At 37.4% G+C, this 206,098-nt stretch overlaps 2 protein-coding genes across 4 annotated transcripts; both read left to right on the top strand.

Moving 5' to 3' along the window:
• The first annotated feature begins 67,983 nt into the window (after positions 1 to 67,983).
• On the top strand, positions 67,984 to 169,470 carry PSMD14 (proteasome 26S subunit, non-ATPase 14). 2 transcript variants are annotated; one of them, XM_044242198.1, is made up of 12 exons: positions 67,984 to 68,267; positions 73,425 to 73,553; positions 75,824 to 75,875; positions 125,031 to 125,102; positions 125,320 to 125,439; positions 129,025 to 129,095; positions 130,105 to 130,255; positions 144,668 to 144,775; positions 151,897 to 151,971; positions 155,272 to 155,397; positions 166,525 to 166,587; positions 169,055 to 169,470. In XM_044242198.1, exons 3-12 carry the CDS (start codon positions 75,828 to 75,830, stop codon positions 169,151 to 169,153), a joined length of 933 nt encoding a protein of 310 aa, XP_044098133.1. In that variant the 5' UTR covers positions 67,984 to 68,267; positions 73,425 to 73,553; positions 75,824 to 75,827; the 3' UTR covers positions 169,154 to 169,470. The 2 variants fall into 2 exon arrangements, with proteins under 2 accessions (XP_044098133.1, XP_044098134.1); XM_044242199.1 differs by lacking the exons at positions 67,984 to 68,267; positions 73,425 to 73,553 and adding an exon at positions 124,158 to 124,308 and having other exon boundaries at positions 75,822 to 75,875.
• A 4,627-nt stretch (positions 169,471 to 174,097) lies between these two features.
• Positions 174,098 to 182,225, top strand: TBR1 (T-box brain transcription factor 1). Of its 2 annotated transcripts, none has more exons than XM_044240922.1 (6): positions 174,098 to 175,002; positions 175,593 to 175,747; positions 176,109 to 176,230; positions 176,775 to 176,933; positions 178,079 to 178,140; positions 181,367 to 182,225. In XM_044240922.1, exons 1-6 carry the CDS (start codon positions 174,311 to 174,313, stop codon positions 182,223 to 182,225), a joined length of 2,049 nt encoding a protein of 682 aa, XP_044096857.1. In that variant the 5' UTR covers positions 174,098 to 174,310. The 2 variants fall into 2 exon arrangements, with proteins under 2 accessions (XP_044096857.1, XP_044096858.1); XM_044240923.1 differs by lacking the exon at positions 174,098 to 175,002 and adding an exon at positions 175,311 to 175,326.
• The last annotated feature ends 23,873 nt before the right edge of the window (positions 182,226 to 206,098 follow it).

Consider the following 206,098-nt stretch of genomic DNA (forward strand, 5'->3'; position numbering starts at 1 on the left):
GCGGCGAGGGCCCGCGCTCTCGCTTCCACCTCTTGGAGGAGAGGCCAAGGAGCCTGCATTCTGGTGCTCGCTTGCTTTCTGCTGGTGGACTGAACGAGTTGGGGAGCGAGTGAGAACCCAAGAGAATTCGCGAAGGGCGAGGGACAGGAGGGACAGACAGGAGTGGGAAGAGAGGGGAGACCAGAAAGGCAAGGAAGGCCCTTGGAGCGGCTGCCATCCCCCAGGCCTCTCGCGGGCAGAGGAGCAGGCGAGGTCAGCCCCTAGCAAAGGCTCCCTCGTTGCGCCCCACAGACAACCCCAGAACCTTCCTCGTCCCGCCAAGCCAGAATAGCGCCCACGACTTAGAAATCAGAGAGAGGTAGACAAAGGGCTTTCGCAGTGGTTGTCCTTCCAAGGTTTGACCTCTGACCCAGGACTAGACTGGACCTCCAGAGACACCCCTCCTCCCCCCATTAAACTGTTACTGGTGAGAGAAAGCCTTTAGAAAACGGCCACCCCACCCTCTGCCGCATAGACTTGGAGGCAAGAGGACGCTGGGGCATTTCTGGAGGCACAGCTTGCTGCCCTGTTGCTCCTCTCAGGGGTCAGACCTGAGTAAAGGTGGTCGCTCAATGGAGGAGAATCCACCAGACCCTGAGTCTCTGCTCTACCTGTTGCGGCAGGCAGGACCAGGACCTGAGGTTGTGATACAACTTCCTCCTGCTTTTTGAATTTAAAAGCTGATTGTTGAGCTTTTAAGCTTTGCTTAAAATGCACTTTTCCCCATATCCTACATTTTTTACTATTCTGCATCCACATAAACTACCCTTAGAGACTGAAACATTGCAACACTGCTGTTCTTGTTTCTTCAGTGGGTTAAAGCAAACAGCTTCAGAGGACTGGCAGGAATTTGGACTGAATGAGAATGCGGTTCCTTCCAACGGTATTCTGTGCTATTTAGCTAAGCAGGTGTCTAAATTAACATCATAAAACTTCCTTCCCCAAAAATGTAGATGGAAAAGAAAAGCCCCTGAAAGATAATCCCACCAGTATAATTTTTTCTCTTCCGCTGACCTTTACCATTGCATCAATTTACACACACAACTGTTCGTTTAAAAAAGATCAATTTCAAAACGTGAAGATTCGATAAAGCTGTCATTTATACACGAGAGTTTCATTTATATTATTCTCTCTACCCTTCTCCGTTTGTAATGTGTCGTAATTAAAGTACAACAAAGGAGAATAAAATAAAAACGACTTGAGTAAATTTTGGTATTTTATATCATAATCATTGATCTAGTGAAAACCTGCACAGACACACAGAATGAATCAGTTTTCCTTTTAGAATGTGTCCAGGCGTACCTATACAATAGCTAAATGCAAAATTGTTGGGATCTACAACAGAATAACACAGAATGTTATACATTTGAAAATTAAGAATTCTTCAAAGAGTTACCTCAAGAGTTTTGTACAAATGATGGCTTTTTTCATTTCTACTCCTTGGAAAACCACTAAGAAGGCCTGTCTGCCCTCACTGCATCCCAGACTTTTCAGTGCAAGAGTATCATCTGGCATTTGGAAAACTCTCTGGCATCTGAATCTGTTAAAACAGCAATCTACCTAACAGGGGAAAAAAACACCTTTACATTTACTAATGTAAATTTGGAGACTCAGGTGCTCCATCAGCATCAAAATTAACCAACTCATTAACTATCATTAGTTTTTTCTTCATTAACCAATTCTATAGAACCAAAATCTCTATCTCTCTGAAGTGTTAAACCTATAGCGTTCAAGTACATTTAGTTCAGTTCTGCACTGTGTATGTATTTCTAATACCTAATCAAACTCTTTACCTTCCAATGTCTTGGTTGTTACGGGTTTAATGCAATTTCTTCTCAGTCTACAGACTTCACAAATTTGCATGGTTGTTTTAATGGTGTATTTACAGATAAGTTTTTATTTGCACATAAGGACAAAAAGGTGAAGTGAAATTTGGTCCCAATGGAAACCTGTTAGTTTCCCTGAACATATGGCTCATTGGGCTGTTACTTCCTTTTTGAGATCATTTTCCAAGATTTTTTAATATATACATCAATTTGACACCAGTTATAAAGCAAATATATTGGCTTTGAAGATGCCTCCACCTGGGGTATATTTCTCAGTAACAACCCATCTAGTCAGGTGAACCTCTGAAAGTACCTGTTTCCAGTCTCCAAGAACAAGGTATGATTTGAAATCAGTCAGAACGGATAGTTGCTCACACTATCTGAAATCAGGTAGTTCTCTGGATTCTTAGAATGCCACAGTGATTTGATTAATACAGTTTCGGGGAGACTGCTTAAAACTCTTTACGGACAGAGGCCGCGCATTTGGAATCCACAGTATTACAATGATTCCTCTCAGTAGACATAAGTGATGTAAGTCTCATTTATTGAAAGTATGTGATGCCAGCTTAAGACTTAAGGGGAAAATCACAGCACTTTGAAAAAGATGTAAATGTTCAATTGGTAAAAAAGGGGGGAAAACCGTGCTAAAACATGTGCCTATTTCCATTATGCTTAATTTACTATTCAAAACAAGTTTTTCCTAATAAGCTCTATTGTTTCTTTCTGTTTTGTAAAATTTAATATGTGTGAGACAAAAACCAGATTCAGAATGTGAATGAAGTCTGTTTAGCGAAAGCTTGTTGGAGCTTCCAGCACAAGGAGGACCTCAAATTAAAAGACATACCACTTTATAACCCTGATAGGATGTCAGGAAGTGAGTTCCTTGGGTCTTTTCTAGAACCAGTTACAGCTAGATCACCAACTTTCTCCAGCCTCAGAGCACCTCATGGATGAATTCATACACTAAAAATGCAGCAAACACTAGAATATTGAGAATGATGATGCCACGTACATTTACTAAACAACTTTAGCTTTCTCTTTACTGCAGCCTTCTTCTTTCTCAGGTTCAGACCCCCAAATAGGAATCCGCTGTAGGTTCTCAAACGTGTTATCCCCTTGTCCTGTTCAGTCACTCACCTTTCCCCAGGGTACTTGTACCTTCTTATGTATCTCTTGATGTTGAACTGGTCTCCCTCATTTGAATATCCCTGTGGAATCTGGATGGCCTGCCTGTAACCTGAAGTGTGCCCATGGTTCCTTTGTTGTTTAGAACCATAGCGTGAATACATTCTTTAAATACCTTACTTATATCTTTTGGAAGCAGTGTACAAAAGATAAGTCATCGCTTACTAATTAATTCAAGGAATAGTTGTTTTTGAAATAACGAAATCTTCAAGATTGCCTAATCCAACTTTCTTTCTGCGTGGATGAAAAAAAAAAAGGAACAAACAATAAACCCCAAATAAACTGCATTTAAAGAGAATGAATGAGTCCCTCAAACCCACTCCAGTCATTAGAACCCAACTCAAGTTCTCCTGTCTTTCAACCCACCGCTTTTTCTGTAATCATCCTTCACCTTAAAATAAGTATACTTTTTCATTGGCTTTCTACTTGGCTTCATAGGATGCTTAAATCATTCTCTCAGAAGACTTTTGTACACCAAGAGACTAACCATTATACTAAACCACAGGGACAGTGGGAGGCTGACATTACCTGACCACGGGTGGGGTGTATTATTTAGGGATTATCCATTTATCACCACCCTGAGGCAGGCCTCAGAACATTTCTGCTGGGAGGAAAAAGCACCTTAGTGCACTGAAGCATTTCTCTTTCCTTGCTCCAAGCAGCAAGTGTTAGAACGTATTTTTGAAGCTTAAGACACAAACTAAGGAGAGAAAGTAAAAAAGATTTGCTTCTCAAAAGCTTGGAGTTAAACCTCACCATAACACCCAAACCACAATGCTAACTTTAATTGTCAAAACTCCAACCCGAAGGTTAGCATTTGTACGGTAAAGAAAACAAAGTAAACCAGTATGAACTGGAAGTGAGCCTATATATTGCCTGAGACTATCCAGCCGGAACTAAAACATTCTCTAAACCAAGCAAATGTTTCACTGGTTCAGGAGTTGGCCTTCATTTGTCCCAAGATGGCCCTGAGGCCGATGGAGGGGCCCTGGCTTTGTATCCTCTTCCCTTACAATGTTGGCGAATCAACTCTGGGAAACAGCTCTCATTAGACAAATAGTCTCTCCCTTTGCAGTTGTGAAAGGGGCAGCCTGTGTGGATGGTACTCATGCAACTTCAAGCAATTGGCTTAAAAGGAAGGCAAGCTCCCTGGGAATCCAAAGGATCAGTAAGGGTGATAAAGCTTCCTTGAAAAAGCTCTCACTAACCAGGACTGAGGGAGAAATGTAAGCAGCAGGCTTCCACCGTTCAGCTTCTCAATTCCCTCACACTCACACACACACACACACACACACACACACATTCCAATATGCAAAGACCCACTGTTCAGTTTTTCCTGAGGTTTCTACCACTGCCGCTTTGAAAGTCTTTTCTTTCAGCCTCTGTAGGGCCTGGATGAGATCTGTTTATAGGTGAGAGCACTTGTGAAATTTCAAAGCAGATTTTGCTGTTCTGTTTCACCTTTAAAAGTTTTCAGGGCCCTGGTGCGCCTGAGTGGCTCAGTGAGTTGGGCCTCTGCCTTGGGTTCAGGATCAAGTAGCAACCAGCTCTCTGAAGGGCAGGGAGCCTGCTTCCCTCCCCACCCTCACCCCCCTCCACCTTCTTACCCCTCACACCCCCACAACCCCTTCTGCTGCTCTGCCTACTTGTGATCTCTCTCTGTCAAATGAATAAAAATAAAATCTTAAAAAAAAAAAAGTTTTCAGGTCCCAACTTTGTCTCTTTCCAGATAAATACCAATGAGTACTGTGGTTCCACAGTAAGTGGTAGAAAACATGTAATCCTGACATGGGAGTGTACCACTGTCAGGTTAATTGCAGGCAGGATGTGGGTACCCTGTACTGGCCAGGAAAGGAGCCAGCCTCAAGGAAGGAACCCTGGCCCATTTTCTAGTCAAGTCAACAATGACACTGCCACTTCCTCCAACCTAGGACATTTCCAAATGTTTTCACCATTTCTTCCTCCTCCACCCTACAGTGCGCTTGGAAAAGTATCCTGTGAAGGTAACTCATTTCCTTTCAAAGGCAAAGTCCAATTGAAAAGTCCTGATTGTCTTGATTATTATATATATATATATATATATATATATATATATATTTTTTTTTTTTTTTTTTTATTTGACAGACAGAGGTCACAAGTAGGCAGAGAGGCAGGCAGAGAGAGAGGAGGAAGCAGGCTCCCTGCTGAGCAGAGAGCCCGATGCGGGGCTCAATCCCAGGACCCTGGGATCATGACCTGAGCAGAAGGCAGAGGCTTTAACGCACTGAGCCACCCAGGCGCCCCGTTGATTATTATATTAATGTACATCAGAGCATAAGCCTTCTTGTATGGTTTCTTCAAAAAATTTTTATTTATTTATTTATTTATTTTTAGTTAGAATTGCCAGATTTGGCAAACAGAAATACAGGATGTCCAGTTAAATCTGAATTTCAGATAAACAACAAATCATTTTTTAGTCTAAGTATGCCCTATGCAGTATTTGGGAACCGTATTTTTAATATTTTGACTGTAATGATGTGAAATCAAGTCTTACTTATTTTCCTCTAGTTTTTTGAATTTGTTTTTTTGTTTGTTGTTTTGGGGGGTTTTTGTTTTGGGTTGGTTTGGGGGGGTTGTTGGGTTTTTTGTTTGTTTGTTTGTTTGTTTGGCTCTTTGTGCATTTGGGGGGCTGTGATTACGGGTGAGGCAATTACTTCTTTTTGCTCCTGGAACTCTTTCTTCCTTTTTCATTCCTCAAGGGAAGTCTCAGCGCCTCTTCAATCTCTGTCAGCATTTGCTGTCCATACTTTCGCTGGGGCAGTGTTTTGTTGTGTTCGGATGTGTGTATATAGGCTCCTCCGTGATGCCGAGAGCTCAGTGAGGCCGGGTCACGTTGCCTCTTCCTCCCTTCCAGGGTTGCCAGGCCCCTTCCCGGCCTCTCCCTCCAGGTGGGGCAGGCGGGCGGGGAGGCGCCCCCCCCCCCCCCCGAGGGCTTCCCTCGCGCCTGGGACCCGGAGCCGAGGGGAGACTGAGGCTCCGCTGCGGGGCTCCTGGAGCCGACCGAAGGGGGAAGGAGAAAGCGAGGAGGGCTCTTCGGTCCCCGCAGCCCAGCGCCGCGGAGGTGGAGGGGCCTAGGCAGGCCCTTCCCCGAGGCCTGCACTGGAGGCCTGCGCGCTGCGAGGGCCCGCGAGGCCTGGAGGCCGGGCGCCTGGCCGGGGGTCGGGGAGGCCGGGGAGCGGCGCGGGGGACCCACCGCTCCGCGCCCGGGGTCGGGGAGGCCGGGGAGCCCGGCTCGGGCTCCGGCTCCGGCTCCGGCCCCGGCTCCGGCTCCCGGGCGGGAGGCATCCAGGCCCGTCCCCGCCCGGCCGCGCGCCTCGCTCAGCGCCTCGCTCCAGCCGCGCTCCAGCCGGGCGGTTCTTCTCCTCATTTGTTGCATTGTTTGCATTAATATGAATATCTTGTTCTGTTTGTTTTGTCTCCTGGGAGCCAATAAAGCTGTGAGTTTTTTCTTTACACCAAATGCAGCTCTACGGGCGATCAATCAATGGGTAGTCTTCGGATAATCTGTGAGAGTGAGAAACCTAATAAAGCTAGCGACTAAAAAAGGAAAACAATCTATTTTTCTCTTAGGTTAACTACGTCAGGAGGAGTGTGTTCCACTTCTGCTGCTCGAGGTGGGCTTAACTCTTGTTCTTGGGGGGTTCGCTTTGGGTTTTGTTTTTTAAACAAATGGATTAAAATGTCAAGGTGGGAGGGGAGGCGATCTGAGCGGAGGGCGAGCCGGAGAGGGGTGTCAGGGCCTCTTAACAGCTTCTGATGATTGGTCGGTTCTCGCAAGAAGAGGAAAGAAGGTACTTTCTAATGTCCCAGAAAAAAAAAAAATCTGAGAGATGTAGGATTCTGAGAAGACGCACTTTGGCGAAGAGGGCGTGCCTCAGTGTTCCAGGCAGACAGGAAATGTAAATTAAGAACGAAGGGAACTAACTACTGAGAATAAGTCAAGTCATGACGAGTGGCCCTCGCCCCCATCGCTTGTTCCCTCCTGCTAGACGGTAAGCTCCCCAAATGCGTTTTTGGAAGTCCCTTCAGCTCCCCTGAGCCATGCAGGAAAGAGAGGATCTCCGGCGTCGGCGGCTGCGCTTCTCCTCACGGCACAATGCAACCGAAATCATTTATAAACAGATCAAAATAACAATCTGAATTATCTAACATTAACAGCTGAACTGAAGAGCCCAAGATTATGTGATGAATTGTTAAATTGCAGTAGCATTGTTTTGGATTGCTAATTAAAAAAAAATAAGCAAACCCCATGACTCTAGATATGACAACTGAAAATACCCACAAATTATTTAATAAATGAAGCGTCTAACAACTTTAACACTTCCTGGTCGCCTTGTTAATAAATGTAATTTGAGGTAGATTTTAAAAATCTTCAATCTAAACAGTGAATTCATTACGCGCCATTCAGATCTCTGGATGCCTATGGACTTCTTGGAATTAGGTGTTAAATAGACAAAAGTGAACCAAACTGCCTTTAAAAGCACAGCATGACCATGTAATTCTTTTTCCAGTTTGTGGTAAAAAATGATGAAACTTCTTTCCAAGTAGCTATCACCCAGATTTAGTGTGAAAAGTAGTGTAATTGTAATTCACGCCATCAGGGTCTATCGCTGATAGACGATCAGCTGTTCTGTAGTGGGGAGAGGCTTTCTTTTCAAATAGGAAAGCTGCCAAGTGCTCTGCGATACCTCCAGCAAGCTTATCGGATTGAGTTCAGAGCCAAAACAGCAGCTGCACACATATGCAAATTGGCAATTAATAGTATAACATTCTGCAAAAAAAAAAAAAATGTTTAAAAAAATTTTAAAGAAAATAGAAAGAAGCTACCTGAACATTAACCTCCACTGTAACTGGGACTTCTAGGATGAGGGACTAAGGATTAATTACCCTCTGGGAAGGACTTGCTCTTGATTACCTTCTCTCCTACAGATCAAGTCTTTGTTGTCTTGCTCAGTTTTGTCTGTTCCATGGAACACAGCAATGGACTCTACAGGAAGAAGTTTAAAAATAATTAAAAAGCCCTCATATTTTGATTCCAGAAGAGGGGGAAAATAAAGTCCCTTCCATTGATCATGCTTTCTCATATACAGAGATCACAAAGCAAGAGCCTTAGCATCCTCGTGGCAAAGACTTTTTGTTCTGGATGTCATCCTCTCCTTCCCCTCCAGATTGCAGGAGGAGGAACAAGCTTTGGGTCCTGGGGGTGCTGCCTGTCTCTGTCTTGATTTCTGTCTCTTTCTCCCATTGACAGCAATGCCGTTCCTAGCCTTCACGCAGCAGTAGCAGAAATCCAGCAAGATTTAGGATTTACGTTGCCCAGCATGTAGAAACACAACGTTTCTCAAATGTTTAAAGAAAAGAAAATCATATGGATTTGTTAAATTATCTTGACATCCTGGTCCCCTGTGCCCACCCCACCCCAATTCACAAACACACACATCCACACACACTGTTTTCCCTGATACAGTCATATAATAGTTATGGCTAGAATTAGGTGGACAACCTAAGGCCTAGGAAGGGCCTGGCATTTTCACAGCAGGCTTTCCCCAATGCTTGGGGTCTTCCTCTCCCTGTAGCTTGGGGGTGGGGTGATCAATAAATGTTTCAGATAATCTGTGAATTCTTAGTAGTCAGGATTCTGTGGTTGAAGATCGGCCTTTTTCTAGGAGGTGGCAGGTTTCAGAAACTATGGTGTTGGGAGTTTTACAGGTATTTCCAAGTTCCAGGAGTTTGGAATTTGGGTGAGGATCTCAATGCCCTTCAATGCGCAAAAGTGAAGGAGGTTTTATTTTTGCTTTATTTTTCCGGATGTTCTGGGGTGACATTGTATTGGTCCTGGTTGTAATGTGGACCATAAATGCGGAGTTGTGACCATCACCTTTGCCTTTTTCTCCTTTTATCACCTCCACTTCTGATGTTCTCACTTTTAGTTCTATTACAAATCAAGCGTGACTTTTTAAAAAACACACTTTGTCTTAGACCCTAGGGACACTTCTTTTATAATATGAGACAAATTTGGGATTAACATACCCCTTGAAGGCAGAACTTTCAATGCCACAATGTGCTTTGAAGCGTGAATACCAAAATGTTAATAGGAAATTCACTCATGTAGAATTTAAATATATTTGCTCATATTTCTTGGAAAGGAAGATTTTGGATAACAATTAAGCATCCAACCCCACGTTGGGTGCAAAAAAATTTGAGATCCTAATAAGAAGGATCAATTTTTTTCTTCCCACTGACAAACTCTGGGTCCGTAAATTGCACTTTCTAAATACTTACAATTAATAGAACTTTTTTTGTCTGATACCAATAGAAGTAGCCTATGTTCTGAAAATTTAAGGTACAGGAGAAAAATTGTCAAGCCTGTTCCTAAGTAAGGTATTATTTTTCTTGACTTGTGATCCAATTTGAAAGCATTGTTAGGCCTTTCTATTTTCTTTTGACTAAATGAAAAGTGGTTTAAAATGATATAGCAAGTCAACTGGAAAGTTGCTTTTGAATAAAACAGAAAAATGGGAATGCCAACTTTCTTTCTTTCTCTATAACTTCATTAACATGGTTGTATAGACATTTGCATGTAAAATGTAGTTAACAAAAATTACACAGAAGTAAATTTAGTCCTTTAGTGCCTACCTCTATGGTAAAATCAGACCATTTGGCATACTTTGAAGTCTTCCAAGAAGCCTGGTTTCCACCTGGAAAATAAATTACTAAATTTGAATGTGTTACTTATACTATGGTGAGTTGTCTATCTGTTAACATTTTATTTTAGTGCATATACTAGAAGTTGTATTTAGAGTTTTCTAAAAATGTCATCTGTCAAGGTAGAGAATTATAATAATATAATTATATCCAGGAAAGGTGTTCTGACTTTAGATTATTTTGATGCTGTCACAAATGATGCGTTTTTCAAAATTCAGAATGCCACAAATTCATATGTTTCATCGTCAGATTTTGAGATTTATTTAGATTAGCTATAACTGTCATAACCATAGTTTGTTTTCTTTGCATTTATTAATACACAGATAATGTTTATACAGGGGTTCAGTGTAACCCCTGTATGCTCTACTGGAATATTGGAATAGTATGCGCTACTGGAATATTGGAATATTGGAATAGTATGCGCTATTGGAATATTGAAATATTGGAATAGTATGCGCTACTGGAATATTGGAATATTGGAATAGTATGCGCTATTGGAATATTGGAATACTGGAATAGTATGCGCTATTGGAATATCTACCCGCACTTACTTGGCTCCATCTCTAAATGGAACTTCATCCAAAAATTTCTAATATAGCATATTGATCCCATCCTTGTTATAGTCTTAGTTTATTATATCCTACTGTTTTAAATCATAAAGTTTGTGGTATTATAAAAACTATTTTGATTGACCAAAATGACACAAAGTATCATAACGAGGTGGTTGATGAGATGTCGTAGACAGTGAAGACAGCACTGGATTAATTTATCCAAATCGAAACTATCTCTTACGATGCTGCAGGTGTACACAGTGGGAACAGATGAAGATGTGGGACCATGGCTCAGTAAAAACTCATTACCACAGTTAGTGACAGAGGGAAACGATGTGTTTTATTAAAAAGTGTTTCTAAGTTTTTCTTCATCTGAAAAGAGAACACATTAACCTCCTAAAGGAAGCAGTATTTCTTTCTGAAGGGTATATTTTCTAAACTGAATAAGCAACCAGAACAGGTGTGGTTGTGGAACTGTATACTTTTAAGACCAAAGAATTTACAGTTAGTTCCACTATACCCAAATATGTCTAATTCCTGGGCCATTTTCAGGATAAATATAATTTCATGTTTGTCATTTTTTAATTTGAACTGCTTTGTGAATCCAGGTGAATATATGATAGATACCACCTTCTGTGGAGCTGAAAAGAAGAAAAATCTTGATTCATACTTAAAGATGCTGTATTTGAAAAATATGATGGTTTTTTAAAGATTTTATTTATTTATTTAACAGACAGAGATCACAAGTAGGCAGAGAGGCAGGCAGAGAGAGAGAGAGGAGAATGCAGGCTCCCCACTGAGCAGAGAGCCCTCTGCGGAGCTCCATCCTAGGACCCCGGGATCATGACCTGAGCCGAAGGCAGAGGCTTTAACCCCCTGAGCCACCCAGGCACCCCTAAACAATATGATGTTAAAATATTTTACTTAATATTTAATAATACAGGGCATTTGTTTTGGAAAATTTACCTGGAGGACTCAGGACATCTATGTAGTAAACCGAATGAGGAGCCTTGACTTAAGATGATAAAAGAGTAATATATTTAGAAAACCATGCCTCTAGGACATTTACTTGGCCATTCGTTTAATAGTCTTAGCAGTGATAGTGATTGTGATGGTCGTTGTTACCTTTATTCAGTGATGAGAAAAATGAGGCTAATTTCAAGTCACTTAGCTGGTAACAGACTGGTCCTTGATCTTACATGTGGCACTTCTGTTCTGGTGTCTGAAGGATAGAGGGATGGGAAGTTAGGAAACCATCTCTGTCCCCTTAAAATTCCATTTTTCCTTTAGTAAATCCAAAAGACTCAATGAGGTAGTCCAAGAATTTAGCAGTGTAATCGAGGTCCATTTGATTAGGAAGTCTTTATATGCCTAGAAACAGGATTGCTTTGGCACAGGCATAAAGACTCAGGCGATCTACACATCCACCCTCAAATTTAGCAATTCGAAGCAGTTAGCTACACGGACAGTTTTGTATGCATTGCTAAATGCAGACACAAAAACTGCATTTGCAAAAAGAGGAAACCCAGTTAAACTAGGTTGCAAATTTGGCCCTAATTTAGCGTAGCATTTGTGATACATATAGGTTAGAGTGACATTTATATAATGGTGTGAAATATGAGAAACTTCCAATGCTAGACACAAAGACTTTTTAAAATTGCTTTTGCCTACTTTGGTTAGTTTAAGAAACAGGAGGAAGAATTTGGTTTTTCAAGTGATGGGAAGCCTTTAAGGATGTTGGAACACTGTTCAGTCCCCTGGGGTTCTGCCTGCTGTACAATTTTAAATGTCTTTTAGCTAAAAAATTGGCCAACAAGGGAAACATAGAGATGAAATCTCTTTTTCCTTATCTGGGAAGTGATAAGCTCTAGGTGGATAACATAATCCAATTCTGACTGTCAAATAAATGGTCAGCTTTGGGGGTCAGAAAGCCATAATCGTTTCTCCTACCTAATAGAACTATTTAATTGGCGTAACTACTTTTGTACTAGAATTTACTTTGGAGGTTTTGTTCTTATGCTCAGTTGTAGATGTAGTTTTCAGCTTAAGAAATACAGCCAGAAACGAGACTAGCTATACACACAATGTTTTCTTTAAGTGCAGTAATAATCATGGTACCTGAAACTCTTTCTTCACTTCTCCAGTGAAGACCACTGGAGGGCAGTGTTTTCTCCTTCGGGAATAGCACCTGGTTTCAGATGGAAGATGCACTGACAAATTAAAAAGGCGTCTGGCTCATGGAAAATGAGTTGCTCTTCTCATTCAGGCTCTGTTTGGAACTGACCCCTCCTGTTCACATGCTGCTTATCACACTGCCAGCCAAATCAGGCAGATCTTAAATCAGATCCTAAAACAATACCATGTACAATCTTTGCTACTTGGGAGTCTTTTAAAGTTTAATTAACCAGCTGAGGATTGTGCAAAGTTTGTTCTACTAATTTAAATAGCAAATGGAAGAATACATGAGCAAGAATGGATAGCTTTAACTAGCTGCTTTGTGCTTCACAATTTTAACATTTCGTTAGGTTTACATTAATTTTATTTTTTGTTTTTATTTATTTATTTTTAAAGATTTTATTTATTTATTTGACAGAGAGCACAAGCAGAAGGAGCAGCAGACAGAGGGAGAGGGAGAAGCAGGCTCCCCACTGAGCAAGGAGCCCGATGCGGGACTTGATCCCAAGACCCTGGGACCATGACCGGAGCCAAAGGCAGACACTTAAATGACTGAGCCACCCAGGCGCCCCACATTAATTTTATTTTTAATACAATATGTATCCATATGTTTGCCACCAAATCAACAAGTTAGCATTTTCTAGAAAGAACAAATGAAGAATGTTCCCTACAGTTTATTTGCCCTGCTCTGTGTTATGATTTGTTCCTTAGGGAAAGTAGATGGGAAAATATTGGAAATTTTTTATTAAAAAAAAGATTTGTGTATTTGAGTATTGAATTTTATCATTATACTTATTTGTGTTCCCATTAATTAAAAAATGAAGCGGGATTACATAATAAAATTTAGGGAGGAGCCATTTAATCTTTACTTAAAGGCGCATAATGCTAATTGAATTCTTTTTTTTTTTTTAAGATTTTATTTATTTGACAGAGAGAGAGCAAGCACAAGTAGGGGGAATTGCAGGCAGAGGCAGAGGGAGAAGCAGGCTTCCAACACTGAGCAGTCAAGCTGATGGGGGTCTCAATCCCAGGATTCTGGGACCATGACCTGAGCCGAAGGCAGATGCTTAACAACTGAGCCACCCAGGTGCGCCATGAATTCTTTTAATTATTATAGTAATTTGTTTCATTTTAAGAAATGAAAACATTATGTGTTTTAGATATGTGATTTTGTCTAACAAAAGAGCATGTTTTTTTTGTTGTTGTTTTTGTTTTTGTTTTTTTTTTACAAAATCAACATATAATTTTATTCTCATGATTTACTTGGTATATTTTTTCAATGAAATGCTGACAAGGTAACCTGGGCTTACACCTAAACAAAGGGACCCAAAGCAGCCAGTCACTTAAGAAAAAATATAAATTTAAATGTCTGCATCATAAATATTTGTTTAAAGTTTTTTTTTTCTTTTATGATTTTATTTTCTTGATAACCTCTACACCCAACTTGGGACTGGAACCTACATCCACGAGATCAAGAGTTGCCCACTCTACAGACTGAGCCAGCCAGGCACCCCGGGATTTTATTTTTGTAACATTGTTGCTGATGATAAAACTAACAAGTGTTTATTGTGAACACTATGGAAATAATATAATAAAAATCACCCATAGCCCAACCAGTAGGAGATAGTCACTGTCAATATTTTAAAGCACATCATTACAGAGTATTTTTCTGTACAGTAATATGTATTAAAAATAGTTAGAATACAGGGAATATTTGTGATCTACATTTTTCACTTAAAATATATCACAGATATTTTCCCATGTCATTAAATGTTTGTCACCAGAATTATTTTGAATGACTGTATGGTACACCATAGTTTCCCTAACAAGTTCTCTAGCACTATATTTAGTGGTTGCTAACTTTCCTACATTATAAGCAATGCTATAATGAACATCTCTGTAGACAATACTTGCATATATCTACAATTAGATCCTCCATACAAATTCCCAAAATGGGAATTTGAGGGTCAAAATGTTTTTTTATAAGTTTTTGTACATAAATCCAACGTGTCTTCTGGACTGGAAAGGTATGAAGGTGTCCATTTTTTCATCTCTTCACCAACACTAAGTGTCACCAGTTTGTTTGTTTGTTTGTTTTAAAGGTTGTGTTTATTTGACAGAGAGAGAGATTACAAGTAGGCAGAGTGGCAGGCAGAGAGAGAAGGGGAAGCAGGCTCCCCGCTGAGCTGATGCGGGGCTCGATCCAAAACCCTGAGATCACAACCGGAGCTGAAGGCAGAGGCTCAACCCACTGAGCCACCCAGGCGCCCCTGTCACTAGTTTTTTAATCTACTGTGATGTTTAAGAAACAGTTTTGTTCATCTAGTTTTTGTTATATTGGCATATATATATATATGCCAATTTAAAATTTTGATTAAAAATAAAAATTTTTAATATATTTCATGTATTTATTTACCATTCATATTGTTTCATAGTGGCTTACTCTTTTCTCTACATAATCCATTTTTTTATCGAGATGTTTTTATATTAATTAATTTCTGAGGGTTTTTTATATAAGGATAGTAACACTGTGCCATATATTATAGAATATTTTTCCAAGATAATATCGTATTTGTCATTGACTTTGTCATTTTTTTTTAATTCTTTTTTAAGTAGACTCTACTCCCAACGTGGGACTTGAACTCACAACTCTGAGATCAAGAGTCATGCCCCACACACAGAGCCAGGAGAGCACCCTGACTTTTTCATTTTTAAATTATCAGTTTTGCAAATGTTTTCATTAAAATTTCTACCTGTGCTTGTACATTTCGAAAATACTCCGTATGGAGATTAGATATTCAGTTACATTTCCTGCTACGTATTTGATGACCCTGGTTTGTTTTTGTTTCTTATTTTCATTTCATTCATTTAATGCTTTAAGCAATCTGCAATTTATTTTGGCTTGTCACATGAGATGAGAATTTGATCATTTCCTTTCAGTTGTTCAGCAATTGTCCTTGAATATTTATTGAATCATATACTTCTTTCCTATTGATTTAAAAAGACTTTTGAGGGGTACCTCGGTGGCTCAGTGGGTTAAAACCTCTACCTGAGGCTCAGGTCATGGTCCCAGGGTCCTGGGATTGAGCCCCACATGGAGCCCCACATCAAGCTCTCTGCTCAGCGGGGAGCCTGCTTCCTCCCCTCTCTCTCTGCCTGCCTCTCTGCTTACTTGTGATCTCTGTCTGTCAAATAAATAAATAAAATCTTTTAAAATAAATAAATAAATAGACTTTTGAATCATGCTGACTTTATGCTCCAGAGTCCATTTCTGAGATTAATTTCTGCTCCTCTGATTTCTTTCTTCCTCTACCATTATCACAGTATTGTATTTTATTTTAAGATTTTATTTATTATTTGACAGAGAGAGACACAGGAGAGAGGGAACACAAGCAGGGAGAGTGGGAGATGGAGAAGCAGGCTTCCCGCAGAGCAGAGAGCCTGATGTGGGGCTTGATCCCAAGACCCTGGGATCGCCACCTGAGCCGAAGGCAGACGCTTAATGACTGAGCAATCCAGGTGCCCCATCACAGTAATTTATTTTATTTATTTTTTTTTTTAAAGATTTTATTTATTTGCCAGAGATAGAGAGAGAGAGTAAACACAAGCAGGCAGAGAGGCAGGCAGAGGCAGCGAGAGAAGCAGGCTCCCCGCCGAGCAAGGAGCCTGACGTGGGACTCGATTCCAGGACCTTGGAATCATGACCTGAGCGGAAGGCAGCGGCTTAACCAACTGAGCCACCCAGGTGTCCCACAGTATTTTAATTATATATTCTTACATCTGATACTGCAAGTGTCTCTTCAGTAGTTTTTTCCCCCCAAAACTCATTTTTGTATTCTTGCTTATTTATTCTTTATATGTTTCAGAATTACTTTATTAAGTTAAAAAATTCACTTGAGAGCATATGTTTTGCTATGGAAAAATGCCCAAGATATATTAAGTGGAAAAAGCAAGTCGTTGAACAGTATGGATGATATTATCCCTCCTATAATTAAAAAACGTCAGCAAAAGCATAGAGGCGTGTGTGTGTGCCCATGTATGGGACTACGTGCCTTATAGACACATAAAAATTTTCTAAAAGATTAAACAAGAAGAATTGTTACCAATGGTTACTTTTGGGGTGTGGGAATGGACATTGTGGGGAAGAGGAACTTCTCCTTTTTACTATAAAGTAGTCCTTTTAGGCAGTCTGGATTTAAAAACTCACCTGAGGGGCGCCTGGGTGGCTCAGTGGGTTAAAGCCTCTACCTTCGGCTCAGGTCATGATCCCAGGGTCGTGGGATCGAGCCCCACATCTGGCTCTCTGCTTGTCAGGGGGCCTGCTTCCACCTCTCTCTCTGCCTGCCTCTCTGCCTACTTGTGATCTCTGCCTCTCAAATCAATAAATAAAATCTTAAAAAAAATAAAAAATAAATAAAAACTCACCTGAAATTCTAAACAGAATTGCATTCAACTCATAAATGAATTGGGACATCTTTATATAATATCGTCATTTTCCCATATAGGAACAGTTTATAAAAATTTTTGTGTTCCTCAGTAAAGTTTTTTAATTGTTCTCAGATGGGACCTACACAAGCTCTGTAGTTTATTATACTTCAACTTTATACACCAACAAATACCTAAATTATATATCTATATCTATAGATTGATATACAGAATTAAAAAGATATACAGTATCATAAATATATATTACATAACTGTGATTTTTTATGAAGTTAATTTGTCTAATTGAAAACTATTTGCTAATTGCTTTTTTCTTTAAATAATTGATTTTTCAGTTTTCTTAACTCGAATTTTAAAAATAATCCTAAAATAATTGGTCATCTTAAGTTGGTCAGTTTAGGTTCAGGCTAAAATGATTGGTTTATGTAGAAATACATGTAGAAATACTCTGAATTTACTCAATGTCATTATTTTTATTTATATGCTTTTCATATAAACATGGCTTAAGAAAATAGCAATTATGAGGAATATCCTAAAATATAAATGACTGCAGAATACAATACCTGTCATTTTTTGAAATGAAATGCAAAGGAGTAATGAACAAAAATAATTATTAGTATAGATAGGATTTCCATGAATAATTTATGAGGACCTAGACAAGGAAGAAATAATAGATATGACCTATTTTGAATCCTGTAGACTTTTTTCCATATTTGTAGTAGAAGATACTGCCATTTTAAATATTTTTTCTTTTCAAAAAGGAAGGTGTTTTACTACTCTTATTTCTGACTATAAATATATAATATTCTCAGCTTAAAAAGCATTCAAATATTATGGAAAAATAGGACTTCCTTATGTGAAGTTCAGCCACAACTCTCTCATCCAGAACAAAATACTACTAATAGTATTTTGCCTAATCTTCAAGAATTAATTCTATTCATATATATATTATGTATTTATAAAATGCGACCATACTGTGCATTCTGTTTAATAGCTTCCTTTTTCTTTTAATGTTTAATTTCTGCTGCTGCATTTTAAAGCCTGTACATGCAGATCTTCATAATTCTTAATGGCTGTCATTAAAATGTATATTTTATTTCATGGTGTTCCATAATTTGATCAGTCTTCCACTGATGAACATTTAGCCACCTTCCAGTATTTTACAATGACTATTCTAAAACATCTTTTTGCATTCGACACGTAATTTTCCTAAGAAATGGAAATGCAGGGTCAACAAGTCTGCTTAATTTTTTTTTTTAATTTTATTTATTTATTTGACAGAAAGATCACAAGTAGGCAGAGAGGCAGGCGGAGGGGTGGGGGTGGTGGGGAAGCAGGCTCCCTGCTGAGCAGGGAGCCCAATGCTAGGCTTGATCCCAGGATCCTGAGATCATGACCTGAATTGAAGGCAGAGACTTTTACCACAGAGCCATCCAGGTGCCCCACAAGTCTGCTTAATTTTAAGACTTTTGATACGCACTGCCAAACTGGCCCTCAAAAACCCCACAGTGATTTTTCCCTCAAACCGTCGCAGTACTGAGTATTGACATTATTTTTAAGTCTTCTAGAATCTGATAGATGACAAATGGTATTTCATTGTTCTTTTAATTTCCAGAACTTGATTACAAAGGAGATTTATTTGTTTTTGCATGCTTATGACCTATTGTTATTTCCACATGTATTTGTGAGTTACTCTATCCTCTTTAGGTTTTCTTCTGAAGTACATGTCTTATTGTTATAGATTTGTAAATGGCTCCTTAAAGATTTAGAATATTAATCCTTTGTTATAGCCATATATTTCAGTACATCTCTAGTCTTTTTACCTCATTTATGTCATTTTTTCCCATACAAAGTCTTTATGTGATCAAATTTGTGAGTTATCACCTAATTTAATACCTTTGGTATCTTTCTTAGACATTCTCAATGACAAGATTAGTGAAAAAAGATTCTCATATGGTTTATTCTAACTATGTGTTTTCATATTTTGCAGTTATATCTGTAACTTATCTATATTTTCTTTTTTGAGACACAGAGATCTAATCGTATTTTTTTTCCAAGTGGTTAATGTTACCGTACCAGTTTTGAGCAACCGATAGTTTTCCCACTAAGTTCTTAGATATACTGTAATCTAGTTCCAGATTTTATTTTTTCCTTCTGTCTCATTTATCTGTATTAGCCTGTTCTATATTAGTGAGATTCCGAGAATATTGCTCAGGTTTTGCAGCAATAGTGCTGTGTAACCAACAGTCACCCAAAGCTCAATGGCTTACAACAACAGCCGTTTCTTCCTCTCTCGTGGGTCTCTGGGTCAGCTGCGAAGTTGCACAGTTCTGCCAGATGCAAATGGACTCTGCTCCAGGCTCCAGGTCAGACCTAGGACTGTTTCACATGCTTCTTTGGTTAGAGCATATTCTTCTCGTGATAAATGGCAGGAGTTCCAGAGGGATGGCAAAACTTTGGCCGTACTCCTTAAATCTCAACTCAGCCCATTCTCTATCCACTCGATCGATTTGACTAACCCCTAGGTGAATGACAAAGGAAAACATATTGCCTTCCCATGAGAGGCATGTTAAGGACTTGGAGAAAATGAAAACTTATAGACAAATAATACTATCTACCTCACTGAGCCAGCTGCATTTTTAAAGACCCAGTTTTTCACCCTTAAATATGATAATTGTGGAGATTCAATAATATAAATAATAAATTACGGCATCTAGTAATTCAATAAATGTATATCTGCTTCCTCACCATACACTATAGCTTTACAATGTACTTTAACATGTGAAAGGGCAGATTAGCTCTTACCCCATCACTCTGTTTTTATATAGCATTTTTTCTAACTATACCATTTTTCCCAGGTGAAAATTTGATGCCATCTCATGTGTTCATCTCATTAACAACTGCGAAAGGAATCTCAGTCATACTACTTTTAGAATGATCAGGTTGTTTCAAGGCCTTACCAAGAAGGGTTTGAGGGATTACTCTTAAGACCCATAACAATAAAAATATTTTCTGTTTATTCAAACAAGTCAAAACAATACTACACAAATTTTCAAATGATATTAAATTAATTAAGGTGCTTGTTATCCTGAAAAAAATAAACTATAATTCAATTTAGGATAATTATCATATTTTTTCTGTTAGTTTAAAGATTTTATTTATTTATTTGATACAGAGAGCGAGAGCTAGAGAGCACTAGCAGAGGGAGAAGGAGGCAGAGGGAGAGGGAGAAGCAGACTCCCCACTGAGCCAGGATCCCAACTCGGGACTCCATCCCAGGATCCTGGGATCATGACCTGAGCCAAAGGCAGATGCTTAACAGACTGAGCCACTCAGGTGCCCCATTGATCATGTTTTCTTAAATGGTTCTCAAAAGAAGTAAGTGCAAATGGTTCTCAAAAGAAGTAAGTGCAAGGTACAATCATAATCATTCAGTGCAATACAGGATTGTGAAGTGTCAGGGCAAAAGGACAGAAGAAAAAGACTTTAAGATTTATCTACAAAGTACAAATAGTCAATGTGGGAGAAAACAAACATAATTTTTATGATTTCCTGAATATTCTTAAACAGGCAAGGGGAAATATCTCCTCTGTATCATATACTAATTAATTTTTGTTTGAAAATCACTTCCTGTTTGGGATCACATCTTTTTTTTAAGATTTACATATTTATTTGAAAGAGAGCATGGACATATGTGGAGAGGGAGAGGCAGGTCATTTGAAGGTACATGACAGAACAGATGAGCCCTTCCAAACAGTGTGAGCCTATGAATTTGTCTCAAGTTGCCTAACACATTAATCTGTATTATTCATAATAAATTAACTCAAATATTTTTTTGAACATGGAATGAAAGAGCATAGTTGCCTAATTGACAATAGATATATTAGAAATACATTTGGTTAGATATGTTCTGGGATCATTTCAGGCTCTTATTTACAAGCGTCCAACAAAACGTTGCCAGCACTATACCCATTTATTCTTGATTATAATAGAGAAATTCAGAGTTTTCTTTTTTAAAAAGATTTTATTTATTTATCAGAGAGAGAGAGAGGGAGAGAGAGCAAGCACAGGCAGACACAATGGCAGGCAGAGGCAGAGGGAGAAGCAGGCTCCCCGCCGAGCAAGGAGCCCAATGTGGGACTCAGTCCCAGGACGCTGGGATCATGACCTGAGCCGAAGGCAGCGGCTTAACCAACTGAGCCACCCAGGCGTCCCGAGAAATTCAGAGTTTTAACTGAATTTTTAAGCATTATTTTAGGGCTTAATTTTAGAGTCATCTATTTTCATTTGTCCTCCAAAGACCCAAGTTTTAGAACTAAAATGCCCCTTTAAATGTTATTTGTTAGTGCTGTAGAACTGATTTTTCCAAGGGGGCATTATCAACGCATTTAAAAAAGGGGTCTATAACACAAAACCAAGAAATTTCTTGGTAAAAGGGCAACTGGGAGGAGCTGAGATATCCTTTGCTTTCAGTCTGATGAGCCACTGGCTGTTCCTTGTGTGTATGTGTGTGTGTATATGTGAGATGAGAAATTTTAAGAAAGAATAAATGTCAGTTTTCAAAAATATAACACAAACCTGTCAATTAATTTAGATCCAGTCACAAGAAATGTGTTTTGGTAGAAGGCAAGAATGAGGTAGGATGGTTTTGTTTTTATCTAATCCCCTGCCAATGGTTCTATGAAATGCGCGTGTGTCTGTGTGTGTAGAAAACAACATCAGTTTATTCCCAAACCTCAGCTCAGTGGAGTAACCTTTGTGTAAGAAGCAATGCCTTTGCACATTATAAATGGGTCAGTTAATCTTGCCCAATTTTTTATAAATACTCTTTTTAAACTACTGATAATATTAGCTCTGATTGCACTTTGGCCCAAGTGAAGGCCTATTTTCACTTTTTGATGGCTTACTCATCTTCACATGATTAAATAGCCTTTACTGCTTGCAAGCTTTCCAGTTGGTTCCACTTTTTAAAATTCCATTTTTCCAACTATTGATAACTTCCTATTTGCATTATTAATAGGCTGTCAAAGTGTGTTGATGTCTGTGTTAGTTTTGAAAATCCCTTAAGGTTTTCTTTGCATTGGATCTAGACAGATCAACCCATTTGGAGAAGAGTGTGATCAAAAGTGACAGCCTTGCTCTCTTGGTCATAGAATCACCAGTGCAGCCACAGATACGCACAAGCTGGAAGTAAGGTAGGTAGGATGTCTACTTCAATTTCAAAACTCAATTTTTTTTTATCTTTTCCTTTCTCAAGACTCAATTTAGTTTTGTATCATTTTGTGTTTTATTTGAACATTTGTTCCTTTTTTTGTAAAACAAAAGGAAAATTGCATCCTAGGCCTCTGCTGTGAGGACTGACTCAGATCTTAAGGATGAAGATAGTGTTTATTCTGCCTTGGAACTCACTGTCCCACCGCTAAGCAACACCTGAGGCATGGCCGAACTCGATACTATTTATCAGTTGGATGAACTTGACAGTGTAACGTAATACTAACAAAACTAGCCCTTTGTAGGTTCTTGGAATTTGGGCACAACTTTGCTGTTTTTAAAGCTACAATTTAAAATGTTTAGCTAGCATTTTCATTCATTGTAGTTGGCACTTCCACAGTGTTCCTCAAAATTTAATATACATACATTTAACCCAGCAATTCCAGTTCTTTGAACCTATCCTGTAAACTATACTATCCTATAAAACATACTATATTTATTTATTTATCCTATAGAACCTATTCACGAAGATTGGTCTACAAGGCTACTCATGGCATCATTGTTTTCAACAGAAATACTTGAAAGGAACTAAATGCTCATCATTAGCAAATAGTTAAATAAATTGAGGTACATCTACACTATACAGCCATTTTAAAAGGAGGTAGGTCTGTGCATCAACACATGGGAAGATCTCTGAGATGTATTGTTGAGTGTTGAGAAAAACCACAAAATTCTCCAAATAATTTATGTCACATCAATGAATAAACATATGTTCTAAAATGATAGGCAAAACACTTTTAATATTATTTACCTCTGGAATACAGAGGTATATTGATTAAATCATATGATTTAAGGTTCTGAAATGGCTTTCGTTTTTTATACTCTACTGTACTGGCGCCGTGTTTTCATTTTTTTTTTTTTTTAAGATTTTACGTATTTATTTGACAGAGAGACACAACAAGAGAGGGAATACAAGCAGGAGGAATGGGAGAGGGAGAAGCAGGCTTCCCACTGAGCAGAGGGCCTGCCATGGGACTCTATTCCAGGACCCTGGGATCATGACCCGAGCAGAAGGCAGAAGCTTAACGACTGAGCCACTGTGCCCCTAATTTTTAAGAAGAAGCATGCATTTATGAATTAGATGACTAATAAACCTGTGAGATTTTAAAACAGTACTTTCTTAGGGAGAGAAGTTTTCCCTGGTAAAACAATTGTTAAAGTATAAGGTATAACATTTATAATTATTCTCCACATTTCCATCTTTTCTGCCATTCCTCTCTTCACACATCCCACCCATTACAAAGCTACAAAAAGCCAAAACCTCTTTAAAAACAGGAAAAGGGAAATAAAGATATGCCTAGAAAATGCCTCATTTAGATTATGTCCCTCTCTTTGTTTAGTGGCAAAAAACCAAGTTTCTATTTAACCCAGTGGATACCATTCATACAGTATTGAGAGCACAGGAGAACCCAGCATGTCGGTCCCTCTTGGTAAATCTTCCAGGGAGATGCAGCTGATAATTTCTACCAAAACTCAAAGACAAAACAAATGAGTACATACATCTTATGTTAGCATTTTATCTGATAGTCTTATATTGAATTTTATCACCTGGGGTTAATGTTTTTTTTTAAGTACACGTTGCTTTACTGTAAGTATTAACCTTTAGTACGTATGTTCTGTTGTGATATATTATTTCCCATCCATTTGTCTACCTCACACATGACATCATTTATTGCTAAGACTAAGTCTTGTCCATGCCTTTGTAAACCAAATGTAAGAAGTGATTTTTATAAAAGGGGTACTTGGCTGGTTCAGTCAGTAGAGTATATGGCTTTCAATCTTGGGGTCCTGACTTTGAGCCCCAGGTTGGGGGTAAAGTTTACCTTTAAAAAAAATTTTTTAAAAAGAAGTATAAAAGCACTACTTAGCTCTTGTCACTTCTTACTCTCTACTTTTACATATACTTGTATACAATCTAACACATAGTTATAAAATTATTTCTTGTTTCCATGTTATCATATGAGAAATAGTTTTAATAATGAATAGTGAGGGAAAATGCTTACATAGAATGAGAAGTTGCTTTCAAAAAAAGTAAATTTTTAAAATGTTACAAATGCTTCAACTTACTTCCTCTTTGTAACTCTCCTTTATATGTCACCTACAGATTTTGATCTCCACTTTTCAAAACTCTGGATCTCTAAACCATGCCTTTCATTACTTTCTCTGAAACCTAACTTAATCTGAACAGATTTTATTCTTGAAAAGAGGAAAATTTTTTAGGATTGAGACCCAATGTTTTCTCATTTAATGCCATTTGAGCTAACTTGTAAGATATGAAGAAGAAAATTGAGCATCACCTGTCCCACTATCCTCCACAGAATCTGAACTGGCCAGTAGAACTATCAAGCAAATAATCATCTCATGAAACATATTGCTACTCTCTAAATGAAAAAATATTCAACTAATAGGATGAAAAATATCTAATGATAGCTATCCCCTTCTGCTCTTTTCAAATTCAGAAGGCAGCCACCATTTTCCCAAGAGAGCAAAATTTTTAACTAAACAAGTAGAAAAAAAGCTACTTTCATAAATGTTTCTATGATAGCATTCCAAGGGGGTGGGGGGGCAGGGAAGAGGCTGGCAAGATCTTAAAGGAAGATACAGCAAGAAATAATGTGTTTTTAAACACATTCTTTTAAATTTGTTTTTAATCATTCATATCATTTTCTTTATTCTTTAAATATACTTCCCACTTCCTTCTAAAAGAGTTGTATTTCTAAAGTCAATGGAAAAATGACATTGTTGCAGACCAGGTAATGGAAGATATGCTAATGCTCGATCAAAATGTGGAAAATCCCACTGAGGTCTTAACAGTCGTTCAGACTTTTGGGCTCTCCTTGGATTCTATTTTCTCACCTCGATTTTTAATCAGTCCTGCCATCATTAATTTCTAAGATGGGCAGAATAAATGACGTAGTGGGAGCTCAAACTTTTCATTCAAATATAGTACACATTTTTAAGCAGCTGATGTCTCATAGGACAGACAAGATTAGCCTGAAATGAATTCAATGAAAATAAGCTAATATGTGTTCTTTACTCTTGTTATGTATTTGTAGGTTTGCCATTTATATAGATAACTATACGTATTCACTGGATATATTCTTGCATGTGAACATATGCATATATAGGGGATGAACTGGTCAATTGCTCTATATTAATGAGAAGACTTCTAAAAGAAGGGGACTCCACATATCTTGATATACGGATGGCTGGTAATTCCACGCTTGGAGTCAGCTTGAAGATGATAATGGACCAAAGGACTTACCTGAACTTCTTACTCTAAAAATTGCAGTATTGTCACAGGAATAATTGTCGTCTACGAGACAACTAAATATATATACATATTTATGTTATCATGTACGATTATTATTGGGCTGTCTGCCTCAAAACGAAACCTTACTTTCTTTGAGCTTTGTTTCAAACTGAATTCTGATGAACTGGAAATAACTGAATGTATGAAGAAGCCTTTCTTTTAGTCTTCCATCTCTGTACACAGAACAACAAATGCAACAAACAAACACAGTGTGAGAACCAGTTTTTATTTATGTGTTATTTATATAACAAAAATTGAAAGAATATACATTGGAAGAAATGTCTGTGTTGTCAACAAAGTAGAAAATTTAATTTACTTGACTAGAAACATAACCAGTCCTCATATAACTCTCACACAAAAGAGCCAATAGCAAGGGAATTATATCCCGTATACTGAAATCACCGTTTATTTTTCTAACCTTGATAATTTCAGTACAATTATACTTTTTAAAAAATTAACAGACTAACAGGATTATATTTACCTATATCTGCATAAAGGTATAAATGAGACTATAAAACTAATTTTATCTATTTATTTGCTAGCCTATGTTTCAGTAGGAAATTGAACTCTAATAAATCTGCTTCTATTGATCTTTTTCTTGCCCTTGTTGAGGAGAGTTGGGGTACTATTTCCGACATTTCTTATACTGAGGATACTTCATAGTATCTCAAAATCCAGATAATCTTGATGATCTGATCTAGCACAATTTCCATTAAAGATGTATTACCTACCTGGAATGAAAGGGCAAAAATCAACTGTTCAACAACAAAATGGGGAAAGCATTCCGAGTTACTTCTCAAACTCGGTCCATTTCTCTTTAGAGTGCAGTGAACAATGAAACAGTTTTTCCCCAGTGCTCTTGGTTAAGTGGACTTTTAATAGTAAAATAAGCCACCTAGGTGGTTTTCCTTTGAAACGAGAGGTCCTGTAGAGGCACTGGGTTATTTTACCCAACACTTTTGACATGACCCAATACATGGTTATGTTCTGAACTAGACTGTTACCATGCCTTTCATGGTCTAACTTTGTAGGTTCCGAAGAACGGAACCTCCCCTACTTTCCCGGGAAGACAATTCTCCAGTGTAGTTCCTCTAATTATTTAAGGTAGGTCTTCATTTCTTTAAAATAGCTGAGTTATTCAAGTTTGAAAAGCAGCTACTGCGTAAGCAGCCTGACTTAAACTGACAAAAGCAAGGAAATTCTGGATCCATAATTCACCTTCCACCCCTCGACCTCACAAACCGCCATATTAGCGTGATCACACCAAAATACCAGCTTGTGTTTACAGTTTCAGTCCTCCTGATGGCGGACGGGCGCGTGTACACGAGCACTCGCTCTGTGTGCACTGAATAGGATCACGATCCGGAGAGCTGAAAATGTAAACACAAGCTGGTATTATGGTGTGACTGGCGGTCTGTGGTTCTTTGTTTGAATACTTTAAAAATGGGCACCCTGGCAAGAACAAAAGAGGCAGAAAGCAGAACTGCTCTTAAATGGCTTCTCTCATCTTTGTCCCTCCTCAGGTAGACCCAGAATAACTTATCCTCTTGACGGGCGTCCCCCACAACCGTTTGTTTTTGCTTAGTTGGCTACACTTCAACCCAACAGTTTTGTTTTCAAATGCAGGCCGTTAATACTGTGCCTTTGGTAAAATTAAATTATTTTTCAGTATTTGCAAGCGTTATACTTCTCTACTTATTAGTTGAATCAAAATCGTCCACGTGGCAAGTTCATTGCAACGTTTGATGTGCTTATGCAGGAGCCTAAAGGCCTTATGTGGCCTTGGTTTAGTATTTGCAAATTAGCAATAGTACCTTTATCTCAAATGAGGGTTGGCATTAATAGAACCCTATTAGACAACATATCTACCTACTGTTCTTGCTTGTGCTGTTTTAGTCATTGATTGTGAAGTGCAGAAGTTGACCTCAAGAGAAATGTAAAGGGTACAAAACCTAAAATTATAAGTGCTATCTTAGCATAAGATCTACTTGCATGGTTGGTCCTTTAGTTTTCTCTGCAGTCTTTGTCATTTTTTCCAGCTTAGCGCTAAATATGCTCGTTCGTTGGTTCTCCACTGTGAACTTTGATTCCAAAATAGATTTAGTTGTAAGATGAAAAGATGATCCTATCATTTCAGGAAGAAACTTAAGACATATAAAGCAGGAAGGTTGAAAAAAAAATCCTTGCCTAAAGAATATCAGCATAGTTCGTGATATGCTTGACTTCATGATAAAGTACATGGTCTTGTTTTTTAAAAAACAAAATTTTCTCTTTGGAATTAGGTATACCATCACTACCAAAAATCAGTAACTAAAGGAACAGTAGGTAGTTGGCATATCCCTTTTCTTACACAAAAATTACAAATTGATTTTACACCTACTGAGGCAGCCATTCGTCACTGTAAACTTATTTCTGACAACTGTTTCTCTTAGAATCCAATAAGCAATTGAAAAACAAAAGTAAATTTTCTCAATACGATTGGAAAGCAGTTATTGTAAAGATATAAACACCAACAACTCATCATTGTAGACAGTTTTGATGTAGAGTACAATATTTAATAATGGAAAGGAGGGGTCTTAGCTTGGGATTTTTTAATGAAATGCCACTCAAATGGGAACACGCGATTTCAGAAGTGTTGTCAGTCACTTTAGACTGAAAAGAAATAATAAGAAATAGTTTTTAAGATATCAAATAATTTGCACTAAAATGCCATACTTTCACACCTTGCCTTTGAATAAGCCAACAAGTTGCCTTGTTTATTTAAAATATATCATACTTGGTCACTTCACGAAACTGCCCAACTTGACTTACTTTTGCCGTCTTGTCCCTCGATTATCTCTCTCCGTGTGAGATCCCTCACCAAGGCAGCTTGCTAGCATTTCACAAATTGTAATAGAAGAACCACCTACATGTACGTCAATGCCAGCAGATCTGGATCATCTTATTTTCACCTGATAGATGTTCGGGCTCCATTGAAAACTAAATTACGGGATGAATATTTATTGGAAGAGTGAGTTTGGCCTGATCTCACACACACATTCTGAGAAAAAGTGAATGAAGCTATTTTGGAGATTCAATATCTGTGGTAATATGTTCAGTTCTACAAATAATTAATATACCAAGAATTGACATTTTTCACAAATTTTATCCCCCATATCATATAAAATCATATCTTATGTGCCATATTTCATATTCTGGAGGAAAGAATTCCATGCTGCAGGATTTCATAGCTCTGAGCTTTTACTTTTAGTTTTAGAGGTTTTTTTTTTTTAAACTCTTCATTTCAAATATGTGACTGTAATTTTACAGAAAGTTCAGAACATCTTTGGGCCTGCAAACATCCTTATTACTTCTCATAATTTGCTTTGGCCCATCCACTTTCTAATGCTACCACTTCTTATCTCCCCCATGCTGTTAGTATGTGGTGGTGGCAAATACAGATAAACAAATGTGGCATTTTAGGTTACAGGGATTTTGGCAAATTTATCTTATGGAAACCAGCTAAGAAAGGGCAAATAGGGCCCAGGAAAGCTACAACAATGGCTCAATCCTACATTTTTAACAATGACCATCTATCCCGTCCCCCCTTTCAAAAAGGTGGATAGAGTCGGATGGTGGGCGGTGATTGTACATTTGAATGTGCTTAATACCACTGAGCTGTACACTTACCACTGGTGAAAATGGTAAATTTCATGTTAATTTTACCACAGTAAAAAAAAATAGAGGTTAAGATGAACCTGAGTGAGAAATTAGGGACTGACTCCAAGGACCTACTTGCCCCACAAAACAGCAATCGTACTACAGAAAGGATGTAAAGGCATGTGAGAGATCAAGCAGGCAAATCAAACTTTCTTCCCAGTTCCCTGGAGCACACACTTAAGAATTCTTTGCTGTTGAATGTATTCAAACACAGATTATCACGTTAACGTAGCTGAAAGAGAATATTAAAGGAAAACAAAGTTTATTACATATCTTTTAGTCTCTCCTCTATATTTTTTCCAAATGGCCATCTTTTTTTCTGGGTTATTATTTTTTTTTAAAGCCCGTGCACAAGAGCATATAACTTGTCTGTGTGACTATTTATAAAAATGAAAAGGAATAAAGTAAAAAGAAGTGGAAAATAACACTGCCTTAAATACTAATGAATTTTAAGTAGTTGAATTTTTGAAAAGTAAACTCTAAGTCATACTGTAGGGCCTACTTTCCTACTTTTTAATAGCTTTCTAAAAAAACTCAAACCTTGAAGTGCATGCAATTAGTAACATGCAACAGTGAGGCTAGGCTTAGTCACAGCACTATTTCAATGCTGCTTCTATTTTTGGTGTCCTACAGAGAAATAGAATTAGAATGTTCTAACCTCTGCTCATTCTGTAGGTGAGAGTATAAAGCTGACTGCTCAAAAAAATCGGGGAAGGAGAGTCCTTTCGTGCCGATTTTTTCTCGTGTTTTATGTATTAGATGATTATTTTACTCTGATGTGGACAATTCAGAACAAACAATTAATCTTGTGTACACAATCAACTCCCAACTCTCTTGGACAGATTGCCATGAAAGTGGCCTATCTAGGAGCACCAGAACATGGTTTCTGCCTCATCTCCATATTATCCTGCTGGGTTTGTGCCCTAGCCGTATGGTTTTTAAGGCTTCTCCACAATCCAAAACAGAGCAGTGTTACATAAATTTAGAGAATCTTAGGGTTGGATGAATTTTAACTTCATCCAGTTCAAGCTCCCATATGATGCTTGGATCTCTTCAAGTACTCACACAGCCTTAAAGTGAAAAATTCTAGTGATGGTAATGCCTACTTCTGCTAGAGCATATGTAGTTAAGAACGAGAAAGCTAATAAACCAGGAATAAAATTACTATCCATTCCTCTACAGAGTATAAGATTGAGGACACAATGAAATAACCCATGTAGCCATGGCTAGCACAGTGTTAGAAATATAATACATACTAAACAATAGTTATATTTAAGTCCATTTGTATCACCCTCATTACTCCTTAGGTTTCAAGTGTCTACAGCTGGTTAATGTCACATAGTTGTTTGGTACCTGGTTGTTTGTTATTATGCGAAGGTGAGAGTTGCCGGAGTGTCATTAGTTTAATATTATGAACTAGAACCAGTTCACAATTTTTTTAAAATACTTCTATTACAAACTAGATTCTTATAGTCGTAGGGTTATGACTGTGTGTGTCATGATATAGTGAACACAAATATTTACTTGTCATTTAATTCATCTTTCCACTCACTCACTATTGCTAAAATCTTGGCCACAAACTGTAAAAATCACCAGAAATCCTGGAATCTTACAATAGCCCCAGTAAGTGCTTGTCCCCACGTGTGCAAAGTCGCTCTTCCGCTTCATCCATACCTCTTGATGGACTAGATATTGAGGAGTACAAAAACCTACTAATTTCCACGTCTAAAATATCCCACATGTCTATCTCTTAATCTTATCTTCAGATATTAAGAAAACAACCCACGAACTATCCCTCTGGGAAAATCACATTCACCTAGGTATGCTAGTCTTAAAGCAAATTTTTTTTTTAAATGTTCTTAAGGATGTCTAGTTCTGTGACTGGGATTATTATTAAAGCGATCTGACTATAAGCAGTTTTGTTCAAGATCAGTTAATTCACATTATGAGTATGTGACCTAAAATGTCTTAAGGTAATTAGCAGCTCTGGTTTACCTGAAAACGGCAGTTACCGGGAGCCTGCAGTCTTAATACCAACACATCTCTAATATCAATGTTATTTAAAGCCATACATTAAGAGTCATAAGCATCTGTAGTGACAGAAGAAGCATGTAGCAAAGTACTGAAAAACTGGAATAGAATTAATTGGTTTTGGTCTACCCACTTCAAATTAGAAAATAGCAACAGAAAAAAAAATTAAACACTAAATGTATTCGTTAGGCAGGATCAGCAATCAGGCTGCCCACACATGATCTGCAATTAATTTGTAAATAAGATTCATCACCTGGAGGATAATAAACTCTAGTTTTATGGCCCAAAAGACTAGACAAGTAAAAACCACTAATGAACGTACTGTATAAACACAGGGGCAAGAATATACATTGGTTGAGCAAGTAAGGATAACAAGGAGACTGTGTTTTGTTATTAAAGTAGACCAAAAGATACATGACACATATCTGGAGATTTTTCTGAAGTGTTAACACTGTTCAAAACAGGGTCACGCAAAAGGCGTGGAAAAGTGTTACTACAAGGTAAGGAGGGTGAAAGTTGATTTTTAGAAAGAGCATTTTTTGTTTTTTTGTTTTTTTTTTTTTTTTTAAAGTCAGGATCAGCATTTTAAACACTGAGATAGTTATCTTAATTTTAATTAATTTCTTATAATTGCGTATTAGAAAATCTTACTAACAGATAATAACCTGAAGTGATTTCAGTTTACCATTTTTAAGTGGGACTTGGATTATGAAGAGATGTCTGCAAACATTATCCAGAAAAGAAGTATGAAATGGAATGTTCAATATTGCCCTACTTTGGAAGAGAGTTTGACATGAAAATGAATTTCCTTCATGTAAGTTATAATTGTATAACACAACTTAATTTGGTTTTTCTTTTCTTTTCTTTTTTTTTTTTTGTTTCTGTTTTGTTTTGTTTTAAAATTCCTATTTTTTAGCAATCTCTACACCCAGTGTGGGGTTTGAAACTTACAACCCCAAGACTAAGAGTCACATGTTTTACCGACTAAGCCAGATAGGCACCCCCTTTTCTCTTTTCTTTCTTCCTTCCTTCTTCTATCCTCCCCTCCCTTCCTTCCTTCCTTCCTTTCTTTCTCTCTCTCTCTTTTTTTATTTTACACACCTTAATTTGAATCCAAAATAAAATACTCAACTTTACATCCACTCAAGTGAGAATTTCTTCTTTAGTGTCAGCTAAGAACTCTGAGAAGTACGAAGAGGTAGAAGAATCAATAGGGATGTTTATTTGAAATACAGAGTCTTGATCTCTACCTCATACCAACTGAAATACAATCTCTAGAAGTGAGGCCCTGGAATGTGTATGCAATTGTAACAAAATCTTTACTTGATTCTCATGCATGTTAAAATTTCAGAATGACTTTATTGATTAATAGCCATGCTTGTCACAAATTTCTTCAGATATTTCCTCTTACAAACAAAAATATTTCTCAAAAAATGAAAATATTTCTGCAAAGTGTAAAAAACTTCCTGAAATTTCCTATAATAAATAAGTTCTTAAACCTGGAGTCATCTTAATGGGATCAATAATATTATTAATACTAAAATTAAAAGGAGAAGGAAGTCAAAAGAGTATAGCAAATAGGAATCAAATTTTGAATGCTCTAGAATTCAATTATTAATTATAATTATAATTATAATCAATATAATAAAATAGATCACCTATTAAACAAATAAAACTATCAAAGTGTCTCAGCACTCAAAACAGATACTGTAAAACATACTAAGGCCTATGTAATTCAACAATGGGATTTGTATTTGACCCAATTCTAATAACTTTACTTATGTAGTGTATTTGATTATAATACATTAGAGGTAGTAATATTTTGAAACAAAGTTTGGGAAAAGAAGACATTTGCTGTTAACTGTTACTTTTAAGAAGTAATACCTGGAAAAAAAGAGAAAAAAAATGTTTATTAAAAAACAAGACCCCAAATACTAGACTGTACTAAATAACTGTAAAGAATAAGCCCCCAAAGCATAGCTATCTGGGGCCTTTAATGTACAAACACTAGAATAGTCTGTATATATTTTGTAGCACTGTAATTAATATTTATTATGATGATTATCAATCATCAGGAAAAAAGCTTATATGTTCTAGCTTAAGAAGGAAAAGTATAGCCCATTTAGAAAGTCTTTAATCCAAATTGTTTAGAATGAACAATTCTTTAAATCTTAGAAGTGAATTATACCTATCATGGAACCTCTCTAGTGGGATTTACCTCAAAGGAAGACAAGGATTTTTCCAAATAGTTTAACTTAAAAAAAAAAAAAGGAGGTTGTGTTACTTAGGCGTAGGCGCCATCTACTGGCAGAAAGCGAAAGTTTCAGGGTAATTGTTTTGTCACTGTAATAGGACAATATGGAACTGGCTACATCCAGAGGTTTTGTTAAAGGTTTTAGAAATGTCTATTTTAAATTGTACAGATTAAAATGAAAACTATTCATTAAATTTCAAAAGAACGAAGGTTAATGAAGATCACAAAGTGAGACAGAAGTTGAAGATGAAGAAAGTAGTGTCTACATAAATAGTAGAGATATGGTAAGTATAAAAGGGAAAATCAATACAAATAGGGTTTAAGAAAAACTCTATTGAACATTGATCATAGGTATACTGTTTATTATATACATACATTTTTATGGGGAATGTTTTGTTTTATTTTTACATTCAGCTCCCCGTTTAAAAATATGAATGAATGGTGGAATTCTCTCTTCTCTGATGATGGTGGTTATAGGCAACATTATTATACATTTAAAAATTAACCAGTAGTAAGGAAACCTGAGTTTCCTGATTAATTATAGTTTACCAACAAATAATTATTAACTCAGTGCTCTTCATAACTACACAAGTTCAAGGGAATGAATAGTATTGAAAAAATATATAGTTTCTGTTTATAATCAAACAAAATGCAGCTGATATGATAACAGATAGTTATAACAGAAAATATTTAGTAGGGAAAATCATTTAAAAGTCATACCAAACCTAAAACCACTGCCTAATCAAAAGCTCAAGAAGGGGTGTTCCTGCTAATCCTGGTGTTTTGCGCATCTCTATTAAAATTTTACTGTGTATGCCCATAATTTGGTTTGGCATGTTTCTTTCTACAATTTCTGACACTGCTATATTCAAATGTAAATACAAAATCAACTTTTTCCAAAGTTAAATAGGTATCCTTTTTGAATCAGCCACCATTTTGGATTAGGAGGCAGTAGGACACACTCTTTGGCTGGAGAGAAGATAGGGTTTGGAGATACGTGGTGCTGGGGTTGAATCCCAGTTCTGCTAGTAGTTTTGAGACTGTTTGCAAAGTATTAAAACTCTCAGAGCCACAACATTCTCATCTATAAAGAATTAGTAACATCCGTTATGTGAAACCATATGACATGGCATGGCTATGGTAGATATTTATTTCCTAATCCTCTGACTTTCATTAATTTAGATAATTAAGTCTAATTAGAGCAAAAACTGAGCAAGGACTGAAAGGTAATATTTTAAATGGAGTATGATTAGACAAGGATTTAAGATGTTTTGAATAAGATCTAGAACAGAGTGATAGGTATAAAGTGGCAAAGAAGAGGAGCCCCTGGGTGTGTGGAGCGTTACTTAAAAAAACTGGGGGAGGGGCGCCTGGGTGGCTCAGTGGGTTAAAGCCTCTGCCTTCTGCTCAGGTCATGATCCCAGAGTCCTGGGATCGAGCCCCGCATCAGTCTCTCTGCTCAGCCTTTCTGCCACTTGTGATCTTTGTCTGTCAAATAAATAAATAAAATCTTTAAAAAAAAAACAAAACTGGGGGACACCTGGGTGGCTCAGTCATTTAAGTATCTGACTCTTGATCTCTGCTCAGGTCTTGACTTCAGGTTTGTGAATTCCAGCCCCACACTGGGCTCTGTGCTGGGCATGAAGCCTACTTAAAAAAACAATGACAAAGAGGGAACAAAAAGGCATAGAAGCTAAGAGCAAAAAAATGGAAATTAACATGCTGTATTGATATAGAGGTCAATATGGGAAGTAAAAAGACATAACTCAAGAATGAGGAAGGTCATGCAAGGAATTATCTTTTAAAGATTTATTTTATGTTAGGCAGTAGGGAGACATGATATTCTCTTGCAAAACAGTGAAATACAGGGGGCACCTGGGTGGCTCAGTCAAATGACTGAGTGGCTGGGTGGCTCAGTCGGTTGAGTGACTGCCTTTGGCTCAGGTCATGATCCTGAGGTCCTGGGATCGAGTCCCGACATCGGGCTCCCTGCTCAGTGGAGAGTCTGCTTCTCCCTCTGCCTCTGTGATCTCTCTCACTTTCATTCTCTCTCAGATAAACAATTAAATTAAAAAAAAAACAAACAGTGAAATACATCATTCAAGTAGCTGACTTACCATGTCATAATTATATTTTCATTTTGATGAACAGCTATGTTGAAATATCTTGGGAAAAAATTAAAAAGAACTTCTTCAGCTTTATTTCCAATATCTGGGAAAAAAATATCTAATATGCTAATCTTCCTAAGCTGTCAAAACCATGAATCCATCTATACCTTTCTAAACTCTGCTATTAAAATTTCTATATATAAATGATACCTATCATCTTAAAATTCTTCAAAGTCATTCTACTTAGAAAAATAACTTAAATACAAGAAAAATGCTATTTCAATTTATTAAAAAAGGTTTTATAAGTTGATATTTAATTATTATAAACCACTATAGGTCTTGGCAAGAAGTGTTATAGTTTATCTTTTGCAGAACATAGATGTAATTGATAATCCATAATCTTTCCTACCTCTTATAAACTAGGTGCATGGGTTCTTATGTTCACAAATTTTACAATTCAGTTTTTCAACAAAATAAATAATTAATTAAAATATGCCCAGAACATTTGTTTATTTGTTTGTTTTGTTTTTTGAGTGACCTCTAGTCCCAATATATGGCTTGAGCTCTCAACCCTGAGATCAAGAGTCACATCTCTACCAACTGGGCCAGGCAGGTGCCCCAATCTAGAGTGTGCTTCTTAACCTCCATGTTGAAGTCCATTGGCTTGTGTCACAGTGAACTGTGAGATTTGCCAGAGGTAATATGTGTGACTAATAGAAAATAAAGCAACAAAATTGACAAGTTACTTTTTTCAAAAAGATTTTTATTTATTTATTTGATAGAGAGAGACACGGCTAGAGAAGGAACACAGCAGAGGGAGTGGGAGAGGGAGAAGCAGGCCCCCTGAGGAGCAGGGAGCCCGATGTGGGGCTTGATCCCAGGACCCTGGGATCATGACCTGAGCCGAGGGCAGAGGCTTAACGACAGAGCCACCCAGGTGCCCCCAAATAATTTACTTTTAAAGTTATAACAAACTCATATTTATCTCTATAATGACATAATTCACTCATTTAAATCCACAGATAATTCTTTTAATTTTTTTTTCACCCCACGTGCGCCCAGAGCTTCCCACTTCTCCGTGCCCCCACCTCAAGGAGAGACACAGGGAGAGAGGGAACACAAGCAAGGGGAGTGCAAGAGGGAGAAGCAGGTTTCCCGCTGAGCAGGGAGCCCGATGACGGATGATGGATGATGATGATGATGCAAGGCTCCATCCCAGGACCCTAGGATCATGACCGGAGCGGAAGGCAGACGCTTAACAACTGAGCCACCCAGGCACCCCATCACAGATTATTCTTAAAAGCGAAAGAAAGAGCTAGAAAAAACTTCTGTTCCCATTCCCATGAATTATTTACATCCTTTAGGATAGAGCTGGCATTGTTACAGCACAGATATAAAGTATCCAAGCAATATATGAAATAAATCCCTGTCACTATCTGTCCTTTGTAGTGGTTTTGTACTTAGCAGTTACTCATTCATTCATTCTACTTCCTGAAAAATGTGCTAGATGTTCAGGTTCTAAAGACTGGTAAGATTAGATCCCTGTACTGAAGGAGTTCGAAATAACTATGGTGAATAGTTGGCTTGGTATCCAAAATTACAGCTTGTGGTGTTAGTAGGAAGATGATTTCTGAAAGGAAATCCATCGATTGTTTTATCTGGGAATTTTATTCAGTTATATGTAAATACGTCCATTTCATATTTGTATTTCTCAAGTTTTAATTTTCAGATTCACATGCACTAATCATGGGCAAATGAAGTGTACATGGCCTTTCTGGTTGCATATCCCAGGTTGGTCCCTTGATGATAGTCACTTATCCTGATTCTTATAGCTTTCGAGATGATTGTTGAGATGTGGTTTGGCCAAGAAATTTCTCAGAAATCATTTGTTGCGCCATTATTCCAGAGCAGGAGATGCAAGGACTTGAGGCTTTCTGGGTATGTTTTGCTCTTCACCCTGCTCTTCGCCCTGAGAGACTAGCCCCTAAGGACTGACTCATCTGGAAGCCAATCTCAGTTTTACATGTCTGACTCCATTAAGGCTGTAGCTCCTGTCAGATCGCCCATCCCCCACAGCTACAGAAGTCATCTCAGGTTCTGTTAACCACTGCTTTCGCCTCCCCCTTCAAGTCTGGGGATGGGACTGGCTTCCTGTGGCAGGTGCTTCCCTTGAATTCCTTTAAACTTGTCCACATGCCTTAATGAAGGTCCTCATTAAACTGTCTTTTGATGACATCTTTTTTGAATGTGTTTCTCTTTTCCTGCTGGGATTCTGACTGATAGAAGGCTTCTAGTCAGAATTCCAGCAGGAAAATGATAGAAAATAAATATATATACTAAGCAGGAGAGACACAGGCAGAAGAGGCTAGCTAGTTTTATGTTGTAGTAACAAACACTAAAATCTTAGTGTTTTAAAGCATGGAAGACTATTTCTCTGTCACTCAAAGATCACTATAATTGATGCAGTTCTCCAGGGCAGCTGTCATTCATGTGTCACTTAACAATCAGATTTACTTTGATCTTCTGCCTGCAACTTCTTACCACAGACATCCCCATTTGCTGCTGTAGGGGAAAAGGAAACTGGGAGATAGCTTGGCGGCTTTTTACTGCATGAGCCACATATCATTTCCTCTCACAGTCTCCTGACTGGAAATATCATATGGCCCTGGCCAACTCCTAAGGGCTGGGAAGTGTAGTTTTCTGTGAGCCTGCAGAGTCTGACACTCACTCTGGGTAGTTAGTAGGATAAGATTGAATTGCAGGACACCCTGGTGGTGTGAGAGAATCATAGTGTTGAAGAGTGGTGTTGGGAAAGACACCATGTGTTTCGTGCCAAGGAAAGAACCCTAGAACCACAAAGAACTGTTTATTCTGAATAATGTGATGAAACTTCACCATTAGGAGTTCTAGGTAATCTCATGGGAGTCCCACTGTTTCTCACCATGCCAAGAACAGATGATACGGCTCAATCCCTAAACTCTCTGCCTTTCTTGGATTCTCTTTTTTATCAAGATAGCTGCACACGAAGAAAGTCAAAGGTCAGGGCCCTCTGGAAATATTTTTCACAGTGATTGGAGATGGAGTGAGTAAACCAAAATAATTAGAAAAGTCACAAACAAATAAAATTTGACATTACTGACTTAAAGCTGCACAACTGTTACCACCAATAAGCAAGCACTGAAACCTAAAGGTGGGGGAAAGGGAAGCAGTCACTGACAGATAAGAATTAGGGTCTCCCTCGATTTATAAGTGGACTATTTTGGCATTTAAAAGCCTGTTTTCATATATATATTTCATTTACTTTTCACAACCCTGGGGGGTTTTAAATCCCTGTGTTTAAAAAATGATAATTTTACTTATGGCTATTTATTCACGATTGTTTATAATACCCCTATTCTGACAACATGTCATCTTAGTTAACAAAGACTGTCCCTCACCCCTCATACCATCTACAATATAAATACATAGAAAGTTCTAATTTAATACAAGAAAAAAAATGGTTTTTTTAGAAGATTTTATTTATTTATTTGTCAGAGAGAGAGCACAAGCAGGGGGAGTGGCAGAGGCACAAGCAGGCTTCCTGCTGAGCAAGGAGCCCAATGTTGGACTCCATCCCAGGACTCTGGGATCATGACTTGAGTTGAAGGCAGAGGCCTAACCAACTGAGACACATAAGCGTCCCCCAAAAAATGTTTCTTGAATACACAGCTGTGCTTGAAAGAAAAAAGGGAGAATCCAGAGGTCTTAGAAATAAAGAGGGAACTCCCAGCCATTGGAGGAAGCCTGTGAGTAAACGCTGTGGTGGGCTGAATAATGGACCACCAAAGATGTCTGAGCCCTACTCTCCAGAATCTGTGAATATGTTACATGGTAGATGGAATTTGACAGATGCGATTAAATTCAGGATCTGGAGATGAGGAGATGATGCTGGATTATCTGGGTGGGGCCCAGTATAATCACATGGTTCTTACAAGAGAGAGGGAGGTGGGAGAGAGAGCAGAAAGTAATGAGATGAAGAAGGAGATTGGAGAGGAGGTTATCAGACATGGATATGGATCAAATTGGACAGGAAATAGGAATCTCACTCCTAGCTGGAAACGAGAGACTTGGTCCAGAGCGCCTGTAAAGAGAGGAACAAGAACTGAAACCATGACTTACAGGAGGAAACCAGAATTGCTGTCTGTCCCTGAAGTATGCACAGTCATAGAGTTCCAGTGTATGTAGCTAGAACAGTGCCAGGACCATGAAGAAAGAAAACTAACAGATCTGAAAGATTATACTTGGAGGACACCTGGGTGGCTTGGTCAGTTGAGCAAACCACTCTTGATTTTGGCTCAGGTTGTGACCTCAGGGTCATGAGACAGAGCCCCGAGTTGGGCTCCAAAGTAAGGGGGCAGTCTGCGTGAGATTCTCTCTCTACCCCTCTAATCCTCCCACACGCGTACTCTCTCTCAAATAAAATCTTAAAGAACAAAAGATGATTAGACTCTGAAGAGGGAATTAGTGAACTGAAAGGTGTGAGAAAATGAGCTTGAATCCAACACAGAGGCATAAAAACATGGAAAATACAAAAAATAGATTTAAGAGATTTGAGAATAAATGAGAACTACAGCATACAACCAATAGACATTCCAAGATGAAAGGATTGAAGAGAAGTGGGGAAAGGCAAGGGGAAGAAAAGGGCTGAGAATTTTTTGGGGAATTGATGAAATAATGACTTGAGCCTTCACAATGAAAAAGGGCACTGAGACCTGAAGAGCTAGACAAAAATGAATCCATTAGTAGAGATATCAAAAATGTAATTCCAAAGACTAAGCTCATGGAGAGAATCTTAAAAGTAAAAGCAAAGCCAAGCCAACTCAAACCAAAATGGTAACAATCAAAATACACAGAACCCACAAAAGATAGCAAAAATAAACAACTAGATTGTAGAATAATTTTTAATATTCTGAGGAAGAATAAGTGATAACATACAATATAAAGCTAGCTAAGTTATTACTCAAGAGTTAGAGAAAAATATATTTTCAAAGTCAGAGCGTTTACCACTCAGACTTTTACTGAAAGAAATAATAATAAAAAAGTAACAAAAGATGTATTCCCATAAGAAGGCAATAAACTCACAAGCAAGAGTAATGATAAGTAAAGAAATTAATAACTACATGGGTAAACCTAACACTGAATTGAAAAAAAAATTAATAAAATGATTAATTGTGGGAAATCTGAAAGTAGGATGGAACCGAGTAATAATAACATGGTACACAGAAGAGGAATTTATTGGCATTCAAAAATCTTAAGATCTATGGTTTGGGAGAAATGAGATATTGACTAAATTTAGACACCAATAAATTAAATATTCATGTAAATGAAAGGGTAGCAATTTTTTAAAAGATGAAATGTGTCAACTAAATCAATTGATTTCTAGCTTATATGCAATAATTATAATAATAAATAACATGTAACATCTACTAAGTTCTTCACAATATTAAGTCATTTAATCCTCACAACAATCTTATTGATGAAGTAGCATAATTGTCCCCATGAATTCTGACTCCAGAATTCATGCTCTTACACACTATGTTAATGTTTTTAGATATCTCTTAGTTTGATTACAGTTGCAATAGATGTCAATATTTTTTACACAGTTAGCAATAATAAATGTGGCATGAAAAGATATACAAAATGCTATAAAACTGAATCTCTATAGCTTTAAAAAAAGGCAGGACTCTAATATAATATTTCTTCTTGGCAATCAATGAAAAATGGGGAGAGATAGAAGCAACCCTAAAACTAAAGTACCAGTAACTAGAAATGGATTCGATGTGAGGATAAATAGGAGAATTATATATTATAGGAGAAGGTGACATTGCAAATCGGTAAGATAAAGACAAATTACTTAATAAATGGAAGAACAGTTACATAGTAATCTTGAAAAATGTGATTTTGGAGACCTACCTTACTCTTTTTTTTTTTTTAAAAGATTTTATTTATTTATTTGACAGAGAGAGACACAGTGAGAGAGAGAAGACAAGCAGCAGGAGAGGGAGAAGCAGACTCCCCAAGGAGCAGGGAGGCTGATACAAGGCTCAATCCCAGGACTCTGGGATCACAACCTGAATCAAAGGCAAACACTTAATGACTGAGCCACCCAGGTGCCCCAGAGCTACCTTACTCTTTACAGAAAAATAAAATCCGGATAAATCAAGGATTTATTTATTTATTCATTCATTCATTCATTCATTTGTTTATTTATGATTTTATTTATTTATCTGAGAAAGATAGAGAGAGTGCGCACAAGAGGAATAGGGGGAGAAAATCTTCAAGCAGACTCCCCACTGAACATGGAGCCCAACGTGGGGCTCGATCTCACGATCCATGAGATCATGACCTGCACCAAAACCAAGAGTCAGATGCTCAACTGACTGAACCACCCAGGTGCCCACAGATAGATCAAGGATTTAAATGCAAAATCTTCCTTAAAGAAGGAAGATATGATTGTTTACAGATATTTATACATGAAATCTTCTGATTGTGTACAACCCAGAAGCAAAAACAAAATCATTATACAGCAAAAAATAGACAAATCTGCAGAGGGCTCCAGGTTTTCCCACCCACTACTGAATGTTGGGGCTACTGTAGAGCAAGAAATCAGCCATAATACCTGACTTGCTAAAATGTAACACAGAGGCTGCTGAGGGCAGGAAGTTTTCGGAGATGGCGTAGGCCTTTGGAAAGCCAAGGACCATGTGACCACTCTGTGGTTGGAATGCCGCCAGGAGTTGCCTTCCCCAAGGCTTTCTTAGCCCAAACAGCCGCCCTGTGATCTGAAAGATGTGTGCATTTTCCCTTGGGCTACAGGTAGTAGAACATGCAGATTAGCATAGCATACCTTTCTGGTAAACAGATCCATCTAGTTTCAGTAAGACCCCTTGTCATACATTCTGTGCTTGAGAACAGGGATAAGGATTTGTGATTATCCTGAAGGACCAATAAAATTGGGAACAAAGACGAGCAAAGGGTCTTCGCCTCTGAGCGTTGACCCCATTCCATTCTTCTCTCTTTCACAGCAGAGTCTGGAGTAATCTTTCATCCGTCCGTACAAGGATTGCTGCTCATCCCCGGCAAATGGTGGCCGCAATGAGATCACCTTGCAACGGACACCATATGGACACCGCCCCCCCCAAAATCCATAAAGTCTGCGCACAGTAAGTTGGCATCTGCTCACGACCAAGTTCAGGGAAGTGTCAGGCATGAGCATTTTTATGGAATTAAAAGATCTTTGAAAACCCCAGATATGGGGCATAGGCAAAGCCTCTCTCTTGAGAAGAGACAATATATTAAGGTTTTGAAGCAAATCTTCAAGGCTAATGGGGCTACCATAAATGAGGAACAGCTCCAACATATGTTAAAAACAGTTTTGGGTGCAAATCCTTGGTTCCTCAAGCACAGTACTTTACATGTAGGACTTCGGGAAAGAGCAGGCGCTGTGAAAAGAAAACACAACAAGGCTGTAAAATCCCTCTTTCTGCCTTAACTACCTGGAGTTTATTTAGTTCGAGTTGCTTTGGCTCCTTTACATACAGAAGCTCCCCCTAACACCCCTCTCACCTAGAATACAGATGACACAAAGTTAATTGAAAACCCCCCTGTTCCCACTAAGAAGGAGGAATCACAGATCATTCATAATGTGGAGCATCTTCCTCCAGCTGCATGGGATTCTTTACAAGACTCTGTTCCCCCGACTCCGTCACCTGAACACCCTCCTCAGGGACTGAATTTGCCTTTAGGGCCAACTCCTTCTACCTTAGATACTGATGGGCCCTTGTCTCGGAGAGGCTATCTTTAAAGGAGAATTAGACATATTCCCAGCGTTACTGGACCAGCAACAATAGCAAATTCATGAAATTCGGAAAAGTGCCAGGGGAGAAAAGAACCTCATCCCTTTTTTGAGAGGACTTACTGGCTAATAATTATGACAGGACCCCTTGGGATTGGTGGTATCTATGTAAAACAGTCCTTGGGGTCCCTCAGTATTTGGTCTGACGTACTGAATACGACAAGTTCTGTGAACAACAAGCTGCTCAGAACCACTTAGGCAGGAGTTCCTATAGTGACTGATATGCTTCAGGGGAGAGGTCCAAATGTTAATGGGGGGGTAGCAACTTCTTATGGACCCTTGAGTCTTTGAACAATGCTCTCTTTGTGCAAATCGGGCTCTGGAATGGATCCCTGATCAGGGCACCCTGGAAGGCCCTTCGCTTTTATTAAGCAGGGCCCTCAAGAACCCTTTATCGAATTCGTCAATAAATTACAGCAAGCTATTCAGAAAGAAATCAGCCATAATCAGCTGCAGACATTTTGCCGTTACAATTGGCATATGAAAACACCAACAAAGATTGTCGAGATGCTGTGAAAGCCATCCATAGTAAAGCCTCCGCTGTCGGAGAATTAATCAAAGCATGCCAATGGACTGGCACAAAGACTCAGAAAACAAGAGCCTTTGCAGCGGCATCGCACCCTGCATTCTCAAAAGAAATGGATTATAAATCTCTCTGGTTCCAATGTGGAAAGACTGGTCACTTCAAAAAATAATGCCAAATGCCCACTTCCAACACGCACTCAGCCCCTCTAGGGAATCACCCCCAAAGAAACCTTGTCCAAGATGCCCAACGGGCTTTCATTGGGCTAGCTAGTGCAAATCACAATTTGTTCGCACAGGCCACCCCCTAATGCAGAGAGCCTCCCAAAGGGCCTTGTCTCCAGTCCTGCCAATAATGGGGACCTCTGTCTGCTTCGATTACATGAGCGAACCATAGCTGCCCCTCTCAAAGCCCATAACCCCTGCAGTGCAGGATTAGACCACCCCACTCAATCAGAAGTTGTCTTAAAGGAAGGAGAAAACTCCGCAAAAGCTCCTACAGGAGTCTGGGGTCCATTACCGAAAGAAATGGTAGGACTTATTCTAGGAAAATCTAGCCTCAGTATCAAAGGAATCCCAGTTATTCCAGGAGAGTCGTTGACAGTGACTACACAAATGAAATTGTCTTCATGAGAGGAAAAGGCCTACATACGTTCCCTCCAAAAACAAAAATTGCTCCTCTACTCCTTCTACCTTACTGGGTCCCTGGGACCCTATCAGCAGAGAAAGGTGATCAAGGCTTTGGCATCACTGGGACCAGGGGCATTTATTGGAGTCAAAATATCTCTTTTTGAGGGGCCAATGATGCAGGTTAATATAAAAGGAAAATGGTTTATACGACTCATTGATACGGGGGAAGATGTTAACATTATTAGAGCCACTGATTGACCAGATAAATGGCCAAAATCCCCTTCCAATAATTCTATAGTTGATATTGGGACTTGCAACCAACCCTACCAGAGTTCATCAATTCTTACCTGCAAAAACGCAAATAGAAAACTCGTTTACTGCCAGCCATTAGTACTAGCAATACCCATTTATCTGTGGGGAAAAGAGCTACTCTCCCAATAGGGAATGAAAATTAGGGAACTCCCTTTTTTAATTGGGGTCACTGTCCTTATTTCTCCCCTGCCCTTAACATGGTTAACTTCTAAACCAATTTGGGTTAAACAGTGACCCCTTAAAGGGGAGAAATTAATATAAGCAGAGGCTCTTATCTGAGAACAATTAAAGTTAGGACGCATAGAACTCTATACTAGCCCTTGGAATTCTTTTATTTTTGTAGTTCCTTAAAGGTCAGGACAATGACCTCAGAACTATCAGTGTAGTTCTTCAACCTGTGGGGCCACTTCAACAAGGACTGCCATCCCCTGCAATGATCCCTAAAGATCGGGTTCTTGGTAGTCATTGATTTAAAAGATTGCTTTTTCACCATCCTTCTAGCCCTTTGGGATAAAGAAAAATTCACTTTCACAGTTCTCACTGTTAATAATCAATCTCCTTCTGAACGATACCAATGGAAAGTCCTTGATAGTCCTAATAGCTAAATAGTCCTAAATAGCTCCACCATGTGTCAGCATCATGTACATAGAGTATCTCAACTTGTGAGAGATAAATGGCCTTATGCCACAATTATTCATCATATGGATGATGAACTCATCATCTTCGATGATGAACTCATGAACTTTGAACTAATCCTGATTCAGAGACTACCTAAAGTACTTGCCTTCTTGCAAAACACTGTAGCCATGCAAGGTATGTTAATATCCTCAAATAAAATTCAACTCTTTTCACCCTGGAAATATTTAGGTTATTCGCTCTGAAAGAACGATTAAACCACAGAGATTAACTATAGATAAAAAGCAATTAAGGACTCTTAATGACTTCCAAAAACTCCTAGGAGTTTTTGAGGGTTCAAAAGAGTTTCAGGATTCCAGCGCATTCCTTGTCCAACTTATGTGCAAGTGGACCCTTCTCTAACCTCCTCCCCCGCCCCTTGGAGAATTAATCCCTTGGCTACACAGGAGGTTTCCTTGGTTGAAGGGGCCCTATCTTCCCCATATCTCTCTAGAATTGAGGCTAATTCTGATACTCATTGGTTTATTTTCCCCACGCAAAAAATGCCTTCTGGACTCCTTGGTCAACTCACCCTAAACCTCCAATATTTAGAATGGATATTCTGGGCTAATACCCACCCAAATCTATTTCCCCATATCCAGATATGATGTTCACTATTATAAGTAAAACCCGAGATGCCTACACCCATCAAGGATAGACCCACATGTATTTTATATCCCTGTTGCTCGGGAACAGTTTTCCTTCATGCAAAATAATCGTTTCCCTGCATGAATTGCTCTTGCTGACTTTGTTGGCATTGTTAGCTATTCATTACCTTCTGATAAGATACTTCATTCACTTTGCTGCTCGCCACCCTTTCACAATGCCCCATCTCCCACTCCTAATGCACTGTTTTTACAGATGGGTCTGGAAAAACTGGAAAAGCTAGAGTATATGGGGCAATGAGTCAGCGCTTGTTTACTCAGTATTCCAAACTACCAGAGAGGAGAACTCAAGAGCCTCGATATTAGCTTTGGAATCTTTTCTGAATGAACCCTTAAACATTCTTAGTGATTCGGCTCAGGCTGTCTTTGTCTGCCGAAATACTGAAACTGCCTACATCAAACCCTGTTTGCTGCCAGCTGTTTTTATGTTTTTTGATTCTCTACAACATTTGCTAAGGCAACGTTCTCGTGCAGTTTACACAGGTCCTATATGCTCTCACTTGGTCCTCCCAGGCCCCCTCGTGGTCAGGAACCATCAAGCAGATGCCATGGTAATAATTTTGTTATTAGAAAAAGCCCGTCTTTCACATTCCTTTTTTCATCAAAATTGGAGATCTCTTAGCAAGGAGTTCTCCATATCCCAGACACTAGCTAGGCAAGTCATTGCTCAATGTTCTGATTGTCAAGGTACAGGTACCTCTCCCCCTCCTTCCAGAGTTAACCCTGGTGGGCTCACTCCTAATGAAATCTGGCAAATGGATGGGACCCATATCCCCTCCTTTGGCCAGTTATGTTATGTTCATGTCATTATTGATACCTTTTCCAATTACATTTTAATCTCAGCCCTAGCTAGAGAAACCACAAAGCACATTATTAAACTTATTTACCACACACATTTCCCATTCTAGGCATTCCTACAACTATAAAAACATAATGGACCAACCTATACTACTCAATCCTTTGCTAAATTTTGTATGCTCTGGGGCCTTAAACAAATTACTGGAATCCCATATAACCCCCAAGATCAGGCTATTATTGAGAGAGCACATTCTACCTTTAAACTAGTGATACAAAAACAAAAAGGGGGAGATATGGGTCCTATAGCCCAATTACAGAAAGCACTGCTTACTCTAAATCTTTTTAAATTTAAATCCTGATTTTGAAACTCTGGCCGAAAAACATTTTAAATCTCACTTCCCATCAACACGATGTGGCCAAGGACTCTGGAAGGACCCAAACAGGGGCATCTGGCAAGGACCAGTAGAACTCACAACGTGGGGGCAGGTTGTGCTTGTGTTTCCACTCAGGACAGATGAGTGTGGATCCCTGCTAGAAACATTAAACATTACCTGGCCTGGCACAGCCAGAATCCAGTCCCTCAGATGAGGCACCTGAATCTAGAGGAGAAGTAGCTGCCTGTCATGTGCCAGTATCCACAAGGCCAAATTTGTGACCTGGGGAGACCTCAAAAAGACGACCCCGAAAGCCGAGGAGATTCTACAACAGACCAGAAACCCTCAACTCCTTAAAACACGTGCTTGGCTGTGGTATCTGTGCTTAACACCAGTTCTACCATGGTGTGTAGTCTTGTCTTTCTTCTGCGGCTGCCTAGGTGCTTCATGTCATTTTATTGGGCCTATGATATAAATCCCCTCCCCCAAACCTGTTACCTGAGCAGATGCCTGTTTTCCTTATTTTCAACAATGTCACTAACGTGGTGGGAGGAATTCCCATGCCCTTTGACACCCCTCATGTCAATGGCACTCTCTGGATCTCAGTCTCACCTAACTTCAGTGTTTATTCCTCCATCCTACCCTTATGCGTCTCCACTACTAATATCTTCTGTGCTAGACCTGTGATTCAGAATTTTTAACGTTGCATTCCTCCTCATGACAACCAAAGGGCTAATTTAACCTACCTCTCTATGGGAAGTGTATTTCACGGTGGTATCACCACTGATTTGAGTCATTCTCCCCTGCCCCCTGTAAACAAAATAGCAAATGGACCCCCTCTGGTGGTCAGATCACATGAGAGTCTTATAGAGGGCGGGTTCCCCATATTTCACAGCTGGGACCATACAGTACCACCAAGTGGAGACCTGTCCCGTCTTTATTTGTAATGTGTCTTGTAATACCTCTCTGCAGCTGGTCCTCTGGCCATTCTTGGACCTTCTACAGTTCTTAACCCATAAAATTGCGAGGGATAGAGTGCCCTTCCTGGCTTCTTGAAGCATTTCTAATCCAGTCTTCTTTATAGAGACTAGGACATTGATTTTTCCCCTTCAAAGTTCGGCATGCAGTTTACAAAAAAAAGCAAGAAACAAAAAACAACCTCCAATTACTTTGTGACCTTATCGTGGACTCTCCTAGAGCAAATTATCTCAGGCACTCCTCACCCTCCTGTCTTGGTTTTCAGTTACCTGTCCTTGTATAAAGACAAAGATTTCATTATCTCTGCTAATTGCTCCACCTGTCCTTTCATATTCTAACTTGTCTGAACTTCATGGATCCTCAGTCTTTGTACGAAGTAGGCAGACCTGCTCCTTTATCCCTGCTGATCTTACCAGAGATTGGGAAGGATCCAAATCCATCAGCCTTCTGAGTCAGGCATTCTCTGACATCAGACACTCTAAGCGCTTCTTGGGCCTGCTCATTGTGGGCATTATGGCGGCTGACTCAGTTATTACCACGTGGCAGCTGCCTCTCTTTCTCACTCTGTTCAGACCGCTGTCTCTGTGGATCAGCTGGCTATTAATACCACAAGGGAATTTCAACTTCAACAAACTATTGATCAAAAAAAAAAAAAATACCTTGACGTCTTCCACGTATCTTGGAGAAAAACAAGAAGTCTTAGCCTGCTGGCAAGGCCTCCTAGGTGACTGGGCTCCCACATCCATCTGTATTACCCCCCCCACTTCCCCCCCCACCCCCGTGCCCTGGAAGCAGACCATACATGATTGGTAAAAGATAAAGAAATAAATGCATGGATCACTCCATGATAGTTTAACTTTTTTTTTTTTCAAGATTTTATTTATTTACTTGACAGATTACAAGTAGGCATAGAGGCAAGCAAAGAGAGAGGGGGAAGCAGGCTCCCTGCTGAGCAGAGAGCCCAACGCGGGGCTCAATCCCAGGACCGCCAGATCATGACCTGAAATGAAGGCAGAGGCCCAACCCACTGAGCCACCCAGGCGCCCCCATAGTTTAACTTTTTTTTTTTTTTTAAAGATTTTATTTATTTATTTGACAGAGAGAGATCACAAGTAGGCAGAGAGGCAGGCAGAGAGAGAGAGAGAGGAGGAAGCAGGCTCCCTGCTGAGCAGAGAGCCTGATGCGGGACTCGATCCCAGGATCCTGAGATCATGACCTGAGCCGAAGGCAGCGGCTTAACCCACTGAGCCACCCAGGCGCCCCCATAGTTTAACTTTTGACGTTCAGCAGCTACAGGGTCCAATCTTCACCTCACTGAGGGCGGTGGAGAATCACAAGCTTCACACACAGGCTTGGCAATCTCTTTCCAACAGTCTGCGGTGGCTTAACCCGGCCACGTGGTTCTTCTCCGCAGAATGGGGATTCTTCGGAGTTGCTAATGTAATAATAATTATGGTTTTTCTTCTCATCATAGTCTGCAAAAGTGGAGTAAATGCCCTATTCACTGCCAGAGATGAGAAGTGTATCTGCACAGCACAACTGTCTCAAGAACTACTTCTTCCTGCTTTAAAGAAACAAAAGGGGGAACAAAGAGCAGTTCTGCATGTGTGTGTCTTATGTCTTGGAGCTCCATGGTAAGACTCCATTTAACAAAATGCTCAATTGCTAGAATAAGAAAAAGAAGAGAAAGAAGAAATGGAAAACCACTCTCTCCTCGTGCACACTGAGGCCTAGAGCAGTTAACTGATCCATAGTCCCAGAGTTAGCAACATAATCTGGTCCAAATTTGGGCTATTTTGTTTTGGGTTTTTCTTTTCACTATCCCTTTGTTAAGAGGAAGTAGCCCTTGAAATAAATCCTCTTTTGTAATAATTGAATAAATAGCCTGTTGACTTTTTCTGTTTCTTTAGTTCTCAGTAGTTTTGATGGCTTTAAGTCTTTTTCACATGTCCCATTATTGATTATTTAATTTCTTAATTTTTCTTACTATGGTACTACAGAGTCTAAAAATGTGCAGGTTAGAGAAAAATGGAATGGACTTTTCAAAGAAATATACAATGTGTGTGTGTGTTTAGGTTTAAAAATTACCCCAAACAATTAACCATTAGAAACATTTTATAACCAAATCCAAAATATCTTATTGTAAGGAGGAGTCACCTTTGAGGCAGTTCTGTAGCAGATACCGTGGTAATTATTACAATTCCAGGAAGCCTTTTTGCATGCTAGTCTCAGAAAGTTACTGCACGAAAAAAAATCTACTTATATATGTAAAAAATATATAAAAGGATATATACATACATACATGTGTATATATATATATATATATATATATGATTTGATGTTATGTATGTATTATTTTTTAAAGATTTTTATTTCTTCACTTGAGAGGAAGAGAGAGTGAGTGAGAACACAAGTTGCGGGGAGAGGCAGAGGGAGAAGTAGACTCCCTGTTTAGCAGGGAGTCTGATTTGGGACTCAATCCCAGGACCCTGGGGTCATGACCTGAGCCAAAGGCAGACACTTAACCGGTTATCTGAGCCCCAAAGGTGCCCTATGAATATTATTTTAAAATGTTTTTATAGCCTGTTTATGTTTTGAAAAATAAAATAAAAAATTACTTCCTGGTAAGGAAAAATGATCTGGTCTTTATTTAATCCTTAAATTATTTGTAGTCTCAGATTACCACTTTCAAACTTTTCACTAAGTGGCTGAGATTTATTTAAAATGTTACCATCCATCTGTAAAGAATTCTTGTCATTTTATGAATGAATATAAATCCTCTCTATGAATGAGCTCATTTTCACCCGAATTGTTAGGAAATTCCTCTATTACACTAATATTTTAAAGCATTAAGCTTATTGCTTCATTTAGTTAAACTCAATAATTATAGAAAGAAATCATGAAATGCCAGGAAAACTAATACAAAGATTAAAGGGGTTTTATAGTGAACTAATCTACAAATCAAATAACTTTATTATAAAAATAGTTATACTCTAATAATAGAACTCTTTATAGACCCAATTAATAACATCCAACAAAGATGATCTTGTTTAAGCTACCTCATTAGAGGCTAAGAAAGCTTTTGAAGTTTAACTAGAGCAACATTTTCTGATACTTCACACATTTTGATTTAATTCTCATATTTGTAAGAGGATCAGGTTTATTTTATAAGAGGTTCAGACCTTTATGTAAGTCTTAACCAATGAGTCACTAATGTTTTTACTTTTAAAATAGAAGCTAAGTAGGGGTGCTTGGGTGGCTCAGTCCATTAGGCATCTGCCTTGGGCTCTGGTCATGATCCCATTCTGGAGTCCTGGGATCTAGCTCCGCATCAGGCGCCCTGCTCAGCAAGGGGCCTGTTTTTCCCTTTCCCTCCACCCCTCCATCTGTGTGGGCTCTCTCCCTTTCTTGCAAATAAATAAACAAAATCTTTTAAAAAATAGAAGCTAGTTGTCAGTTTGAGGACTTAATGAAATTAAGAAAAATATTTTACTCTAATTCTTAAGAAGAGAGTAAAATTTTATGCAAGCAACATTCTACATATTGAAATAGTAAATGACAGTAGTAGTCTTTTGAATCCTGGAATTAAAAAAAAAAAGGAATTTTCAATAGTGATCTGATATAGGCAATTTCCTTAAGCGAGAATACACATAGCATCTCTGATCACTTAAGCTAGTTCAAAAAAAAAAAAATCATGGTTTTGAGTCACTATATTGTACACCTGAAACTAATATAAGACTGTGTATTAACTATATAATGCAATTAAAATTTTTGAAAAAAGGAAAAATTATACTGTAGAATTAGTAAGCCACTAGGTCTTCACTCTTCTACATTTTCTGGCTAGTCTGCACACTAACAATTTTAGGAGAAGTACTTAAGCTTCTTTCCTCTACAGACTTTCCAAGTAGTAAATGAAAGATAGGACATTATCACTCAAAAAATTGGGTACTTCCCTGTATATCTTATTTTTAATCTATTAAGGACAGAAATGCTTTATATTACCCTTACAGTTGATAAAGCCTTCTTTATTTATTTAATAAATTATTAATTATTTAATAAGTTAATTATTTTAACTTAATAAAGTTCTGCAAAATTGTCCTTCTGTATCTTACATGGAATAGAGGACATTTAGCGTTTTTCCTGAAATAACTTAGCATTCATTTGAATTCATCCCTTAGGTTTTTTTTTTTTCTAGGTTTTAAAAAAACCAAATTATTCTCATCTTTATTCATGTTTTCTATTATTAAAACAATTATTACTATTGCTTTTTCTTTTTCTTAAAATGTGGTAATAAATGTTAGATGTTGGATTCCAAAAGGGGCCTTGTCAGGCCAAAAATAGGGAGAGATTACTTTCTTGCATGTGCTTATTAGAACAAGAATGGAAGGGTTTTAGGAAGTATCCACATGGAAAAGATGGAGATTTTGGTGAGCCTCACAATGATAGGCAGGTGGACGTGGAGGAAAATATGTCTTAAACACCAAATCTAACAACGAAAATGGCCAGAAGTAAGACATTATACGGAAAGGGGCAGCTCTTTAGAATAAGCAGAGACCATGTGATGGAGATTAAATGGAAACTGGACTTTCTTTAGAGATTAGAATTAAATTTGTCGTTTATTAACCATTTTTCATAACTGTCGCTCTCACCATCAAGAACGACCCGGGGGCACACAGGGTGGCAAGCTTCTTTATTGCGCTCTGCTGCGCCGCGATCTGGGGACAGCCCTGTCCCTGGGACGCCCCGCTGGAAGCAGCCCCGTCCGGGGCCCGGGGGTCTCCGCCCCGGCGCACCACGCCGCAGCGCCAGGAACCCGTGCTGGTCCACCGCTCCCGGGGCCCCGCGCTCCTCCCCTACACGGAAGTTCATGCACATATATACGGTTTGTAATAGCCAATGAGCAGCCCTATCATGCAGCGCGCGCATGATCATTCCCTTCCACCACCTAAGGGTCCCGCAGTGTTCATTCACCTCTTACATAAGCTGTCAGCCAATCACATCTTGTTCCTCAAAAGCGCATGCGCCATTTTGCTCTTAATCTGCCAGCGTGGCTCCCGACACAAGTCAGTCTTTAGCTGTGGATGACGTCAGTCATTTTTCTCCTGAATATACCAGGAGAAAGATACTACACGCTCAATGTTATTGGGAAAAAAGTCATAAATTGTGAATATTTCTGCAAACTTAATAACATGAAACAGAATATGCATTGAAGTAATAAAATAGTGGGAAGATGTTAAAAAATGGCCTAGGTCTATGTTACACCAGTAAAAAGGGGTCAAATGGCTTTGGTAGTGGTTTTTAGGGTTCATGCTGGAATTTAAAGTATGATAAGCAGAATTCAATTTTTTTTTTTAAGTAAATTTTATGCCTAACATGGGGTTTGAACTCGCTGCCCTGAAATCAATAGTCTCATGTTCTACCTACTTATCTAGCCTGGTGACCTACAGATTTCTTTCTTTCTTTCTTTTTTTAACTACTAAATGAAAGGGGTAGATTCTGGAGATGTGAAATACTAGTCATCAGACATTCTAATATGAAATTCTTATAAACAAAATTTTATGCAAAATGACTCAATACCATGCTAAGTTTTAAAATGACAGCATTTGCTTATACTCTCTTTGTTGTTTTGTTTGTTTGTTTGTTTGTTTTATAAGGGGGGCAGGGAGGAATAGAGGGAGAGGGAGAGAGGGAGATTGAGAATCTTAAGCACGGCTCTACACAGGGCTCCATCTCACAACCCTGAGATCATTCATGACCTTGAGCCAAAATCAAGAGTGTGATACTTAACCAACTGAGCCACCCAGGCGCCCCTGCTTACACTCTTATATTGAGCTTACAGACCACCAGGGCATTTCTAAATACACTATTCTGAAATTAAAGATTTGTCTTATAATTAATACTATTTATACCTTGAACTTGGGTTTGCTAGAAGTAAAATTTATTTATTTTTTAAGATTTTTAAAATTTATTGGATAGAGCACAAGCAGGGAGAGCAGCAGAGGGAGAGGGAGAAATAGGTTCTTTGCTGAGCAGGGAGCCTGATGTGGGACTCCATCCCAGGACCCTGGAATCATGTTCTGAGCCAGAGGCAGCAACTCGACCCACTGAACCACCCAAGGAACCCTAGAAGTAAAGTTTAAATCTTTGGATAAGTTCTACCCATCACACTATACTATCCTAGGCAAAGTTTTTTCCATAAGTGAACATTACAGTTGGGTGCCTGGGTAGCCCAATCAGTTGAGGGTCTATTTAGGATCGAGCCCTGCATGAGGCTCCCTGCTCATCCCGGGAGTCTGCTTCTGTTTCTCTCTGCCCCTCCCCTTTACTTGCTCACTTGCTCACTCACTACCTCTTTCTTAAGTTAACTAATTAATTAATTAAATCTTTAAAAAATTTTAAGTATTCCAAAGCCAAACTATTTAGAATAAAAGAGAAGTTTGTGAACCACTAGAAAGCAATGAATTGGGCTTGAGATCTGAGTTCTTTAAGGCCCTAACAATCAAGAATAATTAAGAGAGAGTTCCTTCCTGCTCAGTGGAACCTGGGGTTGAATGGATGAGAAAAGGTGACATTCTTTGTATAGGTCCAGTACTGTGCTAAGTGCATTATATACACTAATTTCATCCAGTCACATATCCTATGAGTTTAATCTTATTATTTTGATTTTACAGATAAGACAACTGCTGCTTACATCAGTAAAGGTGACTTGCCCAATGTAAGTAAGAGATGGAACTGGGATTTGATTCTAGATCTGTCAGATACCATTGTCTGGATTCTTCCAGTTGTGTAATAAGACAGGTAGCGTAAGTTCTTCAGCTTTGTTTTTCCTTTTCAGAGTTCTTTTGGTTTTTCTAAGTCCTTTTCATTTCCATATGAGTTTTAGAATTAGCTTGGGGAGGATTGAAATCTTAATATTGAATCTGGTTCAGTTATGTAGAAACACTTTGATCCTTGGGGGTTTGCTTTTAAGCTTTTTAAGCAGGACCAGACCTGCAATTAGTCTAAGGCTAATTATTCCCCCACTAATGAAGCATATCCTTCTTGGTGCTCTAACTGATGCTGTTTGAATTATGAAGTTGTTTTTGGTTTTGCTTTTTTTTTTTTTTTTAAGTCTAGCTGTTGGGAATTGGTATTATTCCTTGTCCCGACAACCACTCACTGTTCCCTTAGTCCTTTCACATCGTTCTTTACCCAGCCACATACATATACTGATCAACACTCAACTAATTACTAAATTCAGTCTCTCTGCAGATATCTGGTGTTCTCCCTGTGATCTCTCTCCTCTCTGGAACACAGCCCTGTGAACTCTAGCAAACGGGTTTTCTCAGACTCCCACTTCTATCTTCTCAACTCAAGTAGACACTTGGGCTCCAACTAAGTTCTTCCTTCCTGTACTAAGGTTTGAAAACTTTCTCCAGAGCGGAAGCTGGGACAACTGGGGGTACTAAAGAGTTCCACTCCTTTGTTTTCTAACTCTCAGGGTTCCTTGACCTTTGTTGCTTGATGTTCAGCGTCTTAAGTTCCATTGTTTCCTTCCATCCTACTAGAGACGATAGTCTCTTGCAATTATTAGAATGTAAACAAAATTGATATGTGTAAATTCTAGTTCATGTGCCTAATAAAAAGCTGCTTGCCCCACACTTCCTCTTTCCCCTTCCCACATAGTGTAGTAGGGGATGATGCAACAGCTGAGTGGAAGGACACCAGGCTTCTAGACAGCTTCATGGAGCAGTGCCACTCTGACTCCCTCACCACCTAGAGCTTTCATGTGAGATAGAAAAAAAAACGTTTTAATTGTGAAAATGTCTATGCTACCTAAAGCAATCTACACATTTAATGCAATTCTTATCAAAGTACCATCCATCTTTTTCAAAGAAATGGAACAAATAATCCTAAAACTTATATGGAACCAGAAAAGACCTCGAATAGCCAAAGGAATATTGAAAAAGAAAGCCAAAGTTGGTGGCATCACAATTCCGGACTTCAAGCTCTATTACAAAGCTGTCATCATCAAGACAGCATGGTACTGGCACAAAAACAGACACATAGATCAATGGAACAGAATAGAGAGCCCAGAAATAGACCCTCAACTCTATGGTCAACTCATCTTCGACAAAGCAGGAAAGAATGTCCAATGGAAAAAAGAGAGCCTCTTCAATAAATGGTGTTGGGAAAATTTGACAGCCACATGCAGAAAAATCAAATTGGACCGTTTCCTTACACCACACACGAAAATAGACTCAAAATGGATGAAGGACCTCAATGTGAGAAAGGAATCCATCAAAATCCTTGAGGAGAACACAGGCAGCAACCTCTTCAACCTCAGCTGCAGCAACATCTTCCTAGGAACATCGCCAAAGGCAAGGGAAGCAAGCACAAAAATGAACTATTGGGATTTTATCAAGATCAAAAACTTTTGCACAGCAAAGGAAACAGTTAACAAAACCGAAAGAAAGCTGACAGAATGGGAGAAGATATTTGCAAACGACATATCAGATAAAGGACTAGTGTCCAAAATCTATAAGGAACTTAGCAAACTCAACAACCAAAGAACAAATAATCCAATCAAGAAATGGGCAGAGGAAATGAAGAGACATTTCTGCAAAGAAGACATCCAGATGGCCAACAGACACATGAAAAAGTGCTCCACATCACTCGGCATCAGGGAAATACAAATCAAAACCACAATGAGATACCCCCTCAAACCAGTCAGAATGACTAAAATTAACAAGTCAGGAAATGACAGATGCTGGCGAAGATGGGGAGAAAGGGGAACCCTCCTACACTGTTGGTGGGAATGCAAGCTGGTGCAACCACTCTGGAAAACAGCATGGAGGTTCCTCAAAAAGTTGAAAATAGAGCTACCCTATGACCCAGCAATTCCACTACTGGGTATTTACCCTAAAGATACAAACGTAGTGATCCAAAGGGGCACGTGCACCCGAATATTTATAGCAGCAATGTCCACAATAGCCAAACTATGGAAAGAACTAGATGTCCATCAACAGATGAATGGATAAAGAAGATGTGGTATATATATACAATGGAATACTATGCAGCCATCAAAAGAAATGAAATCTTGCCATTTGCGACAGCGTGGATGGAACTAGAGCATATCATCTTAGTGAAATAAGTCAAGCGGAGAAAAACAACTATCATATGATCTCCCTGATATGAGGAAGTTGTGATGCAACATGGGGGGTTAAGAGGGTAGGAGAAGAATAAATGAAACAAGATGGGATTGGGAGAGAGACAAACCATAAATGACTCTTAATCTCACAAAACTGAGGGTTGCTGGGGGGAGGGGCGTTGGGAGAAGGGCGGTGGGGTTATGGACTTTGGGGAGGGTATGTGCTATGGTGAGTGCTGTGAAGTGTGTGACCTGGTGATTCACAGACCTGCACCCCAGGGGATAAAAATATATTATATGTTTATAAAGCAAAACAAACAAAAAAACAAAAAAAAAAACGTTTTAAGTTATTCAAGCCAATAATATTTTGGTCTTTGCTAAAGTAACTAGATATACTAACCAATATAACCGAGGAAAGTAAATAATTTCCCAAGCTTATGTGAATAGAAAGTGATGAAGTAGATTTATTTTTAAAGATTTATTTATTTATTTGAGAGAGAGCAGGGGGAGGGGCAAAGGGAGGGAGAGAGAAGCAGACTCCCCACTGAGTGTGGAGCCCAATGTGGGGTGAGGCACTCGATCTCACAACCCTGAAATCATGACCTGAGCCAAAATCAAGAGTCAGACGCTTTACCAGCTGAGCCACCCAGGCACCACTGGAATCAATTTTTAAACTCAGATTTACCTATGACCAAGATTACTGCCTAGTGTTTTTGAAATTTTTGTCATTTTTTCATCATTCCATAATTTTTCTCACCCACAGCTTATTTGTGTTATTGTTTACTTAATATTTTTAATAGGTGACTAAAAGAAATTGTGTGTCATCTTAAGCAATAATAACCATTAAATCACAGATCCAATATGCCTTTTATATATTCTTCTAATATGCATTGAGGTAAGTACATATCTATGAATGTGAAAAATGTCCATCTAAAATTATCTTGTGTACTACCTGTGGAACTCATGATAAACAAGAAGAAATACACTGCATTTTGATTTTGCCTCTCTGTCACTTTAGATAATGATTAGATAGATTACAATGAATGGGAAGATCAGACTCCTCAGTGGGTCTTTATTATGCAACATACTTCTCTCACTCGATCCACCAAATTTGAGTTTCCAGGACAGGTGTTAATGAACTTCCTGTGTTATTTACAAATATAATGGACAAACCTATGACTTCTTAATTTTCATTATTGGGTGTAGTGTCCCTGGAGCAGCATTCCAATCGCAGTGGACTGCCAAGTCCTTGTATCTGCCTGGATCACTAAGGAGGTGATCAAATGCAACCTATAGTATAGAATGCAATCTAAAGTGTGATGGAAATTTTATATATATATATATATATATGAATTATATATATAAATCATTTATATATATAAATATAATATACATATATATGTTTTATTCATTTATTTGACACAGAGAGAGATCACAAGTAGACAGAGAGGCAGGCAGAGAGAGGGGGGAAGCAGGCTCCCTGCCTAGCAGAGAGCCCAATGCAGAACTCGATCCCAGGACCCTGAGATCATGACCTGAGCTGACCGCAGAGGCTTAACCCACTGAGCCACCCAGGCACCCCTTTAATATATTTCTTTCCACTTGAGAAAAATAAAATTATAACATAGAAGGAAATGACATTAGTTGCACATGAGTTGCTTTTCCACAAAAAAAAAAAATCAGTGGTTACTATGAATTTTGACTCTGCTACAAACAACATCACCTTTCCCATGTAATATATACTCTTTGGGTTTCATTTAACTGAAGTGCAAAATCAGGAGTTTGAAAATATGCAAAAAAGGATATATAGCACCATAGTAAAGAATGTGCCAGGGACGCCTGGGTGGCTCAGTGGGTTAAAGCCTCTGTCTTCGGCTCAGGTCATGGTCTCAGGGTCCTGGGATTGAGCCCCACGTCGGGCTCTCTGCTCGGCAGGGAGCCTGCTTCCTCCTCTCTCTCTGCCTGCCTTTCTGCCTACTTGTGGTCTGTCTGTCCAAAAAAAAAAAAAAAGGGGGGGGGGAAGGAATGTGCCAAAGTCATGAATTGACATTTCAGAAAAGAGAAAATGTAAATGGCCAGCAAACATATGAAAGATGTTCAATCTATTAGCGATCAGAAACATGCAAATTAAAGCAAGACAATATATTATTTTTTCTCATTAGATTGGTGAAAATTAAGAAGTCTAACAAAATTAGTGGGGGGAAGGGCGGGAAAAATGAAACAAGATGGGACCAGAGAGGGAGACAAACTATAAGAGATCCTTAATCTCGGGGAAACAGAGGGTTGCTGGAGGGGAGGAAGTTAGAGGGATGGGGGGCTGGGTTATGTGCATTGGGGAGGGTATGTGCTATGGTGAGAGCTATGAAATGTGTAAGCCTGATGATTCACAGACCTGTACCCCTGAAACAAATAATACATTATATGTTAATTTTTAAAAAGTCTAACAAAATTATATGTTGGTGATAATGAAAAGCGATAAGAAAGTTTGAAGATTATATTGGAATACAGTTTGGTATTATCTTTTTTTTTTTTAAAGATTTTATTTATTTGACAGACAGAGATCACAAGTAGGCAGAGAGGCAGGCAGAGAGGGGGGGTGGGGGGAAGCAGGCTCCCTGCTGAGCAGAGAGCCTGATGTGGGGCTCGAGGGACCCTGAAATCATGACCTGAGCTGAAGGCAGAGTCTTTTTTTGTTTGTTTGTTTTTAGTTTTTTAGGTTTTTTTCAATTTATTTATTTTCAGAAAAACAGTATTCATTATTTTTTCACCACACCCAGTGCTCCATGCAAGCCGTGCCCTCTATAATACCCACCACCTGGTACCCCAACTTCCCACCTGCCCCGCCACTTCAAACCCCTCATATTGTTTTTCAGAGTCCATAGTCTCTCATGATTCACCTCCCCTTCCAATTTCCCCCAACTCCCTTCTCCTCTCTAACTCCCTATGTCCTCCATGCTATTTGTTATGCTCCACAAATAAGTAAAACCATATGATAATTGACTCTCTCTGCTTGACTTATTTCACTCAGCATAATCTCTTTCAGTCCCGTCCATGTTGCTACAAAAGTTGGGTATTCATCCTTTCTGATGGAGGCATAATACTCCATAGTGTATATGGACTACATCTTCCTTATCCATTCATCCGTTGAAGGGCATCTTGGTTCTTTCCATAGTTTGGCGACCGTGGCCATTGCTGCTATAAACATTGGGGTACAGATGGCCCTTCTTTTCTCGACATCTGTGTCTTTGGGGTAAATACGCAGGAGTGCAATTGCAGGGTCATAGGGAAGCTCTATTTTTAATTTCTTGAGGAATCTCCACACTGTTCTCCAAAGAGGCTTTACATACTTGCATTCTCACCAACAGTGTAAGAGGGTTCCCCTTTCTCCACATCCTCTCCAACACATGTTTCCTGTTTTGTTAATTTTGGCCATTCTAACTGGTGTAAGGTGAGTCTTTAACCCACTGAGCCACCCAGGCACCCCCAGTTTGGTATTATCTATTGAAACTGACAACATGCTTGCCTTAGAACCCAGTCATTTTACTTCTAGGTATATATAGTTGAGAGTCTCTTGGTCAAATAGGCATGGAAAACATAGAATATTTATAGCAATATTGTTCATAATAAAAAAACTGGAAACCCAAATGTCCATCAACTGGGGAATGGATAAATAGTAATATAAGCCATACAACAATGAAAAATCCAGAGAAGAGATAGGCACAGATATTAGAAATCTGCAAGTCTTCAGAATGGACATAGTAATTAAAACTTTATTTTTACAAAAGTTTTATTTATTTTAGAGGGGGAGGGGCAGAGGAGAGAAAGAGAAAAAAAAAAGAGAAAGAGAGAAGCAGACTCCTTGCTGAGTATGGAACCCAATGTGGGGCTCAATCCTCTGACCTCAAGACCAGGATCTGAGCCAAAATCAGGAGTTGGATACCTAACTGACTGAGCCATCCAGGCACCCCAGTAATTCAAACTTTAAGCCCGAGTAAAATCATACATAAAGCCCTATAGAGTGAAAAGAGAAATAGGTGGAAAATAGCAAGAGGGACCAACAAATTCCCTTTTCAAAAAGGCAGAGGAAACAAAGTTATACAAACCTTTAATAATCATCTAATATCAGTTTCCTTTTTCCATTAGAGATTGAATCTATTTTCTCTGTCTTCTGTAAAGTACCTTTCATTAGAAACCCTTCCGTAATGTGCAAAGTTACTTTGTAATATAAATAATCACTATCTTTCTTTTTCTGTACAAATATATTGAGTTTTAAAATTGAGGACACATCAATTTGGAATCATCTGAGTTATTCTTTTTATTTATTTTGCTAGAATATAGTAAATTGAATTTTAGAGGTTTCTTGAAAACAAAGATCATACTTCATACCCAGTGATAACTTGAGTATAGACTCCAAATTCTGATTTTATCCCCTTTATGGTGTCCTTTCTTTATAGATGTTAAGAAAGTTCTTTGTTGAATTATTCTAGACAAAGAGAAATATGGAAATTACTTGAGAAGATTAAATTTTATTGACACCAATGATACTTAGGCCACATCACCAAAAAAATTTATGGCAACATCAGTAGTGCCTTTTAAATTAAATGACAAATTGGAAGTGTTTAACAACATATGGTCGCTTTTCCTTGACATATATGATTAAGAATATATCTTTTTATCGAAATGTAAAATACCATCTGGCAGAAGTAACAATTATTTTATTGGCCTTATACATTAAATTAATTCACTGTACTTTAAAGAGTAAATATTTTCCTATTTTTCCTTTTTCTTGTGCTAGATCTATATTTATTTATAATACTCAAAAGCTGCGTAACTCAAAAACTATAATTAGGTATAACAATTAAAATGGATCTTAAATTTTGAGCAGAAAACAATGTGTTTCTAAATTTTTCCCAAACATTTCTTTGAAATTCAAATGGCAACAGCCCTTTTCTGATATTCATAATTATAAAGCTGGGTTATCTGAAAATTTACTGTTACAATTTCTTATTAGATACATGATCAGACTCTGTATATGAAAGGAGTTATATGTATATGTATATGTATATGTATATAGTGCTCTTTACAAATAGGAAGAAATTTTTGTAATAAGCATGATGCATTTTGAACAGCTATGTAGTACCACTACTAGCCAGAGTGAATCATTCATTTATCAAACCTTTCAGGTTCAGAAGATACCAAATGAGTAGGAAAGTTTCTTTGACACAATGTATATTACATTTTTAATAATGTGGACTTTTGGCAATTTATCATTTTAGGAAACAGCAAACATTTAACAATTCTGTGTACTGTAGTGTTCTCCAAAGCCACATTGGGACTAATACAAACAATGAATTCTTTAAACATTAGCATGAAGTATTTGTATCAGATATCTGGCCTTTTAAATTCTATAAATGTGGTTGTTAATTTTTAAAGAATTCATTATTTCAAAAGGAGCTGTATCTGGATTTAAAATGTTTCTGCTATTTTTAGTATAATCAGGAAGCAAAGGACTTGGACAAGTAATACTTCAATAGTCAACAATAATTTTTAGTACCAATCTATGGCCAGACCATGTTCTCTGCTCTGAAGAAGTTTAAGGTTTAGATGGGAAGGCAGACAAGTAAAAAAAGAGATTATAGAGTAGGATTGTAGGGTAAGATACATGACTAGTATTAACCAACCACTCTCCAAAAAGATGGGGTGGACTGTGAGGATAGCAGATGGGAGGAAGTACATTTCAGAATGGAGAAACAATAGGTTGGACTATTCTGAGACATAAAACAACATGATTTAGCTACATAATATTTTGGTATAACTAAGGAAAGGAATACAATAACAAATTTGAGGATGTTTTCCTCTTTTAAGTCAACTTTATGGTAGTATAAATAATATACAATAAAATGTACCCATTTTAAGTGTACTAGTTGATGAGTTTTGACAAACCACAGCCACACAAAAAATATAGAACATTTCTAAAAACCTAAAAAGTTCTTTTACTCCATGAAATCAGTTCTTCCACCCAACTCCACTTCAAGCCCCCAAGATAACCACAGATCTGTTTTCTGTCACTATATATTTGATTTCATTTGTTCAGTTTTATTAAAATAATATTACATAGCATGCACGCTTTTGTGTCTCACTTCTTTTGCTCAGCATGGTGCTTTTGAAGGTAATCAATGTTGTTCCACATGTCATTAGTTTCATTTTTACTGCTGAGTATTATAGTACTGTAAGGACATATCACACTTTATCCATGTACCAGTTGGGAAACATTTGGATTATTTCCAGTTTAGAGCTATGATTAATTAAAATGCTGTAAACTATCACATTCAAATCTTGGTGTGGACATATGTTTTGATTTATTTTTGGTAAATATATACAGTATAGTTGTTAGGTCAAATGGTAGTTGTATTTTTAACTTTATTTAAAAAATAGAACCAAAAAATAAAAATAAAAAATAGCAGAAAAATGTCCAAAGTAGTTATACTGTCTTAGCTACTGTTCACATATATGTTTTTCATCTTTTTAGTTCCAAATTTTTTTGGTGTCTTTGAATCTAAAGTGTGTCTCTTGTGGGGGTACCTGGGTGGTTCAGTCAGTTAAGCAGCTGCCTTTGGCTCAGGTCATGATCCTGGAGTTCTGGGATTGAGCCCCACCTCAGACTCCTTGCACAATGGGGAGCCTGCTTCTCCACTGCCTGCCACTTTCCCTTCTTGTGCTTGCGCTCTCTGTCAAATAAATAAATCTCTCTGTCAAATAAATAAATCTTTAAAGTGTGTCTCTTGTGGACTGTAGATAGTTGTATTTTTTAACCCTTTCTGCAGATCTTTGTCTTTTAATCAGAATGTTTAATCCATTTATATTTAATATAATTACCGATAAGGTAGTATTTACACCTGACATTTTGCTCTTTCTTTATGTCATATGTTGTGGCTTCTGTTGTTGTTCTATTCCATTATTACTGTTGCCTTTTCAGTTATATATATATACATATACATATATATTCTAGTGTACCATTTTAATTCCCTTGTCATTTCTTTTATTATACATCTTCTGATTATTTTCTTAATAGTTACTCCAGGGATTACAATTACCAAGTTATAATGCTGTAGTTCAGATTAATACCAATTTTACTTTAAAAGTATGCAAAATCTTTACTACTCTATAGGTTTATTCCCTCCGCTCTCTCTTGAGCTATTATTGTGATACAAATTACATCTTTATACATAATATGCCAACACAAAATTATTATCGCTTTATGCAATTGTTTTTTAAGTCAAATAGAAAAAGAAGAGTTACAAATAATACATTTATACTGTCTTTTCTGTTTACTTATTCAGTTATCTTTACAAGTATCCTCTATTTCTTCATGTGAATTTGTGTTATTGTCTAGTGTCCTTTTATTTTAACCTGAAAGACAAGTATCTCTTGCAGGGTACATTTCCTGCAATGAATTCTATTTTTGTTTATACATGTATTTTGGAAATATATTAATTTATCCTTCATTTTTGAAGGATAGCTTCCCTGGATATAGAATTCTTGGTTGATATTTTTTTCCTTCAGTATTTTGAACATGTCATGCCCCTGCTCTCTGCTTCCATAGCTTTGGTTGTTAATTTTATTGAGAATTATGTAATGAGTGACTTCTTTCTTGACACTTTCAAGAATCTCTCCTTGCTTTTGGCTTTCAGTAGGTTGATTATAAAGTGTTCAGGTGTGGATTCTTTGAGTTTATTCAATTTGGAATTAATCTTGCTGTGCAGATTAACGTTTTTCATCAAATTTGGAAAGTTTTTGACTTTTATTTCCTCAAGAGTTCTGCCTTTTCTCTTTTTCCTCTCTTTCTAAGACTTATACTATATATATGTTGGTATGCCTCATTGTGTTCCACAGACTTCTGTGACTCTATTCATGTTTCTTTATTTTCTTTTCTATTTGTTCCCCAAACTTGATCACCTCAACTAATCTGCATTCAAATTTATTCTTTCTTCCATCTGCTCAGATCTACTATTGAGCCCCTCTAATGAATGTATCACAGTTATACTTTTTATCTCTAGAATTTTTGTTGTTTTTTAAATAACTTCCCTTTATTGATTTTAATCTATTTAGTAAGAAACTCTCCTCATAGTTTCCTCTAGTTCTTTTTTTTTTTTTTTAAAGATTTTATTTATTTATTTGACAGAGAGAGATCACAAGCAGGCAGAGAGGCAGGCAGAGAGAGAGGAGGAAGCAGGCTCCCTGCTGAGCAGAGAGCCCGATGCGGGCCTCGATCCCAGGACCCTGAGATCATGACCCGAGCTGAAGGCAGCGGCTTAACCCACTGAGCCACCCAGGTGCCCTCCTCTAGTTCTTTAGACAGGGTTTCCTTTAGCTTTGTGAATATATCTAAAATATCTTATATAAAGTCTTTATGTATAATTTAGACATATGGACTTCCTCAGGGAGAGTTTCTATTAATTGCCTTTTCCACTATGTATAGGCCATAAGTTATTTCTTTGCGTGTATTGTGCTTTAAAAAACATATTTTATTTTGAAAACTGGACATTTCAAATAATATAATGTGGCAACTCTGGAAATCAGACTTTCCTCTGTTCCCAGGGCTTTTATTGTTTCTGTTTGTTATAGTGGATATTGGTTTAGTGACTTTTTGAATGCATTCCTTAAAGTCTATATTTTTTGTTGTGTGACCAGTGAAGTCTTTGCTCAGCTTAGCAGTCATTTGATGACTGGACAGAGATTTCCTTAGATATCATCAAATAGTGAATCTCCCAGTCTTCGCTGAGGGGCTTAATATGTGTATTGGGACACACCTTCAACACTCAAGCAGCAAGTTTACATGTCTATATTGGTTTTCACTTCTTGTTTGTGTAGAGCCTCAGGGTCAGAGAGAGGTGAGAACTTGGGACCTTCTCAGGTCTTTCCTGAGCATCTACACAGCCCTAGATATGCATATGCCCCTAAGCATGCATATTACCCTCTAGATTCCCAGGAATGTCTTAGTTTTTCAAAGTTCCTATGGACATCTCATTCCCTAGCTAAATACTTTAGGGTGGCTGGAAGCAAGGGTGTTCTGAGCAAAATTAAGAGATTTTTGACCTTTCTGTTAATAGTTAGGGGGAGTTACTGGTGAAATTTTTAGCAAAGAAGGAGCATGACTTTACTTGTGTAGCTGAAAAAAATCTTTGCTACTAAAGGAGCATGGATTTAAGGGGGACAACTGGAGGTAAGGAGTTTAAGATTATTGGGGTGTTCTAGGAAAAAAGTGAGGAAGGCTTGAGTTAAGATTGGAGTAGAGGGAATGGAGAAAGGGGACTGGTTGGAAAAGCTCTCTTACAGATTAGACACTTCATGACTTTTAGGGTGATTTATTGGGAGGTCGATAGGTGACTAGGAGAGAATATGTCTATTCTCGGATCTGAGTAGGGAAACTAGCTGAAGGATGGGGTCATTCACCAAAAAAGCAAACAAGAGGCATAGGTTTGGGTGGACACATAAAGATGCTGATCCAAATATAGCATAACCATACCTATGGTTATAATAACTGATTTTTTTTTTAATAGAAATGAGGTATCTTTAAGAGGGAAATTCTGTGTAACTATGCCCCAGATAGCTTTGGATTCAGATGCTGTAATCCGTCCTTCCCCTCCATCCAGAAGATTCATCACTACTCTTATTTAGGAATGCTTTAAAGGTGCTTATTATTTGGAACATATTTGACAAAGTAAGAGGAACTTTGTCACCCTAAAGAGAGCCTGTGCCTAAATACAATAAAAATTTGTCGATCATCAATCATTTCTTGGGTGGTTTTGGCCTCTGAAAATCTAGCAGAGAGCGGACAATGGGTAAAACGTTGTTGACGCTAATTATTTGGAGACGTGTGAGTGATGATTTTTCTTTAAGCCCTGTAAATTAAATTGGGCCTAAAATGATTGGTTTTAACATTTGGGAAACGTTGGTTTCTTTGAAAGCAATTCCTGGAAAGCGGAGAAATCAAGGAGGTGGGCGGACTGCACTGTGGAAGAGAAGCTGTGACCCGTTTCCCCTCTTTTTACACCTCTTCCTTTTCTGCCTCTCAGACGACCAAGTTGAGTTCAAACGAACCTTTCAGTTTTTGAGTGGGACGGCGGGGAACACCCAAACGAACAGGGTTCTCGTTTCAGCGTTCCCGCTGTTCCATTTCCTACCCGGTCACCTCCAGGCTCCAGCTTGCTGGCCGGCGTCGCAGAGCTCGAGTGAGGCCTGGATTCGCAGAGGGGAGAATGGGGGGCGGGGGGAAAAGGGAGGATGTCTGAGGGGCGGGAGCGGCCCTGGCGCTAACTTCCGTCCCGCCCTCCCAGCCCAGACTGGAGAAGCCCCGCGGCCCGCGCCGACCGTCTGTCGCACTCCTCCCGGGACGCCCGCCGGACTCCCGAGCAGTCTCCAATTGGCCGTCGGGGGAACGGAAGCCGAGGAAGAGCAGTGAACCCGGAAGTGCTTCGCCGCGGAGGCCCGGGCGACTCTTTTGAATGGAATCGGGCTGATTCATCGCCGGTTCGCGGAGCCAGAGCCCCGTGGAGTGTGAGCCGCCGCTGCCGCCTCCGCTGCCTTCGCGTCACCGCAGGTGGAAGACGATAGCCCAGACCGCGGCTGGCCGACCCCGCCGGCCTTCAGGTAAGACAGGGAAGGCAGGCCCGGCAGGTCGGCGGAGACAGCCGTGCTAGGCCGCCGCCAGCCCCGCGCTTTCCTGAGTCACGTTGCCCGGCGGAGTTGCCACTGGAGGCCTGGGCCCTGAGGGAGGAGCTCAGGCTTCTGCGTCCTCCTCGCGGGTTACTCTGGTGTCTTGTAAGCTAGGTCTGGATGTGGTCTCCTCTTCCAGGCGTTTCTGCTTCGCTGAATTTAAGCGCACCTCGGGAGCCCTCTTCTCCCTGTACCAGGAGAACCCTTGTCTGTGGCCTGTGTGTGTACGTGTGTGTGTCTATTGATAGTTATTCCCGTGTTGAAAAACTTCAAAGCAGCAAAGGAAACAAGGGAGAGAGAATAAATACAACTTTCCAGTTGAAGGCATGGTTGTTTTATCACTTGTCCTTCCCATAGGCCTGACCCTTTTTCTTAGTGTTAGGATTTCAATTCCCTTTAAAAACCAAACAAAAACCCCAGAGATGCCCTGGTTTTTTAACCTTGAAACTCTTCAAAGTGTGGTTTTTCTGCGGTGCCTTTTAACTTACTTTCAGTTTGTCTTAATTGTGTAGTTGTTGTGAGTAGGTAATATTTCCTGTGCTCAATAAAGTAGTAATCTGCTGCTCTGTGTTACCTCTTGAAACTTAATTTTCCTGGGGACTTACTTTGTGTCTGTCAAAAGAACACAAAACGCAAACTTTTCGGAAGAGTTTGAATATTAATCTAGTGACTGAATGAAAAATATTTGAAATTAAAAATGGTAACTAAAAGTTGGTAAAGATTCATGGGAAATTTTAAGGCAGGGAAGAAGCCTTAAAAATTAACACAGAAATGCAGTTCTAGGGTGAAAATTATTATTATTATTTTTTTTACTGCTCACAAAAATATGTTTTTAGTGCTACTACGTTGTTGATTATGTGTAAAGCCAGAAGACAGTCACTGGTAATGTTGAAAGAACAAAACAGAACAGAATACAGTTTTAGTGGAAATGATTAAGACAGTGGTGCTTTTCATGTTTTGTCTTGGAAGGGTAGCAGCTGGCTCATTTAAAGCTTATATGTTTTAAAAAATTTAAATTTAATGAGTAACTGCGCATTTGGAAAGATTAAGATACAGTAGTTCAGAATTAACTACAGTTGTGTTTAGGGAAGTGGTATTTAGTGAAAGGCCTGAATATTGTCTTGAATTTGCTCCAGAACATAATTACTTCTAGCACACAGAAGAAAGTTTTGAAGTCATCTTTCAATGAAGCCTCACCTGTTGATTTTGGAATATTATCCCCCCAACCCTCCCCCCCCCCGAAGGTGCTTGGTAAATAATATTTTGCTGTTCTAATTGTAAAGCTGCATTTTAACCTGGGTTTATTTTCTTTTTATGCTTGTCATGTAAATCTTATGTTTAGTATGTAGGTTTAGAACTCCTGTTTGAGTATCAGGAACAAAAGGCAATTGTGTTTTTGTTTTTCATTTTATAGCAGTATTGATTTCATAATTTACTGTCCACTTCTGAAAGTCATGTGGACGTTCATGGGATTTATTACTCATGAGCTTGTCATATAGCCAGTTTGTTGCACTCATTTGATAATCATATCCTGCTTTGTGATATATTGGCATCTCCATCTGTAAAGTGAGAATTGGATTAAATAATAGCTTCTGGTTCTGTGATGATAGCAATAATAGTAACAACAGTTATTGAACAGTTACTTGTATTGAACATACAAATGTTCCAGGCACTGTATTAGGTGCTTTGTATTTTATCTTACCACTGACTTGCAAGGTAGGTATTATCCCCATTTTATAGATGAAATCTAGATTCTAGAAGAAGGTATTTTTTTCCAGATCATACAGAGAGTAGGTTTGCTTGCCTTTTTTTTTTTTTTTAAAGTTTGATTTATTTATTTGTCAGAGAGAGAGAGAGAACGAGATAACACAAGCAGGGAGAGGAGCAGAGGGAGAAGCAGGCGACTCATGGATCAGGGAGCTCGATGAGGGACTCCATCCCAGGACTCTGAGATCATGACCTGAGCTGGAGGCAGACATTTAACCAACTGAGCCACCCAGGCATCCAATTTGCTCATTTTTTAAAGACTGTATTTATTTGAGAGAGAGAGGTGTGAGAGAGAGAGAGAGACAGAGCACGAACGGGCTGGTGGGGCACACAGGGAGAGAGAGAAGCAAACTCCCCACTGAGTGAGGTGCCCAATGGAGGCTCGATCCCAGGACCCCAAGATCATGACCTGAGCTGAAGTCAGATGCTTAACTGACTGAGCCACTCATGTGCTCCTGGAGATAGGTTTTGAAGCTGATATTCCAGTCAAGGTCTGATTGCCTTCACAGCCTTTCTGGCTCTACACTGCTTCCTTTCACTTTATGTATTTTTCATGGATTTATATCATGCCTCCCCAAATAGACTATAAATTCTTTCAGCGAAAATCACTGTTTCTTAATGGCTCTATTTCTGTATCACCTTATTATGTGTGAAAAGGGTACAGGTTTCTCCTACTGTCTGAAAGTTAGTTTACCCCACTTCACTTTTATAGAAGGCCTACATTATGCCTGTTTTTTGCTAACAGAAAGAAGTCTGAAGAGGATTTTCACTTTTACAAAATGTTAATTGTTTCTTTGATTTATGCCATTTCCACTTAGGAAAGTTTTAATAGGAACACTCTGCTTTTGGATAGAGGGGGAACCTTGTATTTAATGAATGTTAAATTGAATGTTGTAATTAGGAAACAGCACTAAAAAAGATGTTGTGGTAGTTCCATCTTCACTGTTCTAAACTGGAAAAAATCTTGCTTTCAAAATCCTATTTATATGATTAAATTTAATGTTGACTTTTTCTATTTCTTCCATTGAAGAAAGCCCTTAAGAAAGTCAAAGAAGTCTGTAATACTTTCCACAATTCAGAAAGCAGTGGAATTAGAAATACAGTGAGATCTGGAATACAGAAAGGATTTAGCATCAGTCTGAGAAGTAATATGGAACTGCAGCATGGGTTGGGGAGTACAAGTTGAACTAAGAAAAACAGTGATAAACTCGAACAGCTGAGAGTTTCATGATTTTGTTTGAGTTTTATGAATTACTGGAACAACAGTGTCCCTTGTGAACAGGTTGAAAAGTTAAAAAAAAAAGTTGCCACATTCCAAATCTAGATTAAATTAATTTTGAAGATTCTGTTTTTTTAAGTTATTCATGGTTCCATACATTTTCTATAAGTATTTGAGAATTGATTTATTTTATTTCCAACATGAACACAATCTAACTGTGTCAGGTTCTAACTAGATATTAACTCAGTAGGAGATGAAAAAGTGGAAGATCATCAACTTTTTGATGTACAATCTTTTGAAAGTACCAATGCTTATTTCGTACTGTTTTTATCAGTTAGGATTCTAAAGATTACTCTGTGCATGGCATATTAGTTACAGTTAAATATTTTATTCATATTATCTGATAAATTTTTAAAAAGATTTTATTTACTTGAGAGAGAGAGCGAGCAAGCACAAGTGGGGGTGGGGGGCAAAGGGAAAAACATAATCCCTGCTGGGCAGGGAGCCAGATGTGAGATTCTGGGATCATGACCTGAGCCAAAGGCAGACAGATGCTTAACCTGACTGAGCCATTCCAGTGCCCCTATCTGATAACATTATCAGTAAAGTTAATCATATCATGATAAGCTCTGTAGTCCTCTCTTTTTCAATAGGTGTAAAAGCTTGCTTTAGGTCTTTAAGTCATTGCTCTAGTCATTAAGCATCTGCCTTCATCTCAGGTCACGATCTCAGAATCCTGGGATCCAGCCCTGAGTCAGGCTTCCTGCTCAGAGGGAGGCCTGCTTCTCCCTCTCCCACTCCCCTGTTCATGTTCCCTCTCTCGCTCTCTGTCAAATAAATAAATAAAGTCTTAAAAAAAAAAAATCTAGAGGTGTTATGTGTGGCTTTTATTTCTAAGAATTGGAAGTATTGTCTTTCTTATTATAGTGTAACACTTTTAATTTTATGAACTCTTTTGCTAAATTCTGCAAAACACAAGTCCCTCCTCCAATATAATTCATTTAGTACTGCAAAATGTGCCTACTGTTTTGAAATTTCACTAAGTGGCAAACTATGTAGGAAGAAGAATCTGTGTTGTATGAACCGTAGCTTTGCTAAGGAGGGTGGTGCTAACAGCCAACACCCATTGTTCACTTACTGTACACCAAGCATTATGTTAAATGTAGGTTATGTCCACTGTCATCTTTAATTTTCTGAACAACTGTATAAGGTGGATGTCATTATCCCTATTTTGCAGATGAAGAAACAGGCTCAGGAAAGTAACTGACCCAAGGACACACAGCTAATATGTATTAGAGACGGAATTTGAATCCTGTCACTTGTACTGCAGAGTCACAGCTCTTAACCCGGATATAAGAGATGCATAACATAAAACTTACCATTTTAACCATTTTTAGAGGTACAGTTCATTGGCATTAAGTAAACTCATGTTGTGCAACCATCACCACCATCCATCTCCAGAACTTTTTCACTTCCCATTGTAATACTTTTGGAATCCTAGATAGCTCATAATTTTATTGAAGAGACCTTGGCTGTCATCTCTGCTTGCAAAACATTTTTTTCTTTTAGATTTATAAACACTAGTTAGATCTAGTCCAGTGATTATTTTTCACTTCTACATTATCTGTTTCTTTTTGCTTTGCTTTGTGGACACTTAAGCATTTGTCCACATAAGAACTTCATTAACAGCATAAAAGATAAAAGAATAGGGACGCCTGGGTAGCTCAGTGGGTTAAGCCTCTGCTTTCGGCTCAGGTCATGATCTCAGGGTCCTGGGATCGAGCCCCGCATCTGGCTCTCTGCTCAGCAGGGAGCCTGCTTCCTCCTCTCTCTCTGCCTGCCTCTCTGCCTACTTGTGATCTCTCTCTGTCAAATAAATAAATAAAATCTTTAAAACAAAAAACAAAAAACAAAATTTGTATGTGGGGTAATCCTCTGCTCTTTAGCCTCCTGGGATGCTATTTCTTTCCATATTCTTCTGGAAATGGTGATTAAAATCAGTTTTGATTTCTATTTCGCTTTTAGGAATTTTGCTTTGTTTAAAGCTCGTGGCGTATTTTCCTCCATAGGTCTCAAAGTAATTATATCTTACTTATTTTTTTTAGGAGTGAGAGAAAAAAAATACTTGGGAAAAGTTATACCTGCCAGTATAAGCAAGAGCTTGAATTAAGAAGAAATTTGTCAAACTCAACGAATTGAAGCTTAACACCTCAAGAGTTGTAGTCACTGACCAGGTGAGAATTAAGAATGTATATACTTTTACCTATTCATTCAGGATATGATATAAAGATGTTATGAAAATATCATTTTTTAAACACACATCAAATTATAAATATGTAATACCCAGATTTAAGAGCTCATGAAAGTCATTTAGATAACTAGCACTTTTGTTCTTATTTGCTTTCTATAAACTTTTTTTAAAAAGTAGTGTGATATAGAACATTTATTGATATAATTCATTTCCAAATGTTAGTATTTTTATTAAACCTCATTATGTTATCTAAAATGTTTTAGTTTGTTAAATATTTTTTCCTGTTTGCTGAGACATCTAATTTTACTAAAAACACAAATTTGACCTGCCAGATTTTCTTTCCCTCTGCTCCCCACATTGCTCATGTATATTCACAGCATCTGGAGTCTGTGTAAAGTCATAAGAAACAACACTGGGGGAATAGATAAACTAAACACAGCTGGGAATTGACTTTGGCCTAGAATATATATAATATCTAAAGTATACTGTATGTTAGTTTTTTTCTGTTTGTTCTTTAAGCTTGAAATGGTCCAAAAGAATTTTTTTTCCTTTGGTAATACATTCTAGAGAAATATCTTTAATATTTTAAACTATTTGGGTTTTGCCCCTCTATTTATAGCCTTTAAAAAGTGCCATGTATTGAATGCTATATTCGAGTTGAGGAATTTTAATGAGAATTTGATGGAGATTCTGTTGGTAAATGCTGCTCTTAGAATGTGTTAAGGTTATAAAGCAGAAACTTTGTCTGCACTAGCAAGTTTTCTTATGTGCCTTTCATTTTTTAAAATGAATTTATCCATTGTGAATCTCACAGACTTGTTGATATAAAGTTCTTTATAAATTGTTGTTTATATAAAATTCAAAAATAGCAGAACTAATCCATGTTATCATAAGTTGAAATTCTGTCTTTGCACGGTAGTAGGGACTGGAAGGGGAGCCTGAGAGGTGTTCTTAGGTGGCCATAATGTTGTTTCTTTATCTAGGTGGTGGTTATGGGAGTATGTTCACATATTGTGAAGATTCCATGGCTATGTCAGTTGTGCATTTTTCTGTATGTGGACTTGGATAAAGTTTGCAATATTAACATTGTTAAATATAGGAATAAATTGTTAGCAGAATCAACAAACATGATTAAGCTGTAATGTAATGATCATGAGTACATTATTAATTTTGAGTTTATATAGCAGTTCTAGCTAGTAAAACAGTATGAACAAATGACTAATTCATTAGCATTTTATTTAGAATACTAATTGTAGTAATAACCATTATCTAAAGCATAAACTTTGAAAAGGAATTTTAAGGCACAGTAGCAGTTTTCAAGTAGAAGAAATGCTTCATTGTCACTCTTAAAGCATTTAGTTGCACTGATACTAGTTTTCTAGCATTTGGTTATACTTTTTTGTGTAGTTGAGGTCATAGTGATACTCTTGCTATTTCTTTCCTTTGATTTCTTATGAGTTTTTCAAGCTTTTAAGAATGTCTTCTGTAGTTATTCTAGATATAAAAAACAAATCAGATTGATACTCTAAAGTTAATCTTTGTATTGATTAACTCTGAAATTATCATTGAGAATAGCTGAATTTCCTTAGTGAAGAAGGTATATATCTCCACAACATCTGAAATAAGGCAAAATATCTGTGTAGGTTCTAGAACACTATCTTAATGCATTTAATGTTTACTTTATAATATTTCTTTTAGTATAATGAGTTCATTTTAAAAAAGCCTTTGATGCTAATTCAGAGATCCATAATCTGCTCACAATGTCTTTCACATGTAGTTTTGATGATAACTGACAAGCTGTAAGTTAATTAGCACAGAACTTACTAATGAGGATGTTAAAATTTAATTTAAAAGTGAGGATTTTTATTTGTACACTCAACAAATTGAAGGAAATTCAATCATACATATGATAAGCATTTCAGGCACTTTTTCCTCATTCAGGTACTTTATTAGATAACAATGAGAAAATATAATTAACTTAATGATAGCAAAGTTTTGAAAGTATGCTAAGATTGCTTGTCTTTAAAACCAGGGATAACCCAAAACCAAAGCAGTAAAGTAAGGTCTGTTAATTAGCATGGAAGACAGCTTCTTGAATTAATATGTGGTGTTAATTAACAGGAAGTCTGATGTTGTGTTGTAATTACCACCAATATTTTTGACATACTGAGTGACTGAAGGTGAATTATATAGATAGCAATTGAGTAAACACTTTTGTGCTTAGGAACGTTTTCCTTTGTTTCTGTTTTCTAGAAATATGGACAGACTTCTTAGACTTGGAGGAGGTATGCCTGGACTGGGCCAGGTTAGTATATAGACTTTCAGTTATTTCTTTGTTTGTAAACTACACGTCTTTCTCTAGTTATCCAAAGAGAAAGAAATCACTCCCAAGAAAATCATCTCACAGGTAACCTTACAGTAAGAAGCTGGTTGGTTGGTTTATGACTGGTTGTTGTATTGCAACACAAATACATGAGGGTAACATTTTCTATTATCTTAATTTAATTTTCTCCTAGGAATAAGAATTTTCTCTGTTTCTTTTATTTAAAATTTGGGGATATGTAAGGTTCTCCAACTTAACTTTTAATAAAAAATAAAAAGGACTCAAAGCTTATTATCAAAGGACTCAAGCTTATTTCTGGGTTTACAATGTAGACTTTAGAAGTAACACATGGAAAAGTAAACATGGCATATTTTTGGCAAGTCCAGAAAACGGACCCATAGAATGTATGTATAGTTTTAATACTGTTAAATTCCTTCTGGTAGTTACAATAGAAGGCTCAAATAATATGTAATATCTTTTTTTTCTTTAAATTTGGAATGTGTGGTTTCTTTTACATTCTTATTAAAATTAAATTTTTTTCAGTTTTAATATTATCATCTATCTTGTTTCTTGCTGTTGGGCAAATGGCCTCTACATAGATTTTCTAATCTCAGAATATTTATTCTGCTTTAGGTGAGGCAGAAATTTTTGCTTTTTTTGAGTTCTACACTGATTATCTTTCCAGTTTTCCATTCATAAAAGTGATAACTATGTGTTGTTCCTTTCCCGAGAATCTTATGTAACATAACGTTTTATGACCAAAATTTGGGAGTATTTTAAAACCTACTTTTATAACCCTTATAGCTTCCAGCTTTCCCTCATTTTCTTATCACGATTGATCAGTTTGTCTTTCTTCATTTAAAGTAGTCTATATTTGGGCACCTGGGTGGCTTGGTTGTTAAGCATCTGCCTTCAGCTCAGGTCATGATTCCAGGGTCCTGGGATCCAGCCCCTCATTGAGTTCCCTGCTCAGCAGGAAGCCTGCTTCTCTCTCTCCTGCTCCCCCTGCTTGTCTTCCTGCTCTTGCTGTCTCTCTCTCTGTCAAAAAAGAAAATCTTAAAAAAAAAAAAAAAGTCTATATTTTGTGAAAGAAACAGTTTTGTTGGGGATTTCATGGTCTTTCAGCGTGGAGGCACTTTCATAAGAATTCCTTAAGTAGGTCTGTCTCATGGCTTCTACTAATAAACCTTTTCCTTTTGGAAAGTTGGAATCATTTTGTGATTCTGTGTTGTATCCTTATATAGACTTCAGTTATTTTTCCTTTTTTTTTTTTCCCAGTTTTTACTTTTTTGGGTGTTGACTATTTCTCATGTTCCTTTACTATCAGCCTATTTTGTTACAATTCTTCATTTTTGTAAGATATGTGTAATATATTCTCTTAAGAAGCCTAAGCCTTGGGTCGTCTGGGTGGCTCAGTCAATTAAGTGTCCAGCTTTTAATTTTGGGTGAGGTCATGATCTCTGGGTCTTGGGATTGAGCTGTGCATTGGGCTCCGAGTGGTATGCAGGGTCTGATTGAGGTTTTCTCTCTGCTTCTGCCCCTACCCCACACGTGCGCATGCTCTCTCACTCTTGTTCTCTCTAAATAAAATCTTCAATAAAAAGAGGCCTAAGTCTCTGGGAACTTGACCCTTCCAAAGCTGTTTCCATACTTTCATAAGCATTCTAGATAGCTTTTAGAATTCCCTCATTTATTCCAAAATTAGCAATAACGATGTTAAGGCATATCAAAGTGTCAGAAGTGAGCTGAGGTGGTACATAAATACTGCAAATTTACCTGCAAAATATAGGCAATGGTACTCCCTTTGTAGAATTCTTTTTTTTTTAAAGATTTTATTTATTTATTTGTCAGAGAGAGTGAGCATAGGCAGACAGAGTGGCAGAGGGAGAAGCAGGCTCCCCGCTGAGCAAGGAGCCTGATGTGGGACTCGATCCCAGGACGCCGAGATCATGACCTGAACTGAAGGCAGCTGCTCAACCAACCGAGCCACCGAGGCGTCCTCCTTTGTAGAATTCTTAAAGGAAGTTGTGTCAAATTTAAATACCGAAGTACTTTTTCTTAAGCATTAGATGAAATAAATTATATATCAGTGTTAGAAATCCATGCTGGTCAATTGCTGCATGTGAAATACAGTTTTATTGACCACAAATTGAGCTATATCATATCTCAGTGACCACTGCAAACCTTAAGCAAAAAATTTAAGTTTGATTCAATAACCTCTCCTTGGTATCTGATAATTTAGTCACATTATGTGTCCTGCACTCTTTAAAGATTTTTATTTATGTATTTATTTGATAGACAGAGAGAGATCACAAGTAGGTGGAGAGGCAGGCAGAGAGAGGAGGAAGCAGGCTCACTGATGAGCAGAGAGCCCGATGCGGGGCTCGATCCCAGGACCCTGAGATCATGACCTGAGCCGAAGGCAGAGGCTTAAACCACTGAGCCACCCAGGCGCCCCTGTGTCCTGCATTCTTTTTTTTTTTTTTTTTTTTTATTAAAGATTTTATTTATTTACTCGACAGAGAGAGATTACAAGTAGGCAGAGAGGCAGGCAGAGAGAGAGAGGAGGAAGCAGGCTCCCTCCTGAGCAGAGAGCCCAATGTGGGACTCAATCCCAGGACCCTGAGATATGACCTGAGCCGAAGGCAGTGGCTTAACCCACTGAGCCACCCAGGCGCCCCTGTGTCCTGCATTCTTAATTGAACTTAAAAATATGTTGTTTGAGAATCTGTTATTACAAGTAAGTATTTCATCTTCCCAGTTAGATGACAAACTCTCAATGGGATAATTTGTGGGGTGCTTGTTTCTGTGATATCTCCTCTATTAAATACTAGCGTTTGAGTGTTTGCACAGCGCTCAGTGCAGAGTCTGCTTGTCCCACTCCTTCTGCTCCTCCCACAACTCACACTCATGCTCTCTCTCTCTAAAAATAAATAAAAATATAAAAATTTTTTTAAAAATTTTACTTTTGTTCTTAAGATATATCTTTGCAGTAGATGTCAAGTGTATTTTTTAATGTACAGAAGTAAAATGTGTGTTGTTTATTTTTAATAAAGTGAAAAACATTTGAGTTAATAGCTTTTCTTTCCATTCAGTAGTACGTAGCAGCCAATAGAAGTGGAAAAGGAGACATAAGCTCCAAAAGTAAATGGGTAATTTTACTGTCTTACCATTTAATGGAAAAGTTAGAATTTCCTTAAAGATGGGGCAGGGATACTTGCTGGTAAGTTTGCAGATGGTCCTGTGAAAACATGAGAATACAAACAACAGGGTTCTTCATTCTGAGAACTCTGAACTTTCTCTGAAACAAAATGATTTCTCTTCTCCATGGCTAATCCTTCCACTTCTTCTCTGATCTTATCCTATATTGAAACCTTGCTCATCTGCACTAACCCTTTTCTCTGTGTACAAAAATGTCTGTCCGTATCCAGAAAACAACAAAACTTCACTGTACCCTACCACTAAGCCTTTCTTATATTTCTAGAATTCCTGAAATAATAGCTTATACTCACAGATTATACTTCCTTACCTTTGACTCTTGTGAGGTTGTGTACTGGCCTTCTCTTCCATTACTTTTCTGGAATTGTTCAAGTTGCCAAATCTGTTGGCCTAACTTTGAATTCCTTTTCACTGGACTTCAATATTTTTTTTAAAGATTTTAATTTATTTATATGTCAGAGATAGAGAACGAGCAAAAGCAGTGGAAGCAGCCAGCAGAGGAAGAAGCAGGCTTTCCGCTGACCAGGGAGCCTGATGCAGACTCAGTCCCAGGACACTGAGAACATGACCTGAGCTGAAGGCAGATGTTTAACCAACTGAGCAACCCAGGCATCCCTGGACCTTAATATTTTAATACTGTTCACAATGTCAGTATTAAAACTTTTTCTTCCATGCGCTTATCATGGTACTTTTTCTTAGTTCTTCATTATTGTGTCTGTACCTACAAAAACAAGTTGAAGATTTTTTTTTTTACATATTACACTTCTAAATGTTGAATAAGGGTGCCTGGGTGGCTCAGTGGGTTAAGCCTCTGCCTTTGGCTCAGGTCATGATCTCAGGGTCCTGGGATCGAGCCCCACATTGAGCTCTCTGCTCAGCGGGGAGCCTGCTTCCCCTTCTCTCTCTGCCTGTATCTCTGACTACTTGTGATCTCTCTGTCAAATAAATAAAATCTTTTAAAAAAAATGTTGAATAGCGATAGGCTAACATCATTAAATCTATCCACAATCCCATACTTAATTATAAACTTTTTAAAAATTTCTTTGTCAGAGAGAGAGAAAGAGGGAGCACAAGCAGGGGGAGTAGCTGGCAGAGGGAGAAGCAGGCTTCTCTCTGATCAAGGAGTCCAATGTGGGACTTGATCCCAGGACTTTGGGATTGTGACCTGAGCCAAAGGTAAATGCTTCACCTACTGAGCCACCCAAGCATCCCCAGTATAAACTTATTAGTAGTTTGAAGTAGAAACAAACATTTTTTCCAAGAGATTTATTTATTTATTTAAGAGAGAAAGCATACAAACTGAGGGAGAGGGAGAAACACTCTCTGCTGAGCAGGAAGTCGGATGTAAGGCTCAGTCCCAGGACCCTGGGATCATGACGTGAGCCCAAGGCAGCCCCTTAATGGACTGAGCCACCCATGTGCTCTACAAATAGATGTTTTATTAGAAATACTAAAATTTGTTAACTAGTAGCTTTAAATTTCAAATATATTTTTTATTTGCTGAGGTGTTTATGAACTTGAAATTACTGTAAGATATGAGATGATTTATTAAAAGCATTTACTGCTGTAATTTGGGTACTTGGTTATCTTTATTACTATCCCAACTTAGGTCTTGGCAACTAAACTTTCCAAAATCTGTGAAGATAAAATGCAAGAGATAGGCCTAGTCAAAGCATAGTCTCCAGTCTCTAAAAGGTTTTTAGTGTCAGTCTTTGGGTCCATTTTAGCTTTAGAAACAGCCAAGGTAAGCTTTTAAGGTAGGTTGAAAAGTAAATGAATTCTCACAGCCCCTGTGTGGGTCAGTCTGTTAGGGTCCGACTCTTGGTTTCTGCTCAGGTCATGATCTCATGAATGGAGATCTCATGGGTCAAGAGGTGAAACCCCGCCTCTGGCTCCAAACTCAGTGACAATTCTCTCCCTCTGCCCCTTCCTGTGCATGTGTTATTTCTCACCAGGATAAATAAATCTTTTTTTTTTTTTTTTTTAAAAAAAGAAGGAAGAAAAGAAAAGTAAATGAATTCTTAAACAAAATGTCAGTAACATCTGTTAGCTTATATTGTATTTGAATTTGTTCTGCCAGTATCTTGATTTTCTAAGAATATTGTTACTTAACCTAAGTATGTTACATTCTACTCTGTATCCTTCTGATTTTAGTATATGTGCTGTTTGGAAGCCAGCACAGTATGTTACGTTTTAGTAGAGACACACCAATTATGAGTGGATACTAGTGTTCATTATAAATAATGTGATTTGAAAGTATAGTGGACATAAGGTTTCTTTTTTTTTTAAAGATTTTATTTATTTATATATATGACAGACAGACATTACAAGTAGGCAGAGAGGCAGGCAGAGAAGAGAAGAGGAAGAAGAAGCAGGCTCCCTGCTGAGCAGAGAGCCCGATGTGGGACTCGATCCCAGGACCCTGGGATCATGACCTGAGCCGAAGGCAGAGGCTTTGACCCACTGAGCCACCCAGGTGCCCCTAGGGTTTCTTTTTCTACAATAAGGGTACATAAGACTGAATTGGGGAGATGATGTTTGAGTTAAGTTTTGGAACATACAGTAAAATATATTCAAAAGATTGGAGAATAGGTAATGTAAGGGAAAATAACAAGGAAAGAAGCTGATGAATGAATTTGGAGTAGATTGTGAAAGGGCTGAATGACATTCCTAGTGATCTTTACTTTTCCCCCCCATAGGCATTATTATAGTTTCATGAAGATTTTTGATGAAGATTATTCATGAGATAATCCAGTGTGTGCTTTAAAAAAATATATTTTATTTATTTGAGAGACAGAGAGAGAGCAGGAGTGCATGCATGTGTAGAGGGGGAGGGAGAGAGAATCTTGAGCAGATTCTGTACTGAACACAGGCCCAAGATGGGCTTGATCTCACAATCATGAGATCATGACCTGAGCCAAAACCAAGATACCCATAACTGACTAAGCCACCCAGGTGCCCTAATTCAGTCTTGTTTTTGTAAAGTAATTCTAGTGATAGTGTGCAGAATAGATAGAAGGGAAGAGATTAAAGGCAGAGTCATCAATTATATGAAATAACTTCTGATTTATAACTTTTCTGGCACATAGTAGGATTTTATCTCTCTATCATTTTTTAAGTTAGCTTGACCATGATTTAACTTTGACCAGTGTAACGTGAGTTGGAAATTAATAGGTCACTTTTATGTGGAAGCTTTAAAAATCAGTATGATTTGCCTGCCCTAGTAATCAAGAAAGCATGGAAATGGAATCTTTGTTAGCTGGGTCCCTCAGAGAGAATGACATATCTGCAAGTCATAGATTCTGTGATTTTTGTGTGAAATGTCCTAATTGTTTTGATCTCTGGTTTTTGTTTTAAGGAACACGACACAGGCTGAACTAAATACATATGCAGACCTGTGTTGCCTGTAAGTTCTCAGTTTGTATCTTTCTGATACAGAGACAGTAATTTCCAGATGCAAAAAAAGGGGAGAAATTGCATGGAGCACTGGGTGTGGTGAAAAAATAATGAATACTGTTTTTCTGAAAATAAATAAATTGGAAAAAAAAAGGGGAGAAATACTATAGGTGAATGATCAGAGGAGGCTTTCTGAAAGCGGTGAGATGTAAGCTACATTTTGAGGGAGTATTTCAGGTGGCTTGATTTTAAAAAAAACACACACACAAAAACCCTCCCTGAATTGGATGTACTCTGTTTTATTTGTTATAACTCCTGAATCCTTATAGTATGTGGATTTTGTGTACATAACTAATAATCATTTTTCTGTTTCCATGGGTCTTTGAGTAGAAATGTTCTTTCAGTTATTTGTCTTCTGGGTTTTGGTCTGATGTTTTATAGAAAAGATTAACTTAACATAAGAATGGGAAAAAAAATTCCTGGAATAAATGAGGAAATAATACCGTTTTCACAGATGAGGAGTCTTAATATCACATGCCAGTTCTCCAATTTAATCACAAATTCAGTGGAGTTCCAGTAAAAATATAAACCGGAATTTTCATGGAATTAGAAAATTGATCCTAAAATTCATATAACAAAAAGTAATTCAAGAAAATAATTTAGAAAGGAAAAAGAGACTTGCTCTACCACATATCAAAATATATTTTAATATTATATGACTTAAATAAGCTAATATTGGCATATAGATAGATCAGCATAATCAAGCAGGAAGCCTAGAAATAGACTCATGCATATATGGGAACTTGATTTCTAATAGAGATTGTATTAAAAATTAGTGAGGAAGGAGCGGGCTGAGTGGTTCATTAAATGATGCTGGAACAGGTGGTTTTCTCTATGGGGGAAAAACTAATGCTAGATTCCTACCTGTTTTATATACAAAAATGTATAGTATGTGGATTGAGGCATGATTGTGAAAATCAAACTTTATAATTTTGGAAGACACACCAATTAGGATGGCTATTCAGAAAAAAATCCCCAAAACTAGAAAATCACAGTTGTTGATTAGGATGTAGAGAAATTTTTTTTTTTTAAAGATTTTATTTATTTGACACAGAGAGAGAAATCACAAGCAGGTGGGGGGGGGGAAGCAGGCTCCCTGCCGAGCAGAGAGCCAGATGTGGGACTCGATCCCAGGACCCTGAGATCATGACCTGAGCCGAAGGCAGAGGCTTAACCCACTGAGCCACCCAGGCGCTGAGGATGTAGAGAAATTTGAACCCTGTGCATTGCTGGTAGGAATGTGATTATGTCACCTCTATGGAAAACAGTCTGGTGGTTCCTCAAAAAATTAAGCATAAAAAAATAAAAATAAAAATAAAAGTACATACAACGCAGTAATTCTATTTCTGTCATTGTATATATCCCCCAAAATTGAAAGCTGGAACACAAATAGATATTTGTAAGCCATTGTTCATAGCAGCATTATTCCCAATAGCCAAAAGGTAGAAGCAACTTGTGTTGTACTGAGAGGTGAGTGGATAAACAAAATGTGATATGTACATCCTGCGGAATATTATTCAACCTTAAAAAGGAAGGAAAAACCTGACATCTAACACAGCACGGATGCACCTTGAAGATATGATGCTAAATGAAGTGAGCCAGTCACAGAAGAACAAATATTGAATGCTTCCACTTACATGAAGTACTAGAAAAGTCAGATTCATAGAGACAGAAAGTAGAGTGATTGTTGCCAGAGGTTGCAGAAAGTAGTGGAGTGGGTTAGTGTTTATAAGGTTATAGGGTTTCAATTTAGGAAGACAAAAAATTCTGGAAATAGTGGTATTTGTTGCACAGCACTGTGAATGTGTGAATGTGTGAATGTACTTAATGCCACAGAAATATATACTTAAAAATGGTTAAATGGTAAATTCTACGTTGTTTATATTTTACCACAATAAAAATTTCAATTACTGTATCTTTAAAATGAGATTAATACCTGCCTTGGCTGTTTCTTAAAAGGATTAAATATGTCAGACACACAGAAGATAGCCCTAAAAATTTCTTTTACAAGAAAATTTTGTCTGTATGACCTCCAAATAGGAAAGCAAAACTCAAAAGATTGCTAATTTGACTGCTTCAATACATTACTAACTCTTGTCCCAACAAAGACCGTAGAAACAAACTTAACAGACAAGCAATAGAAGGAGGGAAGATTTTTGTAACACATTCATCTGCAACACATTTAGCAGAACTACAAATTGGTAAGACAAAAAAGGACAACTTCATAGAAGAAAGAATGTGAAATGGCAGTTTGTACAAATGCCAGCAAGCATAAGAAAAGATACTCAACTTCAATGTATGTCAGAGAAGTGAAAATTAAAACAAATATTAGATTTAAAAAAAAATTAAAACAAATATTAGATTTAAAAAAACGTCTGTTGTATTAAGTGTTAATGAACATTTTAGACAGCAAAATTTTCATGTAAGCTCTTTTTCTGTAGGCCAGGTGTCGGTGTGGAGTATGGGTGTGGGAATTGGTTAAGGATTGTATCTCAGTGCTTAGAACATTACCTGGCAAATAGAAGACCATAAATATATGTTGAATGAACACACTGCATATGGAATATAAATGGTTGTAGTCACTTTGGAAATCAATTTGATCGTATCTAGTAAAATTGAAAAATGCCCTAACTGCTGTGTCTCAGCAATTCCATTTATTCACTTTAAAGAATTATTAACACATGTTTATCAGGACATATGTTTATGGATTTACAACATATTATGACACTGTTTACACTATTGAAAAATTGCAGAATATTTAAATGTCTTTTTGTGGAAAAAATGTGTTATGATGGAATATTATACTGCAGCTAAAATGATTCTTGGACTTATAAACACAATGAGAGAAAAACTCAGGTTGTGGAGAGATACACAGTATGAAAGCATTAATGTTAATTCTAAAAACAACAATTTTTAAGGGGTACATAACTCTCGAGTAAAAGCATTACAAGTTCTACAGCAGCGCTGTCTGGTGGAACTTTCTGCGGTGATGGAAATACTCTATACGGGCTCTAACACAGTAGCCGCTAGCCATCAGTGGCTGGATGTTAAGCACTTGAAATATGAGTAGAACAACCAAAGAATTGAATTTTAAATTTTATTTAATTTTAACTTCTGTTAGTTTAAGTTTAATAACCACATGTAGCTACTGAGTCCATGGATTGTGCCTACCTCATGTGACTGAAGAACTAAACTTTCAATTTTATTTAAATTTATTGTTATATGTGGCGAGTGACTACCATAGGCCATAGATAAACCCACACAAATTCATGAGAATGGAGGGAGGCAAAAGGAACTTTTACTTCATATATAATGTTCTCTCTTTTTAATAAACAAATGAACAAACAAAAAAAGCTAAGCAAAAGAACAAGTCAGTGAGAACCATTAAATGATACTACATAACATTTTCTTTACTACTTTTTAAAAAAGGCACCTAGTGGGGGGGCGCCTGGGTGGTTTAGTGGGTTAAAGCCTCTGCCTTCGGCTCAGGTCATGATCCCAGGGTCCTGGGATCAAGCCCCGCATCAGGCTCTCTGCTTAGCAGGGAGCCTGCTTCCTCTTCCCTCTCTCTCTGCCTGCTTCTCTGCCTACTTGTGATCTCTATCTGTCAAATAAAATAAATAAAATCTTAAAAAAAAAAAAAGGCACCTAGTGAAACAAAATCAGAAATGCATTTTAATTTGCTTTTCAGTACTTATTTTCATGCTTTAGGTAGGTATTTCATATGACACTAGAGAGGTTGCCAGAGGCTAAATTATGTAGGGCCTTAGAGATGATTCTCTTCCAAGTGAGTTGGGAAATCATTAAAGATTTTTGAGCAAAGGAGTTATGCCTATGAAACATTTTTAAAGAGTACTCTGGAGATGGAATGCAAGATGAAAAGAATGGAAGCAGAGACAAGAAACTACTACAATACTGTTTTAAGATAAGTTACAGATTAAATTATTGTATATTCATCTGCCAAAGAGATTCTGGTGTAGCTTGAGCCAACACAGGTTATGTGTACTTAGTTAATGTGTAATGTGTACAATTAATCTTTACATCTGTCACATTTGAAATACGACCTTTATTTACTAAAAGGTGCAGTAGCATGAAAATGAGCAGGCATTTACAAAAGACTTTTTAGGATTATGTTCCTTGAGTGCCTTAGTCTGTTTGTATTGACAGTTACATACCCATGGATGCTTCTGGCTATCTTTTTTTCTGGCTACCTTTTTTTCTCTTTGATTCTTTGAGTATCTATCCTTACGTGATTCTCTGAACATTTACAAAGAGGCTTTCTGAATATTGGTAGATTAATTTGGCCATTTTTCTGCCTATTAAGAATAGGGAAGGGTCAAGAAATTGTAATTGTTTTCTTTCTTTGCTTAACTACAAATAAATAGTGATTTTGCTTTAGAAACAAAGCAAAAATACAACATGCCTTTAATTTTTTTCTTTTGCTGTGTCTGTCATGTAATAATTTTATTATTTTTAAAAGTATAGTTCCTAATTATTCTATTCGTGTACTTGAGCTGATGTTTCTACTCTAGAAAATTAAGGAAGGTCAGGTCAATAGCAAGCTAATTAGAGCACACTCTTTCTAGTTGTCATTGTAATGTAATTCTTCTGAATAGATATTAAACCCCATAAAAAATGTGGTGCTCTGGAGAGGTCTCAGATCTACTCTTGAGAGTTCTCAAGTGAAAGGAAAACAAATTCCTGGTGGGTGCATGATAGTTACTCTCTTGTCATTTTGTTTGAACATTCTGGTGAGTGGTCTTTCAAAGGGAAGGATCTTTGACACTTGTGAATGTTAAATTTCTATTATGATATGAAATTACCATAAATGGTTTTGTTTGAATTCTTTAGAATATAAGGGGAGCAGTTATTTTCAATTACAGTGAGATTATCTTCCAGAATTAATCACATTCTGATGAAATAGAAAATCAAAATTATGAGGAAAAATGAAACATTAAGATTCTAAATGTGACATCAAAGATACGATGAATCTATGACATTTGATACTGTTTTTGGTAGAAAAGATAAATGGGATGAGAAATAAGATACCTCTGTCTAATACAGGAAACTGAGGTATTGCAATATAATCTCAATCTGCCAAATATAGGGGGTGTTATAGTCTTGAAAATCCAGTGTGTGTCTTTTTCTTCCCTACCTTCTACATTGTTTTACATATTTGACTTACTGGCTACATTGCTTATTTGGTACATTGATCTTTGGGTTTTCTATCTTAAACTTTCGTAATGTAACTTGTAATTTTTCAGATCATATTATCATTTGGACAGTACTGTAGATATCCTACTCATCTAAAATCTGGGCATACGTGTTGTTTCCCACAACACACAGTCAAGGTGGTTCTTTGGTGGAGTGTTAACCTGCATTGAGTGCCCAAAATCATGCCACTAGAGCGGGGCAGTGGTCTCCACTGAGCAGCCTTCCAGTGCTGCTTTTCAAACTGTTGCTGGTGATTTCACAGGCTCTTCCTGACAGGACACTGAGTGCCTGTGTGGAGCACCACGGGAGGGCTTAGGGACGATAAAGAGTAAATTAATGATTCAGAAAATTATACTTTTCTCTTACTCCTATGTATATTTTCCCTCTTTTTACCTGTATACATTCTTATTGCCTGTGTAGTTGTCTATTGATGAGTACTTTATTCCCTTAGTGTTCTAAACACCAGAGCCTACGTAATTGAAAGCAAAATGCTTATCAGAAGTAGATGAAACAACAAAACCTAGTTGGAAAAGCACCCCTTTCGGTTTTATAGAGAAGGAGGTGTTCTTTTACTAAATGGAAATGGCTTATTTTATCACCTAATAGAATACATTTTTGTTACTATTAAATAGTCATATCACTATAGGGAGATGATTTTGATTTAACTTTGGTTTTCACCTCCTTCCACAGTTTCTGGCTTCTATTTCCTTCGCATCCCCCCCCCCCAATTTCTGTTTGGTAGGCTTAATGGGCTTTTGGAATATTTTATAGTTTAGTCCCTCAACAAGACTCTTTCTTAGGGGTTTCCTTGAGGGTTGTGAACATTGTAGCTGTATTGTAGCCCTACTGTAGCAATAAAGGGATATAGTTTGAATCAAGAATGTAATTGTCAGTGGGATCTAGGGCAAATGTCTGAATCCATGAAGAGAACCCACATATTTTGACAGTTTTATCAGGATTGTCCTAGAATTTATAGAAGTGGGGATGGGGAGAGGATGAGAGCCAAATGGGCTAATGCTGAGTGCTTCCTGTGTTTTGAGATGTTCTATGAATTTAATCTCATTTAATCCTCACAGCAATCCTATGTGAGTAGGGATAATTACTCCTGTATTATAGGCTTGAGTCATAGAACTAAGAAGTGAAGCTAGAGTTAGAACACAAGTTTTTCTGTTGCCGAGGGCTATTCTACATCAACATTTCTTCACGTAGATAATCTTAGAGTGTTGTCACTGGCTACTTGCTTCATAAATTAAGAAACATTAAATAGTCTGGAACTTTTTATTGTAAAATGTAGGTGAAGAGTAAGAAGCTTTGCTTTTTGTTTATTAATTTTTTTTATAGTTACTTCTTTTTGAGAGAGAGAGAGAGAGAATGCCTCTGTGCCCTCTTATGCAGTGGTGGGGAGGACCAGAGGGAGAGAGAATCTTAAGCAGACTCCCTGCTGAGTGCAGAGCCCACCTGAGCTCTGTTCCACAACCCCAAGATCATGACCTAAGCCGAAACCAAATGTCGGACACTTAACTGACTGAACCACCGAGACCCCCGGATGCTTGCTTTTTAAATTTTTAAGAAACACAAAAAATATTTGAGAGGAGTTTTCTTTGTGGCAATATGTCATTCTCGTTTCATGTTTTAAGAATATTTAAGGAGTGAGTGAATATTTCATTTTATTCTCTATGATAACATGTAATATATACCTTGATATATTGATTAAAAATAGAGGATACAAATTGTACAACTTTTTAAAGAAGGTTTAATACCTTATTCTTTTAGTTTATGACACATTTCCTTACTATTCAGAAATCAATTAGTATTCTAAACTAATTGCCAAAATAAGCTGTTTTATTTAAAAAAATATTTTTGGAAAGACACTTCTTTTAATAAGTAATTTGAATGACCAGTCTTGTTGTACCTTGACTTGTAATAATAAAAGAAGAGGTACAGAGAGCTGTTTTATTTGAATAATAGACTTGCCAATTAGCCATCAAGTGCTTCCATCTGTGAAATTGTTGATCAGATGGGTTAGCTGGGATGTTTCCAGACTAGGGCATCATAAATGGCACTTGAAAACTGTCACTTTGATGATGAGGTTTCAAGTATTACACGGCTTGATGCTGTGGAACCTTTTTTTCCTTTTGCAGTACCATGTTTTTTTAGAACATACTGATCCCACTTACGAATTCTGTGGCATCAAGAGAACTTGGAAGACCTGCCACTGATGTAAAGTTCTGCTTAATCTGCTGCTCTGGCCTGTGCTGAGATTGGTTTTAAACCAGAGTTTTAACAGCTTCTTTAATGGCCTGCACAGTAATGTTGGTTGGTGATCTGACTGGCACTGACAGGCGATGCTCACTGCCCATAGGCTATGGAGCTGACACACACTAGCAAGTTTCTTTGCACTTTCCCATTAATATAAACTCATTTTCAGATGTCTCCCTCCCTTAAATAAATGTGTGGTAGTCTAAGGCCCCATAGATTTCTACATGTAGCAATTGTATGAAATGAATTTAACATCTGCCCTATAATTTTTTTAGGGTTTAAATTACTTATTGGTAATTCTTGCATTTTAAAATTTGTTTAGTAATTTAGAGATACACGTTTCTGGAAAGAGTCGTCATATGTTTTTTCCTCACTATGCCACATCTTCCTTGCTTGGTCTTTTATTTTACAGGATATTTTCCTTAGTAAGTTGACTTCTTTGAATGCTTGTGGATATGATTAGATTGTGGAGTCCCTCTCTGGTCCCCAGTTTGTGTGGGGACAAATTTGTGTCTTTGCCCCTTTGTGAACACCAGAGTGGCTTTTTTTCTGCCCTGGCACAGATACTTAATCCAAACTCACTGAGAAAGGTAGTATATATTGGGCAGCGATGAAAGGCCACATTCTGGAACTAGACTTGATCTGAATAGTGGCTGAGATCCATGGAAGAGGAAAAGAGAGTGACAATACACTGTCATTGTGCAAGGAAGTGGATGTCTGGGATCTTGTTCCCATTTTTCTTCCAGGGTATATTTTCATACATTAGCATCATCCATAGGCCCTTCAGCCTCCCTGAGCTATCTCCCAGTGAGAAAGTATCAATTCAAATGTTTTTTTTTTGTTTGTCATTATGGATTACCTGATGACTGCCTTTTATATTCTCAGGATTGGCTGTTACTCCCTTTCCCATCTCCTAGGCAAAAATGTCCAGTAGTTAGTAAATAACACTGATTAAGCAACAGGTTTCCATCTTGCAGGTGAAGAGATTGAGGCATATAATACTAAAGTAACTTACGACCTTTGAAGGAAAAAATACGATTTCGGAGTAGAACTGAAAGACTTGCTTTCAAATGCTCCTCTGTAAGCATTAAACAGCAGTATGAGAAAGGGAGAAGAGAAATAGATGTGGCAGTGTGACCCATGCCTTCCTTCCCAAAAGAATAGAATTTCCCCCGGGCTTTTTGACCACAGCCTCTCTTTAATGTTCTGTAATACTTTTTCTTCCAATTTTTTTTTTTTTTGTCTGTCCCTGTTTCTTTAATTCCTCTAAATGGCAACTCTGTAGTTGGTTGGTATCCCAAATAGTGTTATGAATAAACAAATGCTTAATGAAGTTAAGGTAGTGGTTAGGAGTATTTCTAGGAAATCTTGAAGAGATGTTTTCTGTCCCTTCATCTCTATTGGTTATGCCTCAGAACTTCTTGAGCCTTTTATGCTTCTTATTAGCATAAATCAAGGAGTTTGGGAATGAAACGAGCTATTTTTAAATAGGTAGTTACTTTTATTTTTATTTATTTATTTTAAAGATTTTATTTATTTATTTGACAGAGATCACAGGTAGGCAGAGAAGCAGGCAGAGAGAGAGAGGGGGAAGCAGGCTCCCCGCTGAGGAGAGAGCCCAACTCGGGGCTCGATCCCAGGACCCTGAGATCATGACCTGAGCCAAAGGCAGAGGCTTAACCCACTGAGCCACCCAGGCACCCCTAAGTTTTTTTTTTTTTTTTTAAAGACTGTATTTATTTATTTGACAGACATAGGTCACAAATAGGCAGAGAGACAGGCAGAGAGAGAGGAGGAAGCAGGCCCTCTGCCGAGCAGAGAGCCCGATGCGGGGCTTGATCCCAGGACTCTGAGATCATGACCTGAGCCGAGGGCAGAGGCTTAACCCACTGAGCCACCCAGGCACCCCTAAGTTTTTAATTTAATTTAAAATATTTAAATTTAAATAGTTCCATGTAGTCAATGACTACTGTATTAGACAGTGGCATGTACCTACTTAATAGTATGTCCTGGATATTGTCCCTTCCCATATTCAGTACATAAAAAGCTACTTCATTTTTCTTTAAGTGATTGTTTGCTGTTTCCTTTTATGGAGGAGCCGGGACTTACATAACCAATCCTCTATTGATATATACTTAGGTCATTTCCTGTATTAATGTTTTCAAAAAGATATATACTACAACATTGGCAGCTTTAAAATTAGGCTTCACCACTTAATCTTGATCACCCTGGGCACATTGGTTAACATCTTTGAGCCTCAGCTTCCTCATTTTACTATAGGCATAATAGTACTCACTTCGCAGGATTACGTGATTATTAGAAGTAATGTTAGATAACAGACCTGTGGTGCCAGGAGCTCATATTAGGAGTAGTAGATAATGATAGCCTTATTCTTAACTTATTTTAACAGTGAGACCATAACAAGCCCAGAGGCCTATTAAATGTTGAATTATGACCGCACATTCAAAAGGCTTTGCTTAGCTCAGTTTAGGTTTGTAAGTACAGAGATAGTTTCCACCTTTTATTCACTTGACTTCTCTGAATTTTACATAGCCATATGTAGATTACTTTTCGTATGCTAATTTAGAACTTTTGTATATCAACTGTCAAAATTGTACATTTCAAGCTTTTCTATAGTGCCTTCCTTGTCAGACAATGGTTAAATTTAAGCAGGGTCACTGGCTTTTTTTTTGGTAGTCGACGTACAACATTATAATTAATTTCAGATGTACCACATAGTGATTTAACATTTCTTTGCATTGTGACATGATCTAGTTACCATCTGTCACCAACGTTGTCATAATGTTATTAACTATATTCACTGTGCTATACACTGCATCCCCACATCTTACCTCTTTTATAACTGGAAGTTTGTACCTTGTAATCTCCTTCCAACTATTTTGCCCATTCTCTGTCTACCCCTCTTCTCTAGCAACCATGAAATTGTTCTCTAAGAGTCGGTTTCTGTTTTGTTTTATTTGTTTGTTTTGTTTTTAGATACCACACATAGTGAGATTATGTGGTATTTGTCTTTTTCTGACTTATTTCACTTAGCGTGATACCCTGTAGTTCCATCCATGTTGTTGCAAATGGCAAGATTTGATTCTTTTTTATGGTTGAGTAATATTTCATGTATCAATACCGCATCCTTATCCATTCATCTGTCAATGGATGCTTAGGTTGATTTCCATATTTTGGCTATTGTAAATAATGCTGCAGTGAACATAAAGATGCATGTGTCTTTTTTAATTAGTGTTTTTGTTTTCTTCTGATACATACCCAGAAGTGGAATTGCTGGATCATATGGTAATTGTATTTTTAATTATTTGAGGAACTCCATACTGTTTTTCATACTGGCTGTACCAGTTTACATTCCCACCAATGATGCATAAGGGTTTCGTTTCCTCCACATCCTTGCCAATATTTGTTATTTCTTGTCTTTTTCATAATAGTCATTCTGACAGGTGTGAGGTGGTTTTGATTTACAGTTCCCTGATGATTAGTGATGTTAAGCATCTTTTCATTTGTCTATTGGTCATCTGTATGTTTTCTTTGGAAAAATGTCTATTCAGAACCACTGCCCATTTTTTAATACATGTGCTGCTGAAGTGAGCACTCTTCCCGTTTTTCAAAACATATTTATTTATTTGAGAGAGAGCATGTGAGCAGTGAGGAGGGGCAGAGGGAGAAGGAGAATCAGACTCCACAGTGAGCAGGGAGCCCAATGTGGGGCTCAATCCTGGAACCCCATGATCATGACTTGGGCCAAAAGCAGAGGCTTAACTGACTGAGCCACCTAGGTGCCCCTGCCCATTTTTAAATTATATTGTCTTTTGATATTGAATTGTGTGGATTCTTTGTAGATCTCAGATATTAACCCCTTATCTTTTATATCATTTGCAAATATCTTCTCCCAATCAGTAGGTTGCTTTTTTGTTTTTTAGGGGTTACTTTGTTGTGTAGATTCTTATTTTGATGTAGTCCCATTTGTTTATTTTTGCCTTTGTTGCCCTTGCCTGAGGAGACATCTGAAAAAAAAAAATATTGCTCATATTGATGTCCAAAAGCTTACTGCCTGTGTTTTCTTCTAGGAGTTTTATGGTTTGTGATCTTTAACCCGTTTTAAGTTTATTTTTGCATATGGTATAAGAAAGTGGTCTCGTTTCATTCTTTTGTATGTAGTTGTCCAGTTTCCCCAATACCATTTATTGAAGAGACTGTCCTTTCTCCATTGTATATTCTTGCCTTTGTTGTAGATTAACTAATTGTATAATTGTGGGTTTGTTCTGGGCTCTGTGTTTGTTTTTGTGCCAGTACCATACTCTTTTGACTACTATAGCTTTGTTGTATTGTTTGCACTCAGATTGTGTGATACCTCCATCTTTTTGTACTTTCTCTAGATTGCTTTGACTATTCAGGGTTTTTGTGGTTCCCTACAAATTTCAGGATTATTTGTTCTAGTCCTATGAAAAATACCATTGATATTTTGATAGGGATTGCATTGATTCTGTAGGTTGCTTTGGATAATATAGACATTTTAACAGTATTAATTCTTCAGTCTTTAAGCATGGAGTATCTTTCGACTTGCATGTGTCATCTTCAGTTTCTTTCATCGGTGTCATATAGTTTTCCGAGTACTGGTCTTCCAATTTCTTGGTTAAGTTTATTTCAGGTGTTCTTTTGGTGTAATTGGAAATGGGATTCTTAATTTCTTTCTGACAGATCATTAATGGTATATAGAAATGGAACAGGTTAATTGCAGGTTTGTTGAATTTATTTAATAAATTTAAATAGAATTTTAAATTTTACTTTTTATTTAATTTTTATTTATTTATATATTATTTATATATTTTATTTATTATTTATTTATTTTAAATTAAAATTAAGTAGATTTAAATAGATCTAAATAAATTTAAATTGAACTTATTTATTTAATGGTTTTTATGGAGTCTCTTAGTTTTTATATATATAGTATCATGGCATCAGCAAATAGTGACAGCTTTACTTCTTTTCCAGTTTGGATGCCTTTTATTTTTCTTGTCTGATTGCTGTGTCTAGGCTTTAGAATACTATGTTGAATTAAAGCAGGTCACTGTTGTTAATATAACATTGTATTTAAATATTTTATGGATTGGAATATTGATGAAAAACGGGGATATAAAAAGTCTGTGGTACTATTTAGAAGGGGCCATAGGTCCTAAAATTATGGATAATGGAAGCATATTATGAGTGTAGGTATAAATTCTTTTCTTCAGTATTTTCAATGACACGTCTTATTTGAAATAAAAACCTTAGAATTATATGGAAAAAGTAAACCTCTTTGAAACTGTTTATCACAGATGATTTTTATATTTTTAGTACATTGGAAGTAAGTTCATTTTAAGTTTATCTTCACTTTATTTTTTATAAACATTTGGATCTATTGTAAACCTTGTGTTCTATCATAAGAATGATTTACTTATTCAGAGTTATTTAAAGAAAAATTAGATTAGTTTTTTAAAACCAGTAACCAGAATTTTTACAAGTATACAGATTCGGAATCAGTCTCGGGCATGCTGTATGTCTGTATATACTGTGAAGAAATTTGCAGACTTTGTTGTTTTGTTATTTTTTAATCTGTGTGCCTAACAGGCATGCTTATGAGTGAAACTCAGTTAAAGGAAAGACAAAGTATTATCCTTTTTATATCTAAATTCAGTGTTTATTTCTAAGGCATATCTATATTATTGATGTTAGAATTACTGTTTTTGACAGACATCAATAACTTAAATATAAAAAATATATTGTTAAAAATAGGGAGAGTAGTAGCAGCTGTGTGCCAGGTACCTTACTAATGCAGTATCTGATGTTCTATCATTTAATACTCACAGTAATCAGTACCATAGGTATGAGAAGCCCCAATTCACAAGAGTTTTAGTTTTAAGCAATGAGGCAGTGATATAACCTCATATTTATTCTTTCTGACTCCAGAATATCTATTTCTCTTACCAATATTTTGATTTGGGAGGGGGTTTTATCAGATTGTTGATAGGCATTGTCATTTTTTTAATACACTGAATTTATAAGAATGATCCAGTGCAGATGGTCATTTTTATTCATGGTGATGGGCTCAGGGATGCCTGTGCAGATGACATTGAGCAGTAAGTCATAATATTTTTCATTGTGTAAACAGCTAACATTTGCAGTAATTGAAAAGATGCGGTATAGCAGAAAGTGGATTAGACCTGATGTACCTCCTGACCTGTAGCTTGCATAGTTATTTAAATTATCTATGTTTATTTGCCAGTGTGTATGTTCAGTAGAAGTATGATTATACCTGTCTAACTACAGGTTTGAAAGATCAGTTTGAAAGATCAGTTTGAAAGATCAGTTAAAAATGAGAGGATTTAAAAATGTTTTGTAATCTGAAAGACTAAAACTTGGTCTCTAAATGCATAATGTTGTGGGGAGTTTTTGAGCCTTGAAGCATCCCTAAACTAGACTTCTCTTCTTTGACCAGAATATTTCCCTGACAACTTTTGGAATTAATTATCTTTGGAACTACAAATTAAGAGACGTGGAGTTTGGAAACTGCTGTGTGTGTGTGTGTGTGTGTGTGTATACACAGGAGCTATAATTCAATCACATTGTAGGTGGAGTCAGGAATTTTTTTTTTTTTTAAGATAGAAAAGCTGCTCTTAAAATGTTTTAATTTGGCATTTCTGAATGAACGCTATTTTTGACTGATACATGAATTTGCTGAGCTACTACACCAAATCGTATTATCTATCCTAGTCATAAGCATTTTTCTATTTTATGCTTAAAAAAGTTTTATTTTGTAGTCGCGTAGTTGAGAATTATCACAAGAGGCAGTATATGATCACAGAAATCATTAAGTAACTTTACAATATTCTTTGAGTTATAAGAATTTAAGATAGGAATATATATATGCTTTTTTTCTTTTGCTTTTATTAGCTTTATTGAGATGTAATTGGCATGCACTAAACTATACATACATAAAATTTGATGAGTTTTGACATTAAAGTTAAAGTTTTGACTTAAAGAACCATCGCTACAATCATGATGGGAACATCCATCACTCCCCAAATTTATTTAGGCCCCTTGATAGTCCCTCTTTTATTTTCTTCTCCATTCTCCAAGTAATCACTGATCTGTGTTTTCATTTTCTAGAATGTTAACTGAATGGAATCATACAGTAGTAGTATGTCCGGCTTTTATACCATAAGTATTTTGAGATTCTTCTAAGTGTGTATCAAGAGCTCATTTCCTTTTATTGCTCAGTGGTATTTCATTGGATCAGTATACCACACTTTATCTGTTTACCTGTTTACAGCTGTTTTGGTGTTTTCTAGTTTGGGGCTGTTTTAAATAAAGCAATAATGGAACATTATGTACATGTTTCATTTCTTTTGGGGAAACACCTAAGAGTGGAATGGCTGGATCATACAGTGGATATATATATTTAACTTACTGAAAAAACTGTCAAACGTGTTTTCCAAAGTGGTTGTACCATTTTACACTCCTATCAGCAGGGTATGAGTTCAAGTTCCTCCACATCCTTGCCAACACTTGGTATGGTTAATCTTTTTAATTTTAGCCATTTTAATAGGTAATAGTTTCTGATTGTGGTTCTAGTTCACACACTTCCTTAGTGACTAATTATATAGAATACCATTTCATGTGCTTATTTGCTATCCATATATCTTTTCTGGTGAGGTCTTTATTCAAGTCTGTTGTCCAGTTTTTACTGGACTGTTTTATTTGTGAGTTTTGGGAGTTCTTTATATCATTTAGATACAACTCCTTTATCAAGTATGTAATTCACAGATATTACATAGTTTTTTACTCTGTTAGTGTTTTTTGAAAAGCAGAGTTTTTACATTTGAAGTCTAATTTATTAAATTTTTGTTATAAGGTATACTTTGGTATCATATCTAAGAAATCTGTGCCAACTCAAGATCACAAAGATAGTCTCGTATGTTTCTTCTAGAAGTTTTCTAGTTTTAAGTTTTATATTTATGTCTGTGATCCATTTTGAATTTTTTATATATGATGTAAGTTGTGAATCATGTTCATATTTTAAAACATTTTTTGCATGTGGTTATCCAGCTCTTGAAGCAACATGTATTAAAAAGATTATTTTTTCTTTACGTTTTATTTGCACCTTTATTGAAAATGAGTTGTCCCTGTATGTATGACTGTTTCCAGACTCTGTTCTGTTTCATTATCTATGTGTCTTGGGTTTTAAAGCAAATATATTTTCTTGGATAGTGTAGCTCCATAATGTGTTGAAATAAAGTTCTGTTAGTCCTCCATTTGTTCTTTTTAACAGCATTGTTTTGGCTATTCTAAGGTCTTCTGCATCTTCATACAGACTTTAAAATCAAGTATGTTAATTTATATAAGTAAAAACTTGTTGGTATTTTAACTAATGGCGTATCAGATCTATACATCAATTTGGGGAGAACTGGTATCTTAACAGTATTGAGATTTATGAGCCATGAATGCAGTATATATCTCTTTATTAAGGTTTTAACTTTTTCTCAACTATTTTTGTAGTTATTAGTGTATAGAATTTTCACATTCTGTCGTATTTATGTCTGTTTCATATTTTTGATGCTACTATAGCAGTATTTTATTTCAATGATTATGTTGTCTGTGAAAGAGACAGTTTTTACTTCTTTTTTTCCAGTCTGGATTCCTTTAATTTCTTCTCTTGCTGAATTGATTGGAACCTTCAGTAAAATGTTTAAAAACGTTCAGTAAAACGTTAAAGTGGACTTTTTTAAAAAAAGGATTTTATTTATTTATTTGACAGACAGAGAGGCAGGCAGAGAGAGAAGGGGAAGCGGGCTCCCTGCTGAGCAGAGAGCCCAATGCGGGGCTCGATACCAGGACCCTGGGATCATGACCTGAGCTAAAGGCAGAGGCTTTAACCCACTGAGCCACCCAGGTGCCCCTGAAGTGGACTATTTTTTGCTTAGGGGAAAGCATTTGCTATTTTAGGGGATCTTAGAGGAAAGCATTTGCTATTTTTCCATCAAGCATATTAGCTATGTGGTTTTTAATAGATGGTCAGGTTACAGAAGATTACTATTTTTTACTTTATTTACTTTCCATGTGGAGTGGATATTAGGCTTTGTCATTCTTTTTTTGCTTTTGTTGAGATGATCATACTGAATATAATGAGCTTCTTTAATACTTGTAATACTCTTTGCTCTGAAGTTGTTAGATATTGACATAGACACTCCAGCTTTCTTTCTTTCTTTTTTTTTTTTTAAGATTTTATTTATTTACTTGACAGAGAGAGAGATTGCAAGTAGGCAAAGAGTCAGGCAGAGAGAGAAGGGGAAGCAGGCTCCCCGCTGAGCAGAGAGCTCAATGTGGGGCTCGATCCCAGGACACTGAGATCATGACCTGAGCCGAAGGCAGCAGCTTAATCCACTGAGCCACGCAGGCGCCCCTCCAGCTTTCTTTTTGACTGGTGTTATTGTGATACATATTTTCCAGTGAACTTATTTGGGTCTTTATTTAACCTGCTTGTAGTACCTTTCTTGTAGGTAGCATATAGGTTTGTCTTCAATTCAGTCTGATAATCTTGGATTTTCAATTACGATATTTAAGGCATTTACATTTAATGCAGTTATTGATATGATTACATTTATTTATTTATTTATTTAAAATTATTTATTTATTTATTTATTTTTAAAGATCTTGTTTATTTATTTGACAGACAGAGATCACAAGTAGGCCGAGAGGCTGGCAGAGAGAGAAGGAAGGAGGCTCCCTGCGGAGCGAGAGCCTGATGTAGGGCTCGATCCCAGGACCCTGGGATCATGACCTGACCTGAAGGCAGAGGCTTTAATCCACTGAGCCACCCAGGCGCCCCAATATGATTACATTTAAATCTATCGTATTACTGTTTACCTATTTTTCTCACTTGTTCTTTTGTGTTTTTTTTCCTTTTCTGCCTTCTTTTAGATTGAATTTTTAAATAATTCTATTATGTCACCTTTGTTGGATTTCTCGCTATAACTTTCTTGTTAGTTTATATTTGTTTTAGGATTTATAGTTTAGATTTTTTTTAAAGATTTATTTATTTATTTGGGAGAGAGAATGCATGCATGCATGCACAAGTGGGGGGGAGTACCCTGTAACACAAAAAAGTTTCTTAATTTGGATTTAAGTCCTGTATGTCAGTTTTCTCTTATAACATGCCTTTGATCCTATACCAAAAAATTGCTGTCTAACCACAGTTCATGAAAAATTACTCATTAGTTTTCTTCTAAGGGTTTAATGATTTTAGCTCTTTTTAAATTTATTTGAGAGAGCAAGCATGATTGGGGTGAAGAGGGGCAGAGAAAGAGGGGGAGGCAGACTACCTGCTGAGCAGGGAGCCCAATGTGGGCTTTGATCCCAGGGCTCTGAGATTATCACCTGAACTGAAGGCAGATGCTTAACCAACTGAGCCACCCAGGCTCCCCTGTGATTTCAACTATTACTTGTGTGTGTGTGTGTGTGTGTGTGTGTGTGATCCACGATGTGTATGATGTGAGGTGGGGATCTTGTTTTTGCATGTAGATCTTCTTAGCACCATTGAAAAGACTCTCTTCCCATTAAATTGTGTTGGTCACTTTATGAGAGACCTGTTGACTTTAAATGTTGGGATTTATTTCTGAACTTTAAATTCTGTTTTACTGATCTCTGTATTTATCCTTGTTCTATAATGCTTCTAAGATTTTTCTTATCACTAGTCTTTAGTTATGTGCATTGATGAGGTTTTCTTTGTGTTTCTTGTTCTTGTGGTTCTAGTTTCAACAAATTTTGGTACTACTTCTTTAAATATTTTTCTGTTCTTTTCTCATCCCCTCACCCTTTCAAGGATCCGAAAGACATATATATTTTTCTCCTTGTAGTTGTTCATAGCTCATTTATGGCTCTGTTAATTTTTTTTTCCAATTTATTTATTTTCAGAAAAACGTTATTCATTATTTTTTCACCACACCCAGTGCTCCATGCAAGCCGTGCCCTCTATAATACCCACCACCTGGTACCCCAACCTCCCACCCCCCCCCGCCACTTCAAACCCCTCAGATTGTTTTTCAGAGTCCATAGTCTCTCATGGTTCATCTCCCCTTCCAATTTACCCAAATTCCCTACTCCTCTTTAACGCCCCTTGTCCTCCATGCTATTTGTTATGCTCCACAAATAAGTGAAACCATATGATAATTGACTCTCTCTGCTTGACTTATTTCACTCAGCATAATCTCTTCCAGTCCCGTCCATGTTGCTACAAAAGCTGTGTATTCATCCTTTCTGATGGAGGCATAATACTCCATAGTGTATATGGACCACATCTTCCTTATCCATTCATCCGTTGAAGGGCATCTTGGTTCTTTCCATAGTTTGGCGACCGTGGCCATTGCTGCTATAAACATTGGGGTACAGATGGCCCTTCTTTTCTCGACATCTGTGTCTTTGGGGTAAATACCCAGGAGTGCAATTGCAGGGTCATAGGGAAGCTCTATTTTTAATTTCTTGAGGAATCTCCACACTGTTCTCCAAAGAGGCTGCACCAACTTGCATTCCCACCAACAGTGTAAGAGGGTTCCCCTTTCTCCACATCCTCTCCAACACATGTTGTTTCCTGTTTTGTTAATTTTGGCCATTCTAACTGGTGTAAGGTGATATCTCAATGTGGTTTTAATTTGAATCTCCCTGAGGGCTAATGATGATGAGCATTTTTTCATGTGTCTGATAGCCATTTGTATTTCTTGATTGGAGAAGTGTCTGTTCATATCTTCTGCCCATTTTTTGATGTGTTTGTCTGTTTCGTGTGGGTTGAGTTTGAGGAGTTCATTATAGATCCTGGATATCAACCTTTTGTCTGTACTGTCATTTGCAAATATCTTCTCCCATTCCGTGGGTTGCCTCTTTGTTTTTTTGACTGTTTCCTTTGCTGTGCAGAAGCTTTTGATTTTGATGAAGTCCATTTTGGACTCTGTTTCATTTTCTGTTCCTGTGTCTTCAGGTTAATTCATTTTTTCTTGTGTAAGATTAAATCTTCCATTAATCCCATTCAGTGTATTTTTCATCTTAAAATACATATATGTTTTTTATCTTTTGGCCACTCACAGACACCATAGAGTTAAAGCTCTATCAAGCCTCTCTAAATTCACCCCTACTTCAGCCCATTGCCACTGACTTATTGCAGTTTTTACCTCAGAAACTTTGATTTGGGCCATTTTTGTCTTCCATGTCTCTACTTTTAACCAATTATAATAACATTTTAGTGTCCTTATCTGCTAATTTTAACATCTTTGTCAGTTTTAGATTGGTTTCAGTTGATTGATTGATCTCCTCATTGTGGGTCATATTTTCTTCTTTGCATGCCTAGTAATTTTTCACTAGTGCCTGCCTGAATTTTGTCTTGTATGTGGCTGCTTTTTACTTTTATAAATATTCTTGATATTTGTTAAGAGATGCAGTAAGTTACGTGGAATCTGTTTGATTCTTCTAGTTTTGCTTTTAAATATTATTAGGTAAATCTAGAGTAGTGCTTAGACCCTTCTGTCTAGTTGATGCCTTTACATTTGGAGGTTTTTCAGTTTGGTTAGTGGGAATAGACACTATCTTCAGTGCTATGTGAGAGGTAGGTATTCTTCTCTCTAATTCTTCCCCCAGCTTTTGGTAGTTTCTTTCTTTCTTTCTTTCTTTCTTTATTTTTTTTTTAAAGATTTTATTTATTTATTTGACAGAGAAAGATCACAAGTAGGCAGAGAGGCAGGCAGAGAGAGAGAGAGGAGGAGGAAGCAGGCTCCCTGCTGAGCAGAGAGCCCGATGCGGGACTCGATCCCAGGACCCTGAGATCATGACCTGAGCCGAAGGCAGCGGCTTCACCCACTGAGCCACCCAGGCGCCCTTTTGGTAGTTTCTTTACGCACATGCACTTAGCAGTACTCAGCTAAATTACTCAAGGAGGACCCTCAAGATCTCCAGGGTTTTCTCTCTTAGCAACTATTTTCTTAGCTATTATCAGTACTCCATCCTGATACCTCTAGCTTCTTTGGTTACATAGTCATCTTAGCTCCATCACCTCAACTCAGGGAGTCCACTAAACTCTTCCTGGTTTCCCTTCTCCTACACTGTAGCCCAGAAACTGTCCTACGGCAATATGCTTGGGTTGTCGTAGGGCTTACCTCTGTGTATTACAGGCCTCAGATACCACTCTCCTTTGTTGCCCAATCAGCCATGTCCTACATGTCCTAGCCATATCCTGCTGTTTTTTATAGTTTCATCTATGTTTATTTGTTTTAGGTGGGAAAATAAATTTAGTCTCTCTTACTTTATCTTGGACATCAGCAGATCTCTCTTATTTACTTTTTGATGGCCAGAACTTGTATTGGACTAGGTATTCTAGAGGAGTTTCTATTTCTACTTGAACTAAATAGAGATCAGTATTGTACTGAAGAAAATATACTGAAACCGAATAGTTAATTGAAACCATGTTAACTGAAAGTGTTGTTCTTTCTAAGCATTCAGAGGTAGTAAATAAACAGATAGGTTGAGACATATATTGCTTAATGGACTCATAAATTTGAAAGTGTAGGGTTGGATTTCTTAAACAGATAGCACAAATACCAGTGGGTAGATTGATAAATTAATTTACATTGAAATTTAAAATTCATTTTCCTGTAAAAAACAGCACTGTAGAATAGTTAGCATTTATTGAGCACTTACAGGTACCAGACACTGTTCTGAGTACTTTAAATATATTAACTCAGGTACTCTTCACAACAACTGTATGAAGTTGAGTTATGTTATAATCCCCATTTTTCAGATGCAGCTGAGACATGAAGTTAAAAAGCCAAATGGTAAGCCACAGATTGGAAAAGAGGTATCTAACTTAGTGGGCAGAGCAGTAGTTATCTGTCTATATATATTTGGCTTCTACAGATCAGAAAGAAAGATGTCCAATTTTAAATGGGCAAAAGATTCAAACATTGGAAGAAGCATTAATGGTCTATAAAAGTATATAAGTAACCACCTTGGAGAAGCAGTTTGGTAAAAATCTAGTAATGATAAAGACTGGCCTGCTCTACAACCTAGCAGATCTTTTCCTAATTATGTTCCTTAGTGAACATCTCCCACATGGACAGGGGAGCATTGTTAATAACAGGGGTTGTTATCCTTTTCTTAAAGGGCCAGATAGTAAATATTTTAGGCTTGTGGACCAAATGGTCCATACTTAATTCAGCTCTGCCACTGTAGTGTTAAAGCAACCATACATAATAATTAAAAAAAAAAATATGAATGGGCCTGGCTGCATTCCAGTAAAACTTCATTTTCAGAAACAGTCAGCTGGCTCACCCACAGGCTGTAGTTTGCTGATCTCTATTTTATAATATCAAGAAACTGAAAACAGCCTAATTGTCCATCAATAGGAGAATCTGTACATATTTTTTGCTTAATAGTGGAATTTTATAAAGTACGTTATCTTCAATGCCAACATGATTAATCCATACTAATATAATGAATAAGGCAATGGAGGAATAGTACATTGTATATGAAATTTTTATATAGAATTTAAAACTTGCAAATGCTATAATACTTTATTTTATCTGTATATACATTTATAGTGAAAGTATAAAGAAATATACGATAATGACCAAAATTAGAGTAGAGTAGGGGTATGGAGAGGATGCAGTCAGTCGGAGAGGATGGAGTCAGAGAGGATGACAAAGGAACTTCAGCCCAACTGTTTTAATGATGTTTTATTTCATAAACTGGGTAATGAGTATATTGCATTAATATTATATCTTTTTGTACCTCTTAAATATTTTATGTGTTAAAAAGAAGCAGCATTTAAAAGTAACAAACTAACAATGACTTGAAAAAAATTAGTTCTTCATGCTGTGGATGGTTGTCAAACTTGGCCCTCTCTTTCTTCCTCTCAACTGCTGATGTGCAGGCCTCGTTGGCCTCTCTCATGCCCCAGAAAGCAATTTTCTACTCTTAGGCCTGAGACAGATCAGTTCTCTAAATGAAATACCCTTGTGCCCAGGCTGCTGCCTGCTTGGTTTACTGTTTCTTGTTCTCTTTCTAGTATACTTCAAGTATATTAGTTTTCTTTTCTCTAGCCTCTCATTTATTCTGCCTTTTGGATATATTTATCCTTCTGGGAGAAGGGATCTAAAGTTCTTAATGGAGACCACAGAAGCAAAGGATTGCCTTTGGCATTTTCATGTATGCTTGGCGCACAGAGGCATCAGAATGCCTGCTGCTGGCATGTTTGTGGGTGAGATAGTGATCAAAAATAAAAGCTAAAACTGCATTTATTTATAAAGAGATTGAAGAGTTATTTATTGAGCATCTTTTGTGTGGGTTTTGGGTAATCTTTATCTAGTGTGGGATTCTTTCAGTTATGTCCATAGATAGCTTTCTCTTAACTTTTTGACTTTTCTATTAAGACGTTCTAACAAGGGAGCAGTAGTAATATGCAGAGCACTCCCCCAGATGCTGTGGTGGAGCTACAAGCAAGTGAAGGCAAAGCCCTTACAGAGTATTTTACTAAATGGAGACTTAATGACTTAATAGTAAGAAGAGTTTGTAGCAAAGAAAATCTAGGAGAGCTAAGGACCACTGCTCAGGGCCTGCATGGAGAGTTTACTGTCAGCTAGACTTGGGACAGAGGTTGGAGAGACCAGCAGGACACAGTGTACTCTGAACTATGAATGTTTTGTTGCCTAAAGTAAAAGACATATTTGTTGGTTATTGAATGATTATTTTAGCATTTGGTAAGAGAAGACATTTCAAAGTAGATGCTGATTTCTAATAAGATAGGAATGTGTATATATAATTAAGATGATAACTTCATTTATATTCTTATTAGAGGGAACTGAGTGACCTTTTGGTCAGGATGCTTTACTCTTAAAAGTGTTACTTATTTAAAGACAAAGAAGTAGCACTAGGTTGTGTTTTTTTAAAGATTTATTTATTTATGGGGAGGGACAAGAGAGAGGGAGAGAATTCTCAAGGGGAGAGAGAGAATCCTCAAGCAGTCTCCTGGCTGAGCTCAGAGCCCAAAGCTGGGCTCATATTATGACCCCAAGATCCTGACCTGACCCAAAACGACGTCAGCTGATTAACTGACTGAGCCACCCGTGCAGAAAGAATCAGCATTAGGTTTTGAAAAAGTAAAGGATATGTGTAGTGATATAAAGTAGCTAGGCAGAACAAATAAAATGGGAAAGAGACTTAGAAAGTACTTAATAGGGCCCCCCTGGGTGGCATAGTTGTTTGAGCAGTGACTCTTGGTTTTGGCTTAAATAGAGTCCTGTGTTGGGTTCAGGGCTGAGCAGGGAGAGTGCTTGAGATTCTTTCTCTCCTCCCACCTCTGCCTCTATGCCTCTGGTCTCCACGCCCAGCACTCCCACTCGCTCGCTGTCTCTCTCAAATAAATAAATCTTTTTAAAAGAGTACTTAATAGTCATTTGGAAATTGGGTTGCCGAATTTAGCAGAATAGAATAAGGGATGCCCAGGTAAATTTGAATTCCATATGAACAATGAGTATTTTAAAAATAGAAGTATGTCCCAAATATTGTGTGGAATGTACATATTAAAAATACTCATTTATTTCAAATTCAAATTTAACTGAGAACTATGTATTTTTTTATTGGTCAACTCTGCTTAGGAATAAAGAACTTCAGTGGTTTATATAGAGAAGGAAGAATACTAGTCCTACTAAGATTAGAAGTTACTGTGTTTAATTTTTAGTGAATAACTGATTGTCATCATGGTTTTTGGCAGTCTTAAATTTTTCCTCTTTAGACAGGCCTAAACCACTATTTGCAGATATATTAGATATAATGTTAATGTTATTAAAGTTGCACGAGATTTAATTTGAACTTTGTAATGTCAGGTCTTGCTTAATCAAGGTAATAGGAAAGAAGGATCACAGATCATTTCTAATAAGAGGAAAAACAAAATTAGGTAAAATGAGATGTAGATGGATTTCCTGTCCCTGTAACATTTATAGTTATCATCAGAGAGCTATGGTGGTGAGCACTAAAATTCTGGTTTTATGAAATGGATTCTGGAGATTTGGGATATGGCTTGAAGGTATTTTCTATCTTGATTAATGGTGTTAATATTTACCCAGCTTCCCCAGGAAAAACATGCGATCACATGTACTACTCCATTTCCTCTATATAGTTAGTCCTCAAGAATTGTAGTATGGGGTCCGTTTTCTAAAAGTCTTTTGAATATATTTCTTTTGTCATTGCCTTTTCTTAATTCAGGCCTTTACATAATCTTTGTCTGTACCCTTCTTGTCATAGTATCCCTTAGTAGATCTTTCTGCTACCAGAAATGCAAGTCCTTTTTAAAATACAGAACTAATTATTTTATTCATTTGTTTAAACATCTTTTTTTTTTTTTTAAGATTTTATTTATTTATTTGACAGACAGAGATCACAAGTAGGCAGAGAGAGAGTGGGGAGAAGCAGGCTCCCTGCTGAGCAGAGAGCTGGATGCGGGGCTTGATCCCAGGACTCTGAGACCATGACCTGAGCTGAAGGCAGAGGCTTAACCCACTGAGCCACCCAGGTGCCCCTGTTTAAACATCTTTCATCAGGCCTCAGTCATCTTCACTGTAGGATAAACACAGTCCTCAAGCAAAAGTGTAGTGTTTCTTGGGATAGGGAAGAGGAAGGGCTGTCTCTCCTAAAAGTGGATCAGAATCAACTAGAGCTTTCTAAAATACATATATATATATATATATATATATATGGTAGTATCCTATTGTTACTGGTGAAAATGGGTCTTCTCACTTAGGTATAACAAGGCAGAAAGAAGATTGAGGACTACTATGTGAACTGTTTTGTGGAATGGCTGCTTTGACCTTTTTGTGAGTTGATCTCTTGTCTAGATCTGTAGTCCTTCATGAGTTGTCTTTTTCCAGCTTTATCTCTTGCTCGAACCTTCCCTTATTCTAAACTAGCCATATTATACTATTCTATAATTCCTCAAGTATCCCATGTTATTCTGCTTATTCATTCATTACTTTATATAAGGTATCTCTGAAAACAAATGCTCTTTGCCCCATTGTCTAATGAATAGCACTTATTTTTTCTTTATTTTTTTAAGTTATCTCTACACCCAGTGTGGGGTTCAAACTCACTACTCTGAGATCAAGAGTCCCATGCTCGAGCCAGCCAGGTGCCCCTGAATTGTACTATTAAACTTTCCTTTTGGACTGCTTAAATAATCTTCTTCCTCTGGAAGTCTCTTATGGTCTTTGAGTCAGGAAGGCTGGGTTATGCTTCAAGAACAATCCCTAAATCTCAGTGACTTAAAACTACAAAGTTTTCTTTTTCGCTCCTGCTATATATCTGTCATGGATCAGCTGGGTGCCATTCTGTGTGTTAGCCTTACTCTGGGACTCAAGCTGACAGCATGTTATCATTGAACTCTGATTCTTAAAAAGCTGTGACTGAAAACAACAGGTCATCTCTGTATTTCATTGGCTAAAGCCAGTCATATGTTCACATCTAACTTGAAGAGGTCAATGAGGTGCACTCCTGTTACATGCTAGAGAGAAGGACCAGAAATATTTGGTGGGTAGCAGTAATTACTACACATGATGCCATCAAACCTGATTAATCTCATCTTCATACTTCTGCAATACTTTGTAAAACCTCTGCATTTCATTGAATTGAGATTATAATAAAACCTTATTGTAATGTTGAATGTGATTTGTTTGGTGACTGGTTCTGATCTTCCTAGCCAGTTAGCCAGGCAAACTTACCCCAATAATTTCATTGAGATCTTTGGTTTATAAATTTATATCCATGGTTCTCTACCTTGGCTGTATGTTAGAATCACTTGGAGTGTTAAAAAATAAAAGAGATTCCTGAGCCTTACCCTGGAGCAATTTAAATCAGAATCTCTGAGGGTGAGCCCAGGCATCAGAATATTTTAAGCCCTCTAGGGGATTCTGAGGAATAAACAAGGTTAGGAATCACTGGCTTACGTGTTCATTGCCTTTTTGCTTTTGTGGAAGGCTCTTTGAAAATAGGCCTTGTTTTTATTGTATTTCCAAAGCTTGTTCTCTTTTCTCTTATTTTGATACCAAACTCAAGTTACAGTTATACACTCGTTTTTATATTTACCTGCGTATGATCTGTCTCCAATATTTATCTTAAGGACTAGCACCACATCTTATTCATTCATCATATACCTAGTGCATGTCACAGTGTGTTACACACAGAGCTTTTCCGTCTTTTTTTTCAATTTTCTCATAACCATGCCTACATTCACCCATTATTTTTGGATTCCCTCTCCTGTGTAGGGTTCTTTCATATATTGTTCCTCGTTCTTCTCTTCTTTCATTACGTGATATAAATAACATATTTGAAAAGTACAAAGCGAGATACACCCAAACAGGCAAGGTTTTTAGTATTCTGTGTTAACATCCCTAGGGCCTGGTTTTTATGGCTCTTCAGTGGCTATAACAGCTGAACACAGTAGCATCCACTTATTCTTCAGCTCCTTTGGTTAGTGATCCAACTAATCCTAGCCTTGAACTATCTTCTTTTCCAGTGGTATCCATTGCTTGGATGTCAGGTAATCAGCTATTTATAATAATATTTGTTAAAGCCGTATTTTAGGGGCGCCTGGGTGGCTCAGTGGGTTAAGCCGCTGTCTTCGGCTCAGGTCATGATCTCAGGGTCCTGGGATCGAGTCCCGCATCGGGCTCTCTGCTCAGCAGGGAGCCCGCTTCCCTCTCTCTCTGCCTGCCTCTCCGTCTACTTGTGATTTCTCTCTGTCAAATAAATAAATAAAATCTTTAAAACAAACAAACAAACCGTATTTTATTCTGAGAACTGTATGTTAAAGAGAAATAGGTTTTGGCCTCAGATATAATATTTATACAAAATCTATAAGCCAAAAAGACACTGCTTATTACTAGATAACATTTGGTTTGGGGATTTTATTTTTATTTTTGTTTTTTTTAATTTTAGAGATAGAGTGTGTTCAGGTGTTGTGGGGTGGAGGGCTAGGGGGAGAGGGATAGGTACGGAGAGTCTTAAGCAGGCTCCAATCCCAGGGTGGAGACTGATGCAGGGCTTGATTTCTTGATCCTAACTAAGATCATGACCTGAACCAAAATCAAGAGTCACTAAGCCACCTAGGTGCCTCTAAGATAACATTTTGTATGGAAAAACACATGTTCTCCTTTACTGTCTCATACTGTATGTATATTTTAAAGCGACTCAGAATTCTGAACTGACTTATATTCTAAAGGGCTAAAATTTTTCATAAAGGGAAAATTGTGGATAAGAAAAAGTATTTCTTTTAAAAATGGCCTTTTTAAAGAAGTTGTATTCTCAGAAAAGCACTCATTGAAATTGAAGCAATATTAACATATATTTAATTTTAAAGATCCATGCTTTAGTCAGCTTGTTTTATTGTTTAAAAAGCTTAGAACTAAATAAATAGATAGGTAGATAGGAATAGTAATGTGCAAGATTATTACTGTTTATGTCTCTATACCTTTAAATGTGTCATTTGAATAAATAAGTCATTTTTTTTTTCCATTGGAATGTCTTTTCCCAACACTCCCCTCTCTCTTTTTTTTGTTTGGAAAGTCCTGCATATTCTTTAATTCTTAGCCTATGGAAAGATTATTTATTTATTTATTTATTTGACACAGAAAGATCACAAGTAGGCAGAGAGAGAGAGGAGGAAGCAGACTCCCTGCCTAGCAGAGAGCCCGATACGGGACTTGATCTTAGGACCCTGAGATCATGACCTGAGCCGAAGGCAGAGGCTTAACCCACTGAGCCAAGCAGGCACGCCCCGCCTATGGAAAGATTTTATAAAATAGATTGCTCTGACTTCTGTACTTCTTCTTTTTTTTTTTTTTAAATAAGATTTTATTTATTTATTTGACAGAGAGATATCACAAGTAGACGGAGAGGCAGGCAGAGAGAGAGAGGGAAGCAGGCTCCCTGCTGAGCAGAGAGCCCGATGCGGGACTCGATCCCAGGACCCTGAGATCATGACCTGATCGAAGGCAGCAGCTTAACCCACTGAGCCACCCAGGTGCCCCAGACTTCTGTACTTCTTAATGCATTGTGCCCCTTATATGTGTGTCTATTTTTTTTTTTAATATTTTGTTTATTTATTTGATAGATGACAAGTAGGCAGAGAGGCAGACAGAGAGAGAGGAGGAAGCAGGTTCCCTGCTGAGCAGAGAGCCTGATGTGGGGCTCGATCCCAGGACCCTGGGATCATGACCTGAGCCGAAAGCAGAGGCTTTAACCCGCTGAGCCACCCAGGCGCCCCTGTGTGTCTATTTTTGCATTTAATCTACTATATTGTGTTTAGGGTTTTTTTCCTCTTTCTTGCTTACTTCTCGTTTTTATATTGCATTTATGATTTTTTTCACTCTGTTTGCCTTTTTGTTTTTAATTAAAAGATTTTATTTATTTATTTGACAGAGAAAGAGCATGCACAAGCAGGGGGAGTGGCAGGCAGAAGAAGAGGGAAAGGCAGCCTTCCCCAACTGAGCAGGGAGCCCAGTGCAGGGCTCGATCCCAGGACCCAGGACTCTGGGATTGTGACCTGAGCCAAAGGCAGATGCTTAATGTGTGGGCCACCCAGGCGCCCCTCTTGCTTACTTTCTACTTTATAATCTTTAAGGGCAAGGGCCTCTCTGCCTTTGATTAGCTAGCAGGTGGGCTCTGTGGTTGTTGAGTGATTAGAAAAACATACATTCTGTGTATGTGTGTGTGTAACATTCCATACATGGCTTTTTGTAGTATGTAATTCAGAAGGTGGGCTAATGGATTATGATTGTTTTCCCAATATAACCAGTTTGTGGCTGACTTGTATTTTACATGTTTTATAATTTAAATTCATAAATAAATAATACTGTAATTGAACATTGTAAAAGAAGAAAGGGGCATCCATGACTATAAGCACTTTAAAGTCAGAGCTAGTTGTAGTGTTTGTTGTACAGTTTTAATAAAACTTAATGGTCTGTTGAAGGACATTCAAGATTCTGCTTGATTCTGGGAATTAATCTCCAGTTATAAAAGACAGCATGTTTTTAGCCACTCTTAAACATTTGGAGTTTTTGTTTATGTGTGTGTGTGTGTGTGTGTTTTAAGATTTTATTTATTTGACAGAGAGAGAGAGAACAAGCACAAGCAAGGGGATCAGCAGCCAGAGGAGAGGGAGAAGTAGTCTTCCCACTGAGAAGGGAGCCTGATGTAGGACTCCATCCCAGAACCCTAGATCATGACCTGAGCCGGAAAGCAGATGTTTAAGTGACTGAGCCACCCAGGTGTCCCATAAACATTTGTAGTTATCTTCTGGTTTCTGAAATTTGACTAGCTGATCTATGAATGAGTCTTCTGTATAACAAAGGAAGTCAAGCATTGTGCTTGCTCCTTCCTCATTACTGTGGAGCAGAGTGAAAGTCACCCAGAATGGGAAACAGGTCAGTAGATCCCTGTTCTGGTGAGACAGATTTCATAGATGTCTAAAGTGATTGGTGCTTACAGCATGTGTCACACACACACCTTTAAGTAGGTAATAATTATTTTATTTTTTATTTTTATTTTTTTAAGATCTTATTTATTTGACAGAGAGAGACGGCAAGAGGGGGAACACAAGTAGGGGGAGTGGGAGAGGAAGAAGCAGGCCTCCCACCGAGCAGGGAGCCCTGGTCGGTGGGGCTTGGTCCCAGGACCCTGGGATCCTAATTTAAGCCAAAGGCAGACGCTCAATGACTGAGCCACCCAGGTGCCCTGGTAAAAATTATTTTCAAATGAGTATCTTAAAGAGAAAGAAATGTCACATTGGGCAGTGTGCATTAGGCTTCCAGATCCTATATTACTTTGATCAGTTGTCTTTATAACCAGGTGATGTCATAAATGTCATCCTTACCCTCTCCCTTACTATTATGTAGCCTCACCCCACTACCTTTTCTCCCACTGAAATTTTTATATTTTCAAAATATTAGTTCCAGGGCAGCTAATTAGGTTTGCTGTATTGGAGGAGGTCAGTAGCCCTAGGGAAAGAAAATCAGTTTTCTTAGAAGAAAGGACTGAGTTTGTCAAAGACTTGGAGGAAGAGTGGGTGAGGTACAGAAAGGAATATAGAATTGGGTGTAGTATAATTTCTGTTTTTTTGATATCCGTGAACCATTATATTGCCCATTATTATCTAAGACCTTGCTGACCAGGTTCCTCATAAGCATATTTTTAGTTATAATTACTCAGGAGCCCAGCTGTATTACAACAGTGGGTGAGATTATTTCTACATTGTCATGTTCGTAATTTTTTATTGATTTATCACAAGGTACATAGTGTTAGGAATTAACACATTTTCCCATGTTTAATTCTTACTCTGATAGTATTTTCATTAAAGGAAATATTTTCAGGGTTATACAGATGAAAGATGTAGCATAGTATGTTAATTTTTTAATTATAATATTTAGAATATTATTTATATAATTGAATTTTATTTAAAATGCCTATAATGCTTAAAATATATAAGAATATTAGTATTTATAAATATGGCATTTTGAAAGCAGTGCATCATTATTTTGACATTTTCATTCTTATTTTTCTTTCCTTCTTTTTGTATTTTTTTTTTTCTTAAGAATTAATGTGCCATCTGGAAACCTCTGAGATCATGCCATAAAAGGAATTTAGGCTTTTTGGCAACCAGTCATTAGGATATGCTGTGACTATCCACCTTATCAGAATAATAAAACATAATTAGAAAGGTGTTTAACTCATATATATTTCAAAACATTTTTAAATTGAGAATTCTTATATGGACATTATGGGAATAAAAAAAATTAATGTTGCCCTATCGCAAGGTTAAGATGATTAAGTATCATAGTTGGATCCTTAAACTGAAATGTAAATCAAAACCCTATGTGACTAAATGGTTCCAAGCTATTTCTAAACACTATATCCTATATCTTCTTTATAGTGTTAAAACAAGCAGATAGAACTAGTTCCTATGTTTTTCAGAAAGGAGAGTTGCAGTATTACATTGCAATTAACTTGCTCTATTCTTCTCTTCTGAATAATATAGTCATTGAAACTGTCAGCCAAAGGACCTTTTTTTGGGAACATTTTTTTTTAACTCTAAAAAGTAACAAGTTTTTTAAATTAATTGAGAGAAAACAGCTGAAATCATGCATTGAAGGGGTTAAGTCGACATGAAAGAATTCATTTCCACTTTAATGACCTAGCCTTGCTGGGTTAGGACGATAGGGAGCATGCTTCTGACTTGTACTCCTATTGCCAATTAACACCTCCTATAACAGGTTGCCTCAGCTAGTCATTGAAGCTCAGGCAGTAGAAATAGTTTACATGCAGCTTGTTTTTCACACTAGTTGTTTAATACTCACAAAATTAAAGTATTAAAAGGTTGTTTCTTACCTTGCTGGGTAGGAGATAAACAGTACCATGGTAGTTATTTGTAGTTATATGTTTGATTTTGTCTTTAGTTGTTTTGTTTTGTTTTGTTTTTTCAAGGTATTTTAATTGCAGAAACTGAAACTGGTAGTTTCATCAAATTTTTAAAAGTTCTTAAAGAATTTATCAAATTTGGGTGATACTGGATATCATAAATTAAAAGTTTTCTGTCAACTATTCCATATATGTTTAGGTTTTATTTTGTTTTTTAAAAATGTTGTCTCCTTTATTTGTTAATAAAATTTATTTTCTCTTTGTTGAAAAATACATGTTTTAAAGACCTTTAAAAAATAATTGTGTTGCAGGACCAAATATTTCCCTTTAAACAGCCATTATAAAAATAAAACCTGTGTAATATTTTAATCATAGAACAACTTTTTAACAAATTTTGAAGTGTTTTATGTTGTTTGCCAAGATAACTTTATACTTTTAGATAGTTTTATTGTGTTGCAGTTCAGTGATACTATTTATTTTGCATTTCTTTTAAATGACACTTTGGTTCATGTTTAATCAGCAGGTATTTTAATAACATAATAAAATTGGCTAAATAATTGATACCAGTTCACACTAAGAGAAAGGTGGAGTAATATAACTAATAGTGTTAACAAATTTGTTAAAAGGCCTGAGTAGGTAACACTTAGAGGCGTTTTATCCTGTTATAATGGCAAATGCCTTTTTTTTTAACACTTAGTCAACAAGGGCTGCCCAAGTAAAAGTCACAGCTTTTTATGCTGGATAAGGTTTTAACCTTCTAAATGGGGGTGGGATGTGGGGAACCATGTCTCATTTAAGTTAACCACACTTAAAATTTGTGGATCTGGATGTTAATTTCTGTTTTACTAAACATGGCAGATCAAAACTCATTGTACAGAGATAAGCTTAATGCCTTTATGGAGTCAGAATAGGTATTATAACACCAATTGGGTAGATTTTCATGGTTTATATACAGGTTGGTTGCACTGCTTGTGCCTTTGGCTCACCAGTTTACCCCAGAGTTCTGTTAAGTAGCTGATTTTATTGAGCTTAAAAGTGTGGATTTTTCTCTCCTTTTAAAATAAACTCATTTTTGAAGGATCAGACTTATGTAAGTGATTTTAAAGTTGACTATTGAATATTGAAAAGTTATGTAGCAGATGTGATTACTGTATTTTTATAAAGGGTTATATGCAAATATTTTAGTTACACATTTTTTACAGCAATATATAACTAAATCATTCTAATTTTTAAATTGTAACATTAATTTAAAATTTTAACAATATAAAGTTACAGAACATTTAGTTTAGTTTAGTTTTTTAAGTAAACTGCCACCAATGTGGGGCTCAAACTTATGAAGATTGAGATCTGAAGATCTTATCTGAAGATGAGATTGAAGATCAAGAGTTGCATGCTGTACCAACCAAGCCAGCCAGGTGCCCCATAGATGTTTCTTATTTTACTTAACCTGTTAACAGTGATATGTGTGTTTCTGTTTTACAATGGCATTGTGTGAAATATAGGTCAGTTTTCTTTAGTTTTTTATTTTAGCTTTTGCTTAATGCCATATTAGTTGTACCAGTGCCTTCAGGTACAAATAATAATTTTTTTTTAAAGATTTTATTCATTTATATGAAAGAGGGGGCGAGCAAGTAAGAGCACGAGTAGGGGGAAGGGAGAAGGAGACTTACCACTGAACAGGGAGCCCAACCACAGGGATTGATTTCTGGACTCTGGAATCCTGACCTGAGCCAAAGACAGATGTTCAACCAACTGAGCCACCCAGGAACCCTCTAATAGTTGTTTTTAAAGGACCTTGAAATTTAAGTTACATCTTGTTCAGTCCTTACAAAAAATGGTGATAGAATCGTTACAAGGTCAGTAGAGAACTTGATAGTTTACACACTATATCAGCTGGTAACTTTAGAACTACACTGTTTGATTAAGCGCCAGAAAGCAACTATTTTCTCCATTATTTTTTATAGTAGTAATAGCCAAGTGTAAAAAATTCAAAAATATTTGTGTCCAAGTTTTCATTTGGTTTAATCATTGTGTAGTTTTTCCCTTTAGTTTACCCAGCATTTTAGCTTAGTTTCTTAAACATAGTAAGTTCTCAAAAAGTGAAAAATGATTGAAGTAAATTCTATGCATTTATTCAGATGTTTTTCATTATATAAATGGGACATATATAATCTGTTGATGTTTGTGATCACCACATGTAAACATAGCATAACAATGGCTACCTTCGGTCTAAAAAACCTTTGGATCAGTTTCTGTTTGTGAAATCACTTTGTTAAAGTGATAGGGCTGTATATATGAGGCATGAGGGCTTGCATATATGAGGCATGAGGGCAGGGCTAGTTAAAAGGACTTGGAGACTTTCAGTGGGTGAGTACTAAAAACCATCATGTCTGCTTTGCTGGAAAATGTCTCACAGTTCTGGGATTCTCATTACTACCTCAATACCCTGACTACTCCTACTCCATACATTCCCCCTTCTTGAATTCTCTAATACTTTGTTTTTCTTGAGTTACTTGAAATAGAGCTATATCTGTGTCTTTGCCTAGGGTATAGCCATCTAACCTCTGAAGTATCTTGAGATGTCAGCATAAGGAACTTTTCTTTTTTAAAAATTTTTATTGAAGTATAATGAACATATAACGTTTATATTAGTTTCAGGTGTACAATATAATGAATCAACAGTTATTTACATTTTTCAGTGGTAACCAAAATAATTATACTTTTCATTCCTTTTATCTATTTCACCCATCCCCTCTCTGGCAACCACCATTTGTTTTATTTAAGAGTCTGATTTGTTTCTTCCTTTTTTTTTTTTTTTTCATTTCTTTTGTTAAATTCCACATATGACTGAAATCATATGGTATTTATCTTTCAGAGAAAGGAACATTCAACAGTATTCTTTATTGGTTGTTATTTTATTCCTTAATTTATTTGCATTATTAAAAGAAGCATCATGAACATTCTGGTTCATACAAACATCTCTGCTTATTTACTTAAATAATTTCTAGGTGTACAAAAGGAGGGTCAGAAAGTTTGCAGTTGTGAGGCTCTTGATACTGCTCAGTTGCTTTTCTGATAGATTAAACCTGTTCACATTCTCACTAACAGTGCTCAGAGTGTTTCTTTTATAATACCCTCTCCAAAATTAGGCATTGTAAAGCTTGTGTGATAGAAAACAACAACAACGTCTTAATGTGTTAATTGGCATTTCTTAATTAAAGAAGGTCAGCTAGTGAGGTTGAACATTTTCATACTTATTTCATCATGTATTTATGTAATTACTTGCTTTATATTCTTTGCCCATGTTTCCATTACAATTTTAGTATTTTGTTAATTTATATATTGACTTTGTGTCATAAATGGGGCAAAATTTTTTCAGGTTTTTAAGAAAAATTTTTAGTATTCAGAAATTAATGCCTGAGTATTTTATTCTTCTTAATGTTACTATAAATGTAATTGCTTTTGCAATTACTTTTTCTTTTTCTTTCTTTCTTTTTTTTTCCCCATAAGTAGGCTCCACACCCAACGTGGGGCTTAAATTCATGACCCTGAGATCGGTAGTCCCATCAGTAGTCTCAGTCACCTGACTGAGCCAGCCAGGTGCCCTGCTTTTGTAATTTCTTTTTCAGATTGTTCAGTTGCTCACAACAGACATGCAGCTGATTTTTGTGTTGACTTTATAGTCTGCTCTTTTGCTAAATTTGTTTATTAGTTACAGTAGTTTATGTGTAATCTTTAGAGTTTTCTACATGTAAGAGCATTTTGCCTGCAGAGACAATTTTACTCCTTCCTTTCCAGTTTGGATGCATTCTACCCCTTTTTATTGCCTAATTGCTTTGGCTAGAACTTCCAATACTAAATTGAATAGAAGCGATGAAAGCAGGCATACTTGCCTACTTCCTGATTTTAGAGGAAACACTTTTTGTTTATGGTAAACATAGAATGTTATGGTCACTGTGGGCTTTCACATATGGCTTTTGTTTATTTTATTTATTTTTTTTAAGACTTATTTATTTTAAGTAAGTAAGGGTAGGGAGAGTGTGAGCAGTATAGAGGGAGAGAGAGAATCTCAAGGAGACTCCTTGCTGAGCATGGAGCCAGACATGGGGCTTGATCTCATGACCCTGAGGTCATGACCTGAGCTGAAATCAAGAGTCAATCGACTGAGCCACCCATGGACCCCTAGATATAGCTTTTATTATGTTGAGGTAGTTTCCTTCTACCCTAGTTTTTCCAGTGTTTTTATAATGAAAGGGTGTTGAATTTGGTTAGATGCTGCTGCTTCATCAGTTGAAATGATCATGTGGGTTTTTTTCCCTTCATTCTGTTGATGGGGTGTATTACATTGGTCAATTTTCATATGTTGAACCATCCTTGCATTTCAGTAATAAATTTCCCTTGGTCATGTGTAAAATAATTCTTTCCATATGCTGCTGAGTTTTGTTTTCTAGTAGTTTGTAGAGATTTTTTGCACCAGTGTTTGTAAGAAATATTGGTGTGCAGTTTTTTGCAGTCTTTGTCTGGCCTTGGCATCAGGGTAATACTGGCCTCATAGAATGAATCAGTAAGTTTCACCAATATTTTTAGCCAAGTTTTGCTATAATTCGATTTTTTCATAAATGTAAATTATTAATCTGTCTGGATGGTGATGTAATGTGATATGGAGAAACACATTTAGTTTTAAATGTTTTCTGTATTAAACATTTAAAAATTAGAGTATGTTCAATTTTGTGGTGATAACTTTGTAATCTACTGAAAGAAAACTTTCTGGAACAATATAATAAGTATCAAGACATAAATAACCTGAATTTATTAATATCACTGAAAAACTTATAATGATCAGTTCCAAGGTCAGCTTTAGAGCCATATTTAATATTGAACTCTCCCAAATTTTTAAGACAGATAATTTAGTATATACAGTTGATCATTGAACAACACAGGTTTGAACTACCTGGGTCCATTTATACACAGATTTTTTTAAATAAATACAGTATGGTACTGTAAATGTATTTTCTCTTATGATTTTCTTAATAACCTTTTCTTTATTATAAAACTACAGTAAGTAGTTTTGTACATACAAGATACAGAATATCTTAATTATTTAAATTAACTTGTTATCAGTAAGGCTTCTATTCAACAGTGGGCTTTTAGTAGTAGTACTATTAAGTTTTGAGGGAGTCATAAGTTATATGTGGGTTTTTGACTGTGTGGGTGGTTAGTGTTCCAATCCCTGTGTTATTCAAAGGATAGCTGTATTATTACTAGAGCACAGAAAATTATAAAGTATATACTTTCACAATTATTTTTAAATCTAGCATGATGATTAAAGTCAACAAATTTAACATAAAAGAGAAAATGCCAGGCCAGTCTCACTTGTAAAAAGGGAAACAAAAACCGTTTAAAAAGGAAAAAAAGTAAATCATGTCAACAGTTTATCCCAGGTATAGAAAGGTGATTTAATACTGGGAAATCTATTACTATAATGTATCACTGGATGAAAGCAAGGTGGGTAAACAGAGTAGCCATTATGGCTGTGTTTACAAAAAGAAAATACATGTATGTCACTGACTGATAATTTTACCTTTTATTTTGTTTTAATTTTTATTTGTAATCAGTTTATACATGAATTTCCATTTTAAATCTATTATGAGAGGCTTTTAACGAGGCACTTTAATTCATTCATATTTTTCCATTACCAGTATATTTGATCTTACCTTATATTTGCTGTTTTTGTTCTCTTCCCGTCTTGGTTACCTACTGGTGTGTGTTCGTTTTTTGTATTTTTAATTATCAATGTTGTGTTTGCTTTTTTTCCTCCAGTGATTTTGTAAGGCGACGTTCAATTTGAATGCTTATTGTGATGATTTTTAGGTTGTTCAGAAGACTTTTTAAGGGGTGCCTGGGTGGCTCAGTCCATTAAGCATCTGCCTTTGGATCAGGTCATAATTCCAGTATCCTGGGATGGAGGCCCTCATCGAATTCCCTGCTCAGTGGGAAGCCTGCTTCTCCTCCCCACTCACCCTGCTTATGTTCCCTCTCTTGCTGTGTCTCTATAGAATAAATAATAAAACTAAAAAAAAAAAAATTAAACCGTATTTCTGTAATAGTCAAAATTAGCACTTAAGAGTTCTTTTTTTTTTCCCCTCCTGTATATAAAATAGAGAATTTTGTTTACTTCATTTCTTTCCACTGCCCTGTACTGTTATTTGGACAATATCTGTGGTTTTGAACCCTGTTTATTTGTATTATTTAGATCTATATCTGTTTTAAACTGCTTTCAATAATCTTAACAGATGGCTTTCCCATTTTTCAGGTTTTAATTTTGATTTGTGGGGGCACAACTCGTTGATTTATTCAAGAAGTTCTTTGAAGGAGGATATATGGAATCATATTTTCTGAGTCCTTGTGTACTTAGTAACATGTTTGTAGGCCTTCAGACATTTTTTTTTTTTTTAAGATTTTATTTATTTATTTGTCAGAGAGAGAGGGAGAGAGAGCGAGCACAGGCAGACAGAGAGGCAGGCAGAGGCAGAGGGAGAAGCAGGCTCCCTGCCGAGCAAGGAGCCCGATGTGGGACTCGATCCCAGGACGCTGGAATCATGACCTGAGCCGAAGGCAGCTGCTTAACCAACTGAGCCACCCGGGCGTCCCATTCAGACATTTTTTAAATTGAGGATAATATTTCTGACTCAGGGTTTCTCTCTTAAAACTTGAAAACTTTCTTTCATTGTTTTCTGCCATTTAATGTTGCAAAGAAATCCCAAGTCAACCTGAGTTGCATTTTTTTCACCAGGTTAGTTTTTCTACTTTCGTATTTTTAGGAATTTGGCTTTATCCTTGTAATCAAGATTGACTGAGAGTGCCTGGGTAAAGTATCCAAATCTTGATTTTGGCTCAAGTCATGATCTCAGGGGTGTGAGATCTAGCCTGGTGTCGGGCTCCAAGCTAAGCATGGAGCCTGCTTAAGATTCTCTCTCTTCTGGGGTGCCTGGGTGGCCCAGTGATTTAAGCCTCTGCCTTTGGCACAGGCCTGAGCCATGATCTCAGGGTTCTGGGATCGTGCTCTGCTTCCGGCTCTCGGCTTGGCGGGGAGCCTGCTTTCCTCTCTCTGCCTGCTGCTCTGCCCACTTGTGATCTCTCTCTCTCTCTGTCAAATAAATAAATAAAATTAAAAAAAAAAATCTCTCTCTTCTTTTCCATCTTCCCCTCCCCCCAATCTTAAAAAAAACATGCCCAAGAATTTTCAAGGTGTAATACTTTCTTCACTGATTATTGTCTGATGTTTAGTGATCTGAAAGTTGAAAAAAAAATTGTTTTCATTCGGGAAAATTTTCTTCAGCTTTACCTTTACTTATTGATTCTATTATTTTGTCCATAGGAACAACTATTTCTTAGCTTATAGCTCCTTTGTCCTCTAGTATCTTTGTATTTTTAGTAATTTTTATCTCTTCACTCTGCATTCTAAGACATCATCTTTGTGTTCTGTATCAATGACTTAAACCTGTCATAATGTTATTTTTACCCTTGTTTCCTCCGATGTGATTTTAGTTCTTAATTATTTTTTTATCTTTTCATCTTGGTCTGTCCTTGAACTATTTCAACATTAGGAAAGTTTATATTGTACTGATGCCAAATAGTTTTCTGAAATTTTGTTTATGAATCCTATTTTCAGATTTCTTTCTTCCCTTTGAATCATCAGGATGCTATTGCTCAGGAGCATTTGCCAAAGGACAATGTAGGTACATTGTCCATAGCCCCACATTTTTCTTAACTTTGGTTAGGTTAACCATAGTTACCAGGGTCTTTAATGGAGTTTTCTTCTTCTTTGCCTGGTTATATGATATTCTGGACAGGTAAGCATTTGAAAACTGATAGTCTCAAATATTCACAACTACCAGAGATCCTTAACATCTGTCCTGTAGACAGTATTTTACACAGGTTACTCTTTTTATTTCTTTAAAGAATGCAGTTCAGGGGCACCTGGCTGGCTCAGTCAGACGAGCATGTGATTCTTGATCTCTTGATCTTAGGGTTGTGAGTTTGAACCCCATATTGGGTGTAGAGATTACTTTTAAAAAAAAAAAAAAGAAAGTGCTCTTCACCGCTACAAACTCTTCTCTACATCTTGCCAAGTTTTTTTCTGAGAAATTTAGTCTCTGACTAGATAAAGAAACAAAATAGTAATGGAGTGAGAGGAGCAACAGGAAATATCACTGACTGTTCTCTCACAAAACAGCACCCATCCAGTAGAGAACAGCTACATGGTTTTCTCTTAGTATGGTTCTAAACCAGAAGAAAATAGTGAAAGAGGAGGTAATGCTCTTTTATATCCACTTACATATGGCTTGTTCTCTCTCATAGAGTAACCGATGGGTATTTTTCATTTCTGTTCCATTGGCTAGTAGTACTTCAATTTATTCATTTCTTTTTATTTATTTATTTTTTGGGGGGCAATACTTACTAAGTTCTTGCTGTGTGCCAAGCACTTTGCTAGGTACTGGTTATATGTTGAACAAAACAGACTTGTTCTTCTTTAATTGGTGGCAAGGGTATTTTCTGGACTTTGTCAGTAATACATTTTGCTGATGGTTTGATGTTTTAGTTCCCTGTTGCTTTTTTTAGTATTTTCTGGCAAGTTAAGAAGGACAGTATTAAAAATGAAAGAAAGAAAGAAAGAAAGAAAGACTGTATTAATAACTAATCTAGATGCCAGTTTAAATTCTTTCTCCATATGAAATTTTTAAGTTGCTCTGGATCAGTAAATAACCTCTATGAATAAATACAGTGTTCATTATCCTAATTTAAAGTAGTACTTCCCCAAAACCTCTTATCGCAGCTAACTTACTACTGTCCTCACCTTTTTCTTAAACTTTACTTTCTTAGTTAGATGGATAAAATTATCATACCAACAAAATTATCATGTTTTAGGGTTCCTTGGGTGGCTCAATTGGTTGAGCAGCGATGCTGATGCTGACAGTTGACTTTGTCCCAGGTCATGATCTCAGGGTCCTGTGATCAAACCCTTTGTGGGACTCTGTGCTCAGTGGGGAGTCTGCTTGAGGATTCTTTCCCTCTTCTATCTTCCCACCCCAACTCGCTCGTGCATGAGCTCCCTCCATCTCTCTCTCTCACTCAAATAAATAAAACTTTGAGATTCATCTCTATTTAAAGATAAGCAATAAAGCTGCATTACGCAATAATAAATGAAGAATTACTTTTGGTTTTTAAATTTATTATCTGACATTTATTATTAAAAAGAAAATTAGACATTTGATTTTTCTTAACCCTTTGTACATAAGGAAACAATTTCTGTAAGAAAAAAAAAGAAGTAATTTTGTATTCTTGTGTTTAGAGAGAACTTATTGTGGAACTTTTTATATTTAATGCTTCCAGCAAATATTATGACTTTTTAAACAAAAAATTTTAAAAATTTTAAAAATCACAGAATTTAGCATATAAATAGGAAGAAGCACAAAATACATATAGACTTACTTACACATCTGAAATGTAGTAAGTAAAGTGATTGATTAATTTTAGTAAGTAAACCTTTAAAAACAAGATAGAATGTTGATTTATACTTTGGATAACTAACATTTGCTTTGTAATTTGTAATAGAGTTATTGTCAAGAAAAGGGAACTTTGAGCAAAACAGAACCTGGGAATTAGAGGACACATCTCATTTTAATTTCCCAACTGTCAAGTATGGAAAAACAAGAAAGCTTTCTATGTACGGAATTACATGTATAAGACTGTAGTCATCTTGAGGGTAAGGTCCCTATGTAAAATACCTTGTGCCTCTGAACGTTATAGTCAAAAGAGGCTTGTGCTTTTGATGAGGGAAAATATAATGTCTCCCTTAACCTTTCTAAGATAGATAGTAACATTTGTTTTAAAGGCGGTAGTCAGAATTTAAAAGTATTTTCATGTTGGCTACACCAGTCAGCAGCCAGTTTGTTCACACCTGGTGCACTTGTGTTAAATTTGTTGTATTGCTGGCGGGGAGGGCGGGGGAAGCAAATTTATAGGCAAAGTGCATAGTATGCTGTTCACAGCTCTTTCACCTAGGGATTAAAAATCTTTTTTTGCCCCCTCCCCCCAGCTGTATCTACGCATCTGCCTAGATCCCATAGCCCTAAAGTGCATGCTGTCTGTAGCTGAAAATCAGTCTCAGATTGAGAAGAAGAAACATGTCTAATTGGTGCTTTGTAGTTATTTTGTAGCAGAGGTAGATTAGCATTGCTGAAAGATTAAGCTTTATGTCCATTGGACACTTGCCTGAGCACTAAGTTTGATTTGTTTTCCACAGGTTTGATGCTTATAAAGTTGTTTTCTTTGTGTTGTACCTGAATAAAAGGATATTTAAGAATAAAAGGATACTTGATGGGTTTTCCCAAAACTCTTAAAAACAGTCAAGTTTATATAACATATAACTTGAATTTTAAATTCATAAATTGTGTGTTTATAATAATTGATATGCTTTTTTTCTAGGGGCCACCTACAGATGCTCCTGCAGTGGACACGGCAGAACAAGTCTATATTTCTTCCCTTGCACTGTTAAAAGTAAGTATTGAATAGAATACTTGCTTTACAGAACTCTGTTGCTTTCACTTTTACTTGGGAATATTTATTATGTTAACCCTCAAACTTAAGTCATTGCTCTAGGTGCATTTGTAAAATAGGAGTGTTTTATTTCCACTGAAACAAACTTAGGTTATTTAAAAAAAAAAAAAAAAAAGTACCAAGTATCTTAAAGCTTTACCTATCTTGCTCTTTACAGATGTTAAAGCATGGTCGGGCTGGAGTTCCCATGGAAGTTATGGGTCTGATGCTTGGAGAATTTGTTGATGATTACACCGTCAGAGTGATTGATGTGTTTGCTATGCCACAGTCAGGAACAGTGAGTACTTTTTATGGTTGCCTGCTGTAAGTAAATGTGTTTCTTTTCTCTTTCCTTTTCCTATGCAAAATAATTTTGATCACATTATATTTTCTTTTCCTGATAGGAAGAATCCATCATAAGATTAATGATAGAAATTTATACCCTGTATGGAATTAAATCATTCATCTTTTAAATGCATCATGAGTTCTCTTTAGATCCACAAACTGAGTCATGCTAGCATTAAATCCCTTAACTCATAACTTTCAGCTTTAACTAGTGTAGAATACCAGACTTATAAGTTCATTACCCTAAACTAGTAGGGTATTAATTTGAACACTCCATTCAGAAGATTTTAGAGACCCTCTTAATTAGACTTTTAATTCACATATGTTATCTAGTCCTCATGTTTTATTCCTTTTGATTTGAAATATGGTCCCCCAATTTTTGTTGGTGATAAATGACTTTAAGCTTTTCATATTCAAATGTTAAGTTTAAAGAAACCAAAAACTTGTGGTAAATTTTAGTTCTTTAGCCCAGGCTGGTAATTTCTTCATAGAGGAAGTATACTACATACAAATTTTGGAAGTCATCTACTTTACCTGTGTAGAATGCATTATTCTTTCTGGAGGGTTTTTGTTTTGTTTTGCTGTTTTGTTCAGTGCATTGGACTTGTGTAAAAAAGTGTGCATTTAGATCTAAAGAAAATGGCCAAAAAACCCTTCTGCTTTTCTTAGAAAAAGCTACACGCATATCCTTCTCATCTTTTTGCCTAGAAAAATATAATGTGTGTACTGTTCTGATGGTTGTTTTTTCTGTAACATGCAACATTTCTCTTACTGAGCTTTAGAAAATAACTGGATTAAAGAAATTGTTGTAAAGCTGTTTGCTTGTTTGCTTTGTTTGAGGCTCTTAACGGTATACCTCAATAAAATAGAAATAGAGTAAAACAAGTTATATAAATATGTATATGTATATTTTTAAAGATTTTATTTATGTATTTATTTGACAGAGAGACACAGCAAGAGAGGAGACATAAGCAAGGGGAGTGGAAGAGGGAGAAACAGGCTTCCTGCCTAGCAGGGGAGCCAGACATGGGGTTTGATCCCAGGACCCTGGGATCATGACCTGAGCTGAAGACAGATGCTTAATGACTGAGCCACACAGGCAACCCTATGTTTTTATTATTTATTTATATACAGAGAGAGTACATGCTGAGAGGTGCAGTGTAGAGGGGGAGGGAAAAAATCCTAAGCAGACTCCATGCTTGGCAGAGCCTTATGTGGGGCTCGATCTCATGACCCAGAGACTGTGACCTGAGCTGAGATCAAGAGTCAGCCACTTAACCGACTCAGCCACCTAGATGCCCAAGCATTTTAAGTTTTTATTTATTGTTGTTTATTTGAGAGAAAGAGCGAGAGCACGAATGCATGTGAGTTAGGGGAAGGGTAGAAGGAAGGGGAGAGAGGGAATTTCAAGCAGAGTTCCCATTGAGTGTGGAGCCCAGTGTGGGGCTTGATCCCAGGACCCATGAGAATATGACTTGAGCCTAAATCGTGAGTCGGATGCTTAACTCACTGAGCTACCCAAGTGCCCCATTTTTTAAAGGTTTATTTATTTATTATTATTTATTTCATAGAGAGAGAGGCCCCAGCATTTTAAATAGAGTAGTTACTACAGATTACAGTGTATTTCTAAATAATGCAAAATATAGACAAATATGCAAATTTTTCTCCAAATGGACTAGTTTGTTGAGGTAAACTAATTTAGATCTGCTGATTTTGTCCACCTGGCTATCCATTGTATTTATTTTGTACATTTGGATATAGGGAAGTATTCTGTGTATTAACTAAAGATTTAGATTTATCTAAAGTAAGGCTATTTTTATATCTTAGGCTATTTTTACCTATACTTATCTTTTATCTTTCATATCAGAATATGAAAAACATAATAAAGTTAACTAGTATTTCTGCTACTTGTGGTCCTTATCAATTACAATAAGGAGTTCTTAAACTTTGTTAACATTATATCCTTGTAAATACTTGTTTGACAATATGAAGTAGAAGATTTTGATCTTTGTGTTCATTCTGTGTAGTAGAGTAGAAGAGTTTCTTCTGGCCTGAGTCAGCTTTCTATAAAGATGTATGTTTCTGTCTCATTCTTGTGTTTTGTTTTTTTTTTTTTTTAAACACCCTTTAAAAATGTGAAAAACCTATAGGCAACAGATTGTATACCCCTGTTCTTGAGGATGCTTTCTCAGTTGGAATTCAGTTATTGTTTGTTTTGGTGGGAAGGAAGTGCTTATGTTAACTGGTTTATTGGGCTAGATTAGAATTAAATCCCTGATATTAGAAGAAAGCCTTGTAGAGCTAATATGGCAGTGATTTATCATTGGAGAGATGACATTAATGCCTTTAATTCTTCCATGTTCTAGGGTTTTTTGGTTGAACTAGCAAGGTAATGCAGTATTTTTAAAAGAGTTGGTTATATATTGTCTCTAATGGGGAATGGGGAGGTAGGAGTGGAGAGAGAGAGAAAAAAATTTTTTTTAAGATTTTAATTTATTTATTTGAGAAAGAGGGAGAGAGAGAAGCAGACTCTCTGCTGATCCAGGATCCCATTGTGGGGCTTGATCCTGGGACTCTTGGATTATGACCTGAGCCGAAGTAAAAAGCTTAACCAACTGAGCCACCCAGATGCCTGGGAGAGAGAGCATCTTAAGCAGGCTCCACACCCAGTGTGGAGCCAATGTGGGGCTCAGTCTTACAACCCTGAGATCATGACCTGAGCCAAAATTGAGAATAGTTCTGAGGCACTAAACTTCCTCCCCTCCCAACCCCCCCACCAATAAAACAAATAAAAGTTACTCTGGGAAATTCAGAAATTATTTTCCTTCTTCGAAGTATTTCTGTTACTGAGGAAAAAGAAGACTTCAGGTTGTTGATTATTGTAGTAGCTGAATAGTTAACAAAACTTTGGATGGGATGGAAGGGACATAGTGCTTGTCAGGTATCAGAGAAGGCATTTGAAAGTATGCTTGCCAAGGTAGATCTAACCAAAAATAGTTGGTTCAGTTATTTGGTATTTCTGGTAGTAGTAGATGTGTGTGTGTGCTCACACGCATGTGCACATATGGGTAGCCATGGCCGTAAGTTCTTAAAGGATCCCGAAAACTGTCTTAACTCATTAGCTAACAGCAGTTAGCTAATTTTTTTTTAAGTTTTTTTTTTTTTTAAGATTTTATTTATTTATTTGACAGAGAGAGATCACAAGTAGGCAGAGAGAGAGAGGAGGAAGCAGGCTCCCCGCTGAGCAGAGAGCCCGATGCGGGACTCAGGTCATGATCTCAGGGTCCTGGGATCGAGTCCCACAGTTAGCTAATTTTAAACTTAGGTGGTTTTAGAAGTTTCATTAAAGTATGGCTTATAATTGATAGAAATGGGAATCAATTATCAATATCTAAACCTAAAAAATTACTTTGGTATCCCAAAATAATATGTGTAGGGGATTTGGGGGTAGCTTTTTGTTCATGTAGAGTGAGTAAATGTTTGTGGGTCTTTTTTCAGAGTTCTGAAAGCCAATTATGTTTCTTTCTGTCTAAACCAGGGTGTCAGTGTGGAGGCAGTTGATCCAGTGTTCCAAGCCAAAATGTTAGATATGTTGAAGCAGACAGGAAGGTAAGTATTTTAACTGATTACATAAAGGAATAATGGAAAGAATTTTTAGACATGTAGTTTAAAAATCTTGGTGTTTATGAATATCATACCTAGGAAAAAAAGTCATGTAGTTATTGTAGAAAGTATTACTTGCCATGCTATGTGTCACCTACCCAGCTAGTATCTCTTTCTTCTAGAATCAAAGAAATTTGCCAATGAGAAGACTGCCTCATGTTAAAATTCTCAACCATCATATACTAAGCTTGGCCTGTAGATTCCCTGTTTAGCATATGGAGTTACTGTCTAGTCACTTACAATTGAAAGAGCTTGTATGTTCCGCATATTGGAACTGAGTAAGATTCTGAATATTTAATTATATTAAGCCTATGATTTTAAAATTTAAAATTTTAAATTTTAAAGATTTTAAAAGTAGAATTCAAATATTCTTCAAGTTTCCCCCCCCCCCAGATTAAATCTCAATAGTTGTCATTCTCTTGCTCAAATTCTTCTACTGTGGAAGAAACTTCAAAATTAATGTTAGCAAAAGGCTCAGCAGCTGAGCAGAACAGTGCAAATTGGTTTTTGACTGAGTTCCTAGTTCTACTGCTGGTTTAATTGATATTTAATCCTTTCACAACAGTGGATCCTGGTGTCCATTGTTAAAATTGTACTCTGCATGGAAAATCCAACTCCCAGACCTAAGGAGTTAAAGAGTAGATATTTACTTGAATACTGAAAGGGTAAAACTGGCTCAGAGAAAGTGTGGTAACAAGGTGAAAAACTGAAAGCCTTATCTACCACTGCTAATGTGCGTCTCTTAATGATAGCAATCCTTTGTCATGCTTACTCATTTCCATGTTTTCTGGATAATATGGTGTATGATTTCAGTGTTTCTAATGGTGCTTTTTTCACACCTGTGTGTTTTTCATCTCTTCCTAATTTATACCCTGTTAGTGTGTTGTTTCTTTTCCTATCATAAACGTGTATTACTTGTTCTGTTCTGAACCGCCGAATGCCCTCTTTGTTTCAGGCCTGAGATGGTTGTTGGTTGGTATCACAGTCACCCTGGCTTTGGTTGTTGGCTTTCTGGTGTGGATATCAACACTCAGCAGAGCTTTGAAGCCTTGTCGGAGAGAGCTGTGGCAGTGGTTGTGGATCCCATTCAGAGTGTAAAAGGAAAGGTAGAGTAGATTCTGTCTTTATTAGATCTACTGCCACATTCTGTTTAGAAATACATTAAATTAAAATTTCTTTTGTTTAAAGCAGGATTCTTACACACAAAAAACCCCTGTCTGGGTATTTTAAAAAACAAACAAAAAACCTGTACAAGTTGAAAAATGTGTCATCTTAATATTATTAGCAATATAACTACTTAGAGATTTGTTTCTACTTTAATCAGGTATTGTCTAATCATAAATGTTTATTTTTAAATTTGTATGTCATAGGTTTAGGAATGTTCAACCTTACTAAAAGCCTGCTGTACACATTTTATTAGTATTTTAATAAACATTGTTCCAACTTCCTTTATTTTAGAATGGTGAATTTGGGATTGGCACATTTTATGTATCTAGTTAAGGACACTCTGTTTTGCAGACTTTGTGCAGGACATATTCTGGAATTGGATGTTGCGAATATTTTAGACAATGAAAACTTGACCTAAACACTTAGTATCAGCCATTCGCATTTTTGGAGTGAGGACACAGATGAATGATTAAATATGCTAAATGATTATGAAAAGAGATTAACTTGCAAAGCATATTGGGTTATAGTTGTTCTTTGTTGAAATCTTTTGTTCTTGTTTAGTTCTTTTTTTTCTCTCCCTTCGTTCGTTCTCTCTCTCTCTTTCTTTTTTTTATTTCTTTCTTTCTAGCCCCATATGCCATTTTCCTATTTCCTGCCTCATGACAGCAGGGAGCAGCTCTATTATCACCTTCACAGAGCTGTCTGCAAATGTGAGAGGCAATTCGATTTTGCTCAACCACAGGGAGAGTGGATTAGAAAAACTACAGAACATAGAGAAATTGGCTAGGTGGTTACTGCTTTAAAATACTGCTGAGGTGTCTTGTTTGAGCATGTACTTCCATTGTAGTGTAGAATAATTGTTAAAAAAAAATCACAATACATTTATGGAATCCTTTTTATGCAGCTTTTACAAATAATTTTTAGAGCACTTAAAAATAAATATTAGCTTGCTATCTAACAGACCTGGAGTTTGCTAGTATTGCGGATTACATTTATATCTGCTCACCAGCTCAAACAAACTAAATATGGCTGTTAAACATGGAGTTTTTATCTGTCATGATTTGAAGTTGAACACTTTCTGACATCATATTATTATGATGAATAAAAATTGAGGTCTTCTCTAAATCATGATCCTATTACATGTGATTTAGCTTTTCAGAGGTGGAATCTAGCCACAAAAACAATAATAGAAACCGATACACTAGACTATTCAAAGTGGATTACTTCTGATGTTTGCGTATACCTATATTTCAATTTACTTTTTTTTAACTAAGTATATTATTACTTAACTGTACAGATAAAAAGAGTGGAAAATCCTTGACTTTTATTAGTTTTATGAATTATAGTACAGTATAATACTTCTTAAATCTAATTCCTGATAATTAAGATACCTTTTTAATAACTCAAAGTAATTCATTTAAGTAATAATTAACATTTTAGAAATATAACAGTTATCTGATGAAGTCTCTCTACCACAATATTCACAAAAAATAATTGAAGCTTAATGTTAAATATAATTAGAATTCTATTTTGCAGTATTAGTGTATCTGACTTTTTATACTTGACTCGTGATGGTGGCCACTTTGAATAGGAAAATATAAACTTAAATACAACGAAAGAAGACATTCTCAAAACAAAATAAATATGTATTTTTAGCCATTTTGTTTATAGCATCTTAAAGGACAGTTTTATATTATATAACTGGAATTTGCTTTATTTCTAATTAAACATAATTCATGTTAAAAGAATGAATTTTAAAAATACACTATGTGACATGACTTGTCATCTGGTAAAATGTAGTTATTTTTTCAAAATAACCTATCTAAAATTACTTGATAAAACCATAGGTATCACTGTCTAGATTTATAGTCATGAAAAAATAGTTCTGAAATATTTAGTATACATACCTATCACTAATGATTCACATCACTTCTTGTACCTAGCGTGTAGATTCACACAATTTCATGACCTGAATTAAGGATTCAATTCTTTCTCAGTAATGTAATTTCATCTATAGGATGTCTGAGTTTGGTTATAATTTATGGTTCTTTGAGTGTCAGGACCTCCCAGAACTATGAGCCAAATGAAATGCTAGTAAACCCATGTCCAAAGTTTTCTAGTTAAAATATTAAACACAAGAATATAAGCTTATGAAAATGAAGAGTAGCGTGGGATTCTCCCTTTCCCTCTCCCTTCTCTGCATGTGATTTATCAAAGCTGTCAAAATATTTAATAAGACAATGATTAGATCAGGAGTTAAAATGACAATCTATATGTAAATTATTGAAGTTGAGACTGTTCACTTAATACCTCTTTACTGTAAATTTTATATTTTCATTTTTATAAATCCCAATATTCTCTATTTTTGAGTGATTAGGTAAGCACTGAATCTTTGTTATCTCATTAATTCATGATGTTTGATTTCCTTTTATAGTGACTTGATTGTATTTTTATGAAATTATTGTTGTGTGCCAGGTATTGTGTGATAAATATTTCAAGTTGTCTCATGTATTCTTTAGAAATTCCGGAGATCCCATTATTACTCCATTTTGTCAATGAAAAGATAAAAAAAATTAGGGTCAAAGAGATTATTTTGCCCAAAATTATAGCATTATTAAGCAGCAGAACAAGGATATAAAATTTCAGAGCTCAAGCTGTTCTACTGACTCTTTAATAGTAGACAGTTAGGAACTATGTAATTAGAGGAACTCAGGATTGGCAAATGAGTATTAGAGGTCATTGCAAGACTTTTTCTTATCTTATATGGATAGATATCACTCCCTTCAGTGTAAGTCACGATAAGGGGCTATGTATTTTATCTAAGTTCTCAACAGTACACTGTACTATTTATAGTAGTTACTACATATTAAATGATTTTCTTCATACAGTGTTTGTTGATTTTTATTTTAAAAAGCAGTTTAGACAGACTCATTCCTCTCAGCTTTTGCAACATCCCTAGGACCAAAATTGAGACCTACATAAATAATTAAATATACTATATAATAAAGAATCCATAGCCCTCTGTATATTATGTAATCCTGTAAATGTTTAAAAATGTTAAAGGTGGAACATGATAGCATGTATAATTTAAATGGAGAGTAGCTATATAGAAGTTAGTGATGTGCTTAACTCTAAACTTTAGCGAAGTTTTTAAAATTCTGTTTTAGTTTATTTGTAAAATGTACATATTCAGATATTTTAAGCTTCAGTTCTCAAGTAGTAAAGTAGCTGCCTCTTACTTAAAGTTTTGTTATCTTATATATTCAGCCCACAACTAGACTTGATCCAGCAGCAGATTTAGAAGTTAACTTAGCTTATAATATGATTATACTTCCTTAGTACAAAAAGAATGATGACTTTGTGCAAAGTTATAAAACTACCATGCAACTATTACTACTTTTGAAAACCTGTTTTCTTATCATAATTTCTGTCAGTAAAATGTTTATATGTTATCTGCTAACTGATAACAATCTTTGTTTGTTCTCTATTTTGAAAACATTAAAAGAAAATAAACCACTAATAACCCTTTAGTCCATATAAATCTTCACACTGGCTGAATTTTCTTGAGAAGTTTTTATTCAGTCTGATCAGAAATAACTTAGCTGCAGGTATTTCTTAAGTACATATAATGTGCCTGTGTGCCAATGATTCTGGTATATAAAGTAGATTAAAACAACAATCTTGGTCATTTTGAGAAGATAAGTCATATACATTTAGTGTATGGCAGATAACATGCATCTAGTGAGCCAGATAACATTATGCCAATTATGTGCTGATAATCCTACATTGCATACTGATAGAATACAAATTACACTGATACTGCTTTGTTTCTATAACTAAGTATTAAATTGGTTGCTAGAGAGAGAACTAATGCAACAAATACTTATTCAGAATCTTGTATGTGACAATATACAATAAAGTAGTACTTGTTTAGCAATCATAGTAAATGCAAATTAGGAGAAAAATTGGTATGACTGCACAAAGTGAGTGACGCTTGAACTGAGCTTTGATAGGTGGGCAGGACATCACTCCGACAAGAGACATTTGTCTTTCTGGAGAAGAATGTAGAAATAATTCTGTTCCAGGTGGTATACTTATTTACCTCTTTGTTCATGCTTTTTTCACAGATATATTAGAATGTAAAATGAATAGTTTTTGGTGATGTTATTGTTGTCTTTATTCAATATTTCATTTTTTTAAAAGGGGGCTTTGATAAGTAAATGCAAATGTAGGAGGAAAGAATTAGAGAATGAATATTATGAGCATTTACCTATTATTTTTCAGAGATTTATAAGGTTTTCTTTTTCAGCGTAAGGGGGCGGGGCAAGTATTTTACTTATCCAAAAGTTTTGTATTAGAAGCTTTAAGGTGGTGGAGATTTTAAACTACTCAAAAATAGTTTTGTCTTAGCTTTTTCTTCTTACTGTGGAAAATATGTATCATAATGGCAGGGCATAGAGTAATGAAGAGCACAAGCTTTGTGACCAGGGCTTCAGTCGAATCCCATTTTTATCTCTATCTCTTCTTTATGGTATGACTTTGAGCAAGTTATCTAATCTTTTTTTTTTAAAAAAAAGATTTTATTTACTTTTATTGGACAGAGAGAGAGACCACAAGTAGGCAGAGAGAGAGAGGGAAGCAGGCTCCCTGCTGAGCAGAGAGCCTGATGCGGGGTTCGATCCCAGGACCCTAAGATCATGACCTGGGCCGAAGGCAGAGGCTTAACCCACTGAGCCAACCAGGAGCCCAGAGCAAGTTATCTAATCTTGAGCTTCAGTTTTGTCTATTAAATCAGGGCTTTTAGTACCCATCTCCTAGTATTATGAAGTAATATGTTATGATTAGAGTGTGCATGCTTTATAGGAGATATGCAATGAATGACATTTTATTCTCAAGATTAAATTAATTGCTACTTAAATAGATTAACAACTAGCTTATTTTAAAATATAGGATATGAATATTTCTGAGAATTTTTTTAAGGAACAAGTCTGTAACTGTGTTGCTCACTTTAAGAAGGTAAGGGTAAGGGCGCCTGGGCAGCTCAGTGGGTTAATAAGCCTCTGCCTTCAGCTCGGGTCGTGATCTCAGGGTCCTGGGGTTGAGCCCCACATCGAGCTCTCTGCTCAGTGGGGAGCCTGCTTCCCCCCTCTCTCTGCCTGCCTGCCTCCTTGCCTGCTTGTGATCTCTGTCTGTCAAATAAATAAATAAAGTCTTTAAAAAAAAAAAAAGGTAAGAGTAATAACTACAAAAGAAATGAAAACTTGCTTGCCCTTGTGTTTTGTACCTCCTAATTTAAGAAGACTCTTTTGAGTCAGCTGATTTTTTTATTGAGCACTTACTATTTTTCTGACATATTTCTCTAGGACATGCTGATGGAGACAAAAATAAATGCATTAAGATTCTGGCCTTTGAAATGATTAATGTCTCCCATCCAAGTACTAACCAGGCCTGACCCTACTTAGCTTCTGAGATCAGACAAGATTAAGTGCATTCAGGGTGGTGTAGCCATAGGCTGAAGATAGTGAAAGATATTTAGAATACCTGTTATTCATAAGATTTTCTTTTGATCAGTATCCCATAAGGGTCAGTTAGGGCTTGATAGTCCTACTCTCAGATTGTATACACACACACACACACACCTTTTCTTCATCTAGTTTTCCAGATTGCAAGAGAAAAATAGAAAATAGGACACATAAAAATTCTATTTCCACTCCTAATATAGCTCTGTGAGCATACCCATCCAACACTTGGAACAAGTTTAGTTACTATCTTATCTTTTGTTTGCTTCCTGTTTTACACTCTTATTATCAGAAATTGTCAGCTATGAATGTTAAAGCAATTTTATGTTTGAAGTTCTAAGAAACATAAATCTTATACAGAACTAACACTTCTTAGTATAGTTCTTTTAATTTATAGTTTCTGTGTTTAATTTATAGTTTAAAGATTCTGTTTTAATAACATAGTCTTTGAGCTATTTTATTATTGTTTAGTACTTGCTATGTATTTTGAGTGATAGAAATCTGTTTCAAATTAATTCAAATTAAGCTGTTTTAGTAAAGATAAAGGAAAATCTTTAAAAGTCTTCCCATTATCTATAAGAAAATTATTTATTGACTTTTGATTCTGAAATACTTTTCTTTCCCCAGTCTAATGATGGGGATGATGCTTGGTCATTCACCAGATCCTTACTGTTGACTACTGTGTCACAGGCATACATTGTAGACATAAAGAACAAGATCTACTCCCTGTTAATGCCAGTATTGTACCAGAAAATGCAAACTATGACTTTATATAGGCCTTTCCATAGCCTATATATTTTAATAAGTTTAATATGTTCTTATCTTTGTAATTTCCTAAAGAAGTTAAGATTGATTATGAAGCTAGATATTCTTGTAGGTCTTAGTTCATTCCTCAGTGATTATTCTTAGATGACTAGTAAGCTGATTAATAGATACCCACTGCCACTTTTTACATTCCAAATTGCTTTACTGGATGAGTTTTTGTTCTAAATTAAACACAGATCAGTGCTTTCTGGTGTTTGGGTTTTTCAGTTCAGTATGCCATGGGAGAGTATTTTATGAATTCAGAACAGATCAGTGATAAAGAAATGGAAAGTGTGTATTTTGTAAACCTAGTGATTAGATTTTTATAGAAAACACGTGCCCTCCCCCCTTTTTTTGAAGGAAAAATAAACATGAATGTGAAACTTTATATAAAATGCTTTCTTTGGATATCTTGATTTCAAATAGATACTTATTCTGTACCATATTATGTGTGCCAGCTATTCTGCTGGGGTATGGATATATGATGGCGAATAAGATACAAACATTGCTGTCAAGTAACTGAATCTAATAGTACTCTTTTCTTGCTTTTGTGTTAGGAGAAAGTGTTGTATCAAATAGCTTGGTGATGAAGAGTACTAGCTTTGGCATGCTGTGTATGTACAAATCATAGTGATATCACTTTGCTTGTTGTGTCATCTCATTTAATTTTTCCATGTTCTCTGAACCTCCATTTTCTCATCCATAAATTGTGAACACTAATACCTACCTCTTAGTATTTCAGAGGCTTACACAAGGTGATTTCTGTACAATAATTAATAAGCTCAATAAAAATATATAAAAGTGATACACAACCAAGTAATAACTCTTACATATTTTTCTTGCAAAAATGACCTTGCCTAGTGAGAGTTGGTAGTTTGCATTTTTCTTAAAGATGATGTTAAAGCACAAGCAATGTATGTAAATCCTTTATTCCCCTTCCATCTGCCTTACCACCTTGTTAATTGTTAACATGGTTGAGCTCTAACTTTTAGTCTCTAAAGCTTTTTATTTCTTTCCTTTCGGGCAATTGTCAAGAAGCATACCAACTGTATTGCTTTAGTTTTTATACCAGAAAGGAATCTGAAGTCACTTGTTCATTTTATATAGGTTGGGTGAGTAGCCACCAGATAGAATTGGTATTCTAAGTTGGTATCAGACCAGTGACTCAGAGGTGATAGTCTCTTGTAGCTCATAAATAGTCTAGTTCAGTTTTTAAGTTTAGTGTGTATTTGTCATGGTCTAGAAATATCTGTTATGCAGGAGTGTCAAGATTCTAGGGCTGTTGTGACTTTTTAAAAGATAATATTTGGTATAACTGTATACTTTAAAAAATTATTATTTTTTTAAATATTTATTTATGTGGGAGAGGGAGAGTGCTCAAGCAGGGGGAGAAGCAGAGGGAGAGGGAGAAACAGATCTCCACTGAGCCAGGAGCCTGACTCGGGGCTTGATCCTAGGACCTGGAGATCATGACCTGAGCCAAAGGCAGATGCTCAACCATCTGAGCCACCCAGGCGCCCCTAAAAAAAACTTTAATTAGGAATTTTTCTAAGGAAATAGATGTCTTTAAATGTTTCTCCCTAATTTTCTTTTTAAAATATTTTCTTTAAAAAAAAAAATGTTCTTTATTTAAGTAATCTCAATCCCCAGTGTGGGACTTGAACTCATGACCCCACGATTAAAAGTTGCATGGTCTTTCAACTGAGCCAGCCAGATGCCCCCTCTCTAATTTGCTATTGATGCTTTTCATATGTCAAGTGTCTATGGATGCCACATTTATAATTCTGATTTAGTTTTGGGAGTAGCTCTTTTCTAACTTTAACACTCTGTCGCACTAACAGTACTCTGTTGACTAGGTCAGTTGTGGTGCTCCAAGAAGGAGGTTTCAAATGGGATTAGCTATGCAAGAGATTTATTTGGGTAAATACCTGTGATAGACATAGGGGACAGCAGTATAGGTGTGACCCTGTGGAAGGAGAAAGGGAAGGTAGAATTGGGAATTGGGTGGAATTGGGGAGGTAGGAACTGAATCAGGCTATACAGCATGTTTCTGAGAAAGTTTCAGCCAGACTGATGAGTTGCCCTTTAGAGGAATGCTTTCTCTTTGGAAGGAATGCCTAGTTACTAGTACCCCCACTTTGTCATTGGCTGGGAGTAGTCTGAGGGAAACATGATCTGGGGTGAACTCCCAGTCAAAGGTGTAGCAGGTGGAGGTGGTGAGTCAGCTATGCTCTCTCTGCAGCAGCTTCTGTTGAACGGAGGTCTGAGGCGGTCAGACTCTGTGACTGCTGCAGTTAATAACACTAAGAACTACAGTGGCAGGTATACATGTATTTTATTTAATCTTATCACCAGCTCTGTGAGGTGTCGTTGGTGAGCAAATGGAGACATTGAGAGCGTAAATAACTTATCCCGATTGCTGAGCTAGCCAGTGGTAGAACCAGAATTGTAACTTAGGCAGGATTGTGATTCCAGTGGCTCAAGCATTTAAGTAGCTATACCAGACTGACTATGTGCATATCCTAAAAATTTCTGAACTTTATGATTTAACTATATTCTTTTTATAAAGTTTTATGAATCTAAAAATGTCTAATTACCTTTTGCCATACTAGTTTCTTAACTTAAGATCCATTTGTTTTCATTAAGGCATACATGTTCAGAACTTGTGGCTTTACTGTTTGAATTTTGATGCATGTCTTCACTTGTCAAAAAAAAGTAAATTATGCTAGTTACACCCCATCCCCCTTCTCTCCCAGTATATTGAAGTTGTACTACAGATCTCTAGCTACAGTAAGCAGTTCTCCAAGGATGAAGAAAGAAAATGTACATACACATAGGAATTTCTTTTCCAGAGCTAAAATTGACATTTTATAAATAATTTCCGTGTTGCAAACTTGAGACTAAGAAATCACAGCAATTCAGTGATATGCATTTGGCATGAGTCAGTTTTAGTTCTTAGTGCTTTTCATTGGAAATGGCATAAAAAGTAAGATTTCTTTGAATTTTTTATGCTATGGGCTTACAAGAGACAGAAGATGTTTTTCTCTTATAGATGCTTGGCAGTGCATGGCAGCAGAAGTAACGAAAGGGTCACAAACCCCCGCAGTACTTCCCAGGTCAAATGCACCCTTAATTTTTAAAGAATCTAGAAACAACCTAAGCAGTTGATAATAGGTCATTTCTAGGTGATAAAGGGTATTTGATATGGAGTGCTGCTTTTCTTTTACACCTAGCATTTTTTATAGTCATTTGGAGACTTTATGTTTTTAAATATGTAGTAACTGGTAACTGAATTACAACTTTTTTCTTTTTTTTGATATATGACATTGATTTTGAGGTCTTAGAATTTTTCTTTCAAGCTTTGTTAAAAAAAAAAATTCAGTTCATTTTATTTATAAGCACTTTCCATAGTCATTGACTTCAATATAAGTGCAATTGGAAATGCCTGAGGCAGCTACTCTTCCGAGAGACAGAGACAGAGACAGAGATGGAGAGATTATAATTATAGTAACTACTGCCAAAAGTGTTTATGCATTTTTCTTTCTGACACCTTTGTATTAATTTTAGGGGCTTTACAATATAGCCTCCTTTGAATGGAAAAATTGGGAAACATGGATTGATGCTTTAGAAATTTAGTCTAGTCTCTCAGTGACCTAGCAGTTGATATGAAAATATGAATTTGAAAATAAATAGCATATTGGGTAAACTGTACTATACTCATGAAAGAAGCCAAAAAATTATGGATTAGACGGAATTTGAAAATAATTTCAGTTTTGAGTCCTAAACCAGATTCGTTATTAAAATGAAATGATAGGTTATTGACCCTTGGGTGTGCTTGGAATAAATATGGAACACAGTATTGTTTTTAAAAGTATTTTGCTTTTATAAGCTAAGACAGATGTACAAAAAGATGCAGTTTTTATTTTGTATTGGCAGCTTCCAAATATTTAGTATCTATTTCCAAGAGTTGCAATTAGTAAAGCAACCATGGTACTGAAATCTGCACATCCCACAAGCTAATTATATTTGCAAGGTCAGAGTGAATACATATTTTCAGAAAAATAAAGGGTTATATAAATATGTGTCTTCTACTTGGCTGTTATATCACAGTTTGTTGATCTGGAGTATAATGTGTACAATTCACAAATTTGTCTGATAACAGAAAGTGGTGTGTGATTGTGTTTATTTTACTAACCAGTATATTCACAGCAATCACTTCCAAATATCTCTCCAGTAAAGATGTGTTAATTACAAAACAGACAAGGTCTTCTATTATATTAAAGCTACTAACAAGAAGACAGCAGGAATCACACATGTAAATAGCATCATCAACCCCTATTTTAGTCCTCTGTTTTGATCTGTGAGTTGCGCATAGACCAAAGGTGCTATTAAAGACTGAGTGTATGAAATAGGCAGCATTATATGAACAAAATTTATTCAACAAGAAAACAGACCTTTAACATGAATTTAACAAGCCTGAGAAATTATAAACTATCATATGCTGCAGATTCATGCAGTGATAATAAACAAAAAAGGAAAGTAAGAGGTTTCCCTAAGCTAGCCAAACTGCTAATGGTTTTGTTATAAGCTGTCTACTGTTGCAGTGACCTCTGAAAAGTCTCAAGGCACTTGTACCAGAAAAAATTAAATGGTCAGGCTGGTGGATAGAGATTCAGTCTGGTAGATAGGACTTCAGCATGGAAAGGAATAATAAAAGTCTGACATCACATTCCTGAAAATAATCTTTATACTTTCATTTGAAAGTTTTTGTTATTACATATTAATGAGGTAGTTTTGTGCAAAGTTTTTGGCTACATTACTATTTGGATTTATAAGCTGTAAACTGGACTGGTTTAATGTATGTATACTTCAAAACAAACTGTTCAGAAAATTCATGTAGCTCCAAAAATGGATTCTTGCCCCTGTCCCTTTCCCCATACCTTAATTAATCTTTGAGGGTTCTTTTTGCAGTATATTTTATCTAAGATTTCCTTTCTGATCCATGGAGTGACCACTTTGCTGTCATTCTGTTGCATCATGCTGTAAATACATAAACATGGAGAAACGCCTTCAGCTTATACACACCTCCAAGTGCTCACCAGGGCTTTTTCTTGAATCTTACTGTGGCATAATTAACACCTTCTTCACCCATTGCTCATTAGTGCACTGGACATTAATGAGTCTATTTTGATAGGTTGCTCTAAAAGAGGAACCCACTTATTCTCACAGTGCAAAAGGCAATTATAAAATTGTACAGATTAAAATGTAGACTATATTGCCATATTTATATTTTTATTGCGTACTAAATCTAATTTTGGTCTGCAGGTTGTTGAACATGTTAGTTTCCTTAAGACAGTTGCTATAGCAATGGCAGCAAATTCCTTTAATCTTGGTTTAGTTAAAGTATTCTTTTCTATTGGCTATCATATTGCTATTCAGGAATTGTCATAGATCTAAGCATGTCATTTCACACAGGCCATCATTTATTATTTGAGTAGTATATTTTTAAACTTTTTCTCATTTTTTTAATAGAGTTTAATTTTTTTGTTTTAGATTTGTTTCTGACTGATCATAATACCTACTTAGCTGGTATTTTCATTTCCTTTTTATGAAGTTTCACACCTGCTTATAATATTCCAGAGAAATATTATGGAGATTTTTGCATGTAAAATAGCTGCCTGCTGTTTTAGTTTGAAAGTGTTCAGTATAAAACAATATGTAGGCATTTTGTTGTGATATGTGATGGAATTTTTGTAGTTTTGTAGGATCGGTTTTTTTTTCCTGCAAATGATTTTACTGAAATCTTAAAATGGAATCGAAGTATTCTAAGAACAATTGGGTTAAAACGATGCTTGGCTCTTAAATTTACCACAGTTCTTAATTCTGAATTTATTTAAGTACATCTATTAAAATGGTCACTTCTGGGGCGCCTGGGTGGCTCAGTCGTTAAGCAGCGCCTGCCTTCAGCTCAGGTCATGATCCCAGGGTCCTGGGATCGAGCCCCACATTGGTCTCCCTGCTCAGTAGGAAGCCTCCTTCTCCCTCTCCTTATTTTCCCACTCTCACTGTTTCTCTCTGTTAAATGAATAAATAAAATCTTAAAAAAGATCTTTTGCTTACATTTTATATATTTATTTTTTACATTTTAATTTAAGTGCTTTTTAGGAGAAAATTTTATTTCTATGTTTTTAAGCAAGTGTTTGAAATTATGATAATATCTGGGGTGCCTGGGTGGCTCAGTGGGTTAAGCCTCTGCCTTCGGCTCAGGTCATGATCTCAGGGTCCAGGGATTGAGCCCCATGTCGGACACTCTGCTCAGTGGGGAGCCTGCCTCCCCCTCTTGCTCTCTGCCTGCCTCTCTGCCTACTTGTGATCTCTGTCTGTCAAATAAATAAATAAATAAAATCTTTTTTAAAAAACTATGGTAATATCTGATTAAAGCATGTCTAATATTAGTACCTATTTTTATTATTTTTTTAAATAAATGACAAAAATATAAGTAAAAACAAGAAGTATAAACCCAGGCCATATTTATTTATATATTAATGTTAAAGTTAAGTCTGAATTACAGTTATATAGAAAGAAAAAGGAGTTTTCACAAACTATTAAATCATGTATGTTCTGGGAATACTTGATTTTATTTTGAGGCAAGAGGACTCTGGGGAAATTCAAACTGTTAGAAATAAAAGCAAAATTTCATAGTTGACTTTTGTGGTTGTTGTTGTTGGCCTGCCAGAGTGGATACTCGTAATGCTTTTTGGTCTGTTTGTTCCCTTTGTACTATTTGTTGACCCTCTGTGGTAGCCTTTTAGAAAGTGTGACGTTTTCTTTCTTTAGATCTTGTTCTTTAGTATACAGCATGTATACATACTTCCTACAAACATACTTGATTAGATTTAATTTGTCTTAACTTGAAAATAAATTTGCTTTTCCCTCTTATTCAACTACTTGCTCAGCTATACTCAAACTGTATGGAAACAGGAAACAGTCTAGTTGATGATAACTTTATAATATTAATCTCAGTTATTAAAGCACTTTTAAGGCAAATGTATTATCCTGCTTTAAGATTTTTTTATGTGACAGAAGTATTGAGTTTATTCTCTAGGTAATTGATTTAAATTCCCGGAAAGAAGCATCTGTCTTAAAGTCCCAGTGCTTTACATAAAACTTCACATTTAAAAGCTTTAACGAGTTCTTTCAAATCCATGATAATGAACAGAACAAAGTGTTCAGATAATATGTGATTCTTGTTAAATATCTTAATATATAAGAGCTAACAGATGATACTTTATTACATAAGTTTGAACTCTTCGTATACAGAAATTGAATACACTTAGAAAAGATGATACCTATCGTTACGTCTTTACTCTGAACTCATGGCCATCTCAGTCTATACTGTGTTCCTGGCTTAAATCACAGATGACCTTGGTTTTCTTGTGTTTGCCTCCTATTCTTGACAGTGGCTTGGCTATTTAAGGCCATCAGACAAGGTATAAAGTCTTTTATAGTCACAAGAAGTAAAAGGTATCTGACTAGAAGAGAATACAGGAGCAAGTGCCTTGCTGGCTGTAATTTTGTTGTCATTTCAAGTACTGTGGGAGTATAATTGATGTGACAGGGCTGGGCTTTACATGTGGTCCCTTAGCTTGTGCTCACTTTCAGTTTTAGTTTCTCTTTGTCATTCATTTTGATTAGGTAAAATTTAGGTGACAAACATATGCACACCAATGGAGGCTGTTTGCTGTGTAAGTTTAATAATGATGTATTTCAATAATAAAGATGCAAAGTTAATATTTTTCTTTACTGCTTCATGAAAATTGCAATAATTGGTGTCACCTTACATTACAAGATAGAGGGTGGTGTGCTGATGGCACAGTCAGCAGGAGGTTCTTTTTTATTAATATTATAATTAAATGATTTTCTGGAAATAGGCCAGAAACAGATGCAAGTTGATCATGCCTGTCCACTGTTGCTTGGCATCATCACTTGCTTTTTAAAAAGAATTGACCTGACACCTTATTTTTACAGGTTGTTATTGATGCCTTCAGATTGATCAATGCTAATATGATGGTCTTAGGACATGAACCAAGACAAACAACCTCAAATCTGGGTCATTTAAACAAGCCATCTATCCAGGTAATGCCTGTATTTGATAATGTGTTAAAACTGTTTTAATTTTAAAAGCCTATTATAAATGGCCATTTTAAGATCTAATACTTAGCATTTTAATTTGTTTGCAGTTAATTTTTCTTGTGCTTGAGAAGAAGATTATGGAAACATTTGCAGAAATTAGGTTTGCTCATTTATGAGTCCATTTTTAGTGGAGTCTTTAAACTTACCTAACCTAGTTTGAGGATACTTTTTTGGGGAGCATAGTAGAGTCTTGATCTTGAGAGTACCTTATGGCTTTGTATGGTTAACACTGTAGTAAAGGACTGATACAAGTTTTGGGTAGAGTGCATTAGGGGTATCATTATTGATTGGTTAGTGGACATTTCTCAGCATTAAAAATGGGATAATCAATACACTATAAGAGACAGAAACATTTCCTTTTAAATGGTCCTGAAAACTTTCTGCCTTTTTTTGGTTTATTCTCCACATTTAAAATAAATCCTACAACACATACCTGTATTGTTACTTTTGATTCATTTATATCTTGTTCTAATGTCAGCTACCATTATTACAGTTAATGCGAGAGTTTGATATCCTCCTGAGTGATTAATGGATTTTTTTTGTATCATTCACATGTCTCATTGTTTTTACACAAATCTTCATTGTCTGCAAAGACTATTTTAAATGTGTTTTTAAATGTACCACAACCTGTGTTTGTATAGTTAATTGCTTCTCTGAAGATTAATTAAATGGACAGAAATACCATGTTTGGTTAAATAGAACACATAGGACAAAGACATTATAGTAGCTATTGCTTCTTGCCTTCTGAAACCTGGCTCTGTCATATGATTGTCTTTGGGGAGTTGTGGCTTTGACAGTTAACCATGGTTAAGCCTGGGTCACACTCTGATAACTTTACACCTTTAGACACTTACTTTTGCAGCAGTCACTCGTTTGAAATCTTCATCAGAATGAAACCTTTTGTTTGAAAGGATTGAGGTGTGTTGCTTTTGAATAAAATTGTTTTAAAAGTCAGGGAAAACTGCGAAGTTTAATGAGTATGAAATAAGCTACCAGTGTTTTGATTGGGTACAGACAAGCCCATGCTTGTATGTTCCAGGAGAATATATGTTTAGCCTGTGATAATGACCTTTCTTATAAACCCCCATAGTATCATACTGCTTCATTATTTTTTTTTGCCAAAGGTTAAGTAGCATCTCACGATCCAGGGTCATTGTGATTACTACGTGGTATATTTCTGCCAGAAGTTTTTACTAATTGCAAGTGAACAGCCACCTGTTGACAATTTCATCTTTTAACTGTAAAACCTGCTTTTTAACTTTATAAATTGAGTAAAATCAATATTAAAATTTGTTCTTTTTCCTATAGTAGTCCAGTCTGTGTTTTTTAGTCCTACCTTATAGTTCATAACTTAAAGGTGGACCTTGTAAAGCAAGTTCCAAACCCAAGTTAAAAGGACCTGGGTGTATACTAGCTACAGCATCATTGTTTTTCCTTTCATTTTAGTTTGTTTTGCCTTCTAATTAAAATCTGTAAATACATTTATTTCACACTTTATATCGCGCCCATCAGAATGACATCTATCTGGGTGCTTTACGGTTTTAAGACAGTTCAATACTAAACCACTTAAATAGGACCAAGCCAGCAAGTAACAGAACAAAGCCACACTTTAAAACTATTTCTTAGTTTTCTAAGATAAGCTAGAAAGAAAGCAACCCAGAAGAACCTGAAGTGACTGGTTAATATTAATAATAGAATTTTGACATATGTTCGTAGAATCTTTGACTCAGGGATCAGAAGCCTTTCCAAAGGGGTTTTATTCTGAAGGAAAATTAGTTTGTGTTAAGAGGGTCATTGCACCTAAACCAACTTTCTAGTAGTAGGGATAGAAACTTGACAGCAACTATCAGCACTTATGCTGATGGCGACTAATGCTTTTCTAACACCGATTTTTTACTACTATATTTATTGTAGTGGGGGAAATTATGCTTATATTGTAGACTACTGTTTAGTAAATTGAGGAAAGTTTAAAATATGTTAAAAAAAAGATTATAAAATAGGATTTACAAGTTCTCTTTGCAAATACGTATTTTATAAACTGTGCCTATTTATCTGTACAAAGATGTTAATGATTACTACCTTTGTTGGAAATGGAATTTTTTTCTTGTTTTTCCTTTTCCATATTTCTTAAAACAATCTACAGTGAAACATACATTACTTACAGAAAATGTTATTTTTAAAGCACTGAAATAATGTTGGAAATATCTGTAAGAAAAAACGAATAGACAAAGTTTTTCTTAACTTTCATGTTTTAAGTAAGAGAAGCCATTAATAATCCTGATAGGGAAGCAGAGGTATGATGCTTACATTCTAGGCTTTTGTTTTAATGTACGAGACTTTGTAATATTTTGTTTTACCATTATTTACCTTTTTTACCATTTACCAATGATAAATGGAACATTTACCATTATTGTCAAACATAGGATTGAGGGTTAACAAGCATTTATTTTCGTAATTAAAAATTTTAAACTATTCCACTTAAAAAGTGTTCAAAGCATTTCAGATCCTTAGGAGCAATAGTATAAGTGAAGATTGGGTTGTCAACTGCATGGAAATTTTCTAACTATTGATGCATAGATGCATTGTGCAAGGCCTGTGAGCCTCTAAGTGTAGTCCTGCTTACAATTGCATTGTCTAACAGAGTTAAGCTATTTGAAAAGCATAGTTTTCAGTAGTTACTGTAAGTTATAAAACTGTTGCTCTGGAAGGAACCATTGTGTCATTTTGTAGGTGAGGGAACTTTGTAGTGAGTTAACGTAGGAACTGGCATCATAACCTGGACTCCTGGTTCTTTATACTATACTTGGAACTTAATTAAGTAATTAATTTTAGCAGAGGTATATATTTATTCAGTTCAAAATTCACAAGTTACAAAAAGGTATTTAACAAAAACTCTCTTCTCCTTTTGCCTTTTGCAATCCAATTCTCCACTTTTGAGGGAACAATAAAACACTTTGTTTCTTTTCAGAGTTATTATATTTATGTAAGGAAAACTCCATTTATTTAAAAATATGATGTAATTGATACTATTCAGCTCCACATTTTCACTTTATCAGTGTAAAATAATTTAAGACAGACAAACCTACCTCTGGATCTAAATAAACACTCCTTTTTTAAGAGCACGGAACTTTTTTGATCGATCAAGAACCTCTCCAGAGGTTATTATTATTGTATAGTTTGTAAACTGTGTATTTTATAATATACCTGCTTTTCCATAGCAGTGGGTATATGGAGATATAACTTAAATCTCGGGACACCTGGGTAGCTCAGTGGGTTAAAGCCTCTGCCTTCAGCTCAGGTCATGATCCCAGGGTCCTGGAATTGAGCACCGTGTCGGGCTCTCTGCTCCGTGGGGAGTCTGCTTCTCCCACTCCCACTTGCCCTGCTCGTGTTCCCTTGCTGTGTCTCTCTCTGTCAAATAAATAAATAAAATTTAAAAAAAATAACTTAAATCTCTTCTCAGTAGTCTGGGCAGTGTTCAGTGAAGTATGATGAGGGTAAAGTTGTAGTTGTTTGTAGTTATTTGACACAGGCATATATAGGGAGCCATTTAAGTAAAGGATCTTATTTTAGGATCTGTTGTCAAAAATCCCTTTACATAAAATACCGTCTTACACAATTCATTCTAACCTGATAGCTGGTTGCCTCTCATAAACTGCTTATATCTTTATCCCATAGTTTCTGCCACCTTTGCTCATATATCACTACAGTTCTAAGTTTATTACTTTCCTTCTTGCTATTATTTATCCTGTAGTGGTGTAGGCCGTCTTGAACATTCTTTGCGATTAGGTATCTAGTCTCCCAAAGATATTTGTACTAAAGGGTAATAAATCACATTAATGAACAAATACAGAAATATGAATAATTCAAATGGTGATTGATTTTAAAGTTGATTTGTCATACTAACAAAATTATGAAGCTCTACTCTAAAGATTAATTAAAGCAGCATGGAAACAATCAGGAAGTTAATCAACAGGATCTGGAAACACCCCTTTGTCTGTGGTCCTCTAAACCATTCTTTATCTAGAATAGATAGCCCCTTAGACTGGTAATAAGTACCAACCTAGGCAGAACTTCTTCCTGAAAGGTTAGCAAAGTTTGACAAAGAAAACAAGGGTCAGGATATACAAGAGGCAAATAAATAAACTCACTGCTGTTAGTAAATTCAAAAGGTATTGTCCTAGAAACAGTGCTGTAGAAAGTGACTAGTTTCCTGGATCAACCACTGAAAGCATATTTGGCCCACAGTATATAATATTATAGAATAAATCGGGCTGTAAGAATGCTCCTATGAGAAACTTTTGGGAGATTTAAAATGGCCAATTAGTGAAATAAGTTTGGGAAATGTATCCTGTTTTAATGAAGAATTGCCTAAATTTTCCTAAGTCCATCATACGTTTGTTAATTGTAAATTAAGAAGTTAAGTAATGATGTTTTAAGAAATTTCCTAGCTGTCTCCTTTATCTGCTTGACATACTATGGCATTTGCTATTATATTCTGTGTAATTTGCAATTTGACCCCTCCAAAAGGTTGCTTCTCCCTCTTGATAAATCTAATCTTTTGTTTAGCATACGCTGCCTCAACCTGTTGATGAAATTGCTTAATTTGAGAGAATTTATTATTCACTGAGGCTGTGTTTTTTGGGGGCTCATGTGAAAGGAGGATTGTATATGGCCAGTTGTGGTTTGGAGTGTACCGGGGGTACACAACCCATGAGTAAGTGAAATTGGAAGAGTGCTCGAGGATATCCTTTTATTTAAACTTACGTATTTTTTAATCATTGTATCTCCTAATTTTTCATGCTGCCTGTTAGTTTTACTGATTTTGTCTAAATAATGTTATTAAAAATCAAGTAGGCAGTATCTTCAAATACCAAACTATATTTTAGCAGTATAGTTAATCTCTAAAATGTGGACTTTGGGCCCTCTAGCTGATTTCTTTCTTTCTTTTTTTTTAAGATTTTATTTATTCATTTGACAGAGAGAGAGACCGCAAGAGAGGGAATACAAGCAGTGGGAGAGGGAGAAGCAGGCTTCCTGCTGGGCAGGGAGTCCAATGCGGGGGTCAATCCCAGGACCCTAGGATCGTGACTTGAGCTGAAGGGAGACACTTAGTGACTGAGCCACCCAGGTGCCCCAGGCTGGCCAATTTATTTATTTATTGGCCATACCTGTTACCAGCTTTATGGCTGCTTTGTAGAATTATATAGTCAGGGCATTGCACAATGGTGCTTTGATGAGGGGGCAATTTGGAACTGAAACATAGCATAAGTTCCACTCTCCAGTCAGGCTTTATCCACTGAGAGGACTAGGTACCTTCTTCTAATTCTTCCATCCATGGGATACACTTCCTAATTTAGATAAATATGAGTACATACTAAGGAATGCCCTGATTAATTCTACTTGTTGATCTGCACAGCACAGGCATTTCTGAACGCTGAAATTTAATTCACTACTCTTGTTAATTATTGAGAGGAATAAGGATTTAATAAATACACTTAGTACTTTACTTTTGTATGTCAACCATTTTATTATAGCAGATGTTAGGATAAGAATGGATTGTTATAGTACATATCTAAAATGTTTTAGTACTTGGTGGAGTGGGTTTTTGCTAGCGTCATTTTAAAATAAGACTGGCTGGTGCACCTGGGTGGCTCAGTCATTAAGCATCTGCCTTTGGCTTGGGCTGTGATACCAGGATACTGGGACTGAGCCCCGCCTGCTCCCTGCTCAGTGGGAATCCTGCTTCTCCCTCTCCCACTCCCCCTGCTTGTATTTCCTCTTTCTCTGTCTCTCTCTCTGTGTCAAATAAATAAATAAAATGTTTAAAAAAGTAAAATAAGAAAAAAATAAAATAAGACTGGCCATGCTTTGTTTTTCTCCTGACCCTTTAAAGTATAAAGACTTAATCCAAGAATTTCCTAAGACACATTGTGGCATACCATGGTAAGAGAAACATGGGCTTTGGAGTCAGAAATCCCACCTTTGCCTTGCTATAAAACTGGGACAAATTAAAGATTTGTGTTATACTTTCTTCGTCTGTCAAAACACAAATGGAGCCAGTCTTACTGGGTTGTTAGGAAGATTAGAAGACCTAATGTGAACTAATTATTTCCTTTCTAGCCCTTCTTCTATCTCAACACCTTAATGCCTTCACTGTACAAATCTAGTAATTAGAGAGTACAGTGGTGGTTTTGGTTAGCTTTAATCTTTATATTTGAGCTAACCCTAAAATCGCTTTTGTTTTTATACTGGTTGAAAATAAGTCCAAGTTCATGTCTTACCAGGCTGATAGAGGATCCCCCAGAATGGCATTCTGAGCCCCATTTGAACATCTGTTGCTAGAGTTAAATATTTGATCAGTTGTGAATGGATTACATCACAGGTAGTGTTACTGTTTCTTAGTAAAGCCATGTCATTAGCATACATTTTTATTATGATCTGCCTGTTTGTCTTAGAGAAGTCAAGTGCAGTGGAAAAAAATCTGGCTTAGTAAGATTGCCTGTCACTGGGTAATATCATGAGGTAAATATAAATAGACCCAGTAAAGAACAAACTCCACTTTGTTAATTTGGAAACATGTGTGGATACCCATTGTTTGAATCTGTTAGAACTGAATTAACAAAAAGGGAAACCCCAGATTAATGTCATGGGTGAAAAAACAAGTGTATTATTATGACTAAATTTTAGACTTTTCTTTTGAAATAACAGAGTCCCCTAGATATCATAAAATCAGACTTACTAATTGTTATTTATAAACTATGATTAATTTATAATTTAGATTATGATGGGGTCAGACCCTGTCTCTGACTCTTAGCAGGGTTACTGAAACTGTTAAATTTGTGCTGCTGTATATGATATTTTGAAGAATGTATGACCTGTACCTTTAAACCTCACTTCTAAACTTATAGCTGAGAAAAAATATTTTTTCATTTAATTTTTTATTTAGGTTAAAGACTTTTTATAGAAGTCAGTAAAGATGTTGTCTGTAGGATATGTTGGCAGTTTCAAACTTATTTTTTACATACAAAATATTAATTTGTCCTTTAATCCTTTCTATATAGGCGTTAATTCATGGGCTGAACAGACACTATTACTCCATTACGATTAACTATCGGAAAAATGAACTGGAACAGAAGGTAAGTTAAAATTTTTACCTTAGGGAGAGGGAAAAAAAAATCTTTTTCAGACCATTTAAGTTATTATCTAGTATGTTTCACTTTGAATGGCTGACCTTTGAACATTGATGTGTTCAAATATTTTTTCATTCCTGATGAATTGCAGGAATTTAAAATAAAGGAATATTTTATTGGACATATAGAAGACATTTTACCTTATTAGTAGGTGCTAAAACAAGAAAATAAGCAGGAAACAAACATTTCTGTTTGATTTTATGATTAATTACAAAAATCATTCTGTGATTTTTCTGATTATCTTTTACCAATAAAATGACCTTTTGAAACTTTTTTCAAATTTGAAAGGCATAAATTAGATTATAGTTGTGTAGTACTTTAAAACTACCCTATTTATATAGGGTGAATGAAAAACCTAAAGGGAAATGGGTTTTCATATATTTAAAGCTAGATTCTTTTGTTTTTACTATTTTAGGATTATTTCAACTAATACCAAATATTTCATTTTGCCTGTTACTGTTTTTTGAAATTACAATCTGAACTGCTTTTTTCTTTTTTTTTTTTTAAGATTTTATTTATTTATTTGACAGACAGAGATCACAAGTAGGCAGAGAAGCAGGCAGAGAGAGAGGAGGAAGCAGGCTCCCTGCAGAGCAGAGAGCCCGATGCGGGGCTCGATCCCAGGACCCTGGGACCACGACCTGAGCCGAAGGCAGAGGCTTTAATCCACTGAGCCACCCAGGCGCCCCATGCTTTTTTTCTTTACTATTACAATTAGTCATCTTCCAAATTAGCTTCTTGTATATCTCCCTGAAGAAGACTTAAAATAATTTTTAAGAACCCCAAGTACTATTGGTAGCCAGTAAGTTTTGGTTTCTGTGTGACTCTCAAGTCCAGACATGGTAAGTAATCAGGAGTAAATAAGACCTTACTTAACTGATCAAAACTGTTACAAACGTGCATTAGAAGGGAATTCTAATGGATGAGGTAAATGGGAAGTGAAATAAGTTGGGCTGTCCATATTGCCTCCTCTTTCAACAAGATGACCTCCATTTTTAAGGTCATTTATATACAGTGGGGGAAGATGGTGCTATATAAGATTTCATTGAAAGAAGAATTCTGTTTTGTTTTGTTAAGTTTTATAAACCACTGTTTTAAAAGATCAAAGCTACCAGTGAACTCACCTAAAGGTCCTGTGTGCTTGAGCATGATGATGAGTGAGGCGCTGCAGGGGCCAGTTCTTCCCTGGCCCAAAGGGAAACACAGAGCCATAAAGTTTTTTCCAGCTGCTTGTCTATGTCCCAAAGTTTATATGTGCTGTGGTAGATTTAGTTGATAGCTTGAAGTATATTTTCAACACTTCATTTCAATTTTTATAGAATAGGTACAGGCCATGAAAAAAGGGCACCACTCACATGCAAACTGAAAAATGTATTCACATATGTAAATATTTTATCAGTCAGATATCTGACACCCAACTATTTGGAAATATCCAGCTGATGACATAAACTTTCCCACCTTTTTGATGCCCCTAAAACTTAACAACTATCCTTGACATAAAAGATAAACACATAAATACCTACATAAGTTAATTAATGTTATGTTTATGCTCCTAGTAGCTCAGTTTAGAGCTTTTTATAGTACCAGAAGCCCTGCCTTTACTCTTATCCCACCAACCTATATACTTACATACTTCCCTTCAAACATACTCAAGGGTCACAGTGGAATCCTTGTTGAGGCATGGTAGGGATAGCCGAATGCTCTGTGGGAGCTTTGCTTTTGAAGTGGTAGGAAAAATCGAGTTCTCAACACTTAACTATAGGTAGCTTTATAACATATATAGTTGCAGCTGCACCAAAATTTCCCAAAGATGTACTTTCTAGAACACTTTTTAGTGGAGAAGCAAAGAAATTGGAGTTACTTGTGCAGGATTTTTTCAGGTATTTTTGCAAACTACTCTTGTCCCCATGGGCCCTTGAATGGGAGTGGAGGAATTTGGAGCTTTGTGTCTTAAGAAGTCTCATAGGTGATTTTTGACATGTACCTATTCTCTAGCATCAAAAAAGAAAGAAAGAAAGAAAGAAAGAAAGAAAGAAAGAAAGAAAGAAAGATCCAACTCTGTACCATATATAACTATGAAACTCTAAGCAAGTAGAATTTCTAAACTTGACACTTCAGCTTTATCTTCAGATCATGGTTCATGGATCTCACAAGACAGACTGGTCCTAATGGCAAAAAAACAACAACCATTTTTTTCCCCACAAAGATTTTATTATTCATTTTAAAAAGTTACTAAATTTTAAGTTCAACTAAAGAACATTTATAGAGTAACAAGACTAGGATAAATTGTTTTAGGTCTCTAAACTTGAAAACCTAGGACCTTCGAGGAATATGTACTCAGAATGAGGACTCTAGCTTAAGAAACAACGAACTAAGGTGTTTAGTTCCATGATCACTAATAGGGTCTGATCCTAGTTTGCTGCTTTGATTGTAGACTGGACAAATCTGTGATTTCCTGCCTAGTTTCGTGACTTTTCATTCTGACAGTAAGGCAGTTTGCATTTTAAAAATTATGGATGGACTATTAGAATTGGAAAGAAACTTAGTTATGAGATCTTAGTTCATAGATGTATAAACTGAGGCTCAGAAGGATTTAGCTGAAGTCAATTCAGTAAATGGGACATTACCTCCTTCTCATGGCCTTGGAAAGCTGGGCTATATGCACTATTAAAGACCTTGTGTGAAACGTAGTAGTTCACTTGCTCATTCATTTGTGCATTCAGCAAATGTTTATTGAATGTCTGCTATGATTAGATTAGATATTGTTCTAGAATCTAGATCTTGGTGATCTCAAAATCAACAGGTTAAGGCTCCTACCTAGTTGATTTTTCTTTTGCGAGAGAAATGCAATAATAAAACAAAAATTTCAAGTGTTGATAGTTATAAAAATAATAATGCAAGATAAGGGAAGACAAATATTTAAGATAGTGTGAGGTGGCTTTGTAATGTATTGTGATGAGGAAAGGTATCTATCTCTAGAGAAATGAGAAAGGTAAGCCATGCAAAGATAAGGAAAATAGCCTTTGAGGCAGAAGGACAGCAAGTACAAAGGCCATGGCATTGGAGTACTCCTGAGGTTATATTAATATAAATTTAGGAGAATTCTTACTTAAGTTTAAGTTAATAAAATTAAGTTTTAAATTCTTTTATGAACTCTGAACTTTTTTTGTGAAATTGTTTCTCAAGACAAATGACGGGAATATCCTCAATACAAGAAAATAATTACTTTTTCCTTATATTTTTTAGATGTTACTAAATTTGCATAAGAAGAGTTGGATGGAAGGTTTGACACTTCAGGACTACAGTGAACACTGTAAACACAATGAATCAGTGGTAAAAGAGATGTTGGAATTAGCCAAGAATTACAATAAGGTAAAAATTACTTCCCAACATTTATTTCCTACAGTCTTTGAAATACGTATGATTAGATGGCAAACATGGTATAAATATATACATAGGTAAAAATAGAATGGCCTGTTTTATAGATCAGATAGTAACTATTTTGGACTTTGCAGGCCATCCAGTCTGTTGGCAGCTGCTCAGCTCTGCTGTCATAGTATAAAAGTGGCCACATACAACACGTAAAGGAGTGAATGAGTCTGTGTTTCAGTACAACCTTATTTTATTTTATTTTTTTTAATTTTTTAAAGATTTTATTTATTTATTTGACAGAGAACAAGAGAGCACAAGCAGGGGGAGTGGCAGAGGGAAAGGCAATAGCTCCCTAGATGAGGGAGCTCAGCAGGGAGCCCAATGAGGAGCCCAATCCCAGAATCCTGGGATCATGACCTGAGCTAAAAGCAGTCGCTTAACTGACTGAGCCACCCAGGCGCCGCAGTACAACTTTATTTAATAAAATAGGCAGCTGGCTAGATTTGGCCCATGGGCTATAGTTGGCAACTCTGTTGCCATATAAAATAGTTGACCATATAATAGACCATATAAAATAGTTTCACATTTGAGATTTCTTCTTTATCCAGGGGGCTTTTTCTTGGAAGGGAAAGGAAAACAAGGAGATGTAGGATAATAACAACAGCATTTAATAATTCTACATATAGTTTAGTTTATGAACTTTTCTTTTTTTCATTTAGAAAGTGTCTATAGAAAACTTGCTATATGCTGGGCACTGGGGATATGGTAAGAAACAAGACGTGTCTTCACAGAACTTATTTTCTGGTAGGGGAAACAAAGTAAACAGAAACACAATATAATAATATATTGTGATTTGGTGCTTTAAGAAATAAATGGGATGATATAAAAAAGAATAACTAGGGGAGATCACTTTCTATATATGAAGATATTTAAAAAGTTGTATTTTGTGGAATCTCCTGAAGATACCTGTATGTAAAATAAATGTGGCCATAATATTTTTGGCCATAAATTGATACTCTTTTACAATTTTGCAATTGAAAAAATACTTGAACTATCTTCTGTGTTGTATTAGTTTCCAAGGGCTGCCATAACAAACTACCAAAAACTGGGTATTTTATTTAATTAATTTATTTATTTTAAACTGGGTATTTTAAAACAATTATATTCCCTCACAATTACGGAAGCTAGAAGTCTAAAATCAAGGTATTGGCAGCCTCCAGAGAAAGATCTTTCCTATCCTTTTCCAGATGCTTTAGTCCCAGGCTTGCTTGTTTGCTTGCTTGCCTTTTTTTTTGTTAAAGATTTTATTTATTTATTTGACAGAGAGAGGGGGAAGCAGGCTCCCTACTGAGCAGAGCTCGCCCATGTGGGGCTTGATCCCAGGACCCTGAGATCATGACCCTAGCCGAAGGCAGAGGCTTATTAACCCACTGAGCCACCCAGGCACACATTCCCTCCCCACCCCCCGCACCCAGGTTTTATTTAGCTTGTGACAACTCCAGTCTCTAACCAGGGTTAGGATTTCAACATATTGGGAGGGGGGTGTGGGCCATGATTCTGCCTAACATGTGTTTTCTAGCTTTCTTGACCAAAAGCCTGCATAAAGATAGATTTTACGTTTTGACCCAGAACATGCAATTGTATATGTGTGTACATATAGTTGCTACAAAAGTTTTATGAAATAATATTTACCTTTATTATATGTGATACATTTTTTTGTCATTTGACTTATTTCTATTGTTTCAATTATATATACATACATATAGCTTGCAATCCATTAATGTATTGAAAACCTGCAGTTTGTAAAACATACAAATTATAGTGTTTTCTTTACAAATATTTATTGAATATCTCCTGTACAAGTTGCAGTGGAAAATAGGGATCCTTCCTTCATTTATGGGAAAACAGAGGCAGTAAAAAGAACTCACAAAGGATCAGAGTAGTAGACCAAAATTGGTGTGTTCCTTAACATCTTAGTATTCAGTTTGTCCACAGACCAGCTGTAACACCTGGGATCTTGTTAGAAATGCAAACTCTCTGGCCTACTGAGTGAGCATCGATAGTTGATCAAGAATTCCAGGAGATTTGTATACAAGTTAGAAGTTAGAGAACTGGCCTAGAGAAGTCCATAGTGAAGTCCTGTAAAGATTAAGAGGCTTTTGCTTTCAGTTGTGGGAGACCCAGAATGCTGTCTTAAAGAGTAACAGCATTTGAACTAGACCTTAATGCTTGAATAAGATTAGACATATAGGGAAATGTTACCCTAGGCAAAATAAACATTACGAGCAAAGACTAGGAGACACAAAAGGCACCTTTTAGGAAACTATGTTTGGCTCGAGTATATAATATATGAGAGTGAATGGGGAGAATAGTTTTTTTTTTTTTAAGTTATTGAAGTCAAATAATAGAGCTTGGAATATCAGGATAGAGTTACTTTTGACCAAGAGATTGATATTCCCAGAACCTGACTCTAGAAATGTAATTTGACAGCAGTATAAAAGAAAGAGGGTGCTGTAAGAGATTTGAAATGGACATTCTGTTTAGGAGGAGCTTGCTGTTATCCAAGCAAAAGGTACTAGGTATCAGCTTTACTGCAGTGGCCTTGGGAACAGAGAGCAGTAGACAAATAAAACATGGCACCCATTGGATGGGTGAAATGAAAGAAGGAGGAATCAAGGATGAATTCAGGGTTTCCTGCATAGGTGCCTAGAAGTATGTTAGTACCATTACAATTTTCCAGTTTAGAAGTAGAAGGGTTAAGAAAGGAGATAGAGTTGTATTTTAAACAAGCAGTAGAAATAGAGGACTAAAATTTAATGATAGGGGCTAGAGCTTAAGATTTCGGAGACAGTTAAACTTGATGTTTGGGTTGTCACACCAAAAAGTAGTATTTCTCTTTTTACATTAAACACATCTTAAGATCCAAGGGGCACTTGGGTGGCTCATTCGTTAAGCATCAGCCTTCTGCTCATTTCATGATCATAGAGTCCTGGGAATCGAGCCCTGCATCAGGCTCCCTGCTCCGTGGGAAGCCTGCTTCTCCCTTTCCCACTCTCCCTGCTTGTGTTTCTTCTCTCGCTGTGTCTCTGTTAAATAAATAATTAAAATCTTAAAACACACACACATACACACACACCCCTTACCAAAGTAAATATTAGCCAAGAGATGGTACATAAAATTTGCTACATGTAGCAAGAAGTCTTTGGAGAGAGTTTAGCTTTGAAAAAAAAAGTTGATGGGCCCATACAAACTAAATTCAAGCAGAATTGGGTCTGGCATTGAAGATCATGCCCTGATTTATATGTGGTGTTCCAGCTGGAAATCCCCATTGATTCTAGATCATATGGGGGGGGGGGAATTTTTTTTAATCTTTCTAGTTTTATGTTTTCATGTTGTGATATTAAAGAGAAAGAAGTAGTTTGTCATACTTAAAACCAGTTATTAACCATTTATACATTAGTGACTTAAGTAATAATATTCAGCAGACTATAGGAATGGTTTTCATTTCTCTGTAACATTGCAAGTTTAAGTAAATTCATATTGGTACCACTGCCAGGAAATAACCTATTTATGGTTACTGCTGCCCATCCACAGAAGTTTTTCCTATTTTACAGTTTTAAAAAATCTCTGTAGTACTCAAAAACTTGTAAGGTTTGGTTATAAAATGAAAACAATGTGTAAGCTGTGATATGAAGGAGTCCAAATTTGAGAATGTAATTCCCTCTGTGATTGAAAGAGAATGTGGTGGAGTTTTTAGTAACACTTAAAATATAAAAAGAAAGGCCCATGCTACCAATTCTTCATAGTATTCTTTTTAATTGGTTGGTGTTTTAAACTAAGGTAATTACTGTTAGGTGCCAGTTAGCTCCTAAAGTGAAAGAAGATTAGAAAATAATTAAATTCCTTTGTCCCAAATTTTCTATTTCAAGTCTGAATTCCACACAAAGATTCTGCTTGATCACTAGTCATTGATTTCTCTAATTACTAAACTACAACATCCACACTCTTGTTATTCCAGATCTCCTAATTTATTCAGTTTAAGATGCATCAAATTTTAAAATATTGATAATATTTGATTGGATATTGTAAGTGAATGTGCAAGTAAAAATGAATTGTAGAAGAATATTTTAAGAATAACATAGATACATAAAAATTTGCCTTGTTTTCAAACATGTAGCCCTATAAATCTGAGATCTGACAGTTTACCTTTCAGATAGAAATAGTGCCTGCTCTGTTACCTGAAAGAAAATTCAGGTATGGGGTGCCTGGGTGGTTCAGTCAGTTAACTGTCTGCCTTCGGCTCAAGGTATTATTGCAGGGTCCTGGGATAGAGCCCTGCATCAGGCTCCCTGCTTAGCAGGGAGCCTGCTTCTCCCTCTCTCTCTCTGCTACTCCCCCTGCTTGTGCTTTCTCTCTCTGTCAAATAATTAAATTTTTTAAAAACCTTAAACCCCCCCCAAAATTTAGGTGTATATTTTATATATAAATATATATATTTTTTACATGTAAAACATGTAATTATATGACTACATTTGGTTTATTACAGTAGCTATTTTAAGTAGGAAGATGTTGTTATATGCTAGTGTAATAAGATAAGAAAAACAAAATAATATGTAAATACTGGGAAAACCAGGCCAGATTATCATTACTTAAGTATGATAGGATATGTTTGTAGTCAAACAAAAATCTAAGCAACTAAACTAGAAAAATTGTTAGAACTGTTACAATAGAGAATTATGTAGGTGGTAACCAAGTAGTTACATAGGCTGAAACCAGTAGAAAAATTTATAATAGGCAAATCAATTCACAGCATCCAGAATTACAAAAGAATTACCATAAGAAATAAGTGTATAAATGTATATGACTTTATTTGAATAATGCTAAAAACATTTGAGAATAGATTCCCTCAGTTTCAAATAGGAAGATTTAGTATGGTAAAGCCGCTGTCAAGCTTCCCAAAGATTACTTTAATGCTAGTAAGAATATCAGTGAGTTTTTAGTTTCAGTAAGTTGACAGTAAAGTTTATCTTATAATAACTAACATTTATGGAATGCTTATTAGGAGTCAGCTGGGAGAAAATATTTGTATTGGTAACACAGAAAGAACTCGTACCCAAAAGATGCATAATATCCAGGAATCCCTATAAAATAGTTTTGAAAAACAATAATTTGGACAAAAAGAGCTAGAAAACTCACTGAAGACAAATGGCATATAAACATGAAAAAACAAGTTCAACCTTATTAAGTGGTCAAAGAAAAAAATTAAAATTATAAATAGAATTCTTTTCTTTTCAAATATAAAAAACAGTTTGGGAAAATGTATCAGTAGTGGGTAAGTAAAAGTGACATAACATTTTTTGAGGCCATCTTTCAATTTTAAATGCATATAACTCTTAAAACTAATATGTTCTTTTTTAAGGGTTTATTATGAAGAATAAAATTCTTCAAGTACCGACTTAGAGAAATATTTACAACCCACTATTATATTAAAAATTAAATTATAGAACAACATGAAAAGTTCCTATGTTACTTTCCCTTTCCTTTTAAAAGATACCTATCGGGATGCCTGGGTGGCTCAGTTGGTTAAGCAGCTGCCTTCGGCTCAGGTCATGATCCCAGGGTCCTGGGATCGAGTCCCACATCGGGCTCCTTGCTCGGCAGGAAGCCTGCTTCTCCCTCTGCCTCTGCCTGCCTCTTTGTCTGCCTGTGTTCGCTCGCTCTCTCTCCCTCTCTCTCTGGCAAATAAATAAATAAAATCTTTAAAAAATAATAAAAAATAAAAAAAAAATAATAAAAAAAATAAAAGATACCTATCTTGGGGGACGTGGGTGGCTAAGTCCCATCTGTCTGCTATCTGCTCAGGTCATGATCCTGGGGTCCTGGGATCAAGCCCTGTGTGGGGCTCCCTGCTCAGTAGGAAGTCTGCTTTTCCTCCTGCCCTCCACTTGTGCTCTTTCTCTCTCTCTCTCAAATGAATAAAAATTAAAAAAAAAAAAAAAAGATACCTGTCTATCTCCCACTTACTTATCTCAACATATTTTGTTAACATTTCACCTCAAAGGTGGAAAGCAGAGAAATGATATCCTTTGTGTAAACCCTGCATTATTTCAGTTTTTGCATTAACCAGGTGTTACTTATATCTAAGATTGTGTTAGCTCAAAGTAGCAGTGGATTCAACAAGACAGAAATGTAGATCTCAAAAAAAAAAAAAGGAATAAAAGAGATGAAGGTTTCTGGCAACTCAAGGCCAGTATAAAACTTTGAAGTCATCATGAACCCAGATTCCTTCTTCTTCTTCTTCTTCTTCTTCTTTTTTTTTTTTTTTTAAGATTTACTTATTTATTTTAGGGAGAGAGAAAGAGAAGAGAGAGAGTACACAGGGTGGAGGGGCAGAGGGAGAAGGAGAGAGAGATCTCAAGCAGGCTCTCCACTGACTGTGGAGCATGACTGACCCAAGCAAGGCTTAGTCCCGCGACCATGAGACCATGACCTGAGCGAAACCAAGAGTTGCATGCTTAACTGACTGAGCCACCCAGGTACTCCAAATGCAGATTCTTTCTATCTTTTGCTCCCCTTCCCTTATATTGGCTTCCATCCTGTAGATATCCTCACGATTCACAGTGATTACTAGAGTTTTAGCCATCCCATCCGAATTCCCAACAACAGGTAAAAAAGGAAGGGCCAAAAGGGGTTACTTTCCAGCTAAATCAAATCCCTTTCACAATCCTTTCTTAAGGCTTACCAAGCAGCACTTCTGATTCTATTTCATTGGCAGAACTCAAATGGACACACCTTGCTTTGAGAAAGGTTATATAGTGTGGTCTTTTACCTAGAAACATTATTTTCTTTACTAAAATCAGGGGAAGAAGGGAAACATTTTTGTTTTCCCCTAAAAGAAGGGGAAAATATATGTTGGGGTAGACATAAAATAGATTCTGCGATAGAAATTTTTCAACAAGCTGAACTACAATTTCTATTATGTGTGCACACACATACACATGCGGTCTTTGTTGTTTTGTCTGTTTTGTGTAATTAACACTTAAAATTGGATTCCCTGTAAGATTTTTAGAAAGAATTTATGCTGTTCAGGTCACTTATTAAACCATGGGTTTGGCTTTGTTATTCAGGATATATCATTAAAAACTAGTCATTTCCTGAATTGTCATGAATGTTACTTCAAGGTCTTTGGAGATAGATAGTACTGTTGAAGTCACACTTGCATTACTTATTAGCTGTGTGGCTGTTTGTGTCCCTGTTGTTCTCTGTGCACACTCCATTTTTGTATATTTCATACTGCATTGCATTTTGAGATTTATAGGCAAGTAAAGCCCAAATGTGAGCTCCTCAAAGAGCAAGAACTATCTTGTGCAGAAGGAGTGATTATTGAATAGTAAAATGAAAATTCTTCTGATGAGGACATATATAGAATGTACTGGAATTTTATAAATATGCCAAAAGGAGAATTAGAAATATGTTTTTTTTTAAAATAATAGAAGTATTGCTGGAATTAACATAAAGTTTCTCAAAGAAGGTGATGCCCAATTTCTTCATATGTAAAATGTAGATTAACTACTTCACTGGGATATTTTAAGGATCCAGTAAATTAATATTTATAAAAGCATGTGTATAGTAATATTTACTGATAGTGGTAGGAGTTTCTCCAGACTCACACATCTTATCTCGTCTTAGACTTCTAATTGTTTCATGTTTGTTAATTTTGCTTTCCCGAGTATTTTTTTATAAAAGCTATTTCTTTTAATTCATTTTCTACTGCCTTAACTCAGTGATGTGATTTTAATTTATATAGTCGATCTCACATAAAATCAGAAAGAAGTAAAATGCATTATCTTAAAATTCACTAGCACTTAGTGACCATATATGTGATTTTAGAAAACATGTGCTTAAAAGAGATTATGACATGTTATAGGGTGAAGAAAGTTAACATTTCAAAAGGAAAAGAAGAAGCCCAAGGCCTAGAGAAGTATAAAGTAGAATAAGGGACACGATGTTATAAAAGCAGAGAGGTTAAAGGATTAGAAAACAGGTATTGGAGAAGCTCCTAAAGGTGTTCAGAAAGTTCAAGAAAACTGAGTTTGTTGGAATTTACATGGTGGAGATCCTTAAAAGAGTGTTAATGAAGAGCAAAGAACCCAGTCCATATTTATTAAGGGGTAAGTTAAATGGTAGAATCTAAGATAAAGGTTTTCCACTTAAGAAATTTGACCATCACCAGAAAAAAAAAAAGAATGAAATTAATGGGTTTCATAAAAGACTCTTTAAGATGGGGGTACATCTGAGGGGATTATGATAACATAACAGACCAAATTCTAGGAATTTCTTAGAACTGTGCAGACCGTGCATGATGGGATAGCCATCTGGGGGTCTTTGTTGATAAACTGTTAAAAACGTTTCTAGTGTGAATAGCCACAAACATTTTCAGTGCTTTTTTGTTGGTTGAGTAAACCGAAGAGCATGAATGCAAAAGCAAAATTTGATGCCAAATCACAGAAGTTGCCATAAACACAGAAGTTCCCCTAGTGAGGACACTGCCTGTGCCTGAATTTCATTTGTTTCTGCTGCTACCATTTCTTAATTTTTCCTGGTGACTAGCCAGATTAGAACTATGAATGAAGACAAACTGGTCTTGCCCAGATCGTAGATGAGATATAGGTGACTTAGGTAAGTGGAGAAAATACTTAGGGGTTTGATGTGATGATCTGGTCTGATCTGGTCTATCTTAGAATGAAAAAGATGTGCTTATTCTTTGTCATGGGGGTTTGCAACCTTAGTATATGCCTAAATCTACAGCTGCTCCTCATTTTCCAGATGGCATCTATGGCTGGGAGTACTTTTTACCATCTGCACTTCTCGAAGAGTTTGTGAACTCTCTCTTTTAATTATTGGAAATGGAAAAACTAATTGGTAAAGTGGTTAAATGATATAAAAGATTTTAAAAACTAAGTTAGAGCTTTTTACATTCTATTTTAACTTTTTAAATAAGGTCAATGCTTTAAGTGCTTTTTGACTTTCATCTTTGCATACCTACGATCTTTGATATTTGCAGTACTCCAGAATACTTTGTAATAACTATTTGTACAATGACTGGTACTTGGAGCCAAATTCCAAAACTCTTACCTCCTTCCAATACTGTACTGTTTTGGACATGTGCATAGAGCAGCTAACACTGAATGAATGCAGAGTACAACCTTACGTGAATTGTTCCATTCATCCAATAATGTTTTCAAATTGGTAAGGTGCAGTGTCATGATTTGTAGAAGTAATTGAGAAAAACAAACTTTTTAGGTGTTGCTCATGTTTTTATATACGTAAAATATTGAGATAGTGGGAGAAGCAATTTCCCATTTAAGTAATACTTTTTTAACTAGCTGAGCATAATAGGAATGACATCTGACTCTGAAATGAACATATTCTCTATCTAGGGAATTCTAGATTTGGAGTGTTATTAGCTTTTATTTTCCCTTCTTCCAGTTTTATGAGTCATAAATATATTTTCTTAATGATATGTTGTAAATAAGTATCCTCTAATAATCTGTAGATACAGTACTTATTCACCATCTTTTCTCTTTAGGCAGGTTCTACTGGGGAAAATTCTCTAGATAGTTTGTCCATTTATAAAATTAGACACTTGCCATCTTTGCTCATTTTCAAGTTCTCTGTTTACAAAACTATTAAGAAGGTGTGAAATGCAGCCAAACTTCCCAGTTTATGGGAAATGTCTGATGATTGCATTTCCTACATGTTCATTGTTCACACATGAAGAAATTTGGCAGCTGCGAGATTATTAAGTTTAAAGTATCCAAATCTAACCCTCACTGGGATTTTGGTTTCCTGCTTTCCACCCCCACCATCTCATCTTTTGTAGTCATATTTGTGGTAAGTGCTGTGGTGGTATTTTTTAAGGTTGATGATCCTTCAGTTTTCTTTGTTTTCCATTTATCAGATGCTGTGAATAAATGATAGACCAGGAGTTCACCTGATTTAGAGTCCTGGCTTCAAATAGAAACATAACATACTCTAAAAGAGGTTCCTTCTCAATAAAGACGTTTTATGGTGGCACTGTTGTTGAGAGAGGGGGCAGTGATGGTAGCTAATCTATATGCTGTAATTATTTTGTAAGAACTTGATAGAAAATTTATGGTCGTACATGTAAGAGTTTGTAACTGAGAATAGTAGAAAATGGTTTGTGTATATTGTTTTGTTGTTTTAATTTTTACTTGATTTGGCTTTTTATTCAAGTGAGTTTTTCCTGTTGAAAACTTCGGATTACTCTGTTTTCTTCATGATTACTAAAGATCAGTCATGGAAAAGTGAGATTTTTTTCTGAATACATGTACTACTTTTAGAGATTTAAATATGTAGAATTATGAAGGGAGAAAACTATATAATTTGTTAAGTGGATCAAAAGGCAGCAGCTTCTTTGATCCTAAGAGCTGCCGATAGTTATATAGATACTGGGTGTGACAGTTGACAAGAAAAATGGGAAGTTGGGGCAGAGGTGTCATGAAAGTAGGACAAGGAAGAGAAGACAATAGGACTAGTTAGCACCATGGTGCCATAAGCCGCTGCCATAGTTACTTCTCTCCTCCACTTTAGCCATCCCTCAAAGAATTCTGTAACAGTTTCCAGATGGTGAATACTACCATGTGGTGGTCATGTTTGCCATATTCAGTGTCTTTTATGTATTTCTTAAGTCTGTTTTCAAAATGATGGTGGTAGGGTGCCTGGGTGGCTCAGTTGGTTAAGTGTCTGCCTTTGGCTCTCTTGATTTTGGAATGCTGGGACTGAGCTCCATGTGGAGCTGGGGGTCCCTACTCAGTCGGAAACCTGCTTTTCCCTCTGCCACTCCCCCTTCTTGTGCTCTCTCATGCTTTCTCTGTCAAATAAAAATTAAACAAATTTTAAAAATTAAAAAAAAAATGATGGTGATAATAGTTTACACTTAAGGTTATTTGGAAGATCAGCACACTTTCTTTTTTGTTTAATAAGTCACGTGAGTAAAAGGTTCTGTGAATGAAAATTATGATCACCATTGTCTTCAGTGAGTATTCTGCAGTGGAAAAAGTAGATTTAGAATTTGAAACTCTGTCCTTTGTGTTTCATTCACAGGCTGTAGAAGAAGAAGATAAGATGACACCTGAACAGCTGGCAATAAAGAATGTTGGCAAGCAGGTGAGGTATACCGTAATAGGTTACGCAGTCGCATAATAATGCGCTCTTGTAGAGTTAAAACTGTTTTAGGGCCTGTATGATTTTTTCCCCTGTTTGTTCACTCTACAGTTTTCTTTTGTCATGTAAATATGATGCTAATTTTAAAGGTCACTGAATTACTTGATGTCAAATTCTGTTTGCCATATATAGTGAAGTCACAAATAGATCTGCGAGGTACTGTCTTTAGTGAAAATAATTTATAGAAATAAATTAGGAAACTTATATCCTGAGTTTATTTTTCAGCTATTATTTTTACTTGAAATAATATTATCAGTGAAGATAATAGAATGGTTTATTTCTTACATAGTAACAGTTTTTTAAATGATACAGTTTGTCAGTATGTAGGCTTCAGCATGTAGGTAATGTTCCTGAGAAGGTGAGAGCACCATTGGATTATAGTGAGTGAAGAGAAAGGGTTTTAAGTATTTGCTCTTTCACATTTCCAAGATGAAATATATATTTTAGTTCCTATTTTCCGAGGGTTGGGGGAACACACCAACCAATTAAAAGAATCTACAGATTAATTAGACTGTTTTTTAAAGAATGTTGATTACATTTTTTTCATTTCATGGAACATGGTTATCATATTGCTGATGTTGGCAGAATCTTGATATTTCAGATGCAAGACACTAAGCTGTCTTTGCTTTCAGCCATCCTACCATATGCTCTGATCCCATCACATCTCACAAGCTATGTAGGTTTGGGCCAGGACCATTCTTGGATGGGAAATCTCTAAGAATCACCCAGCTGCCACAAGAAGTAATGTAGATAACTGAAGGAAGTGTGTTACCAATTCACTATACAACTAGTTACTCCCAACAGCGCAGTAGGGGCAAAGGTCTGACTTAAATATCATAATTAGTGAAATTAAATCCACTACATTCTGAATATTATAATGCAAAAACAGCTAGAACTCTCCCCAAACAAAATGAAGTATAGTTCATCTTATTCTCTCATCCTGTGTGATCTAGTTACCTAGTCTTTTCCTACTACTTATTATAGTCTAATATATGTTAGTAGATCACCAGCTTGGAGTCTTGCACTTTATAGAACCCACTGTTTTTTGTATAAATGCCTCTGAGGCTACCATGTAGATTTTATTTTAACAGCAACAAATAAAAGGTCTTAATTAAAAGTGATGCTGAAAAATATGTAATGGGCAAAGATGAATAATCATCAGAATCATTTTTCTTAATCTAGCTCTTCACTGGTTTAGCCTGTTGCGTGGCAAAAGCAACACTGTCTGTAATGGAATCAGATCACTATCTTTTTCTCCTGCCAGTCTTTCTCAGATACTTCCACCTAAAATGTCCTAAGGCTTATTCCTGAAATAAAGAAAGTGTAATACGTGGTCTAATTACTTGAAATTATTTGTAGCATGTTGAATCTCTGGGTTCTTTAAGGAAATCAAGCATGTATTGAAATTGTAATTTAGAAAAGAACAGCCAAGAAATAATTCCAGTGATGAGCATTTATTTAAGGTTAGGAGTCTTGGGTATTGTAGCAATACCCATACAAAAATAATGCCTTAATTGAGAGTTTAATTTGCAATATATATATTTTAAAGCTTTCACATTTAGCTGAAATACTTCATTCAGCTCAGCCTTAAACATAAATTAAGGGTTTTAACTTCATTTGTTACAATGTTATTTTAAGCCTCATTTTTAACTCAAATGTTTCAAATATAGATTTGATCAGGTTTCAGTTAAAAGATTGTACCTATATACTTTAAAAGATGTACCTATATACTTTTATTTTTTCAAAATAGCTACAGAAAATAGGTATTTTTAAGATTATTTTGTACATATTAAATACATGTAAAATATGTGTATCCTAACATTGTATTTAAATTTTTAAACAAGTAACAGTGACTTTTGATCTAAGAATATTTCCTAAATCATTTAATGTACTTTTCCCTGAAATATTAAATTTATACAGGAATTAAATTTAAATTAAAATTACAGAGGAAGTAATGAGAAAGAATTCACATTGAACTCTTACCTGTTGGTACTTCTGCTTCGCGTAATAAGAACCCCTCAAGACAGTCAATAAATATGAATGGCAGAAAGTATGCACACGTACTTGGGCTTATGCACACTTATAAATGCTTATACTTTGTTTTTAAAAAAATTAGATGCTGTGGCTGTATAGAACTCCTTGTTACTCTTTATAATTTCTGGTATAGAGTTATAGCATTGATTGTGTAAATCAGTTTTTCATTGTGTAATCTATTATTTTATCAGGTACTTAATTTTTTAATATATTTAGGAATCTTAAGGATATAACAATATATTAGGAAAATTAAATTGTAAAGTATATATAAATTTAGGTTTGGTTTTCTTTACCAGTTTCAACTACTTAAACTGAGTAATTCTTCTATCAGTAATATGGTTCTTTTTTTCTTTTTCTTTCCTTATTTTTTATTTAGGACCCCAAACGTCATTTGGAGGAACATGTGGATGTACTTATGACTTCAAATATTGTCCAGTGTTTAGCAGCTATGTTGGATACTGTCGTATTTAAATAAAACAATGCACAAAGCTATTGGTGATACTTCCAGCATATATTCCTCTATTGTTCCTAATGCTCAAAATCAAGGGACCTCTGAAGGTGTGTTTGGTTAAATGTAAGACATCTGGCATCATTTGCAGCACTGTAACACCTTCAGTCTCAGTTGTGCAATTACTTCTGTTTCTTTAGTCAGGGTCTTTGCAGATTCCAAAGTTGTATAAGAATACATCAAAGTGGACAAATTTTGTTAAGATCCCATTTAATATTTGAAGAAATCAGTAACACAAATATATTTTGATTGTTGCTTACAAAATAAAATACATTTACAATCTATGTCTCCTGAGGTTTTTTGGCACTGGGTGGAATTGACAGAATAACATTTGACAGTGCTCTCGAAATCTCACACAACGATACGTTTCTCTTTGCAATTTAAGATCTTATAACACATAAAACATCAATGTGATAACAAAACTTCACAAATGTAAAGTCATTGCCATTAAGGAGTTGCTACACCATTAGTGAGTAACCCCCCCCAAAAAATGTTGACATATTTTATTAAAAGTATCTGTGGCAAATTAATATTGTATAATCAATATCTTAACATATTATACTTTCCAGGGTTTCAGGGGAGTACATTTAAGAAGAAAAAGAGGGCAATGTTAATTCAGACTTTTTTTTTTTTAAGAGTACATTCTACCAATGTTGAGACTATCTGGGAGTTGCCTTCTGCAAACTCCACTAGACTTTTAGCTAAGACTGCCATAGAAGGTAAATAATCTCTTCAAAACAAATTAAGAAAAGTCACCATAATATGAGTTTAGTATCATGAGCACGTAAGAAATAATTTGTTGTTGTTTTCTCTCATCTTTCCCAAATTAACTTGACAGTACTCAGTTTTCTGAGAAAGACAAAAATTTGACTAATGGCAGGTTTTATAGATGACCTTATCCCTCAACCTGTTTCTAACCCGATATACATAAATAATTGCCCCTGTTAATACTCATGGCACAGCACCATTCTGGGTACACCAAGGAGTATGGGAAAACATGAAGGTAGATTTAATTCTTGTTTGTACCCTTTGTGAAAATATGGTAAAAATGTTTGTTTCTAAGGCTTCATTAAAAGAGGGTTTTACTTTGGGGACTTGGAATTTAGACTTAACCCCTACTAGAGGTGGTAGAAATGTGGTAGACCAAATTACTGTCCTATTTGAACAATTCCAGGCTTGTATTGGTTGCCTAATGAACAGTTACCAGAAACTAAAAGTAGAAATGGCTTAAGTTCCCACTGTGCTTCACAGTCTCTTTTTTGGTGGAATAAGGGGTATTCTGAGCATTTGTTTGTCCTGTGGCTTTTTCTCTTATATATAGTCATAGTATGTTTTATGTAGGACATGTAATATGTATTAATTTAATTGCTGAGATTACAACAGCTAACCTTTTACAATTAAAATGTAAGTGGAAGTTAGCAGAAGTTTTCCTTTTGCCTAATTTAATCTTGTGTGCAGACTTTTTTGGAGTACATGATTTTTCCCTTTACATAAATAGGGTTCTATGATTTATTTCACAGATCTTCATTAGAGCTAGTCAAGATTTTTTTCATACAGTATGCCCTTAGAAGAACGCCTCAATAATCCGGAGGCGTTCTCAACATTCCATATGAAATACTTCCTTTTGTTTTTCATTTTATTCTGCTGAAAACATCTCCTGAGGTGGCTTGCACAATACCTGCCTTTTGTTCTTATTTGATCACCTCACCGTCTTGCACTCCCCACAACCAGTACCACTTTCTCCTACTTGGTTCATGTTGGGAACACTCCCAATTTCAAAACCTCACCAGGATCCCTCTTAGCAAAAACCTGCATTTTCTTTTGAGATTTGGAATGGATGAAAATTAGGATGCCCTGAGTCTTGTTGAACACTTTTGTTGTGGAATGTACAGCTATTTTAGCAGCAGTCTGATGGCTCAGGTCCAGTTGGGCATTGAAATGACTTATTTAATCACAAGCTCAATAAGGTGTGTATGTGCTTATATGCGCATCTTTACCCATCTATTATGCAGCGTTAAAGCAGCGCAAGAAAGAACCCAAACTCCTGCTTGCCTCTAATACAGAGATATCCCTGCTTTCCTCTTTGACTAACATGGGGTCACTGAAGGCTCCAACCTCAATATACAGTGTGATCTGCCTGGACCAGGAGCACCTGGCTTTTCTGGGAGCTCATTATATATACACAATCCAGGCCTCCACTCCAGACCTGAATCAAACATCAAGAATCCTGGCATGGTTCATATGCACTTTAAACTCTGAGAATCCCTTCTGCACACAAGTATGGCTCAAGAGCAGGTGTGCTGATCTTGAGGAAAGTTAGTTTTCCCTTTTAAGCTTATGTAAGTTCAAGATACACCCTGTAATGAGGAATCACTGAATTTAGTACTGATAATCTAAAGTCAGAATGCACATTTATCTCCTATTCCAATTCCTTAAAAACTGAGGAAGGTGCACTCTATTCCCTTTCTACACTTTAACATTTCAGTTTTGCATTCTTCATTCTTTAAAAAGTTAATTCAGGATGCCACAAATGAGAACATGAGAACGCCTTCAAGAGCCTTTTTAGGCTTAAGGCTCTTGTCCCACAGAGAAAGGGGTGGAGGGTAACCTCGGAAGCTGGGGATAGAGGCGCTCAGAGACAAAGAAGTTAATGGTCGAAGAAAGGAGAAAACAAGAATAGCCAAAGTTGGGCAAAAACCACTCAGGAGAAGTGGTGGTAAAAGGTAAAGGGCAGAAAAAACAAGTGTCAAATAGTGTCATAGCTCCTGTCCCCTCCCCTGCACCCGGATGCCTGAACAGCCAAGGCCCTGCTTGTTGATGAAGCTTCATGGCCAGGAGCTGAGATTTGCTTCGGAAGAGAAAAATGGGCCTGGCTGTATTTTTCTCTCAGAAAACTGTCTCGGCTTCAGTCGGACATCTGGTCACCCACTTGTCCAGCCCAGAGCCGTCGGCGCTGGGCCTGCCTCGTGGCGCCCTGCTGGAGGCCACAGCTGGTGCCCTCTGCAGCCAAGGCGCCCAGCCCGCCTTGGGGGATTGGGGGGACTCAGACTGGGCTCCGCGCTGACCGTTCGGCCCACTGAGGCAGCGCTCTTTAAAAAGGCGCCCGCCTAGGCGGAAGTCGAGTCTGGTTAACCCCTCTCTGCCCAAGTCTAGGACCCACCCAACGTCCCCAGAGCCGCTCTCCGTCAGGCAGGTGCCGAGCCCCGAGGAGGACTGACCGGGCGGAGGTTCCCGGGCCGTGCCTCTGCCACCAAAAGACTGTGTGCCCCTGGCGTCTGCGCAGCGCGGCTCTCCCCAAGCTCCCGGAGTCTCCTGGGCGGCGGCTGCCTCTCGGGACCGCGGGGGAGCTGGGCAGCCTCCGCTCAGGCCGCTCGGGGACGTTAGACAATGAACCAGAGCCGGGCGGATGGCCGGGCGCGGGGAGGGCCGCTCAGGCTGCCAGCCCGAGCAGTGCTCGGCGCGGAGCCCGCCCGCCTGTCGGCCAGCCTGCGGGGCCCAACTGAGCTCCCGCCGCGCTCCTCCTCCTCCTTCCCGCGCGGCTCGGCGTCCCGGGGAAAGCCGCGGGAGGGCAGATTGGCGGGTGCCGCCACCGGAAGCAACTTGGGGCGGATAAAGCCTCTGCGCTCTCGGCCCTCTGGTCCAGGGCTGGGTTCCTCTCCAGAGCCAGAACTGGGAGATTTCTTCCGACATCCCAGGGTCGCTTTGGGCCTCGTGCTATTTATTTGTGCCAACATCCTTTTAAATTGGTTCTTTTCTCTGTTCCTCCGCTGATTCTCCCTCATTTTAAACTTACTGGCATTTTTTTTCCCTCCCCTCCAGATTATATAAACGTTGCACACACACGCACACACACACACAGAGAGACACACACACGTCTTCGGTATCGATCACTGCGTTGACACCACTTCCACTCTGTCTCCCCAGATCAGCGCTTCCAGCGAACCCATTTGCACGAGGACTCGGCCCTTTCTTTTCCTGGCGAGGCTTTTGAACCTTGTCGCCAAGCCAGTACCTCAGAGAGAAGGAAGTGCAGTGGGACGCGCGGCATGCATGGCGCCTGCCCCCAGTTAGATGCTCTTCAGATAATCGGCAACTAAGCTCGCTGATAAAATATTTAGGAAAGACCTCGTAAACATCACTGCAAATACATTAAGGCACTTCAGCCCTACAGCTTATGATTATTTCAAAACTTAAAAAGGTGATCATGGATTGTTACTGTTTCTGTGCTCAAGCAAGAAACCGAACCTTCCCGAGGTGGGTGGATGGGTGGATGAGTTGCAGCTTTTCGCCCCCACTGCTCTCCCCCCCACTCCCGCTCACTTTCATCGCCGTGGCTCTCGGCAGCAGTGATTTATTTATTTATGTATGTAGTTAAAAAGGTGTGCGTGGTGGGGGGCGGTTCGCGGAGGACACGCAGGACCTGCTCACAAAGGACTGGCTCAGGTGTTATGTGCTTCTGTATTAACTGGAAAAGACAGACTCTGGAACTTTTACAGGGCGAGAAGAGGCCACCGGCTCGCGCTTTGTATACTTTGCACTTGAAATCGTTACATTCAACTGAATATTTGGCTCATTCAGATCCGAAAAGTCTCCTAGCATCATCGAATTCCCTCCTCCGCCCCTCGGCTCGAGAGGAGGGAGGTGGGGGGAAGGTAGGAAAATGTTTAGTAAATTGCACATCTTTGAATCTTCCTAAAGCAGTGGTCACAAAGCTTAAAGGTGACACAACAGTGCTCACGTAAAGCCAACACACATTCCCCACCCCCCAAGCCAACAATAAAATCATCCCCTTCAATTTGCCATGATCGTCGCGACCAGGAGCCAGGTGATTATCCTAATTAATGTCTATCTAATTAAATTACTGTCAGCAGTTAACCAATGGCAGGAGCCGTTTCATCGGCTGCACAAGCAGCAAGATCAAAAGTGAGCCTTTTCTGATTGCTGCATAGTGTCAATTGGCCAATCTCTTCTCCCAGGGGAAAAAAAAAGTAAATCAAACCTTTGAGAAGCATTTGCTGGTTGAAGTGCTTTCTGTCTAGTGAGGGGGTCTGTGGATTTCTAGTTTATGATAAATAGGACTTTAAAAACCAGGGACAGGAGGGCGAGTGTTCAGGTTCTAGAGCTATGCAGCTGGAGCACTGCCTTTCTCCTTCTATCATGCTCTCCAAGAAATTTCTCAATGTGAGCAGCAGCTACCCACATTCAGGCGGATCTGAGCTTGTCTTGCACGATCATCCCATTATCTCGACCACTGACAACCTGGAGAGAAGTTCACCTTTGAAAAAAATTACCAGGGGGATGACGAATCAGTCAGATACAGACAATTTTCCTGACTCCAAGGACTCACCAGGGGACGTCCAGAGAAGTAAACTCTCTCCTGTCTTGGACGGGGTCTCTGAGCTTCGTCACAGTTTCGATGGCTCTGCTGCAGATCGCTACCTCCTCTCTCAGTCCAGCCAGCCACAGTCTGCGGCCACTGCTCCCAGTGCCATGTTCCCGTACCCCGGCCAGCACGGACCGGCGCACCCCGCCTTCTCCATCGGCAGTCCCAGCCGCTACATGGCCCACCACCCGGTCATCACCAACGGAGCCTACAACAGCCTCCTGTCCAACTCCTCACCGCAGGGCTACCCCGCGGCCGGCTACCCCTACCCACAGCAGTACAGCCACTCCTACCAAGGAGCCCCGTTCTACCAGTTCTCTTCCACGCAGCCCGGACTGGTACCCGGCAAAGCTCAGGTGTACCTGTGCAACAGGCCCCTCTGGCTGAAATTTCACCGCCACCAAACGGAGATGATCATCACCAAACAGGGAAGGTAATGCTACATTCTTGGCAGTCGCTGCTCCAGGCGCGGCCCGGGGGCAAGTGCGCCGGGTTGTGACTAATCCCGGTAGCGATGTTTTGGGGTCGGGAGCGGAGTGGAAGGCGCTCTGGTGCGCCCTGGAGTTGGCTGGTTTTGGAAAAAGGGAAAGTGGAAGGTATAACCGCCGCAGTGGTGTTGGTAAGGGGGTTTCCGCTCTAGAAAGGTGGTCAGAGAACCTGTCAGGGGCCGGAGAAAGGCGAAAGAGAGGGAGAGTCCGGGCCTGCAGCTGGGAAATTGTAGGGACGCATCAACGCCCGGAACCAAGGACAGGTGGAGGTGCGGGTCGCCAACCTCACACTCCACCTGGGCAGTGACACCTGCCGATTCCCCACTCCAGCTAACCCACGGATCTCCCCGACTTCATCCTCATATCTTTTCCTCCCCCCACCACCCCTTCTCTAACCCAGCAAACATTCGCTCATCCACGCTGGAAGAACAAGTTTTGCTTTGCTATCTGGCGCCGCGCTTCTTGCATTTAATCTTTAACATTTACGTGTTTTTTTTTTTTTCTCTTGTTTTCTCCCCCCCCTTAATTTAAATAGGCGCATGTTTCCTTTTTTAAGTTTTAACATTTCTGGTCTCGATCCCACGGCTCATTACAATATTTTTGTGGATGTGATTTTGGCGGATCCCAATCACTGGAGGTTTCAAGGAGGCAAATGGGTTCCTTGCGGCAAAGCGGACACCAATGTGCAAGGCAAGTCCTTCCAATTAACACATTTTCCTGACACTTATTTAGGTGAGAATGATTAATTAAAGCCTTTGTGGACTGGCTCGAGAGACTTTTAAAACGATCGGCCAATGACTTCTAAAAGGAAACGAGGGGAATAGGGGGACAGACTGAGCAGCGAGAAGGGGGAGGATTATGCAAAAGCTATTTTAATCATCTCCAGTTAATAGGAAGAAAACGAGGCCTAAAAAACCCCCAGCTAATGGGCCTCACCGTGGAATAAGGTGTGCGTGTGTGTATGTGTGTGTGTGCGTGTGTCCTACGTGGTGAGGAGTTGGGACTGGGCAGTGCCCAGGGCATAACGTAAACAACATATTTCTTTCTCTAGGAAATCGGGTCTATATGCATCCGGATTCCCCCAACACGGGGGCTCACTGGATGCGCCAAGAAATCTCTTTTGGAAAATTAAAACTTACAAACAACAAAGGAGCTTCAAACAACAATGGGCAGGTCAGTGGCTCAAGCGCTCCTTCCCGCCCCCCCCCACCCCCACACGTCCCTCGCTAGCATCCAGTCCATTAGTTTAAATCAGCATGAGAAAATGGACATATGTTTCTTTGCTTCATTAACAAGCCTTTTTCAAAATTTTATCTCCACCCTCCTATAAAGTTATTCTTGCCCCCCGCCCAATTTCCGAGTTCCCGACCTTCCCAAGAACTGTACAAATAATCGATTGATTTCGAGAAGGAAACCCACAGGATCGGAGGTTGTAAAAATCTTTGTTCCTCCTAAAAGGAGGGCTAGGCGGATCGGGAGGCCCTGACGACCAGGCAGTCGGGTTCGTTTTCCTCCGGTGCTCCGCTGATCTTTGCTCGGGGAGGAACCAGGGCTGGTCCTGCCCCAGCTAGCCAGTCACCAGGAAGACGAGTGCCGCGGTCAGTTAGCCGGGGCGGCGGGCTCCAGCCAGCCCCGGCACGGCCCGCGGCCCCAGCCCAGCGCACACTGACCGAGCTAACGCGCCGCCCCGCGCTCCCCTTGTCTCTCCGCCGGACAGATGGTGGTTTTACAATCCTTGCACAAGTACCAGCCCCGCCTGCATGTGGTCGAAGTGAACGAGGACGGCACGGAGGACACCAGCCAGCCTGGCCGCGTGCAGACATTCACTTTCCCCGAGACCCAGTTCATCGCCGTCACCGCCTACCAGAACACCGATGTAAGGAGGCCTGGGGGCTGGGCGCGCGGCGGGCGGCTGCGGCTTCACCCCGCACCAGCCCGCAGCCCCGGCCATCCCGGGTTCGGGCACTAACATCAGCAACAGCTGTTTCTGTTGCGCCTTTTAGGCGGAGGGCTAGGGGCCTGCTGGGCACCTTCTCTGAATAGCTTGCCGGTGGGAAAACGGTTCCTATTCGTCTTCATCGCGGGTCACACGGGCCATCTTTGAGGGGCCCAGGATTTCTAGTAGGGTCTCTTTTGGGAATTTTAATTCAGTTCTCAAACTAGAAGAGATTTAAATTTGCTTTCTCCCCCCGTCCCCCTACCCAAGACTCCCCCCCCCCTTTGGAGTACTTCTTCCATTTAGAGAAGAAGCAGATTTTCTCCTGCATTTTATTATTGGCAAGCTTTGGCATTATGTAAAATTAATTAATTAATTAATTAAAGTCTCAGAATTGATGGCTAAAATAAACAAACGTCACTTTTTGGGCGATCAAAAGAACAGAAACATTCACATATCTAAAAAGTACAATAAATCAGATTACTGGAAGCTGTGGAGTGAGTTTTTTTAGCACTTGAACCTCTTCAACACTTGCAAGTTCGCCAAAACTTATTTTACTTCTGTTGATTTGACGAGTAGGAGTGACGGTGTTTTTTTTTTTTTTAACTTAAATGGAAGTATCAAAAATGAAAATATGCATTTATTTTAAATTAAAGCTGATTTAAAGATACAGTTATGGTTTCTTGAGGTTGTGAATCAGAAGTGACCAACTTTTAAAAAATGTGGTGAAACACTTAAAATAGGCAACATTTGGTGATGAATTCAAGTGCCCTTAAAGATTTGTCTTTTTGTAACAAGTATTTTTAAGATGTGCAGGTGAGCTGACCTAGAACACGTGGGAGAGCTAATTGAAAGCAATCCTTTAGTGTTGGGCATCATTAATTTAAACATGTTCCTCATAACTTTTATGAAACGTTCTCTTTTTTCCCTTTCTATTCATTCTCTCCAATTTTTCCCTTGCTCCCTAATGAAATTGTGGGCCATAGCCCCCTGTAAAAAGTGGTGATGCATTCATAAACACCTAATCCACCTACACAGAAGGTGAGACCATATTAATCTTTTTTTTTTTTTTTGGTCTTTTCTAGATCACACAATTGAAAATAGATCACAACCCCTTTGCAAAAGGATTTCGGGATAATTATGACACGTAAGTAGTTTTGCACCTTCCTTCTCAAATAGTTGTGGAATTGGGCTTTAGGTCAAAGGTGTATTGTTCTGTACAAGGCTGTTGGAAGCTCAAGTATGCGAAGACAAGTCTGTTTCCAAGGTCTTCCCTTGCCTTTTTGTGGGCTCCCTTTCTTTCTGGTGACTTTCTGGCTTGGTGTTTTTGTGGTTTGGGTCAAAGATTTCCTGCACTTATTTTTATCTTTCTTATGAATTACAAAGTTGTTGGCGGGCCTCTGGGACTGGCTGACTGGTGAAGCTGCCCCGGTTCCTGGGTGCGGGAGCTGTATGTGTCGCTGCAGATGCTCAGCTCAGATTGTCTGTGTCTGAAACCGCCGGATTCTGCCGGAAAGTGCATGTGGCTCTGGCAGTTGTTACATTCTCCTTGGCATATGTGACTTTTATTTACCCATTTCCAAGTTTTGTGTAATAGCTTTTCCTGTGCAAGTTTACTATGGACTGAATAAAAATGTGCACCCACCATAGGCAAGGTCATGAGCAGAGCCGTTGTTACAGTTATTTCAGGCTTTGGGAAGGACCCAGGTGCTGTTGCTGTGTATTATTTATAAGCTTCAAAAGAAAAATATTTCCTTTTATCTTTTGCATCTAGGCGTGTTTTAATTAAATGTGTTGGTACCCTTTTCTCCATGCTTCCCTAACTTGTGTCTTTTCTATCAAAATGATGTTCTCTGGGGGACAGCAGAAGATATAAACTTAGTGCTTGTTCTCAGTGCTTGTTCTAGCATTCTTGCTCAGAGTTCAGATATAGTGCCCAAGAGTTCAGATAGTGTTATATAGCAAAATCTGAATCTGGATTGTCGGAATCTCCCCACTTTTATTCTGACCATAAAAGGGAAGGGTACATGAATTTTAATATCATGGCTTGCATGAAGTGTCCAGGATAGAGCTACAAAGTCGAAGTTGTCTTTAACCAGAATAGATTAATTTTGTGGAGAAATAGACAAGTGGCTGTTTCTATTCCGTCTCCAGGAAGATAACAAACTTCCCTCCTGATATTTTTTATGAAAAACTAAAAAGAGTCATTGATATTTCCTCGTATAACTGTCAGGTGCCTTCCCTAAAAGTAGTTTTGAGGAAGCAAGGCTCATCGAGATGATTCCCCAGAATAAAAACTCAGCTATTCTAGTCCTCACAGTCTAAAAATGTGGACCCGGCACTGTGGGAAGTGTGTGGCCCAGGAGGCCAGAGATACTGGTCTCTGTACTAGGGGGTCTTGTAGGTTTTGAGCTTTTAATTCTGTTGTGAACATCTGTTCCAAAGCATTTTATTTTGCACAGATCAATTCGGTAATCCCAAGTGGGTTGGGACCTGGATGGGCATCTAAACTGTATCTTTTGCAGGCTGTTTTTTTTTTCTTTTTAAAATATTGTGGTAAACAGAGAAGATATTTGCACCTTGCTGGTTATGTTCCCTTCCTGCCTCCCTCTACTTATCTGAAGCTGGAATTAAATTTCAGGAGGGAAATTTTGTGTGGTAAGCAGAATGGCCCTGCATCACCCTCACCCACCCTTCTCTGGCTGACTTCTGTAGGAAAAGTTGCTTCTTTTTGATTCTTAAACTGTATATTTTCCATAAAAGCTTCCTTATCTATACAAATGGAGACTTTAGTTTTTAGGGGACAGGGGAGAGCAGAATGGCTGATGCCACCCACCCTTTGCCCTTTTATGCTGATACGTTGAGCATGGATCCCTTGGAGAAACAGGGTGAGCCATAAGTTCAGGGGGACTAGAAGGTTGCTTGGCCACTCACCAGGGAATCTCTTCCCCCAAGGATTAAGGTCTGACAATACTGAGGCTCTCTCTCAAAACAGTGTGTTGATTAAAGATTAAAACATTTATGCGTGAGCTAAATAAAAAGGGAGGCATGTGTCTATGTGTAGGAGAAAACACTTCTACCAATCTTGATCCAATCTCTGGTTCTTTCTCAACTCTAATGGGATTTTCTAGGCCCAGGGCCCAGGGCCTCATCAATCTTCATTTCACTGATTCCCAGTAACACAGTTACTGTCTGTGGGCAAGTTATTTAGCTTCCCTGTGCCTCAGTTTTCTCCTCTGTAAGGTGGGATAATAATGCTACATAACAGGGAGGATTGTTGTGACGGTTAACAGAATTACTCTCTGTAGTCCTAGACAACAGTGCATGGCACAGAGTCAAGTTGTGTAAGGGTTAGCTATTATTGGTGGGAGAGTGCTTGGAGGAGCTTGATAATCACTGTGAGAGTTTGTCCCAAAGGCGTTTTTTGTTTGTTTGTTCCGTTTTGCTTTTTGTCTTTTTTTAAATTTAAATTTTTATTTACTTACTATTATTATTATTATTTATCAGTAATGGTTCAAAAGCTAGGACAAGGTCAGCATACAGAACCCTTTTTCTTAGAGCCCCTGGCTGGCGCAGTCAGTAGAGCATGCGACTCTTGATCTTGGGTTCCACTCTTGACTCTTGATCTCATGTGGTCAGTTCAAGCCCCATGTTGGGCGTAAAGCTTACTTTACAAAAAAAAAAAAAAAGTATATATACTTTTTCTTTGTAAAAGAATTTTATTGACTGATGACTTCATTTCTTGTTATTATTGGTAGAGGTGGGGGTTAAAGGATCACACGGGGGAAACAATGGACAGTAAATAATGTGGAGGCTGCCAAGCAGCAGTCCTCAAGTCTCAGAAGACTGGTGAAGCCCAGTCTTTGATGATTACTACCTGAATAGCCTTCGTGTCTATCAAATGGAAGAAAGTGTTCTTCACAGAGTGGAGAAATGGGTATCTTGTTTAGAAATATTGCCCAGAAACTCTCACTGCACAGAAAAGGCCCACTGAGCAAATAACACCGTAGTCCCTGGGCAAATCTGCCCTAATGTTCCTACAGACATCGGAGAAGTGGGATGAGACTCCCCTGCTGTGCTCCGCTCTCTGATCCCCTGTACAGCTGGCGAGAGAGAGGGGACAGGCAAGCCTTCCTCTTGATCTGTGCTTTGCCTAGCTCCCTGAGTAGACCATTCGACCTCTTTCCAATTGCACGATTTATTTTATTTGGGGGAGAACGTCGGTCTGTGACCTTTGTCCGTCTCCACTCTGGACCGCAAGTTACAGATGGAGATTGTGGGGGTGGGCGAAAAGTGGAGGTGGCCTTCCCTTTGCCTCCCGAGGGGACCTCTCTGCCACCCCTCGGTTCTCTCTCTCTCTCCTTCCCTCGCAGGATCTACACTGGCTGCGACATGGACCGCCTGACCCCCTCGCCCAACGATTCCCCGCGCTCGCAGATCGTGCCCGGGGCCCGTTACGCTATGGCCGGCTCTTTCCTGCAGGACCAGTTCGTGAGCAACTACGCCAAGGCCCGCTTCCACCCGGGTGCGGGCGCGGGCCCCGGGCCGGGCACGGACCGCAGTGTGCCCCACACCAACGGGCTGCTGTCGCCGCAGCAGGCCGAGGACCCCGGCGCGCCGTCGCCGCAGCGCTGGTTTGTGACCCCGGCCAACAACCGGCTGGACTTCGCCGCCTCGGCCTACGACACAGCCACGGACTTCGCGGGTAACGCGGCCACGCTGCTCTCCTACGCGGCGGCGGGCGTGAAGGCGCTGCCGCTGCAGGCGGCGGGCTGCACCGGCCGCCCGCTCGGCTACTACGCCGACCCGTCGGGCTGGGGCGCGCGCAGCCCCCCGCAGTACTGCGGCGCCAAGTCGGGCTCGGTGCTGCCCTGCTGGCCCAACAGCGCCGCGGCCGCCGCGCGCATGGCGGGCGCCAACCCCTATCTGGGCGAGGAGGCCGAGGGCCTGGCTGCCGAGCGCTCGCCGCTACCGCCCGGCGCCGCCGAGGACGCCAAGCCCAAGGACCTGTCCGACTCCAGCTGGATCGAGACACCCTCCTCCATCAAGTCCATCGACTCGAGCGACTCGGGGATTTACGAGCAGGCCAAGCGGAGGCGGATCTCCCCCGCCGACACGCCGGTGTCCGAGAGCTCGTCGCCGCTCAAGAGCGAGGTGCTGGCCCAGCGGGACTGCGAGAAGAACTGCGCCAAGGACATAGGCGGCTACTACGGCTTCTACTCGCACAGCTAGGCCGGCCCTGCCCGCCCGGCCCCGCGCCCCGCCGCCGCCCGGCCCCCCAGCCAGCCCCTCGCAGCTCTCCCCAGCTCTTCCTCCCCACGGCCCACCTCGCGCTCCCCCTCATGTCACTTGGCCCTCGAATACCGTCTGCGACGAATAAGTACAGGTCTCCGAGTTTGATTTTAACCTTTTTTTGCACAGCAGTTTCTGCAGTTAGCTCACCGACCTTCAACTTTGCTGTAAACCTTTCGGTTTTCCTCCTTACTCTCCTTCTGTGAAGTTACACTCCTAACAAGCCTCCTCCCTCTCGTCTTTTTCTCACCCTCTCCTTCTCTTTCTTGTAATGAAACTCTTCACCTTTAGGAGACCTGGGCAGTCCTGTCAGGCATCAGCGATTCCGACCCTCCAAGTCTCGGCCTCCCCATTAACCGTAGGATGTTGACTCTAGAACCTGGACCCACCCAGCGCGTCCTTTCTTATCCCCGAGTGGATGGATGGATGGATGGATGGTAGGGATGTTAATAATTTCAGTGGAACAAAGCCTGTGAAATGACTGTATATAGTGTTAATTTATTGTAACGAATGGCTAGTTTTTATTTTCATCGTCAAGGCACAATACCAGTTCACCGCTTAACCTTTCCATTCTTTTCCTTTCTTTGCCATTTTCTCCACCCCCTCTCCACTTTAAAAAATTGCCTTGTGAGATAATTAACAATATTCTAAGAGGCTCTGGAAACGTGAAATACTTGATAGATAATGATGGGTTTCTCACTTCTCCTCAATCCGTTGCATGAAATAATTACTCTGTGCCTAATGCACATAAATAGCTAAGGAGAATCGGACCGAACACCTGTAAAGGATAGGTGTCCGCTCATAGGCAAGTCCATTAAGTGGCATGATGCCTGCAAAGCAAAGTTAACTGGAGTTGTATGTCCCACCCCAACCCCGCCCCCCCATAGAGTAGCTCGACATCAGCAATATTATTTTGCCTTATTTGTTTTTCCCCAAAGTGCCAAATCCATTACTGGTCTGTGCAGGTGCCAAATATGCTGACAAACTGTTTCTGAATATCTTTTCAGTCCCCCCCACCTTTATATGCTGTAAATCTTTGTAATGAATATTCTACTAATGATATAGATGACTGAATTGTTGGTAACTATAGTGTAGTCTAGTGAAGATAAATTGTGTGAGTTGTATATTTTACTGCATTTTAGTTTTGAAAATGATTTCCCTGCCACCTAGAAACAGCTGAAATTTGACTTCCTTGGGAAAACACTAGCATTAATGCAAGTAAGACTGGTTTTTCCCCCCCTCTAAGTCTTGTTATATTTGATAAGGAGCATTAATCCCCCTGGAAATAGATTAGTAGGATTTCTAATGTTGTGTAGCAAACCTATACTTTTATTTGTATTTTAAAATTAATGTGAAATATGCATCATACACAATATTCAATCTAGATTCCAGTCCATGGGGGGATTTTTCCTAATAGGAATTCAGGGTCTAAACGTGTGTATATTTTGGCTCTTCTGTAAATCTAATGTTGTGATTTTTATATTTGTTTCGTTTTGTCTGTGAATTGAATAATTTATACAAGTACACACTCCATTGAGAAACGTTTTGTTTTTTGCTCGTTTGTATCGTCTGTGTATAACAAGTAAATAAATCTGGTAAAACGCTATGGTGTTTGAAAGCAGTTTACAGTTTGAAAATAATTTATTATAGGTGATTACTTTTAAGGGTTAAGGAAGTATAGCCCGACCCCACTTGAATATGGGGCAGTCTGTGTAATGGGAATCAGGTCCCATTTCCCACTTGAATTCGTTTTATAGCACTGCCAGTGATTACTTTCTCCTTCTTCTTTACAAGTAACTTAGTTCCCTAGGAGTCAAGTTTCACTTTGTTGCACTCTTTTCTTTTTCCAGGAAAATGTAGGCACTTCCTCATCATAGCTATCTTTCTCTGAAGTAGGAAATAATGCGAGCAGGAAAAGGAGGGTCTTAAATGAGGAGTTAAGAATTTCTTTAAATTTCACAGGCGGGAGGCTTTGGGCAGAAGAGTAGGATGTAACTGAAATGCGTGTCAGAATAGGCTGTTGACCACAGCTTTAGGCAGATGTCGAAGGAAAATCCCGGTCTTTAAATACGAGGCCTTGGAGATGAGTGGCGACGCTGTACATGCAAACACGGAATGGCCTGCATTTCTTGAGCGGGATGTTTCAGGGGGATTGGGCGGGGTTGGAGTGGGGTAAGGAATCAGAGAACAAACTCGGGACGGTCGGTATTTAAGCTTGGAGCTTAAAACGTGCTTTGGGAGGTTATCTGGGGGTTACCACTCCATCTCCTCTATGGTGGAATTCCTGTGCCAGTCCTGCCCAGGCCAGATTCCCAATTCCTTGAGAACAAATGCAGAAATGTGGATATCCCAGCCGGGGGCGGGTGGGGGAGGTCACTGCGTCTTAGTCGAGGAGTCCGCCTAGCTCTGACTTTATCTCGCGGAGAAGCGGTTTTTGTACTTTTGTCTCCATAGAAAGGAGATCCAGGAAAGAGGCGGAAAATGGTTCAACATTCTTGCTTAGTGTGGGTCAGTTTCAGGTTATGGGACTAAATGTAGCACCACCTAGAGATTGTCCTGTAACCCCTTTGCAATTTGAGAGATGCAAAGAGGCTTCAAAGTTCCAATTAAAATAAAAATTCAGAGACGGGTATGGGGGGGGTGTACAAAACCGATTTGTTGTTTCTGGACAATTTCGCCACTAGACGGCGTTCCGCGGAGTTTTGTCTGCCACACAGAAAGGCGATGGCTGATTTTCCTTTGTGTTTCTTTCACCCTTCCCACACCTAAGACCCGAACGAGGGGACGAAAAGTACAAAACACGGTGCCTGTGTAGCCAGAGAAGTTGAGCAGTGTTTTCGTGTAGTCCCCCCACTGGGTCTACGCTCCCGCGAGCCGGCCGCCCCGCGCGGCCGGGGAGGAGGCGCACGTGCGGTCCCGAGGGCGCCAGGGGCGCCGAGGCCCGAGGGCGCGGGGTGCGGGGGCCGCGCTCCGCCCGCCGCCCTCGGGCCACAGGCCCCGCGAGCAAACGAGCTGCTGTCGTGTGCGGAAACGCAGCTCTCAGCAGCCGAGGATAGATTTCACAGGAACGTAGTGCCTTGTACCGAAAGACGCACTTTAGCTGCTATTAGGAAGTACTTTAAAAAATTGGGGAGGTCGTTTCCCTTGCAGCTCTGCCACCGTCTCCACCATCTGCTGTGTGGACTGAGTCAGCGTGAGGTAAATTTGCAGCTCCGCGCTCCTCTCGGAGGCAGTGTGCTTTCCCCTTTCAAGCATGTTCATTTCTGCTCGCTTTCAGTGTCTTGGGTGTCTGGTGAAGGGACCCTGTCGCCGCGTCTGAGAAGCTGCTGCTGTTCCAAAGAAATCGGAGTTTGGGTTTGGGAGGGCCTGTGGGAACCAAAGTTCGCGCCCCGGGTTCGATTTCGAGTTGCCTTCTCCTCTCCGCGAGGGTAGGGGTCAGGCGAGGACGCGGTCTTCCCCGCAACCTGCAGATAGGCTCAGCTTTAAAAGTGTGTTTTCAACAGTGTCTTTTCTAAAAGAGACGGGAAGAAAAAAGGCGAGCGTGCGGCGAGCCCTGCATTCTGGCTCACGCCTTCCCGCCACTCGCCCTCCGCGCCATCTTAACTCACTTGCAACCACCCGCTCGGGGCTGAGTGCGGCCGCCGGCCCGCGCTGCTCCAGCCAGGGGTGCTGGGCCCTCGGTTCCTAACCTTCGAGGCGGACGTCCTGGGTCTGTGTAAAGCAGAGGCGGAGCCAGGGCGCGCTGCGGCGGCGGGCGGCGCGTCCGTGCGGCTCCCGCGGCCGAGGCCGCACTTGCCCTGGGCCTAGCGCCGTCCGTCCGGGCGCCCTCGAGCCCAGACCGGTGGGGGTGCGCGCCTGCAGGGGCTTGGCGGGGAGCGGGGCGCAGCGGGAGGCCTGCTCCCCGACGTGCAGCCTGCGCCGAGGCTCCCCGCGCCGCCGGTGGCCGTGCTCTGGCTGTCCTGGGCCAGTCCAGACGGGGATGCGGGGCGCGGGGCTAGACTGGCAACCCGGGCCCACCTGCAGGCCCGGAGTCCAGGAGGCTCTCTCTGCGTTCTCGGAGTCCGGTCCAGTAGGACCGAGACCTTGGCTGTGCCTGAGGGCGCCCTTTCCAGTCTGTAGCTCCTCAAGAGAGCCGCGCCAAGGGACCCTCTAGGATTTAGGACCTGACGGCCTTTTAGGCCTAGCAGAAGCTCACTCGAGAGTTTGTTTGCAAAGCCAGGTTGCTTCTGCCTCTTTAGGACTGACTGACATCACCTGAGCTCTTATAATGTAGTAATTTAGATTATACAGAAAACTTTCTGAAATCTCTTACCTCCTGAATTTGTATTTTCTTACAAATCCTACTGCTAAAACTCTTTGACCCACCATTCTGGCGATGTTAAGTATTTATCTTTTTAGCACTGAAGCTTTCAAGGATGTTCTACTTTCTCTTGGGGGTGCAGGCAAGGAACAAAAGCCTTGTTGCATGGAGACCATTTTACTCCAGCAGAACTTCAAACTCTCTATAGCAATATTTGGGCAACGTGTTTGTGTTCGTGAGTGGTTTTATAAAATGTTTGGCCTGTATTCAGGTGCAGCACCTTTTCTGTGTGTGTATTAGTTATATTACCATGTAGGCTTTTTACCCGGGGGATAGGAAAAAAGTAGAATTTGTGATCCTGAGTGAAAACAAACCGATCTAGATTTCCCAAAGGAAAAGCAGCTATTATTTAGACAAACTTAGGAAGAAGTCAGCATCTTTTTTTTTTTTTTTTTGAAGATTTTATTTTTAAGTAGCCTCTATATCCATCCTGGGGCTCAAACTTACAACCCAGAGATGAAGTCTCATGCTTCACTGACCCAGCAAGCCAGGGGCCAAAGAAGTCAGCACCTTTAAAGACCAGTGATAAGCATTCAACTTAAAAAATACTTCATTTACTCTGGTATGTGGGCAGTTACTCCGCTAATTTTAATATCTGAAAGAATAAATGTATAGTGTAATATCGGTAAAACCAGGCTTTTAAAAGCTGAGACTTTTAAAGCAAGTTGAGTCATATGATTCATCGAAGTTACAATCTGAGTGCAAGACTTACATTTGGGCAGTCAGATTTTCTTTTGCCAGAATAAGAAAATAAGACAAACTAGGCAAGATTTCAGGCATTGAATTATACTTGGTTTAATTCAGTGGCCTTGAGATTTGTGCGGCTTCCGGGTTCCTTCTTCAGCTTGTAAGTTAGGTTGCAACATATTTAAAAATATATTCACTTGAAAGAAAACCCCACTGCTTTCACAATAAAGTAAACTTGATGGTGTACAAGTCACTGGTCTCATCTGAGCTGATTATATCTGCCTTGCATGTGTTTTACACCCACAGTATGGTTTGCAGCGGTGTACAAGGCATGGCGTGAAAAATTTGATTTGAAAAGTTCCATTAAAGCAATGAAAAAAACCATGGCTTAATAGACCTTCTAGTGATAGCTCCCCCTCTTACTATGCTAACTCTGAAATAAATATGTAATCTAGTGTTAGGAACATGGCATTTAGAAGACCCTTGCTGGTAATATTTAATTTAATAAACATACTAACTGTGACATTATTAATGCAATGAAGCTTGTACCACAAGCTGATTCTTTCAGGTTGTTTGACCTATTACTTATCACTAAATTCCTTAAAACATATCCTGTGATTTATAACTTGAATTTTATACTAATATTATATTGGATTTCAGCTCTTGAAAAATATCTGCATGATGGCACTCATTTTATATACAAATCATTTTATATTTGGGTATCTTAACATATCTTTTATGAGGAGGAAGAGGGAATTTAGGAGGGGAGAGTGTCTCTAGGGATATGCCTCTGGTCATTTTAGCCAATACAGTTATTTTGTTCCAATACTAGCAAGAAAAAAAAAATCTAAGATTACGTTTTGGGGTAAGGGTTATACTGATTTCGTATATATTGGTAGTACTTATGTTTTATCATATATACATGTATATATGATCATACTAAGTTTTAAGAGATGGCAAATTAATTAAACCTCTGGTTGAAAAATGCAACAAAACATATCTTGCTTCTATTAAGTTTGGTGCTTATACTGGATTTATTTAGGTTTCAGTTTAGTACATATCTTCACGTTAGCAAAAGTGTACTGTATGGGAAAAAGCCTTTTCCTTACAATCTTATTTCAGGTTCCTAAAAAAGAAAAAGTCAACAATGTTGTTCTTAAACCACAGGATCTTCCTAGCTCACATTTCAACTTTCGAGATGTATTTGTCTTTTATTTTGTCATTCCTAGTAGGAAAGGGAAGGCATTTTTCAATCTTAGGATAATTCAGAAGCAATTTTTTGGTTCTCAGTTAATTCAGTTTCATCTTAAAAGTTCAAATTTAGCAAAGCACATGTTCCCTTGTTCATGCCAAGTGTGATAAAAACTAGTCGAAAAATAAAACCATTGCAAACAAGTAGAGCACTGCACTTCACTGCATACTATACAGGCCACATCATTTCTAGGTCTGATGTCACTGCCTGCTGGGCTGCCATTTGTAGGAACAAGTAAGGCTGCCTGTGAAAGTTGATAGAAGGCACGACCATTTCAGATATGTGTGCTTAAATTGTGTGTGTGTTTGAAATGTCCTCTTTGAATAGCGATATGTATCCCCGTGAACATTCAGACATTTGCTCTCTTCTATTAATGAAAGATTATTCTGTTTAGTCGCAGAGGTGGTTTTCTCCCTCTGCCTTAGGAGATAGCTTCTTTGATTGTATCTAAAACGTGAAAGAGCAACATCATCTCTCCCCTTTTGTAATATAGTCAAAATTATGAACTATTTCGTGGATTTATAACGTTCTTAATAGTTTCATCTTTGTATTTATAGTATTAAGCTATCACATTTATATTTTTAAACCTTAACATCCTTGAGCTTCAGTTAGTAAAATACACAGACACATCATGTAGACTCAGTTCAGGTCATCTGCAACCAACAATGACATTTTATGAGAACTTTTCAGTTATCATAGTGATTTCTATTTTGAATGGCTTGCTCAAGTGGAAATTTACTAAAGGCCAAACCATTATTTCCAATTAAAAATGTTTCAAAGGTGGCTAGTACTTTTGTAACCTGATGTGCTTTTTAATTAAAAATTTATAATTTTACCAAATAATAGCAATGTTTACTACTCAGCACTTTCGTTTGAAAGGCTATGATGAGGAATTATTCGTTCCACAGTTTATTTACCGTTGAATGCTATATATTTTGTTCAAATAAAATCTTTTTTTCTACCTCTGTCTTAATTTGCGATATATATATATATATTTAAATTGACTGCGTTCTAAATAATCCTTAGAGCTCACTCACCTTTGGGATTCACTCTCTTAATTTATGCTCACATTCTGCTTTGTTCCTGTGGAGAAAGTCAACGAAACATACTGACTTCCTCCTCAACAAATTTGTTCTTCCCTCCTCCAACTCTGCTGTCTTTCTGACACTCATTTTGCCCTTGTTGACTCTCTTGCCAACAACTTTTTTTTAACCTCCTCTTTTTTTTTCTCACGCTACCACGCTGAACCTGAATCTTTATAAAATCTATGCCTGATTCATCAGTTTGTTTATTTCAGGTCAGAATTTTTATGCTTTCCCCAAAAGCAATTGTACAGTTTTCAGGACAAACGTCAGATACAGTATGTCTTCTTATTTAGACTTTCCCACATTGTTTTTTAAGATTTGTGCTTTTCCCCCCCCCCCCATATACTTGTATAATCACTTCATCTCTCAATATTCACTTTCCCATTATCTTTTTTTTTTCTTTGTATTTGTGAAAGGACAAATTAATATTGTTGTCTCTTACTGGTGTTTCTGTGTTCTTCTTTACCCCTAACATTTTTAGCTCTGGGAGGCACTCACTTCATTCATTTACCCCTGATCTCTTTTGTACTTAGGACCCATCTTTCAATGCTTTCTTTGATCCTTTTCAGTTGAGCTTCCTCATTTGCACAGACATTAAAATCTTTCTTATTATATTTGTCAGTGTGCTCTTGACTGAATGTAATGGCCTTATTACAGACTGATCTTCATTCTCTTAGCTTTTTAAAAATCATAATTAGCCCTTGGGGTGATTCAGAATCACTGATTCTGCAACTCCTTCACTTTCCCTTCCTTCCAGTTTTTCATGGGTCTCTCTGTTTGCTGGCTTACTTATTTTTGCATTTATAGGTTTCTATAGGATTCTTTGCCCAGCGCATGTCCTCCTACATTTCTCCTAAGAAAAATTTGCTCTATGTGTGTTAGGGAAGAATGGGGTGGGAGAAAGAAGAACTTGTATTAGTTTTCTTAACATATATCTTCCACCCATTGCCTAGTAACCTTTACCTATATGATGGTTTCTTATTTTTTGTAGCCTGGTGTATTTCGGTTGATATTCTGAATTTTTCTATTACCCTTCCTTGAACTTTCTGATACCGATTCATGTTCTCCTTGCCCTTAAGTTTAGCATGATGAAGACTAAAATGAATTTTTAAAAAGTGAATTTTTCTTAGTTAATATTAATTAATTTAACCCCTTAAGGAGATTGCAATATGAAGTGTGTATGCCAACACCATGAAGAAGGAAGGTTTTTTAAAAATTTTTTTGAATGGCTATACAAGTGTGTGTACTACACTTAGTAGTGACATCATTGTCAGCCCTTTCTCTGCATGGCTTCAAAAAACAAGGTTCCAAACCTAGGGGAATCAGGCCTTAGAGAGCACAAGAAACAGTTTCACTTGCATTACCATTTCTTTAGGAAACTCTTTGTTCCTGAGATTGAAGTTACACCGATTTTTAATTTCATTTTCAATTCTTTCTACTCTGCAGCAAATGCATATATATGTGTGTGTATGTGTGTGTGTGTGTGTGTGTGTGTACAAAACACCATGATGCGACAGGAGAGTAAGAACATAAAGTCAAGAAAAGCAAGCAGAGAATTTCTCACACTTCTTGCACAGTGCTGCCCTACGTACTGTCATGATCCTGTGCTCTTTGAGGACCTTCTATTGGAGCCTGAAGAAATACCCTCTTGGCAATATCTTGTCTATGAAAATAATTCTCTACTTCTGAGCACTAGAATCAAGAGCTTTTACATTTATCACTTAATTGGCACCTGGTATAATTTCCACTTGAGTAAGAAATGAGGTGAAAATGCCACCATGTCACAGAAATGTTCACATAATATGACTGAAAACTTGTCGTTGGTGCCACGGCAGTTTAGTATGTGAGATACCTGCATTCAGTTTATTTTGAAATTATAAGTTGCAAAAGAACCTGACTCCTAAGGTATAGCAGAAAACACTGGACACAGATAAGACAGTTTACTTCTGTGATTTTCAATACAATCATTTGTAAAATGAAATTATAAATCAAATGTTCCAGGTATTTTTCAGCTTTAAAGAACTTTGCTTTTTGTGGACCTCTGAATTTCTCTGTACCTTGACTTCCAATGTTCTGAGTTAGGGTACAACAACCTCGAAAGCAGTGGTTTTCAGAGTTTTTAACTGAGACTCACAGTGATGAATACATACACAAAGGTTTCACAGAATACCTTTGCCACATTTGATCATTTGATACACTCTGATGGTTTTTCTTTCATGTTTAATTTCATTCTGGTTATGACCTTGTAAATGTATTTCACGATTCTCAGATGGACAGTGCCTCAAAATGAGAAACAGTGTCACAGTGATGATATTAATGGGACTTGTATAGATTGTCCTCAGTTTCCTGTTGTATCTCTGTGTTCCAGTCTTTCTTTTCTAGAATGGCAGACCATACATATTAGCAAAGTAGAGTGAGCTGCTTCTTGTTTGATAACCTGCTTGAATGTGTGGCATAAAGGATGCTTGGGGGAAAGGCTTGAAAGACTGTCCTTTACAATGTTCTTTCCATTATGATCTGCATATTAGAAAAAAATCTTTAAATTCTGTCTCTTTGAGATTGCTAGATTTTATTTATGATTTAACCTAACTTACTTGTCCTTAGGCATCTCCCATTCTTCTCTCTTTTTAAAAGAATTTTTTAAAAGGTTTTATCTTTTAGTAATCTCTACACCCAATGTGGGAGCTCGAATCTATAACCCCAAAATCTAGAGTCTTGTGGTCTACCAACTGAGCCAACCATGCACCCCTCATTCTTTTCTCTTTCATGCACACACACATACCTACTCCAAGCATACTGATTTATTGAAATTGGGGTCACTTCTAGTCTTGGGGATAAGCAGGCCCATACTTGTTGGTGTGGCTCTTTGCATGAATTGCTTCTTTCCCTTTCTTGACACCAAGGCACAGCTGGAAGGGGACGAGAGGATATATCGCAGCAGCTCTTATATCCTTTAGGTCAGTGGCTTTTCATTAGAATCAGGAAGGGAACTTGTAAAAATTTAAAGTTTTTAATGCTCAGGGGCACTTGGCTCAGTAGGTTAAGCCTCTGCCTTCCTCTCAGGTCATGATCTCAGGGTCCCCATTGGGTTCCCTGCTTGGTGGGGAGTCTACTTCCCCCCACCCCTGTCTGCCTCTCTGCCTCTCTGTCAAAGAAATAAATAAAATCTTAAAAAAATAAAATAAAAATTTTTAATGGTCAGATTCACACCACATCCCAGATGAATCAGAATGTGAGTGTTTGATAGTGAGAGACAGGGATCAGTACTTTTTAAAGATTGCTAGGTGATTGCAACATGCAGCAAAATCTGGGGACTAATCTCCTAGGATTTTTGTTTGTTTGAGGTTTTTTTTTTGTTGATGGTTTTGTAATGAAAGAAAAGGTAGAAGGTTTGTTTGTTTTTTGATTTTACAGCTATTAGTCATGGTGACAAACTACCTAGTAGTTTGTAATTTCATGCCTAGGGACTCAGGTAATGGCAACTTTCTTAAAAATAAAAATAAACCCATAGATTTAAAAGTAACTATTTTCAAATAGCTTTCTATTTTTTCTTAAACATTGTGACACATACTGTCATGTTTTAGAACGGGCAGTTTATGCTCTTGACTACAAGAGAAAAGTGACCTGAAGAGCTCTGTCTTCTTACTTTCTGTATAGAAGCAGCATTTATATTCCTCCTCCAGCTTTATCATGATTAAAACATGGTGATTCGTACTGTCGCTGGAAACTCTATAGTCATCCATAAGGTAGCCTTTATCTAGAGAGACTGAAATTGGAAGATCATCCGGAAGTATTGCATGTTTGACATCTGATATCATTCTCAAAACAATAAATGCCAGAGTATTCAAAATAGTCCTAATCCATGGAACAAATACAGAATTATAGGGTGGGAATTCAGTATAGCAATGCCAGCCATGTATCATATTTCAGTTCGGATGTGAGGGATTACCTCCAAAATGTATCAGATGGAAAGATTTCTTCCCCTTAATATAGGCCAGATATAAGCAGCTTACTTACTCAGATAGTCCATGGCAATCTCCCAAGTCATTCATTTTTAAGTGGTTGCATCCATTTGAGTCATGATATGAACATCACCGATCAAACTGAGTCACGGATTAATTTATGTATTTGAGAATTTGTTGTATTAAGCATATTGCAATAGAAATACCATAGAAACTTTATATTTTGCTTCATTTAGATGCAGAATCCACTAAAGTGTGGAGAGTTATTATTTGCTATTATTATCCCCAGGAATAATAGTATAAATTGATCTGGACTTGTGTTTTACATAATATTTATATATAGGAGTGTTATACCATAACTAGAGGATAAGATGAAACAAGATCTGTTTTTTTGCTGAGAAATATCACTTAGAATACAAAAATTCACCAGTCCTAGGAATCAAAGTGGCTAAAGGGTGAAAGGTTAAAAGGAAAAGCCTTGGTTCAATGTATTTGGGGATTTGCTGAGCTTGAAATATTAGAAAAGTCATAGAGTATTTGTCACATAGAAACAATTCAGTTTGTCCAGTCTTTAGAAATCTCCAAGTTCTGAGATTTGAAAATAAAAGGGAAGCAAGAAGAAGAAAAGTTCAAGTTACTGATTCTCCTTATTTTTACACTGCCTGCTATCCACCTCTCCAAATGCAGTATTTCATCTGTGCTGGAATTAAGTATTTATTAATGTTCGAGAAACTAGGCAGTCATCTGACCATGGCTTATTTATAGCTCACTCCTAAATTTAGAAGTGTTCCCAGATTGAAAAATGGTAAAGGGAGTAGAGAACAAATGCACAGTTTTTAGTTTACTACTTGTTTTAAATTTTATATATTTTTTGAAACAAGATTTCATTATTCTAATCATACTGTATTGAGCCTTTTAAGAGAGTAAAGTAAGATTGTTAGAATTCTCTGAGGTCTCCAAGTTTTATCTGTATAAATTATACTTCTTTTGTTTGTCCAATTAACATACTTTCTAGAAATGATAGTCAATTTTTAAAAAATCAGACGTTTCCTCTTTCCGAATTATCTGTGTGAATTGCTTCTCACTTGCTTCCATCTGCCAATCTTTTGATTACTTTTACTCCTTATTTTTACTAGATAACAAAAAAGAGAAGTTTATGGTAAAAATGAAATCTGTTTATCAGTGAATGCAATTTGGCAAGAAGGAGGATACAAATATTTCTAAAATGAAATCTTTAGACTAATGAATTTTATTTATCCTTGCTCTTTTTGCAGTCTTAAACTACCATTAATTAAGAGATTTTAGTTTATTTTTATTGCAAACTGAATGCAACATTGTAATAGTTCATTTCACAGGAATCTAAGTTAAGTATGAAATTAGCAAGGGGAACTCTCTAAGATAGGAATTCCTGAACCAAACCTTGGGATCTCCCTGCCATTATTTTGAAAGCCTCCCTGATAGATCTCAAGAACGATTGGTCACTTCTCTTTTTTTCCTGTGGATTGCCAGTTGAGAGGAGAGTAGTGATGGACAGTAGTAGGCCTCCATTTCTTGTCTCCGTTTAGGGTTATTATGGTTCATTCAGATGAATTTCTTTCTTCTCTACTACTCTGTTGCACTCACAACTTGGAAAATGTGAAGTAGCCCTTCTTTGCAGAAAGGTTGGGGATTCTTTCATCTAAGTTAAACTGATGTAACAAGAACTTTCTATATTGATCTGATTATTTTAGTTTAGCAAGGCTTTGTTGAGATTGCTGACTATAATTAAGGTTTTTATAAGGCATCATAGAGGTTATAGGATGAACTAAATATGGATTCTTTGTGATTTGTGAAAAGACTGTATTACAAGATAAAAAGTGGTGAGTATGAGTTCTAGAACAGAAAAGCACAGGTAAAAATCCTCTGGGACAATGGGGAAGTGTGATTCCACCTAGATGAGGGAATCATGGAAGGCTTTGTGAATGTGATACTTGTTGAGCCTGGACTTGCAGAGACATTCTGAACGGGGAAGGAAAAAAAAAAAGGAAAGCCATAAGCCAAGTCTGGGAGGGAGAGAAGCAGAGGTCTTTTGGGAAAGAGGTAATATTTCACGTTTGAGAAATAAAGTGTATAGAGGAGGTAATAGGAAGGTAAGTGTAGAAAGGCTAGGTGCCAAGTAATGGCACAGTTTGAGTGGTAGGTTTATACAAACTGGGCCTCTGATTAAATGGAAATAACCCAATCTGATTAAATATAACTGACTTTCACTACGAATTCCATTAGAAGAAACCATATGTACTGTTGTGCAACTTATATTTTTTATTTAACAATGTATTTAGGCTATATTTCTAACCCAGTACATATTGATCTTATTCTTCTTAACATCTTTACTATTAACATTGTATGGATAAATTAGTCCTAATTGAACTAGTCCTACGAATGTATATAGAGTTGTTTCTAGGTTTTTGCTATTGTAAGAAAAATGCTATATTGTACATTTCTCCCTGTATACTTGTGTTAGATGTCTATTGGATAAGTTCCTAAAAGTGGAATTTCTGGGCTAAAGGCTGTATCAATTTACAGTTACTCCATAAGTATATGAGAATTTGTTTCCTCACCCTCTTAGCAGTTCCAACTATGTCAGTCTTGACATAATTAAAAATTTGATCGTATTGATGAAATTAGAAATTGGCATCTAAAATAGGAAGGTATGCTCTAACTAGAAAACATATAACTTTGGAGAGTATGTTATCCTGGGGTATGGGATTGTGTGACAGTATAAGAAAACTTATAGGAATAATGTGACATGCCTTTCTAGATTGTTAAGTTTTAAAGATTTTGGAGGAATGTTATTTTCATTTTAAAACAAGCTGAAAAATTTGAAGGTAGAATGTAGTATTTACATGATTTCTTTTTGATTAAGAAAAATGAACATTTATTCTGTTTAGTTATTAAATAATGTTTATGATAGCACTTTGGATATTGGGAGGGATATATACAAGTTTTATTACCGTGTCAGTCAACAACCTATTATAAGACATGAAATCTCTCTTCATTGCTCAACAAAACCATTAATATATGAGAAAAAGGAATGGCAAAATATTGATTTATTAAAATATTCTGATAGAATTGTTACATACACAAATCAAAAAGCATTGCAAAGTAGAATTTAGTTAATACCCACTTCTCTTTCTTTTTCCCTTTCAGGGTGTAAGCAAACTATTACATTGCCTTAAACAACTTTAACTTGTTTCTTATACATTTTGCTTTTAATAAAAAATTCACTTTTTTTTTAACTTGCAGACATTAAATATATATTTTTTATAGTCCACATAATCTACACTACTTTCTTGACTAGTAGATGAACTGAAGGAAACAGAGGATAATTCGTATTTAAAATAACACATCCAATAACAAGAAGCACTGGGACGCCTGTGTGGCTCAGTCCTTGAGGGTCTGCCTTCGGCTCAGGCCATGATCCCGGAGTTCCGGATCGAATCCCGTATCGGGCTTCTTGCTCAGCGGGGAGTCTGCTTCACCCTCTGATCCTCATTCCACACATCCTCATTCCTCTCTCTCTCAAATAAATAAATACAATTAAAAAAAAAAGAAAGAAAGAAACACTAACAAAAAATCATTACTTTTTTATCTCTCTGTTTCCCAAAAGGGCAGTCATCTTCACACTTTAAAAATTTTTAATAACAGAATTGTTTTTCAAAACACGTTGATATGCAGAACAGAAAACATGTACGTGTGGAAGCAAAGTGAGGCCTCTGGACTTCTGGTTCCTCCAGTGACTCCCGAGGGGCCTCCAACAATATCTCAGTTGTTGTGAATCCAGTGCAGGAACAATACTCTCCTTGGTGATTTTCGTCCCTTGCTTTTTAGGAAACAGCAGGTGAAAATCCCAGATTGCACAAGTTCTTCCATATTCTGCTTTATTCTTGGAAGACATGATGTCCTGAATTTGATATATGGAATTCTTATGGCTTAAAATTTTAGGTTCCAAGTTTCTTGGCTGAAGAAGACAGGTCTTTGAACTTTAGTTTTTCATGTTGTTTATTGATTACCATGAGCTGGCAAGTTTACTAATAAATTCAGCTACTTCTGTGACCTCAAAGAACTTCTCCATTGTGACTCACTGATCCTTTCTCTATGGATTTCTTTTAAAACACTAGTCTTCAGGCAAAAGTTTATACTTGGGCTAGAAGCTTTGGGGTCTGATCCTGACTTCCAGGACCTTCTAAAACTGAGATGGTTATTCTGTTGGAAAAGTTAATGTTATCATTAAATTTTATGATAACATTCTCCTTTATAATAATCATGTGTTTCTGAGGTATGTTAAGTAAGCTTGATGATTGGCTCATTGATTCTTTCTAAAGGTAGATTTCCTCTAGAAATTCCGCCTTAAATATTACATTTTAATAATACCACATTTTTATCAACATGCTGCATATAAATCTGGCCACAGAGCAGGAGAGCGATGACATGTGGCAAATGGCTGACGTTATTAATGTCAGTGCTGTGGATTAAAATTTGTGATTAAATCTGAAAGGAGGTTGGAGGTGCCATAACGTGTTCCTATTGTCATTCAAAAACTTTATTCATGAAGCATCAACCTAGAATGAGTTGAAAAGAGAGTAACTTCACAGAGATTTAATTTTCCTCTTATTTTTTGTCAGAGCTTTTTAGTAATTGCTTTATGCTATTGTAGTAGTTAACAATGATGATCAGAAGACTAGATCTGCGGAATGTTCTGGTAATCCTCAGTATAATGGTGGACATGTCCGTGAAATCAGCTTTCTTACTTAATGTCATATCTTGCAAAGGTATTAAGTTAACTGTATTAACTTATGGATTTAATTGGTGTTTTAAGGAAACATGCTTTTCACCTTTGACTAATGAAAGGATAAGGGAAAATAGATTATTCTCCCTATTCTAATGATGTTTGTGGCTTCTTTTGTTCTGATTAGCATCCCATGAATCCTCTGACCATTTAAATATCATTTTTCCTTAAAGAAAGTATTTATAGAATGCTAATAAACTATTAAGTGAACAAGTAATACAATATGTGATAATTTTTACACTCTTTCTACAGAGCATAAAATTTTAATACAAACTTAGTGTATACTTGATAACAATTTACATGTTTATTTTACCATCTGGTAAATGTGTAAACGATATTTTGAGAAGCACATTTCATATTCACTTTAACAACTTATCCTTGACAATATGTGCCCTATCTTATGTATCGACTGGAAGGATCTTGGAAAATTTTTAAAAAGATGAATCCAGGAAAAAAAAAAACACCATTCATGTCCTAGTTTGTTTGTTTTAAAAATATTATGGAGATTTAAGACTTGGTTTTTAGTACCAAACTCAGGCATTGCGTTGTTTGCTGACTTTTACCAGACATCCTGCTAATTAGGGTAGAATAATCAGAGCAGCTTCCAAACATTATATCATGTACATCAAATCAGGTTTCCTACGAACACTATGGGCCACATAGGTAGCGGTAATAAGATAAATATGGTTCTGTGTGTTGTATAACAGTATCACATCTTCTCAGAGTGTTTGGCTTGCTCTCGCATGTGTCTAAATATGGGAAGATCATTTTTTTTTCCCAATGTGTTGCAATGAACCTCAAGTGGATAGCTTTTATCGAATACTTTAACAGCATTTATGACACTTTGGCCTTCTGCCTTTTTTATTTCATTCTCTCTGCTTATTGTTCTCACTGGAATAAATCTCAGGGACTTAACACAAAACAGGCAAATAGATAATTCCCTATTTAGTTTTATTTTAATGCACTCTTTCTTAGCTGGTAATAATTTAAGAATCTTTGTAAAATTTCATGGACTACCTCTACATATTAATTGCCATCTGTCCGTCTATAATGAAGAGGTTTGATAAACAAATTGCAAATATTGGCTTTAACAAGTATATTCCTCATCACAAAATCTTTAATTTGAAGTTAAAGTAAACCTCAAAGCCATATTTCTTTTTTCTACTAGATTCAGAAATCAAAGTACAGGTGTATCTTAAAAATATTTTTGTGAATGTATCATATCACTAATTACTTTCTAATTTATTCTAAATGGCATTTTAAATTAGTTGTCCTTATCATTTGTTTCCTCACAAAATGCATATATCACTGTTATGATTATATAACATAATTCAGAGAAATATTGTCTGTGTATATCTTTATCTATAGCTGTGAGGTTAAGTTACATTGTTCTTGATACTTTATAAGGCTTATAACCTGTTCTCTACAACAACCCCACAATATGGCTCTGGCTTCCTTTTACAGATAAAGAAATTGAACAAAATGTTTAAGTTATCTTTCCAATGGTGGTATTATTAGTTAATGTTAAAGCAAGAATTTAATCCTAAATCTGCCTTGCCTGAGGCCTGTGCTCTGTTGAATATATTATTGCCTCAAATTTCAACCAGGAGGATATGTAATCCACTTTTATTGAAGTAATTAAAAGTCTACCATAGTGTCACTTGGTCTTGAAAGAGTGAAGCTTCTTGATACAGGTGTGAGATGGTAGATGTGGAGATTGGGAAGAGAGGGAAGAAATGGAGATGACCTTCTAGTATCCATTCAGTGCTTTGATTTTATAGTTCTAAAGTCTGTTTCTCTTCAGATTATTATTATATGCCTCCAACCCTTACCTCAAACCAATATACTTGGATTTAATTTGTTTTAAAGTTGATTAGAAATTCAAATCAAGTATTTAAGAATCAACTAATATTCAGATTAAAAAAAAAAAACAAGCAAAAATAGTATCTCAGACACCATGGCAACTCTGGAAGAAAGCTGATTTCTTTTGGAAATACCGTAAGTGTAAAACTGATAATAATGATCACAAATATTTACTAAATGCTTTATGACAATTTTCTAAGATGTTTTTAAGTGTATATTAACTAATTTAATTCTCATAACAATCCTGTGAGATAGACACTATTATTCCCACTTTTCAGATGGAGGATAGAGATAGTAAGTAACTTTTGTAATGACACAGTAAATAGTAGTGGAATCAGGAATTGAACTCAGGCAATCTGATTTCAGAGTAATTATTATTATTAGCAAAGGTGTTAAGATAAATGAGATGTTAACTGATCTAGACTACTACTACCAAAAGCAGTATGAAGAAAAACATTGAATCAAATAGGAGTTAAGAAGTCAAGAAAAAGGAGCATCTGGTTGGCTCAGTCGTTAAGTGTCTGCCTTTGATTCTGGTCATGATCCTGGGGTCCTGGGATCGAGCTCCCCATCGTGCTGCCTGCTCAGTGGGAAGCCTGCTTCTCCCTCTCCTACTCCTCCTGTGTTCTCTTGCTGTCGGGTAAATTAATAAAATCTTAAAAAATAAATAGATAAAAAAGAATTCAAGAAAGAAATCTGCAGTGGATCCTTTAGGACTTTATTTAAAGATGTAAATATTAGCAAAACAAATGGACTATTTGCCTTTTTCAAAAAAGAATTAGGATTTTATTTCAGGTGTACAATATTCATTATTTCTTTCAAATGGAATAATAAGAGAGTGTGTTGTTTGTGAGTCTGCCAAAATTTTCCTCTTTATTGCTCTCTAATTGTTCTTTGTAGTTTCTTTTTAATATTTTATTTCAAGGAATCTGTACACACAGCATGGGACTTGAACTCATGACGCAGAGATCAAGAGTCCCACAGTCTATCAACTGAGCCAGCCAGGCACCCCTATAGTTTCTAATAAGTAGAATTAAAAACATTTTAAGCTATGTGAGCTTGTTTTATAAATCATGAGGGTTTCAATTTTGTTCAAAAGTATCAGTGAGGGTGCCTGGGTGGCTCAGTGGGTTAACCCACTGCCTTCAGCTCGGGTCGTGATCTCAGGGTCCTGGGATCGAGTCCCGCATCAGGCTCTCTGCTCAGCAGGGAGCCTGCTTCCTCCTCTCTCTCTGCCTGCCTCTCTGCCTACTTGTGATCTCTCTCTGTCAAATAAATAAATAAAATCTTTAAAAAAAAAGTATCAGTGATATTTTTGCTATATAACTTTCTTTGTACAACAGAATAAAAATGTATCTGGTAAAGTAATTATTTTGAATTAGAAAAAAAGCATTTTTGCCAATAAAATTGAACACTTTTTTAAAGATAAGACAGTTTATTTGTATAATTAATCAGAAGCTTGTTAAATTCATGTCGAATCATCTGGTCCCTCATTTGGACAATAGTAAAGGTCAGAATTTTGAATGAAATTATTAAATGAAAAATTTCAATATTACTTTGATGTTTTACTGAAACACAAGACCTAGTTAAATGCTTGCACAGAACACACAAAACACACTGGGTATTTAAACTAGAGATTAAGTTTTTTTTTTTTCTTTTTGGTAAAATTTTTAAAAAATATTTTATTTATTTATTTGACAGACAAAGATCACAAATAGGCAGAGAGACAGGCAGAGAGAGAGAGGGGAAGCAGGTTCCCGCCGAGCAGGGAGCACAATGTGGGGCTTGATCCCACAGTCCTGAGATCATGACCTGGGCCGGAGGCAGAGGTTTTAACCACTGAACCACCCAGGTGCCCCTTGGTAAAAATTTTTGTTTTAAAGTCGGAAATCTTCTACTTTAAATGCTTTCTATTATTATTAATTTCAAAATGTTAATCTACTTTTTTTTTTTAAATGGAGCTATTTCTACAAAAAAGGAGCAGGACATATAAAAAAGAAAAATAGTAATGGTAGTATTTCTTTTTTACTTATGTTGCTTATTTTGAGTTTCAATTAAATATATCTATGTGCAAATTCAGAAATGTTCTTTTTCCCATACTTAAAAAATTGTTTGTGTATTTTTATGAATGGACTTTATTTTGTGATCTAAATTAAGCTGAACTCGTTTCTATGTCCATAGTGGTAAAATGATTTGAAACTAGATCTTCATGAATTTTTTTCCTAGCAGCATTTGCTCCTCCTCCTCCTGTTTCAACAGTGCCCCTCTGAACAGGTCCTAGGTTTATACGGTTGGCCAAAGGCAAAATTGGAACCCTTAGTTTGACTGCCTTAGTCTCTCCATACTGTGTCTCTATTTTATATATTGCTTCTTCCCTCTCTTAGTTACCTCACATCCTCTTGCTTTCTCCTGTATCTATCCAGATTTGCTCAAATATCCTAACAGTGGCTTTCAATCATGGCTACCCATTAGAATCACTGTCATTTAATTTTTGGTTTTGTTTTTGTTCTTTTTAAAGAGAGAGAGTGAAATTTTTTAAAGAGAGAAAGTAAAAGTGTTGAGGAGGGAGAGAGAAGAGCGAATCTCAAGCAGGCTCCATGCTCAGCAGGGAGCCCCACATGGGGCTTGATCTCATGACTCTGAGATCATGACCTGAGCTGAAAACAAGAGTTGACTGCTTACCTACCTGAGCCATCCAGGAGCCCCTCCCTTGTCATTCTTAAAAAAAAAAAAAAAAAAAAAAAAAAGAAAGAAAGAAAGAAAGAAAGTAAAAGAAAAAAACACAGATGCCTAGGCTAAAATAAGAATCTCTGGGGCTGAAGCTATGGCATCAATGCTTTAAAGACGTGCCCCAGATAATTCTAAGGATTAGCCAGGACTGTGAACCATTGAGTTAAAGAATGATGCTTGCTTCAGGAATCAGCAGACAGGGTGAGAAGAAAATAGTTTGGGCTTGGAGACTTTCTGGTATCTTTAAGCTCACATTACTAGATAATGCCTCCTTAGCTTATTCATAAGGCTATCCATGGTATTGATGGTAAACCAGAGAGGAGAGCCTGAGTAGATGGGTGTATCTATTAAAAGCCTGTAGAATTTGCTTTATTGGTGTTTATCATCTGCAAGTGGTTGGCATTAAGAAAACAAGAGGTAGGGCCTCCTGGGCGACTCAGTTGGTTAAATGACCTTCTTTTGATTTCAGTTCAGGTCATGCTCTCAGGGTCATGAGATTGAGCTCCAAATGGGGCTCCATGCTGGGCATGGAGCTCCTCCCCCTCAGCTCTCTTTAAAATAAGTAAATAAATCCTTAAAAAAAAAAAAAAAAAAGAACAAGAGGTAAAATTTATCCATCCCTTCTCCCAAGAACGTGCATTGCTAATTCTTGTAATGTTTGACATTTTGAATAATAAATTATTCCGACTTTGTTTTTGCCTAATATTCACAAAAATTTCAATACATCAGTAATGGGAATTGATGGTGGTTTTGATAGCTTATTTATTATTCAACTACTTTCATAGAAGAAAATTTAAAAAATACCTCACAACCTTATTTTGGATAAATCAATAAATAATGTCCAGAGCCTCATTAAATCTGGTCACAAGCTCTGGCATTTAGATTGGGTGTTATCTGAAACTTGTATAGATTAATTGATTGTTTTCTTTTAAAGATCTTACACTGAGATGCACCATAGTGGATCAAATACTTTTAATTAACTCAAATGAAAGCAGTATCCAGCACCTACCTCTGGTTTTAGAAATTGTTTTGCTGTTTGGTTGAGCTGAGATTGTTCAGACTATTTGATGGAACTTGTTCAAACTGGTTCTTGAGGAATTAGCTCATCTGAGGAGTCTTTAAAGTCAATATTACTTTGGATTAAGTAAGATTTTTGTAGAGAAATGAATTTTATACTGGGGGGACTAGGGTGTGTCACTGGGAGTTTCTTCTGAGTTCTGTCAGCTACTTCATTTTGTTGAGCCACTATTTCTCCACCAGCAATTTGGATCTAATAATGATTCCCCTGTACACACTTTAGAGGGATTTGGAGCAGAAAGAAATTTTGCTGTAAATAAATGAAAGTACTTTGAGCCTTTAGTAAAGCTTTGTTGGAATCTTTGAATAAAATGTGTTATACAATGGTGAATTAGGTCAGTACATTTGTTAATATTGTTAACAAATCAACAGTTACAAATGGCACAATGTGCCCCGCAGCACTTTGTATTTACCTTCTTGTATCATGTATCAGATTATATTTTAATGAGTTGATAATGTCTATTTCTCCTTTTAGATTTAACTGATCTTGAGAACAGGGACTGTATTTATCTTTGTATTTAGTCTAATATAGACCTTGGCATATATAATCTCTGTTATATGAGATTCTTAAAAATGTTTCTAGGATGAAAATGTTAATTACTTTAAAACTAATATATCACCTTTTTTTTGGGGGGGGAATACTATTAGAAAAGATAATTTTACTGTCTCTGAAAGTATGCAGAATTTATTTAAGGGGGGATTTAGTGATTTTGAGAATTTGTATTGGGTTGGGAAATGAATTAAGTCAGAGTGATGTAATGGGGCACATTTGCTGTTTTATAATGGGTAAGCAGTGAGGTGTGGAGGAAGGATCATGAGCTTTGTAACTAAAATGACCTGGATTTGAATCTGCTGCTTTCAAGATGGGTGAGTTGGGGAAATTTCTTAGTGTCTCAGTTTCAATTTCCTTATCTGTGAAAATAGTAACTTAATTCATAGACTGGTTGTAATGATTAAGTAGAATCGTTAGTAAAGCATCTGATATAATGTCTGTGGGCATTTTAGGGGCTGTGATAGCTGTTATACTAGATAGATTAGCCAAAGGATTCTTTTCAGGTAGAAAATTATTTAAAGATGTGCTTTTCTTTTTCAAAGATAGGCTTTCCGATTGAATAGAAATTTCTGCCCTTTTACATTTTCTTTTACTTTAATTTGCTGGGAATTAATTTCCAAATTAAACATTACGAAAGATTGCATAGGATATATTTTACTCTTTGCTCCTTAGGGATCTTGTACTATTAGAGGATTACAAGGTGAAGCAAAGCTGGTGGTTTTCATTCTAGCCTCTGTTAGTCCCTGTCACCAAACTACCACACAATTTGGAGCATTTGCCAGTGTTGGCTCAAGAGAGGCCAATCGAGACACTAATAGATGCATTTTCTCCATGAGTACACCCTTGGATCACACATAGAATTCCTATTAACAGCAATGAGAGTTAAACTTGTAAATCCCTTATGCATTGGTGGGAGAATAGACCTTTTAGTTTACTTAGCCATCTTCCAGTTATTTGGCACTTTCCCCATCCCTTGTGAGTTCTCCAACATTTTCATTAAAGGCTTTTCTATTTTCTATTCTGCTTCATTCAGTTTGGGTTGTAATTCACGTTGGCCTGATGCCTTGGCAGCAATGAATGATTCTAATTGCCTCACTATCTATCTAGTCTGGCCTAATCATAAAGCCTTTCAACTTTTCATTCACGCTTCCAGCAGTATCAACTTCATGGGTCACAAACTTCCCACTCACATCCTTTCATTGCATCTTAGCTGCTTACCTCTTATGTATTTAAGAAACTCTAGAGAGTTCATCATTATTTCATTCCTTTTCTGTTATACCATCTTATCCTTTTCGTAAAATTAAAGCAGCACTGCAAAAACCTAAGGATGCAGGACGACTTTTGTCCAGACATTGTATCGGAAAAGCTAGATATCCTAGTTCTCATTTAAGTTACAGTAAAGGGCTAGAAACCAGAAGG

The sequence above is a fragment of the Neovison vison genome, chromosome 3, assembly GCF_020171115.1.
Source record: "Neovison vison isolate M4711 chromosome 3, ASM_NN_V1, whole genome shotgun sequence".
Classification (NCBI taxonomy): Eukaryota; Metazoa; Chordata; class Mammalia; order Carnivora; family Mustelidae; genus Neogale; species Neogale vison.

Excerpts from the sequence above, each read along its gene's own strand:
- PSMD14 (XM_044242198.1), top strand. The coding sequence starts at position 75,828 with ATGGACAGACTTCTTAGACTTGGAGGAGGTATGCCTGGACTGGGCCAG. Across the intron at positions 75,876-125,030 it reads GTATGCCTGGACTGGGCCAG|GGGCCACCTACAGATGCTCC; the intron begins GTTAGTATATAG and ends CTTTTTTTCTAG. Across the intron at positions 129,096-130,104 it reads ATGTTGAAGCAGACAGGAAG|GCCTGAGATGGTTGTTGGTT; the intron begins GTAAGTATTTTA and ends TCTTTGTTTCAG.
- TBR1 (XM_044240922.1), top strand. The coding sequence starts at position 174,311 with ATGCAGCTGGAGCACTGCCTTTCTCCTTCTATCATGCTCTCCAAGAAA. Across the intron at positions 175,003-175,592 it reads ATCATCACCAAACAGGGAAG|GCGCATGTTTCCTTTTTTAA; the intron begins GTAATGCTACAT and ends TAATTTAAATAG. Across the intron at positions 178,141-181,366 it reads TTTCGGGATAATTATGACAC|GATCTACACTGGCTGCGACA; the intron begins GTAAGTAGTTTT and ends CTTCCCTCGCAG.